The 288,358-nt window shown below is 31.9% G+C and overlaps 11 protein-coding genes and 2 long non-coding RNA genes across 15 annotated transcripts in view; 5 read left to right on the top strand and 8 right to left on the bottom strand.

Moving 5' to 3' along the window:
• LOC143062052 (cyclin-H-like) overlaps positions 1–11,132 on the bottom strand; it is an 11,183-nt gene extending 51 nt beyond the window's left edge. The window contains 6 exon segments of the mRNA XM_076233900.1: positions 1–164; positions 1,639–1,709; positions 2,596–2,765; positions 3,598–3,799; positions 4,496–4,569; positions 11,127–11,132. The exon segment at positions 1–164 is cut by the window's left edge and continues 51 nt beyond it. Of these exon segments, the coding sequence (XP_076090015.1) occupies positions 49–164; positions 1,639–1,709; positions 2,596–2,765; positions 3,598–3,799; positions 4,496–4,569; positions 11,127–11,132 (639 nt within the window). The 3' untranslated portion in view covers positions 1–48.
• Positions 11,133–27,928: 16,796 nt separating this feature from the next.
• On the top strand, positions 27,929–30,846 carry LOC143062272 (uncharacterized). The gene is made up of 5 exons (XM_076234014.1): positions 27,929–28,082; positions 28,287–28,372; positions 29,263–29,340; positions 30,133–30,147; positions 30,519–30,846. The coding sequence occupies exons 1-5, from the start codon at positions 27,931–27,933 to the stop codon at positions 30,764–30,766; spliced, it is 579 nt and encodes a 192-aa protein (XP_076090129.1). The 5' UTR covers positions 27,929–27,930; the 3' UTR covers positions 30,767–30,846.
• A 12,928-nt stretch (positions 30,847–43,774) lies between these two features.
• On the bottom strand, positions 43,775–55,419 carry LOC143063748 (cyclin-H-like). The gene is made up of 10 exons (XM_076236113.1): positions 55,278–55,419; positions 52,616–52,759; positions 51,445–51,567; positions 50,678–50,751; positions 49,517–49,718; positions 48,257–48,426; positions 46,594–46,664; positions 46,069–46,180; positions 44,471–44,546; positions 43,775–44,043 (listed from the first exon to the last, which is right to left on the bottom strand). Exons 2-10 carry the CDS (start codon positions 52,733–52,735, stop codon positions 43,999–44,001), a joined length of 993 nt encoding a protein of 330 aa, XP_076092228.1. The 5' UTR covers positions 52,736–52,759; positions 55,278–55,419; the 3' UTR covers positions 43,775–43,998.
• Positions 55,420–63,025: 7,606 nt separating this feature from the next.
• On the bottom strand, positions 63,026–66,822 carry LOC143063749 (uncharacterized). The gene is made up of 2 exons (XR_012975087.1): positions 66,688–66,822; positions 63,026–64,303 (listed from the first exon to the last, which is right to left on the bottom strand). It is a non-coding gene; the product is annotated as an uncharacterized LOC143063749 (long non-coding RNA).
• Positions 66,823–89,271: 22,449 nt separating this feature from the next.
• On the bottom strand, positions 89,272–132,650 carry LOC143063750 (multiple epidermal growth factor-like domains protein 8). The gene is made up of 33 exons (XM_076236114.1): positions 132,255–132,650; positions 128,497–128,660; positions 125,140–126,301; positions 124,448–124,587; positions 123,619–123,771; positions 122,752–122,944; positions 121,643–121,815; positions 120,041–120,718; positions 119,333–119,436; positions 118,654–118,931; positions 118,051–118,282; positions 117,239–117,453; positions 116,581–116,722; positions 114,080–114,308; positions 113,125–113,278; positions 112,375–112,449; positions 111,803–111,981; positions 109,615–109,883; positions 108,783–108,921; positions 107,865–108,045; positions 106,594–106,799; positions 105,023–105,167; positions 104,348–104,618; positions 103,810–103,942; positions 100,504–100,702; positions 99,643–99,800; positions 98,520–98,763; positions 97,254–97,434; positions 96,194–96,383; positions 93,817–93,990; positions 92,130–92,402; positions 90,758–90,977; positions 89,272–90,397 (listed from the first exon to the last, which is right to left on the bottom strand). The coding sequence occupies exons 1-33, from the start codon at positions 132,457–132,459 to the stop codon at positions 89,391–89,393; spliced, it is 8,466 nt and encodes a 2,821-aa protein (XP_076092229.1). The 5' UTR covers positions 132,460–132,650; the 3' UTR covers positions 89,272–89,390.
• Positions 132,651–141,891: 9,241 nt separating this feature from the next.
• On the top strand, positions 141,892–165,678 carry LOC143063752 (paired mesoderm homeobox protein 1-like). The gene is made up of 3 exons (XM_076236115.1): positions 141,892–142,460; positions 162,651–162,838; positions 163,545–165,678. The coding sequence occupies exons 1-3, from the start codon at positions 142,157–142,159 to the stop codon at positions 163,872–163,874; spliced, it is 822 nt and encodes a 273-aa protein (XP_076092230.1). The 5' UTR covers positions 141,892–142,156; the 3' UTR covers positions 163,875–165,678.
• Positions 144,975–146,029, top strand: LOC143063753 (uncharacterized). The gene is made up of 3 exons (XR_012975088.1): positions 144,975–145,061; positions 145,570–145,648; positions 145,908–146,029. It is a non-coding gene; the product is annotated as an uncharacterized LOC143063753 (long non-coding RNA).
• Positions 165,679–202,555: 36,877 nt separating the features above from the next.
• On the bottom strand, positions 202,556–213,028 carry LOC143063757 (uncharacterized). The gene is made up of 9 exons (XM_076236120.1): positions 212,802–213,028; positions 212,333–212,417; positions 209,224–209,288; positions 207,861–208,024; positions 206,985–207,050; positions 205,949–205,993; positions 205,217–205,470; positions 204,048–204,142; positions 202,556–203,220 (listed from the first exon to the last, which is right to left on the bottom strand). The coding sequence occupies exons 1-9, from the start codon at positions 212,969–212,971 to the stop codon at positions 202,833–202,835; spliced, it is 1,332 nt and encodes a 443-aa protein (XP_076092235.1). The 5' UTR covers positions 212,972–213,028; the 3' UTR covers positions 202,556–202,832.
• Positions 213,029–213,082: 54 nt separating this feature from the next.
• Positions 213,083–233,139, top strand: LOC143063758 (ZZ-type zinc finger-containing protein 3-like). 3 transcript variants are annotated; one of them, XM_076236123.1, is made up of 9 exons: positions 213,083–213,164; positions 216,745–217,160; positions 219,250–219,391; positions 219,934–220,030; positions 221,161–221,259; positions 223,970–224,146; positions 224,797–224,916; positions 230,769–230,869; positions 232,988–233,139. In XM_076236123.1, exons 2-9 carry the CDS (start codon positions 216,749–216,751, stop codon positions 233,136–233,138), a joined length of 1,299 nt encoding a protein of 432 aa, XP_076092238.1. In that variant the 5' UTR covers positions 213,083–213,164; positions 216,745–216,748; the 3' UTR covers position 233,139. The 3 variants fall into 3 exon arrangements, with proteins under 3 accessions (XP_076092238.1, XP_076092236.1, XP_076092237.1); XM_076236121.1 differs by having other exon boundaries at positions 213,087–213,125; XM_076236122.1 differs by having other exon boundaries at positions 213,087–213,125; positions 219,259–219,391.
• Positions 233,140–238,394: 5,255 nt separating this feature from the next.
• On the bottom strand, positions 238,395–246,427 carry LOC143063754 (oligosaccharyltransferase complex subunit ostc-B-like). Its single transcript, XM_076236116.1, has 4 exons — positions 246,246–246,427; positions 240,458–240,531; positions 239,393–239,610; positions 238,395–238,570 (listed from the first exon to the last, which is right to left on the bottom strand). Exons 1-4 carry the CDS (start codon positions 246,382–246,384, stop codon positions 238,552–238,554), a joined length of 450 nt encoding a protein of 149 aa, XP_076092231.1. The 5' UTR covers positions 246,385–246,427; the 3' UTR covers positions 238,395–238,551.
• Positions 246,428–252,280: 5,853 nt separating this feature from the next.
• On the bottom strand, positions 252,281–256,906 carry LOC143062273 (carboxypeptidase B-like). The gene is made up of 2 exons (XM_076234015.1): positions 256,834–256,906; positions 252,281–253,319 (listed from the first exon to the last, which is right to left on the bottom strand). The coding sequence occupies exon 2, from the start codon at positions 253,307–253,309 to the stop codon at positions 252,335–252,337; it is 975 nt and encodes a 324-aa protein (XP_076090130.1). The 5' UTR covers positions 253,310–253,319; positions 256,834–256,906; the 3' UTR covers positions 252,281–252,334.
• A 5,973-nt stretch (positions 256,907–262,879) lies between these two features.
• LOC143063755 (uncharacterized) lies at positions 262,880–270,165 on the top strand. The gene is made up of 2 exons (XM_076236118.1): positions 262,880–262,935; positions 267,728–270,165. Exon 2 carries the CDS (start codon positions 267,730–267,732, stop codon positions 269,434–269,436), a length of 1,707 nt encoding a protein of 568 aa, XP_076092233.1. The 5' UTR covers positions 262,880–262,935; positions 267,728–267,729; the 3' UTR covers positions 269,437–270,165.
• Positions 270,166–283,444: 13,279 nt separating this feature from the next.
• Positions 283,445–288,358, bottom strand: part of LOC143063756 (uncharacterized) — a 6,232-nt gene continuing 1,318 nt past the window's right edge. Inside the window, exons 2-7 of the mRNA XM_076236119.1 lie at positions 288,145–288,187; positions 287,387–287,555; positions 286,596–286,749; positions 285,637–285,845; positions 284,174–284,319; positions 283,445–283,614 (exon numbers count right to left, since the gene is read on the bottom strand). Coding sequence (XP_076092234.1) covers positions 283,467–283,614; positions 284,174–284,319; positions 285,637–285,845; positions 286,596–286,749; positions 287,387–287,555; positions 288,145–288,187 — 869 coding nt within the window. The 3' untranslated portion in view covers positions 283,445–283,466. The remainder of the gene's footprint in view (positions 283,615–284,173; positions 284,320–285,636; positions 285,846–286,595; positions 286,750–287,386; positions 287,556–288,144; positions 288,188–288,358) is intronic.

A 288,358-nucleotide genomic window follows, 5' to 3' on the forward strand; every position in this document is an offset into this window, starting at 1 on the left:
TAGGGCTATATGAATCTTCACTTTTACAAATCTGAATATGTTCCCTGCTTACATTTCACTGTCTGGATTATTTTTCTGGTTTCTACACTGTTCTAACTTCCTTTGTATTGGTCCAACCATATCTTTCTGAACAGGTTCCAGTGTACTGACCATGTATCTTATAGCTGTATAAATAAAACAAACAAAAGAGTCTTTCTGAACGGGTTCTTGAGTACTGATCATGCATCTTATACCTGTATTAATAAAATAAACAACTTAGTAAGTCAGGTTCTTGTGAACTGAGCATATATCTTGTACATATATAAATAAAACAAACAGCTTAGTCTTTCTGAACAGGTTCTTGTGTACTGACCATGCATATATCTTATACCTGTATAAAAAAAAACAACCAAATTAGTCCAATTGAACAGGTTCTTGTGTACTGACCATGCATATATCTTATACCTGTATCAATAAAACAAACAAATTAGTCCTTTTGAACAGGTTCTTGTGTACTGACCATGCATATAACTTGTACCTGTATCAATAAAACAAACAAATTAGTCCTTTTGAACAGTTTCTTGTGTACTGACCATGCATATATCTTGTACCTGTATCAATAAAACAAACAAATTAGTCCTTTTGAACAGGTTCTTGTGTACTGACCATGCATATATCTTATACCTGTATTAATAAAACAAACAACTATGTCCTTTTGAACAGTTTCTTGTGTACTGACCATGCCATATATCTTATACCTGTATCAATAAAACAACACATTAGTCCCTTTTAACAGGTTCTTGTGTACTGACCATGCATATATCTTATACCTGTATCAATAAAACAACACATTAGTCCCTTTTAACAGGTTCTTGTGTACTGACCATGCATATATCTTATACCTGTATCAATAAAACAAACGAATTAGTCCTTTTGAACAGGTTCTTGTGTACTGACCATGCATATATCTTATACCTGTATTAATAAAACAAACAACTAAGTCCTTTCGAACAGGTTCTTATGTACTGACCTTTCAAAAGTAAAAACAAAAAGTGGCACAGGCAACAAAGAGAATGTGTCCAAAGTACATGGATGCCCCATCCGCACTATCATTTTCTATGTTCAGTGAACCGTTAAAATGGGATAAAATCTCTAATTTGGCAATAAAATCAGAATGATCATATCATTGGGAACATGTTTACTAAGTTTCATGTTGATTGGACTTCAACTTCATCAAAAAATACCCCGACCAAAAACTTTAACCTGAAGTGGGACGGACGAACGAATAAACAGACGGACGAACGGAAGCACAGATCAGAAAACATAATGCCCATAAATGGGGCATAAAAATCAATTAAAAATACAACTATCATTAACTAATCCAAGATATTTAGATAGGGGGTTTAATCTCCATTAGATATAAACTTCGTGTAATATAATATTGAGAGTTGTCTCATCGGCAATTATACCACATCTTTTTTTTTAATATTATAATTGTGTTCCCGTAGATATTTTTCTGCACAAGAACGTATGTATTGATAGGTAAAACCAGTGAGTACTAAATTATTAATTCTTTACTGAGTTAACACCCATATTTCTAACATGTTAAAGGGCCTTTCATTCTGATCAAACATGATAAATGTTACGGATTATACTCACGTTTTATCTGGTAAACTGTTTTCTTGACATCTTCAGGTGCAGCTCCGGCCAACAACACATCAGACATGCAACTGTAAATAATAGAACGGACATGAAGACAAAATACAAAACCAAAAGTACAGTACGGTACCAGTTATACAGTCTTCTCTAACCACATACTACAGATTCATTTATTTCCTCAAACTAATTTTCATGGAATGAAGAAAATATGCATATTCATATCGTGGATATTTAATTTTGTAGTTTCAGCATAGTCTGCATACATTCCTTTAATTTAGAAAATTTGTTAATTGCTAAACATCTAAGTTTGTTTCCACTGTTCCACGAAAATTGGTATCCAATGGATATTAATGAATCCTTAGTATCAGGGTATTTCTCCTCTTAATTTTTTTGTTGTACTATCAGCACAAAACAAGAAGGTTAATTATTCAAATTACTGAAAAAAAATATTCAAAGAAAAACACATTGTGATAATTTAAATGTTTTGATAGCTACAGTATGATAGCTTTAAATGTTACTTACCATGAAATACTGGTATATTGCAATGCAAATTTGTGCTTTATCATATAAAAGCTTACGGTAATCTTGCGGATAGGTACAGTTCTAAAAGAACTTAAGATCTTACATTGATTATTAAAATGTTTACATATCAGTACTACAGGTACCAAGATAATATTAATAACCAAATAAAACTGAGGTCCCAATTCAAAGTTGAAAATTTTCCTTCTAGGCTGTGGATAATTCTAGTAAATGGAGACAATGGTTTTGACTTCTATACACCTATTAATTCATTTCAGTTTCTATTTTGTCTCATGGGAATTTACCACCTTATATTTCAATTAAAATTTAAATAATGTGATTTTCAACAAAAAGTGATATTTAACAATATTGTAACAATAATTCTTTGCAGAAACTTTCTCAGCACTACTTTAGTTGACGGCAAATAAAAATTCTTACCTATCTAAACTGACTTTGTCATTTTCTGCACTGCTTAAGATGGCTGCCAATGCAATCTGTGATGGCGCAAATACCAAGCTGACATTACTGACTAAGGACTTGTCTAAGAAATCCTCAGCAAGTTTACGTATCTTATCTATACGACTTTTTTCTATAGATTTATATCTTGTCTGAAAACATATAATAGAATTTTGACACAGAGATATGTCTCGCCTTCATGTAATTTTTTTTAGTGTAATGCAATTAATGAAATTATAGAACATGAAATATAGCAATACTTGGATATGTTATCTATGCAAACCATTCAAAGCAATTGAACCATGACAAATGGTGTAGGACCACATAATCTAATTGGCAATGAGAAATTCCAATGTTAATATAACTGCATACTAAATACAATTGATTTATCATAAGTGGTTCCCTTAAGCTGACCTAAACACACAATTATATATTCATGGTTGATATAAACTTAAAAGACACAATGACATTATTTGCTTGCAGGTACAATTTTAAATTTACACTCATTGGTTCAAAAACAGTTTTTGAGCTAGACATTTCTCTTTTTTTTCAATTAATTTCTATTAAAAATCTCTCTTTTGTTGTTAACTTTTTCAATGAATGAAAGAAAGTTAATACTGCAAATTTTGGAAATAGTTGCAATGTTTTTATTATTGTGAAAAATGTGACAGTATTGTACCAAGTCAGGAATATGACAGTTGTCCATTCGTTTGATGTGTTTTATCTTTTGATTTTGCCATTTGATTAGGGACTTTCCGTTTAGAGTTTTCCTCAGTGTTAAGTATCTTTATGATTTTTACTTTGTAATCGTTATAATCTAGACTTGTAATTTGCAATTTTTATAAGAATGAACTGGGATTTTTTTCTCAATATGGCAATCATTAAAGTCGCATTTTTGTCTAAACATGACAAAATTGTAAAAAATAAATGCATGCAATAATTTCTGAATTTACATCAATAAAAATGAATACACAGTACACTAACCTTAAGGTCTATAATAAGACCTTCCAGAGGTCTATATGGATTATGTACAGTTAAATGGTAATGTAATTTCTTCATTAACATTATTTCAAAACTTAGAATTATATTGGTAAACTTGTCTATATCTCCCTTTAAATTTCCTACAAAATGTGTAATAGAAACATTAAATTCCTCTACTTAACTGGCTAAATAAACACATGTCAACCTGAAAAAAAATGAACTTTGTGATAAAAGCATTAACTTCCTAAAAAACTTTACTGGTTTGAAAAACAAAGGGCCACCTTCAAAACAATGAATTAGAAGAGTTGTGATCATTTTTGGTCATTTCTATAACTTTTAAAGACCATAAATTCAATGGTAGTACTCAATTAAAGTTTCTTCAATCTATTTAAAAAATATAATTGAAATTTTATCAATGTTAAATTTCTTCTCATAAAAAGTGCTAAAAGTAATGGAAGATTAAGAACTAATATTTTCTATAGATCTAGAGCAAGCAATGGAATTAAAGAATTTCAAAACCATTGTCAGATCAAAGACTGATAAACTGATAAGAGGGTTGTTTTACAAATATATAAAAAAAATAGTTTAACCCGGCCAGAATTTCAAGAACCTTGACAGTAATTATTTCTTATTGATTTCAGCTATTTCTTGAATGGTGTGTTTATGGTGGATCATTTGATCGTTTCTGTTAATTTTATTCAAAACTTTGTTTTATTCAAAACTTTTATAGAATAATGACCTAGAGCTTGAAACATCTCCATTGTTGATGACTGTATGATAACCATTTATAGATATCTTCTTTTTGTTTAAATTTTGTCGTTAAGTTGCTGTTTCAAGAACACAACCCCATACCTCCTTTGGATATATATTTTTATATATAACATAATCTCTAAATACCTACATGATATCTTTAGGATGATAGTCCATCACAGAATGCTTCACATAAAACCTCTTAAAATAACACATAGCTGTACCCTAAAATTATTGTAAATGTAAATATATAAAATAACACATAACTGTACCCTTAAATGGGGGTAAATGAAAAATCATATAATAAGACATAACTGTACCCTTAAATGGGGGTAATTGAAAAATCATATAATATTGATTGATTGATTGTTGGTATTATAACGCCACTGTTGTGTTATTTCATGACAGATAGTTTTTATTGGAGGAAGCCGGAGTGCCCAGAGAAAACAATGACCTTTGATAGGGAAACTGAAAACACTATAAAAAAGAAGATGTGGTATGATTGCCAATGAGACAACTCTTCACAAGAGATCAAATGACACAGAAATTAACAACTATTTACTAAAAAAGGACAAATAACATAGTAAGAATACTATGATATTAACTAATACGCTTACTTTGATGCAGTGTACTGTTGATTTATTTATTTTCGTGGGTATCATTTTTTTTTTGGATTGAGGAAATAATGCATGAGTTGTTATTTGATTTCATGGTTTTACCAATTTCTGCTAGCAAATCCTATGAAATACTTCAATATGTGGTTCACTTGTACCCACAAAACCCAGGAAAATTGATATCTTAAAAATTATAATGAATCCACAGTATTAATTTCTCTTGGAAGTACATAATTTGGCTCCAAACAGACATTTGATAAGCACTTGAAAAATGTACACAGTCTGCTTTTCTTTGCAGGCAAAAAGGTTAAATGACAGAAAAAAATTAAGCAAAGAATCATCATAACAAATTTGCTGGTTCTACTATCTGCTGCAATATTTATCATGACGGAGAGTAAACCTACATTTTTTCCAACCCTTGACCCCTGTCCACGCCTGGTAAACCATCTAATCTCAACCAAATGGTTGAGACGGAAAAAAGTAATCTGGCACTTCCTGTTGAGCTTTTCTGGTTCAAATTATCTAAAATAAACATAGGGTAGGTAGACTTTTCATCAATTTACTAAAAATCAATGCGTTTTTTGTAAAATAGGAAAATGTCATGCCATAGATAATGGAATTAGGGTTTCTCTCGTGTATAACATGGACCAATATGATTTAAAATGACATCGGAATGACTTTTCTCCAGCAGGTAATTGTGGCCAGTGCAGTCAGCTATTGACAAAATGACAGCGATATCATTGATAAACTAACGTATATATCAGTGAATTAGCATTTTTCTAAAACCTTATAAACATAAAATTACAGTTTGTTCTTTTTCTTTACTTATATAATTGCATTAAGCGAAATATGCTATAAAGTTTATCATGTTGAGATTTTCTGGTATCGGTTGCGATATTCTGGAACAATGTTGAGATCTTCTGGTGAATGAAACTTTCAACTATAGCTTAGTATCAATTACATATACAACCGTCAAAACATTCCGACTGTCATTTAGATATTGTCTGTAGTTATGACAGCAGCTTCTAAAGAGACCTTTGGTTGTAATAGAGTCTAAATAGTAAACAACTGTGTGTTTTTTAAAGTATTAAAGTTCTAGCGCTGGAGATTAATAGTCTAGCGTGTGAGATGCAGTTTTGCACAGAAGCTATAAAGTCAATAATTGACATCTCCAAAAGCTAGAATTTATTCCTACATCGTTTATCTTGACATCTCAATAGCTAGCTTTTCGATATCTACATCGCTATACTTTACATTTGCAGTGCTGGTGTTAACATCAACACTACACTTTATCTACAGAACTTGGTTTTAAAAATCGTTAGCACGGGACAATTTGCATCCCCTGCGCTTTATTTACATAATCAGTGTTTAACTGTGAATCTTCAACACTAGACCTTTATTCTGACAGCCTCATATCGTGGTATGGGGTTCTTTCTTTATAAAGAATACATAGACGTGCCACAGGAATGAGTCTCTTTTTCATTGTCAAATTATATATCAACGGGTAGCAATTTCACCAAAGTAAATGTCAGTGGGTCAGTTATTTAACTACATGCATATTCAAGACGAGTACATGAAAATGTTGCACGAATGTAAACCCTCCTTTGTACTAGATTGACACGTCGTGTGTGCTTTTGAAATGAAATTGCTATACACGTCCACTTGTATGTGTGTACTTCTGATGAGTTAAGCCTTTTTCAACTGATTTTTATGATTCGTTCTTATGTTGTACTGTTATTCCACTGTCCCAGGTTAGGGGAGGGTTGGGATCCCGCTATAACATGTTTAACCCCGCCACATTATGTATGTATGTGCCTGTCCTAAGTTAGGACCATGTATTTCAGTGGTTGTCGTTTGTTTATGTGTTAAGGTACGTTTTAAATAATGTCTACAAAGTGAAGGTCAAATGCAATCTAAATAAATATGTTACTTAGAGAGATAACAGGGGTTATGTAAAATATTTACGAAATTCATTATATGCTTCACTATGTATAAGGACAAAATATATGGTATAAATGGGCATACTATAAAAGATGCAATGAGTATATAAATATAAATATATAAAAAAAAAATTCCTACCTCTTGTAAAAAGAGATCCTTGGAGAACCTCGTTTTACGATTGGATTTTTAAACTGCTTTTGTGAAGTATTTCATATAATTGATATCAAATTACAACATTTGTAACGATTTTCACGTCAACAAGGACAATTGTGAATTTTAACACTTACTGGTATATCATGAGTTCAATTTCTAATTATTATGATTTCGTATTAATACCAGAAAAAGATGATGTAGTATGTTTGCGAATAAGACAACTTAGCATAAGCGTTTATGTATTTTCTAATCGATAATGAAAAAATTAAGGACATTAAAGTTCTTAAACTGCAATATTCTGAATTGATAACTCCGTTTCCAAGGAAAAAATGCATTGCCATGGTGAGAAAATTAAAGACAATCCCATGCATTTTTCTATTTAATTTATTAAAGTAGTATTCAAACTTAATAACTACAATGTTTACTATGATATACACATTTGCACTTTTCTCAATAACATACGAGACAATTTGCTAATTTCACAAAAATCCACAATTCAGAAAAGTTGAAAATATGCATTTTATTTTGTATTTTTTGTAAAAAGTTTACAAACTTGGTGGACATGCAATCTTTACTTAAATGAAGCCTATAGCAAGTTTTATCAATGTTATATATGAAAATTTATGAAAAAAACTTTGATTCTGTTCATATTTAGGCTCTGAATTGTAGTGATTTAGCTGATTTTTGAAGAATTTACCACGCTTAACTATTTAACAATAGAGTATCCATTACCATGTCAACCACTCATATTTTCCCACTCCAATTTAGTTTTTGAGCAGTATTCAATTACTGCTTCTACCAGGCCATTTATAGAAACCCTCATATTTCACATGCATATGGCACTCTACCAGATTCTTATAAAGAGCTGTATTTAAATAGAGTAAGAAACGCATTTCTATTATAAGTTGGTTTACGCTAGAAGTAAACTAATTGTCATCCGGAATGCCTTGTTGGAGATTGACAGTAGTATTGCCAACAATTCATACCAGATACAAGACCTAACGTCTAATCCAACAGAGTTTAATAAAGTTCATATACTTTCTCTTATATAAACTTATAAGAGAGGGGGATGTGCTGAATAACATACGTTCAAATTCTGATATATAATTCCTGAAGCTGTAGAAATGCTGTCAAATGTTGGAGCAAAGAAAATCGAGAGGGTAATTGATTACTTCATTTGAGTTTGTCATCTCAAATGTTAAATTTTTGTTTTGGAATAAACCGTACCAATTACTCTAGTTTGCATTCACTTTTGTAAAACTTCCAGAGAAGATTTAATCAGTATTTACATGTGGTTTTAATATTTTATCGGTATAGGGACCGACATTGCAACAGAAAGGACCATTATAATAATTCAAAGGGTTCAGGTGGCACATTATTTATATCAATACAAAAAGTCTGCACTCGTTAAATTGACATTTACCAGATGTGATTGTTCTATATTTACACTGCTATACAAACATATGACAAGCACACAAGAGTTGTGGGTGCAGATGCGTAACATAAACAGTGTATCATTTGCAAATGTCAGGCGAACAGTTGGTTAACCTATATAACAACTATATGGCTGCCCTTTTCCAACTATTTGTAAAAACTGCTTGTTGTACAAGCTCTTACAGGATAAGACTCAACTTTGTCTCTATTTAAAGTAGGTGAGAAATAAGTCAACAGGACCTTGACGAATACGCAAAAAAATTTCAGTGGTTTGCAGAGCTTCGGGAGTCCCGATTAAATGAAGCCTTGTATGTATGAGAAATTGAGTTACAAAGCTTTATGAGCAGAAACAAATGAATTATTTCTTCATGATATGAATAATATGCGCATCCAGCTTGCCACATTAAATGTCTAGTCTAGTCATGTTGCTTCCCTGTGAATGGCACGCAAACATAATGTTTTTTTAACACTGTTACGGATGTCAAGAGAACAATAATACATTTCAACCCGTGGATTAAAAAAAAAAAACAGATATCAACAGAATTCTTGCAGGATCTTGTGTTCATGTAGGGGAAAATCTCCATGTACAAAGTCATGTTCTTGTTCACAACAAAACCAAACATGTATGAAGCTGAGCACTTGTCAGGATTCAGAATTATGCAGAAATATTCCCAATCATTTTTTTTGACGGATAAAACAGAATAAATTCCTAACTGAATTCTGTTGTTTGGACATCTTTGTTGGATTTCAGCTCAATTGTAATTGTTTGCGAGTTTTTTAGTGGTTTAGGTATTTATGAATTTTATGTATGAGCTTTTGACGAATACGCGTAAGACAATATTCATTATTTATTTAAGGGAGTGAGTGTCACCAGACAAGGTGACTACTGTTACATCAATTGAATATGAGTTGATCTTAGAACAAGTGTTTGTAAAACATCAATATTCATATAAATTAACATATTTTTTTTTCATTTCATAGTTAATCGAATTATGTCTATATCTAAAATTTAGCATAAATTACTACATATATCTTTAAAGTAAGAAAATATAGAAGAAAAAAAATACAATTGTATTTGAACTTTGACCTTATTTAATGCAAAACTGTTACCATATTTCGATGTTCTTATTTTGGCAATTTGAAAATATTGAGACTGGTCACCGTTCTAAAGAATCGAACTTACTATCACCTGCTATCATTATTTTACAACTATACCGATACACTTTGATATCATAATTTGAACACCACATGCAATGTAACGATGGTTTTAAGCGATATTTATCAAGAAAAATCAAAAGTAACCATGTGTGTCCTAATATAGCTTACATTCAGACTCTGGTCAAATTGGAAATAATATCACAGCTCCTTATCCTGTAGATAACTTACAAAATCTCTTATACATGCCCAATATAATGAAAGTCGTGTTTTCTCGCCATATTAAATAATCACTTATTTCAATTTGAACAGAGAATCGACATTCCTATTTTAATTCTTGTTTCAGCAAAAGAGAACACGTGTGAGTTTAAAAAACAAGCTTGGAAATATCGTCTCAACTGGAGAATATATACTATGTATGCAGGCTCTGGAATATTGTTCCGAAGAAAAGGAAAGGTCACAATTGGAAAGCTGAAATCATCTCTTTTGTCGTAAAATTTTGTTTTGAACTGACCCTCATCGTCAATTTCTTGAAATAAGTCAAGATATGATGAAGATTTAACTGTTGTATCCTTTATCTCGAGTTCGATGTGATAGATGTGTTTAACATGAGATATTTCTGTATGAAATTAGTCTCATAATAATAAAGAAACAAGAGGGCACAGTTGGTTCCCATATAAATTCTGATTGTTTATTGAAAGATATTCCTAGATGTAAACATATACTAGATGATTCAAACGATTAAACGTCTATGTACTGCAATAATTGGATTGTTTAAAGCAAATATTTGATTTTTCAAAAACACACTTATGCTTTCTTTATGCATAATTCCAAATTATAAAGCCTATGTATAGTAAAAGTGAAATCAAATTAAAATAAACGATCCCTAAGCATTGTAACATTGGAAAGTTAAATGAAAAATGCACGAAATCGAAAGTCGTCTATATGATAAGGATAACTAAAGAATAATTGCTGATATTTATTTTCAATAATTTGCTGTTTCTATTGAATCATGACAGTCGTTCAGCATATTTTTCATTGTACGTTTAGCCTCTGTAAAAACTTCTAGAAAATGAAACATAGGTTGATTTCTTCTTCTCTCTGGAATTTTTCCTTTGACCCCCACACTTTTTTCTATCCTCTTTTTTACAAGTGCTACATGCTATGTCATCATTTGGTTGGTTCTCTTCACATCCATTACATTGAATGTCTGTACTACGTTGTACAGGACAGTTCTTTGGTACACCACATCCTAGTACTAAAAACATAATAGCAAAAGTTAAATTTAAATTTTTGCTACACATCGTTGTTAGTTTTTAAATAGGAGGAAAAACTATTTTGTAAAATTTAAAATAATAGAAGGACACGACACGACACGTACACTAGTTGATTGATGTATTTTTTAAAGACTGTCCGATCACTTTTATCGACGCAATGCCTGTGGGTTTTTTAATTTCATAAAAACGATGTTTTTAATTGACTTACCTTCATATTTATATATGAAAAAAGATTATTTTCAAGAAGTGTACATTGTTAATAAAAAAATGTTTATCAACACTAAGATAACTTCTGGAATTTTAAAGTAAACATTCATAAAAAAAAAAGTTAATTGTACGGAGCCATACTCACAAGTATTCTCTTTTGCTGAAACAAGAATTAAAATAGGAATGTCGATTCTCTGTTCATAATAAAATCAGTGATTATTTGCTTTGGCGAGAAAAAGACAACTATCATTATTATGCATGTATAAGTGATAATTGTTCTACAATAAAAACAGTGTGTAACCAATAAGACTGTAATACAAATTTATAAAGTTTTTGTTTAGTAAGCTTTCTACACAGAATTAGCTGTGATGTTATTTGCAATAAGACAACGTTCGACCAGAGTCTAAATGGCGTGGATGTAAACAATATAAGGTGATCATATGGTTACTTTTGGTTTTTATTGATGAATATCGATTGAAATATCTCTTTCTATTAAATTTATACTTGCATGTGGAACTGATATTATGATATCAAAATGTGTCGAGTATAGTTGTATAAAAAAGCACAGGTGGTAGGAAGTTCGGGTTTAAATGAAAAGTTGTAATCTGCCTGTCATTGATTGCAGTTATGTCGGGGTAGTTGCCAAATATAGACTGATTAAAGAAAAAAAAAACATGTTATGGTAATTACTGTTTTACATTTGATTTGTGCATAACGTATTCATAAAAAATGTGGATTCCTACGTTGCACATAAAGATGCTGTGCATTAACAAATCTGTAGCAATGTCTTTTTGATATGTTCCCCTCTGTTTTATTTTGTAACCCGGATTTGTTTTTTTTTTCTAAATCGATTTATGAATTTCGAATAGCGGTATACTACTGTTGCCTTTATCTATTACTATCACTGCTTCCAGTATCAGAATTTTAACTAAAGAGACATTGATCAAAATGTAAAGTGATCAATTCAAATGTATTTAGTTTTTTAGAAAGAATAGAAATGCAAGTAACATAGCTTATTTTTTTTTAGCAAAATTCTCAACGTATCGGCTTAAACATTCTGCGATATTTTGTAACCATCCAGTGTCATTTTTGTCCACAGTCTTAGCTGGAAAAGTGTTCGATTTCAGACTAGAGACCTACCACCTACCACGTGATCAGATATTTTTGTATTGCAACTTGTAACGTGTACTTACCGACCCATACTTCTGGCTTGCCAGTAAGATTCCCAGGAGTACAGATGTCACACAAATTTGGAGGAGAATCCATTTGCACTGTGATAAAAATAAATAACCATAAAATTTCATTCAGAAATTATTTGTAATACAAATTGCTTAATATTTGTGGACTGGACATTATAGATCTTTGAAAAATGTTTTTTGTCTTTGGAAGGTTTTGTATGAGTTCTGCTTCAAATGACTACAACATTAAGTTGACAATAGGAGTGCACAGTTAAAATACTGACCCTCTGTTGAAATAATAATCCACCAAACTCAACTAATATGTTGTCAATCAGACGGTTTATATGTTTTTTTCTATAATCAGTGCGATTCTTTACAAAGTATGATTTATTATGACCTCAAACAAAAATGTGTATCTACGATTCCGATTTTTGTAGATATAATGGAAAAGAAAGGCTGTTACCCGTTTAATGAGACGTTGTTTTTCGATTTTTCAACTGAATACGAGGAATAATAGTGTGAAGTGTAGAAAATCATTAGTATAACCTAAAAGGTAGTGGTTGAAGTTTTTGCATTATATCTTTAGAATCTGAAGACTCCAAATCTGATTGACAAGACTGGTTGAATTCAACTTATCAGAATATGTCTGATGATCATTTGTTACTGTAGAAAGGACTGTTGGTAATAAATTTAAAAGATAGATAGTCAAACATCTTGAAAACCGGTTTATATATCGTTCTTTATAAGAATTCTGTGAACATTATGTATCCATTAAAAATAGTTATCAAAGGTACCAGGATTATAATTTTGTACGCCAGACGCGCGTTTCGTCTACATAAGACTCATCAGTGACGCTCATATCAAAATATTTATAAAGCCAAACAAGTACAAAGTTGAAGAGCATTGAGGATCCAAAATTCCAAAAAGTTGTGACAAATACGGCTAAGGTAATCTATGCCTGGAATAAGAAAATCCTTAGTTTTTTAAAAAATTTAAAGTTTGGGAAACAGGAAATTTATAAAAATAACCACATTATTGATATTCATGTCAACACCGAAGTGTTGACTACTGGGCTGGTGATACCCTCGGGGACGAATCGTCCACCAGCAGTGGCATCGACCCAGTGGTGTAAATAGTTATCAAAGGTACCAGGATTATAATTTTGTACGCCAGACGCGCGTTTCGTCTACATAAGACTCATCAGTGACGCTCATATCAAAATATTTATAAAGCCAAACAAGTACAAAGTTGAAGAGCATTGAGGATCCAAAATTCCAAAAAGTTGTACCAAATACACAAACAGGAGATTTGAATTGTTCTGTTTATACCAAAGGAGAAAAATACTGATTGACACATTTCGGATGTTTAATTTTTTCGAAATAATTTTGATGCAAAATTTTTATTATGTTTGAACACAGACCAAACAATCTAATTGATTTACTAATCTCCACACCGGGAAAGAATCATTTAATGTAGTATTTATTCCTTTAGAAACAAACGCACAAAACAAGATATAACCAAGGTTTACCGGAAACAGTGCATTGTAAGAAAATTCAAAGTATAATGTACAATAACAATCAGACAATTGAAACTGATATTTTCATAAATCAGATACCAGCAATTGATCACCAAACAATAAATCTTTCTACCATGGTAATATTTTCCTGTCTAGATCCTTTCTGTATTTCTCTTTTCTTTGCTATTTCTTAGATTATTAAACTTACTTAGAGGTGTTTCTAACAACACAAAGCTGTTCTCACAGACGTCGTTAAGTTTTATACATCTGTATATATCTTTATTTTCCCCTCGTCTGAACAAAGAAAAAATCATAACGTATCATCAAAAACAATAACCGTTTAATTGCTGATCAACTTTTTTCTAAATGAATTTTATTGTTATTTATTTTGGTTTGAAAAATATCATACTAGTACTTGTCAATTAAAGTCATTTTTTATTTCGACAAAAAAGAAGATTTTCACAAAAATGAACGGGACTGGAAAATGCATTTCACTTACCTGTTAACAATGAACGGTCCTTCTCTAATCAAACATTCTATAACAATGTCAGGTGCAATTGTTAACTGGTATGCGTTTGGAACATGAAGGTCTATGTCCAGTACTTCATTGTAGAATGTTCGCTCTTGCCAATTACATGGGAAAGAACACATACAGTTCACTTATGAAAAAAAAAAAAACAATTATGTAAAACTTGTTAACTATAATAGTTTCTTTGTGATGATTTCTATCAGTACCAATTGCAAAACTGTCAGTTTGTTACATTACCTTTTATAAAATCTACGCTTGAAACTACTTTCTGTGAATTCTTACAAAATGTTAAATCTTGTAAAAATTTAAATATAAATTTATATCCTGGATATGTTGTATTTAAAGTTGGACAAATTCAGTATTGCTTCAAATGAACTTTTTGTAAAATTCTTGAAGTAAGCTTAAAGATCTATCTGGAAGATTATTTTTTTCAGGGTATTGTTGATTGTTTGATAAAAGTATAACAAAACGACCGAACTCAAAGGAAATCTCAAAAAGGGGAAGCTCATAAAAACTGACAAAATCCAACTTTATCAATCAACGGAAATGAGTGAAAAACAACTGTCATATTTCTGACTTGATAAGGCATTCAAAAAATTTTAAAACCTGAATAAAGTTCGTTGTTTTCTTTTCCGCCAACTCTGACCGCTCCAAATGTGTTCCTTTTTATACTTAACTAGCTTTCATTACTACAAAGAGCTTGTATTTGTGATAATGTTACCCAAAAAACCACCACATAGGTGGTATACATAGCCACAATCTGGATTCCAAGTAGTATTGCTTTTATCAGAGATTGTAATAAACAAAGCTACAAAGTATATCTTAGGCATACAATTTTTAAACACTTCCATATGTAAGTAAATGATTTGAAAAGTGTTTTAGATTTGAATTAAATTACTGCTAAAAAGCTAATCAATTTCAAATGAATCTCTAGAGTAAAGTCAATAATTCTCAGCTCATGAAATTTTACAAACGAACGCGTCCCTACATAATTCAAAGAAATGGAGGCTTATAATTCTGACCTTAAATAATAGAGATTAATTATAAAGAAATAGTCCCAGAAAATTGTCCTTGAACTACCATACGTTTAAAAGAAACCCTGACGATATTAATAAATATTCACTCCAACTTATTTGAAATAATTCCGAAATTAATGTAAAAATTTTGTTTTGGCTATGATAAGCATCAAATGAAATTTAATTGTACACACAGCAGTCATTATGATAAGAATACAAAAGAGAAGACTCTCATACGATTACCACCACCTTTATATATTATGTTTGTGATTGTATGTTATCATATTAAAACGATGAGAAATCCTCTTAATTGATTGCACAAAGTTTCTGGTGGCATTCATCTGATAAAGCTTTTCATCTATTCATTACCTACAGACCGTCTACAGGCAAAGAAAATGTTTTGTCGTCCACAATTAAAATAATTTTTACAAAAAAAAATTACCTTGTTTATAACAGACAAGAACAGCAAATAACAAAGCAATCGTTGCCCTCAGAAGCATGCTGTAATTGTAAAGTTTGAAGAGCTTCAAAATCTTCACTATTCGATATCACAACGTTTTTGTTTAGCGAGTTTCTTGTACAGTTGTACTATACAATTTGCAAAATTTCTTCTTTTTATACTTGAGAGAAAACAATGAATTTAATATATTCTTTCCATACTCTGAGGGACGAGTGTCTTATTCTGATTGGATGAAAATCTCTTTCAATAAGAAAAAAGTTTTAAAATCAATGAGATTATTTTTAACGCATGCATAAAAATACTTAAGAAAAAATAAATTGTATAATGCATATATATATATATATATATATATATATATATATATATATATATATATATAAATCAGCATAAATATGTGAAAAACAATTACAACATACACATGATACATGTAAAATACAAGTTAAAAATCGTATAGATTAGCAGATGTTTCTCCATATTTTGAATATTAGTATATTTTGTATTATAAACATTCACCGTTTATATGCTCAATTGTTTGATAAATGGTTTTATATTAAACATGAACAGATTTTAAAAATGGACAGAAATAATCACTAATTTAAACCATACACCAGAACCGAATAGATATTAAGAGTTGGAAAATAAAAAAAAAAACAAAACAAAACAAAAATGTATCAATCATAATTTGATGCTTTTCAAATTGAATTGGTCAAGAATCATAAAAAAAATGACATTATGAAAATAATTACTAAACAGTATATGAACGAATCAGTTACAACAGGGGGAAACGTCAATTTCTCTAATCTTTACGTTATTATCACATTTCTTGATCGGTGTGAGAAAAATATTTTTCCTAGTGAAAAATCTGTTCTCGGCAAATGATTGGTCGAAATTGTATTGTGACGTTAAGTTTCTTGGTTTTTTCTCTCTGAATTTTCCTATTGGGACGATATGAAAAAAGGCGACCATGCTTGATGACGTCACATAAAAAGTAAACATAGTTCTATGACAAGGAGGGCTACAAATCATTAGAGAAACAGATTCCACCACTATAACTCGTGTATTACGATATTTCTCCACTCTTAACTGTTAAATTTTAATTATTTATTAAGCTTATTAAGTCTCGCGCTTTAATTAAAATTTATCTGGCCCGAGTGGAGAACTATCGTAGTACACTTGTTGCAGTTATGAAATCTATATATCAAAGACTACATCGATTGATCAGCGCTAATCTCACCATTTATAACGTAAAAGAAGAGTTGTTCGGATTTGTTCCCCAGAATTCTATATTCTTTAGGCGGTTTAATTTTCATAGAATTAGATCAAATATATTATAGGAAAATATTTACTCTTTTCTATAATATTCATATGCATTTCTTAAAAGAGAACTCACAATGCTTAATGTTACATTATACATCATAAATTACATTTTACTGAAAAATGTATGAGACAATCTTTCAGATGAAGAAAGACAACTGTTATATTTCTGATGAATACGTTATACATATAGTTTTTACGACTTTATAGAATATATAGGCTTATATCGATGTTGATATGATGAATAGTTATGTTTACCTTTTATACTGTTTTTTTCCGCTTTCTCTTATACGACTTAGTACAAAATACAGTCTCATGTTGATGTCAACATATGATGTATATTCGGTTATTTGGTTATCTCTATTACACTTTTAATTCGAAAATCTGAAATTTGAATTAAGGCAAAAAAGATCAGTGTTTGTTCTGTCGTTACGAAATGATGACTCCAAAATGCTCGTCTTTTTTTCGCCTAAAATAATAATATGGGTGGTCGTCAATAGAACTTACTGGCCAGCAGGATTTCCGTAGCTATGAAAAAATCATAAACAGGCAGAATAGTTTTTTTTTACTTTAGACCCACTGGGACCTTGTACCCTATCCACAATGTGAATGTATAAGCATTAACAATCATCTCTATACCTAATTCAAAACAATTAAGAAGCAAACCTCAGTTATGGAAAATATTTATTAATTTTTAAATGCTGAAAAAGAGTTATATTTTAACAACAATTGATAAGAAAGTATGATATTATCATACATGATCAAACAAATATGTCATGCACATGTTACGCAAGACAAATAGGTACAAATGTATTAAAAATGTTGTCAGACATGTTATGCGCTTTCCAGACTGTTTGTGACGTCTCAACACTAAATCCACGGGATGTGTATTGATTGCAATTATTGTGAGAGACAAAGATTCATTTATTGTAATAACTACTTTTGAACTAGCTTCCAATAACTAAAAGAACACTTAAATTTGTGTTTTTTTGTTTTTTTTTGTCTATTAGTTTTATGATACTGTTTGTTTGTGCTATTACCAATCTTTTGATGTATGACCTAAGCCAATTACAACTGATTATTACAGTAAGCTTGAACATATATTATTATTCAAAATGACAAATGAACCAATAACGAAGAATACTTCATATGAGTGGCAGAAGACAAAATCAACAATCTGAGATTATAAAAATGTTATGTCATGTCTTGTTAACTTAAAATATTAAGCAATTCTATGTCATAAGTAACCCTAATGCGTTTTCGAAGGTCAATATTTAGGTTACATTTGCTATCTTAGTACTGGCTTATACAAAGACAAATGTTAACTTTATATTTTATCAAACAAAAATCCATGTGGTTGCAAAACAAAGATACAAATAGGACAAGCAGAAACCACAGGTGGTTGAATGACAGACTACACATCAATCACAAGAATAAAGACGAAAAGACAAAAACAAAATCCATCAAATACATCAATAAAAGCAAGATTATGTAAAACGAACCGGGGATGTTTTGACAATGATGTCAGACAAAATTAAGATACAAACATGTTGGCATTAAGATGTAATTTTTAATTTTTGTTAGGAGAGGGAGAAGGGGTGTATGGAGCTACATTGTAAATGCATATACTTTTAACATGTCAAACTCCTAACGTTGTGCTGTATGTTGCCCCCTTTTCAAAATCCTGGAAGAGCATCTAAATGTCATAAAAGATTTAAAATTTCTTTATTTTAGAATAAAGAACTCTCTTTCTTTGTCCATCATAGGGAATTGTTTGCATGTCGGGCCTTCTGACTCCGCTTAATAAAGTAGGATAGTTTTCACGCTATGTTACATACAAGAAAAAAGCAATATATATCATATTGGTAGTTTAACAACTATTACCCATGTCACATTTTGATATTCCATGTCTTTGATATCTAAGCTTTAAATTTCGAAATTTCACATTTGTAATTATAAGAAGTATATATTTATAATTTTCAATACTGATACAGAGTTATATCTATAAAGCAATTGTTCAGAAAATTTAATAATATTAGCCTGGTTTATCAAATATGTCAAACACTTGTTACACATAACAAAATATACCGTTTCTTATAATGTACATACACGTATATAAATATAAATACACCAGAATGACAAGTATATTCATGGCGATCTAATAACAACCAGACGACTTAGCACAGTTTTCCACGAACTGTAACGATAAATTAGTTTATACTAGAAAAACATGTATTGAATTTTTTTTAATGATTTTTGAAAATACAGAGTTTCTTATAAAAGATCGTTATAGTTCGTCAGAAATGCACAGCATTCTCCATATTTGAGTGTTTAGCGAATATTTATTATATTAGTGTTTAAAAAGGCAAACAATTTTTTTAATGAATTATTCTGGTTTGTTAAGGGGCATTGCTTTTAAAATTTTTTCCTTAAATTATATATCCAGATACAAATCCATGAAAATTTATTTATTTGATTTCATTTGGTTTGTTTTTTCTATGAATCATATTAATTGTCATTTATTCACAGTTGAGATAGGATTTAGTGATTCAGTTTATATACAGCAAATCTAGAGTGATAGTTTACACACCAACAATATAAATGAGAACCCGAACTGTGTATTGACTTTGGTAACAAAATTTTGAATAGTAAATGAAACTGTAAGGTGATGTATTTTTCGTTTAAATGATCGTTAAGTGCCTGGTAGTTGTTTTATCAATTAAAATTTGCATTAGAGCTAAGAGCACTCAAATAAAACGTCAATCTTTTTATTTTATTGATTCTTAATTATGAAAGTTGTCTTTGATACTAGCATCAAGAAAGAGATCAAATTTGTAATTTGAAGTAAATAAAGGCAACAGTAGTATACTGCTGTTCGAAACTCATAAATCGATTAAAAAAAACAACAAATCCGGGCTACAAACTAAAACTGAGGGAAACCCATCAAATATAAGAGGAGAACAACGACACAACAAAAGCACAACATTAAAATGTAACACACACAGAAACGAACTATAATTTAACACTTGCCATTTTTCTTACTTGGAACAGGACATTTTAAGAAAAAAATGGTGAGTTGAACCTGGTTTTGTGGCATTCCAAACCTCCCACTTTTATGCATTGTTAAATATAACATTAAAATGACAACATTACAGAAATGGTTGTTGCGGTTTAAATAGTACGTTGAAATCCCACTGAAGTGTTGCGTTGATTTTTCACATCATATCTCTTAAAATATATAATTAAAGCGAGATTTTTTAAAGATGTATTAGTTGAATTTTGTCATGTTTAGGTAGTTCTTTTATGTTAAATCTCTCCAGCAACAAAAGCCACAATTTTCGAACAAAACAGATCCTTCTAGACAGTTTTATTATACAGCATTTCTTGGTTTATAGGTTTATAAGCTTGTCATAAAGTTGAAGAATTACTGTAATAAAATCATCTTGAAATTTGAATTAATTGGTGACAATTAGACATTTCAGAGACTTTTTTTTGTTATTTGTCAACACGCAAAATCTTTTATGAAAATTATTTAGTTTAGGAAAAACTGAAAAAAACACTTTGCAGCTTTCGTGTAAAGAAAACGGATTTCCTCTTGCCTTGTAGATGTTTTTTAAAATGTTATTCTATATGCTATACAATAATTTTCAAGTAGAAGAAAAAGCGTGTAATTATTTTAATTAGGAAAACTTTCATACGATGTATACACAGTGCACAGAAACTTGATATATGTGTCCTTTAATATTGTAGGACGATCTGAATAAATACTTGAAGTTTTTAAAAGTCTCAATTAAAACATCATAGAAATAAGTATAAGTGACAATACAATATAATTTATATGTCGATAATGACAAATGATAAGACCAAGACAAAACATACAACTTGTCGTATAACTAAATCACAGTTGTCTTTCTTCTTCTAACATGTCTAATAAATAATCTGGTAACATTGATAATAAAATAAATCAAGTATATATCTTCCATATCAAATTGCAAAAGAGATGTAAAAGGAAATAAAGGCAACAGTAGTATACCGCTATTCAAACTCATAAATCCATGGACAAAAAACAAAATCGGGGTAACAAACTAAAACTGAGGGAAACGCATTAAATATAAGAGAACAACGACACAACACTACAATGTAACACACACAGAAACGAACCAAGTATCAGACAAAACCCAACGAGAATAACAACGAGGAAAAAGTGAAATGACAAATATACCAAACTCCAAGCATAATTCGATATTGAAAATCCCCAATCAAACGGCAAGATCAAAAGCTAAAACACATCAAAAGAGTTGGAAACAACTGTCATTTTCCTGACTTGGTACAGGCATTTCCACATTTAGAAAATGGTTGATTAAATCTGGTTATATAGCTAGATGAACCTCTCTCTTATATGACGATTGCGAAATTTAATACATTCAATAATAAGAAAATAAGACAAATAGATATTCCTAAATTGATTTTCAATCTATTGTAAATTAAAGTATCGGAAAGACTAGAAGAATTTGCAGGACATTTACAAGTGCTTAAATATGGTGATACAGTGTACAGTAATAGAATCATATAAAACTTTACCCTAATACTTTAGAACCATTATATTTTCTTGGCCAAACTAAGTTTGTATCATACTTATGCATATGTATTTTTATCAGTATATTTCATGATTTGATTAAAACAAAAATATACATATTAGATGAATGTAGTATTTCAATCCCTTTGTTAAGAGATATTTCTTGAAAATATTTATCTATCTGGACAAATAAGAAATTGTGTTTCTTAACTTATTCTTGGAAAATAGCTTTATTAATTATAAATTTCAAAATATGTAGTTTATCGGTGTTAAAATCTCGTAAATCGATTTGTAGAAAAAAACTAAACCAAATAAATAAATACAAATAAAAAAAAAATAGGGGATAGCAAATATTCCAAAAAGAGCGCAAAGGGTGCATTAAAGTGCAAGCATCTTCTGATATTGATGCATCGCTCGCCTTGCCAATTCACTCTCATGACCCAGTGCTTGTGTCCACATTTTTGTCGGTTGCTAAGGCAATAAACAATAAAAAGATTCCCTCTCTGTAATCGGTTAAGAATCTGATCATTAATTAATTGTCAATACTTCGAATTATGGAGGAATGTCCATAGAAACATTTTGAATTTATTTGCCATGAAGAGGCATGTAAATGGTCTCCAATTTTGTTGTCTAAAATATTATTTCAAATCTTTTGAGTGATACTTTTTCTGACATCATTGATTTTTTTCTATCAAGACATCCAAAAAAATCAGGTGCTATTCATGTCATTTTCTTTGTAAAATCGTGTCAAAACGGTCTTATTTAAAAAGTATAAATCGACGTAACAACAATATCTAGTATTGTTGATATTGAAATGTATACTGTCAAACTAAATGTAGCTCTTAAAACATATAATCAATCACTTTGAAGACTACATTATTCTTTGACTATCTACTCATGATTGGAACAATAAAAAATCACCTTGGTACAAATGACAGACCGCACTACTAACTGGGTATTGCTACCTGACCAAACGACGTGGATGTGTTCGTAGAACATGGTTTTAGTTAAATTGGTGTCTAGGAGGTAACTACACATTAACCTTAATCAAAATGTCAATTTATGATACAACAATGCAACTGTTTTTTTTTTCTCTAACTGCAAGTTGAAACAAATTTGATGCATGACATTTCTAACATGCTTTTAATATGTAATAAGATTCAATTATATTTTTTATCGTTCTATGTTTAAAATGAAAGTCATACAACACGAGGAGACATGACTTCACATTTTCTACTGAGTGTTACAGTTGTTTTCAGAGTAAGTTCGTCATAGTTTTTCATAGGTTTACTTTTTGTTTTCCCACTCCAAATCCAAAATGTTTGATCATTTTCAATTTACTTTTAAAACAAATCTTTTATGTTTAATATGAAAAGTCATTAAAGATAGTTCAAAGAGTCTTTTTTCTATTGACTAATGTTAACCTGTTACAATCATTAAAACACATGTTTTATACCTTTTTATAATGTGCAGGCGTAAGAATAGATGATTAATTTCATAAACTGCCTTTTTCAAATATTTTGTGAACTTGATCATAAAACTCGCTAAACACCCTCGTAATTTTGACTGTGTTATAACTACTTCAAATTTTACACCTTGAGAAGGTTCTGTATACATTCTGCTACATATATATACACAAAAGTGACAAAGCGGACTTTGACACGAGCACTCAACATATGCAAAGAAAATTATTCCCGTTGACTTAATACGATTTGATTATTATCGGATATTGGCATATTTGGATAAAAAAAACCGAGATATCTACAATTCATAATTTGTGTTTGCATGTGTGTTTGTGTTTGTGTGTGTGTGTGTGTGTGTGTAATAATGTAAAATGAATCTAGTGTGTATTACTATATAAAACTGCCTGTTTCTTCTGCTGTATATATTACTCAATTTATTTCACTTGACTGGGCGGAGTTTAACCGTTTCGCTCATAATAAACCATTCCATCTATAGATAGGTGTTTTAGGATAAACTCATCAATGAAGTGTCCAGTTATTCTTTTGTAAATTCCTTTGATGGCAGTGATAGGTGATTAGAAATCAGTAATAATTATAACGGCAATCATCCTAATCACACACATCTTTAAATAGACTGTCCTTATGCAAATTAAAACGTAAGCTCCGCCCGATCAGTTGAAATGACATTGGTAATACTTTAGGGTTTCTATCTCATTGCCATCAACTCTGAATCTCTTTATTTGTTTTATTATATCTTAATTCGTACGAGCATTTAGAAATACATGACAACAGATCACTCAGTGAATCACATACAGGTGACTGCTGACAATTTAGATGAATCATTGCACTAGATAAAAAAATATCACTGAATTTCAAAAATTGTCTGTGAATGTAATCTCCAGGTTTTCGTTTTCTTTAATTTCTGGCAAGTGTAATAGAGATAACCGAATATACATCATACGTTGACATCGAAATAAGACTGTACTTTGTCGTATAAAAATATAAAGTACTAAATGGTGGCCCCATTGCCGGCAATGCTATTTTTACCAATTATCTCCTTAAAAGGCGTTTTTAATACACTAGTTATGGAAAAACTGCTGTTGTCTAATTTGAGCTCGATATCTATTAGTGATTTTACCGCACTCAAAAATATATGGTCCCATGGCTTTTCTTGGTGAATTTTGGGGGTTTTCACGATACCTAACGATTTCGCAGAAAATTTTCCCTAATTTTGATCAACATAAAATAAATATTTCCGGCCCTTCATCATTTACATTTAAGGACAAATTTGTGCTTGCATGAAACTTCATTCATAATGCTTTCCAGAAGAAAAATATATAAATGATATAACAACCAATCACAGAGAGCCATCTATTCTTATCTCTATGTCATGTTCCCTTCATAAAATGACTGCGCCCATGTAATCTTATTTGGTACATTGTAACCTATACGGTGATAAACAATTTCTGAAATTTGATATTTTTTGCCGCATTAGTTACTTGAACATTGCTTGACTTCATTCTACTATGCAAAATATCTCATTGAAAACTGTATAATACACAGGAATTAATTTCTGGACCCTACCCTTGTTTAAAAATTGGTAAAAAATTACACTGATTTTTATAGACATTACGGTACTGTTTGTTGCATGTGTAATATTTTGTCTCTTTGCTTGTATTGTCTTTTCGAAGTAATCATGTGCTGCTGATATTGATCAACAGAGAATTTAATTTGAGTGACGCTGTGCCGAAAACCAAATTAAAATTGAATTGTTTTACACTAGTAATTTTGGGGTCCTTTATAGCTTGTTGTTCGGTGTGAGCCAAGGCTCCGTGTTGAAGGCCGTACATTGACCTATAATGGTTTACTTTTTTAAATTGTTATTTGGATGGAGAGTTGTCTCATTGGCACTCATACCACATCTTCCTATATATATGGCTTTATAAATCGGATACATGTGCACACTTAAGCTTCTTTTCGTAAAATAACAGCTTCTGGTGGCCTATATAAGCTATAGTAGTCTGGGAAATGTTTTCAATGATGTGAAATCGTTTAGCGTATGCAAATATCCCTGGAGCCGTTTTTACCAAAAAAAGGGGGAGGGTTAAATTCGAAGCTTTCTGTGTGATGTGATGTGACAAGATCTAACAAGTATCGCCAAATGTTAGGCCTATATATGGCTATCAAGCCTGTAAGACAAATTTTAGATAAGATTTTGACATTTGATTAGGGATTTTCCGTTTTGAATTTTCCTCGGAGTTCAGTATTCTAGTTATTTCACTTTTTTATTCACTTTAAATGAATCTGCCTAAAGAATATAGAATTCTGGGGAACAAAACCGAACAATTCTACTTTTACGTTATTAAAGGGGAGATTACCGCTGATCAATCGATGTGGTTTTGGATATATAGATTGAGAGTGATAAATATCGTTCTACACGTATAATAGTGGTGGAATCTGTTTCTCTAATGATTTGTTGACCTTCTTTTCAAAGATTTGAAGAAATATGTGTACTTTTTGTGTGACGGTATAAAGCATGGTCGCCTTTTTTTTATGACTTCACAATATTTTCAGTAAAAAAAAAACAAGAAAATTCAACGTCACAATAAAATTTCGACCAATCATTTGCCGAGAACAGATTTTTCACTAGTGAGGAGAAATGATTTTCTTACACCGATCTTGTAAGAGATTCGTTCATATAATGTTTAGTAATTGTTTTCCTAATATCTTTTCATCTTTGATTCTTGACTTATTCAATTTGAAAATCGTCAAGTAATGATTAATAAATGTTTTGTTTTATTTTTATTTTTCAACCCTCAATATCTATTCGCTTCTGATGTGTGGTTTAACACTCATGATTTAAATTCGTGATTATTTCGGTCCATTTTAAAAATCTATTTCTGTTTCTGATAAAATCATTTATATAAAAATTGAAAATAGAAACGGCGAATGTTTATAATACAAAATATACAAATTTACAAATTATGGAGAAACATCTGCTAATCTATACAGTTTTTAACTTGTATGTTACATGTTTGTTGTAATTGTTTTTCACATATGCTGATGCATTAAACATTTTATTTTTTCTTAAGTATTTTTATACATGCGTAAAAATAATCTCATTGATTTTAAAACTTTTTTCTTATTGAAAGAGATTTTCATCCAACCAGAATAAGACACTCATCAGAGTATGGAAAGCACATATTAAATGCATTGTTTTCTCTAAAGTATAAAAAGAAATTTGCAAACTGTATAGTATAACTGTACAAGAAACTTGCTAAACAAAAACGTTGTGATATCGAATAGTGAAGATTTTGAAGCTGTTCAAACTTTACAATTACAACATGCTTCTGAGGGCAACGATTGCTTTGTTATTTGCTGTTCTTGTCTGTTATAAACAAGGTAAATTCTTTTTTTTTGTAAAAATTTTATTAATTGTAGACGACAAAACATTTTCTTTGCCTGTAGAGGGTCTGTAGGTAATGAATAGATGAAAAGCTTTATCAGATGATGCCACCAGAAACTTTGTTCAATTAATTAAGAGTATATCTCATCGTTTTAATATTATAACATACATCACAAACATTATATGTAAAGTTGGTGGTAATCGTATGAGAGTCTTCTCTTTTGTATTCCTATCATAATGACTGTTGTGTTTATAATTAAATTTCATTGGGTTTTGATGCTATACTTTAGCAAAAAAAATCTTTACATTAATTACGGAATTATTTCAGATAAATTAGAGTAAATATTTATTAATATCGTCAAATTTTCTATTACACGTACGAGTATGATAGTTCAAGGACAATTTTCCGGGACTTGTATTTCTTTATAATAAATCTCTATTATTTAAGGTAAGAATTATATGCCTCCATTTCTTTGAATTATGTAGAGACGCGTTCGTTTGTAAAATTTCATGAGCTGAGAGTTATTGACCTTACTCTAGATATTCATTTGAAATTGATTAGCTTTTTAGGAGTAAGTTAATTCAAATCTAAAACACTTTTCAAATCGTTAACTTACATATGGAAGTGTTTAAAAATTGTATACCTTAGATATTCTTTATAGCTTTGTTTATTACAATCTTTTGGATAAAAGCAATACTAATTGGAATCCAGATTGTGGCTATGTATACCACCTATGTGGTGGGTTTTTTCGGATAACATTATCAAAAATATAAGTTCTTTGAAGTAAATGAAAGCGAGAGTTAAGTTAAAAAAAAGGAACACATTTGGAGCGGGCAGAGTTGGCGGAAAAGAAAACAATGAACTTTATTCATGTTTTGAAGTCTTTTGAATGCCTGTACCAAGTTAGATATGACAGTTGTTTTTTACTCGTTTCCGTCGATTTCCCCTTTTTGAGTTTACCATTGAGGTCGGTATTTTTGTTATACTTTTTTTTTTTATCAAACTATCAAAAGTGCCTTGATAATTAATCTTCCAGATAGATCTTTAAGCGTACTTAAAGAATTTTACAAAAAGTTCATTTGAAACAATATTGAATTTGTCGAACTTTAAATACCACAAATCTAGGACAAAATCTATATTTAAACCTGGTAATTGTCTTAAAAACTTTAACATTTTGTAAGATTTCACAGAAAGTGTTTGGTTTAATTTATAGCGTAGATGTTATAAAATGTATTGTATCAAACTGAAAGTTTTGCGTTTGGTACTGATAGAAGACACCAAGACACCAAGACACTATTTAAGTTGACATGTTTTACATAATTGTTTATTTTTTTTAAGTGAACTGTATGTGTTCTTTCCCATGTAATTGGCAAGAGAGAACATTCTACAATGAAGCAGCCGACGTAGACCTTTTTATTCCAAATGCATACCAATTAAACATTGCACCTGACACTGTTATAGAATGTTTGATTAGAGAAGGACCGTTCATTGTTAACAGGTAAGTGAAATGCTTTTTCCAGTCTCGTTCATCTTTGTAAAAATCATATGTCTATTTTATCGAAATAAAAACTGACTTTAATTGACTTGTATGATAATTTCAAACCAAAATAAATAACAATAAAATTCATTTACAAAAAAAACTTTCAGAGTAAATACACGGTTAATTGTTTTTTATGATACATCATGGTTTTCTTTTATTCAGACGAGGTGTCAATAAAGACATATACAGATGTATAAAAATCAACGACGTGTGTAAGAACAGCTTTGTGGTGATAGAGACACCTCTAAGTAAGTTCTATTATCTAAAATGTAGTAAAGAAAAGAGAATTATCTTAATTTCTACATAACGCTCGTGCATGTTCACACTACGAATTGCATGACCCTTACACAAAAACTGCTTTAACTGAGTGGTTAAAACAAACACAAAATCATATTTCAGAGTTGTTTTATGTCCCTTTTGTATATAGTGTTGATTTTCTGTTAACCAACTACTACATTTCAGTGGGTTCTTGCATCTCATTTATCTCAATTTTATATTACTCTCGTGCATTTTCACTTTTCGAACTTCATCAACGGGCATGTGATCCCTACAAAATAACTGCTCCAACTGAGTCATAAGGTTATACGATTGAAATTGACGCTACATCAGTTTTTCGGTGAAGGTCACAAATCGGTTTACCGATACAATGTTTATATGTCTCCAGTCAAAAGCGATATGTTTTCATGGTTTGGTTTTATCTTTAGATACCAGAATAGTCGTATGATCTGTTAAATTACTGACTATGTCCTATTACCTGTTGTGAAAGTTTGACTGAGTGATGACCTTCACGGCGGGTCATACATGCCTTGCAGGAGACGTTTATCCTGTCGATGCTTCCGATTTTGATCCTATTTGAACTCATGTGAATCCCTCGGTTTTTGTTTGTTAGCTTTATTTGTCTTCCTTATCGATTTATGAATTTTGAAAATCGGTTAACTTATATTCCTTTAAGTAATCAAGCATACCAATATATTCCAAATGTATACGGGATGAAACGAACAGCAATATTTTTAAGAATACTCTAGCCAGTCCGTTTAACTTCAAATGATTTTTAAACATATTGTTTTGTTATATTAAATATTTCGTATTCCAAATAATTACCAAATTAAATTTTATGGTGGTTTATTTTGTATCACAGTCCAACAGGGTTTTCCTCCAAATTTGTGCGACATCTGTACTCCTGGAAATCTTACCAGCAAGCCACAAGTATGGGTCGGTAAGTACACTTTACATGTTATAGTAAACCAAATATTGGATCGCATGGTAAGGTCTCTAGTCTGGAGTCGAACATTTTACAGGTAAGACTGCAGACAAACATTGCACGAATACAGCAATTGACATAACATGATTTTTTCTACTTTAATCAGTCTATGTTTACCAACTTCCTCGACACGATTATAATAGATAATTTACAAATTACAAGTTTTCATTTAAACCCGCCTAGGATCAAACTCACTACCACCTGCTCTCTACTTTTAAAACTATACCGATACATTTCTATATAATAAATTTCAACACCACATGTAAATGTAACTGTAATATTATTTCCATCAATATTTATCAAGAAAAAACAAAATTAACCTATAGAAAAAAGAAGATGTGATATGATTGCCATTGACACAACCGTCCACAAGAGACCAAAATTACACAGAAATTAACAACTATAGGTCATCGTACGGCCTTCAACATGGAGCAAAGCCCATACCGAATAGTCAGCTATAAAAGGCCCCGAAATGACAATGTAAAACAATTATGATGACCTAAAGTTGCTTAAATCTACGTCATTTAGACTGTGGTCTCATTGGCAATTATATCACAGTTCCTTGTTTGTTTATAGCTTACTCAAACACTTTATACACATATATGACAATATCATTTTCAACACATTGTTTTTATTGTAAAGCAATTGTGCATAATAATGAACATTGTGTTTTCTCTCCCTATTAAACTAATCATAGATTTTATTTTGAACAGAGAATCGACATTCCTATTTTAATTATTGTTTCAGCAAAAGAGAACACTTGTGAGTATGGTTCCGTACACTTAAGGTTTTTTCATGAATAATTACTCTAGAATTCCAGAAGTTATCTAAGTGTTGATAAAGATTTTCTTAACAATGTTCACGCCTTGAAAATAATCTGTATATTGTGCATTTTTTTTTTATATTAAGTACAAATCAATAATAAGTCAATAAATAACATCGTTGTATGATAAAAAAAAACAAAAAAAAAACACCCTTAGACATTGCGTCGATAAAAGTGACCGTGTCGTGTCGTTCTATTTTTATAAATTTTGTAAAGTATTTTTTTAAAATTTTTCTCCTATTGAAAAAAACCAACAAGGTGTAGCATAAATTTAAAAACAACTTTTGCTATTATTTTTTTTTTTTGTTAGATCTAGGATGCAATGTACCAAAGAACTGTCCTGTACAACGTCGTACAGACATTCAATGTAATGGATGTGAAAAAAACCAACCAAATGATGACATAGCCTGCAGCACTTGCAAAAAAGAGGAAAGAAAAATGTGGGAATATCAAAGGAAATATTCCGGAGAGAAGAAGAAATCAACATATGGTTCATATTCCGGAGAGAAGAAGAAATCAACCTATGGTTCATTTTCTAGAAGTTCTTACAGGGGCTAAACATAAAAGGAAAAATATGCTGAACCACTGTCATGTTTCAATAGAAAAAGCAAATTATTGAAAATAAATATCAGCAATTATTCTTTAGTTATCCTTATCATATAGACGACTTTCGATATCGTGCAATTTCCATATAAATTTCCCATGTTTATGTTATTACGTTACAGTTAAAGCCGATAGTTAAATGACCTCGTTTAGGTCAATTAACGCCGGGTCTACCGTTGTAATGAAACTATCTTTTTATCGTTTATTTAAATTTGATTTCACTTTCACTATACATAGGCTTTACTCTGTTTAAATTTGGAATTATTCCTAAAGAACAATCGAAATAATGCAGTAGATAGACGTTTTTTCGTTCGAATCATCTAGTATATGTTATATATACTTTCAATAAACAGTCAGCATTCACATGGGAACCAACTGTGCCCCTCTTGTTTCTTTATTATTATGATACTAGTTTCATACAGACACATCTCATGTTGAACGCATCTATCACGTCGAACTAGAGATAAAAGATACAACAGATACAGTTAAATCTTCTTCATATATAGAGAAATTGACAATGAGTGTCGGTTGAAAACAAAACCTTACGACAAAAGAGATGATCTAAGCTTCCCAATTGTGACTTTTCCTTTTCTATGTAACAATATTCCAGAGCCTGCATACATAGTATATATATTCTCTAGTTGATACGATATTTCTGGACTTGTTTTCCTATCATCATCTCCTTGATAGAGGATTAATGCTCACAAGGAAGCTTTCAAAATAATAGTTCCAAATGGTGATGTTGAAATCCTAAATTTTTAGGACACCATTACGAGTAGGTTGAGCTTAATGGAATATCAATTTCACAGATGATAGCGAACATGTTCATAGTGTCGATACTATAATCCCGTCCCCTTTCTTTACAAATGTGACCAGCAGAATTAAACTTACAATCAGGTTTTTACTAATTAAATATGAGCAACACGACGGATGCCATATGTGAAACAGCATCTCTTGACCCTATCGGGCCAATTGAGATCACCCCCAGCTTTTGGTGAGCTTCGTGTTGCTTACTCTTTAATTTTCCATGTTGTGTTTTGTACTATTGTTTGTCTCTTTGTCTTGTTCTCTTTTAGCTCTGACAATGACAGTTTATTTTCGACTATAAGAACGAATGTCCCTCTGGTATCTTTCATCTTTTTCTCATAGTTCCATTGATCAATGTTTTGACTCTTTTGTCGGCCTTTGACGTATTAAAAGGATCATGTTTATTATGTTATTGGAATTCTTTAGGAATTTTGCGTTGATTAAATGAGTAAATAAATAGTTTAGCTCCAAGTCATCATAAAACGTTTAGCACTAACAACTGTTGATGTCGCATATTTTTTGAAATACAAATTGAATTCAAGACGGAATGATATTAGCAGGATTGATTAGTGCGTTTCTGACACTGAAATTAAAACTTTATCTCAATTAAATCGATTTGCTGAGCTTTATTTTCTTCTTTTCCCTTAGACCCTATAAGGCCTTGCACTCTAACAATCAATGTATAAGCATACACCCTTTTTACTTATTTACACGAAAATTAAAACAGTTATAGAAAAAAAATACTCATATTTAGTTGCTGAAAAAGAGTGACATTTAAACATCATTTGTTAAGAAAGTGTAATATTATCAAACTTGAATAAACAAATATGTCATGCACATGTGGCGCAAGCCAACTAAATACAAATACTAGTATATTAATAAATTTATGTAGTTAGGTTCCATTGTCCTTTATCAGACAAGGTCATGCGTCTCCAAACTGGTTATAACGTCTATACACTGAACACAAATGTTGCGTATTGATTGATAGTTTTATCTGGGTGAACATAATTTATTGATTAGTTGTAATTGGCTTTGAACTAGCTTTGTGTCTATGAGGTTTTTTTATTCTAATAGTTGTCGTTGTGCTTCGCACCCAACGTTTGAGACTAAAGTGAAGCCAACTGTATTTAATTTTTACAGTTTGTTCTTTTGTTGTCCTAATCAACTATTATCCAAAGTTAGGAGAGGGTTGAGCGCTCAAAAACATGCTACCCCCATTCTGTATGTGATTGTCAGGAAACTGTCGTTCAGGATTTTTTATGGGTTCATGTCTGTCAGAATTATTTTTCGGAAATTATTTTGTGATAAACAATGCCGTTAGTTTCGAACTTTGTTCGATGAGGTTTTTCCCTTTTCTTGGAGGACGTGGTTGCCTATAATTATTAAAATCCATTTCATTTGAACTCAATTAGGTAGTTGTCTTATTGGCAATCATATCATATTTCTGATTTTCATCTAGAAGTTTTGAAATTAAATTAATAATGATTTATTCTCAAATATTTTTTTTTAAATATCGTTATTTGTTCATACAGTTTTTACAATTGTATTAGACGTTTTGACAGAATGAGTCCAACTTTGTATCATAAAAGTAAAATAACAAAAATACCGAACTCCAAGTTGAATTGAAATCGGAAAGTCCCTTATTAAATGACAAAATCAAAAGCTTTTTTAACACATCAAACGAATGGAAAACAACACACATATTCCTGACCTGGTACAGGTATATCATAATTCAAAAAATGGGAAATTACACCTGGTCTTTAAGCTGGCTTGTCTTTTTGTTGTTGGGATATATAAGTACCAAGCCATTTCCACTCTGTTCTTTAGTTCGATGTTTTTCTATTTGTATCCATCTGATGAGTTAAGTCTTTTTCAACTGATTTTTATAGTTAGTTCTTATGTTGTTAAACTGTTACACCACTGTCCAGGGTCATGGGAGGGTTAGGATCCCGCTAACATGTTTAACCCCACCACATTCTGTATGTATGTGCCTGTCCCAAGTCAGGAGGCTGTAAATCAGTGGTTTTCGTTTGTTGATGTGTGTTATATTTGTTTTTCGTTCATTTTTTGTACATAAATTGGGCCGTTAGTTTTCTCGATTGAATCATTTTACATTTATCATTTCGTGAACTTTTATAGCTGACTATGCGGTATTGGCTATGATCATTGTTTAAGGTCGTATGGTGACCTTTAGTTGTTAATATCTGGGTCATTTGGTCTCTTGTGGAGAGTTGTCTCATTCATACCATATCTTTTTTTTATATATATTAACTTCTTATTTGTATGACAGTCGCATTAAAAATGAATGACTTTTTCAATAAATTGTAGTTCATAACAATACAGGAATTACTCATCTATTACAGGGGAATGATGTGTGCCTATAGGAATATCTACAAACTGTCAATAAACTTTATTGCTCGAACGTACATAAATGGTTGCAAATAAAATTCAAGTTACTACATTTAGACTACTAACCTGTTTCATTAAAGAAAAACACTTTGAATGAATGGCAACAGATTTAATCAACAATCTGCGATTATATATCTGCAATGTCTTGTTTGATAACTTAAAATATTGAGCAATTTTTGAGAAAAAATATTCATAATGTTTTGTTATTTTATACCCAATAATTAGGTTACACTTGCTATCTTAGTACTAGCTTATACAAGGGCGAATGTATACTTTATATTAATATATCAAACGAAAGTCAACGTGGTAGGGAAAATGAAGAAACAAAGGAGACAAGTAGAAACCACTAGTCTGGGAATGACAAACTACATACACATCACAAGAATAAAGCAAAACACTGTTCACAAAACACTTCAATGAAAGCTAGATTATATACAACGAACCCCTCAACAAAACGTAAATGGCCTTAGATGCGCAATGAGAATACTGACAATTAATTAGTTGTAATTTAAGCTATTGTCATTGGCAAGGCTACTCGGTCCAAAAATCAAAGATCACACATGTTGAGATCAAGATGTAATTGTCAAAGTTGATATTTTTTTGGGAGGCAGGGTGCCGAGCCACCTAATGGAGCTATACGGTAATTGCATAGACTTTTAATCTGTCAAACTCTTAATAGTGTATGGCCCCCTTTTTCATAATTCTAGGTCTGCATCTTAATGTCAAAAAGGATTTGAAATTAATTTAATCTTAGTAGAAAAAACTTCCTTGCTTTGTCCATCATCAGGAATTGTTTTCATGTCGGGCATTCTGACGTCATCTGATGTAATCTATCAACTTCAGGCTGTTCGTTGTACATGATAGAAGTAACATATACTTGATTGTTCAACAACTATTGAGTCATATTTTGCGCCTTTAAATAGTGTAGCTGTAAATGTATAAATTCCAGTATAAAGTGTAAAGTATAAAGGAACTGCTTACTGATACAAATCTCTTACCTTCAGATATATTTTTGCCTTGCTTTAACAGCTTAATCATACATAGTAACTACTTACTTATTCATCCGAAGCACATGGGTTAACTTACAATTTGCGTCGAGTAGTCTATAGAAATATTTTTTTATTGCATTTTTTTTTGTGTGTGTGTTTTGTTTTCATTGAGTTCCTATTGTACTGCTTTAGTAATGTTTTACTACATATAAAACAAATTCTTAATAAAAAAAAAAATACAATGAAAAATGTTAATAACAAGTATACTGTAATAAAAATAAGACCACGTTGAGACTGGTAAGCAAAACATGTGCACTTTTGAAATATCAAAATTTAAAGTTTAACCCTTTTGCTGCCCATAATTGTTTAATGATTTCATATCGTGTGCCAGAAAATATGAAAGTTCGACGTCTGTGACGGCTTATACTTAACAATGACGCCATAAAGGGTAGGAATACGATCAAGGGTGTGATAAAGGATAGACATTTGATAAAGGGGTGTGATAAAGAGTCTGCAACAAAGGTGAGCGATACGGATTTAACAGCAGGCTATTTGTCAAATATTCAAAACTACTGTATTTACTACTAAATGAATATGAGGAATATAAATATAATTTGCAATACTGATAAAAAGATTAATATCTCAACAGGAATATGTTCAGAAATTTTAATAATATAAGCATGGTTAATCAAATGTGTCAAACATTTGTTGGACATCAAAGGAATCAAACGTTTCTTATAATGTACAGTTATAAATATAATGTTAAGTTTATTCGTTTAGGAGGATTATCGATAAAGCAATAAACCAGAATGATCAAGTATATTCATGGTGTTTCAATCACAATAAAACAACTTAGCACAGTTTCATTCTACTTCAACGATAAATATACAGACTTTCTTATGATAGAGGTCATTTGAATGTTCCTATGAAGCATGGTTGTGAACGAAAGTCAGTGGGTCACTTTTAATTAATTCATAAAATGATTTTTTTCAAAATCCCATTTCAACCCGTATTTAATGTATCAAGTAAACTATTTTAATCGAGAAGTTACAAATTTAAGATCCATCCTTGAAAAAAAAATAATCATTGTAGTTCCAAATTGAACCTCGAACTTGGGTTATTTTCATACAGAATAATCTTTCTAGATTTTGTTTCATTCTATTTTCCATAGAGTGCAAATTTTCTATAAGGCAACTTATTTTTTATGTCAGTTTTATAAGATGCACTAATATATAAACAAAACAAAAATGCCTGTATCAAGGTTTGATTTTGGAATTTGATAAGGGACCTTCTGTTTTGAAATAATCTCGGAGTTCGGTATTTTTGTTACTTTACTATTCTGTATTTTGTATTAAAAAGGTGATTAATCCTCATAAAATAAAATTCATTCCTTCTATCAAAATTAAGATACATTCTACTAGTAAGAAATATAATTGGAAATAAAACTAGATGCACGTTTACCCTTGAAAAAGAAACATCAGTCAAGCTAGAATAAAAACAAAATTAAAAGGCCAAATAAAGTACGAAGTTATAAGCATTGAGGAAGCAACATACCGAAAAGTCAAATGCAGCTAAAGCAATCTATTTCTATGACCATATCAATGATAATTCATGCCAACACTGAAGTGCTGACTTCTGGCCTGTATAAAGTTTATTGCAGTTTTGTCAGCGTCTAGTAATGCTATCTCTTTATTTTTTTCAAGCAATTCATTCTTAAAGTAACCATATTGTATCCTTAAATGTCCCTTTGGTGTCTTTTATCTTTCTTTAAGTTATGAATTGATTACAGATGATTAAAGCACTGATTTTACAAAAAATATGTCTGCCCTTTAGTTTTTTCAGAATTTTATTCGAAAAAAAATATATCATATTAATCCTTAATTAATCGTAGCTTACACATGAATTAAATCATAATGTTTTCCAAAGTAGCTCTAAAGTAAAAGGGAAATAATCAAACCTTGTATTTTTATAAATCAACATTTATAACTTTTAATTGTGTACTAAGCTGTGTAAAAATATCTGATAAATAATGAAACTAAAAGATTACTTAATTTGGTCATTTGAAATCGGCCTTAGTTGCCTCATAATTTATTTTTATCTTAAAAGTAAGAAATTTTAATTAATTCAGATTTGCAGTCAAGATGAAACACCCCAATTAAACGTACATCCTTTTATTTTAAATGTTTCTTAACCAAAACAGTTGACTATCATACTGGTATGGTATCAATATTTTAACTAAATAATGAAGACTACTCTGGAAGCAACTTTTCTGCAAATATAACTGATGCAGTAAGGAAATATTTAAACAATAATCTTTCAAAAAAGCGAAACCAAATCAAATTTTGTTGTTGTTTTTTTTTTTTATTTCAACCATGGCATTGTTAGTTTATTTCAGCTAAATGAGTTTGTATGTCCCTTTGGATTTTCTCGTGTCTCATTTAATTATCATATTCTAATGTTCTCTTTCTATAAGTTGTAGAATTCTACGGTTTTCATGTTCAAGATGTTCAAAATGAGAGTATCAAATCGAACGACTTCTTTCTCACAATCTTTTTTCTTGATCGATTATATGTTTTCTTGATCATTATTGCACTGGTAATTTTAACCTTCGCTTGTAAAGTGTAGAACAACATTTTTCCATCTATATATAGTTGTCTTACATTTATGTCTGCAAAGTAAAGTTGTACCTAACAATTTTAAAACGATTTTTAGTGACATTTAAAAACTTTTGTTCAGATTTTTTTTCAGCATGGTTAGTCAATTATGTCAAACACTTGTTACACATTAAATAAAAATGCAGTTTCTCAACATTAACTCGTTTTAAGATAATGTTATGTCTAATTTCATAGCAAGGGTATCAATTAAACAATTAACCGAATTCATATGTATGGTCATAAAGAACAAGCTGAATTTATTTGTACTTTCGTATTTAAAAAAAAAACCAGAAGATAAGCCCACAAAGCCTTTTTTCCTTCTTATTCCCAAAGTAAAATAAATGATGTGTACATTTCCCGTCAAATGATAAAAAAATCGTGAAGGCCAAACGATAACTTAGCTTCGTGTCTTTTTTCATTTTCTTTTCTTATTATTTTTCTTGTTATTTTTGTTACGTATATTTGATCCCAAATAAATTTCAAAAAATAAAATAGATTTGATTTTATTTAAAGACACGTACAAGAATATTTAATGGGGATTCCGTTTAATATCGTGTTTTTTTATGTATTTTCTAACCATGACAAGAAAATTATAATCGGATCGTGTTTGTTATGGTGCTATTATTTGTATTTTCTAACCATGTTGGTTTTCTTCTAAATTAAAACTATGTATAAACAAATAAAATCATGTGCTTTAAACTTAAAACCATTTAAATGAAGTAACTAATTTTTACAAGTTGTTCGAAGTCACAGTCCATTGCAGATAGTCTACATTTTAAAAAAGGACTTAAATTTGAATAACAAAGGCGTCCAATGTTTCAGTTTAACGACATCACGGGACATAAGTCTAATGAAAGATATATCATATTTTAGGTTGAACAAAGGGCCACATATGGGAGTGTCATGACGTCACAAGACAAAGTTTAGCATGACGTAGATTTGAGGAGGATACAGTTTTGATGTCATAGATTTTAATCTTACAAGTATATCACGTAAAAGAATGACACATTTATTGGGAAAACATAATAAAACAACCAAAGCGACCTAAAATATAATAATCAACTGAAGGTAGTTAAATGTGTATCAGTTCAAAGTAGACTCACATCTGATGCAAGATTCAACTGCTAGTATTTAATAGTGGAAAAAGTGACCATTAAATCATTAAATATTGATTTATTTTAGTTTTTTAATCACAGATTAAGGTTATGATCCTTTCCCGTATTGAACGTCGGATCATATAAGGTTTTTACTATCACGTGTATCACGTGTTACCACAGGAAGTTCTGTTGAGACCATCTCATGTCTACAATGAGTGGCTGGTTCTAAATTGGTACTAGTTATAAAATTAATGTTTAACGATCTAGACATTGTTAATCTTTTTTCCCCTGGCAACCGGGGGGGGGGGGTGGGGGGCTATCATGTCAGATCTCCTCATTCGACATGTTCGAAGTGAACACTGGTCGCTATTTCAAAATATATTGTTTGTTTGTTATACTTTGCCTTAAACTTGATTTTTCATTTAATACGTTTTTTTCTCATTTATATGATAAACCAATATAAATAATAAAGACTAGGTAGCAAATTTAAACAGCTTATGACTCGGGATAAATTGTTTAAAGATATAACCGATGTCTAAGGAAAATAATTAAAACAGTTTCTATTTTTTCCCAAAATCGAAACCAATACATCATTCTGACGCTCTTTTTAGATACAATAACTGGTTCCTCGAAATCATTATTCTTGAGCGGTTATATTTTTCCCGATGTTGTGAATCTGATTGTGATTTCATTTTTGGTCAAAAATATAAATTAACTGTTAACAAAACTTTGAAGTTTTGAAAATCTAAGACATTTTTACAGATTACCGTAGCTTATTTGGCTAAACCTTTGGGAGTTTTTGGTCCTTAACTTCGTTCTTTATTTTGCCGTTTTAACTTCTTTCGATTCGAGCGTCACTAATGAGCCATTTGCAGACGAAACGTGAGTCTGGCGAAATACAACTTACAATCCTGGTATTTATGATGAGTTTATTGGACCTTCAAAAATACACTAGAAAAAAGTGTTCATAGAAGAACATTTTATTACATTCATATCTGCAATGTTAAGTTGTACCTAATAATTGAGAAACAAATGCTGACGAAAATCAATATTTTTATACTTATGTTCAGGAACTTTAATATGCATCATTGTTAATTTAAAATCATGTCAAACACTTGTTACAGAAAATAAAATAAAAACAAGTTTCTGAACATTATCACGTATCAAAATAATGATGTTTATTTTTAATAGCAAGGTTATATAGATTAAACAATTAACTGAAATGCAGAATTAAATCGACTTACAATAATTTTCCTTTGTAACTATCAGAAGGTTTTATTTGTATTGTAGTCCTGTAATATTATGTTGTCATTTCAATGTTATATTTAACTTTGCCATTAAAGTGCGAGGTTTGGCATGCCACAAAACCAGGTTCAACCCACCACTTTTATTCCCCTTTAAAAGTGTCCTGTACCAAGTCAGGAAGATGGCCATTGTTATATTATTGTTCGTTTCTGTGTGTGTTGCATTTTAACGTTGAGTCGTTTGTGTTTTCTCTTATTTTTGAGATATTGAGATCAGACGTGGCACGGTACTTGTCTATCCCAAATTCATGTATTTGGTTTTCTTGTTATATTTGTTATTCTCGTGGTGTTTTGTCTGATGCTTGGTCCGTTTCTGTGTGTGTTACGTTTCGGTGTCATGTCGTTGTTCTCCTCTTATATTTAATGCGTTTCCCTCGGTTTTAGTTTGTTTTCCCGATTTTGTTTTTTGTCCCTGGATTTATGAGTTTTGAACAGCGGTATACTACTGTTGCCTTTATTTAACTTCAAACTAAACATTTAATTTTCGTTTTTGCTTTCAATGAAATTTCCTTAAATAAATGGTGGACAGTTTCTTTAACACATTCACGTTTATATATCAATCTCAGTTCGGTAACCATGTAAATATACACATTTGCCATTTAAATTCGCTCCCCAGCTGTATTGCTGAACGTGTTCAATTTTACAATTCATGTAAAAATAAACAAGAATAATTTTAATGTTTTGCATAACGCATTCTGTTTGCAGTTTGCAGGGTATTGAAGACAAATGAATATTTGAAACATTGCGAGTGCCAATGACAACGCAACACTATGTTTTTTTTTAAAATAACATTTTCTTTACAGTTATTGTTAATGACCGTTAATGGGTTTACCTAAAGATAAAAGTCAAACAAAAATGTTCAATAATCACGATTCGAATGTAATACGTTCGTATAACACAACGCTACAATTCACTACCTCACAGTCTCAATAACGAATGTTTCCATCGCGTGCTGCAACGCAATCTCTTAAACGACGTGGCATTGACCTGACGGGACGTCGTACACGGTGTTGTGGATTGTTTGTCCATTCTTCCCGCAATGCGTTTTGAAATTGGCGCAGCGTAACTGGTAGTGGTTGTCGTCGTCTTACGGATTGTCCTATTTGATCCCATAATTGTTCAATTTGACTCAAATCCGGTAAAAAGGCTGGCCATGTAATATCTGAACATGGTTATTACTACTGAACGCAGTTGTGAGTCGTGTAGAGTGTGCTCGAGTGTTATCTTGTTGAAAAACATTAACATATTGATGCCTAGCCATAGTATTATCGATGTAGCGTTGGAGTTTAAATTGCTATTGATAGTGGTGAGTGGAGTTTTATGGTTGAACAATATTCCTCCCCATACCATGACACTACCACCATCCCAACGACCTGTCTCTTGGATACATGAATCTAGAAAACGTTCTCCTCTTTGTCTCTACACACGAGTTCGTCCATCACTACGGCGAAGATGGAATTTGCCTGTGTAACCATCTCTGACGCTCGTACGCGTGTGTCCATCTAAGTCGATTCAGGCGTCGTACTGCTGTCAGCATGTTACCACGGAAAGGCCGCCGTGTCCTTTATACACTGCTGCGCAAACGGCTTCCTACCGTGTTTGCTCCAATTTGACGCCGCTAGTTTCTCGTGCTGATTGGACAGCCGTATGGAAACAATCTCGGAGTGACAACTTTATCGAGAAAACATCCTAAAACAACCAAAGCGATTCCAAAAATAATCACTAAGGCAATAAGTCCATTAAGAGACTATATGTGCCTAGCCCAAACTTATACGATTCAAGATTAAATAATCAACAGGGAAAAAACATTTGATCATATAATGTTAATCTAATTTTGTTTTCTATTCAAAGATTTGATGCGAGCACTTCAAATGCAAAAACCGTACAAAGAAAAACGACCTCCGTTCCGTCATATATTGAGGACCACGACTGTTTGCATATAATCGAAAAAGCCCATTTCATTCTTTCAATCAAAGAATGATAACTCTTAGGTTTTTTAGTTACTTTTCCAACACCAGTTATCAGTTAAAAAGCTAAAAGATGAATTTGAAATAAACACCTTGTTAGACAAATTGTTTGAGTACTGCTTGCCTAATGTTAAGACGGTAGTATCTCATGCACTTTGGTTCTGGCATTACGGCAATAAAATGAAGGGCATTGTCTTATTAAAATTTGCTGTAATTTAATTTTTGAAATCGTTTACAACTAAGGAATATATCTCCCTTATTGAAACCTCGGATTCTTTTTGCGGATTTGGCTCTACTTCATGTCCTTTAAAAAAAATATTTTGACCTCGTGTATCACTAAAAAAAACAATTTATTGTGGATATGCACACATGGAGTGCTGTAAAGTTGGTACCAATTGTGAAAATAAGGACTTTTACTTGTTGAAGCAGTATCAAGTGGGTCATTTAGGGGGTTTCCCAATTTGTGAAATATTCAACCACACTTTGTATCATGAAACTTAAACATGTGTGAAAATGAGTCTTAGCTTCGAAATGAGCCATCATAAATATCCAATTTTATGATATGAACAGAGAAGAAAAGGCAACCATTGTCGCCTTTGGGAATTGCATATCTTGACCCAGATATTGTCTGGCTGATAAATTTCCCCAATTAAATGACCTAGAAAGTTAAAAACAATCTTAGGGGTCTGTCATGTAATAGAAGTTCCATCATTATACAAGTTCAAAATGGAAACAAAATTCTGGAATATATTCTATTTTCACTGGAATAATTATTACAATATATGTTCCTAATGGAATAAATGGTAGAGAACAGTTGTACCAACAGGACACGAACAACTAGAACAACAAAGATCCTGATAAAATATCCTTTAAGCTTTAATCATTAGTCTTTGAATTATTTTTCAAAGATACAGTTTCCAACCATAAACAGACTGATCATGGCATCTTTACACTTAATTCTTTGGAAGTGTTTTGATTGGAAAAATCTATTAATGGTCCTGGTCTATTGGCATGTTTAATCCAAATTGAAATGTGAGGATCTTAACTTTCATAAAAGGATGAAGTTCTTCATAAAGATTTCACTAAATATAAAACAAAATGATTGTTTTACAAGATTAATATTATATCCGACTCTTACTTCAGTCTTTATGACATCTAGGGGTTCAACTGTTCAGCATAGTGAGGCTAAACAACTGTTTACAAAACTTTAAGTTGTTGGGGTAAACTAAGGATTTTCTACCCTGGGGATTATATTACCTTAGCTGTATTTGCCAAACTCTTGCTGAACTGAAATTTCAAACTCAATGCCCTTAAACTATGTATTCTATTTTGGCTCTCAAATGTTTGATTCCAGTGTCACTGAGGGGTCTTTTGAAAAGTGTCTCATGTGTATAAATTATATGCTTGGTATATTTAATTGGTTTTTTTATTACATGTAAGTTTACAATGCTATGTGAAAAACTTTGACTCACACCACACTGTCAGCAAGTCTGCAGAATAAATAGAATAAAAGTTTCAACTTTCAATGGAATCTGTATGCATCTTTATATGTAAAAATGTGCTATGGCTTAAGTTGGCCCACAGTTATTAAAGGCTGTAATGTGGTCTATAGTTGCTTACTTGGTCACACTGTTTGGTCAAGGTGAAGTGAAATCTTTAACCAAAACAGAATGAGTGAAAAGACTATGGTTAACACAAGAACAGAATGTTTAAATGACATTTTGAAAAGTAATGAAATGCATTTATTTTTCTTCATAATGGTCACATAAAATAAATGGTTGCTTCTGATGTTAATTTACATTTTCAGAATTATAAAGAAACATGTAGTTTTTAATTTTCTTTTTTTAATTTTTTTTTTTATAGACTGTCAATTATTATCATTTGATCACACTGGATATCTGCTTGCACCTGCTGAGCACTGGTCGCAGTTAATGTCTGTCTAAATCACAGCCTGTGGTCATCATATCACACCTAAAACTAATTCCTGTTCTGCTTTCTTTTCCTCCTGCAATAATATTTAAAAAATGTGTTTAGTAATTGACCAGATATGTCATACTGCATACTGCTGACAGTATTCTTAAAGTCTTAAAAACACTTTACCAACAAATTGAAACTAAAAGCAGATGCTGACCACAGAATGTAGGATTGCTATTTCTTACTTGCTTGACAGATATGAAGCATAAAAATGATAAAGAAAAAACCAATTTTCTAGACCGGTAATTATTGGAAATCGTAAACACTTGGTAAGTAAGAAAATTGGGATAAAGTTAACTGTATCAACTGTACAGCACTAGGAAAAATTAAATCTGCAATAAAAAAAATCTGAAAAAGTAATGTTCATAAGGACATACCATCTGACAATGAATGAAAGAACAGATAGACAGACGGACACCAGTTTAGGATATGTCCTATATTTGACCAAAAAAACTTACTTCTTCAATTTTCATTCTTTTCTGTGATTGTATCTCATCTTCATCATCTAACATTTCCTGTAGCTTTCTTTTATAACTGAAAAATATGAAAGCACCACTTCATTAATTTCAAAAGTATAAAGCAGTTTTCTGAATTTATATTCATCAAGGAACACTCATAGCTAAATTTTTGAAAACTAAGAATGAAGAAGAACTGGAAATGTTGAAGAGCTGTATGACTGAAAAGGACCTAAAAGTACCTAAAATAATAACCAAATCTATCTAAGGTTAACTTTGGCTGAGGGATTTGAAACCTTAGTTTCTTAATAATTTTTAAATTTATATAAATAGACAATTTAAGAAAGGTTTGTTATAATTCTTGTCAGTATCAAAGTACTGAGGACTGAGCTGATGATACTTTCATAAAATAATAACAGTATTAAATATGATTGCATGTATCTTATATAGTTATTTTTATTCCTATACGCCATATGTTTACAATTTGTATATTTCTGTGCTATTATTCATTTGTGCCCTAATGCAGAAAGAAAACAATGTCTGTTTGCAATCACTATCTAGAGAAAGGTGTCAATATCTAAACCATATATTGACTAAAAATAGTGAAAAGATATATGCTATAACAATCAGTAGCAGGAAATTATTGTTAGTGAGACAGATCAAAGGTCAAATACATTTTACCCCTGAGATAATAAATATAGAATAACCATACATTGTCTCGAAATATCAATGTTATTTGTACGAGGCTTAGAAACAGGTAGAAAGCGAGGCTGTGCCGAGCATTTCTACCTGTTTCGAGCCGAGTACAAATAACATTGATATTTCGAGACAATGTATGGTTATTCTTTATATACTGCAACTCTTATAAGTGTTCTAAATGAAGTATTTAGGGTAAAAACCATCATTTTCTAATTTGGAGCGGACGACCTAAAATTTCCGCGAACCTGTATGTTTTATTGACCTTATAAATAAAACTCTACGGGAACGCATTATCAACGTCATAAACAAGGTGATATACGGTCAGTGACTGTATATCACATATGAATATTAATTATTTGCTCACCTCAATTAGAGATGAGCAAATAATTCATACCAAATTTATTGAGTAATCAGTTAATCCAAAAATTATTGTGAGCATTTATAATTGTGATTTTGTCATTTTAGACCAAAATGTGATTATAATATATGTTTGCAGTACTGAGAAAAATTCCAATTCATTAACCGGTATATAAAAAAATCCAAAATGTGAGTTTAAATTATTGTGATTACAACCCTGTTGCATTTTTGGCAATAATAAAAACATCTGAATAATTTTTGAATTATCAGCACATTGTATTTAAGATAATAATGAAAGTTAACCAATCTGCAGCTAAACAAAATGTTGAATGCATACCAATTAAAGGACCTGTTTTGTTCCATAAGGACTTCTGAGTTACATATAATATAACTCTTGACCTCATATTGCTCATAACTTGAACAACAAATCCAGTAGTAATTCCAGGTTCCATTGACTTCTGACTTATCAAGCTTTGGCGATATTTCTATCATCTAGAGCTACTAGAATCAACACTGTTACAAATCTTTAAATTTTCCATGCTTACATTTCACTGTCCGGATTATTTTCCTGGTTTCTACACTGTTCTAGCTTCCTCTGTATTGGTCCAACCATATCTTTCTGAACAGGTTCTTGTGTACTGACCATATATCTTATACCTGTATTAATAAAACAAATAACTAAGTACTTTTGATCAGGTTCTTGTGTACTGACCTTAAAAAAGTAAAAACAAAAAGTGGCGCAGCCTACAAAAATCATCCATTTGAAATGCAACTATCATTAACTAATACAAGATAATTAGGTAGGGGGTTTAACCTCCATTAGATATAAACTTTGTGTTATATACTTATGGAGAGTTGTCTCATTGGCAATTATACCACATCTTTTTAATATTATAATTGTGTTCCCGTTTGGTAGATATTTGTCTGCACGAGAACTTATGTATTGCTAGGTAAAACCAGTGAGTACTAAATTAATAATTCTTTACTGAGTTAACACCCATATTTCTAACATGTAAAAGGGCCTTTCATTCTGATCAACAATGAAATAAAAATGAAAGGATTTTACTCACGTTTTATCTGGTAAACTGTTTTCTTCACATCTTCAGGTGCAGCCCCGGCCAACAACACATCAGACATGTAACTGTAAAAAACAGAAAGGACATGAAGACAAAAGTACAGTTCCAGTTATACAGACTTCTCTAACCACATACTGTAGATTTATTTATTTTCTCAAACTAATTTTCGTGGAATGAGGAAAATATGCATATTCGAATCATGGATATTTAATTTTGTAGTTTAAGCATAGTCTGCATACATTCCTTAATAAAATTTGTTATATGCTGAACATCTAAGTAAGGTCGTGGTTCCACTGTTCCACAAAAATTAGTATTCAATGGATATTAATGAATCCATAGTATCAGGGTATTTCTCCTCTTGATTTTTTTATTTTGTGATATCAGCACGTAACAAGCAGGTTTATTATTCAAATTACTGAAGAAAATTTTAAAGAAAAATTCATGGTGGAAAGTTTACTTGTTTTGATAGCTACAGAATGAGAACTGTAAATGTTGAAATCCATGAATAACTGATAGATTGCAATGCAACTTTGAGCTTTAACATATAAAAAGTAATCTTGTGAATAGGTACAGTTCTGAAGAAAAAAAAACTCAAGACCTTACATTGATTATCAAAATGTCAAAACAACAGTACTACTAGTACCCAGATAACAGCTGCAGGGATTTTCTAATAATGGCTCCAGAGAAGACATGGATGAGATTTTTTTAAGGAAAAGTGTGATTGAGTATCAAGTATAGATGCTTGACTAATCTGTTTTATGTTAGGACAATTTCCTCAGCTTTAATATATTTTGTTAGTCTTGAGATCACCCCTAAATATCATATAGTATATAGGAGTAACCAGTGTTTTAGCTATAAAGTTTGAACAGGGTGCATCCCCGGCCCTTTTTTATTGGACTGTTACTGTAAATAAGTCATTGGAGATTTCAGATATAATATTTTTTGCTAAGCATACAGTAGTTGAAAAAAATGTGATAGTTTTATTATTTATTTATTTGACACTTGCATAGGTTTAACTTTTATTTTTATCAAATAATTGACATTGGCTATCAGGAAGCAATATCTTATCTCCATCTTCACAATGGACATTCAGATTTATTTATTTATTGACCTTACTTTGATCATTAAAATGTTTGCATAACAGTTCTACAGGTACCCAGATAATAACTGACAGGATTTTCTGATAATGGTTCCAGAAAAGACAGAAGAAGATTTTTATAAGGAAAAGTATGCCCTTATTAGATGAGAGGGTCTAGAAAATAAAATTCAAAAACTGGTCATTTATCCCTATTTTCCCTTTATATAGACTGCTTCAAATATACTGTGGATTCATTATTATTCGTTGGATACCAATTTTTCGTGGATTTCATGTGTAAAAGTCTTATAAAATCTTATCTATTTTAAATAGTTTTGAGAATGAAAAAGCTATGAAAAATAAAGAGAGAACATTTTCCTGCCAAAATTTCAATGGATAATATCTCTTTATTTTCTTTGCTTTTTTGATTCCTTAATTGATCCCCTATCAATATATACTAGTTTTATGAAAAGCTATTTATTTCCAAACTGAGTAGTGAACTTCCTTAACTATACTGTATCAATAATTCTTTGCAGACATTTTCTCAGCACTACTTTAGATAATGACAAATACCATTCTTACCTATCTAAACTGACTTTGTCATTTTCTGCACTACTTAAGATGGCTGCCAATGCAATCTGTGATGGAGCAAATACCAAGCTGACATTACTTGCTAATGACTTGTCTAAGAAATCCTCAGCAAGTTTGCGTATCTTATCTATACGACTTTTTTCTATAGATTTATACCTAGTCTGAAAATAAATATAATAGAATTTGAACACTGAGATATGTCTTGCCTTCATGTAATTGCTTTAGCGTAATGAAAATAATGAATAGAACATGTAAAATGGCAATACTTGGATATGTTATCTATGCAAACCATTCAAAGCCAATGAACCATGACAAAAGGTGTAGGACCACATAATCTATGTGGCAATAAGAAATGACAATGCTAATATAACTGCAAACCAAATACTATTGGTTTATCATAAGTGGTTCCCTTAAACTGACCTAGACACACAGTTATATATACATGGTTGACCTAGACACACAATTATATATACATGGTTGACCATGCAAGCACAAACAACCTACCTATCTAAATCTTTTTCCACTTCAACAAAAGAGAATTAATTTCAGATCAAATACATTCATAGTAAAGATTCTTTTTTCAGTTTTATTTCATTTTTTTTTAATTTGATTTAAACATATTCCTGTTCTACTTTTAGCTTCATTTTAACAAACAACTACCGGTATATAACTGTTTTTTCTCTGATGTTATACTACCCCAGTGTTTAAAAACAATACTTGTATAGACTCAAGTCATATAAATTTATAAAGACACTATGACAAAATTTGTTTGCAGGTGCAATTTTAAATTCACACCCATTAGTTCAAAAATATTTTTTGAGCTATTAAAATCTATTAAACTTCTCTCTTTATTGTTAACTTGTTCAAAGAATGAAAGAAAGTTAATGCTGCAAATTTGGAAATAATTGCAATGTTTTTATTATCATGAAAAATGTGACCGTGTTGTACCAAGTCAGGAACATGACAGTTGTTGTCCATTTGTTTTATGTGTTTTATCTTTTGATTTTGCCACTTGATTAGGGGGTTTCCTTTTAGAGTTTTTCTTGGAGTTTAGTATTTTTGTGATTTTACTTTGTTATCTTTATAATCTAGACTGGCATTTTGCAATATCTATATGATTGAAGTGGGATTTTTCTCAATATGGCAAAAAATAAAATCGCATTTTGGTCTAAAATGACAAAATTGCAAAAATAAATGCATGCAATAATTTCTGAATTTACATCAATAATAATGATTACACAGTACACTAACCTTGAGGTCTATAATAAGACCTTCCAGAGGTCTATATGGGTTATGTACAGTTAAATGGTAATGTAGTTTCTTCATTAACATAAGTTCAAAACTTAGAATTATATTGGTAAACTTGTCTCTATCTCCTTTTAAATTTCCTACAAACTGTGTAATAGAAACATTAAATTCCTCTACTTTACTGGCTAAATAAACACATGTCAACCTGAAAAAAATAAATGAACCATGTGATGAAAGCATTAACTTTTTAAAAAGCTTTACAGGCTTGATAAACAAATGTCCATCTTCAAAACATTAAAGTAAATGAGTTGTGATCATTTTCAGTCATTTCCATAACTTTTAAAGGCAATACATCCAATGGCAGTACTCAATTAAACCTCGATAAGTTTCTTCAATCTATTTAAAAAATAACTAAAATTGATAAATTTTATCGATGGTAATTTTGCCAACTTCTTCTCTGTGATTAATAAAAACAATTCATAAAACTTAAAATTTTATAAAAGTTTTGCAAATAAAAAAACTAATATCTGCTATAAATCTAGAGCTAGCAGAGGAGTTAAAAAAATGATGTAACCCTGTATCTCCTTTAGTTCATATTTAGAGTACATATAGAGTAAAAAAATTGTTTACAAGTTGTATATATTATAGGGTTCTTGCATAAATATTGGGGAATATTGTTCCGAGTAGAATTTTATATTGTAGAGCTTGAGAGTGCAATATACGAGGGACAATATTCCACAATATTCATGCAATAACCCTTTTATTGTATAGCAATATAGTATTTGAAAGTAAAAATTGGTTTAAACTAAGATGTTGTCGTTGATTACATCATGAATTTTGAAGATTTATTGCACTAGTGCAATATTAGAATTTATTGCACACTTACTTTTAGTTACTTTCTATGGGAAATATTATATTGCTATGCAATAATAATAAATATATACTGTAAACCATATTATTTTCGCGCATACAGTTTTTTTTTTATCTTAAGTGCTTTCTAGCCAACTTTGTGGCAATTCATTCTTTTCAATCTTCTCATTTTCTCAATATATTTACATAAGGTTTGTGATGATTTAAATTTGCATTATTCTTCTATTCAAGAAAATAGATTGCTCCTGAAAATCAGTAGGTTTACAGTATATAAAATAATCTCTGAATACCTACATGATATCTTTAGGATGATAGTCCATCACAGAATGCTTTACATAAAATCTCTTGAAATAACACATAGCTGTACCCTAAAATGTTGTAAATAGAACAGCATCATCTTAAAATGAAGACATTAAATTAAAATAACATACATCAATAAGATATGATGCTGAAAAGAGCAACAAAATAGGTAGACATGTCCTAAAACTTACACATGTTTTCCTATTAAGTCTGAATTGAATGAAATAAAGGATAAATATAATACATACTTCATTTTTTTATTTCAATGAGGCCGTTTGTTTTCTCGTTTGAATTGTTTTACATTGTCATATCAGGGCCTTTTAGAGCTGACTATGCAGTATGGGCCTTGTTCATTGTTGAAGGCCGTACTGTGACCTATAGTTGTTAATGTCTGTGTCATTTTGGTCTCTTGTGGACAGTTGTCTCATTGGCAATCATACCACATCTTCTTTTTTATATTGTTTAGAATAATGTCTTATTTAACTTGCTTCAATTGTCATCATTATGGAAAGTACATCCTCTTTGCTCCAACTCTAGAACCTGTCACTACTTATAACATTTACTTTAATATGAAATGTTAATCAAAACAATAACTAATCACTCTATAGTTTTGTTTAAGTACAAATAATGTTATCTTGTTTGAAAATAATAGTGGCAATTATTCTTCTAATCCTGGCAGCCATGATTGGGAATTGAAGTATTTGTTTTTGTTGTTACTTGTACAATGTGTGTGTGTGTTTTTTCAAAAAGAATTCACCTACCATTACATATTTTGGCATTGGAGGTTGGAAAACATTACAAAATTCACGAAGTACATGCTCAAAATGTCGACCAAGGATCTTCTCTTCTGTAAATGTTAAGTATTTCTTCTCTTTTGTTTCATCCTGAAAGTAATAAATTAAAAATCAAACGAAGAGTTGTGTTAAATTTTTTATGAATCACATACTTTTTTTCAATTTAATTATGTTCATTGCTACAATCTTTGGCAAAAATTCTCAAACTTTTAATATATATAGTACAACATTTATAAAGTTTGATATCTGTTTCGCAGATAACGATGGATGAATTGGCATAACCATAATCCAATCCTCTTTTACTAGAATGTGACCTTCCAAATCAGACTTATCAATGAGTTTGTATTTACATAAGCAACACAATGGGTGCCACATGTGGAGCAGGATCTGTTTACCCTTTTTGAACATAGGTCATCCTCAATGTGATTGGGCTTTGAGTTACTCAGTCTTTAGTTTTCTATGTCAGAATTAGTATACTGTTGTTTGTCTATTGGTACTTTTCAATTTTTTAAAGTTTATTTTTAACTCATGACTTTGAGTGTCCCACTGGTATATTTCACCTCACTTTTTAAGCTTATATCTCTCCATATATATGACCAAGACAAGAGAAAAAACTTTTTCAGGCTATATCTACCTGTAGGATGCATTATCAATCTCCTACCACATGCATTAATATACCTACCTGTCAATTTTGGCTATCCACTTCATGTACATTTTCACATTAACAAAAACATGTGGTCCTTTTTTTCAAATGGCAAGATGAAATTTTAAACAGAAACAGAACATTATGTCTTGCTGTAAGCCACCAAGTTCAGGATATTAAATTACGTTTAAACGTTAAGAAGCAAAATTTCATATGAAAACAAATTCTTTTGTAGCCTGTCACCGGTCTTGTTTTAATGTCATGAGCGTAATTTTAGATTAAGAGTTGTATAAGAGTTGTTAAAAAAAATCCCAGGAGTGACTGGAAGGTTTTAAAAGTATAATTACTAAAACATATGTAAGGGTGGTTCAAAATTCAAATGATTTTTAGATAGCAAATACTTTAATTTTCCTGTACTTTAAAATTTTTAGTATCAGAACAAATATATATACTTCTAAGACACCCTCAATACCTTCTGGAAGAGGTTTTACTTACATTAAGGTTAGCACCACCATGTTTGTTTACATATTTATGATTAGTATCTCTTTTATTTTGCGTTATCTGTGTTTCGCCTGTAAATGTCCAATGTTTTTTCTGTGTACTAGTAGAAAACATTTTCTCTCAGTTGCTCAGTTGGATCTGAAAAAAAATATTTTCAATTAAAAAGTTAATACATTTATACTTGAATAACTTGATATGTCTTGCAAAATACATACTTATTGACATTTAAGTTTAATACATGTACATGTTAAGCTCAGTGGTTGTCATTTGTTGATGTTGTGTGGTTCATAAGTGATCCTCGTTTCTTGTTTTTTTAAAATAGATTACACCATTGGTTATCCTGTTTGAATGGTTTTACACTAGTCATTTTTTGGGGCCCTTTAATGCTTTATAGCTTGCTGTTCAGTGTGAGCCAAGTCTCTGTGTTGATGGCCGTACTTTAACCTTTAATGGTTTACTATTTCAAATTGTGACTTGAATGGAGAGTTGTCTCATTGGCACTCATATCAAATCTTCTTTTACCTACAATGCACCATTGTTGTTAAATTTTGAAATTTCTGAGATTAACAATATTTTTTTTTCTTCTTTTTCCCATCAGTTTGATTTGAAACTAAAATAGAAAATATATAGCTTATTCATTTTTCGTATACTGGTATATTCTAGAATTGTCAAGATTATTCAATTATTGGTATTATTTGCTTAAGAATAATTATCGGATGACAGATGAATTATCACGTTGTGATTGGTTAAACGCCGTCACGTGGTGACCCCCTAAGAGACCGTATGGGGTTAATAAGTTTCATATGGGGTTCATGGTCCAGCGTTCGATAAATTCGTTATACGGTTAACTACCGACCCCCTACGGATCCATAGAGGGTGAATAAAATTCATAGGGGAATCGGCCTCCGGCCTCACCCCCTATGGATTTTACTAACCCTCTATGGATCTGTATGGGGTCAGTAGCGAACCATGTAACTTATAAGATATGAAGTTTAATAGACTGCACAAAAACAGTAATTTTGTAAATATTCATTGATATTTCATCAATTATACACAACGAGTGCCACATGTGAAACAGCATCTGCCTACTCTCCCAGAGCACCTGAGATCCCCCCCTAATTTTTGGTTGGGTTTGTGTTGCTAAGTCTTTATTTTTCTATGTTGTTTTTGGTGTACTATTGTTTGTTTGTTTATCTTTTTCTTTTTTAGCCATGGCGTTTATTTTCGATTTATGAGTTTAGATGTCCCTAGGGTGACTTTCGCCCTTCTTTTAGCAGCAGTGATTTAAATCTCAGGTGATTAAATTGAGAGCTTAAGTTAGTTTTCATTAATTACAAGCATTCTTTCATAAAGTAGTTTTTTTAATATTTGGATACAAGACCATCATGACCATGTGGTCTAAAGTAGGATTTTTCGAGAAAGGGTTGTTTCAATAATTTCTATTCCAGGCGGACCTGAGAATCTGTCCTGCTTGAACTATTGACGTCATACAATAATCACTTTTCCATTGTGGCTTCAGATATTTTGTATTATGTCTTATATGACGTCAAAATTTTACGGGAACCTGTGTGATGTCCTCTCCAGTAGATAGCGATAAGGTGTACAAATGTATTTGGAGGATGAAAAGGTTGTAGCACTTTTAGTGTGGGTTTGTGGTCTTAGAGGTTGATATAGATGTCTACTGCGCTTAGGGTCCTGAGTTTGATTTTGACTCTGGGAGCTCAAAATATCAGTACATCAGAAGGGTGTTTTTTTACCCTCCCACACATATCTCTGTCCCAAGACCAAAATTTAAACTAGAATGGGTACATTCGTTGTGATTTCCAGTAATGGCAGACAAATAGCACTAAGGTCAATGGAAAGTATCATCTCAGGATCAGATATTAGTCATATTTGTTCGGTGTGTTTTTTTATGCATTTTGGGACATAATCTTCAATCTTTGTCGTGATGACAGGGTAATCTCTCTTCTAAATTATCCTCTCTTGGACAGAATCATGATAATTTCTTCTTTTTCTTCTTCCTTGCTAAGGACTGGATTCTTTAAAAGAATGTTAAAAGTCCACTATAAAAAATGAGAGAAGACGACGAAAAAAAAGAGTTGAAAAGCTAGATTTACGTTGCTTTCACATTGGGTGCATATCACGGGGGGGTAACTTCGATATTTTTTTGGTAGGGGTGTGCCATTTTTGCCTCAAAAAACGTACCCATTTTAATATAACATTCACTGAAATTCAGTGCCTATAGTTATATAAATATTTAAGAAAGAATGACCTATACTTATATACAATATTTAAAATATGACCCATGCTTATATAAGCACTAACTCACCGGGGTTCATTTGGGAACTTATTTGAAAGCACTTTGTTTGAAAGGTGAACTTTCAAATGGATTGATTTAATTTAATATAATAATTGACCATTAATAATGTAAGATTATCAATAGCATATTTATATATGATATGTAGATCATATCCCAAATCAATATACAGTTATCAAACGTAAATGCATTTTAATATAGGATGTCATTAAAAAGGAGGGTCATTTTTATATAAAATCTCGCAAAATTATGACCCATATTTTTGGCACATCCCCGTATACCCAATAATAGGAAGTAACCCCCCCGTGGTGCATATATTCTTTTCATCTGTCAACGTACCTGTAAAGACTGTCCAGTTTTCTGCATACCTGTCACATAAACCTCGAAAAATTATTTAATTTGAAAAAGGTATGCATTTATTGTGGACAGGGAAAAGAAATTAATAGAACGCTTTAACCTGTGCCCAAATAGAAACCTCTAACTTCCTCCGTTTAGAGGAGCACATTATTTTTCCGTGTGTCGTCACAAGGCTTTGTAAATATACAAATCCTTGATCGTCGTATGTCAAAGCTTAGAATATTCACTGATTGAAGTGGATTGTACTATATATGGCATGTATCTTTTCATGATAATATCCGTAACACAAAACTTTCGGATTCGTGCACCTTCCCTTAAATTTAATGGTACAATGCTACGTCTGCTATTGCGTCTCAGTTTTTAAACAGATTGATCGATGACGTAATTTTCACCCGTTCCTGGTTGAGATCGCGCGCGGCTTAGTGATATTATCCATGAAAACAACTCGGGATTCACTGGTATATCTTAACTTGAACAATTCTTTCAGTATGTGATTTGAATTTTAGGGAAAACGTATAATAAAACTTAATGTATCATCAAGATATTTTTACATTGGCTCACTGATAACCCTGAGAGGTCATAATGATGTTATATGTTGCCGCAGATATTTCCTTGCGCTTTTTATTGATAACCGAAAATATTTTTATAAGTTAAACCATGAACATATATATATATATATATATATTTATATATGTTACAGGCATTTTCTAAATTTAGGCATTTTGTAAAATGACTGAAACTTTTAGGCATTTTCTAAAATGCCTGCATGATTTAGGCATTTTACAAATTGACTATTTTTTTCAGGCATTTTATAAAATGCCTGAAAAAATTGTAAGGCATTTTACAAAATGCCTAAAAGACTAAAACTGAATATAATGTACTCAAAATTAAACGACTTGAAATATCAAATAGATACTTTTATTCTATCATTAAATAAAGCATGCAATTTAAACAGTTACAGATTTTTAATTGAGTTATTTACATAAACAGTGAAGTTGACAATTATTTGTTGCTACATGTAAGGTTTGGATGACAGCGACTGTTACATATTTGTCCCGACTTTTTGCAAAGACAACGTTTAGTGTTACATCTAGTCTTACCACTAGCACTACAGCCACATTTTATGTAACCCTGACCATTACATAAAGAAACATTACTGACAGCTTTTCTAAAGGATATTTCATTATCATAATTTACAGATTGAATAGCAATAAAGTTACTGTCAGACAGTTCAAACTGATTCCTGGTGTAAAGTCCACGTAGTATTCCTTTTTTAATTCCCAGTTGATAACGATGCTCTTCCTTTCCAGTCACAACAGCCATAAGGTAAGAGGTCATCCATAATTGTCAACCATTTTCCAAAGTGTACAAAACGTACACTTGGGTGGAGGGGGTTAAACAATCAAAATTTTACCGTACGCCTTTTAAATAAAAAAGTAAAACAGCCAGATATTTTTCAATCTATTTCCAATGCAAATTTTGATATGAATCTGAACAATAATAGACAGGATCTTCTTTTTATTAGGAATGATTGATTCTTGTCTTGAAATCTGAAAATGGTTGATGTACACTTTTTGAGGGGGGTGGGGGGTCGAACAAAGTGTATGTTTTGTACACTTTGGAAAATGGTTGACAATTATGGCTACATTTTTAAAGAATAATCTTTAATTTATTTTACTTAACCCTTTTGTGTAGCTTTACAATATATTTTTATCATCTATTTCATGTATTGCATATTTACACAATTTGCCTGAAACAGACCAGACAATTTGTGAAATTTTCATTAAAAATTTCAGGCATTTTACAAAATGACTAGGTTTTTTTAGGCATTTTGTAAAATGCCCGCCAACTTTAGTCATTTTAGAAATTGCCTAAAAATTCAGTCATTTTACAAAATGCCTAAATTTAGAAAATGCCTGTAACATATATATATAAGTACGTCTGAGTCAGTGACAACTCTACAACAGATGTATCCATCGGATCGCCATCAATGATGGTGATACATGGCTGTGTACATAATGTATATACAACTCGTCTAAACATCAACCCAACAATGTTAGATCTGTAAATTTGCTTTCGCAAATTTTTGGTTCTTCCCTCGCAGGGATTCGAACCCATGCTACTGTGATATCGTGACACCAAATCGCCTGCACTGCAGCCGTCCCGCTAGACCACACGACCACCTGGGCTCTCTTAAAAAGAGCTTTCGCTGGCCGTGTGTTACCTTTCTTCGTCTGTTTTAATCTAGCGGCGTACTACAGTACATGATATATAAGGCATGAAGATGTTATTGTTACAGATCAGCTAAATTATCTTTAGTAAAGGATCCTACAAATTAATGTAATATACAGTCACAGAAAATAATTATATTTATAAGTACGTCTGAGTCAGTGACAACTCTACAACAGATGTATCGATCGGATCGCCATCAATGATGGTGATACATGGCTGTGTACATAATGTATATACAACTCGTCTAAACATCAACCCAACAATGTTAGATCTGTAAATTTGCTTTCGCAAATTTTTGGTTCTTCCCTCGCCGGGATTCGAACCCATGCTACTGTATATATATATATTATTGTTAGATATACTGTTCCCAGGTTAAACTTATAGATAAATGATATGTTTTGTCGTTAGAAATGTATTTGTGGCTAATTTACGAAATGTTCCTTTGATCTCACTGACGGATGATTTCCTTTCTCAGCACAGTAGAGTGCTATAAAAATTATCGATAGAAACTTAGGAAGCACGTGCCGCGTCGTCAATGATATTAACCAGTCGTCATAGGTAAAATAGTGATGGACAGATAATAATTGGTCATCACAACTCGATTGCTTTTCTCACTTTCACTGTACCGGCTCAAGCAAGAGAATCTCATTGGCTAAAAGCTTAGGAAATCTTTTTAGGTAAAATTTTATATTCACCGCGCCAAAAATCACAAGAGGTCAATATAAGATTTGGAACACCGTCTGTGTTCCTAAAATTTACATATACCAAGGCAACGTCAAAGACGTAGGTATGTATGTTTTCATTTTGTACCGTCTTTATGCTTTTTACCCCAAAAATTATCCCATATCCGCCTATATTAGTTTCTGTTGAATTTTGGATGTTTGATTTGTAAGATATATCAAGAATCACTTGAAGGGGAGAAATGAGACCTTCCTAAACATGTTTAACCCCCGCCACATTTTTGCAGGTGTCCCCCATGTCAGGAGCCTCTGGCCTTTGTTAGTCTTGTATGTTTCTCAATTTTAGTTACTTTGTAGGTTTCGGAGTTTAGTGTGGCGTCCATTTCACCGAACTAGTACATGCACATTCGCGTTTAGCGGCCAGCTGAAGCCTACCTCCGGGTGTTGGATTTTCTCGCTGTGTTGAAGACCCATAAGTGGCCTCGTGGTCATTTTTATAAATTTTCCGTTTACAAAAGTTTGAATTTTTCGAAAAACTAAGGATTTTCTTATCCCGGGCATAGATTACCTTAGCCGTATTTGGCACAGTTTTTTTTTGGAATTTTGGATCCTCAATGCTCTTCAACTTTGTACTTGTTTGGCTTTATGAATATTTTGATATAAGCGTCACTGATGAGTCTTATGTAGACGAAACGCGCGTTTGGCGTACTAAGTTATAATCCTGACACCTTTGATAACTATTTACACCACTGGGTCGATGCCACTGCTGGTGGACGTTTCGTCCCCGAGGGTATCACCAGCCCAGTAGTCAACACTTCGGTGTTGACATGAATATCAATAATGTGGTCATTTTTATAAATTTCCCGTTTACAAAAGCTTGAATTTTTCGAAAAACTAAGGATTTTCTTATCCAAGGCATAGATTACCTTAGACGTATTTGGCACAACTTTTTGGAATTTTGGATCCCCAATGCTCTTCAACTTTGTATTTGTTTGGCTTTATAAATATTTTGATATGAGCGTCACTGATGAGTCTTATGTAGACAAAACGCGCGTTTTGGCGTACTAAATTATAATCCTGGTACCTTAGATAACTATTTCTGCTCTTTGGTCGGGATGATGTCGCTTAGACACATTCCAAATTTCTATTCTCAAATCTATAACCATGTCAACACTAACCAGATTCCTTCATCAGCTTGCTAAATTTTCTTTGATAATGAATTCAGAAGTTCAGCAGGAACAATTGAGATCTACTGACACCTATATGACCATCGTTTTACTTATCCAAAAGATCTTCTGGTTTGTCTCTTGCTGCTGATCATGATGTCAATTCATCTAAACAAAAGTTTAAACGATTATTCTTTGAATTTCTATCCGAAGTGTTCTTGGAGAAGATCTCAGAATGATCTCCAATGATTTTGATATGAGATTGGTGACTTCTAACAAAAATCTTATAGTTCAGTGGTTTGTTCTTTCTAGAGTTATGCACTTTGCTTTTAATATTCATTATTTGACAATAAATGATCGGAAATGGCTAATAATAAATAAAACACAATTGCTTGCTTATATTCTTAAGCATAACAATACTTTAAGTATGATCGTGCACGTCTTTGTTATGATCGTAGACATATGATCATGCACTTAAGTCTCCTTCCGACCGGCAATAAAACCCTTGTCTAAATAGGACGCCCGTTTAACTGTGCTGGATGTACAAGTACGTAGCCACGTCCGGTAAGGATGGTGACGTTGATTCCGATGTCACGTGTTAAAAGAATGTCATTCTATTTGCATGTTATGAATCCTTACAACAACTCTACGGGTCCGTAGGTGTTCTATTTTAATGCAAAATTGTTGTTCCTATCTAGTATATATACCGACATTTGTTCAGTGGCAGTCCAAATTTCTCCGACCTTCATCCCGGATGGCATCTATAACATGACCTACCTATTGTATTTATTTTTATTTTTTCTCGTCAAGAGAATGTATGAAATAATAATACCACTGGACGTTAAGCAATCAACCATCTATTATGATCTTCACTTTGTCAATTCTCGGGGAAATTGAGTCATCTCCATTACTGTGTTGATGTCTTCAACATCATTTTCATCTTCAATGCTTTATTTGTCAAAGGGGTTATATACATAACTTGGAATGTTACTAGTATAAAAAAAACGTAGAAGCTTGCTAAAATTGAATTTTGAGAAATACCTAAAGTGATGCAGGGGTAGTACAGAATTTTAGTACAAGTTTAAACTCTTAGCAGTAACTGTATTATACCGCTGTTCGAAATTCATAAATCAATAGATAAAAAAGAAATCCGGGTCACAAATTAAAAATGAGGGAAACACATCAAATATAAGAGGAGAACAACGACAAAACAGAAAATAAATGTTGAAAATATGACACACAACTCTATGTTCTTTATAAACAAAACAAAATATCTATGACTTTAAAAATATATCTCCACAAAAAAAGGTTTGCTTGTGAACCGACTGTATTTACAAAGTGCAACCTAAAGTATTCTTCGATTTGTCTTTGTAAATTATTACCTTTAGTGTTAAGTCCATTTTGGTACTATCAGTTGTCGTGGTTCGATACTTATATACACATCCCGTCATTGTGTTATTGTGCTATGATCAATTTTTGAATGAATTCTTTTTCTTTTGCTTATGTGTTTTGTCTATATGCCATTTTTTTTTATTGGAATGACAATTTAATTGCGACTGTCATACAAGCGACTTTGTGTTTGAGAGATTTAGCCAGCTAAATAACAAATATACCGAACTTCAAGAAAATTTCAAAACGGAAAGTCCTTTATCAAGTGGCATTCAAAAGCTCAAACACATCCCACGAATTGATAACAACTGTCATATTCCTAACTTTGTACAGCATTTTCTCATGTAGAAAGTGGTGAATTAAACCTGGTTTTATAGGTACTAGCTTAACCTCTCACTTAAATGACAGTAGTATACAATTATATTATTTTGACAACGGTGTATGAACAAACAAACAGATATAATTGGTAACAATGTCATAAATAGGGGCACAGCACTCAACATTGTGTAAAAATCTTAATCATTATAAAAAAAAAGCTTGTCATCCCTCTAATATAAGGCGCCGACATGACAAACTGTGAATCATTTAAAACGAAAACTAACGACCCAATTGAGATCCTTTCATGTTAATTTGATGTCTAACATTCCCTTTGTGGAAAACTGTAATTTATTTATTGGTGGTTACCTTAGTACTGACTGCTCCAGGATACTGATTACAATATAGATGTATATATACATAATGACAAACACGTACTAGTAGTTTGTATGTTAAATCAATATGTTTGGATAAAAGAATCAACATTTTCCCACATATAAAACTGTAAATATGGACAGGTTTGTTAAAGATATTCAATTTTCTCAAGTTAAAATAATTTTAGTGTCAATAACGATAAGTGCTCCATTTTAATTGTATTGCATATATGTAAATATGTGTATGACCAATAGTTTTGCCATCATAGGCTCAACGACTTGAATAACAAATTTTAATATATTACTCGGGGAAAACTACATTTATTATACCCCACGCAACGAAGTTCCAAAGGGTATAAAGTTTTTGACCCATCCGTCCGTCAGTCCGGTCAGTTTGTAGATAATAAGGACATACTATGTAGATGTGCATATAGACAAGACATGTTGATTCAATTTTTTTTCTTATACAATTTTCTTTTCTTACACTTATTTTATTTCTCCAATGACAATGAGGGGACGTGGGGTATGTGAGCGCGCTCACTAAGGCTCTTTAGTTTACGATTTTATCAACAGCTAATTTTTACTGTTCAAATAAATCATTCGCCTATTCACAACGAGTAAATTTACTATTAAGAAATTTGGAAATTTGTGAAAAAAAACTCAAATGATAGTTTCTTGTAAACTATTATATAATGGATATTTAAAAGGGATACTCAGTAACTACACACTTTTTCAAAAATCAGTACTATAGGTTTATTTGACTTTACACTTGAGCATATTTCAGCTTCTATAAGACCATTATTATGCTGTATCTCATTCTAATCTTATTGATTATAAACTGTAACTTCTTAAAACATATGCCATTTTAAACTCGAACTTTGACATAAATATATTTTTTTAAGTCGAACTTGCATATGTTTTTGTCTATTAACTTACAATGCAACTCAACCTCAAATTCTTACTCGAAGAAAAGCATAAATTTTTACTCGAACTCTTCATAAGTGATGATGAAGTGTTATCTAAATTATCTACAAATCTCACGGAAATAAAACATGAATGATTATAATAAAAGAGAAAGCAGGTCAAGGTTAATATACTTGTTTTCCTGAGTTTATAAATCTTCAGTTAAAAGAAAGTAACGTGAATAGTATGATTATAGACGATTGTGTAGTAGTAGAGAAGACAGGCCAGATATACCAAAGATTGAAACTCTAAAAATAAACTGACAACATCATGGCTAAAAATAAAAGACAAACAGACAAACAATATTACACAGAACACAGCATAGAAACATAAGACTGAGCAACACGGACATAACCCACAAAAACAAATGATCAGGAAGGGTAAGCAGATCCAGCTCCACATTTGGCATCCCGGCGTGTTGTTTAAGTCAGTACAAACCCGGTAATAAGTCTAATTCGGTTGGTCACATTCGGAAAAAAGGGGACGGGATTGAAAATACGACATTAAGAACAAATCCATCGTCATCTGTGAAACGGATACTCCATAACGGTCAACCAGCTCAGCCATGCAAGAACAAAATGAGGCAAAGTATATTGAGTACTACATATACATTCGATTTATATTATTTATCTGCTGAGATAAAACATTGATAGTACAAGTCATATAAAAAGTAACGAATTGAAGAATTGTAGTTTATTTAAGTCACCAAGACTTCATGTAATATGACTAAAAACATCGCGATGCTGCACAAAATGAGACATTATACTGTTACAGTAGTGGTTTATGTGAGCAACGTTTTCAACTGTAGTTCTTTTATATTCCATATTGTTAATGTCTGCAAAACATACCAAAAAATGTTTGTCTAAACTTTTTACTTAGAAAGCAAAGAATTGCGAAGTTGACAGGACTGGTAACCATATAAACTACATACGTAATACCAGAAATCAAGGCGTTGTTTGATGTTATTCGTCGTCGGGATTTGAGGTGGTCAATAAGCAACAAAGTACCAATAGTTATTTCTGTCAAAAAAACAATGGTTGCTATCAAAGATACAGCAAAATCCATTCGCTCTAACGACGCTGTTGCACCGGACGAAGAAGTGGTTGATTTCCGCCATTCCTGAATGTCAGATGATTTTCGAAGTAAAAGAATAGTGAAAATGACAAGAAGCATACATGGAATAAAACGTAAAATAAGCATCCTGGTTATGTATTCTTTATCAGATCTGTCCTTCACTGATCGTCTGCATCCAGTAAGTTTGATTCCTTTCAAAGATGTGATTTCAACCGGATTATATGTTACGTCTTCAAATGTATCAATCTGTGCACATAAGCTTATGACAAATACACAAATACTGAAAAGAATTCCATTCCTCATAGTGCAAAATCGGCTTGCTTTCAATGGAAACGAAACGACGAAAAATCTTTCTATTGATAGGCCAACTGTAAGACTTAATGATATAAGATGGAAAACTGTTGGAAGAATTACTTGGCAAATTTCAAAAATATAGCACCATTCTATTTTTAAAAAGTCTCTACTTCGTTTGACACTAAACACTTGAATGTTAAAAGGTACCGGAATTATGCCGGTCAGAATATCGGCAATTGCTATAGATACCATAACGGCATGCGTAGAAGTCCTGAATTTTCCTTTGATGATTGTTGCAATGAGCAGAATATTCATTATTGTAACAAAGAAAGTAATTATTGGCCCTACATATCCGTAATAAATATAGGCCCCACTTTCAAAATAAGTTATTAAATTGAATGCTTTGGTTCTATTATGTTGTTCTAATGTTGAAACGTTTAGAAATCCTCCTAAAAGGGACTCTGTTAATTGTGAAGCTGTTGTTGTTCTTGGTAGTCTTCTGGCCATTTTCTCAATTAGTTCTGCAAAATAACGTAAAACATTTTATACTATACTATACTTATTAGATGTCAACTCATTGGTCATTGATTAAATTATTTAGCCGTATTTGGCACAACTTTTTTTTTTTGGAATTTTGGGTCCTCAATGCTCTTCAACTTTGTACTGTTTGACTTTTTAACTGTTTTGATATGAGCGTCACTGATGAGTCTTATGTAGACGAAACGCGCGTCTGGCGTACTAAATTATAATCCTGGTACCTTTGATAACTATTTACTTTATTCGTATTTAATTACAAGATATTCATTCGACCACAAGGTGAGCAAATCTAAGATGTTCAGTTTAATTCATTCATGTCAAAGCTTTATTTATAAAGCTTTGATTTGAATTTCACTTATGTTCAGGTAAACGTGAAAAAGAAAACCCAAAATGAGTAGTGATTAGTTGATTTAATATTAGTTTTAGCATCTTAAAGTTGACCTTGTTTAAACACAAGATAACAAATTAGAAATGTAACAGTTATATTGATGCCAATGACACAACTATCTACTAGATATAAAAGTATGATACTATTCACCAGCAGGTTTATAGAAAAAATTAAAAATACGAAGGATTACAATTGGTGAAAAAGTTGGATAGAAAACAAAAGGAATGTTTTGAAACGGTAAATAAAAAACCAATAATTCAAGAAATCATACAACGATAACTGCTAGATACAAGATAACGAAAAAACAATTTCTGAGCAATCACACCAACTGGCGATTTACTTATCATTGTGAACAGTTTACACAAAGTAGTGACACAGTCTTTCATCGATTGTCGCTTGTAATGAACAGGAACTTGGACCCTTGATATATAATTACTAAAGTATTTTAATTGTTTTATATATTATACTGAAAATTAAGAATTTGTAGTCATCATATTATCTGATGTTTCAGTGAATAGTTTATTATCAATAAACAAAGTTCACAACTTTAATATTCTGTAAGTTTACATACATAGGCGTAGCTTTCCTGTGAAATTAAATTATTATGTATTTTATGCATTCTGCTGTTGTGGTTCTAGTAATTTTCTAAAGAATATATTGTATTATTATAAAAATGTTTACTCTTACGAGACAGTCTTCGCCGCAATCCACTATAAATATACCGGATTTTGGTGAGGATTCGTGTGGCTCAATCTTATAACAAATGATATATATATTGTTTTTGAACTGGTTCTTTGTTTGGTCAATACATTGATTTAAGCCTTTCTTTTAAAAGCCTGTCTGTGAAGTGGGGAAACAATGTCTCTTTTTGTTTATTATTTACTTTAATTTGTGGTAGTTGACAGCAATTAAGTACATTCCGTACAGTTACAAATCTTCTCGTAAATTTTTACATTGACGCACACACATACAATAATATATCAACTGGTGATGTATTCAGCTAAGACAGTAAACTTTATAGAAGCGTCCACAAAACGTCAACTTTTTAAAAATAAGAAACAAAAATAAACCACTGACATCAATTTCTTATAAAATGATTAATAGCAATTGAATACTGTCAAAATGTTCTTAAAATGTGAAAAACAAGACATATTCCGATAATTGGCTTTGATGTATATGTGTGTAATTCATGTACTGATCGGTATTCATTTTGAGGACGATACAACCTCATGTTTCTATAATTGAGAATGAATTCAAGATTAAATTGATAGAAGTATTTATTAAATAGGGGTTCAACTACGAAATTAAACGAGAATGGGAACCTGTGTCTGTTTCTTAAATAATGTTTTGTTTCACAGAATGTTGATATATAATTAAAGTTTCAAAAATTTATAGATAATTTCATCGGATTCCTAAGAAATCTTGAGGAAAAAACTTAGATTTACCTCTCACTAGTATCTCGGCATAGGACATACACATTAGGCGAGGTTATTCTAGTTTTTAAATACCAGCAAGTGTTCCCCTATCCTCAACCCCTATCAATCTTTTGATAGACAAAAGATACAAAGAAGAACGACGTACAACATTACTTAACTTGCTGATATTCTAATAAATTGAAAACACGTCAACAAATTAATAGAAACCTTCCATAGTATGAACTGGAGAAAAGATCATTTTCTTATTTGATCTGATAGCAAAGAGAAAGTCAATTATTTACCGATAAGTCTCATTTTACAAAAATCGTCAAAAGAACACAATGCATAACAGTGGTCTTTTTCAGAGTGCAAGCTTTAGGTGGTGTGTTTTCTTTTATTATATCTATATAATGTTCGTACAGTTAGGACATTTTTATTCTAATGTCAATGTTCACTTAAGATACATATGTGTATCGCCTTTTAATTTTCAATATGTGTACAACAATAACAGGAATTACGCAAACATATAGTTATTTTTGAGACATTTTATAAAATACACACTTACCTTTAGTGCATAAATAACTGTTATGTTTTTATAGTCTAACATCACTTTATTCTTCATGCATCACATATTTAAATGTTTTTTACGATTAGAAGGATAGGTACAGCATATGTCATTATGATTAATAACAAAAACAATTTTAATATATATCGTCATTACCTTATACATTAATAAATATATCCGAACGGAAATAGGAAAAGTGTTTTCCTGTATTAGAACAAACGTCGAGGCTCATACATTTACGTGTCCTTTATGAAAAAGACTTTCATATTCATTGCGCTTTTGAATCCGCGCAGTCACAGAGAACCGATGTCAGGCATGCAAATCTTGCTGCCCATTAACAGTGGCCTATTGAATAAATTTAGAAAAATATACAACTGCATATCCATGTTTACCATGTTTACATTACATGACACCTGAAACTGCTAAAAAAAACACCATACAGAAAAGCAATTATGTATCAAAAGACAGAATATAACAAAGTATACACGCAACCCAATGTTACACCTTAATTTCCCGTGTAACTTAGAAGTTTGCTAAATAATACTATTTCCTTTTTCGAACAGACGACTGTTTTGAAGATTAAACAATGTTTGTTTAATAAGTTTCATAATTTTAAATGAGTACTAATTAAAGGACCTAGTAAATAACATTTAAAAATATTATTAGTCCTTTTAAATTCTAAATTTTGCAATACAACTTTATAAAAGTTTTTGATTAATTTTTAAATCTTTTTTCAAACATTCGTACTGAATGCATATGGTACATTAAATTGTGCATGTACATTTATCAGAAACTTTCGGATAATATGTCCTTTTCATAACACTTAGAATTCACACATAATACATAGTTCGATATCGATTTGTTTTCTCTCAATAGATTTGTGACTTTTAAACACCGGTATACTACTGCTGACTTAATCTCTCTATATCGCTACTTTGGCTGACAAAATAAGCATTTTTTAACATATATTACAGTAATTCTTTGAATAATAGATGGTGGATATATTTAAATGACACGTAATTCCAATATTATAATAATACAGACACAATTAATTTGAACAAACGGTCTTTAACAATAGAAGAAAAAATACAAATTACATACGCACATAACGTGCAATCGAATATCTTTATATTTGGAAGGCTTAACATATAAAACGAGAATTAAGAAAATAAAGAAAGCTTTAACAAAATTGGTAAGACTCTCTAAAGCTAAGTTTGGTGGAGGAGTGTAGCCTTAAAAGAGTTATCTGAAATTTCTGCGCTGGTTTATTAAGATTTGTTGAATTCAAATTTTCGATGAAATCGTTCCTCAAAAACATTATTATGAAAATATCAATCCACTAACTCTTGGTTGAATAAAGCCTCTCATAAATACTATGGTCATCGACAACAACGTTGTGCATTGGCAGTTGACATTTTCAAGATAAAATTGAAAACGGAAATGATGATAATGTCAATGAGACAACAACCCGACCAAAGAGCAGACAACAGTCGAAGGACACCAATGGGCCTTCAAAACAGCGAGAAAATTAAATAACATAAAAATTATCGAAAGATTTTCTAATATTACATTAGAAAAAAAACACAGTACTGTATTCATAGAGACATCAACGCCAAATTCGGATTTCATAGTGTCAAATTTTCAAATGTTTAAATATCATTTAAATGATACACATCGAGGAAACATGATAACTGATGTGCAAATAAAGGGGCGAGACTGGGTGTGTCATTAGGGTAACTCCTGCTAATCATGCACCATCCGCCATGCGAAACCCCACTAAAAAATATCATAATCGCGAAAAGGATACGTTTGGTGAATTTGCAGATTTGATGGCCATTCTGTTATCCAAGGATCTATGGTCTCAGAAACATGTCGAAAATTAGTGGAGACACAGGCATATCGTATCGTTCAAACAAACAAAAAACCAGTACTTTTATTCCTAAATATAAAAATGAGTAGCTGCGATATGATTTTCAAGTAGAAAAAGTAAAGTCTCAAAACTATTGAACTCCGAGGAAAATTCAAAAAGGATAGTCCTTAATCAAACGACAAAATCAAAAGATCAAACACATCAAACGAATGGACACTATCCGACAGAGAGGAAATGACGAGTTTTGAACGAACTATATGTCGCTGTACAGCCTTCCATAATGATAAAACCCCATTGCGCACAATCAACTGTATAAGGCCAGGGCATGACAAAATGTGAAACAATTCAAAAGAGAAAACCAACCGCCTAATATACGTTAAAATAAATATACAAAAAAAAACAAATATTGCAAACAACATATAATAACCATAACTTCATGTATTTACCTCAGAACAAGCACAAACATTAGTATGTAAGTAAGTAAGTAGATTATTTATTATAGTGACTTGTGTAATTACAGTAGTGTGTCAATTAACATAGTTTAACATAATATATACATATACACCCGACCCAATGGGTCTAAAAGTTACATAAATATTAAATAGTAAAGTTCATATCTGATTTGTGTCACGATTTTGATAGTAAGTCCGTCGGGTGTTAAGAATATCATTTATATGAGCGCTTAACTCTTTTACCTGAAACCATGGTTCATCAGTAAATAGGTGCACGAAACAACTGACCACAAAATGTAATATTTGATAAATAAAAGATTAAACATTGCATGATTTAAATCGTATTATAAAGATAGTTCTAATGGCTGTAAAAATATAAGGTACTTTATGCCACATTTTATTCCAAATTTTGTATAGTATCTCCCAGTTGATATTGTATGTCTTTCTTTATCCATCATGATTTTCTTGATAGGGAATTGTTGCTTACAAGGAAGCTATGAAAAAAGCATTTTTAGTGGTTCTGTTGGAATCATCCCTCATGCTCACCACTACCAGTTGGAGGATCGTTATGACATATCTGTTCAACAGATGATGACAGATATGTTCCATTTGTCGTAACCACAACTTCATCGGCTTTTCCCCAGAATATGATCTACCCAATAAGACTTTTCACTGGGTTTGTCGTTTTCAGTTTTGACCAAGACTTATTTATAATTAGTAATTTCATGTGTGTAGCAGATTACTAGAATACACTGATTCCTTGTAATCTAAAAGGGTTGTAAAGCACAAAAATGTCGGCATTCATCTCACAAGCTAAACAAACTTTCAAAAAGACTTAATCGGAAAGGATATAGTTACGATATGGTCAGAAAATTAAGGATTGCATATTTCGGTATTAATATGATTCACTCATAGGGTAATAAACACAATTGTTCTAAAATCAGTTGTTGGCATGATACGGGTTATTTTCTTCTCATATATTTTATGGTAGTATGATACTAAACCTTTACCGGGAGGGATTGTAATGATTTTCATATGATTAAGACATAATCTTTCAATCAGTTTGATTTAAGTCTGGAGCTGGCATGTCAGTAACTACAAGTAGTCCTTTTTAATGTATGTATCAATGTCATTTTGCTTAATTTCTTTTGCTACCTATTATGACATCGGACTCAGACTTCTTTTAAACTGAGTTTTACTATTCGTATTGCTAAGTGTTCTTTTATTCTACATTGGCTAGAGGTATAGGGGGAGGGTTGAGATCTCACAAAACATGTTTCACTCCGCCGCATTTTTGCTCCTGTCCCAAATCAGGAGCCTCTGGCCTTTATTAGTCTTGTATGTTTTTAATTTTAGTTCATATATATATTTTGGAGTTTTGTGGGCCGTCCATTTTCACTGAACTAGTTCACAACTATTTTAGGGGCCAGCTGAGGACCACCTCCGGGTGCGAGATTATCTCACTGCGTTAAAGACCATTATGTGGTCTTCGGCTTATTGTAAAATCTTTGATCATAAATACAGTCTAAGTGTAGAATAATACACTTACAAAAATAAGCATTCAATTCTAACATTAGATGTTTCCCCTAATATTCTCTCTGGTATCACTTTGTTTTAACATTATTCTTCATAACAATGAAAAAAAAGAAAGAGAAAATAAGAAAGTAAAATGAAAACACTATTTAAAAGATATTTCACATGTATTTAAGTACAAACTTACCTTGATCAGAAATAATATGAATGTATTGTATCGCATAAAATTACTGTTTGTTATTGAGGTGTCACATATTTCAATATATATGATAAAAAAGGAAGGGGTAGGTCAAGCATTTGTCATAATTAATTAGTATATTAAACAACCTATATATTGTTAACATCTTATATTGATGAACATATCCAAACGGAAATTTAAACAAAAGATAAATTCCTGTTTACATACATACAATAAAAAACTAGTCAGAGAAGCTAAGACCGAAAACAAATATGATAATTAAAAATAGACACATTTATTTATAAGATGGCACAATCGTGTCTACGAACCATTCAAGAACGTAAACGATCCGGCTGGTCCTTCTTTTTAACCTTTAAGATATAAGTAATGTGTATACATTATAATATGTCAAATTTAAATCATCGAAATACTTGATACAGCTTTTAATAATTTATTTTCATTAATGATAGTGATTAAATGTTAATAGATGTCTGTTATCGATTAAAATCCTTCATTTAAGTCATTAAATCTAAAATTGAGTATGAGAAATAAGACTTGAACCAGAATTTGGAGGAACGTTAACAAGAAATAAAAAAATGTTATCTACGTTAGTTTAATGTTTTCGCACAGTTTTGAACCTCATCGAAACTCATGAAAAAAGATAACTCTAAGCTTGTTGTCTACAATTGATTTGATATGCGACAACACCATGTTCTAGAAAGTTTGATTTTTGCACTAAATAGCTCCATCCAACTCACGTTTGTAGGACAGAAATTTGATATTTGAAATGTAAACAATAAGACCTTTCATGTGAAGTACAAAAACCTTATCTTAAATGAAAATTATTTTTTTTGCACTCAATGACCCCACCCAACCCATTTTTTGGGGACGTCAATTTGATATTTGAAATGTACGCTTTATGGACTTTCATTTGATATGCGACAACCCAACCATCTGAGAAGTTTGATTTTTTTTTTCACTAAATGACCTCATTCTTCCCACTGGAAAGAAAAAGGGGTTTGAAATTTTATATTTTTGAGTAGAGCTCATTAAGACCTTCAGTTTGATATATCATATGACCCCATTCGGCAAAGTGCCAAAAAATGATGCAATATCAATTATATAAATAGAACTCATGAAACTTAAAAAAATCAATGCAAAACCTGAAAATTTCAAATTAATTTTATGGGCATATTTTTCATTGAATGTTTTTGGTATTTGGTAAAAAATATAACCATGTTTAACTCTTCAATTTCTGAAAATTTTAGGTGATAAGCTGTTGTGGATTCAGAAATACATGCCTCTGCTCGCCAAATTTCAATTTGCCTTATCTCTAAAACGCCAATAGATATCTCAAATCTGTTAAATGATAAATGATCTACAGTTGACGGACATAATTGTAAAAAAAAATTGGACAATTCCGACGTTCATTAAGGTCACAATGAATCATCAAATATATGGTGCAATACAAAACTTGAGAACTGGAAGTCGTAGAGACATGGGACTACCACCATTCAACTCGGCACCACTTGACCTTTTAAATATTAGAAGGTCAAGGTCATAGTTCACTTTAAAGGTCAAGGTCAAATTTTATCATGACCTGACATTGACCTCAAATTGAAGGTCTTAAACTACTGATCATTTTTGCAGTTTATAGTAGATTGATAATTGTTAACATTAAAAATATATACACACAATTCTATACTTTTAAGAATCATCCCGTCGTAGCTTTTGAACAGACGGTCGGACATTTTTGGACTTATTCTATAAAATGTAGAGCTCGTCGAGAGGAACATTTTATACGCTGTATGTATGCAGCAAACTCTTATCGTTTTCTAAATATGTAAGATTGAAATTGCAGCTTAATTTTTTTTTTGCACTCAGTGACCTTTGACATTGGGTGCAAATTAAAGGTCACATGAACTTAAGATTATTATCGAAGGTTCCAAATCTCTACGACTTCCGATTCGCGAATAAGATGTTTTGTGTATAATCTTTCAAGAGAAATTAAGTGCAAACATTCAAATTTCTCAGATGGTAAGGTTGTTGTATATCAAATGAAAAAACATAAAGCGTACATTTCAAATTTCAAATTGACGTCTCCCAAAAACGGGTTGGATGGGGTCATTGAGTGCAAAAAATAAATTTTCTTTTAAGATAGGGTTGTTGTATATCAAATGAAAGGTCATGATGTGTACATTTGAAATGTCAAATTCCCGACCTCCAAAAATTAGTTGGATAGGGTTATTAAGTGCAAAAATCAAACTTTCTAGAACATGGCGTTGTGGCATATCAAATGAAAGCTCATCCACTCTATGTTACATATATCATACTTCCGATCTCAAAAATGTAGGCGGATGAGGTCATTATGTGTTATAAGCGAAAAGTTTCATAAGGTATGCTTGTCGTATATCAAACGAAAGGTCGTACAAAGTACATTACGAAAACATCACTTTTACAGGAAAGACCTTTCAATTGTTTGTAGAGATACTACTTTAAAATTAACACAGAGACGATATCACATAAAAATTTGGGGTTTATCGTTCATTGTGCAGTCCTGATATTTTCTCAAATAGCACTTTAAAAATCCAATACGGCGTGTCGGTCTAATACAAAGCACGGTTAATATTTATATTAGATTTTAAAACATGTTTTCCTGGTCCTGAATTTAATTTTTAATCAGCCGTAGGACGTTGACAGTTAATAATTAGCCAGTCTAGTGTACTCTCCGATGGTATCACGAGGTCAGTAGTCATTACTTCTGTGTTGACTTTGATTATCATTGATATAGCCATAATCATAAATTAACTTTTTTACAATTGTAAGGGTTTTCTACCCCAGAAATAGATTAATTTAACCGCATTTGGCAAAGTTATTTCTAAATTTTTGGTCCTCAATACTTTTCAACTTCGTAGTTTATTTGGTGTTTTATTTTTTTTTTAATTCGATCCTCACTGATAAGTCCGTGCAGAATCTAAAACACGCGTCTGGCGTACACACTTTTAATCCGGTATCTGTAATGAGTTTATTTGTAATATCTATTGTTAGAACATCTTGCTTAGCATTGATGATAAATAATGCACACCTGGTATAGGTAGTAAATATCTGAATCAGCTACTTCGGAAATTTAGAACTTTTAAATTTTTGAAATACTATGGCTTTTCTACCTTAGTTGTATTTGGCAAAACATTTAGGAATTTTGGTCCTCAATGCTCTTCAACGTCATGCACTATTTGGCCTTTTTTTTTATTCGAGCGTCACTGATCAGTCTTCTTTAAGACAAACAGTACGTGTGGCGTTAATCAAAAATGTCAATCTTGGAATCTATGATGAGTTTATTTACAACCACTGGGTCGATGCCACACACTTACGAAAATACACAAATATTGAAAAGAATTTCATTCTTCATTGTGCAAAATCGTTTTGATTTTCATAGAAACGAAAATATAAAAAATCTCTCTATTGAAAGGCTTAATGATAAATGATGAAAAATTGTTGGGAGAATAATTTGACAAACTTTACATATATATAGCACCGTATGTCTTAGATTAAGTCAGTACTTCGTTCGAATGTTAAAATGAAGTAGAATTATAAATGTAAGAATATCAGTAATTGCTTTAACAACCATAACAGCAGGTGCAGAAGTGGAACTTTCCTTTTAAAATTGTAGCAATGAAAAGAATATTCATTATTGTAACAAAAAACTTATAACTGGTCCAATATAATGAATGTATATGCATCATCTTTGAAATAAGCTTTTGAACTGAATGCCATGATTCTGTTTGATGGACTTCTTGTTACTGTCGTAATATTCGATTAGAGATTTGATTGTCATAGGAAAATTAGAAATTATCCCAAAACAAAATCACTTAGTTCTTAATTGAAGGTTGTTTAGGAAGCTGGCCATATAATGGAATCAATCCTGCAAAATAGAAATAATTATATTAATATGTAGAAAATATCAATCAATTATTAATAATCATATGAACTTATTCTTAATAATTATATGTGGAAATAATAATAATAAATATTGTTTATTATAAGGCAAGGAAACGTATAATGTTATACTTGCCTTTTCCAGGTTAAACCTCTCAATATCGCTTATTAGGTGTACAAAATGTACAAAAGCAGAATCTTTCTTAAACACTACATCTAATGCAGATAACTAACTTAAGGGAGTTTTATTATAGGATTAAACACACTTTTATAGAGGTTATATGTTCACTGATGAGTCTTTGTAGACGAAACGCGCGTCTGACGTATATACGAAATTATAATCCTGGTTTCTACGATGAGTTAATATATGTGGTATTAGGTGGGCCGATATTAGGCTTACTAAGTTGTCAATTTGAAAAAAGCTCATTTGGCAGTTTAGAAAATATGGAATATGTCGCAAGAGGGCGAAATTTAATAAGGTGTTCCAAGTAGAGAAAGGGCAATCTATTGGAATAGTGATAGATAACAACTTTCTGTCAATTATCACAACAGCTTTGTGAAAATAATTAAAGTGTATTAAAACGGGGGCTTAAGCCTTCAATCAAACTCTGCTAAGATGATGTTATAGCTTCTGTTACACTGGATATTGATGAAGCTTTATAAATTTGTCAGAAATAAATATATGAGTTTCAATATTTGTTATAGAATACTGAGAAAGTTAAGTGATATTAGAAATTTCAGAAAGATTTGTTTCAATGCTTCGCTTTGAATGGTGTACATGCGTCTGATATACCTGTCGAGAATATCTAGAGACTATCCCAGTACCGCGTGAATTATACATGAATTTATACGCGTTAGCGCTGTCTACATGTAACGTCATGATATCTATGTGTAAACGTCATTGTATACCAGCATTAAACCATTCATTTGTATAGACTTCTTTTTCTAACTTCATAACACAACGCATTCTAAATTATACGATCACGAGATTGGTACCGCAACCAGGATAAAAGATGGATTCTATTTGAGCTGGAAATAGAGCCGCCATCGCGAAATCATCCAAGAAACTAGATGAGTTAAACACAAATTCGGAGATGGAATTTTGATATTGCAGGTCCAATTATTGACGCTATAGTAAAAAACAATGTGTAATTCTTAAATTTGATGAACAGATCTTAAAAATACATCGAAAGAAGAAATAGAAGTTGAAATCACAGATGCAGATGCGTATAATTTAGATCTTGAAACACATTTACGCCTATATGAGAAATTAGCACAAACAGTTACTCGTACATGTACAGAATTATCTCACGAAAGCATCTCAAACACACGCCCCGTCATGAACATGCATGAAGTCAATTCTGAAACCCGTCCTTTATGAAGACAGAATTCATCTTAAGATATTCGTCACAAACTAGTTCGCTGTCAAGTTAAAATCACCACTTGCCGAAGCTAACCCTACACACTTTTTCTTAGGATATTTTTGAGTGGCAATACTTTTGAGTGTCGTTTCAAACCACCATTCACAACAATTATACTTTAACTGAAATACAGAAATTCACTTACCGACAGTCAATTCTTGATGCAGGAGCTATGAATGTCACAAATAATTTGAACTTATTAAGCGCAAATTACCACAAAGCCGTAGAATTTTGTGAACGCATATATGAAAGCACTATTAGATTTGCAAGCACTCTCATACACACTAAAAAGTCTTCGTAATTTTTCTGATAAATTAGAGGTCTATATCCGTGGATTGGAATCTTTAGGACAGTGCCAAGATACGTATGGTTCCCTGTTGATTCCAGTTATTCAGTTATACCGTAAAAAGTAACATAACAGGAGAAAACGGAAACGATGACTGGACACTTGGAATTCTTATACAGGCCATACAACGGGAAATATCGACTCTAGTAGCCAGCACTAATGGGAGTGTAGCAAATGTTATCCCTACCGCAAGTTTCCATGCCAAAAATTTGTAAGAAAAATGGGATGTAAATTACGTGAAATAAATCAAAAACCTACTATTCTCAAAGTAAACTGTGAATTTATTGCAAAGATCAACAATTCCCTGCAGAATGTAAAACGTTCACCGATAGTTCTTTGCTCTAAACTAATAAGTAGAGTGGGATTATGAATATACAGACTCACAATATAAGAGACAGCAGGGGACACATCTATTTTTGCTCTTACTCCTAAAATATAGATACAACATGAATGTGTCCATAGTACTATCATTTTCTATGTTCATTGGACTGTGAAATTGGGGTTAACACTCTAATTTGGCATTAAAATAAGAAAGATCATATCATAGAGAACATGACGTCAAGTGTACTAAGTTTAAAGTTGATTGGACTTCAAATTCATCCAAAACCATCTTGAACAAAAGCTTGAACCTGAAGCGGGACAGACCGATGAACAAACGAATGGACAAACGAACGGACGGACAAACGAACGGAGGGAAGATGAACAAATGAACGAACAGACATATGAACGAAAAGTCGCACAGACCAGAAGACATAATGCCCATAATTGGGGCATAAAAAGACCAGTTTCAGCTTGCCAAGATTGACAGCTGATTGTTTGAAAGAAGGAATTAATCATATGAATTTCCAATAGAATGTCTGTAGGTAGAGTGCATGCATTGAGCACAAAAAGTAATGGGTGCAATCTTGAACCAGGGAAACCAAGACTATAAATTCAGGTTTTGCAAACTATTTTTGAGTTTTCGCACCCATTATTTTCTGCACCTAATACAAGCACACTTACAAGAGATTTACAGTGTTTATAAAGCCAGGTACAACAACACATTTGGTGAGCTGCAATAACATGAAAGTAACATAAGCAGTCATATACACTTACCTGAACCTAGATATTATCCCTAAATTCGAATGTGAATTAATTATTTACATCTACAGAAAGACTAATTCCATTCCTGTCTAATGATTATCAATCACAACCAACAACAATAATGCATTTTTCTAAAGCTATACTAAGAATTAGTAATATCAAAGAATCAAATGAAATTCAAATTGTGGTGGTACAATAGGAAATTGGTGAAATATTCCCATCATTCAAACAATCATCTCGCAAGTTTGACAAACTAAAAACTATAGCTCACCTTTCGTCCAAATAAATTCTGACATCAGGACATTTCTTTCTAATATTTATTGACCTCATCAGAAAAGAGTTATACATGCGAAACTCCTTATCTTCAATGGTTGATATAGTTTACATTCTTATTGCTAATAAATAATACGGGGACAAAGTCTCCTATTACAGTAGAAAAAAAAAAAATCGGGAAAATTTCCCGAAATTTTCATTGTACTAATGAACTCAAAATCGTTAAAACTTTTTTTGTCGCTTTTTTAATTCCCGCATTTGCGCACAACGCAGAAATCTACTTCCTTCTTCCGGTCTCGTTTTCGTGAGACTTTGAGTAGTCTAGTAAAGGAACTCAAGGAACACAATACCAATATTTCATTTTTAATAATTATTTGTCTTTGATGTGAATTGACGTAACCTGATGCATTGCTTTTCTTTGTTTACATTGAAAATGACGTCATAACTTAAATAACGTCACAAGTAAAATCCCTTACAACAGAGCCAAAATCGGAAACGGCATTTCCGTTTCTTTTTTTAACAAATGAAACTGTTAACACTAGCGTCATAAAATGTGATCAAGATACGATAATTGTCTTACTATAACGCACATTTAAACCTATATATTACATTTACCTAACGTTAATTTTAACCATACTTTAAAGTCCCTTGAAATATAAACTAGGAATAAAGATTCCTTCAATAATGGCGTTTTCTAAATCCGAAATTAGAAGCCAGATTCCCATAAACTGTAATTTATGTGAAACTGAGAAGAATATAAAATGGAAATGCTTGACTATTTTGATCTGAGCGTCACTGATGAGTCTTATGTAGACGAAACGCGCGTCTGGCGTATAAAATTATAATCCTGGTACTTTTGATAACTATTTACACCACTGGGTCGATGCCACTGCTGGTGGACGTTTCGTCCCCGAGGGTATCACCAGCCCAGTAGTCAGCACTTCGGTGTTGACATGAATATCAATTATATGGTCATTTTTATAAATTTTCTGTTTACAAAACTTTGAATTTTTCGAAAAACTAAGGATTTTCTTACCCCAGGAGTAGATTACCTTAGCCGTATTTGGCACAACTTTTTGGAATTTTGGGTCCTCAATGCTCTTCAACTTTGTATGTATTTGGCTTTTTGAACTATTTTGATCTGAGCGTCACTGATGAGTCTTATGTAGACGAAACGCGCGTCTGGCGTATAAAATTATAATCCTGGTACTTTTGATAACTATTGACTTGTGGAATTCTAATGTGCAGTAAATGTAAAGATAAAATACATCTAAGACTTGGTCGAGATCATAAGGTAGTAGACATCAAGAATATGGGGCTTCCTGTCGAAGGATTGGATTTTACCAACATAATGTGTAAAGAACATTCAGAACAATCTTCTTGTCTTTTCTGTACAAAATGTGACAAACTCGTTTGCCCTACTTGCATTGCTATGGTTCATAAGAAACATGATCTAACTGAAATAAGTCATGCATATAACTTGAAGAAAAACAACATAGTAAACTGCAGAAAGAAAAAAAATGAAATTACTGCAACAAAGGATCAAGCAAATTTGCTTCATGATGCTGAAAATTCAAGTTATGCCAAAGTTATACTTAAGCATGAACAAGTTTTAAAAGACGCAGTTGAAGAACATATCGCAAAACTAAGAAATGAGTTAGACCAGAACCACAAAGCCTGTACCAAAACAACTGAAGAAAGTATCAATGCCATTTCCAAAAGTGAAGGACAAAATGATAAAAAGTATAGTGATATTAAAGATTTCAATAATTCCCTTGACATTTCTAAATGTTTCCAAGAAGTTTGTCAAATGGAGAGATCAATAGAACTGTCTGTCCCCAAACATGAAATATCATGTAGAACAACACTGCAATTTATTCCAGGAGAAATAACCCAGTCTAACATTGGAGTTCTACAAATTGTAGACATACCATTACCTGAAGTAAATGTTTCTCTTAGTGTTGTAAACCAATATCTGACAAATCTTTCTGCGAATGAGTGTTTATCTCTATGTCATCATGATTCACTGTGGATTTCTTGTGAACCAGATGAAGTGCTACAGAAAGTAAAAAAAGAAGGAAACAATCTAAAGACAATATCAACCTTCAACCTCAAGGTCTATGGTATGGCAACAACTGCATCTGAGGATTTACTTGTGTCAACAGGGAAATCCAGACTACAAATGATCAGCAATACCACTGGTAAAATATCAGAGAGTGTGTATGACATTAATCCTTTCCTTCCTACAGCCATTCATATCACAAGTGGATGTCGGGTCATTGTAGGAGGTTATAATGTAAACGATAAAAGAGTAGCTGTGTTTGTGATAAATAAGAATGGAGACCATAAAGCTGTGTATGAACATGACCAACATAAACAACCTATATTTGATTATCCCGACAGTATTACTACCACCAGTAATGATTATATACATGTGTCAGACTATGATTCACAGGAAGTCAGTGGAAAAGTGGTAGTGTTAGATCCGGCAGGTGATGTAATAAACCTTTATAAAGGGGATACACAAATCAACAAGAAGGTACCATTTGGACCAGAAGGAATTGTGACAACACTTGATTGACTTTTAAAACACATTATATTTGTTCAAAATAGATTTTACTTCATTCAAAGAGGGACGAAAGACACCAGAGGGGCAGTCAAACTCATAAATCGAAAAATAAACTGATAAATAAATAATTAAATTGTAATCAAAAATAGTTCAAAGGTAACAGGATTATAACTTAGTACGCCAGACACGCGTTTCGTCTACATAACTCTCATCGCTCATATCAAAATATTTATAAAGCCAAAGTTATTGAGAATCCAAAAATATTTAAGAACCACTTTACTAATATATAAAATTTCAATGAGCTTGTACCACTTCCTTGGTCTTTGATATACAAAATGTAGCCTTTAAAGTAGACTCAGAAATTAAATGATAAACTAACTTGTATTTTTTTATATGGTGAAAGAACATTTATTTACTTTCGAAGATATCATACTTTATAACAAAATCACAAAGATAAATTCCCTTTTAGATATTCAATAACTTCCGGGCTATACTTTTTGCAAAGTATTAAATCAAAATTTCAAATACCAACAAATAAAATATTCTACAAACCATAAGGAATACAGACACAGAAATCTGACTTTGGAATATGTATATAGAAAAATTGCTTCGCTGAGCGCAGCTGGATACGACCGCAGATTTCAAACCCCGAAAAGTTGAGGCAAAAATGGACACAATATTCACGCTTGATACAGGTTTAAATTTGGATTGTAATTAAATATTTGACACATAATAGGTTTCTGCCACAGAATAAGTATAGTCAAAGAAATTAAAAATTGGTTATATGAATTGAATTTATATTCAAATTTTTGCTTTTGTGCAATACACTATGCTGAGGCGAATTGACTCCCTCTCCCAAAATTAAAATTGACCCCATTTTTTGTTTTTGTGCAAGACACGATCCTGTTGAATATTAACCCCCGAAAAAAAATTATTTGAAGAAATTTTCTTTTTAATTTCTGAAATTTGAAATAAGAAAAAAAAAAAGTCCCTCCAAATTTTTTTCACCTCCCCCTTTCCCTTATTTCATGATATAGTCAAAATCTCAATTCAAATTTTTAATAAAGTTTGCAACCACAATAACCCTTTGAAAGACAATATACAAGTCTTAAAATATAAAATGACATTCATAGTCATGGTTAAAATTAAAATCAATCAATAGTAACTTTTAAAATAAAATTTACAGCTAATCACATCAAGACAATCATCATGTCTTAATACATAATTTACAAGCAGCGTAAGGGAGGTAATCAAACGTTGTTTTAAATTGGGATTGGATTACCTCCCTTAGACTGCTTTTAAATTGTCTTAATTGTCCTTTAACCAGAAAAAAACCTTGTTTTCACCTCTTTTTTGCCTCTAATTCCTAAATGGTTTGAGCCATAACCCTCAGAGTCAATCCTAACCATCCCTTTGTTGTATGGAAACTTGTGGTATAATTTTAGAGTGATTCATACACTTAAACACGAGTTATTGTCTGGAAACTACAAAAATGCTTATTGGGTGCTTTATTCCTAAGGTTGGGACCCCTACCCCCAAAAACAATCCCAACCTTTCTTTATTGGTTATAAACCTTGTATTAAAATTTTATTGATTTCTATTTTCTTATATTAAAGTTATTATATGGAAACCATCTGTCTTTGACGACGACGCCAACAAGGACGATAACGTGATACCAATATACGACCAAATTTTTTTTTTTATTTTTGCGGTAGTATAAAAAATAAGCGAAATGACAATGATGCATAAATTAACAAAGAACTACTTGCAGTTACTGACATGCAAGCTGAGGACATCAATTAAACTTATTGAAAGATTATGTCTCCATTATATGTAAAATAAGAACGATAAAGGTTTATAAGGCTAAAAAAAAACAATAAAACGAAAGGATTGTCATATACAGTCATACATTTGTGTGTCTCTAACAAATAATTGCAAAACAAATATCAGACCAGTTATCACAAAAAATATGAAATATACAATTATTTTTTTTCATAATAGGTATGGGAAGATGTGGTATGAGTGCCAATGAGACAACTCTCCATCCAAATAACAATTTATAAAAGTAAACCATTATAGGTTAATTTCATAATGCACAGAAGTTTATATAAATACAATTCAAAATTAAGGAATGTATCTCCCTCATGCAAAGCTCTGATTCCTTGCCAAGCTTTGGGGATACCTTTTGGTCCTTTTTTGTTTATAGCTCTTCATATTTTTGATAAGCTTTGGATTTTCAAATATGTTGTCATCGAGCACCACTGAAGAGACATTGATTGTTGGAATGCACATCTGACGCAGAAAAATTGGTACTGTAAAAAGGCGTTTATGTAACACAACAATCTTTTGTACACAAAAGGGGAACGATAGATAAGATTTTTATCGGATATAACCAGATGCTCCGCAAGGCACAGCTTTATACGAACACAGAGGCTGAACCCTGAACAGTTGGGGCAAGTATGGACACAACATTCAAGCTGGATACAGCTCTGAATTTGGATTGTGATTAAATAGTTGACACAGAATGAATGTGGTCTAATGAACTTAAAAAATTCCTTAAATTGCAATCATTTTTACATGTTGGTCTGTCATGTTCAAATTGCAGTATTAAATGCATGTAATAATTTCTGAATTAACAGTATTTTAATTTTTAACGAATGTTTTCACTATTTGCAAACATATATTTCTGATTTGAACACAAAATAACAATATAAACATCAAGTTTTCCTAGTCAATGCATTGTTCTAACAATGCTCTATAGCAAAATCAAAAATTATACATACATTGTGTGTACTGTCAGTGCATAAAAAAAATCTGTTCAGCTAATCTTTACTTATCATATGGAATAGAAGTGCAGACTGACAGAAATTCAGACAGAAATTAAGGACACCACCAGGAAAAGTTGGCAGGGCAATGATAATAAAGAAGACTATTATATCAAATGATTTATTGCATTGTGATGTGCATGATAAATTGACCATCACACAAATAATTGCAAAATATTACATGCAATACATTTATATCAATATGAAATTGTGTGACCATCTTAATATCGCATAAAATATTACAACAAGACAATAATCTGATAGTATAATTCTACAAATAACATAGTTCCAAGTTTATTGCTGAATTTATTAGAGCAGTAAGATAAACCCTTAATAAGGTCAACATTATGTTGCATTGTTTTGTATATTATGAGTTTCTGAAACCAACAAAACTATGCATTAAAAATCCATGTAATGCAGTTATTAAAACTTATTTGATGGATGAACTTTATTGATAACAATTTTAATTCTTTCTAATAGGGTTAGCACTATTTTGGTTTTGTCTAAGGTTTGTTTTTGCACAATAATATATATATCATGGTACCAAAAATGAAAAGGAAAGTTGACCTGTTTATTAATGATATTACACTATATCATTGATTAAGGCCAAGGTTTTGTTAATGTATATTCATTAAGGCAGTTCAAAAATCAAACACACGGGGATAGGAAGGGGGCATGGGAGGCACTGTTTTAAAGACCCCAACCCCCCAATTTCCATTTGACTTGTAACTTGAATTTGCTGGAGAAAAAATATATTAAATAAAAAATTGAAAAACCTTTAAGTACAGGGCCCTTGAATAGGACACATGTTTTTTTCCTCCATCTAAAATTCAATTTCATTTTGCTTACTTTATTATTTGGCCACATTATTTCACTTCTTATTTTTTTTCAGTAAAAATTCCTGTGATTATAGTTAAATGCACCACAGTATTCAGATCTATGTTTTTAAATATCAAAATGTACAACAATAGTTACATGATCCAATTGTCTACTATATAGATATCTACTAGATTATTTAGAGCATTCAAAAAGACAATCAAAAAGCAATAATACTGGCATAAGACAAACATGTATATCATGATTAAATACTTGTAGAGTTGACAAAATATGTGTAATGTAATATCACACGAGAAGATGATTTATAATGACAAAAATGAAACTTACTGTTCTGTTATAATTTATTTTTCAAGAGTACAATGTGTCAAAGTTACTAAGAAAATCTTTGACAATTACTTTCAGGGCTATTCCATTAAAATGTACATAGGAGGGTAGGGATGTCCCTACAACCAAAAACCATTTTTCAGATAATTTTGCATGATGGTATTAGACGCATACTGAAAAAAGACCAATGACCCACATTCAATAATTAAAGTTCCCATCCTATCCTCCCACATACATTTTAATGGAATAGTCCTCACCAGCTCTATTTGTAATGACATAATATCAGCATAGATACAAATGCTATAGTCCATACAGGTCATCAATTTTAAAACATAGTTGCTATTCAAGTTTATACACTTTAATATCAAGAGTTTTTTTCTTTTAACTTAGAATTTTTAATAACTACATGTTCAAAAAAATATGATAACCAGGACTTGGTGTGACATAATGACAACCACCTATAGTTGACTCTTAGAAATGATGGATTTCTGTGGATAAATTATCTATCAGTATAATTTTTTTTTAAAACCCTGGAATTTTGTCCAAAATTTGTCCTAAATTCAATAAATACAAAAATGATTTCATTTCCAACACACCCACAATTGCGATTTTGTACTTGTATATGACAAATCAAGTCTTTTGAGCAAGGCATTACTATGGATATTTGGTGAAAAACATATGAATAGAAGTGGATCTTTGGTTTTTGTCAATGAAACATCAACTCGAAAAAAAAAACCAACATGTTAAGATGTCAATAAATGGTCTTCAAAAAAGAATATTTGAATATGAATATTATCGAAACTTAATTATTTATTCAAAAAGGAGATCAAAAGATTTATTTCTCGTCCGTTTTCCAACACAAGAGACTGTAAAACCATAACAAACAAATTTAAAACATTGTAAGCATTTCTATGATAATTTTCTTTCTTCATCAATTCATTCTTCTTCAATTATTTCTTTCTAAAAATGCATTATCTGGCGCAAATATATACATATATTTCAACATTACTTAGCATACAAAATAAATAATAGATCTTATTTATGGATAAGAAAATTTAGAAAACTAGCTTTTATAGTTCAATCTAAAATTTAGAACATGATTGTCTAGTTTTTGCAAAGAATCTGACTATTGACAATAATAAAGCTAAAAATTAAAATATTGATAAATTATCACAATTTATGAATCAAGTATAACATTATTGCATAAGACAAAAATTTCACCAAATTGATTATAAAAATTGTAATTTGAAATTATTTCTCCAAAATGAAAAAAAAACTTAATGTCCCCTCCACTACTGTGGGGACATAGAAAGATCTATTAGGTATGCTTGAAAATATTAACTGTGCCTTAAGTTGAAGTGTGAGTATATAATTATATTCCCGAGGTTTGATAATCACAACTATGTATTCTTTCTTGATCTCTTCTGCATAATGCTGATACTCCCTCATTCACTAATTCAATCTGGTTTCCTTTGTTATATATAGGTAGCCTAAATATCAACATAATACAAGATATAACAAATAGTTCTCCAAGTTAATATATAACATATTAAAACTTACTAAATCATAACATTATGGCAATGATAAACAATATGTACAATTCAAGATATAATTATAACAAGCAACAAATTTGTAATCGTATAACAAATGAAAATAATGCCATCATGAAAAAATGAATAAAATGATTGGTTTATGACAATCAGATGTCTAATGCTATAAATGATGTATATGTATTGATAAAGCTATAAGTTTTTATTTTCTACAAGTTTTAAAATAATAATACAATAGCCGATATATTTGTTTAGCCGATATCTGATTAGGTGGAGTCTACTATATATACATTGTATTAAAATTGTAAGCATATCAACACAAAATATTACAAAATAAATTCAAATGATAGATATAAATAACATGTATATGGGTTCTGACAATTTTAAAGACAAAAACAGATCCCTTGTTTAGAGACTTTTCAGATTTGTTTTGTAAATAAGTAGGGATAGACATGGGTACCATTTTCTCTTCATTTACTCTTTTCTCAATTCATTTATTTTTTACTTATTTCAACTTTGAATTATTTTTAATTATGGAATTTGTATAATTTCTTCTTGAATTTTTAAATATATTCCATGTATATTGTGCATTTTAATGTTTTGTGCGGCACACAACATTTTCTATTTTAGAGAAGATAGCACCTTTTCAATAGAATGTACTGTGCAGCGCTCAACACTATCTATTCAAAATACATTGTATGGAAAGTTTTATGCACCACTAAAAACATTATAAAACAGAATAAACATGGAATGTATTAAAATTTAAAGCACAAGAAATTATTAACCATAATTAAAAATAATTCCAAGATGAAATAATAGCCTGTTTTTCTTTCTTCCTGCTATCTTCTGACACTTTTCTTTATCTCCCATTACCCAGCCTATCCTTTCAATAAATGAATAAAAGTTGTCCTACATTCAAACAAAAGACAGAATTACATAAATTCAGATATTCAATAATGCCAATTTATACTGATTAAGTTGCTAGAACACACCATCACATTTTTCCACTCACAAAAAAAATGGCGGACAGCATGGGGATCTTTCATCAGAAATAAATCAACATGAGATCTTATTAATACTGGTTTAAATAAAATACATGTGACTAGAAATGTTCATCTAAAGTACTGACTGTAAAACAAATTATTTCCTCTCAAATGTTTTTTTTGTGTTTAGCCCTTTCTAGCAGACTCCACAGCCATCTCTTTTCACGATTTCTTATTTTCTAGATGTATTCATATAAGATGATAAAGAAAGATTTAAGTTTTAAATTTTTGCAACAATTTATGTTCACATTATTTTTTTAATGGCCAAAAAATAAATCTCTCAAGAAAATAAGTTGGTTTACAGTATACTGGAAAATAGCAATGTATTCACAGAAACTAAAATTATTAACTAGATTTCCATAAAAAAAAAACATTCTACAAGAAAAATCATTCTTTCAACAAGTTTATACCCATGCTGTTCATTAATTGAAATAAAAAAAAAACAACAACAAAAAAACTCGACATTATGAATGTACTAATCTAATCGAAACTTATAAAAGCTATCAGTTAATTTCTTATATTTACTGGCAATTCTGAATACAATGCATTCTATTATAACTAGCTAAGGAGGAATTTTAGGATATATACTTATCAGAGAGGTAGATACAAAATATAAGTAGGTTTGAAATATTTGAAGCCTGACCCTGAAAGGGTTTTAATTATAGCCAGTCAAGGTCATTAAAAATCCACATCATCATCAAGGTAAAATAAATTTTGATTTGCACTTATTGAAGTTATACACACAACATTTCCTGTATATTTAATATTTAGATTCTCTGAACTACATTTTCCATCAATTTGAAAAAGATTTTGAATGGCAAGTGTCAAAATTTATTAATATTTTTTCCTTACATCAAAACATGTATGTTCAAAATTGACATGCAAAAGTCATTCATTCCATAATCTAATGCAATAGCTGTAGATTAAGACCCCGCTGAGTGAGACCCTCATTGTAAGTCAAGGTTGTTTAACATTCCCATCATAGTACTGATTTCAATGTTTATTCAGAAAAAAGTTACTAGTGATTAATTCATTTCAAATCATTTCTTTGAAAACAATAATACCAAATTCATCCTAAATAAAGATTAAGAACCTTGCCTTTCTGCCAAATGGGTAATCAAATAGTCTAAGAAATTATTATCTATAATGAGCTGAATCTCTTACAGCTATTTGGTCTTAAAAAATCTGTTTTAGTAATTCCATAAAAAACATGGCCTGCATTTAATTTTAGATTCTAAATCAAAACCATTTCATGTGAGAATAAAATAACACATAAGAAAATTGTCTAGCACCAACTAAAAAGAGAACAGACTTGTTTAAATTTTATGTATGATACTTAAATTGTCTAATTTCCATGAAGACATACCCTTATGAAAATAAATGCCCAAATCACAATAACGCATACATCAGCATTCTTACAAAAACAAATACACTGATTGCATTGAAATAAAATTATCAATTTTGGTTCAACAAAAATGTATCAAATTCATTAAACATATTAATACATATAATTTCTATAACAACAATTTATTCACCTGGTGTATAATTCTTTTTTATATATCACTCTTTTTACAGGTATTAAAGCAGCTGTAATTTGATTATATTTCATCAACATAACATTGTATTACCTATACATACAAGGTGTGTTACACAGTTTATTGGCTGAAAAGATTATAGCATAACAGCATTAGATGAGCTTGACTCCATCTTTTGAACACTGGACAATAATAATCATTATCATCATTGAGTAGAACTAGGTCTTCTCCTTGTATTAGATTTAGGATTATTATTTGAAGGTCTATATTCTTTTTAACACTATATAAATCTGTTTTTTTTTCATAATCCACATTGAGTAGAACTAGGTCTTCTCCTTGTATTAGATTTAGGATTATTATTTGAAGGTCTATAATCTTTTTAACACTGTATGAATCTGAAGTTTTTTCATAATCAACATTGAGTAGAACTAGGTCTTCTCCTTGTATTAGATTTAGGATTATTATTTGCAGGTCTATATTCTTTTTAACACTATTTAAATCTGGTTTTTTTTTCATAATCAACATTGAGTAGAACTAGGTCTTCTCCTTGTATATTAGCGTTAGGATTATTATTTGCAGTTCTTTAATATTTTTAACACTGTATGAATCTGTAGTTTTTTCATAATCAACATTGAGTAGAACTAGGCCTTCTCCTTATATTAGATTTAGGATTATTATTTGCAGGTCTATAATATTTTTAACACTATATGAATCTGTAGTTTTTATTCAACATTGATTAGAACTAGGCCTTCTCCTTGTATTAGATTTAGGATTATTATTTGCAGGTCTATAATCTTTTGAACACTATATGAATCTGTAGTTTTTATTCAACATTGAGTAGAACTAGGCCTTCTCCTTATATTAGATTTAGGATTACTATTTGCAGGTCTATAATCTTTTGAACACTATATGAATCTGTAGTTTTTATTCAACATTGAGTAGAACTAGGCCTTCTCCTTATATTAGATTTAGGATTACTATTTGCAGGTCTATAATTAGATGTCAATGATGAGCCTATACAAAGTTTTGATGAAGCATGTGTTCCCCCTGGAAGCTGAATCACAACTGTTCTTATCGCTGCCGAACCACTTATAATAGGTTCAACTGCTATTGGAATCACATCAAATGGCACTTTTTCTTTTACAATAGTTGGATGAATAATAGGTGCTAATAAATCTACTGGAGTAAGTCCCATAATTGGCACATTTCTGTGTGGTATTTTGGGAAGTTTTGGTCTCCTTAAGACAGGAGTTGATGACATAATAATTGGTTCTGGTTCAATATACACAAGAACTTTTGAGAATGGTCTGGAAGCCATGTGCATCATTTCTTTCGCACGTTGCTGTCTACTACGTTGTGTATCAACAGCTTGTTTCATCTTCCATAACAAGACGCAAACGGCTAAAAAGAGGAAGAAACTTGAAAAAAAGACAGAAAAAAAGACAAATAAATCTATGTGTGGTTGATCCTGTCTGAAATATAAGTTTCCATATGTATTGTTTGAGTATTTACTACCTACTCCATACATTATGATATAAAATCGAGCAAATTTTAAATTATGACTATGAACTGGTAAAGTAATCACTAATCGCGACTCCACATTTTTCACGCGTAAAATAGTATTTGTTTGAGTAACGGTATGGTATGTATGAAAGTTCTTGGCATGTATCTCCAATAACTCATGAGAGACTCCAGACGTACTATTTTGAACGCTTCTCTTGTCAAGAGGTTTTGATTCTGCTAAGTCAGTCATTATGTTGTGAATGTGAATATTATAATTATCTAAACTCCTTTTGTTGATTGGATAAGACCATCTCTGAGAGCTTCCACCTCTTATGTGAAGGTCACTGTCGAGTTCTAAGATGTGTACTCCATTTTCTTTGTTGTCCTTAACAGTGAAAGTCTGGTCACTGGACGAAAAGAAGACGTCTGCTCCTAGATAAAACGAAAATTGTATCGTGAAATAATATTTTTTCAATGACAATTGAAAACAATTTTACAAAATCAAAATAGGTAATTATTGCTTTAATAAAACTAAATCATTAAATAATCATTAAACAAATTTCATACAAAATCTTTTGTCAATTTTCAAAAATTTCACAAAAGCTGAAGTTGAAATGGTTTGCATTGAGGAGTGTTTTACTCATGTATATTCCATGCACATAGCTTTAATACTATGCAGTATGGGTTTGGCTAATTGTTGAAGGTTGATAGATTGTTGCCTCATAAACATTTACTCTGTGCCTTCTTGTATTTATAATCGTCCTCATGTTGTCCATTTACTAAATTTCTTACCTCCCTTGAGAACATCTATAGTTATACGAATGTCAACATTGAGGTATCGTGGTTGTACAGCAAAGAATACAGTTCGTCCTTGCATCAAAGGATGAGGATTTTGGCTGCATTCATTCTGTGTTTCTGGGTCAAGGCAATATTCTCTATCCACATTCATCTGACGGTAACATTGGTGGTCATGGACTGGATGACCTTGAAAGTATTCTTCACACACTGCACACTATAATAAAATTACAAAAATATTAAATCTAAACAGCCTACTCATATGAATAGGTAAAAAAAGATTTATCCTTAATTAGGATGACTTGATATATTTTTCCATATGCATATTTTGATTTGTGGTGTGGTACAAATGTATCAATATGTTGATATCTAGCTTGATTTGATGGGCTGCTGCCCAACTGAAATCACATATCTCCTCTTCTTCATATTAAGTTTCATATGTAGTGTTAAAACAGGATACACTGCCTTCAAATGTGTTTCACATAAAGAAATAAAATTTTCTTTTGATATACTCTACAGGCATAGCTTATACACTAGGTGGGTGTTCAAGTATGAAAATCTGTTAAAAACTTAACATACTGTGAAAGTACTTTAATTCGTGGGTATCAATTTTTCGTTGTTTGAGCAACATTTACATGTGCGTGGGTTTTTAAATTCGTGGATATTACTTTTTGAAGAAAAAAAAACTAAAAAGTTGAAGCCATTAGAAACAAAGGTTACAAATTGTCTGGATTTAAGGAAATTGCAAAATAAACATTGACCCTTGTAAATCGTAGTGGTCACACTAATTAAACTGAGATGAAGTGGTCAACAGAATAAGACCAACAAAGGTGGTAATTAGGCCATAAACAAGTCACCAAAGGAAAAAAGTTACATAAACAAATGTTAAAAACGTATCTTGAATTGTAAAATATTTTTTTATCAAAAGCAAGCACAGTATGAAATTATTACTTCCCATACATACGACGAGAATTATTAGGATATAAACTTGGATAAAGTGGATAAAGTCATCCACGAAAACCACATAAATTGGTTCCCCACGAATAAAAGTACTTTCACAGTATAGAATATTATAAAGTTAGATAATGCAATAGCTGAGCCAACTTCAATCCCTTTTAATATATATTGCACATAGAAGGTAACCCAGTGTTCTCCCAGGGTCATATAGCACAATGGTACAATAGTGCAATATTTAATTTGTTTACAAGGGTGCTCTTTGAGAAGATTTCACAATAAAATGTTTTATAAATGTGGTGCTTTAATTTCAGTGAAACAGCAATATTCCAAATCCCATACTGCTATTAAAAAATACTTGTTTAGAACTCTGCAACCCCTTGAATAAATACATATCAGATTTTTATCAATGTACCTGTTTTTTCCAGCACGTATCTGGAGAGTCATTTTCATCGCTGGAGCAACGTGTTCGTGTATTGTTTCTACATGGACGACATTCCCCTGTCATATTGTCACAGAAATGACTATGGCCGTGGCACTGACATTTAATACAAGCATCAAACTTGGTCATTCCTTTATGTCTGAAGTAGCCCGACTGACAACCGTCACACTTTCTACCGTCTGTGTTGTTCTGACATCGTATACATACTGGATCACTTACAGGTCCATTAGGACTAAAATCTTTATTCTAAACAAAAACAGATTTTTTAAAAGATTAAACTTTTTGTGTGTATGGACCAGAATTTATATAAAAAAAAAAAAACAAGAATGTGTCCAAAGTACACGGATGCCCCACTTGCACTATTATTTTACATGTTCAATAGACCGTGAAATTGGGTAAAAAATCTAATTTGGCATTAAATTAGAAAGATCACACCATAGGGAACATGTGTACTAAGTTTCAAGTTGATTGGACTACAACTTCATCAAAAACTACCTTGACCAAAAACTTTAACCTGAAACTCACACTTTAATTTTCTATGTTCAGTGGTCCGTGAAATTGGGGTCAAAAATTTAACTTGGCTGTAAAATTAAAAAGATCATATCATTAGGAACATGTGTACTAAGTTTCTTCAAGTTGATTGGACTTCAGCTTCATCAAAAACTACCTTGACCAAAAACTTTAACCTGAAACTCACACTTTAATTTTCTATGTTCAGTGGACCGTGAAATTAGGGTAAAAAATTTAACTTGGCTGTAAAATTAGAAAGATCATATCATAAGGAACATGTGTACTAAGTTTCAAGTTGATTGGACTTCAGCTTCATCAAAAACTACCTTGACCAAAAACTTTAACCTGAAACTCACACTTTCATTTTCTATGTTCAGTGGACCGTGAAATTGGGGTCAAAAGTTTAATTTGGTTGTAAAATTAGAAAGATCATATCATAAGGAACATGTGTACTAAGTTTCAAGTTGATTGGACTTCAGCTTCATCAAAAACTACCTTGACCAAAAACTTTAACCTGAAGCGGGACAGACGGACGGACGAACAGACGAACAAACAGACGAACGAACGGACGGACAGACGGACGAACGGACGCACATACCAGAAAACATAATGCCCCCTTACTATCGTAGGTGGGGCATAAAAAAATACTCAACAAAGTTCTCCAACTTATTAGGTCAGATGAACTATGATGTACATAAATTTAAGCTTTATTAAAGTTTATCAAGTGTCTTGGTGATAGTCATTATGCAGGATAAACTAGAAATGATGTTTGTTCGGTAGGTTTTTAATCACAATTCCTTAATGACTGCAGTGCTGATTATCAATTAAAAAGAGTACAATTTGACAAATAATTCATGCAATATAGAATCATATTTTTTTAACCACTCTCTCAGCATGGGAAGTAAGTAGCGATGCCCCTAAACGCAGGAATGATGTTCACAAAAACCAAAGGTTTGATAGATATGCAAAAAATTCAAAAGTGGTCTATTTAATATTAATATGAATACTGCTACAGAGCATTTGAAATCATTACTTATTTGTAAGGGGTTTGTTTTTTCATTCTGTGCTGTATATTCTTTTATAGTTAACTAATGATTTTAATTGCCCTTTGGGATCTTATCTTGAAATTATTTTAGTGCAAATCACTCACCACTTTGTGATAGTCATAAGTAGAATAAATGGTACTGGCATTCAGTTTCTTAAAGTCTTTGACAGAAGAACATCTATTTGTATGATTATTGCAGACATTGAAACAGGAGTTACAAGGCTGGTTCATCTTTGGACTTCCAACAAACCACAATTTACAATGTTCACATTGATATCCCTGTAATTACAATAATTATTTTTTAAATGGTTGCATTTAACGAATCAAATTTGTCCGATTCTCATCTTAGCTGAAAAACAGTTATTCTAGTAATTTTCATTGACATTTTTAATACTCTAATCTTGATTGTTTTTTGTAACATTCTTTTTGACACCTCATTTTTGTTACTCAATTAAATCTCATTTTCTTTAATAAGTATATAACAACAAGGGTGCCAAAGTTAAAATAAAATAATGTAGCTTCTACATAAATCAATTCAAAATACTTAATCAGGATGACACAATAGTGTCCATTATTAAAGACAATTCTACCATAGTTGGATATAATGAACAATAAATAATTTTAATGTCAACTGAACTGCATCAGATGCTTTAACAACAGCAGTATTTACGTCTGCCCTACAAGTCAATCCATTTCCAGTTAACAGAAAGAACAATCTGATCAGAAAAAAAAAGCCAGTCTTTTTGGCCCTTTATAACTTACTGTTCATCGTGAGCCAAGGCTTCGTGTTGAAGAGCGTACTTTGACCTATAACGGTTTACTTGTACAAATTGTGACTTGGATGGAGAGTTGTCTCATTGGCACTCATACCTCATCTTCTTATATCTACTAACTGCAGTGGACAAGTTGTAGGATTCTAAAAGCTGCATTTATCACAAAACATATTGACCAATTGATTGTTGTTTGCTTGATTGATTGATCGATCGATTGGTGTTTAATGCCACTTTCAATATTATTGTGCTTTTTTGTGGTGGATGGAGTTGGAGTGCCCCAGTGAGAACCACAATAGGAAATCTGACAATCCCCGTCAATTAAGAGATAACTGTATTGAATTTGAAGCTCTGACGGCATCAATTGGGGATTTGATGGTCGCAAATTAAGTTTTCTGGTGACGCGTTAGTTCTGAAACTGACAGAAAACAACGTTAAAACATGTATTTAAAATCTGTCATATGCTGCCATGTAAATAAGTGACGTTATCCAATCAAAATGAACGTTACAAACCTTGTTGCATAAGAATTAAGATTAGAGACTTTGTACCTACATGTGAAGGATTGGAACTCACAACCTTAGTGTTGACTAACAAGTGATACAGTAGTTCGACTACTCAGACCACCTGGCCACCAAGGGCCTTTTTTTGCTTGATGTCCAGTGCCAAATATTTCATGTTTATTTATAGTGTGTGATAACATTGTGTGAGGGAATTCGACGTTTGATGTACCACTGTTAACTCCAGTGCAATTTATGACAATACCACTGCATCAATCAGAATTATTTTTTTGGCAGTGTTTTAAGAAATGATTTTGCTTTGTTGTCGCGTATTATTTGTGAAACATTCAATGTTTTAAAAAGGCGAATTTTCTTTATAAAGGCAATGATTATGTTGACTTTTGAAGGCCAAACTTTCTACAGCCTTAAATACGCTAATGAAAGATCCAAAAACTATACCAATACATAGCGACATGATTATGAAATTATAACAAATCTATTGGTTAACAAATTTTTACTCGTTATTGCAAAATAATGAACTTAATATATCTGACATTTTCTCCCTACCCAGTTTACCCCTATACATTTTTATGATGTGGACTGGTCATTGTTATTAAATCGTAGGCAATTTGATTGGATTAAGTTGTTATTAGTTTACCTTCAAACTTGTTTATGCTTTTCATACATGACTATTGATTAATTAGACGTGCATGAATGTGACCGGTAACTAAAATGACCTTCAAACTGGACACTGGACGAGTCAATATTATGTTTTATCAATGAAAGTTAAGGTATGAAAGGTAAGAATTGCCACTTATTCGATTTTCACAAAATTTTCGGAATATACAGTTGGAAAGGTTATTTTTTAAAAGCCTATTGTGAAGAGTAAAGAGAAAGTTTACAAATAATACGTTTTGTTCCATTAAACAAGTCATTTTCGTAAGAGAAATACCGAAATATATTTTACGCACGACTACGGCAGGTAAAATTATTATTTATCATAATAAAAAAAAGCATTTTTCAGTCTCATTGGAATATGTTGATTACAATTAATCCCAAACTTAAGAAGTAAGTAACTGAAGTCAAAATATGTCCGATCTGCCTATTTCTGCACATCAAAAGTCAATACGATCGTTTTAAAGTCAATTTCGTCTACCTCACAAAATCTTGTTAGGCACTATAGGAAGATTAATAAAACTAAATACATCACTTACTTGTGTGTTGTTATGACAATTTAAACAATGTTTGGTCTTTTCCACACTTTCACATTCACTGTTTTTATGGCACTCACATTCTACCGTACAATTTTTGCCAACATAACCAAAACTGCAGTCACATTTATCTGGTCTGACACAGATGCCATGCTGACACCCTTGATGACATACTGGTATACATTCTTTAGTACTGAAAAATATTTAACAAAATCAAATCTCTCCAATGAAACTTTAATGCAAAATATATTTATAAATAGGTTTGTATTTATGTAACTTAAAATCTATTGAAGCTCTAAACAGGGGGTCTCATTGGGGGGTTGTGATCCCGGATCCTGCTTACTGTTTTGACAGATTCCTGTATCCTGCTTACACTATGTACGTGAGAAATTTTCATTTTTTGTAATTTCCCGTGTCCCGCTAGACCTCATTTCCCATTCTCACGGCACAATGATTTGACTTTCACATGTCACGCTTACATATAGCAGCAATCCCACGTCACATTTAGACCCCAATGAGAACCACTAACCAAATTAATTGACAAATAATTTCAAAGTAAATAGCTTGCAAGCCAATGTATCTGTATCCATGCACACTATAAGAACCCTGAACCTGTGACATATTTAATCTTTTAAATTTTTTGTTGGCTTCTCAAGTGACCTTTGCATAGCTTTAACTTTTACTTCTTCTGTTGAGATATGATGTGACTATTTGTGAAAATTCAAAAATGTTGAAAGACATGCATAATGGTATATTATTAAAATACAAAGTCTCTCAAAAAAACGGAATAATTTCCATAGCTTTTTGGTAAAATAGGTGCAACTGTGACCACAACAGTTTCCAGTCATGTGCACACGTGATGACAGTTCCCATAAACTGCTTACTTTTGCACCCTTCCATCTTTTTCTCCTTCACAAGATTTTTCTATTGAACAGTTGGAATACACTGGTTCTAGTTAACAGTTAAAAATTGGTTTAATAAATGTCCAATTTAAGCCCCCTTTTCTCCCTATCCTTTGAAGTCATCCCCCCTCCCACCTTTCCCCACCCCGACCTTTACTTACTTAGAATCTTCCATGTATCCTTTTTTACATGAGCAGTTGAATCCCTTCAAAGTGTCAAAACAGTCCTGCGTTACATTGTTACACGTATGGTGGCCATTGATACATTCATTTTCAGGAGGACAGCTTATATAGGACCACATCGGCTCAACTATTGACCAGTGGTATTGGTTCATTGGTGAATCTATGTAAATAAACAAAACATATTGATTAATATATAACAGCTTTGAAAAACTAAACAAATTCAGACACTGAGAACTAATAATCAAGACAAATTTTGCTCCTAACCTACAATTATCTGTGTGTTTTGCATTTTGTTGTGCCGAATTAAGACATGAAAATATCAATTTATTGTAAATTCAGAAATTATTGCTGGCATTTATTATTGCGATTTTGTCATTTTATACTAAAATTCGAATTTTTGCAATTTTGCGAAAAATCCTGTTGTATTCATATACAAAATTTTAAATCGCAATAATTTCTGAATTTACAGTATCACGACAGGATTGATTTCATATCTCACACGTGAGACTATTTTCTTCTACTAAATAATCAGTCTTTGCTACAAAATCTCATACATTAGAATATTTTCTTCTTCTGAACAATCAAAGTCATTGCTACAAAATCTCAAAATGTGAATATTTTCTTCTTCTGAACAATCAAAGTCTTTGCTACAAAATCTCATACGTTAGAATATTTTCTTCTTCTGAACAATCAAAGTCATTGCTACAAAATCTCAAAATGTGAATATTTTCTTCTTTTGAACAATGTAAGTCATTGCTACTTATATAAAAACCAAAATTTTATAAATGTGTACAAAAAAATGAGGTGCAGGTCTTCAATAAACATGATAAATATACAAACATTCTACAAATTTTAAAGTTAGCATCTGTAGGAATTATTTAAAAGTATGGTTACTTTTCTACACAAATGTAACACGGGAAAATCTACAAACATTTCTAAATGGTTAGGTAAATTGAGGTGCACATGTTAAATATTTAATAAACAAGAATATGTCCATAGTACATGGATGCCCCACTCCCTATGTATTGTTTTTATGTTCTGTGGACCTTGGAATTGGGGTCATATCATTGGGAACATGTGTACTAAGTTTCAAGTTGATTGGACTTAAATTTCATTAAAAACTACATTAACCAAAAACTTTAACCTGAAGCTAGACAGACGGACGAACGGACAGACTGAAAAACATAATGCCACTAGTTGGGGCATAAAAATTTCTAAAATAAAATCCAAGATAATAATACTGACCAGTTTTAAAGTTTCTAATATCTCCTGGATTACAGACACCACCAGTCGGTCCTTTCATTCCTCCAGGCATACATAAGCCCATGCCATTATTTCCAGCACACCATCCACACCCTGGAGCTCTCAGACAATTAGAACACTGTCTGAACTCATGACAAGGTCTTAAACACTCAGTTGTTGAAGAGTCAATCAGTAAACCACAGTTGCCATGAGAACACCTAAGAGGTTTGTAAGCTTCTGACATACACTGAAAAATAAAGAAACAGTCACAACTTAAATTGTGTTGAAATTACTTAACTGATCATTTACATTGTATCTTTAGTGATTTACAAGTAGATTCATTCATACAAAGCAGACTGAGAAACACCATGTGTGAGGATGATGCAAGTCAAATACTTCTACTGCAGCCAAATGTTCTAAATCTAACGGTCACAATACTGTAAATTCAGAATTTAATTATAGTGAAATTTCAACAAGGTAATAATCGCAATATTTTGAACTCACATTTTGATTTTTTTTTATATGAATTAACCAGGATATATATCTCAATATTGCCAAAATTCAAATAGCATTTTATTCTAAAATCACAAAATCACAAAAATAAATGCACATAATAATTTCTGAATTTACAGTATTGTAGCTTACATTAACTCAATCTGTAAATCTCTATTAAAATGTCGAGGTAGTGGATAAACTGGCAGACTGGCATTAAAAGTATCAAAATTTTAATTCAAGGTGTTATCATTATCATCAGGAAACAAAAGAAACACAACACTGTATTAACTGAGGACATAACTCTTGATATGTTAATGTTCAATTATATTGTTATAAGTTTTAAAAGATTCAGTCAAGTAGCACTATCAATATCATTTGGATGACGAAAAAAAAAAAACCCTGCTAAGGGCCAAAACTCTTGAACAGTAAATGTCAAAACAATCATTATCAAATTTGACCAGTTTTTTTATAGTCCATGACATTGTGTTAAAGTTTCAACAGATTTGGGCAAGTGGTACTTCAATTATCATTCAAAATCAAAACATGTGACCTCTTCAATGTAAAGGTACAAAAACTTACTGCCTGTAGAGCATGACTATTGACCTCTTCAATGTGAAGGTAGAAAACTTACTTCTTGTAGAGCATGACTCCATACACATTTCCCGGACCCAGCTTCTGCTCCTACGCTTCTGATGCATGACTGGCAGTTAGCATTTAATTGACATGGTGCAGGGCATACAGTAATGTTAGGTGACTTATTCCGTCTGCAATACCAATTCTCTTCTTCATCTGATAATATTAAAAACACATATTTACTGTAATATTGATATACAATGAATACTTATCAATATAAATAAAGGTATGTGGTATGAATACCAATAAGATAACCCTTTATTAAAGGTCAAAGGACAAAGATTTGTGATAATCACATTTATGGAAAGTGGATTCATTATATTACCTGGGGTACTTATCTTCATGGATTTAGTTGGTAACGGTGAGCCATGAATTCTAGTGTTATGAAAAATGTACTTTTTTTATAGTTTGTATGCAAACTTTAATATTCAAAACCACACATTCAAATATCAATGAAAATTGGTATGAAAGAAAATAAATGAATCGAGAGTACATGTTTATGTAATATCCATCAGTCAAAAACACAATTTGATGTGGAAATAAATTAAGATTAAACCTTGCATTATTCTACTTTAGGACATACACATATGGACATACTCTAGCACTTGTTAGTCTTGTGTGTTTTTTAATTTTGGTTCATTTATATGTTTATTTAGGAGCCAGCTGAGGCCAATCTCCTGGTGCAGGATTTTCTCACTTCCTTGAAGACCCATTGGTGGCCTTCAGCTGTTATCTGCTCTTTGGTCCGGTTGTTGTCTTTTTAACATATTTCCCATTTCCATTCTCAATATAACTACATGATTCCTACATACTAATCGTTTCCCCAAGTTATCGGGATGAGATCGGTACATGAACTTACTATATCCTTTTGTACTGGTCCATTCACAGTTCAGAGCTTTACATCTTTCACAAGTACTTGTCCCACATTCAAATATCCCACACCAGTGGGATTCCCCGACTGGTGAAGAACTTGGGTGATTTTTACAGGTCTGACCAGTGCATTTGCGACCAACCTTCACACATTTGTTCTCTCCACAGTTCTGACACCATTTGCATATCTAAAGTAAACAGTGTAATAAAACATCTACTGGAAATTCAAAAATTATTGCGAGGTTTTTATTATTGCAAAAAATTCGTAAGGGTTCCACGGAACCCAGTGTCTCGCCTACTTTTGCTGTTAATCGCAGACTCAACAAAAATGAGGAAAAACATCAATAAAAATTTCCCTCTCGATACTGTCTTTTGATTGAAAGAAGCTTCTAAGTTTGGTAAAAAATCCAGGATAGTTTATGAATCTAATAAATGTTTTATAAACTTTAACTGCAGACTGTATGTAATGTTAACTGGAAGAAAAACTAAGTCCATTTATAAGTAAAATACAGAAAAAGTGATTTTTTTTTTGCAAAATTTACTTCTGAATAATATCTTATGATTAGAAACAAGCTTTTGTTTAAGTTTGGTAGAAATCCAGGATAGTTTAAGAACATTATAAAAATTTTAAAAACTTAAACCACAGAGTGAATGTTTTGTTTCTGGCAAAAAAACTAAGTCAATTTATAAGTAAAATACGGAAAAGTGGAAATTTATTTTTACAAAATTTTCTGCTTGATACTATCTTATGATCATAAACAAGCTTCTGTTCAAGTTTGGTACAAATCAAGGATAGTTTATGAAAGTTATTAAAATTTTAAAAACTTTAACCACAGAGTGAATGTAATGTTTCCTCGCAGAAAAACTAAGTCCATTTATAAGTAAAATACGGAAAAAAAGGAATTTTATTTTTACAAAATTTACTTCTGGATACTTTCTTATGATCATAAACAAGCTTCTGTCCAAGTTTAGTAGAAATTCAGTATAGTTTAAGAAAGTTATTAAAATTTCAAAAACTTTAACCACAGAGTGAATATTTGTGGACGCCGCCGACGACGACGACGCCGACGACGACGGAATGTAGGATCGCTAAGTCTCGCTTTTTCGACTAAAGTCGAAGGCTCGACAAAAATGCAACAGAGTTGTAAACGCAATAATTTAAACTCGCATTTTGAATTATTTTATATGAATTAAACAGGATTTTTCTCAAAATCATAAAAATTCAAATCGCATTTAAGTCTAATATGGCAAAATAGCAATAACAAGTGAAACTGCGAGCTACTGCTCACTGATGATACCCCCGCCGCAAGTGGATAATATTAATAGTGTAAAAATATGCAAGTGTTCGGTAAACAGGAAGTTGTCAAGTGATGAATCTGAAAACGCATCACACGGTATAGCTGACTTATAAAAATCCTGAAACCAAATTTCAAAAATCCTTGTATTGTAGTTCCTGAGAAAAATGTGACGAAAATTTTCAACTTGGCTATCATGTGTAAAATCATACAAGTGTTCGGTAAACAGGAAGTTGTCAAGTGATGAATCTGAAAACGCATCACACGGTATAGCTGACTTATATAAATCCTGAAACCAAATTTCAGAAATCCTTGTATTGTAGTTCCTGAGAAAAATGTGATGAAAATTTTCAACTTGGCTATCATGTGTAAAATCAGACAAGTGTTCGGTAAACAGGAAGTTGTCCAGTGATGAATCTGAAAACGCATCACACGGTATGGCTGACATATATAAATGTTGATACCAAATTACAGAAAGGGTGGATGTGTAGTTCCTGAGATAAATGTGACAAAAGTTTCATGGGACGGACTGACTGACGGACGGACGGACGGACGGACTGATGGACGGACGGACTGACAGACAGAGGTAAAACAGTATACCCTAAAAAACAGTATACCCCCCCTTTTTTAAAGCGGGGGTATAATAAATGCACTCAATAATTTACAGTAATCAATTTAATAGGAAATATTTTTGATCTGATGGTTGCACTTTCAATACTTTAGTTTTATATGAAGATAGCTAGTGTATAGACTATATGAACAAAGAAAAGATAATAACCCGTTTTCTAAAACTGATTATAAGAAAATCAGCATACAACTACATCATAAATTATCTGCATGTGTTTATTGTCATATTTTTGTTTATATATATATATATGTATGTATAAGATTTTTGTTGATGATTAAGCAAACTTATTGAAATTTATGATGCAGTTGTATGCTGGCTTTCTTATAATCAGTTTTATTAACAAAAATCTTATACATACATATATATATTAAAACAAAAATATGACCATAAACACATGCAGAAATGAGGTCAGTACTTTAACATGGACTTAAAAGAAGCATTAAAAGCTTATCGTTCATACTCAAGTATAAGTCAAATATTTAGGAGTAAACTTAGTGAATTAGAAAAGGGTACAGGTTAATTGCCAGATCTAGCAACTGAAGAATATCTCCAAATCCATAGAAATATGGTCTGAATTCAAATTTCCAGGCAAAAAAAACAACAGTAGTAGATGTTTATTAGCCAAACCTACATAATTCTTGGAAAATAATATTTTCTTATAAATAAATTTTGTGTTTTTACTGTCTTCTGATTGGTTAAAACTATTAGTTTTATTTTCAATGTTGTCAATTTTTATGGCGACACGCCCACTTTGACGTTGTGTATTCATACACCAACATGTGTGTACGTTGTTATTGTTAATATAAATAATATAAAAAGTTCTTTGAGCCTTAGTTTTGATGGAAATTTATTAATAATGAATGGCAATAATTTATTTTGATTTTATTGAACCATAAAACTAATTTTTGACTCTTCACATTTTACATAATCCGCTTTGCTGATTATTCAATGTGAAGAGTCAAAAATTAGTTTTATGGTTCAATAAATTCAAAATAGATAATAGCCATTCATTAAATAAAATAAAAGAATTCAGTGCTGACTTTGTGTTTTATTTGATCTCTGTTTGTCAGTTTCTGTCATTTTGTAATGAATCTCACAATGTTTTCATTTTAAGTATATCCTTTTTACATCCACATGGTTTGTGTATAAATCCTTAGAAGTGCTACACCCAGGAATTGGATGACACTGTATCGAATAGAGCAAAGTGTGCTTTAACATGAATTCAATTAGGAAATTATTTTCACAATAAATAAGCTGTGTAAATGTAGGACTGAATTTCTAATATTAACATAGAAATAAAATTGATGCTCATAATTTTTTCAATATAATGCACAATTTTTTACTGTCTGGTTAATGAAATAGCTATAGCTACCTGTCTTATATTCTTAAAGTATGGGAACACGGCTAAACATGAATCACAGGTTGTATAACCATCACAATCTCTCCTTAAATGCCAATTTTCATCACATTCTCCTCTCCCTTGTAACAGTGTCTGTCCAAAACATCTGTAACAAAAGATAATAACATTTTAGGTACATTATCAAAATTTCTAAATTTTTCAAGGCTTTGAAAATTTGTGTGTAAAATCATTTGATACAGAAAATGTTGATAAACAAGGGAGGTAATTATATAAATTACTGTGAATTCATTATTTTTGTGGATACTTATTTTAATGATTTTGAAAATATTGTTTATTTGTGGATCTTTGGTTTGTGGTTTTACCAAAGTCTAAATATAAGCCTAAAGAAAATTGGTACTTCTCTGAACATTTTTACCCACAAAATCCACAAATATTGGTACCCTATGAATAATAATGAAAGTATTTGTGAAAATAAGTTGTTTACAGTAAATCAAAGTTCCAAAGCAACAACCCAGATTTTTTCCTTTACTTTGTCATTTTTAATACTTACTCGTTTGGCAAAAATTTATGAATGTGAGCTGAATAACAGGATGTGACATTGCTCCCATCTGGACTAGAGATAATACACGCTTTACAACCAGTAGAGGATCTGACACACTTATGCTCGTCCTTAATCAGTCGACACCTGTCTATTGGCAGTGTCAATTTGATCATCCCACTATGAACTTCACCACTGTAACCGCCCATGATGTAAACACTGGTTTCTATGGCAACAGATGCTGCTGACACTCTTATGTTTATTGGTGCATCTTCTTGGACTTCTGCAAGAAAACAATGTAATAAATTTATACAAAATATATATATTTTAACATGAAACAGTTTCTTTAAAAATTATAAGATATAGAACATTTTTTTTTATAAAAGTATACATATTTTTGAGAGCATAATGTTCAGTTATAAATAAAATATTTTGTAATAATAATGGGACTTTTTCGTTATTCCGGAACATTATACATATGTTGCCTTCCCTTTCACAAAAATGTATTTAGGTCATCTGGAACATTGCAGACACCACCAACAATCTAGGTCCTTCAAATGTTTTTAAATATTAATTCATAACTTAAAACAAACAAAACATAATGAAAATTATTACTTTTCTATTAAAAACATGATTTGTTGTTTCATTTATTATACATGTATTTATAAATCCACATATAGATTTTACCTTTGAACTTGAAGGAATGCCAATTATTACACAGATAATGGTAAACCAGAACCTTGTTAGTCAGTTGTTGGTCATCAGACTGTCCACCAAATATGACCATATACTTCCCAACATCAACTGCTGTGTGGAATATCCTCTTGTCTTTCTGCAATCAACAATCATATGTCCAGTTAAAAGTAACTAATAAATTTTTCTACCTTGCTCTGTGCAAAGCATATTCAACTTTGAAAAATTACTGCGCAAAATTTAAGTACAATATAGACTGTCTTAAACGAATTCATTCAAGTTTGAACTTTTTTGTTTCTATTGTACAGATGTTTAGTTATTTAACAAAAATTAGAGTAATTGTTCTTTGGGCTACTTCTCAATAATTTAACACTCACATACATGCAGAAATTGTATGACAAAAACAGATAAAGCTTAGTGCCATACATAGAACTACACCTTTTAGTTGTAGAGAAAAATGCAACACTTATATTGTACAGACTTTGCTCATTGTTAAAGGCCGTACAGTGAGCATGGTTTTTATTTTCTGTGTCATTTTAGTCTCTTGTGGAGATCTGTTTCATTGGCAATCATACCACATCTTCTTTTTTTTATACATAGAAGTAAACCTGCATTCCCCTCTATTTGAGCAAGTAAGTATATTCATTAAACAATATTTGCAGTTTTGACAGCACATTAAGATTGATTTCTGGTTTACACAACTGTTTAATATTCATTGTTTGGGTTCATTTTCTCATTTGAATCAGCTTTTTTCTTTTATACATTTCTTATCACTTTTGAAAAGAACATTTCCAAGAATGATACATACTTCAATTTTTTTTATTTTCCGACATGTACCATTTAAATAGCTCATAGAATAACTTTATGACTCCCTCCTCTCCTAAGAAAAAGTTAACACAAAATACAACACCCCAAAACACAAGAATGTGTCCATAGTACAGGGATGCCCCACTCACACTATCCTTTTCTATGTTAAGTGGACCATAAAACTGGGGTCAAAACTCTAATTTGGCATTAAAATTAAAGATCATCTCATAGGGAACATTAATCAAAGTGCTTGAAAGCACTGAACGGTAAAGATTGCTTGAATTCATCAGTGGGAAGTAAAATTAAATAATGCATTGGTTGTTGATTTAACAGCTATTCTAGACAAAGGAAGATTTATATTTTTAGAACAGATATTAGATTCCTGCACGTTGCAAAAGTTATGTAATTTTCTTGACAAGTGAAATATCATTTTGTGCCTTGAATATCTGAGCATATATTACATCGGCAAAATTCTGGAAATGTTCATGGATAGTATGTATAGAATGTTATGATCAATGCACTATATTTTTTGTATCAAAAAAGGCGGTGATCAGCTTGGAAGATTAAGATATCAAGTCAGTCCCATAAGGTTTTGATTGCATTTCATGCAATCTTTACCTAAAAACTACCTTGACCAAAAACTTTAACCTGAAGCGGGACAGACGGACGTAAGGACTGACTAACAAACCGCCGCACAGAATGAAAAACATAATGCCCATAAATGAGGCATAATGAATGGGACATATAATTAAACTAACCTCAGCTCCTTCTTCTGAATATCTAGTTGACTGCAGGTTATTCCAACGTTTGCTCACTAAATCAAATGAATACAGCTCATCAGACAAAACCACTCTAGGAGATTCAGACAGATTAACTATTGGAGATCTGTATAGTATTCCTCCATAGATATAAATAGTCTTAATAGACTTGTCCTCGTGGTGAACAGCAGTATGACCATACAATCCTAAAGTTATATATACATGTAAAATATTGTTCCTTATTACATTCATGTTAAAAATAATATACTACAAGTCCTGGCAAAAAAAAACTTCTATAAAGGAGTATGTTCAATAAGGTCCTAAAATGGCCCCCTTTTTTAGCGTAAATTTCAAATTCGGATTTATTGACCAATATCACGATAAATTATAGCTAATACATAGACTAGATAGGATATAAGCCATTTTGTTGAAAGTTTTACGTTTCTGCGTTTCATTATGACGTCACAAGTTGTACTCGTATTGATTTTTCACGAAAAAATCAATGAAAATGGGTAAATTTCCAAAGATTATTTGACAGGAAACATAGAGCGCAGCGCATATGTCGACAACAATGATCTTTTAAAATAATGTTTGTGAAGACATTTAACATGTCTTATTGGAATATTAATCTTGTCGACGCCTGCGCTTTATGATTCCTGGTCATTTATTTAATTGAAATCCAGCTGATTTTGTCAAATTTCACCAAAATCCCTTATCTTGACCTTTTTGGGATGTAAAAATCAAAGTATTAGAATTAAACTTTGACAAAAACAGCTCTGTTTGACTTTTCCACATGTCTTTAAGGCAACTTAAATCAATTATTGTCTTGTAATCATGAACTTTATAATTGGGGCCAAATATGGCACTTTCCGAACTTTCTCCTTTATTTATTTTAATGAATGTGATTTGTACAATCTGTTAATGAAATCCATTTGCATATATATGATTTGCTAGCATAAACAATGCATTTACTTAATACCATAACTTTTTCTGGTATGACATATGTGAAATAAAAAGGATCAAAAGTTTCTGTTTGCAGCCCTTTATAGGTCTTGACTGATATTGATGATATGACGTCATACAGATTCGGTGTTTGACAACCTTTTCAACGATGACTGATATCCATATCATCACATTCGGCTGAAACAGCATGGTTGGCAATTGATTGCATTACACATACAATTTACTTGTATTTTCTACTAAGAATACCCTAAATCTAGTTAGTCATTCAATGCTTCATTTGTGTTTCTCAATATAAGACTAATACATACCTATTGGAGCTCCTATTAGGTCTCTATGTGTATACACTGTCCATGTAGATTTAGTAGCATCATATTCATACATTTTCTCAGAGAAGTAACCTGCTCTAGAAAATCCACCAATCACAAGCAGTTTTGCATTATCTATCTTTGTCATTGTATGTCCAGCAACAGGATGTACCTCTGATGATACCTAAAATACATATTTTCAATTTACACACCATCATTCATTTCAAAATAAGCAGAACAAGAATGTGTCCTCAGTACACGAATGCCCCACTCGCACTATCATTTTCCATGTTCAGTGGACCACTCGCACTATCATTTTCCATGTTCAGTGGACCGTGAAATTGGGGTAAAAACTCTAATTTGGCATTAAAATTGAAAGATCATATCATAGGGGACATGTGTACTAAGTTTGAAGTCGATTGGACTTAAACTTCATCAAAAACTACCTTGACCAAAAACTTTAACCTGAAGCGGGACAGACGGACGGACGAACGAACGGACGGACGAATGAACGGACAGACGGACGGACGCACAGACCAGAAAACATAATGCCCATCTACTATCGTAGGTGGGGCATAAAAATAAATCACTCATGAACATTTTTTACATGGTATATCTAATTTGAATTTGAATGCTACTGTCATGTGGATTCATATATTTTCGTTGATACCAATTTTTATGTATTGAGGAAATATGGCATTTTCTAGATATCTGATTTCTGTGTTTTGCTTCAGTCTGCATTCAAAACTACCAAAAAAATTAGTATTTCATTGAATATTAATTTTCAAATTCATGGTTCACCTTTAGCCACGAAATCTATGAAAAATATTATCCAACTTTAAAAAAATAATTTATAGTTGATAAAACATTTTAATGCAATAGTTGTAATGAACTAAGAAAAAAAAACAATTTTCTTCTGACCTCTAATGTCCATTTGTGAGCACCAATAGCAAATTTCCACATTTCATTTGTAGCTTCTACGTTGTTTCCTCTTTTAACAAAACCTCCAAACACATACATCGTCTTTAGATAATCTAAATAGACTGCTGTGTGGTAATATCTATAATAAATGAGAAGAAATATTTTTCCTTGGGCTATCACACCAATACAATCAATAGAAATTAAATTCTAGAAAATTATTGATGCCTTTTGTTGAATGAATCACACTTATGATTCTGATGTGCTTCTGGGAACAATAATGAATCGTAGAATATCTAAAAGCACCATAACTCCTTCTAAAATTTGTGTGCTGATGCTTCTATTAAAACTTTTAAAGCAGTTATAGATGGTGTATTCATAATTATTACCATTGGATTTTGTTGGTAGAAAGCCTAGAATTCAGGTCATTAATCAAATACACATTTCCAGTTGAATAAGATTTTTTTAATTTTTTGCACACTTGTTAAGATAATATACTAGTATATTGACAAATTACAAAACAAACAAATAAGATTGAAATTTGCTGGTTAAACTGACAGGTTCATGACTTTTACTCAGAATTTTTTTTGATGAAAAAGCTACATTATATGAGGAAATTTTCATGTATATTCATTTTCGTTACATTCACTGAAAACATTTTCCCTGCATATCTAACCCTAATGCAAATAGTTGATTCTTTATTTAAATACATTGCATATGGCCAATAAATGGACTTATGGACACAGCAAAGTTTTAACTGCCCAATCTAAAGCCAAAACCCTGGACAAAACCAGATGCAAACATAACCTAATATACAGTATCACAATGTTATCACCTTCCAGTAGGCTCAGTTGTAGTGAATGGCACAATCTGGGTCCATTTACTAGTTGTCAGATTAAACATCCACACATCGTTCAGCAGTCCATGTCTCAGGGAGTACCCACCAAACATGTACATACTGTCACTCCCACACGCAACAAGGGTGTGGCCATATCTGCTCCGTGATATGTCCTCAGGCAATCTGGTGTAAGGCTGGAACACAGTGTACCATGGGAAAATCTCCACTGGCCCCAAGGATGAGTTACAATGACATGATTGGGAATCCTTAAAGAAAATAAACATATCAAAAAGGCAAATAATACTACCATATAGCGGGTTATTTTCACAGGTGTAAATTTCATGATTTTCATTTAATAAGGTATAAGGAATATCTTGGCAGTTATTATTTTGGCAAATTCACAACTTTTATCAGTACCTTTGCATGTGCACTTTTAATTTGGTAGAATTTATATTGGCAATTTTGTTCTATCTGCGAAAATTTACACCCGCGAAAAAAAACAACGCTATACGGTGATGTGATACAATGACAGGGCCGTAACTAGGGTTCCAATTCAGGGGAGGCAGGGGTTTGGGGGCCGCCGATTAAGGCCCCTAAGAAAGGGGATTTGGGGGGGGGCGCAGTCCCCCGCCGATTTTTTTCTCTCAGTATAATGGCTAAAAATGACCCGTTTTCCTTCTATTTCCTTTCATTAATAAACATCAGTATTGCTTGAACCTGGAAGCAATTTTTATGCAAAAAGAGGCTGAGATTGCTGTTCGGGGTGAGCCAAGGCTCCGTCTTGAAGGCCGTACTTTGACCTATAATTATTAACATTAAATTTATACATTGTGACCGCAGATTTTTTTCTCCATAAAATCAGTGGCTAAAAATGACCCGTTTTCCTTCGATTTCCTTCTTACTTTAAGAAACATAAGTATTGCTGGATCCTGGAAGCAATTTTTATGCAAACAATTATCATCTGTATTTAAAGATATTTTTGTTAGAAATCAAACTGGTAAGTTAAAAAAAAACATATAAAGCGATATCATAGAACGCAAGATATCTTTTTTATCGAGGACCTTGAATTTCAATATTGTTGAAAGCTAAACAGACATGTATATAACTACAACCAGGGACTTTGAAAGTTTTTATACTAGTATATACTTAGTATAGAAAGTCCCTGCTACAACGAATGGGAGTGTTTAACTACTAAGGCATTGACCAAAATGTCCTCGTACGATCGGGAGAAATTATCCAACAGCTGATTCAGCCGATTCACAATACAAAGGCAACTTCCTCTGCTTAATTGAGCCCCTAAATAAATGTGAATAGTTAAGTTTTATTCAAAATTGTCGAAAGCAAAGTTTCATATATGTGTTCTCGTACGAATACTGAATAACTGACGGAAGGCCACACGAAAAAATAAAATAAAACAAATACTGAAACGGTTCACTATCGATCAAAAATCCGGAAAATGACATATATCACGTATCATGAGAACACTGTTAAAACTGTAAACTTAGGTTGTTTATAATATAAATTCAAGTTCTTCGTGTACATATTGTCAATATTTCATTTTATTACTTGAAAAAAAAATTTGGTGTAGAGAATTCAGGGGAGGCAGTTGCCTCCCCTGCCTCATAGGTAGTTACGGCCCTGAATGACATGACTTGAAACCCTGTAATGAAAATACACATGTAGAAAGGTGACAAAACCTAGTGAAATGTCCAATGACAGGCTAGTCAATCATAGAAAGGCAAATTCAGTGTACATTGGAAAATATCTCTAATGAGGTTACAAAGGCAATACTAGGATCCTACAAGTGACCTGTATATCAATGATTGGATGTTTGTTTTGCTTTACATCCAGTGGCAAATATTTCATGAATGGTCAGGATTATCTCTGAATATTGTAAAATTCAGAATTTACTGTCATTTTTGTAAATGTGAAAAAAAGCCACAGTACTAAGTTTGAAATGACAAAACCTTGCTTTTATAATTTCACTTGCAATATAAAAAATTTGCAATTGCATCAACTGAATTTTGGATTTTTGACAGAGATAAAGGATTCTCAATAATAAATGCCCTATTAATTTCCTAATTAACAGTATATAGCATTCCTAACAAATGTTAAGTGTATTAAATGAACAATTCTGGTGTTCAGTGAATGATCAGTGTATTCAGTGTCTTTAACTAATGCTTACCTGGTTAAACAAACATCCTGGTGAACAGACAAACTTGCGACATGCATCTCCCTCGAATCCTGCATCACAGATACATTTGTTTCCTTGGCAGACTGGATTCTGTAACCTCTGCTGGTACCTACAGCTGACACCACAATCATTTACTTGATAACTGGCATTAAATCCTGGCACAATCAATTCTGTAATTAAAAGGAAATCTCAGTTAATACAAATGGTCTCAATGCATTTATTTCAAAATCTTAACTTTACATTAATTCACCTAAATGTTGCACAAGTAAACCAAAAGAATCAGTCTCAGGCCTTGCAGTCATATATTATTGGAGTGCAATCATCGTACTCAGACTTCAAAATGCTGGATTTGGTGTGAAAAGCACAAATTTTGTTCTCCATGTACTGAGTTAAGTTTTGTGAACTGGTCTGCGGCAGTAAAATTTGTTCTTTTTTAAATTAATGTGTTGTTCTGTCATTTGTGATAATATTTTTACTGCATTACTTTGCTGTACAAAAATGACCTATCTTTATTTTAAAGACTTGCATATCATGGATGTTTCTGCTGCTTTCACAAATCTTACCTTTATGCCATGCTGTACTGCCTGCAAAGGTCACAATATCTGTTGTTAACATCCAGATAGGATGGTTAAATACACCTACAAAAAGAACACAATTCTCAATTAGAATAAATGTAACATAATAAAGTAAGCTGCCTGCATAAAAACCATAAAATAGTCCAATATTAATTTTCAAATTAGCTGTAGTGTAGTAAAGATCTTGAAATCCAATCCAAAGTCCAAACATCAATCAGACAAGGATTTACTATCACAGTAATCAAAGTTAAAGTAACAGTGACTTAGACTTTAGACTTTTGTAGGTGACACTTCGACTACCCATGATGCATTCACATAACAATTCTGGTCAAACTTAGTCCTACAATACAGCAGGTATGCCTGGGATAAGAAGCGGGATAGATGACAAACAGACAGATTGATAAGGTGATTCCATTATTTATATTGTTTGTTTGTTTGTTTCTTTCTTTATTTTGTTTCTTCCTTTATACTTATCTTTTTTCTTCCTTTATCTATCTCGTTTGTTTCTTTATTTATCTTGTTTCTTTCTTTATTTGTCTTTCAAAATTCTTCCTTCAGGTGCGGATCTAGGTGGGGGGGGGGTCTTGGGGGTGAACCTCCCCTTTTTTTTGGACAATTAATGGATTTGAATGGAGACGTGTAGTTGGATTCCCCTTTGTCCTGGGTCAGGCGCCTAACAAGTAATATAGTAATATCTAAGATATTGTGCTAGGAAAACTGTTTGACCCAAGTACTTACCAGTTTCAAAAAAGACCGTGATCACTTTGGACCTAACTGTGATAGATTTTGGAGTCTCAGATCCACAGAAAGATGCCAAAAGTCCTGTGTCAGTATCTGGTGAACTATGACCATATATAAAGCTGGGAATTCCCTCATAAACATAAACGTGTTCCTGTAATTATACACATCATACATTATTTCATATTCTTCTCCAACATGTTTAAAATTTATGAATTACAAAAAGTAAATAAAAATTATTGCAATTGCACATTAACTTTCCCTGCTCTTTAACTCTTCAACATAACAATAAACAAATTTATAAATACAACATCTTAAAATTATGTATATAAGTTACTTGCATTTTCTAAATTTAGACATTTCATAAATTGACTGCTTTTTTTCTTCTATCTAGCATTTAACAAAGTGCTTGGAAATATTGAAAGGCATTTAACAAAATGCCTGAAATTATTAAATCAAATTAAATGTTCACAAAAATTAAGCCACTGAAAGTATAGAAAAAAAGAGCAGCTATTATCTATGATAATGACTAAATTCAACAGCATTCAATTTCAGGGTTTTTGCACTGACAATTAGTAACCATTTCTTACTTCGGCTACAATGAATGCTATATCATCAAGACAGCTCAGAAAATAAAATATTCTTATTATCAAAGGTTACTAATTCAAACAAACGTAGGTAAGATTGAATCAGTCAGGTGACCACATGATTGATATACTGTAAATTCAGAAATTATTGCGATGTTTTCATTATTGCAAAAAATGTGAAAGGGTCACAATTATTTAAACTCTCATTTTGAAATTTCTTATATGAATTTAACACGATTTTTCTCAATATCGCAAAAATTAAAATTGAATTTTTGTCTAAAATGACAAAATTTCAATAATAAATGCCACAATAATATTATGATATTTGCCAAAAAAGTATATCATAAATAATCCAAAAGAACACTTACCCGACCACATTTGGTTACAATGTTGTCAATGGTAAATGTTATAGAGATCTCAGACGTATCATACATTGGCTCTTCAATTTCTACTTTGTCTATATCTATGTCTGAAATAATCCATACACAATGCTTTCTTGTACTGGTCACCCCTGAACCTTGGAATGAACCAAGTGACCCTGACTTCTGGTTCAAAATTACTCTGTTGTCACAGTTTCTGTAGCATTTGCCGCCATTTCTAAAAATAAAGTATAATAAAGGGCTGCACTTTAGCGCATGAAACGCCCGTTGCTCTTTTAACTTGTCTTTTATGCTTTAAATGAATTTATATGATCAACTAGAAATAGTGTGAGCCCTGTCAAATAACCCCCTCCCCAAATAATAAATAAAAATGCACAAAAAAATTGGCACTATTAAGGCTACCTCAAATTTAACTAAGTTTGTTGTCTTTAATTTTTCATCCATACATAAAATTTTGTGAAAGTGTTAGTTATTGTCCCAAAATTGGAAAAATCCCCCCTTTTTTAAGCATAAAAATTCATAACACGGAAATGTAAAATCTGAAATTTATAAAAATTGAAAGGGAGCTTACATCAATAGATATAAACAATTCACCAAAGTTTCATAGACATTGGTGAAAGCCTTTTTGAGTTATTGTCCGGAGTGTTAAAAATCACCCTTTTTTTATGAATAAAGCCCCATAAATCCAAAACTTAAAATCTGAAATTTATAAAAATTGAAAGGGAGCTTACATCAATAGATATAAACAATTCACCAAAGTTTCATGGACATTGGTGAAAGCCTTTTTGAGTTATTGTCCGAAGTGTTAAAAATCACCCTTTTTTTATGAATAAAGCCCCATAAATCCAAAACTTAAAATCTGAAATTTATAAAAATTGAAAGGGAGCTTACATCAATAGATATAAACAATTCACCAAAGTTTCATGGACATTGGTGAAAGCCTTTTTGAGTTATTGTCCGGAGTGTTAAAAATCACCCTTTTTTTATGAATAAAGCCCCATAAATCCAAAACTTAAAATCTGAAATTAAAAAAAACCAAAAGGGAGCTTACATCGATAGATATAAACAATTCACCAAAGTTTCATGGACATTGGTGAAAGCCTTTTTGAGTTATTGTCCGAAGTGTTGAAAATCCCCCCTTTTTTATGAATAAAGCCCCATAAATCCAAAACTTAAAATCTGAAATTAAAAAAAAAACGAAAGGGAGCTTACATCAATAGATATAAACAATTCACCAAAGTTTCATGGACATTGGTGAAAGCCTTTTTGAGTTATTGTCCGAAGTGTTGAAAATCCCCCCTTTTTTATGAATAAAGCCCCATAAATCCAAAACTTAAAATCTGAAATTAAAAAAAAACGAAAGGGAGCTTACGTCAATAGATATAAACAATTCACTTAAGTTTCATGGAAATTGGTGTAGGTGTTTTTGAGTTATTGTCCGAAGTGTGGACGACGGACGGACGGACGGACAACGGTATACCATAATACGTCCCGTCCCGGGCATATAAAAATCAATAGGGGTTTGAAATCTTCAACTGACTGCAAAAATGTTGCATAACCTGTAAGGGCTGTTCCAGATAATACTATGTCCCCTGTGGGATGGCAACCATCTTTAATTTTATGTAGGTGGTTGTATTTTAAATACCAAAATGCAAAGGGAGTGTTGTTCTAATTTATCTTTATTTCTGTTGAATGTAGGGGGTTAAAAAAAGTGCTGCTCCTGGAGGGACATAGTTTTCTGGAACAGGTCTAATGTATTATACAAGTATTTTAAAATTCAGAAGTACCTATTTCCTCTTTAATCCTTCATCAACATTTTTAAAATACGATGCATATAATGTGTAAAGTTTTCAATAATGAAAATGATTCAAAAGTCAAAATTGTGTAATCTGAATTCAATAAACAAGAAACAAAATAATATTTGACAAATATCAGTTGTTTATACATTTTTTCAAAGGAATTTTAAACTAGAGGTTCTCAAGAGGCTGTATCGCTCACCTGACTTTTCTTGGGTTTTTGAAATTATATAAAAAAAGATCAAATGTGGCTACAAAGTAACACTTGGCCAGCACATCAAAAGGAAAGGTACAAATATGTTTGGTTTCATTCAATTCAGTGGTTCTCTAAAAGAAGAAATTTGTATGTATTTTAAATATAGGTTCTATGTTAAACTAAGTCCCCCGTTGGCAGCCATCTTGGATGATGGATCGGCTACAAAGTAACAACACTTGGTCAGCACCTCATAAGGAACATTCATGCCATGTTTGGTTTCATTCTATTCAGTGGTTCTCTAGAAGAAGTTCAAAATGTAAAAAGTTAACGACGACGACGGACGCCAAGTGATGAGAAAAGCTTACTTGGCCCTTTGGGCCAGGTGAGCTAAAAAATGACAAATATGTCAAAATGATTTTTTTTATATATATAATTACAAACCACAATTTAAGCTTATTGATTTAGGCAATTATTGCCCAATACTAAAGTGTACCAACCTTGGGACTCCATAGTAACCTTCTTGGCACCGTTCACAATGTTCTCCCTCTGTATTATGAGTACAGAAGCACTCTCCAGTCACTTTACTACACTGACCACGAGATGTTTCTGCATGACCATTACAGTGGCAAGCCTTACAACCTACAAGAAGAAATCATATATTCCAAATTAATGAGAGGTTCCAGAATTCTCAAAATCTTTTTCCCTCATGGTCCTTGAGGAAAATCTGCTGGTCCTCACTCACTATTATTATTTTCTGTTTTCAAAATACAACAAATTGTGTTCGGACCAAAACTTTTTGAGAATTCTAAGGTACAGCATTTGAGTCCATTTTCAATCAGCAATGAGGTTAAAAAAAAAATTGTTTGAGCCACATGATAGGTGCCATTTGTTTTTAGGTAGAGTTCCTGTTGCTTAGTCATTGTTTCAAGTTTTAATAGTGTTTTTTAGACTGTTGTTCTGTCTAATTGTTTGTTTTTCTTTTTATTTCTGATATTGTCTTTGTTTTCAACTGATTTTTTTTTTATTGTCTGCTTGATGTACAGCACTGACAAGACAAGTAATTTTTGCCAATAATCAATCATGGGGACCTAAAGAGACCAAACAATTATGTTTACGATCACCAAGAGCGCCTATGCTTCTTTTCTTCAACATTACCTTTTGATGATATCCCATAGTAACCATGTAAACAAAACTGACAGTGGCTACCATTGGTGTTGTTTTGACATGAATCACATTTTCCAACACCTTTTGTACAGACACTTTGGTTGTTACACTGACAATCTGTGCTACAGTCTAGTCCCGTGTAACCAAGGTCACAATGACATTTATAATCAGCAGAACATTTACCATATACACAATCATAATAACACCTGAAACATGCAAAAAATCATTATAACATTTTTTAAAGTCATTAAATATATATCAAAGGTAATAATAAAAAAAAATGTAAAGGTTTCCATGGAATTCTGTGTCCAGCCTGCTATTGCTGATATTAGTGAAAAATGTTATATAGACTGACAAAAACTAATTAGATATAGGAAGATGTGGTATGAGTGCCAATGAGACAACTCTCCATCCAAGTAACAATTTATAAAAGTAAACCATTATAGGTCAAGGTACGGCCTTCAACAAGTCCATTTTGGCCACACCAAATTAATTTCTTGAGTTGTTATTCTGACTCCTACTGTTAAAATAATTTCAAGCATTCAAAATTGACCTTCAATACTTAAATGTATATTTGCAATGGTGGAAATTGCTATATTTCAATATGAATATTAAAGGGGCACTAGCTACGAGATATATACAAAATTTTAACTAATTTTTTTTGTTCAATCGTAATTAATGAAAGTGTAATAGTGAAATAATAATTCATTTTTAGTCAAAAAAAGCTTAAGAAACATCGATGATGAGTTATTGTCGTAAACAAAATGTGTCTGCAGATGACATTGACTTGATAAAGTACATACGTTTTTTGGCACTCTTTTCCATACTGTATGAATCCCTTGTTACAAACACATATGTATGATGTCTCTGTGTTTACACAAGAAGCATTCTCGTCACAGTCGTATACATCATGAGCACACTCATCCACATCTAAACATTTGTCGTACATCCACATTGAAGGATCATCCACTGTGATGTTCTTTTCTTTCCCTACATCAGCAACAATCACTGAACAGTTCTGATTATGTGTTGGACCTGAAATAATAAAGATCTAACATCAAAAACAAAATAGCTGTCTAAATATGCTCACAATATTTCCTAGAGTTGAGCCTAGAAATAAGGAATTATGTATTAAGGAATGTTATTACAGCCTTATTATGTTAAATTTTGTCAAAAATGTGTTACTTTGCTTAAGTTTGTAGGTAAATTTTCTACAGTAGAGAATATATATTGTTTGGTATACATTTGCTTTACAACATTGCCCTACAAATCTGATGCAAATTAGGTAAACTAGCACCCTTCTGCCCCAAGATTCAAGCTGTTCATAACATTACAATAGTAGTTTGATCTATCTAATTTTGAATACAGAATAAAAGTAAGTGGATCAAACTGATCAATGTACGTACCTGAAAAATCTCCATCCACACACTTTCCTATCATACGATTGTCCACATTACCGCACCATCCACATCCATACCGTGACAAACAGTTATCACATGACTTGTATACGGAACAATCCCGACATGTATGGTTATGTAGGAGGTCATCACTGTCCACCCATTCATGGCACTGACCACTCATATGGTGAGAGATGTAGTGAGCAAAAGGAAAGCACTCGCCTGTATTTTCACACCAGAAACATTCATCTTTATCTTTTTCTACACAGAGGTTGCAATTTTTTCTCCTACAATGAAAGTGAGACACTAATATATAATCAAATACTGTATAGAAGTTATGACTCTTTCATTAAACCATAGGCCGTAGAAACCTCAACTATAGTTGAGTGTAAAATAGATTTTGGAAATCAAGAATGTAAGTGATATTCTACAATTACCTCTTTATGACATGAGGTTACCCCATTTTCAAAGTGCCTTCTCTGGGTACCATACATTTTTCAATGAAACAACCCTTTTCTCATTATTCTGTCAAGAATTTCTGATACTAATCAATTTTATATTCAAATGTCTTATATTTTGCATTTTTAATATCTTTAAAGAACTTGGTAGTTATCATGGTTATAGGAAACTTCTATTTATTTACTACCACCACTGTGTATATTTTGTAAATCTATAAACTAAAACTCACAGATGACATGGTTGTGGACACTCAGATATTTGACGTAGATTTCTCATGTATCGTCCTCGTCTTATACACTTTTCATATTTTGTACTCCATTCACACAAATCATCCTAGAACAGAAATGTAAGAATTATGTATTTTGCAGTATCAAAAAGAAATAACACAGGTACAAAAATATGCCTTAACATTTAGGATTACTGTACATGTAAATTCAGAAATTATTGCGTGCATTTATTATTGTGATTTTGTCGTTTTAAACTATCCTGTTTAATTCATATAAAAAATTTCTAAATGTGAGTTGAAATTATTTCGATTATAACTCTGTAGCATTTTTTCGAATTTATAAAAACATTATGCATATACATTTAGTTTCTTACACCAACGACATTTGGAATCTTATTTTTTTCCCATGAGCATTTATACAACTATGTTAGTTTATACAAAATCTATATGTGTTAATGAAAAACATCCTCAAATCATTCAAATAAGAGGTACAGAATCATGAATACACTACAGAATACACATTCAAATGCAGAAAATTTGTTATTTTGTGGTGGCTATTTTTTATTGTTGGAGGAAGGTAGGAGTGATTAAAGTAAACTACTGATCTACATCTGATCTTTGGTAATAAACTGTTACAGAAAATGAATGGTGTCAAAACACAGAAATAAAATAACAAAAATTTCTGAAACCTAAGCTTAAATTTTGACTTACTGTAACACAGGAATAACAGTCTGGATAGTCATGGCATAGATCACACTGTTCAGGATGTGTTACAGCATAAGTTTCATTACAATTTGTAGAGTTATCTCCCTTGTACAAACATGTGGCGGATGAGGAACACCAGGCACATGATGCATCTGTCATACAAGCCAAACAGTTATTGTGTATAGAACAATGAACACTGTTATACGGTTCCAGGAATTCCATGGTTATCGGATGAAGATTCGGCATGTGATGGTGGTTACCTCTTATTTCACTTTCTTCGCTGACCTCAATATTCCACTGCAGGCTTAGAGTGGCCTTATTATCTTTTTTACGCTTCTCTGCTTCGACAGCCACATAATATTTATGTCCACGTGTTGTATTTGGGAACAACTTTTCACTTTTTCGATTGGCTTTTTCTGTTGTCGATATTGTATAGGTCTGCTTGCGAATAACTATTTCTTGATTTTTGACTGAACTGTCATTGCTCAGATTCAATGTGGCACTAATGTCTCCAGATCCTGCTAGATACAGCTGTAGCATGTTGCTGCCATACACTAATGGGGAGTCCAAGGGATGTATGTAACCAGTTATTCTAACGGTGATTAATTTTCCTGCCTCATCTATATCTCCATGGTATGGTAATACGTCTTCAATAAGCATAGTAAAGGAGTTCATAAACAATACCTAAAAAATAATTAAACAGCAGTTAAATGTCTGAGATATTCTATAAAACTATGTAAAGGGTTCTGTGGAACCCTGTGTCAGGTCTGATATTTGCTGATGTCAGAGTAAAAGTGCAATGTTGACGGTCCATTTATCAGTACCATACTCTGATCAAATTAACAAATGTATTTTGATATTTAAACAAGCAAGAGAGTCGATATCTATTCTTTTATAACAGCAAAATTTAATTCATAAAAAATAAATTAAACTGATAAAAAGACGTATTGAGATTAGCCAATGGTGGGCACTGAAATTCTTGAATAACAGTTGAAGTTTTGACAAAGTTATTGAAGTCTCAAAACTTTTAATTTTTAATGAAATGATTGCTGTGTTTAGCTTCATGACAAATTTAATCAGGCTATATAAAAAGCAGTCTGGTTGAATAATTTTAATGTAAATATCATATTTCTTCTATTTCCTACACTATTCATGCCATTATATTAGCTTGGGCCTTGGGCATGGTTCTATTAATAAATCATGTTCTAAAGTTTTCCTCTTTAAAATTTCTCTTATATAGTCATTCTATTTAACAGAAATGTTTTCTGGAGATCCTTAAAACAGATATGACCAGCTTACATGTTCAGAACAATAATACATTCACAAAATTTCCATACAAATATATATTTAACAGGAAATCAATGGGAGGGGAGGAGAGGGAGGACAAAACAAAACAGAAACAAGACCAAATTAAAATATGTTCTTACGATAAAGAAAAATTTCTTCATGTTTTGTAAAAATATCAAATATGAAGTCTAAACTGATTTTTTTGATGTATTATATGCTAATTATATGTAAATTTGTAAAATGAAAGGAAAGAAGTGGCATTTTGGACCATCTTGAAATATTGCACTTGGGTCCACTCCCACTGAGCTATACTGTACTTACTTGATCTGGTTGCAGTATGTTATCTGGCTGATAGTAGTACATGACCTGTATCCCTGCTGGAATGTCATTGTTTGTACACTGTTCTATAGAGTTCCAGCTTGGATTGGTTGCTCCCCACCAACCATACAATCCAGAACTGAATTCCTCTCCAGGCAGACAAAGCTCGTCAGGGTCTAAAAATACATTTATCAAATCAAGGCAATGTTTTTGTTCTTCAACAGCAGCAGTAATCATTTATATCTTATTTTTAGCTGATGTTAATGGCTATTACATAACAATGTGTGGTTGTACAGGAGAGGTTTTTGCAAAGTCTCTGCTCAACCAACACTCTTTTGATAAATTTTGTAATATCCTACTCAGTGATTTTTACTAAATAGATTTGAGGTTATTTCAGTTAGAGTTATTACCCTTGTCTGTCATTTTGATGGTGAACATGGTTGACTAATGAAATTGAAACGTGTGGCAAAATGTAAGTCTAATAAAAAAATCCCTTCCTTTCAAGATCGTAGTGATGAATCCTACTACATTGTGACAAAAGGGAAGTAAACTTTTCTGCCAATTGTGTCAATTGAATCCTATTACTTTTTATTTAATGAACTAAGGCTTGAATTGATACACATCATACAGGTTACTACAAAATTAGTCATCTAAACATAGGATTTTTTTTATTCAAAACAATTCCTAACACATAGCCAAATAATCTTTGGTCAATTCTATAGAAATTTTCAGGGAAGTTTTAGCTTTTTTTTTCTTGTCACAAAATGATAATTAATTTCTGAAAACCAAATATATCCTTCAAGTGCCAAACCTTTTTGTCAAGAGAAAACTAATACAACCAAATGGCAAAATAAGGAATTAAATCATTAATCAATACCTGACTGCAACTGCTTTTAGCTTTTAGTTCTAATATCTTTAATACTTAAAATTATAGAGCTTGCATTTAAAGGACAATTAAATTCCTCAATCACTAAGAAAGATATAATATGTTACTTGCAATCCTTTTCCAAGGACAAACCTTATTTACTGATCATGGTGCAATACAGTCCTTATCCTACCCGAAATCTCCACTCCATGTGTTGGTTCACCACAAACAGTATTACTACACTTACCAACTGTCTGTGTACAAGTTGAGCTTTTAACACACCAAGAACATTCTTCCTGATACACTCTGTTACTAGGTGATGATGACATCAAGTTAATTCCTTGTCCGTGACTTAAACATGATTGGCATGACAGTAAAGATGAACAAATTCCTTGGCAGTGTGTATCTACTAAGATTGGATTCTTACTTGAATCACATTCCTACAATGATTAATATACATATACAGTACATGTTCATTTAAGGTGGTACCAAACACTTCAACTAAAATTAATTTGGTTCCTTTAATTTTTCGCAAAATTTGTACGAAATATTTACTTTGACCCTTTGACAAAGACATAAACATTCGAACCACACACTTTATTGGAAAAATTGTTTAACAAACACTAATTTTGATCACTGAGAAGCTTAATATTTCCTTAACAATAGAACGGTATTAAGATGTTTAGCTGAGTTATCTCCCTGTAGTGTTAAGTACCGTCTTAAACTGTCAAATCAAATACACTCTTCCTCATGATGAGTGAATCGTAGTGAAAACATGGAGATTGCTTGTGATTAGAAGCGATAACACTATTAAGTAAGTAATCTTTATTCAAAGGCATTTCACCAATAAAAATCAAAATAGAACATGAGCTAATTAACCAACTGATATATAATAACATAACACGATGAACACGCTGATTTAATGATTTAGGATACATGTTCAGTGAACTACAAAGTGGTGATGACAAGAGAATAAAAAGACAAGAGGATTTCAAATACATTGTTTACCTTTTAGATTTATTGATCAGACAAAAAAAAATTGCCAGGACACATTCCCCCTTTTTAAAAATGTTTATTTTCCCAAATTTTACAATAAACAAAAAAATAATTATACCCTATTCCTTGTTCTGTGTACACAACCAGTGCGCCTTGTGTCAATCCTTGCAGTACACAAAACACACTCTATATCATCAATACATTTTTGTACATCTGTTTTTTGTGCATCTGTGTACTGTTTGCAATAATCTGTATCTTCTCCTGACTCAGCCTACAAATGAAACAATTAAAGACAATCGTAATAATAAGTTATCAAATTTTCCCTTTAACAAAAAAATAATTTTTGAATCATGAAGAGGATAAAATAAATACTCAATAATAACTCAAAAATTGAAAAAGATAATCAAAATAGATAAAACCAGTACTACTATAACCTGTATAATCTGACATACTGGGGGACAGAAAAAATGTCAGATAAAGTAGGGTGTCGGAATACTCAGGTTTTTTCTGCAAGGCTATGAATATTTTGGGATCATGAAAATGTGTTGGTTACAGCAGGATGTTGGAATACTCAGGTGTCAAATTAGGCAGGTTACACTGTACAGATCTTAAGAGTTTGTAAAAGTCAATTGCAACTGATTTTTTTACAGATTGTTTGAACTTTTATACTACTTTCCCAGATTAAGGGTGTTAAAGCAAATTAATTTGCTATAAATTAGACTGGTTTTTTTTTGTTTGAATTGTTTGAATTTTTTTTTTATTTATGTCAGTGCCTTTTATAGCAGTCTATATGTATGTGTTTTTCTCATTGATGAAGGCTGTAAGGTTGTCTTCAATTGCTTATATCCATTTCATTTTAACAGTGATGGACGGGTTGTCTCATTGGCAATCATGCCACATCTTCTTACATTTATATTGTCTGTGATAGACAAACATTCATCACAAACCTCTGCTGGGGCTATTGTAGGTGGAAACTTGAACGCCGTTACATCTCCAAGAACACTCCCTCTGTAGCCTCCTATTACAAACATTATATTACCAAAGGCTGATACGCTTGAATGACCAAATCTTCTCTTACCATGAGTATCTGAAATTGTTTTAGAAAAAGGCTGATTATTTAGAAATTAATACTTGTATTAATCATGTTTATCCTGATATGTATTCATCTAATCAACAATTGACAGATCGGAAAATATATCAATGTGATTTAGTTTTTAGTAAATTTGTGTTGCTCTATCATGTCTGCTTTTGTATCATTGCTGTACATGTTAAACCAATCTGCTAATTGTCTTGTTTTTGCTTTCACAACTTGTACAAATGTACATGTACACTGTACATGCCATGATGGTATAATTATTTCTTATCAGTTCAACATCTCTTGAAATTGCTATGACGTTTTTGAAGTAATATGTGTATTAAATATACATGGTCCAAAACTTTATTTTTACCATGTTTTATGGTCCGGTTGTTGTCGCTTTGACACATTCCCCATTTCCTTCTCAATTTTATTACATAAATTAATTGGTACAAACATTTGACAAATGGAATATGTGTATACATTTCTATGTTGACTTACCAGTTACCATAAACAACTTACCAGTTACCATAAACAACTTACCAGTTACCATAAACAACTTACCAGTTACCATAAACAATGGATGTTTAACCCACTGATGACAGCCAAGATGATACAAGAATATCTCATTATCATAACATGTCTCCAGTTCTTGATGGATGTGTATATTACCTCCATACACAACCATATAATTACCCATAATTACAGATGTATGGTGTGCTCGCTTGTTTGGAATATGATTCTCACGATGTTTATACGTCGGTTCTTCTACTATTTGTGGGTTTTTTATAATGGACCACACATTATATTGTAAATTAAATGCATACACATAACCAGAAAGTACAACGTATTTAGAGTATTTTGATCGATATCCACCATACACTAAAATTGTGTTGGAAACAGAATGATAGACTGCAGTGTGACCAGACACCATACGACTGAGTCGTCGATCACCTGACATTTTCAGTTTTTCCCAACTTTCGCAGTCTGTTTCATTGATGCGGAAAATGTCAGACGAGAATAAACCATCTTCCTTTTTACCCCCTATTACATACAACCATCCATTAGCATATGTCAATGTGTGATCCATTAATTTTTCTAACTGAAGTGAACTATTTGTGGCCTTTTGTGTCCAATTGTCAGAAGATGTATCATAAAACCACAAATCATTTGAATATGAACCATTGTCTAAAACACCCCCTAATATATAAAATCCCTTGTCGACTGTGACAGAGGCATGGTTTTTCCGCCCACTTGGCCATGGATTTGATTTAATTGCAATTTCCCACATGCTTGAATTCAAACAGTATCGAACTACATCATCTAAAATATGATAAAGACTAAAACCTCCATAAGTATATATACAATTTACACTTTTGATAAATGCACTAGTATGTCCAAATCTTGCAGTAAAGTTCTGACTAGATTTTGATAAACTGTACCACCCAACATCACCTTCCACTCGATCAATCTGCAAACTGCAATCATCTCCGATGTATCCGTCGTCGCAATGGCAGCCACTTTGATTACACTGTCCATGAGAATTACAAGAATCAGGACACAACTGTTTTTCACAGAATTCTCCGATAAATCCTTTATCACAGAGACAAACATGGTTGACACATGAACCATTTCGGTTACAATTGTACGGGCAGTCTTGTAATGTATAGTTAGCAACAAAACCTTTTAAATTATAATTCCTGTCACTAAATAAGTATATCAGCATCTGAAATTTACATATCTTTATCAATTCAAATATATATTTATATATATTTTTAGACCAAATTAATATTACAACAAAAATTTGAAATGAAGCATTTAATTTTGATATTTATCAGTTACTATTGGATTTTAAATTAAAATTGAATGTTAATATGGATAAAATCTATTAGCTTTGAAAATAGGGTACCCTGTACATTTTCAATATCATATATTACGGAATGCAAACAAACCTTGCTAAATCAAGTTTTTTTTTACTATTTCTTGCTTAATTATCATACATTTGTCATACAGTATGATCGGCACACATGCCTGTAAATGTTACAGGCCCAAAATGAGTTTATATTATAGTTTTGCAGATTTGGCAGAGAGAAAAAATGTTTTAGAAAATGAAAAAACAAGAGTGCACACACTGAAATGTCTCGCCTTCTTTACTAATCATTGAAATTATGTTGATAGTCCTAAGTATAAAGCTTTATTACAACTGTCACATAAACTTAACATTAACCAAGATAGCTAAACAAAGACCAATGAACCATGAAAATAAGGTCAAGGTCAGATGAACCATGCCAGGCAGACATGTACAGCTAACAAAGCTTCCATACAACAAATATAGTTGACCTATTACTTATAGTTTTAGTAAGAAAAATAGACCAAAACACAAAAACTTAACTCTGTGCAATGAACCGTGCAATTGAGGTCATGGTCAAATAAACCTGCGGGACTGACATATAGATCATAATATATTTCCATACACCAAATATAGTTGACCTTTGGCATATAATATTAGATAAAAAGACCAAAACTTAAAAACTTAACTTTTACCACTGAACCATGAAAATGATGTCAAGTTCAGATGACATCTGCCCGCTAGACATGTACACCTTACAATCATTCCATACAACAAATATAGTAGACCTATTGCATAAAGTATGAGAAAAACCGACCAAAACACAAAAACTTAACTATAACCACTGAACCATGAAAATGAGGTCAAGGTCAGATGACACCTGCCAGTTGGACATGTACACCTTCCAGTCCTTCCATACACCAAATATACTAGCCTTATTGCTTATAGTATCTGAGATATGGACTTGACCACCAAAACTTAACCTTGTTCACTGATCCATGAAATGAGGTCGAGGTCAAGTGAAAACTGTCTGACGGGCATGAGGACCTTGCAAGGTACGCACATACCAAATATAGTTACCCTATTACTTATAATAAGAGAGAATTCAACATTACAAAAATTCTGAACTTTTTTTTCAAGTGGTCACTGAACCATGAAAATGAGGTCAAGGGCATTGGACATGTGACTGACGGAAACTTCGTAACATGAGACATCTATATGCAAAGTATGAAGCATCCAGGTCTTTCACCTTCTAAAATATAAACCTTTTAAGAAGTTAGCTAACGCCGCCGCCGTAGCCGCCGCCGTTGCCGCCGCCGCCGCCGCCGGATCACTATCCCTATGTCGAGCTTTCTGCAACAAAAGTTGCAGGCTCGACAAAAATGGACATTTTTCTGCTGTTTAAAATCTGTAGACTTTGTTTTTGGACTTATAAATGAAATTTGAAGAGAGAACAATGAATATGAGTATATACTTACATGTATATTCATTAATGTTTTTGACAATAAAAATGATTCACTTATCATGCTTGTAACATGTGTAAAATAAATATCACACATCATTTTCATCCATTCTTATTAAAATTATTCCAAAGAAAATGCTCGTTTTTTATTTAGTTAGTTTAAAATTACTCCAACTAATTATATAACTCCCTATGACAGCTAAAAATTAAAGTAGAAATACCTAGCTATTTTTGAAAGAAAAAGTTTAATTAATCAACGAACAGATTATTTTTTTGTTTTGTTTGACATTTCCTCTTTCATGCACAATTTTATTTGTCATGTAGGGTAGGGCCTTTTAAAGCTACTGTATATATACTATGTGTACAACCGGGTTTTTCTCATTGTGGCACTGTGACTATAGAAGCTTAGATTCACATTATTTGGTCTCAATTAGTTTCATTGACAATCAAATCACATATGCATATTTTTATGGCAAAGACAGTTTACTTACTTTTTTTGTGTGTACTTCTACATGTTAACATGGGTTACATGCTTAAATGAACTTAATCAAGTGTAAAATGAAATTGATGACTTCAATTAAATTTCTAGTCATATAAACCGTCTACTTACATAACCAGATGTTGCTAACACTGGTTTGGGTAATGTGTTCCCAGAATATGTGGCCAAAGTGGTACTATTGAAGGAATTTCCATCGTATATCATCACAAAATCATAAGAACATTCTGTTTCCATGGAGGAAAACTCCAGCAAGATAGACTTGTCTGAAGACCCAGCTGAAAAATGAATACAGCAACAGTGTTTATCAATTTTGTTTTTTCTTCTGGCCTGTAGATTCAAAAGCTTATCATGAACACTGCTGTGAGATCATCTAGATATTATAGGAATACCCTTCATATTTCTAATCAATAGGGTGTGTATTGCAGCAATTTAGCCCTTTCCATGTATACCCTTTATGAATAAAACAAATTTAATCAAAGTCAGATGGAATCAGGTCTGTATACAAGTATATGCTCCAAATACATGCACCAACATGTTCTCCCCAGGGTTTGTTCCCACCCTTTTTTCGTTTCAATACTGATTGCTTTAATTTTAAAGATGTACATTTGTACAAAATGTATTCATAAATTTTGTGTTTATGAATCGAATGAATATTCGGAAACATTTACATGACTTAAAGGAAATATTTCATTTCTTGATTTAATGATTAATTATATAAATTTTAAATGTTAATTTATATGTAATACAGTTTTTTATGTATGATTTCTGTTTGTTGGTGTACATGTACATACAAAGCCACATTTGGTTTTATTGTTCTGTCTCTTAAAATCATGATAACTTGTAGTTTGTTTTTATAGATTCAATAAAATACCGGCTACAATTCCCAAACGATTTCAGATGTTCACTTGACCGATAGGGCAATCACCAGTGCTTCTGCACAAATCTGATGAGATTTTTACTAGACTGGGGCTTTGGACTACCGGTTAACGTTGCAGACTTTTTTAGAACATGTACAACAAATATAAATTAAATAAATCATGTGGTTATTTTACAGTTGATTTATACAAACTATTTTCTACACTCGAAAGCAACAAAAAACATACATTGGAGTCCCTGGTGTCCGAGAGGTCAGTGATACCGTGCATTTAGCCGATTTCGTCACATCAACAAAGTAACACAAATGAAATCGTTCTTGTTATTCTGTCAGAGCTCAGACATAAACAAGTCGATATTTGTTTTTGACTTATAGAAGTCAAAACCTTTATTTATTATAAAATGTGTTTTCAATTTTAGACTTATCTAAGTCAGAAAATGACAGACTTGTTTAGGTCTATTTATGTTGATGAAAAAACTTCATTTTACTTGGTGGCCAAAGTACACCACCTATGACAGCAAAAACCTGTCTGAGAGTTCACAAGGACTTGAGCTATCTACAATTTTTGTATATTTAATTATCTTATTGAACATCCTTACTAAACACAGATGTTTTACCTCATCAAAGTGTGGTTCCAGGTGGTTGCATTGTAAGGTTAATTAACATTATTTTCGATTTTTTAGACTCTCATTCATATTTTTCTTTAGAAGACAAAGCATTGTCTTTCAATGTTATCATTATTTGATTTAGATGCATGACCTTTTTATAGATATGCGTGGGTCTTGAAGTTAACCAATTTTGATAACTTATCGACTTGAAGGAGTCGATATTTGCAACTTTTTGACTCTGGTCAATTATTTCTTGCTTAACAATATTTGACTTATTTAAGTAGTATTTTGTCTTGCATTAAAGGGAGACAAGTCCTTAAACTTACAAATTTAAACCTCTATGAGTCAAAAGCAGATTCAGACTTACATAAATGTATTTATGGCTGAGCTCTGACTATTGTTTGAGCCTTCCGAAGGGATAAAAAAGAATAAAATGGATAAGTTTAAGAGTTAAATAATAACTGCAATCCTGTGATTTACAATGCATGTATTTGACAATTTCCATTAAAAAAATATTATACATCATGATCATCAGATAAATTTGTTTTATTTAAGTTAAATTTATATCAGATTGAAATAATTTTTGCTCTGCATCCTTCATTTGTGTCCTTGGCACCAGGCAGTGTGGTTGGTTCAAATTCAGCTATATTTCAGAGTAGAAAATCTTTCCTTTATTCATGTTATTCAAAGTAAGCTATTTTTGGAAAGCATATATATGCACGAAATCAGCGGACATTGGAGGAACTCTCAGAGCAGGGGTTTCCCTAATTTTGGACACACATTACACAAAATCTTGAGGGTGAAACCATACAATCAGAAGATTTTATGAAATAAAAAGCATGTTATGATTGTGTTCACACAATATTATCCAATTATTGGTTTTAATAGTTGAATAAAGTGAATTCATAAGTCTTACATGTAGGCGCACGGCTACACCGGATTGGACCGTAATACTTTTACATTTGTATACACCTTACCGCTATTTGTCTGCCATTACTGGATATCACACAGGTGCCTGTAAAATTTTGACGTCATAAAACAAAATATCTGATGCCACAATGGAAAAGTGATTGTTGTATGACGTCAAAAGTTCAAGTGGCAGTGTCAGCCAGGAATAGTGATAAGGTGTATTTCACAAGCCTGTTTTTGTTAAGACAGAAATAAATGTAGGCAACCTGAAATTATTTCCTGGCCACTGAAATTTTGAGTTGGCCACTAAATTTTCATGGCCAATTGGCAACCTAATTTCAGAGGCTACTTGATCACTGCTTATGGTTTTCACTGATGAGTTTTTATTCAGGTGTTTACTCAAATTTGAAAAGCATCTATCGAATGATTTTAGGGATCTAGTTTTTTTGTCAAGGATTACTTCGATTTTTTACCGTTTCCGATTACTTTGCGATTTTCGTATGTCAAAAACAGCCTCATATGTTTTCATATGAATTAAAACTTGGATCAGTACACGGACAGGAAATGACTATAAAATCCGGAAATTAGTATTTTCTAACGTCATGGTTCTGGTACACCGGTGATTGCTTGAATCATAATAAAGGTTATTCAATACTTTTCAATCATTGTGTCAATAGTCATAGTAAATATTTTTAGGTTGGTATTTCATGCGCTGAAATTGTTACATTTTTATTTGTTTCTGATTGACACTGGATTTTTACAAAGGACATTATTTTTTGGAAAACAATATGCAGTTTTTAAAATTTAGGGTTGAATGTAAAAAGTTAAGACTGTTTTCATCTTCATGTATCAAGGATGTATAAAAAGAATTGTCAATAAAATATTGAATAAATGGATTTTGAACAGCCATTTTATATAAGACCCATGATAATTTTAACGCACTAGTTTGTTACAGAAATGACCAAAAAACCACATGACAGTCACACGTATGTCTTGAAGCACTGATGTCGGACAGGCAAGACGATATACATGTAGCTAAACTTCATGCACCCCTCAGAATACTGCTAAACAATTATTCTAGTGAAGCATATTTTTGGCATTAAATAAAAATGGCTAATCTGGTCAGTTTTATTTAGTTTGTTCTAGCGTCTTATGACTTTGAATATGTTTTAAAGTTGTCAAGTTGTAGTGTTGTTGTTGTTCCAAATATAGAAACAGAAAAACCCGCCACAATACACGGGTGATACGAAAACATATGACACGACGATACCCAATAAAAAATTAGCAAACAGACCCAGGGTAAAAAGATGTTACTGTTACAAATGTAGGTTAAAAAGGTGAATGGGAGGAAACAGGTTTAGTTGAATGTACCCGATTTCTATCAAAATAGGCTTATTTGATACATCTTCTTAATTATGCCATACTGAGGAACAAAAATACATGTACACTGTGTTAGTGTGTATACTTGTTATATTTACCATCAATAAGCCATTCACATCTGGAATAATTGCTATATTTATTCTCTTCTCCAACTCTTATTGTTTCATTCCTTACTCCACCTCTTATTGTCCCACTTTTATTAGTGAATATTTCTCTGCCAGTACATGTTTGAGGGAGTGAACTGCACGAAAATAATAATGAACTCAAAACAAAGATGCAGAACGTAAAACCCAGCATCTTCATCTTTTTAGCCCTATTTTATCATTTTCGGAGTTCCCTGGCAAGAGGGACCGAAAATGTGTGTTTGCTACATCTTCATAATTTGTATTCTGTAATCGGTTGCTCTCTAAAAACTATAGGTTTCTCGAAATCTGAAAAATTTGACATAATAAACACTAATCAGATGTTTTTCGTCTTCTAAAAATAAACTAATAACAGGACCGCAGTAAATTAATAATTTAACAAAATATCAAGGAATTATCAATGCTACTCAGTTTTATTCATTTTTTTTATTCATTAGTCTTTAACTAAAAAAAAGAATGTTTTTTCTCCTAATGATACAAAAATCATAACATTAATTTCGTGCACTGAATAATGTATGTGGAAAGCTCTCTAGGCCATCGATAATGGTTGTGGCTATTATCTCCCTTCTACCAGTACTTGGAAATGGAAAATCTGATTGCAAAATAAATGTATCAAAAGTAAATCAAATTCAACTAAAATTTAGAATGGACTCGGGGAATGTATCAAAGAGACAGTAACCCGATAAAAAAATGCAGAAAACAAACTGAAAACAAATATAAATGTATGATCATGTATAATTATGCTCATGCATCTAGTTCATTTAAATGGACAAAAATTTCAAAATACATAACAAAAAAAAATCAACTTGCATTCAAGAGTTAAATGTAGACTAACAAAGGTCAGAGGGCAAAAGTATATTTATACGGGGTCTTGATGACCGGGTTTACAGAAGGGAAAATAACGAATGGACCTATACATTACAGAAAATGAGACAAAAGTAAAGAATAGAGAAAAATAGGCACAGAAAATAAGAATATTTGAGTGTTTAAACAAACATATTCGTTTTTCTCATTTTTTTCGTTTTTAAATAGTTATACCAGGCCGTCAGTTTTCTCGTTTGAATAGTTTTACAATCTTCAGTTCGTGACCTTTAAAGCTTACTCTATGCACGGTATTGGTTGGTTGTTTTTTTTTTTTTTTCTCTCAATGAAGACTGAGGCCCTACGGTGACCTATAACTCACGGTAAACTTCTACGTCAGTTGGTCTTGGTCGGGAGTAGTCTCGTTGGCATTCAGACCACATCATTTCATTTTTACAATAATCAGTCAATTTAACATGTGAAAAACAAGAAAAAGTTAGACAAACACATGCACAATTTCTTGCAAGACTAAAAAACTTTGGCCGTAGTCTAGTTCTAGCAAGGAATACACCATTCCAACTTATTTTAAAATATTTAATAATTTGTTATCGAAATGTTAAGATATTACATAGGCGTATACGTACATAGATAGAAATGGCTTTGATGGTACCCGTAATAACTTAATTACTAGAACTTCTATCTATGTAACAAAATACCATTCCAATTGCGTAATGACATCTATGGTTTATTGCCTAATTTTGATAATATTAATAGCCTAGGATATCAATATCATATGCCAATAAATGTTCATAACAAGTTTGAACACACATTTTTAAGAACTTTTGACAATGTTTTCTTTCTCTAGTTGTTTACAGCTTTTCTATGCTTTGAAATACAGTCCTGATGGGAAATCTTTGGTAATATTTTGTCTTATACTAGTGGCGATTTCGAGTCTGACATATTATTACATAGACACCCGTCTATAATGATTGTTGAATAAAATTGAGAATGGAAATGGGGAATGTGTAACCTACTTGTTTGAATAAGAGGAATTGTAGGGCAAGCGTCAGTGAGACACCAACCCCATGACACAAAATACCCATAAACACGAGCCCATTTGATGTGCAGCGTTTAATTATCTAAGGACAATGCTATTTCCAAAGACGATATAAACGTTTCCTTAATTTTCGAGTCCAGTATTTCTGTCTTTTTTTTTAAATTATTTTAGATAATTAAATATTTGTTTATAGTTGATGTCTTTGGATACGATTATGGAATATTCTATAGTTTTTCCTAGTACACGATTTCTATATTTATTGGTCATACAAGAAATTTAGACTCTATGGCGCTTACAACGCAAATTTTCATATAATTTATAAGACAAAGGAGAGAAGGACAGAAGTCCTTTGTTAATAGTCGTAACTGGACCTGATATTCTAACTTGTCCAATACATTGCTTCAGTTCTACAAACCTTTGAAATGAATTTCATTAAAAGCTGATATGACAGGACGACAAGTGCGGGTCCAGGATTTTAACCAGGGTAACGTTTGGGGTGATATTTGTAAAAGTCTATATGCAGTTATACAATGTGAAGCTTTATAAGAGGGCGGTGCACCAGCATTCCTCATACATCTGCATCTGGGACGTACATACAGTATATTGATGTCCTCGCGCACCGCGTTCAACGAATTAATTACTGTTGGTTTTAAGCAAAAATATCTGAGTTGTCTTTCGTTTTACTTACGATACTGCAAATAAAGATTATACTGCCAAGATTTTTCAAAATGCGATAATTACAATGACCCTAATTTACTTTAATCTATATATGGCTAATATATAGCTGTCTTATCATAGTATTTAATGAAAATTATATGTCGACTGTTCTAAAACAAAGTTCATATATTTTCAGTAAAATATAAAAACAGAAACAAAATCTTTATTTGAAAGAAAATTCTCTCAGAGTTGTCTTTTTGGCAATGTTCCTACATATTTTTTTTATAACAACATGTAACGTCTATGTTAAATAGACACCTTAACCTAATTATTGTACTTATATTGTTGCATAGATCAAACTTATTCGCTCCGTCGTTCCGTGTATGTTTAATTGATATCCCATAATAACATGGCTTTCAAAAAATGATAGAAAAAGAGAAAATGTATGATACGCTGGAAACCGAATATATAAAACATACGAGTATATTAAAACAAAAGGCACAGAATAGAAAATAATGGATTTACCTTTACCAGGAACGCTCAATTGAAAAGCCGAATATTGAAAGATGATGTATAAGAATCTTAACAGTTGACGAGCTATTTGACCAAAACGGACCTAAAAAAAGTGCAAAATCCATCTACGGAGTTGAAACCACAGTTTCTAAATAATTTCTTAATCCATGACCAGATAACGTTGTTGTAAATAATGTCAGCTGCTGACGATACCACAGGGATTGAGAGTCCACAACCTTCAGTATCGACCCAGTGCTGTAAACAGATGAAAACAGCATTATATTGATTGCAGGCATCCGAAGCTCTTTTCTGATTTATCGTCATCAAGAACGCACAAAGCCGAATATTGAATGAAGCCCAAGGATGTATAAAAACCTGAACAGTTGAAGAGCTAAAAGACATAAGCCTACTAGTATTCCGTTCCATCTTAGTTCAAACCTAAAATTACGTTACCAAATTTGTATGAACTATGTGCGAATGCAATTGCAAAATAATTCATTACACGTCTATCGTATATTAAAGTTGAATAAAAAAAATAAAAGTCTGAACAAATAAAAAACAAAGTGACAACTATGCAACAATGAAACTTTCTTAATGCGCATGACTCAATCTAAACTGTACTGCGGATGAACTATTGTCTCTGCTTTTCTGTTTTAGTTTTTTGTCATCTGATGTTTATGACTTAATTCGACAAACACAAGTTTTCCTTTTATTTGTCCTGTTTGTTAAACGGGAACTTTTTCCACTCAAAAAATATAGGCAAACAAGTAACGACAATTAAGAGTTCTATATATTTTACTGTTATTATACAGGTTTATTTTAATTCAACTTGATGTATGGAACCTTTCGACCGTAAGTTGGCATAGACGATACATGTCCTTTATGTCCTTTTGACATCACTTTACTGGTTTCTCATTATCCATGCAGACACAGCTGGTTTGGGTACATTGGATGTCGGAGTCACATCTAACCAGATTGGGGACGGTTAATTCAATACTTCATGCAGGTAAAATGTCAAGGCAGTTATTTCAAACTGCATGGAATATTTATGGCATATAAAAAATCAGATGGGTAGCGGTCTGCGTAACAATTCTATGAACATTAAGACCGAAAAAGAAAGAAAACTGAAGTACAAATGAAAATAAAACTTCAAGAAAAGATACTCTTCTATAATTCTAAAAATGCAAGAGCACTTTAGAAAGGGAATTCGGAAGATTTTAGACAATTGAAGATTTACTGTAAAATCCGAATACATTTTTAAAATGTTGTAGTCGCCAAATTTCTGACATTATCTTCTTTTTAATTCAATTTGCAGTTTTCTTTGGTTTGACCAGTCGCCAAAGTCAGCATTTTTCAGAAACGATTCAAGTTATGAGCTATTTCACACGGAATTTTAAAAACATGCTTCACGGCAAGGACAAATCAGTGTTATATGACCTATCCTACACCAAGAGATAAAGAGATAGTAATGAAGGCACATCGATGATATACGAAAATGCATCCGTGAAAATTAATGAGCTTTCTTGACCATCAGAACAAGTGTGATTAGCTGTTCGTTTGTCATTTTAATGTTTCCTGATGCTGATATGGGAGGGATGTAAGCGACCTATCATCCGGGCTATCAGTCGTCTGTCACGTTTATCATATTACACGTCACCGGTACTCATCGCGTGCAATTCGTACGTAAAGGTACTGAAAAGTAGATAAAGGCGAAATTGACAGTTTAATGTTGAGAATACCATATAAACATTTGCTTTGCTTATCAAAATATTATCTACAATGAATAATAAAAAAATTCTGATAAGACCTTTCCCTTGCATCGGTCATGCAGAACTCAGAATCATGTATAATCCAATTTGGAGTACGCGCTTCGAAAACTCAGTAAACAATTCCACCATAGTCCAGTCAAATTGCAATTTATAGAATAGGCTTGGGTGCGCTTTGAAGCCTTTGCTTTCGTTCAAGTCTTTACTTACTTTGTGTTTTATGACCATCACATTTTATTTTCCACATGATTCGCATCGCTTGCATTCTGCATGTTCTTTACACAATATAAAAAATGTTTTTTGAGTGTCATATAGTAGTTTCCTTCCAGCAACAAAACTTAAAAAAAAAACACCACACACACAACTGATTTATGCTAAAAATATATGATTATATAAATAACGATCATTAAAGTAAATTCATTCGATACATAGTCATTCGAATTTTAGTTCTTTTCATCTCATTGTTGATTTCATATAAATGTTTGAAAATACATTATTTCTTACAGTTTTGTCTTAATTCTGATTTAGGACTTATTTTTACTTTTTGAATGTTACAACTTAAAATGACACACAACTACTATTTATATATCCTTTTCTAATGTATCAAAATATCTGCCATTATTTTGGCATGATTTCTTATTCAAAGATGTTAAAGTTGGCAATCATTTGAGGAAAGCATGTTGCCGATCTATTATTTGATGAAAACTATATCTGTAAATTGTCATTTTAGGGTAAATGTGTCAATTGCGTACGACATAAAGTGACATAAAAAATTTGCACTTACATATAAGAGTTCATTTATTATTAAGATTAGTATTATTTAAAAAGGATTAAAGAATTCAACTACCTTTCAATTTGTATTAATCTTTGAATAAAGTATAAGTCCTCGACCAGACACATTTGCCCCCATCCCCTTTTATATTATAGTCATATTATAATTTTCTTAACAGTGATAGAAAACAGTCATAACATTATTTCAGTTAAATATGCTATGATGAAGCACAAAAGAGTTTTATTATGGTTGGAAGATTATATAGAAATAAAACAAACAGGCATTCAAGCGATGAAAAAATCGCTTACAACAAGTATCAAATGATTTTGCTTGGCATCAAAACATCGAAAAGATCGACCACTCTCCAAATCCAGAACGTTATCCGTCCGCCCCTCCAGTCTTGATGGCGTCTAGAACATGTGTTCGGGTCAGCCATCCTCTGAGAGTTTGCCTGCTAATTACATAGCTTCCTATCTTTATATACCCTCATCATGTTATGTTATGTCTTTTTATTCTTCCATTCGATGTCTTCTCTGCTTCTATGGTGCATTAAAAGAGAATGTTTTCTGAAAAACAGAAGATAGTTTACCTAAGAATGTTAGCTCGTGCTGTGAGCAGACGATCAGTAAAGAGAAAGATGGATAACGCTGTCGTACGATTTGATATATTTAAAGTCTTATGAAGTTTTTACTATGATAAATAACAGAATATAAATCTATATCTAGGAATTAAAGAGATGTTAGGTACACGTAAAATAGGTATATAGGCAATATGTAAATAAAACTATCAGAGGCTAAAGTTCATAGCACCATTTTCACTCTTGGAGATACAAATCTGGATAACATATAATCGTACAGCCGTATCATATAGAAGACTAAACTTGTCCTGTTTTTCATGTGACGTTATAATATTGTTTAAGCTATACGATGTTGTACGAAATTCTGTTCGTCCTGTTATCTTAAAAGTTATGTTAACACAATGGACACTATTAACGGACAAACGAATTGTGAATTCAATTTTTGGCCATGGTTGATTGCTTTGTCTTTCGTTTTCTTTGTACTGTTTTGTGGACAGTTATTTTTTCTTTTCGTTTGCATTATTTTGTCTTTGATCTTAGGTTTACGATGCTTTCTTCACTAGCAGTATTTATATATAAAAAAAGAAGATGTGGTATTATTGCCAACGAGACAACTCTCCACAAGAGACCAACATGACAGAAATGATTAACTATAGGTCACCGTACGGCATATATATAGTCAGCTATAAAAGGCCCCGAAATGACATGTAACAATTCAAACGAGAAAAATAACGGCCTTGCCTGAGGGTTTAGAGGGGGAGGGGGGTCTGTTATTCTGTTAACATTTAATTTTCACCCCTTTTTTCTCTATATATTCTACTAAAAATTAACCCCTTTTTTCGCTAATCTTCAAAAAATTAACCCCTTTTTTCTCTAATCTTCATTTTTTTGCCAGTTATTCTCTAATCTTCATTTTTTAAGGGAATTAATCATTTAACCCCATCCAAACCCTCTTGCCTTGTGTTAGTCTTAGTAAGAAGCAAATCTTTAAAGTATACCTATAGTAAGTAGATGTGGCATGGTATTGTTTGTTCTGTTATCATTCGTATGCTTACGATTGGTGTAGATAGCTTGAAAAATCAATGGGTGCATATGCAAACTGTTTACAATGTATATAAACAAACGTTTGAATACTGATGTAGACTGTATTTGTTTTGCACGGCAATGGACCAATTTTTAGTTGACATGGAATTTTTGAATACCTATTAAATTTACTAATTTTGATAGCCATTTAAAGATGTTTAATACTACCACTGGTGATCATAAAAACGTGAGAGTACTTTTGAAGATTGGTCTTTATTCATCAAACAGAAATTCCTAAGCATGTAAAAAAAACCGATTACGGGTCGATAATACATTACTCTTTTATTAGCGTGAACATGTCTACTGATATAGTAACTAAACACTATATTCAAATGTGTGTTTTTTTCTAGATTTTTAAAACTGTCTTCATTTTAGAAAATAACTACAATTCATTGGAATGTATATAAAAAAATATTAACTGTGAAACTCGAAACATTAAAAAAAAAGTTTTACTGCATAATTTGAAGTTTTGCGTTGTATGGAACGTTTCAACTTTTTAAACGGACTTTTGTGCTTATTTAACATAACAGTTTGCTTATTTAACACAACAGTTTGATCGTGTTGGTGCTATATGATTCCACTCGACTCATCATTTACCTGGGTTGGAAGTCAATTATATAACCTTTTCACTTCTCCAGTTTTATAATTCGTATTTCTAAGAGAGTCTTAATAACTATCTTTCACCACCATGCGTGCGTCGGATGAAAACGAGAACACTTAATCGAATTATTAAGAATAAATTCATGGTAACAACCATGACATTTTTTTCAGTAGACGAACAAAAAAAAAAAACACTTTATGAATTTCTCGATTTCATAAATTAACCTTCATCACGAATGCTTAATCCCATTTTAAAGCAGTCATTGCTTATAAACCATTTTTTTTATATCCACAAATTAAAATACACTTAGATAAATATTCATGTTAGATTTCTTAGGACTTTCTAGGTAATAGTTTTAACACAAAGTATCCTTCGTTTAATTTGGTACACATATATATCTAGTTTTTTACTTGCATTATAATGATAACAACCCATTTAGATTTTATATGGGTAAAATTTCACTCTGTATATATGATACACTGAGTTGTATCAAAGTTTAAATCGCAAATGTCCATAAAGTTTTGGGCGCAAATGTCCTCTTGTGTTACAGTAAAAAAAAAAATAGACGCAAACGTCTTGTGACAACGAAAGAATTTAAAATCAACAAGTAAGCAAAAAACAAATTTTAATGAAAATTATAGAATTCAAAATACTACAAATAAATAACATGAAATTCATTTTTTCTATAATTTGTAATCAATTTAACAAATGCATTCTCGATTGTTCTATGAAGAGGAAAACTATCCTTTTAACTGATCAATTGTTATGCCTTAGCTTTCTTTTATTCAATTAAATCATCGTTTGATGAAGGTTGGACAATCGTTTTTTTTCAATCTATTGCAAGAGATTTGATGGCTAGTTTCTACTTGGAAAAATACACTTTCCCTTCACTCCGTTTTTTATTAACGTATTAGAATAACGGAGATAGCGAGTGCTTTTTGTAATATTTATAGCGGGAATTTTTGTTCCATTGAAAGTAATGCAATCCTCATATAAATCTAAATTTTCAAATATTGCTCTTACAATTGGCTTCTGTAATATGTACACATTGGTAGCAGAAATTCTAAATTATCTTCAATCATATTTTAATTTTATTTTTTTAATTCGAATTTAAAGCAATGGTATATTTTCTAAATATATTTCACCGTGACAAACTTTTATTTTTTATATATCTGTTTAATTCAGTTATATACATATGTATGAAATTGCAGTTGAACCATAGACATTAAAAGCTTTTTTTTTTCTCTTGTTATTTTAGTTTTTAAATAATTTTTAAACCGACTCAAATTATATTTGAGAATCATAAAGAATATAAGGAATGCTATTTATAGATGTAATTAATACTGTTAAAAAAAAAGGAATTATACCATTTCTTATTATTAAGTTAATCTTTTTTTTTCAATACAAAACGAGACAATTTGTTAAAACAATCACGTCTTCAAAATTATAAATTCATGACAAAAGAATAGTTTTCTGTTTAATTTCAAACACAAAGATAATAGTTAAAGAGTTGATATTACTAACCGAATAAATTACATTTTCGTCAAGTTTATTATATAAGCAAAACATAAATATACAGATTCGGAAAAGATAAGATAAAACAACTGTTCACTAATCCCAACACCAGTTTCTATTTGTTCAGCATCACTTACAGGGGCGGAGATTCTGAGATAAGATCCCTCCTGTTGGAAGCTTATTATCCAATGGCGGCCGTATTTAAAATAGAGCTATTATTTACCGTATTCCCTGCTGATTAAGAGACACCGCTGGCAGTACCGAAGGTATCATTTTTCAAAGGCTTGACTTTCCTCGTGGTTCTGTTCTGACTACAGAGAAAATAAAAGTTCTCCGTACTGTCAATAAGTCTCCGGAGTTCATCAATTTCCTATGAGAAGATACTTAAATACCGATTAATGTGAGAGATAAGGAACCAGACCACGTTTTTGTGTTACTGGTCACCCTCATCGAGGAGATTCTTTATAAGGAACAAGGCAAGGGAAACCATTTTCACGGGATTTCTCACTTGAGAGATGAGTAGTTATACTCTGACACCGGAACAACAGTTTAATAGTAATTTTGACAAAGTTTCTGCTTATCATCAAGCTTTTCAAAACAACAAGGCTAACTTTTCTGTAAGCCATTTGTTAGACTTGGAGGATCTTCCAAACGAAAATTGTGCTATGTATGCTAACACTGATCCTCAACCGGGACTGCCTACTCAGGCTTGCACACCGAATATTAATGGAAATGGACTAACAGACCTCGACGAGAAGTCCTCGATACGTCATGACAGTCACGACAGTATATCACCTCACAGCCCAGGAAAAAATTCAAGTAAGTTTTTTTGGTTCGATAAAAATTTCATATTTTGGTGCGATATAAAAGTAACAAGTTAACACCATATGATTTTAAACTAATAGTAACAAATCTATGACATACTGCAAAGAAATAATCGTCGCTTTACTCTATCAAAAAGAAATGGTACTCTGTGTCTTAAATAAACAGAAAACCCAAATATGGTTCTCTGTGGTTTTTGTATGTGGAAAAACACAATGATCTTCCTTGACTTTAATATGTGGAGAATAAACAATGGTTGTTTGCGGCTTAAATTTGCGGAAAAAAAAAACAAATGGTACTCTGTGCTTTAAATATGATCAAATATGAGTTTAAAAGAGAAACAGGGAAAACATGTTGAAATTTAAAAAAAAAAAAAAAAACATTAATCATAGAAACAAAAAAATAAAAGAGTATTCAAAGAAGAAATTTAACTGCAATCAGATGAATCGGTAGTTTAAAGGTATATCTCAAAATAAACACAAGAAAATAGAAAAGTATACACTTTTAATTTAATTTGCAAATATTTTGCTGTTTCTTGCTAGGATATGAAAAGCATTAAAAATAGCATTCAATAAATACTGAGATTATTTTTTCTTTTGTCGTAAATAAGTAAATTATAAGATTTTATACAGATAAAATTATTCTGTTCGAGAGCAAGCAATTGTAGAGATATAAGATCGGAACCTGCTGATGTTCTCCACATGATATTAATGATATCAGACGATCGTCCATAACACAGGCAATTTGAAGCAGTGGGGATTATTTAACTCTCCTGAGAAATGTCTGATTTTTATCCATGAAAATATCTCAAGAAAGATTTACAGCGTAATGTTATTTTACAAATAAGAATACTGCATTTTTATTACACAATTTAAACAAATCTGTTTATTTGTTAATGTATTCAAATTTCACATCAAATACATACAACAAGTAGTTATAACAAAAACACAGGAAAAAGACTCCCATTATACGCTTCCGTTTTAAATAAAATCTCGGTTATAATTGAAATTAAAAAAAATAAAAGAGCTTTTTTTTCAAAGTTTCCATCAGTGTAATAGCGACAAGCAGCTTATGTTTGAAATGCAATAGAAACTTGTATAGTAATAGTATTATTTATCGAGAAAACACAATAAAAGTCAAACATTTCCTTAGTTTTCAAGATGAATTCTAATAAAAGATGAATGAAAACTTCACGATAGTAAAACGATCTGTTATTGCATTTGAAGTTCAACAGCTCATAAAATAAATAAAACAAACACTTCAATGATATAAACAAAATTTACAATAAACTCAAGAACACGTTTGTACCACACAGTAGAAAAAACACTCTGGTAGTGGATCATTAAAAACGGAAGTGGCATTGTTTATGATAATTTATCATGACAATGATAATGATTCGTTAAAAATTAAATTAAAGCGCTTATTAGGGACAATTTCCAAAATCAGAACTGACTAACCATACTTATTTTGAAATTTAGAAATATTGAGATATTTCACAATCAAAGAAATTGTAAACATCTTTAATTATTGGAGCGTACACTGCTCAATTGGTATATTTGTTAATCATATGATCTTAAACTCAAATTATCAATAAATATTGTGAATAATTTTCGATCTTATGTGTTGTATTTGCAATATGATTAAACTCACTGAAAGTCAGGTTTCTTCAATCATCTATGCTTCAATAGAGCAGTTCTTTTCTCATAGTTAAATTTCCCACTGTTTATCATGATCTTTTTTGGGACATAGGCATAGACGAGAAAAGCAAATACCAAAATCACACTGCATGCATTTGATTAATATTATAAAGCTTTTGAATACAATGTTCTTTCAAGGATTGTGCCACAACCGTGTTATCACATCACACGTTTCCATTTTCCCTAGAAAAGTCATTATTCATTTCATACAAATATCATTTTTATTTTTTAGTTGTACCAACATTAGATAGGTTATTTTGTTATGCGACCAGTTATTTCACTGATTCGAAAATATATATCAACATTAACAAGATCACCCAAAATGTACATCACTAAAGTTTTATAAATGTACCCCAAGTCAAATGAATTAATTACAGTCTTAAAGGACTCGTGTCAACAGCCATATGTTCTCCCTATGATACCAATATCATCTAGTGGATCCGTTCTTAGAATATTATTAAAATTAATTAATTTTATATTCTTGTAAAACACAATAAACTACAATGTAAAAATAGTCCTTAGAATTTAAACGTGTTGCAAGACTTATGTGCTTAGGAAAGTGTTTAATTTCTAAGCATTAAAAACTAAACATGTTTTGGCTCTCAGCACTTCGCACTAAACATGTTTTGGCTGTCAGCACTTTGCAATAAACATGTTGTTGTGCTAAACATGTTTAGCTAAATCGTCAAGTATATGAAGCTAAACGTGTTTAAATTCTAAGCACTTTCAATATTTAGATACTTTCCTAAACACGTTTAGGATTACAACACGTTTAGGCCGAAGACGGCATGCATACAACGTGCTAATTTTTGCGCGGTAAGAAGAAACAAAGAACCCGAAGTCAAAGGCCACGCTGTTTACTTCTGACCATAACTGACCGTAACTTAACTGTTTCAGAAAGGTAAGGAGTTATAATTATACTGATTTTTATTTTGTTCTGCCAATTTTAAATGATTATTGACAGTGATAAGTATCATTTACAAGTACACTACCGTATAGTCAATGCAGGAGAAGAAAAAGGGGGAACCATCCCACGAAACAAGTACTTGTAAGAGCTTTTAGTGTTCAAACTATCTTGTGTAAAGATCAGAGTTGTTTAATGTTCTATCATGCAAGCTAGCACTTATTATTTTATATATATATATATATGTTCTTGGAAAGGAGTTTGAGAGGACAATTTTCATTTGGTACTCCTCGGCAGATTATAATGGAACATGAAGGAGGGCGGAATCTGCCGAGTGCATCATTCGCAAAACCAGTGTCATATCGATTCATTGTTTTAGTAAGGACTTCCTAAATGCACAATCAACATTTGCTCAAAATAAATAAAAAGATGCTTGTTTTTCTTCAATAGTTATAAGCGGTTGTGCTTTCTTATATTTTTATTGATATGTATTGTTTTATTCTAGATGAGAGAAGTGCAGAGGAAATCATTTGTCTTGACATGCTAAAAGAGGAGATAATGCACAGTAGCAACTATATTGCTAGGTAAGAATCTGAAGTGTATTTGATTTTAAAAATGTCAATATATATTTGATCAAATGAATGATATTTAGCATGAAAAGAAGTTTTATATTAAAAATATCAATTGACTCATCAGTACATTTATGCTTTTATACCACGGTTGTAATGTTGTTATCTTGATCTTAAATCATGCATTTACTTTTTGGTGTTGTTGTAGTTCGTATACTTATATTTTTAGATTAATTCTACTTAGTTGCTTATCATTTTTTTTTCTATCTTTCAGGCCAGTGACCAGTAGTTGGGTACTAAGAAAGGAGAAGCTCTTATTGACTTGTAAAATGAAAACAGGACATTTTCAAATTGTTTTGATTGGTCAATATTATGTATATGTACGTTGCTATGAATTTATGATTGTATGAGTTTATATTTGATTGTGTTCAATGATTAACTGGAAATAAACATTACATAAATTCCTTTGTTTCATATGTTGTAATTTTGTTTTTAATCCTAGAATTAGTATAATAATAATTTCATTTCAAAAGTTCTAGACTGTTTAATGATTATTTGAAATGAAGAAAAAATGCAATAGTCGAATGTCGACAATTGAATTAAAGAAAATACTCATTCAGATTGAAAAGGTATTAGTCACAATCAATTTGATTTGGAAATTTCAGTTTCTTAGTTTGATGCGTTGGCTTCTTTTTCTGATGGTATGAGAACCTGTTTAATGGAGAGCTATCCTACGTTTTACAGTCTAGACTTCCGGAATATTAGTTTATTTGGAGTCTAAATGAAGTAACAGCTTTTCGCACTAAAACGATAAACATGTTTCTTCACGACCATTTATGGTCTAAACATGTTTTACATTAAAAACACTTCACAGCTAAACGTGTTTCCTGACAAAACACTTCAGAGCTAAACATGTTTCCAGATACAACACTTTACAACTAAACATGTTTACAGTCTAAGCACTTTTAACAAAACATGTTTCTAGTCTAAACACTTTACATCTAAACATGTTTACAGTCTAAGCACGTTATAGCTTGACACGTTTAGGCTGTTAGCACATTAAGTATTAAACATGTTTAGATTTAAAACATGTCAAAAATCGGTTTCACAAATGTGTTTAGGAAAGTGTTTAGGCTCTAAACACAATTTTTAGAGTGTATATAGATTATGTGCATCCGAAGAGCTTTTTTGAAGTTACCAAAATCAGAAACCTTTGAATGCCACGAGTGTTTAAGTAAACATAGAAAAGTTAAGAGCCCTATATATGACCAAAGGGAACCTAAAACCAAGTTCATCAATGGTTAGCCTTGCCTGAAGGAAAAATAAAAATACGAGTGTATATACACGATTTCATGATATCACCATCCTTTCAGACTACATCTTCGCTAGCCATGGGTTACGATCCACTCCCGCTCTCTCCATCCTTTCAGACTACATCTTCCGCTTGCCAAGGGTTACGATCCACTCACGGAGAGAGCGGGAGTGGATCGTAACCCTTGGCTAGCGAAGATGTTCAGACTAGTGAATCCGTACAGATAATATAGAATAGAATAGAGTAGCCTATTTTAACCCAAATTACATATAGATAAACCAACTAGGTTATAACCTCCTTGCATGTGGGTCTCATTTGGGTTTAAGTGTGACGCGGGATTGACGATTTTTTTGTGAGCGGGACACACGAAAGTCAAATTACTGTGCCGTGAAAACGGGAAATGAAGTCTAGCGGGACACGGGAACTTACAAAAAAAACGAGAATTGCCTATGTACATAGTGTAAGCGGGATACGGGAATCTGACAAAACAGTAAGCGGGATCCGGGATCAGAGCCCCCCATTAAGACCCCCTTGCATGGTTAAACTATCCTCTTCGCATGTTCATATCCTTATTTACATCCTTGCTTATCAATTTTTTGGTTTTAAAGTTCCCAATGAAGGGAACCAGAAAATTTGAAGGCGTTTGCGCACACCAAATCATTATGAAGCGTTATTTTTAGATCTTTTTATTGTGAAAAAAATCTAATCCTGAAGCAGAGACCTTGTGTCATAAATCGAAATTATGTGTCAAAGAAGGCAGTTTCCAAAAACAAAACAATATATATATATATAAACTTTCAAAATATCCATGTGAAGATATTGCAACTATTTGACATTTCCGGTGGATTGAATATTGCAAATACGAAAGAGATTGATTGCTGTAAACCCCACTTAAACTGGTCCCTCATCTGTCGTCAGATTTTAATTAAACTGTCAGGTAACGAACTTCCTCCATTTGTCATAGCAAAAGGCCAAAACATGCCTTCCATATGCTACTAAGTACTTTCTTCACTGACTGTTTTTTTTTAACTTGCACCATACAGACTCTTTGCTTTTCTAACAACAAATAATTAAGGTTGATTAAAATTTCAAGGACTTGCATGTAAATAATTATCAAGTTCCCCCTTGTATTTGATATTTCAAAGAATACCAAATGCCTAATTTATCAAGTACACCATGTCGAGCTAATCAGAACGAAGGGCATTTCGTTATTTTACTGCATAAATTAACTTTCATTTTATTATATCATTTCAGTTTAAAAACTGATACATACATTTTTATCTGAAACGAAACAAGAATGTGTGTACACACATGAAGATATAGCTTGTATTTTATCTCAAATTGTCTAAAAGACAAAATATTTGTGTCGCCATTTTTTTCAGTTTTGCCGGCACAATTATACTCCTCTTGTAATTTTTTTGATAATGTCCTATGGTGATGTAGATGGCAACTTGACTCTTGACCTGCAAAAGAAAAGAAATAATAAAACCAATTATCGTCTAACAGAAATTTTAGAGTTGCATGGTTGTGATTCGAGAGAGATAATTAAAATTCATGTACTCCTTCACGGAGCCAAAAAAAAAAAAGAAGAAATATAACGTGTAAGAGGTCTGTCTATCTATATTCGTGTATACTTTTTTCTTTTGGTTTTTAACCATTTCCATAAGGGAGCAAACATTCCCATTTTAAGTTTTCAGCGCTAACAATCAAACTATTTTGTTCAAAATTTAATGTGGGAAATCAGGATTCAAAATATTGTTTTCCCTCTGCTTGAACAGAATTTTTTTTTTTTCATCATTTTTAGAATCAGAATATTATTTTTAGGGGAAAAAAGGTCGTAATCCATAAAAGATATCTCTTGATTCACATGTATCAAATATTATACGATTTTCATTCGTAGCAAGGATGTGTATAGTAAAATGTAAATCCTTGTTCGTGGTAACTATTAAGTTTGCAGGGTCATCATTTGACATAACATGGGAGTTTTGTTAATCCCTTGTGGAATGGTGCGTTCGGTAATCCGAATGTAGGAGTAATTATCGATCTCATATTTCGGTTGGCGTGTGTTGTTGATATAACATCTGTACCTCTGTGATTATTAGGTTGATGAAATAATAATTACATGTGCCAATAATGAACCGAACCATTAAAATAACATTATCACTCTATGATTGTCGACTGAACATTTTATATATTTTGTATTTACTATATAGACTATATAATCAAATACGTGTAGATCTCAATACAATAAGGTACTTTTTAAGTCAACGTTAATTCTTTAAAAAAACAATGTTTGGAATAAAGAGAAAAGAAAACACCACTGTCTAGCAACAATAAGCTATGAAAAAGGAAACATTCAAAAATAAATATATTTCAAAAGAACACGATGGAACCCTTTTTGAAAATAAGTGGTCATAACAGGTACTCTGTTGGGGTATATACGAATGCAAAAAGATAAAACGTTAAAAAACACGATATCCATTAAGTCGTTTACTAAGTGAGACATGCACAGAAGTGATAGATACGTATAATAAATAAAGAAAATTGAATAAATTTTAATCAACAACAAAAAAATACAAAAAAATCTGTATCATATACCCAAACGCCTGTGGTCATAACATGTACTCTGTTGGGGTATATTAAAATGCAAGTGAAAACATTAAAAACACGATATCCAGTATGGCGTCGACAAATTTGCAGTATGCACTCCATCTATCATGCTCGCCTTAACCTTTACGATAACACCAAACAATAATACAAGGTTTGATACATGAAGTGTTAATTGAACAATTGTTTTAAAGTGTTGATAAATATTGTCATCATGATAATGATATATTTACACAAAGTTTTCTGTCTGTGTAATGTGAGACATCGTCAACATCTGGTCGTCTGCAAAGTTAAAATTCCTTGAGATAGTCTTATGCTCGCTCTAAGTTCTGTCTTCTATAAAAGACTGTAATCTTCAAAACATTAGCACAGCGCAGAATAAATTATTTTTGTGGAACCTATTAAAAACCTGTAATGATCGATTCATGACAGTACATCATAGAGGGAGAGAGAGAAAGAGATAGATATTTGTCGAAGATGGTTGCGATACACTTTGATAATCTTAGACAAACCTTCCTATACAAGTGAGTTAAATGCCGTTTTCATTTTTTTGCTGTTTTCTTCAAATTTCATCGTGTCTCGATGTCTTTTTACAGAAGTTACTATAACATTTATTAAGTTCATTTATTTATTTTGGTTTAACAAGACAATCTATATCTGCGTTACATCAAATAACAATATGTTTAAACATATATGTGAATATGCCTCATGGAATTTTTAACACTTCAAAGTACTTCGATAAGTTTCTCTGTATGATATGTCTGTATAATAATGACTGTCATTGTTCATTGTCCCCTAGTTTAATTAGTTTAAACAATATTTTATTCAAATAAATTGGATTGGATTGAGCATAGCCTTTTGTCTCCTACACGAGACTTGGATAGTATATTCCCGCGTGAGTGATTTATATAGGTTGGGATCTATGGCATTGCTAGTTTTTCAGCTTGATTCTGCAACAACTAAAAAAAACAACTGGAAGAGCAAGTAAATCGTGTGTGGCGCTCATAATTTTGGCAGCCTCGTTCTAAATTGGACCTGTATATAATTATTATCGCAAAATATTAAGCAGTGTTGAAACATATATTGCCGTCTTTGTTGAGAAATGATAGATTTTTAAACGTTGCAAACTCGTGCAGATAATAACAGCTAAAAGTAATAAATAACGAAACAAATCTATGTTAGTTTTCTAACAAGCTCCGTTATTTATGTTAATACCCAAAACAATCACGTTCACGTCAAATAAGTTGAAATATGGCATTTTTCATGAGCTATCTCGCAAGTTAATTTTGTCTTATGTTCTGATATTTGTGGCCGATGCTGATAAGACTTTCCTAATTATTACCTCGTTTGTGTATTGTTTATTTAAAATGTGCACCTTTAAGGGCCAATAAAAGATAAAACACAGATTTGTTTATAATCATTGGTGTAATTTATTGGAGCTCGAGTTTCATTTGTATCAGTTTTACTATACTGAGATTTATGTTATTAACTTTCTCTACACTTGTCCTTTCTTAAATTTTAAGGCTATGTAAAATGTACTTAAATGAATTTAAAAACGGTATATTAAAAATAGGAAAATCAAATGAGTGTATAAACGAAAATAGTCTTTGATGGAAAAGCGCTTTTTTGTATTGCCTTTTTTCCAGTAAAAAACTATATTTTTGGGTTTTTTAATTGACTTTCTCCCTTTCTCAACATTGTTAGCTATAATTACACGACAAGTTCTTTTAAAGCACAATTTCGTTCTCTATATTATTATATCGTGTAGGTATACATACATCTTTGAAAAGACACATTTTTATTTTCTTAAAAGATTAAAACACACGTGCATCTTAATCCGTCAGATATAAACAGACACACTAACCCGGAAATAGAAGCTTGAAGGTCGATGTAGCTTGAAAAGTCTTGTAACATGTGCCCGTCTTAACGGCACCAAGTCGATCTTCTTTTCATGTATCTTCGTCAGCTTCAGAAGGATATAAATTTTTCTGTAGAAACTTGAGATTTTCAAGATCGGAATGTTTTTAGTTTTTATTTGACGTAGCGAAAGAGCTTACGAGAGTTTGATCTCTTTATGATGTACATTTAAATATACTGTGGTTGTAGAGATTTATTCGAACTTAAGAGAGAGAAAAAAAGAAGTGCCGTGCGAAATATTTATTTCTGAAAACGAGGAAAGTAAATCCTATAAGCACTGGTTATAATCATTCAGTGTATATAAGTAATATCTTACATTAAGATCTAAAAGGGGTGCGGGATACATGTATCTTATATATTTGATATTTAAAAACAAATTGGAGATAACTTTGTTTATTCTTTGTAAATCTCACGTTTATGCATTTCATTAAAGACTAAATACGACTTTGAGATGAAGAACAAGAATAATTGCACCATTCAGTCACAGTGCCTGGGTTTTTGGCTAGTGTGCTTAATGATTTTGTGTCAAACATAACATGTCCCTTCTTTCATGTTGATAAAAAACGAATAAGTAAAGTATCATTAGAATTTATAGTAAATGTGTATTAATATACAATTATTATAAATATAAATCCAAACAACTTTTGCAGATTAAAACAGACGACAAAGAAATTGAAAGGCCAACTAATTCTTTGGAAATGCCCGTACCAAATCATGAATATGACAATATATTTTAACTTGTTCAGTTGGTTGATAACGTTCGATTTACTAGTATTCGGTTTTAATGGACATCATTTTTTGAAACAATTTTGAATTCAACTTGGAGTTAGGTATTTTGTTAATTTATACTTTTTTTATAACCATATGTGTTTATGCTTTGTTATATCTTTGTGATAGTGCAATGCAACTTATGTCATTTTTACAACAAAAACAACATAAATCATATAAAACTGTATTTCTTACTTTTTTGTGGTTTGTTGCATTGTCATCAACTTGTGCTTGCCACTCGAAAATACGTTAAGAGACAAGGGTAATGTCTTTTGTAATGTTTTACGATCAGAGTTATGTCCAGAAATTCCTTTGTCAAAAGAAATAGACAAAATTAATATACTGGAAGTATGTTATATACTGTTCCCCAAAACAAAAGTGCAAGGAATGTGGTATACATCAATATGTAATGAAATTTGTTTCTTGTACCATTTAATTTCATAATGATGTTCTGGGAATCGATTATAATCGATGTATGAATTAGAGCAATTAAACAGATAATCGATAGGGAAGATAAATAATGATAAATAATAATCGTTTTTTTGAAGTTTGAAGGTCAGTATTTGTTTCAGAATGAAAGCCAATAGATTACAACATAGAGCCCGCCACAAAAAAGTTCCATGCTTTAATAATGCAATTCATGCTCTTACGGCTTCAAATGATTAACTCGGTGAAATATTATTTGAAAATTAAAAACCCACAAGGCCAATCAACTCAATTTAGAGAACAATGCACATACATGTATATGCTATCATGCGTAACATTATTTTTTACCGTCGAACGGGACATTATTTCCGGGAAAATAAGAACCCAAAGAACACATTGATATGTTTTTCATGATGCAATTATCGTTTGCAAATTATAATAAAGTTTATAAACATTAAAGGAAAAGAAAACAAATTTTCTCAGAAATATAGGTAGTTTTAAAATAGCGAATACTTAGAAATTTGAACAAACTTTTATTTTGGAATATACACGACGTATCAGTATAGAAAAAGTAAAACTTTCTGGTACATTTTACAAAAAGGGCCTACTGGTATAGTGTTCGACGGATCTTGTATAACATCTATAATTGTACCAAATGATGTCCTGTCAGGCCAGTTTATGTTCTGGTTTTTACATGGAAATGGAAACGCTAAATTAGAAATGGAGTGAGAAAGAAGTTATGGTTATTTAGAGCAAGGGTCAAATAATAGCTCTTAAAATATAAGAAATTCTTCATTCAAAATAGCTCGGAACTATCGCATAGCCATTTTCTTTATAGTTGCAAAATGTCCGTTTACCCAAAGAGGTCTTTTTGATTATTTTGTTGTTTCATCGTTAGGTTGATGTCTCATTGATGTGAACCTCACACCACGTTTAATTCATATCTTTCTTTTTGAAATTAAAAAAAGTCTTTGTTTATAAATTCCTAGAGGAATCGAAATAAATCATGAAAACAAATGCAATAATAGTTTTAAAACAATTACATTTTAACTTCTTGTGTGTTGAGTAATATTAAAACAGGTTTAACAGTGTATCGCTCTTTGTAATCCATAACATGTACAAAAGTTTTTTTTTATTTTGGTAGTTTTTGCCTTAATTAAAGTTAACACCACATGTTAGAGAAACAAAATTACATAGATTTTACTACCCTCATTACAACTTCTATTTCCTATGTAAAAACAGCGGGAAATAGTTTGGCATATCCCCTGTTGTCCCGCAGAATAAAATATAGCTGTCGATTCGAATATCGTCTGCTGAATAATAAGAAAAAATGCCTAATGAGTACGAAAAGGTGACTCCGCCACTATTTTAAACTACACGGAAGACTCAAAGAAGGATATATTGGGGTTTTTTAGTTGTCATATTTTTGTTGAAAAAATTATGCACATTGTAGTTTATAAAGAAGTCGTTTTTGCTGTAAATAACAAAAATGCTACATTCTTTGTGGACTTTCATACAAGTGCACCTTTAGCAGTTAGCAGAATAACTAAACAGTCACTTTTAATTTATATATTGAATTTGTATTTCAACAAATAATCAATCGCCAGCTTAAGAATCTAAAGGGCTATAGATAATTTCATTTTTCGTATACACCAAAATGAAATAATCTTAAATCATTGGTGAAAAACAAGTTGCTTCTAGGACTTAAAACAATTTAATGTACGCGTTCTTAAATATTACTCTGAATGCATTAGTTTCTGAAACTGTAAATCACAAATCAACTCAATAACTAATACTTGTAGATATACATGTACATGACATAAGGATAGGTATTTGGCATACAAACTATACAATATACATTTGTGTTGATGAGTTGTTTGGTCAGTAGAATACATTATGTCAATGTTTATGTGAGAGGAACATATTCTGATTGCCAGATGTCTCATTCTAGATGCCAACATGGCCCTCTGGGTTATTGAACATGGTATACATCTTTTCTGTGGGCGAGGGCATTACTATAACCCTTTTGTTGTAAGTTGTAATAAATTCAACTTAAAATTTGAAATTTTGAGTCGAAATATTTTAGTAATTTACCGAAGGCCTTTTGAGTTGATAATTATCATGTTCTGATGTTTTGGGGTATCTCAATTTTTTATATCCAAGAAACTACAACTTTGTATAATAATCTGAAAGAATTAACTTACTGCAATCGATTTTTGTTTTAGAGATTCTGAGAATGGGATTGTGTTTTGATAACCTGAATGATTTTAAAGACATATTAAAATGAATTTAATGCTATGCCCACAATGATAGGAATTTTAAAGACTTTTAAAATTGTTAAGCTTCCAAAAAAGAATAGCTGCTTGTACAACAAATTTAAGTTTTTCATAAAAAACAAAATTAAAATAGTGTTTATATTATCGTAAATTTTAAAAATAATCAAATTTGAATCATCAAAAAAATATTAATATTACTAGTATCTATTTTACATGCATGCTCTAAGATTGTTATCATTAAAAGAACTTTAAACCAAAGTCTTCACTATCTACGGGAGAGACGTTAGGTCTCGTTTATGTGAAGCAAGCAGAAGACAATGTGATAGGCCTGAGAAAATTGTCAAGAAAAGCACGTAAAATTTTTGACGTTTTAGATTAGAAATCCATATTTTCCACGATTTCAATCAGAGTAAAGCTCATAAACGTTTAAAGACAACATCTTTATAGATCGCTATCTTGACAGTTAAACCAGTGTATTAGATGTTCTAAGTATTGTTACAGATACATAAGCTGGTTGGAAACCTACAAGATGGCCACATGTGGGATAGAAAATAATTATTTCTAAACATGTGTGTCGAAAAATGAATCGCCGCGATTTAGTCGTTTTGTGCGCTGAGGTTACGTAAAACAAACAACTAATTAATCGAAAAATTGATTTTATATTGATTTTCCAGGTTTGTCAACTTAACCATCAGACTTGTAAAAATAGTCTTTCTAAACGTTGATAATTAACACTAACTGACATTGTATGTTCATCTTTGTTAAAACTAAACTGGAGTATTGGATAGAGATATAAGGGGAGGGTTGAGATTTCACTTACCATGTTTAACCTAGCCGCATTGGCGTGCCTGTCCCAAATCAGGGGCCTCTGGTCATTGATTGTCTTGTATGTTTTTAATTTTTTTTTTTTTAGTTCATTTATATGTGTAGGAGTTTAGTATGACGTCCATGTTCATTGAACTGGTACACATTTTTGTTAAGGGTCCAGCTGAAGTCCGTCTCCGGTTGCAGGATTTTCTCGCTGTTTTGAAGACCCATTGTCGGCCTTCGGCTGATTTTTACTCTCTGGTCGGGTTTTTGTCTCCGTTTGACCATAGATGTAATACCCACACAAACCATAGATGGGTATTACATCTATGGTTTGACACAATCCCCATTTCCATTCTCTATTTTATGTTGTTATATGGTACTGCTCTTTGACCTTGAGCTCTCTGGCTGCTCCCATAGTGAGGCTGCTTCTGTTTTGGATCACACAAGAGCAAAGAGCAATCGCACTCTTGTTATTTTTGGGGTAAAACTTTATATGCTTATAAATGGTGTCCCTAAACTGATTTAATGCAATTTAACATTTTAGTAAAAAACAAAATGGCATGCTGCGATCAATGATCATCAATCATGATAATTGCTTACCCATAACAAATGCTCGATTATATATTTTTATCAAGATATACATAAGTGTATATTGTACAGGATTAGTTACCACTTCAGGGCAGTGGTTGCACCATGTAAAAATACATGATGTACAAGTGTTGCACACATGCCTTATTAAACAATCTACGATTTCATAGTTAATAAAAACCGATTATAATCTAAAAGAGAGTGGAATTGATGGAGTTTCACCATCACTTTAGTTTGATAAGAAAACCATTTTGTACATAAAACTGTTATTTGAGGCATCATTTGTAAGAGAGCCGCGCATACGTATCACCGGAAGATTACAAGAAAACAGAATCATTTTTAAAGTGATTAATGATTGAGAAGTATTCTGATCGGTAATTATTTCTCCCAAACACATGTCAGTGAGAATAAAAACACTTAGGCAGTCCAATCATAATGCCAAGATATCCCGAAGAGACGACTTTTCGGCATTCTTTAGATTTATGTAAATAAACTACTGCACCCGAATTATGACAGGACAGTCAATCTTTACCGTTACGTCAGAATTATCGAAATATTTCTCTGATAATTTCTCAATTATTTATTGAAAATTTCAGAGCTATCTCCAAGGAGATGGTCGGATGATAAAATTACAATTATGCTATCAGAGTATATCTTTACAGATAAACGATAAATAGCATGTTTCAGATATGTCTACTATAGAATTGTTTATAGGTACGGTATCTATTATTTGTCAAAACAAAAACAAAAATGAAACCGATCAAAAATACATAAAAAGGACATTTGAACAAAACAAAAATTCCCCAGATAAAGAATTGTAAGACGGTTCCTTGTTTAATCTGGATGCTAATAAGACATTCAAGATGCAAGATACTTTTTAATTGCCTCTAAAAATAGTTGAAAAAAGGTGACATGCAGTTGTTAACTTCTATGCCATTTGGTATCTGGTGGGCAATCATGCTTCATCTTCGTATTTTTATTTGCTGGATGTATAGGGTCGAAAAATTTTACCTGCAATTGTCTTCAGACACCCGTCTGACCCCTACAAAAATTGTTGTTATACCACCCAGGTGACCAATTTCTATTCCATTGTGGACCCTTAGAACGGCCTTTTCTAGAACAATTGCCCAACCTCATGTTTAAAACAATGAAATATAAGGTATATCGTATACAATGGGCCTTTGACTGTTTCCAACCCAGTGTCTGGAAAATCTACCATACTATGTAAAACTGGCTTTGGTAAACAAACTAACCATTTCTCTAAATATCAGTGTGTATATATTTACGATACAGATCATCATCTGCTTCAAGTGATGCACGTGACCAATGGCCTAATTGTAAAAGAATGTTGTCAATCCTACACATGTATAACCCGAATAATTCAGTCGTTATATTCCGCTGATCTAAGAAGGCTCGTGTGGGAGAAAATCGGACACGGAAAGGGCTTGAATTATTCGAGTTAACACATGTACAAATAATAGGTAGGAATGGATGACCCATTTTATCTTTGAGTGTTGTCTGTATGTTACCATTCGCCATCGACTCGGGTATAGTTATAACATATTTTTCAGTCGTAGAACGGATTTATGAAAATGGTATTTTAATACCTTTTTATGTGTTTCATACCATAAATTTACCAGAATGTATTTGATAATATTTGAGATTTATTTATTATTGTATGTTCAAAACAGTTTAAGGTTACACGAGAATTGAGATTTGATTAAATTTGATTGGTTATTATGATAGCTGTATATGTAATTATAGTAAATTAATAGTATCAATCGGATTTATAAATCAAAACAAAAATATGTTATGTCATTATTTTATCTCGTTAAACGTGTGTAGTCTTAACTCCAGCATCAAGTCAACAAAAATATCCACAATTTCAATTATACATACTTTTTTTTGTTCCAGTAGAAATATTTTGTATAGAAATCAATTACTACTGAAGTATGTAAAATTTGCAGAAGAAGGGTTTTGTGAGAGAAACGTGGCGCCTTTGAAGTTGAGAAACGTCTCAATCCCCGATGACTGACACTTTGCGAGTGCAGAGCAGTTACGGATGAAAAGAAATGAACATACTCTACATCAAGTACATACATTATTGTACCAACATATGGAGAGTAGAATTAGATACTGTAGTGAGGCCAAACATACATAAATATGTGCTGTTTGTGCCTGACAATAGATATAAGAAGGTGTGGTAAGAGTGTCAATGAGATAACTCTCTATCCAAGTCACAATTTATAAAAGTAAACCATTAAAGATCAAAGTACGGTCTTCAACATGGAGCCTTGGCTCACACCGAACAGCAAGCTATAAAGGACCCCAAAAATTGCCAGTTTTAAACCATTTAAACGGGAAAACCAACGGTCTCATCTATATAAAAAACGAGAAACACTTATTAACCACATTAACAAACGACAACTTCTGAACTTCAGATTCCTGATTTAGGACAGGTGCAAACAATTGCAGCGGGTTTAAACGTTTAGTCTACTTATTAAGCTGCAACATAGTATCAATTTGTTTTACCATAAAGGGTACTCTATCTAGAAAATAGGCTGCAGTTTCAAACTTATTCCTATTGTCATGCAAAAAAAAACGATGGTGCCAAAACTATTAAGACTAAATACAAGTAGATTTCGGATGTGCAATTGTTGTGCTGTATATAAATATATTTGTGTATCTTAAGAAGAAATAGACATGATATGCATCGCTCATAAAAGTCTATAATTATATGTAGGCTAAATAAAATTAGGTTTCTGATGGGTAATTGTTGTGCAGAACAAAATCAATTGACGTAGCCCAAGGACAAAAGACACAAAAACAATGCAGACAGACACAAGTACTGTGATCTGCATATCTGTTAAAATTATGTATTTATAACTTATATGAAAATAGCATTTATAAAATACGGTGAATTAGCCGTAATCAATAACGTCCATGGTCCGAACATAATAATGTGAGCAAACACATAATACTCCAAAGAATTTTCTGTTACACTAAAGTCAAGAAGATTTGTCTCGCTTGTCACAAATAGAATTGCAAGACAACGCGAAAGTAGACATTTTTGTAATCATTAACATCAGTCAGAAAAAAAGAAGAGAACAATGAGCTCCTAAAATTAAATAACAGAAGAAATAATTAAGAATAATGGAGAAAATGCATGCTTAAAAAAGTATACATGCGATTTAGTAAATTTTTTAGTCAAATTGAATGTTCAGTGGTTACAATGTAATCAATTTTAATATTTGACAAACCAAGTTTGAATTAACCTCAAGCCAGTTATCTGTAAATTATTAAAAAAATTTAATTTTCACGATCGAAAAATAAAAATATCTAACAAAATTAACTTTTGCAACGTAATTATTAAAAATAACAACAATAGTAGCATGATAGCAAACCTATGTTATAGGCCCAATGCGGTGAAACATCAGTGTTTCGGTTTTCCATTTTTCTTTTGTCTAATTTCATTGTGGTCTTACAATACTTAAATTCGAAATACTTTTAAAAATCGAACAATTATAGATTTCCAATTTTCAAGAAACGAACGACGATAATCCACCTAAAAAGAATGATATAAGCACTTGCTACTCACTGTACGGCTTTCAATGATAAGTAAAACCATTTATGTAAATTGTAAACTGTTAGAGGCCCCACAAGAAAAACGTAACGGCATGATATGATCAGCTATAGGTTATACTGGTATTATTTACCTTTAATTATAAAATCTCCAGCTGTGATGAAGGATAAAAAGACTTAATTGCATATTTACCATTTTTCTAAAGCAAACATTCCAGATATATAAGTCTATATGCAATAAAAACCGGATTTCATTTACCTTCTTAAACAGCAACAAATAAACAGCGTAGTGGAATGTGGTTATGGACTCTATACGTTCTTTTGACGAAATGCCTTACCACCTAGGCCCTCTCTGCACGGTCAAAGTCATGACAAAAAAATGTATTTATGTCTTACACTACATAGGTAAAAAGAATAAAGTTATGATACTGTCAAAAATATACTTTCATCAGTAAATAAGTTATATGATTAGTGTGATATTAAAGTTTTGATAATTATATTTATTCCTGACATTTAAAGTTTTGAAACCTTAAGAACAAATATATCAAAGAAACGAGACTTATGTTTAAGTATAACAGACGCTCATTTCATATACATAAAATTCGTTAGTGGCGCTCTATAATTAAAATTAAGGCAATATAACTGGAAGAAACCAATTAAAGATGGTGACCGTTAAACTTGTGATGGGATTTGTTGGGGTCTTTCTTCGTTCCTTTTTATGCTTTCGTAAACCTTTGTATTATTAATAAACTGTTTGTTATTACAAAATGATGGCATTTACTATTATATCAACAAAAAAAACTAGGAAATATAACATATATACTAAAAAAAATCGGCCAGTACTTTATATACATACCCAGAGAGGAATGCCCTTTACATGTGGTAGGATTTGACTTATATATATAGTTTTGACATTTGTATTTGATGTCCTAATTTTGCATCGCACCACGAAACACATACTTAGAAGTAATATCAAGAACTTAACATTATACAAATGTATTTTAAATATTACAAACTAGAAAATTAAACTTTGCTTTCAAGTAAGCATTATGTTTCGGTCTACTCGAATATGGGTTTTATATTTGAGAAATAAAACTTCGCTTTTTTTTATTGAGAAACAATTTATTGAATTGCTTATTTTCATTTCCAGATCTTACTTCAGAACCTGTTGTAAAAATAAGAGGCGGCACTTCAATATTAGCAATTAAAAAGATCTTAGTAACATCCATAAATCTTGGAAAACGTGTAATTAAGTCGTACATACTTCAGTAAGAGAAATATTTTATTTTTGATATAAGAAAATTAGCCAATATGAGGTCAATGGTTTGATGATTAAAAGTATAAACATACAAAGAATTAAGTTGAACATTTTACTTTTCAAAGAAGATAACTACTTGAGAAATTATATTTTTGTTATACAGTTCTGTCTTTTATTTTTCAAATAATTTCAATTGAATACACATAATACCAAGTACTTGCGTGCTTTGTGCTAATGAATATCTTCATGATTATATGAATGCATTTTATTGTTTTCTTATAAATTGTATTTTTGTTTTTGATCATTGTTTTGTCTGTTATTCTTCAATTCATTCGTATACGATGTTCTTATTTTGTTTCCTAATTTTCGTTTACTATTAATAAAAACATGTGAGTTAAGAAATAATATAATTGTAGTCTCTTAAATATTACTTTTAGTAATTTTAATTTTTAGTTCCCAGTCTTATAACTGAGTCTCACAGTAAATAAGGAATGATAAAGGTCCCAACACAACTAAATGTATCTGACATCTTGCACGGGAACTGTTTGCACATATCCAAAGTATCCGAGATTCTCGATTTCAAAGCAATTCGTGTTGGTCAATGTTTATTTTTAAACAACTTTATAGGTAGTCTTTTATTGTTTGTGGCTTTAGATTTATACATTTTTTTTTTCGGACTAACCATATTTTGTATATTAAAACAAGTCGCCTTATGATTATAACTGATTAAATTTGAAAGTTCTTGTTTTCTAATTAAATTTATTATATATATATACATATAAAGTTATCATATTTTCTTGATGTAGTTTACCCACAAAAAAGAATAAGTATATACAAAGTATTTTTCAATATACTCATATTAAAAAAATGATAACAGTCACACACTAAAATTGTCATTTTATAAACAGAATATGCTTCTGATGCATTATTGAGGTTTCTTGGTTTTTGTTTTCTTTATAACACTCACCAAATTTACAGGATGTTCAGCGTTCCTCTTTGATCTCTACGAGTTTTGATTCTTCTAGTTTTTCCTTCCGCCTATTTTTTTTTTAAAAGTATTTGTTTTTTTTTAAAGTATTTGTAAATTCGTACAACTAGTTCTTTTGTTTCAAAGGCAAAATATGACTTCTTTCTAAATTATTAGTCTTGTATCTTTGATTAGTTTTTACAACCACTGGGTTAATGACACTGCTGGTACCTTTAGTAATAAACCTTTATTTGAGCTCGAAATACCAAATCCGATAAATGATCGGTTAAATTCCGAATCTGAGTATGATAACTGCAACCTCGGTGGACGTTTTGTCCTCGGAGTAATCAAGTCCGCATTTTGTGTTGACTTGATCATTGGTATGACACTGATTTTTTTCATAATTTTTCAGTCTTAAAACATTAAAATATGCGAAACACTAAGATCGACACCAATTTTTATTTGTAAATAAATAAATTAAAAACCTCTATTGATCTGTTTTATAGATACAGACACAGACGACAAGGACGACAAAGACGGAAAACGGCGAAGAAAGCAGCGACGTAATAGAACCACATTTAACAGTACACAACTGGCAGCATTAGAGAGAGTATTTGAAAGAACACATTACCCAGATGCCTTTGTTAGAGAGGAACTAGCCAGGAGAGTCAATCTCAGCGAGGCAAGAGTACAGGTTTGTAATTTTCTGGTATTTAAGTATCTGTTTTTCTATAATCAGTTGAATCACTGATGAGTGCATTAAGTACCTACATGTATACAGTTGTTTGTTGTTTTTCATGTTTTTGCCATGTCATTGTCATCCACGTATGTCGATTCTTTGAAAGTTACGGGCATTCCTATTGGTATAATGAAAAGTTACGGACAGCCTAATCGTTTTATCAAATCGTGCTGTGATCGTTTATTTTGTAGAATTTAATCACCTGTTAAGTTTAGGGGTTTCCCTAAACGATTAATACAACTTTTTAATTCATTGGTTTAATTGATGCATCCATGGCTATTGTTATTCTATAGAAGAGAAATCCCTAATCGACGCAAGGCGGCTCCATCTTGGGCTGGGGGTAACTTAAGTAACGAAGACAGCAAGAAATGAAACGAAACAAGAATAATGAACATAAAGCAATTTCACACTCTTTTCAATTTACTATGTTTCACTATATTAAGAATTCAAACACATTTAATATAGGAAAAAACATCTTGTGTTCCGTTGCCAAGCGTTGATGGTTTTCTCATATCTGTTTTCTTTAAAATTTTGTATCAATTTCCTTTCTTAATTTACTCGTTTGCCCCAACCTTGCTGTTGTATGTTTATTGTCGAAAGTGTGAGTGGTAAAATATAATATTTTCTTTCCAATAAATGTATTTTTCTTTGTCTTCTTAAGGTTTGGTTTCAAAACAGAAGAGCAAAGTTTAGAAGGAACGAAAGAAATATGTTGGCACAACGTGGGAATTTATACGGACGTCCAGAATCTACTCCAATAGAACAACCAATTACTCCGAGACCTACTTCCATGAATAATGACTTATCCTGGTATGCTCCACCAGCATATAGCCCAGTAGTGTCAAACTCGTCTAGTTGTGCACTGGCAAATCATTCATATACTCCTCCGCCACAGAATTTAGGCTCTAGTTTAGCATGTCTTAGACTGAAAGCTCATGAATATAACAACGTATTACCACACAACCCATATGGTCACCATATGACACAATGACTATATGATAATATGGATCTTGAGAAGTATTTATAAAGATGGCAATGTCGAGGGAAATGCACAAAACATATCATTCCTACTGTTAAATTCTGTCATGGTGTGCAATAATAAATATATGTGTATCTATAAAACGTACATTTTGATATAGGAATGTTTATACGTATATACATTAAACGAAAGAAGATGGAATAACATGAACTATTTTCGACGAACTATCACGTGTTTTCTTCGACATCGGGTGACAATGCTTTATAAAAAGAACACAATGTTATCGTCTGCTCATTTGATATACACATCAGCAGAGTGATTAAGATCCAAATGACAAGCGAAGTCTTTGTAGCCTGGATTATGACGTACATCAAACGTACACTACTGAATGGACGTGACACTCAGAAAACAATTGTGTCGATGCCGAGTGTTAAATACATACTTCGGCGGAAGATCATCGTGGTGATATGGTCCCTAAAAACTGACGAATGAATGTGAGGTATTTTGGTGAGAACAATTAATTTCCGACTTGATCCATTTCATTGTCATTATTATCATGTGAATCGTTTGTGAAATGTGCAGTGTTTCTATTTCTAGTATATCTTCTTTAGCGATATATGTAGAGTCATGGTAGTCAAAAGAGACCATGAACTACTCAACAAGAAGTGTGATATGTGTAGATATATACCTACATATCTGTACAATCTCATATTTACATGTATGTATGTTCCAAAGCAACTTCCCACGAATTGTTCAGATTGCGAAATAATTTGTTGCCTTGAACAGAGTATTTGTCATGTTTACTTGTTGCATAAAAGTGTCACCTCATGTTTATTTTCATTGCACGTATGTTGACTGGAGCCGAAAGGGAAACAAGATATTCAATAGTTGTCTAAAAACAACGTAATGGTGCGACTAGTTACATATATATCAAGACCAAATAGCTCAACCATTAGTCCTTTAATTAAAGCGTTCTCTACGACAAAGATACATTTTTATATTTTTTAAGAATTAAGTTAGTTTTCCCCCTCTTTCATATATTTTTTTGGTAATGACGTTTACATTTGATCCGAAAGTCACTTTTAAGTCTTTTAATGAGACCTTAAGGGATTTTGTCTCATAAGTATCTATGATGAGTCTTCGAACCGATAATATATTGTTCACAATAAGTTTGCACTTTCTGTAAATATTTGAATTCGATCAAGTCTAGAATGATTTTCACAGTGACATTCCAAATGCAATTTGATTAAAAGGGAATTGGAAAATAACATAAACTCCATATTTGAGCAGGAATGAAACAAACGCAGTATTTATAATAATTCATTTATCAAAAGTTTCTTTTATTCAACATACTCAGTAAAACGTTCAGCCATTTCTAAATAGAGGCCGCAGGATGTCAGAGCAATCTTGGAGAATAAATGTCTTCCCTGCAAAACCACCAGTTATACATTTCAAAAACTAAGGGAGACTAATTATTTTCAGTATTGCTGTATTTACACTCATGGCGAAACTGGCTTCTTTATGCCATCTTTATTAAACCAATCTCCATAAAGATGTTGAATTGACCTAAAGGGATTTTTGTAGCGATCAAGTTATATGTGCTTGCCATAAAATCTTGTCCTTGATATACACTATGAAAACCTTTTTATGTGCCTTTAGTAACTGTAAGATATACCCATGTTCACTTATCAAATTAACCTTATTTTTGAAAACACTATATTGTATATATGTATATGTTCTTTTGAAAAAAAATATCAAAAGGTTATATTATTTTTGTGAATTTTTAATGTACAATAAAATATTTAAAAAAGATAAACTATTTATGATGCAACAAAAGGAGTAATGTGTCGGATACAATATACAATGAATGTGTGACACATTGCATGTAACAAGTTATCTTATAAAAAAGAAGATGTGGTATGATTGCCAATGAGACAACTATCCACAAAAAACCAAAATGACACAGACATTAATATCTTGTATGTTTTAAAATAAAACAAAACACACAAAAAAACACTTACTGAGTACGAATATCTAAACTACACATAAACAAGTATAGAAAACGTAACAGGAAGACTGACTATATATAATTTCTAGTGGCGGAGCAATATTAACTTGGTATACAATCAGAAAGTTTGAAATACATGGTATTAATATTAGAAAAGATGATACACAACACTGTTGTATTAGAGTTACTTTTGTTCCTGTTGTTCTTGCTATCCCAACTTTGACTTAATGTATTGCATTTTATACGATACAGATTCTGACAAGGCATTCATAAAAAAGACAATAAGACGAAGACAACACGGTGGGAAAAAAAAACAACCAACAAATAACAGTTGAAAATATATTTCATTGAACAAACAAAACAAGATTGAGCAACACGAATCAGATCCAAAACGTTTTTGAGTATGGTCTGTAGTAGTAATAATTCTATTTCATTTTATGGTCTGTAGTAGTAATAATTCTATTTCATTTTATGGTCTGTAGTAGTAATAATTCTATTTCATTTTATGGTCTGTAGTAGTAATAATTCTATTTTATTTTAATCTAAGCATAATAGGAGTATTACCTATTACCTATAACCTACATGCTGAGGCTGCCCAATTTATTCTCCTCCGACATAACTCGAATAATTCAAGCCCTTTCCGTGTCCGATTTTCTCCCACAAGAGGGCTTGAACTCCTTATGATCATTGGCCGCATCGCCTGCTCTATGTTAATGTAGCCTTCGTAGATCAGCGGAATATAACGACTGAATTATTCGGGTTACCTCCGACATAAAATTTTGGATGGCTTCAAATGCATGTTCTTGTGTATATTTCTCTAAGGGAGGAATATATTAATGGATTTGTTTTTTCTTAATGAAAGGATTCTCCATCAACAAACCTTCAAAAGTATCCTGTTGAATATACCGTTAAACATACAAACAAACACATTATTAAAATGACTGAAACGAAAAGGGAAGAGCACTAAAAATTCCTAATTCTTATGTGTGGCAGTCAAAAGTTACATATTCACGTCATACAGTAATCAGGAGAAAAGGACATAATTTCTTTTAATGAATTGGCGTTCCAAACCAAATACTGAAAATCTTTAGACCTTCAAAACAAATACTCTTGAAAAGAACGCGACAAACCACAACTATGCATCGGATTGATAACCTTGGAATTAGAAATATTTACAAAATAAAAACCAAAGAAATAATATATGATTGCATGTAAAGATACTCAGTATAAACACATTCTAACATAGAAAAAGTGAGAGAGATATTAAATATCGATGAAAAAATCACCATTGAAACATTAGTTCAATTAATACAAGGTAACAATCAAAATATCAGAATGAACAGCCTTCAAGTTGTTTTTCTCTGTTTGCTCATTTGCATCTTGTTAAAGAAGTGAGTTTAGATCTTTCAGAAAAAAGAAATAGGGTCTCAAGCGTCAATTTGAACATTCGTATACATATAAAATTGAGAAAGGAAATGGGAAATGTGTCAAAGCGACAACAACCCGACCATAGAGCAGACAACAGCCGAAGGCCACACATGGGTCTTCAATGTAGCGAGAAACTCCCGCACACGTAGGTTTCTTCAGCATGCATACATAAGTATATACTAATTCCTGTATTCAGAAAATATTCCTCAACGATGTCGTTTGCTAATCTGTCCTTACTGGTCCCGTTTCTGACATTAACGAGTCACGATGATACTGTTTTAGCATTATTTCATCTTTTTAATTCTTTTCTTTTCATTAACCGCCTGGGGTTTTATCACAAAACAGTTTTGTTTAGTGTTGTTTTTCTGCTTTCTTCATGCCATCCCTGCTGCGAGACTTAAGTATAGAACAGAATCAAGAATTATGTAAAACCAGTATCTCATAACGGACATATTTTTCTTTTCTAAATGATTAAAATTGAAAAGCTCATTATAATTACGTGAGTAATTAAACCCGTCAATGAGAAGTCGCGATGAGGCATACTGCAGTTAATGTGCGCCATTTTATCTTACAGTAGATAACACAGCCAATTAAAGAGATTAAACAAAGTGCACGTGGCAGGGAAATCTCGACTCGTACTACATTGTTTGTGGTAATTGTCAATTAGTGGACGTGTAAATACCAATATAAGAATCATATGTAGTTCTTTCAACACCGTATTATACAATACTGGCGTCTGGGACCAATTAAAATTTGATATATTTACTATTAATACACTAATTAACTTTGTAAAGCTTTAAGATGACCCTTTAGCATGTATATTGGTAAACGTTGTGAATCTTTATGTATATCTTGCAATTTTAAATCCGGAAATGTTTGTATATGATAATCACACTTTAAAAATATCTCTAAACTGAACCACTGATTGATTTTGCATACACCAAAATTCCATACACTATAAAGTACTACCTAGCTCTGCATTTAGTATGTGCGCCTGTCTTGGTCTGTTTCTCAGTCGCTTTGTCACCTATACAGTCCCTCCGACATAATCAAAATTGAAATTTTGCAAGATATATTCATTATTAAGGAAACACCTATATTGTGAGCCCGCTACTGCAATACATGGTGTCTTCAGTGTGCCTCGACATTGTAACCGTTGTTTATCGTCCTTCCCAACGCCTATATCACCCTGCACAGTTGCTAATTATTGTCAATTCTTGTATCACGGCTTTGAGACGAGAGCAGCCATTTACAGTGACTGAGGAGAAATTATCAGCGACGTTACAATGTGTGAGGAGACGTTTTCAAGCTTGCTTTCGTCAAACGTTAATATATCTTATGGCAATTATTAGTCTAATTATAGGCAATCTATTTTAAAAATCTTTAATTATACTTATAACCAAGATGATACTTACATAAACAACACAGTGGGAGCATATAGGATCTGATTATACTTCCAGAGCGATTGATACCACCACGGGGGTTTTTAGGGGTGGGGTTGGGAGGTGTCGTGTCGCTCAGTCTACAATTTGATATGTCGTGTTTTGTGTACTGTTGTTCTTCTTTTCGTTGTTTTTCCTTTTTGACATATGGCATTGTCAGTTTGTATACGACTTACGAGTTTGAATGTCCTTTTGGTATATTTCGTCTCTCTTTTGAAAACGATTTCAGTATACACATGAGACACAACCTTAATCATGGAGGTACGCTGGAAACCAAGTTCAGGAAGCCAAATACAACATAAGTAAGAACATTAAACCCGTTTCTAAAATAATACTTATGAAACCAGAAGAATGGAAGACCAAATACAACAAAATGCCACGTATAAGTTCATTTCTAATTAGAGCCTAAAAAGAACAACCAAAATAGTCTTAGTTAACTTAAAAAACACAGGAAAGCTATAGTGTGTGATAAAGAATCTATAACCAGCAAAGAATAGCAATAGAAGCATGACAAATCTTAGCAACCTTTTTTACATACATTTGAAGAAAATAAACATATTGTACAGTCACTCTTGTGCCGAAAAGCACAAGATATAACACTAAACGCTAGTCCCTTTTTAAGGAATAATGAAACAAATATTTTTCGTAAAATTTAATCTCGAAAAAAGCCGATAAAATACCTTACTACAGATCTTTTCTTATCTTCTCTCTAAACTGTCTTCTGGCATGAAAGGAATAAATCAATGGTAAGGGGACACACCCATGTCTGCATGGTAAAGAATGGCTTGTGCATGATAACGCCCGTATAAATATTTGAGCATGAATTTAAAAAAAAACAACGTGTACTCATATAGAAAGGAAACGGGGAATGTGCGGCAAAGAGACAAAAACCCGATCAAAGGACAGAAAACGGACGAAGGACACCAAACATGTTTTTTTTAAAAACAGTTGTTTCTTTTATTAAAGAGACACTAGCACTTTGGAAAGGAGACCAATAACTGTTTTAACATGTATTTTATAATAATCGAGTTTTCATTATGTTTTTTTTCTATGTATTTGCCATGACCAAAATTGTTTTTTGTTTGTTTTGCAAATAAAGAATTTAAAGGTAATCGTTGAAAAAATTACACCCGTACATACATATAAATATATAAATGGGTTTGAATAGACTGTATAAATACCTTTAATCCTGTACTTGGATCACTCATGTTTTTTGAAAAGAATCGCAAATTTATTTTCAAAATAATGAGCGAAAAGCAAATATGATAAACAATTAACAACAAACCAGATCACTAATTTTCTTATAGAAAACACTATTATCAGGATTAAATTACTGGTAAAAACTCCCTAATAAATTACAGGTAAATTCGTGTAAACGTAATATCATGTGCATGTCATTGTAAAATTCACGCAAATGTATAGCTCGTCCACCTGATAGAGGTACGCCTGAAAGTTTCAGTTGTGACAATTCAAAATATATCTCTAACATAAGAAGACATAAAAGGTATATATATATATATTTCAAGGAAATACTGGAAAAGAAATGATATGGTGGATTAATGTATAACACAAAACCACTACACGTACAGGTTTACAAACCAAAAGCAAAGAAACAACGCTAAATCATAGTTGTTCTTTATCTCAAAGTTTATCCAAATTGAAGTCTATATAGACTCAATAAATTAAGATATACAAAACAAAAATCTATATGAAGAGTCATTTCTGGAAAATATTGTTGCACGAATCGTAATACATTTGTGACAAAATAAACAGAATACTCAATAAACACAGAAAAAAACTAAAGTCATATATCCTAAATTTTGTAAAAATTCTTTCTTTTCTGTTTGAGATTGATGGACAGAAACGATAATTAATTTTCGCATTTTCTTACCGTGAAATAAATTTTGGTATATGTTAAAATACTTTCACAAAAAACTCGCCTCCAAGCTTTTAATTGTTACAATATAAGCTGAAACGAGTTTAATTTCCATCTGTATAAAAGGATGAACAAAGTCGTTTATTGCTATATTTGTTTTCCTTATCTCCAATTCTTATGCTTGAAATATTATTTCTTTTTTCAAAACTTAATACAAGTAATTTTTCCTTTCTAAATTTTGTTTGAAAATTTGTAAATATACAGATGTAGTATTATAATAATAATCTAGTTTTTGGATTGTATATGCTTCGGAGTGAACGCAATTATGTTTTACTGGGGAAAAAAAAACATTATTAAGTTTCCTAAATTGTTATATTACATCCAAAATCTACAATATGAAATACGTCTTACACTTGTAATGATTATATGCTAACTATTTCTCAACAAAATAAAGTAACCACCTTGAATTTTAACTATGTATGAAAATAGTACTCTTTTTGCTTTTCACGGGCAGAAACGCCTATCGAAAAGTAAAAGTTCACACCATAATATGAAAGCTTCATTAATATGTCGTCCGTGCATTTCAGTTACTTTATTATATTCATTTGTTTTTTCGTTTGTTTTTCTTCTCTCAAACTACATTATAATCAATTTATTTTGCATTCACTATACTTTAAGTTGACACAGCATGCTCCAAGTATTCATTATGTGGTACTGTCCTCTTTTTCTGAGAGACATATCAAAGTAAGAAATGATGCTTGATTATGGGTCCTATTGTTAAATATATGTATAGATAATACCAGATCAATCAGGACATGATTTTCAAGAACGTTGTTCCGTTATCAGAAATAATGTAATTAAGGTGGCACCTAACACTTTCACTAAAATTAATTTGGCTCGTTTAATTTTCATAAAATTTTGAAAAAGTATTTACTTTGACCATTTAACAAAATATCAAAATATCAAAATTTTTGAACCACCCATTTTATCAGAAAAAATACACTGGTTATATAGCAGTTTGACAAATACCAATTTTGATCATTGAGAAACTTTATGTTCCCTTTACAACACAACGTAATTAAAACGTTTAGCTGGCTTTACAGAGTTATCTTCCTGTAGTGTTACGTACCACATTAATAGTTAGAATTACACCAATTTGTTAGTCAAAATATGGTCCTCTATAGACTCTTTTTTCACAGAATCGCTCTTTAACACCAAACTCTGGATCTGCGCCGGGTTGTCATCATCGTGGGCTGTTGTCTTTGGAGGTAGGGTGGGGTGCAGATAACAACTCTTAGTTATACAATTAATTTCTTAACTTCAATATAACCTAAATTATTTGTTCACTACAGTTGAAATAACTTTTTGAATAAAACCGATTTTAATATTTCTAAAGTTCTAATATCATGTATATAACGTTCTGCAACATATCGAACATATTGTTTTCATTACAATACTTCATTCTTATGTCATCGAAGCTGATGTTATATTGCATGAAAGACACTATCAATCAATGAAAATAAAAATAATCAAGAAACCGTGAATGTAAGGTTATAACATTGACATTTTAATTACAATTGCATCACAGATTTGTCTGTGACATATACACTTAACCACTTTAATATCACTCAATATAAAACCAGAATCAGTTTATCAGAATTGACATTATTATTAACATTAAACAAGAAATCATCGGTGATAAACTAATAATTGCTTTCAATTTGTGTAATTACATCCACGTGGTGAAACTTGAAACAGTTGTAACGGTTGTTCAAAGTGATTATTGTACAAATGTTTACACTGTTTTTATTTCTTTTGATGCTATACTGTTTTTTTTAAAGAGTCTATGTGAGATATGCAAAAATTACAACTTTTTTAATTTGAAGGGAGGAGAGTTGAGAGTTTAAGAACGAGCACATATGAAACAATGAAACAGTTTATTCCACAAAAAGGAAGCACAACGATTAACTGCTTCAAAATACTGCAGTAAAACCAATGCATTCTTAAAAGGCGTGCCCGTTTGACTTGGCAGGATATATAAATACGCAGCCACGTTATTTCGGAAAAGAAAGTTTAAATCCAATACTAGCGAAAGGTGAATATCCCGCTTAGTACACATTACAGAACTGTAGATGGCATATAGTAAATTTCTGCCCTATGCAACATACCCTAAGTTTTTAATTGCAGTCGAAATTTCCTCCGCGACATCCATGCTAAACCATTTTGTAGGACCAACCAAATACATAAATATGCACGAATAAACAAATGTTCAATAGGACTTTAGCAAACAACAGTCAGAAAAAAATCTTGCAACTATGTCATCTATGTATATCTCTTGCCCATAAGACCACAGTTAATATATAGTATAGTGCATCACTTGCGTTTTCTCAATTGTTACGGTGTATTGTACTGTACTCTAGTGAAAATTATATCTTAATTATAACTAGGTCTAACTTAAAATATGGACAAATTTATGTCACTGAAGGAGTTTTAAATCCAGTTGTTTACCTTTTTCAACTGAACCAAAAAACCTGTTTTTCTTTTAAATCCATGATACAATTTTGTTTAAGCTTGGGCCACACATTCACAATTTTTACTGCCGTCCTTGACAGGACCATTCCAGAATAAAATTTATTAAAAGTCTGATCAAGATCCTATGAATCGTGGATGGAAATTCAAACTTTAATTAAAATTTGTAAAAAAAAAATTTAATCACGACAACAATCAGATATTGTTCAGGAAGCGTCGATATTCAACTGTTTCCAAGCGAATTTATCCTGATAATCCCGTTCTAAATCCGCTTCTAATCCGATTTGTATCTTTCGCCAGGTAAAATTCGTCCGAGTCTGTCACGACTGCGTCCCGATTCTACCTAATGTAATCCGACAGAGATCAGATAGTGACAAGACAGTGAACCGACGCTGACGGAAGTTATCCGTTCGAAAACTGTCGGCATACTCGGGATGATCAGGTACTGTCGGAACTAATCCTATCACGGTCCGCTCTATCGCATTGCAAATGGCTTTGTCTAGTCTCAGTCGTATTGTATTCTGTAATTGTCGGGACTCTGACGTGGGTTTCATTGACGAATTAAGAATTGATAACGGGACTGTTTCGGAACGGATTCGGCAAAAACGGTTCGCAATCGACAAGATCTGGATGCAATCTGGACTCAATCGGCAGAAAAACAGCAATGAAAAATTTCTCCAGATCATTCCTGTTCCACAGGACACCGTCCCGAATACACAGAACATTGTTAGGAATTCGATCCGATACAGCAGAATCTGTCACGACATAGGCACGATTGTAATCTGACTAGACAAAATCGGCTGAGTTCCCCCCAATGTTATGGGACGCACCTAACTGTCGGGGTGCTTTGCCGAACTATTCGGACCCTTCCCGACCTGTAGGAATCTGTTACGAACTAAAACGACTGCGTTCAGACAATAATAGGACATTCCAGATAATTGAGGCTACTAATCCGACTTTTTCACTTTTCGTGTCGTATCGCTGTCTGATCTCAAACGGGAGCAATAATCGGCAATGTGTGAACCCCGGGACAAGAACGTATATGAAGAGCGCATAACACAATAACTTATACAATTTGACCGGATTTATTTCTTTTAGAAAGTTGAAATATAACTATTGGTATATACAATGTTTGTTTTTCTTCAAGAAAAGATGTGAAAAATGGCAATTTTACAAACCTTCCTATTTTATTACTTATGTCCGTCCTCACATATGCATGAACAAATTGCCTCAAGATATTAAGCAAGCAAAAGTCAATCATATATCAAAACAACACATATATCTGCTCTCTAAGAATGACCATTTTACAAACAGTACGTTCAAAAATCGTTTTTTAATTATTGGCGGATATATATATATATATATATATATATATATATATATATATATATATATATATATATTTGATTAGTTAAACCATATTTTAACAAAATAGACAAAAGTTCTTGTTTAGACATATAAGGTCACTGGGTCAATTTTTAATCCTCAACTATAAATCATTGCATGACCACCTAATTTGTCCAAATTAAACAGATTGCAATATCACGCTATATCGTAAATGAAGATTGTTAAACTGTTATTGTACAACGTTTTTTTTTTAAAAACCACGGATGAAATAGAACTCAATAATAATGTGTTCTGTATCGTATCTAATCCCAACGATATAAAAAAAAATGTATGATTCAGTTCATGCATGGAACAAATGTAAAATGAGTGTCTTATGCCTGATTTATTTGCTATTGACAATTACCGCGGGAAAGTGCAGGGTGAATTAGAATTAAGTTCATGTTGTCAGATATTGCACTTATACAAGTCTTTCAAGTGAAATCAGTTGAAACTTTTGGTGAAAAAAACCTCCCACATGCATGGGCAAAGAAAGTCAAGTTAAAACAATCGAAAAATGGAAAAAAGTAAAATCACAAAAATACTGAAAATAAACTCATCATAGATACCAGGATTAAAATTTTATATTTATGTCAGGCGCGCGTTTAGTCTACAAAAGACACTCATCAGTGACGCTCGATTCAAAAAATGTTTAAAAGGCCAAGTAAAGTACAAAGTTGAAGAGCATTGAAGACCAAAAATTCCTAAAAGTTTTGCCAAATACAGCTTAGGTAATCTATTCCTGAGGTAGAAAAAGCCTTAGTATTTCAAAAATTCAACTTGTGAACAGTTAATTTATAGTAATGAACATTTCAATGATAACTCAAGTCAACACAGAAGTGCTGACTACTGGGCTGGTGATACCCTCGGAGAAATAAATCTCCACCAGCAGTGGCATCGACCCAGTGGCTGTAAATAAACTCTTCATAGAAACCAGGATTAAAATTTTATATTTACGCCAGACGCGCGTTTCGTCAACAAAATAACTCCCTAATCAAATGGCAAAATCAAATGATAACACATATCAAAGAATGGACAACAACTGTCATATTCCTGACTTGGTACAGGCATTTTCAAATGTAGGAAATGGTGGCTTGAACCTAGTTTTATAGCGCTTAACCTCTCATTTTTATGGCAGTCGCATCAAATTCTGTTACATTTACAACGATGCGAATGCTATCAGCGTGCAAACTGGATCAGTAGATGTCAAAATTTTACCTTTTACTAAATTTGAAAGGACAACAATATTGAGACATATACACAGACATTTGTACGTTATCTAGCAAAATGTAAACATGAACAAAAAATGATATGAAATTGCCGATGTTCATGACGACTCCAAAAAGATGTACGTTAGAACTTCAATTTTATCTCAAAACTTTTGAAAAATAATTGGTGGGTCTCTCGCGATTTCTTGATAATAATGACTTTGTACTACCATATTGAATATTATATTTGATAAAATGTTGTCATTTTCAATTCCAATTATGACAATGGAAATTGATGGTTCTAACATTTACAGTACCTTTTCACAGAATGGACGTGCATTTCGACATTTTCAATTATTGTCTCTTCGTTTAAGTTTAAAACATAATAAAGGCCGTACATTGATCTATAAAGGTTTATTTTTTTTTAAATTGTTATTTGGATGGAGAGTTGTTTCATTGGCACTCACACCACATCTTCCTATATAGTTGCCACCTTTAAATCAAGCACCTCAACTTCAAAAATAAATACTGTTTACACTTTTGCCAGAAGTTCGATGGTCTTCTACATTATTGGACATAACGATAAAGCACAAAGCTAATCATTAAAAGTTTACGTGTACGTTCGTCAATATATTATACATTATATTTTGTTGAATTTTAAAGAAAAATGATAAAAAAAAGCAAAGGATATAGGGTATGTATCCATTACTCAAATTCAGTACATGCACAAGAACAAAAACATACAATAAGCAAAGTAACAGCGCTTTTATTGCTGTTCTTTATCTTAAAGTCACAGTGAAAAAAAGTTTGACTGAGTTTTAAACGATACCACTTTATTAATTATATTGGAATATGAGAATTCAGATTTATTTATTTTTCTTTGGAATTCTTACTAATACAAATGCTTACTGTTTTGCACTATACTGCAGAATTTAACTACAATATCTACAGTAGATAAAAAATTAATTTGAGAATTTAATTTGATTTTTTTACTTCTGGTTAATTTCTTCTGGCTTCTTTCTGCTATCGGTTTTAATAGTTTGAAACGTAAAAATTATAATCAATATGATTTGTGTCGCTCAAACCATTTTTTGTTTCTTTTTGAGTTTACACTGTATAACTTTAATTTTTGAAATTTATACCAACTTCAATTATAAATACCTTATCCATAAGATACAGTTCTGATCGCGTAGGATAATATAATCTTGCTGATTTGCCTATAATGTGATAAGCATATAAATTTATTTAAAGACGCATCGTTTGTCTGTTGACCAACCAGATTAAAAAAAATGCAAACTTGCTTTCAGCTGCATGTGAATCACTTAAAAACAAACGAATAAAAGAATTAGATCATTAAATTAAATTATTTTGATTCTTTTATGTAAAATCTTCACGCGATATAGATGGCTCTTTTCAATTGTAAAGGTTCATTTTTTATGAACCCTATAATGCAGATCTGTCTAATGGTAGACTCAGACGAACATAAGCACGGGAAGGCAATTAAAATGGCGCCAAATCCACAACATCCAAGTCGTTTGAGCGTTTAATAATACGTGGCCATTTCTACGTCATGTTATGCATATCCCCTTGATAGTTTTTGTCCATTGATTCAACCCATTTATCAAATGTCAAAATGTAAGTATTTCCTGGCCTGAATGAGGATGGCTACTTTGTTCAATGAAAAATGTCAAAACCAGCTTCTAAAACATGCACATATTAATATCACTCACTTATAACAAATTACTTTCAATAGAAACATAATAGGTTGACCAACGTATTTGTTGTACTTTTCAAGTTTAATTTCCTATATTTCAAAGATTTATATTTTTGAGCGTTATTCAAAGTGTCTTTTTCACATAATATACAATGTACGTACATTGTCGAAAAGTATAAAATTCACTATAATAGTACAAGCTTTAGAAACAGGAAGAACTTGAAAAAGAGTTCGTTATGTACCTATATTTCTGTAGCACATTTTTTAAAACAGTAAATCGCATGTCATTTATACTTGAAATTGGAATAAAAAGAAAGGAAGCAGTTGCGTAATAATAAAAAATAAGATCAAGGAATAAAAAAAAATATTTCAAGATAAATTTAAAAATAATCATAATGCAATGTAAGTTACAATCATCAAACTAAAGTGAAACATACTCGGCATTTCTGAAACATCATATACAATTTTAGTAAGCTTTTAAACTGATATGAATCCTGTTCATTTTTTAAATATGCAATAGAAAACTTAAGCTTTTTTATTCAAAGCACGAATTTATATTTTTTATAATAAAAGTCATTATTACCAACTTTATAGAAATGAGTTGGTTTTTTTAGTCAAAGGTAAGATGTCAGTTTTGTAAAAAAGAATATAATTTTTAAATAATTTCTATGCAGTTGAATAAAATTTGACTGCAAATTTGATAGTTTTTTGTAAAGTTGAAAATTACTTGTATATGAGAAGAGATAAGTAATTTATTCATCTAAAACTTATCCTTTCAAATAATTAAGATTTTTTTTGTATTTATATAAACAATTGCCTTGACTGTTAAGAAGATTTAAGACAAAGTTTTGTATATATATATTCTAAAGTTCTATTCGTGGTTTGAGATTAGAATTGTATACAAATATAAATTAACGCATCATAGATACTATAAAATATCAATCCTGGTATCTATGATGAGTTTATTTACAACCACTGGGTCAATGCCACTGCTGGTTGAGTTTTATTCCCCGAGCGTATCACCAGCCCAGTAGTCAGTACTTTTGTGCTGACTTGAGTTATAATTGATATGTTCATAATTATGAATTAACTGTCACAAAACTTTGAATTTTTGAAATACTAAAGTTTTTCTACCTCAGGAATAAATTACCTCAGTTGTATTTGGCAAAACTTTTAGGAATTGTTTGTCCAAAATGTTCTTCAACTTTTTACTTGTTTGGCTTTATAACTATTTTGATTGATCGTCACTGATGAGTCTTATGTAGACGAAACGCGCGTCTGGCGTAAATATAAAGTTTCAATTCTGGTTTCTATGATGAGTTTATTTGTATACAAATATTTGTATATAGTGACGCTGGGAAAAGGTAAACGGCCCAACAAAAAAATATGTTTATATTAAGATTAATTCATTTCTAAATAGACGGACATACTGTTCTTTCATTCATTGCTTTAATTAAACCAAACTGTACACCTGCCTGATCGCTTATTGATACACTTGGAGTGTAGTATGAAGATGGAATTGCGGATCAGTTTGATTTTAAACTCTGCAACATTCATTCGTTTCATTTTGCTATCTCTAAGTCTCATAAAACATTAAAATCATATATTCGCCTTGTTGTTCGCAGTGTGTTTGTTGTCACGGAAACTGCACCAGGACCCCCTCCGCACAATGCCCAAAGTTCAGCTAACATTAATAGTAATGCATGCACAGGAGATACCATGTCAACGCATTCGGTTTGTGCTCCTATACGAGTTTATGCTATTCTCTCGTTCAGTTTGTTTGATAATTCAAAATTAAACCTACTAATCCATTCGTTATGATCACTGCTCTACGATGTCACAGGATTCATTTGTCAGTTAGAAAAAGTAATACAAAAAACAAAAGTACCTCTCTCCGAGGATAATTCAAAACGGAAAGTCCCAACACAGTTATTTTATGTGTAGAAAATGATGGATTTAACCTTGATGTTCACTTCTCACATGTATGATAGTCGTATAAAATTCTACCACATTGACAACAATGTGTGAACAAAACAAACAGACATAAAAGGTAAAAATGTCGAAAATAGGGACAGAGCAATCAACATTGTGTTATAATCTTAATCACTTTAAAATCAAACAAATATGTTAAAAGAGAAAAACAAAAAGGCATATAGACAAATAGCACAAGCAAAAAACGAAAGAAATGAATACATTTTTTACCATAGCACCACAAAACAAGGACGGGATGTATAAGTTCGAAGCCACGTCAAATGGATATAACAAAAAATGGACGAAACAGTTCAAGTAATCATAAAAAGACAAATAAAAGAACACTATATCATGTTATCAAGTTGATTAACAACGTTAGTATCTAAAAGTCACACTTCAAGACCATCGTGTAGTATGTTTGATGGTGATAGGGAATTATAGTTAAATAGTCAATGCATAAAATGATCCAACACAAGCAGTCTAAGAAAAACAAGAAACAGATAAAGTAAAAATAAATAAATAACTGAACCGTGTAAGAAAAAAACGAAAACATGACAATAATAGCAATTACTAAATGTTCTTTCCTGAAATGATCCACCAGACTTCCCAAGTCCCACAACATATATCTTTACTATACAGTCAAACCTGCCTAAGATGCAAACTTTATCAAGCAAATAGCTATTTTATTGGACCATCAATCTAGATTAACCAATATTAAAAGACAACCAGTCGTTTGAGACTACATTTTTGCTCATCCTTGAGTGGTCTCCAAAAACAGGTTTCACTGTATTTTAGTTAAGTGGATTACATGATGATACTCTCAATAGTTAGCAGAAACATTACACAGTAAATTGAATCTGAATCACAAAAGATACACGTAGTGTTTGACAGATACTTGGATCAGACAGACATGCCAAAATACTTTATAAAAACACATGTTCGACTGTGAATTGTCAACAACATTTAAACAGGCAATAATTTGGATTTTACATCAGTGCTACGTAAATTGTAAAAGACATTTATTAGGTCTTGCCAAATTAAACCTTCGCCATTCTACTATTACCTGTAGCAGTCTCAGTCAGAAGCAGTGTATGTTCTGACTCTGATTAAGACCATAATCTATACAGTTGTTAACTCTCAAAATCAATTTACATCAAATTATCACCACTTTTGCATTGCTCTAAAAATACAGCAGTTAAGTTACTTTTCGAAACCTTCTTAAACAGTCTTTCTTAATGTCTGTGTCATTTTGGTCTCTTGTGGACAGTTGTCTCATTAGCAATCATACCACATCTTCTTTTTTTTTTATAATTTCGGAAATCAATATCAAAGAAGCAAATAAGAACAAACAATCTCGATAATATCAAGAAGAAACACAGTGAATAAATTCGTATTAATATATACATATATATATTTACTCTTTAAAGGAACATATAGCTTGTCTGTAAATGAGTATAGCAACATACAAGATAGGAAATCATTTTTTCTTCAGTTGTTTACCAATTAATCATTAGTACACATAGTCCAAATAATCCCAACAAATTGGATATATTTAAATATATAAATGCCGTGGTGCCGTGTTTTTTGTGAACATCTTTATAATTTGACAAAAAAAAACCCACATTAAAAGTGCTAGAGTATACATATTTGATGCAAAAACCAATTTGGGAAATTACAATATTTTGACGGCTTTTAAAAGTTTGAAAAGTTAATAAGTTTATAAAAAAGAACTAAGGATAACCTAAAGTTAAGTACAAGTTTTGCGTATATTAGCAGAAATAATGTCAAAACAAAATGTTTTAAGACTCAACAATCCTTTTACCATGAGATAAAGCATCACAATGCTGGTTTTATCTGTAGAAACTGAGATTTATACCACTAAATGACACTATCTTGTCAGAACTACCTATAACAAGTTGATGTAGTAATCCAAGAACTATGTATGAAATATGATGTACCGTAAAACACAAAACCAATAATCGTATATCATATCAAATATGGCCGCCATGCGAAACGCAGTCCTTGTAACGGAATTCGATATTACAGAGTAGGACGTCTAACGTTATGATTTAATCAAGCAATACATTTATTATGTTTTGTAGATTTATATATATATATATAAATCGACCCATTTGTGCATACCTGTCTATGTTTTTTAAATATTGAACAAAAGAAGATGGACTTTTTTGTACAGAACTTATATACACTTTTCAGACACATTTTAAGAAAGTTTTTCAAACTTGACCATTCCATAGTATTATAGCTTAATTAATGTGTGCGCATTTAAGTTCAATTTATATTTTTGCAAGTCATGAAGTTGAACATTGTAATTTTAGTATATTTTAAAAATATTAAGTATTTATCAAATCCAAACGACCAAAGCCATTTTTTTGTTTGAAGGAAGATTAAGATGTGCATTTACTAGTAGTCTTTCAATTATTTTCAATTAGACTTGGTTGAGCATATGCCCTTCGATGCAAATATTGAAAAAGCATTTTCATTATAGCAATAAATCTTATAAATATATATATAGATGAAGATATGTAGAATGATTTTAATCACTTTGAATACTAAAGATGCAAAATTATAAAATAGATGCACATCAAACAACGCCTTAATATTTGTCTCTTACGTGCTCGAAATAGTTTATTTCTCTCTCCAGAAATAAGGACCAACCACTGCAAGTCAGTTTAGCTTTTAAGCAATTATCAATGATCTCCTACAAAACATAAACCCCTTTACATCAACCAAACACCAACAAATATATGAAGAAATAGACATAAACCATAGTGTTTATAAAAAAAGCTTCGATAAGGATGAAGATTTATTTTTTAAATTTCATTTTGTTTGAGATTTTTTAAAAACAAGTTTGAAACAGTAGTTTAAATCATAACCACGACGACGACGAATACAATGAATATATCATTGTTGTCGGAAATTGAAAGAAAATATATTAAAAAAAATACCGAACTCCAAGGTAAATTAGAAAAGGCAGAAAACGACACATCTGACAAATCAAACGTTTAGACTATGTCAACCAATGGAACCGTCATATTCCTGGCATGGTACCGGCATTTTCCGAAGAAAATGTCTTGTTCAACTCTGTTTGGAAGCGTACTGAAGATGGCGCCAGTAGAAGAAATAAGTCTGCCCACCTGTCGACGAAGGTTAATGTGGTTCACGAACAATTAAAACATGTAACTTACATCTTGTAATTAATTCTGACAGTAAATGTAACAATTGATCAATAAACGAAACTATAACTTTTGGATAAATGCAATTATCATTTACTACATCAAAATGTTAGATGCAATGTGTAACATGAATGTTGGAGGTTTCTTTATATCATCATGACTTTTCAAATTGCATGTGATTTTATAGCGATTATACTCATACAGTCAATATAATAGGAATACATAAATACATGCAATGGATACATTTAGAAAATTAATGTTAGAAAAGAGTCTTTTTTTAAACGAGGTCTATCAAGTCTTAAACTCCCCTTAGAAGCTGCAAATTTACTACCATATAACCATAGCGCTACATGTGCATATTATGATTCCACTGTATTGAAAGCATTAACACAACTATGGATATTTCGATGATGTAAAAAAAAATACGAGAAACGGCCGGATAGAAGTGCTAATATATTTTTCTATCGATCTGTATGCTACTTCACCAAAACATTTCAAATGCTATCATTGTAACCCAGGATAAACCCACTATACTCATGTAATAGTATAGATCTTTACTTTCTTATTTCTCTTTTCTGTCCCAACAATGATAAGTTTTATTTGTTATCATTATACTATATGTTTTACTCGAAGTATCTGTATAGTATTACACCCTTACTTGTTTATTCTTTCTCTTTGTTTCTTGATGTTTTGGTGTTTTTCTTTCTTGAAATATAAGTGGTAATTGTCGTGATAAATAGAATAGCTAGTAGTTCTATTATACCATATAAGGTATTTCGAGTTTGTGTATTGATCTATCCATTGCCTCCCAATGCCTAAATTGTTTCGTTGATTCGTATGAATATTAAGATGGGTATATATTTAATTCTTTACAGCAATACTACTAGTAATTGATTTGTACCACACAATTCTTTAAAATCGAAATGCAAATTTTGTAATTTGTTATATAGCTTCATGAATGCAATTATTGCATACACTGCATTTTTAATTTCAACATATTCTGGATCCATCGTCAGGTTCAGTAAACACCAATAATTCTGGAACCCAAATGCAAACAGCAGTGAAGAGTAGCACCACAAAGAGAATTAACAGAATCTAAAAGAATTGAATAGTCTAAGTCATCTTATAATTCAAAAGTTAAGACTAAGGAATGTCTCTCCCTCATGCAAAGCTCAGATTCCGTGCCCTGCTCTGACTATACTTTTTTTGTCCTTTTTGGTTTATAGCTCTTTGTCTTTTTAATAATATTGAGATTTTCAAATATTTTGGCCTGAAGCATCATTCAAGAGACATCGATTATCGAAATGAGCCTCTGAGGCAGAAAAGTTAATACCGTTTTGTTATTAATGACCCCCAACCCCCCGCATAAAGAACCTTAAATTGTAACAACATATCTTTGTTGTAAAGTTTTAAAAATACAAGGGATAAAAGGAATTACCAAACATTTAAGACAGTGTAACAAACATAAAATAAATCCAAAAGTCTCCTCAAAGAAAAGAAAATTACGAATAAAAAAACCATAAAATCAATAAGTAGTAGAAGTAGTACTTATTTCACGTTAACCGAATTAAGTTAACCAGTATTTACAACCACTGATTTCTTATCAATTCTCTTGTCAAACAGTACATACTGGAGATGTCTAATTACTTTTTACAAACAAAACCAGAGGTATTAGTATCTGCCAATAAACTCATTTTATACACTATGAATAGGATTTTAACGTTTTTCTAATCAATCCTGTGGAATAATTCGTTTCACTCTCTTGACCATAAAATATGGTTTGACCAGTAGGTTATCTTGGATCAGGGAGGTTATCCATGACCGTGACTAGGGACGTCAGATATAGCCTTGTACTTAGACTGCTGATTCTAGTTCTTTGTTGGGGATCTGTTTACACATTTGATTACAATATTTCGTTCATTTAAGTAAACATTCCTTTTGTCTTAGAAAATACAAAGTGCGGCAAAGTTTTCACACACATATGAAAAAATGTTTTACTTCGAGACTCATATTTCACGTGGATATTTTACATAAGAACATTTTTTTGGAAATCATTAAGAAAGCAAATTACCAAAATTAAATGTATTTCAGATCTTCTCTTATTCGCTGAAATCAATATTGTACCAATGTAGTTTATTTATGATTACCTTAGCTGTATTTGGTAAAATCTTTCGGAATTTTTTATACTTAAAGCTACGTACTTTATTAAGCTTTTTACTTTTTCATTCTAGAGTCACTGATGAGTCTATCGGAGACGAATTAGCGTATGGTAAAAAATTATAGGATGGTATATTTTGTGAGTTTTATGTTCTGTTGTTTTGTATCCAATAACACATTTGTACATAAATTTACTAGTAACTTTAGTACAAATACAGTTTCGGTTCTTACACATATTTGTTTTCTCAAATATTCGGCTTGCATGGGACGCATGGAATTTGTAAAGTTACAATCAGCTTTTAGAATAGTTAGTACCTCGTTACTGACATGAATAATAAAAATCCTTTATTTTATTGTAGTTTTTGTGTTTATAATTTAAGAAAATATTAAGAAACTTAGGTTTCAACTCCCTCAGGCCAAGTTGATCTAAGATGGATTTAGGTATTATTATAAGGTCATTTTTTGCCATTTCGGTTATCCACTGTTTCTGTTCTTATATAACCTTGGCTTTGAGATATTTGACTTTGAGCGTTCCTGATGAATTTAAATTCAGAATAGCATTTCGGATATATGAAATGTATGAATTGTTTTCATTTTTTTAAACATAGCAATTGGAAATGAATAAGCACCCTTTCACACATGTTGTCAATTACAACATATAAACACAAGTGAGAGGTTTAGCTAGCTAGCAAACCAGGTTTAAGCCAACACTTTCTACAAATGAAAATGTTTGTAACAAGCTAGGAATGTGACAGTTATTATCCATTTGATTGATGTGTTTGAGATTTTAAATTTGCCTTTCGATTAGGAACTTTCCGTTTTGGATTTTCCTTGGGGATCGGTATTTTTCGTATTTTACTTTATACAGCACCATAAAATCAAACATGCCGATTCTGTAGCGTTAATCATTTTCAAGAATATGTTAAGAGGAAATGAGGGGACTATGTCAATGGCACATCGACACTGCAATTAGATAGACCGAAAGGCGATTGTAAGTCATCGTTAAACAATAGACTGGTTACAAAACTTTGATTTTTCCAAAAAAAAAAACTAAGGATTTTCTTATTCCATGCATAGATTACCTTAGCCGTATTTGGCACAACTTTTTGGGATTTTGGATCCTCAATGCTCTTCAACTTTGTACTAGTTTGGCTTTATAAATATTTTGATATAAGCGTCACTGATGAGTCTTATGAAGACGAAACGGCGTCTGGCGTACTTAATTATAATCCTGGTACCTTTGATAACTATTCTCTACAATATGGCAAGCTCCACGAGTTTAGAATCCAGTTGTGAACACAAGAGATAAATATCACAGATTTGCCTTAAAGACGAATTTCCCGAAATAAGTAAATCGTCAATAAATAAAGACACATTAACACCAAATTCTTTTTTATATCCAGATCGCTAGGGACGATCTACACTTGTGATGTATGTAAATTTTAGTTGTAATTGTATCAGAGTCATATAATTGTAGGAATATAGTTTTAGCACTGTTGGTAGAATCTATACAGTTTAACCTCAATTATTATTTAGTTTTTAAATTTTATAAATATTGTTACATTTCAAACTTTTTTATTTCAAGACTAACGGCTCATATGAATATTTGACATACGATTATTTTTCAAATAATTAAACAAGCAACTATGAATTCTTGATTTGGTTGGGAAAGTAGAGTTCATTGATGGCATTGTATTTCAAAAATTCCAATGCTATGCTATAAAACACTGCTTGGTTAAAATACGAGATCGATTAATTAAGGTAGATTCATGGTATATTCATGGTATACCGCCATCTTGGATTGTACAATCACAGTACAAAATCGGTCTAGTTATTAGCCCAAATCAGCAAATTTGGAAACAGATTTGCAATTTAATGGTTAGACTGTTTTTTTTATATAAAGAAACTTGTTAATTTATTGTATTATTCAAAATATTTTAACAAATATCAAATTTTTTTGGTTTTTAAAATCATTTTTTTTCAAATGAGCCATTTAAGGAGAGATAACTAATAGGGATTTTTTTTTACTTTTACTTGTGGCAAGAAAACAAGTTCGCTGACACCATGTTTTCTTTTTATTTTCTTAAAACATTTTATGAAACCTATCTTCTCACAATTTATTTCAAAATTCTATCCCATAGAATTTTTTTTATGCACTCTTAATATGTGTTTTTTCATGAACAAACTAACCAAATTTAGGCAATTTCCAACGACTCATAGCTTGACAAATAGCACGGTGACCCATACTTTTTATTATATTTTTGAAAACAGCATAGTAAAATCTTCATTTGGGCAAATTATAAGAAAATTCTGTCTCACAAAACATTTACTTATGATCTACCTTAAAAAATACTTAAATTTTCATATAATTCTATTCGTAGAAAGATTCGTGTATGATCATGATTGTGCAATAATTTGAATTTAAATATAAATTTAACTCGTTTCTATTCTATATAAAGAGTCTTGTATACCTATTATCATTGTATCTTAATCACCCACAGTTCTTCCCACCTTACAAAAGCATTGGGATTCATTGCCAATTTCTTTTAATCTAATCTTAATCAGATTTATTATGCAACGCTATAAACATCAAAATAAATGTTTCGTTTCTTCTATACTGCAACTAACGATGGATTGATATACCTATTATACTACACGGCGAGTGAAATGATTAGGGCAAACTGATATCATCATAGAAGAAGCCTAACCTGTCAGTAGGAAAGCATATTAAATTAAGTTAGGAATCTTCATCGGTGACACTAGTTTGTTGTGATGCCAAATACTTAACAGAACCAAATGACAACATTATAAGATACCTTTATAGATCCATAAATAAGGGGTGTTGTATTCTTCCAGGGATCATATATTGAAGCAAGAAAACAAATTGAGTTCTGGCTGTTGGTAGATTAGGTTGAACATAGTATTCTTGTATCAAATTATATAAGATTGGTAGCATGACTCGTATAATGTTTGAATATCAATCATTTAGTGCAAATTTACTACAACTCCTTGATATACATTAAATTTAAATGTGAATATATATGTCAATTTCACTTACAGTGTATAATTATTTTGTAACTGTAACAAACTTATTGTTTAAAGGGTATATGGCATAAAAAAATTTGAAATGAAATCGTTAAATTAAAAATACCTGTACATTGATTTGAAGGATCCAATATGGAAACACAATTTAGTTTTAAAAGTACCATAAAAGACAAAAACAACACATTTCAACTCATTGACGATCAACTGCATATCATTTACAGATCATACCCAAAAGCAAATATGCATTATTAAGTGCCAGATTATGTTTCCCGCTTCTTTTTTTTTACCCGAAATTCGAAACACTTATTTACGGCAAAAATTTAAAAGAAATCAGTAGCATGGTAATAGAACTTTAATAAAGGATTTAAAATGTAAAATTTGGAATTCAATGTCACATCTTGTAAAAAGTAAAATAACAAAAATACCGAACTCCGATCATTTTTTTTAACGGAAGGTCCCTATGCAATGGACAAATTCGAAAGCTCAAACATTTTAAACCAATGGATAATAACTGTTATATTCCTAACTTGGTACATACTGTTCTTATGTAGAGAATGGTGGATTAAACCTGTTTTTATAGCTAGCAAAACTCTCCCTCGTATGACAATCGCATAAAATTCCATTATATTGACAACGATTTGTAAACAAACAAACAGACATATATGGTAAAACATTCAAACATAGGGGTACAGCAGTCAATATTTTGTTATAATCTTAATCACTAATAATCATCAGCCAGCCAATTTTAATCTGAAACTTGATCTGCACACATCTTTAAAAACTGTAAGATGAATTATTAAATTATTTTCAGTATATCAGGCAGTTTTAAGAATTATATATATCAAATGTTGAAAATTAATGTTCAGACAATTTGCTAAAAGTCAATTTAAATCTGTTGTCTATATTCAGTTTTAGTATTAAAGTTTTATTCACCTCTTCATATCAAAATCATACTGAATTGTCTTGAAATGTTTTAGACAGTACTGAATTGGCTGCAAGTGAATTGTATGAACAGTCATGAACTAAGTGCACTGGAAAATGTGAAAAATTACTGAATGACACACTGGACACGTTAAATGATTTCACTCATCCGACGCGTTTCTCTGGATTTTCCTTCTTCAGTAACAGTCTAAACCGAATATTTGAATGTTGAGGATGTATTAAGCGTGAAACAGTTTGAGAGCTATATGCCAGAAAATACCTTAAAAATTTCAAAATCCATCTAAAGTCAACTTTGTCCACGGGAGTTTAGAATTTTAGATCATAGGTTTGTTATAAATCATGTTAGTGCAGAAGTTCTGACTACTGAGCTGATGCTATCCGAGGTGACCGAGGTATCGAACTATTACTGTAAAAATGAAAATAACACGTGAAATAATTTCATGTGTCCAAAGCGCTGTTCTTAATTAACCTTCATCACGACAATCAAAGGGAAATATTTGGAAAGCGAGGATGTTTGAGAACCGAAAAAGTTGAAGTGGTTGACACAAAAGTACCTAAAAAGAATAGCCAAAACCAACTTAGGTTAACTTTGCCTGAAGGAGTTGAAACTCTAGTTTATTGATTGTTGATTTTTCAGAATTTTTAGATGACGTTAAGATCAAAATGACCGTTTAAGACTAAAAATCATATATCAGTGAGGCATCCGAATTAAATCGCTACCGTCATGTATTTGCCAAATCAAATTTAAAACAATCAAACCAACAACCAAAAACATTTGGAAAGAAAATTAAACGTTATCATGTGGTTTTTTTTTATTATATTGTGCTCTATATTTTACACCTGACATATTGTCTTTTGTCAAAATAAGTAAAATTTTGTCAAATCCGATAAAGGTTTGAAAAGACTTGTTAGAAATTTGAAACTTCTTAAAACTTGTCGTCCTTTTTCTCGATTAAAAGAATTATAAGCGACTTTGTACGAATTTCCATATATAGTTTCATTTAATTTAGCCAATCAAAATACTTCATGGCAATAGGGATCATATGACGTTTCATAAAAATGGTGGTTATATCCTATAGAGGAGATATGGGATATAACTATAGTACAGTTGAGTTGTTTCGGGACATAAACGGTCCATAAACCACCCAAAGTGACATTAATATCGCGTTATTGCAAACTAAAATTTAAGAATAGTTTAAAAAAAAACAGTTTGTCTTAAACTGTTGTTACGACAAATATTCAAAGCCATATTTATGTTTTCATTGGCAAAACAGTACTTCGAAAAATAAAAAGACAGTTGTTCTATCATCTGCATTCTATAGAGAGGAGAAAAGAATATTTTGTAATTTTTTAAGGCATTTTATTGAAACTTAATTCTTTTTTAAAACGTCCACTGTTGATCTTCATTTGGTCACAACGTAGTTTAATCATGGGGTGAAGTCATAAATAAATAGCGATATACGTAACAACTGCAATTATATATAATACCAAATATTAATAACAAATACAAATTTTCCATTTCTTGATAAAAATTGTTTTAAATAAAATCGCCTCTGTTTCATATATAATGTTGTTATTATTGAATTGATGTCATTTTTTCCAAAATCTAAAAGGGTTTTTCTATAAATAATAAAAAGTATAAGATTTACCTACATGATAAATCAAGTAATCTTAAAAGATTATACTTTTAAACAATTAGTTAGTGCCTGGATTATTCTAGCGTAGTAATACATCACAGACCTCCAGCTGATATGGGAGAACTCCACTGCGACAAACTGTCTGCGTCCGCGTGCGTTTTCTAATTAAACATCACAACTATGCGGCGCTAATTTTTGTTGTTTTGAACTTGAGGCAGTTTCCTCTTGAATTTTATTTAAAAAATGTAGTAAGTTGTCATATATCCAAACTATAGACATTTCTGTGTATAAAGATTTACAGCAAACTAGCCAATAAATGTTTGGAATGAAGAACATTGACTATAGTACTGAAAATATTGGTGTTTAGTATGTAAAACCCTACATGTATGCCGCCGAGAGGATATGTTTTGATTGGTATAAAATGTCCATTTACCTTGAAAATCAAAATAGAATACACTAAAAATTCTCCACTTTACCGTTCGTGGGCGAAATTCACGCAGCAGAAAAAATTCGAGTCAATTAAATAGCAAATGGAATAGTAAACAAATCTTATTTGTTTAATAACTGGACAAAATCATATAGGACATGTCTACATGAAATTTGGAACTAAAAAGGCATTCTGAGAGGGATGCAACATTTTGTTTTCTTTTTCAAGTGATATTCACTTGAATGAAAATCAATTGTTACTCTTTGGTCATGGTCTGAAATCTACCATGAACAGATCTTTCCACTTATAGATTATATACTAATGATTGATTTTTTAAAAAAAATATAAAGATAACCCTTTGAAAATGGATATTATTTTTTTGTATTGTTTTTTCGTTCACGTACACCTTACAACATCTGCTATTCAAATCATATACAATGCATCAGTGCTATGACAATAAGATGTCACAAAGTTACTCCACCTAACAAGTATATAGCACTATTACATATTTGACAAATTGTACTGACAAAACTAGATTTTTTGCTATTGAAATCTTCAAAATTTATCGATTTTTTTGTTTTAAAGTAACGACTTGTATATTTGGAAATTAATTTAAAGGAAAATTAATTGCCATTGAATAATACATTACCGTTGTTATATTATTTTTATATTATCTTTCTGTTTCCATTAATGTCGTACTATACCGAATGTAGCTGTCTTGTGGAATTGACCTTTGTTCCATCTTGGAAACCTTGGTTGGGACCATAAGTAACTACCTCGTGCTGTAGTGTTTAGTTGTCTTATAAATATTCTTATTATATCGTTAACTCATAAGTAAAATTCAAGATGATATACAGATAGCAAAGCATGATAGAAAGCATTAATCTTAAATAAAGATTTATTAAATATCGTATTATTTTCACAACCGTAACATAAACTTACATTTATGCTTTTTTAAAGTCAAGGGAAAGAGCAAAAAATCTGTGTGATCGTTAGGGATCATATAATACTAATGTACCATTAACTTAAACGTTTTCTTGAATATAATCCATCTTAATGGTGCTTGACAAAATAGCTTCAGAAGTCTGACGTCTGAAACAAAGTGCACATAAAACTTGAATGAAAGAGTTTGAAGTTCATAAATTTACACAATGTTTGACAAGGAAAAAGAGAAACACTTTACTATAAAGATCTGTCCAACAATAATAAGCTGAAATTGTTTCAGCTTGACAAAATGTCTTGTTTGATGCAGTAATTAGTATTCAGATATATCTTAGACAGTATGTATGTATAGTGGTTGGTTTCTTTTACGGCTTGCAATGTGACCATAAAAATAATGATGACCTTTTCGAAAAGATTTTCGGTGTTTTTCATGAATTTTACTTTTGAGGTGTAGGATTTTAGTGTTTATCGTGTATCTAAAACGTGGATGCATAAGTTCAACACTGAATTTATGACAAGAAACAAATTCTTCTACCATGAAATTTCCATGTCAAAATTTTCGATATCAAATTTACTGAATTGAATGAATCGTCAAATTCTAATTATGTGACTCCAAAGCCGAAAATGATTTGTAAAATGTTTTAATGGCAAAACAAAAGAAAGAAACAAACTTCTGATCAACAAACGGGTCTTGTTTTGTTGCTGTCTATGTACAGGTTTTGTGTCATGGTTGAATACGGTATCCCCGTATCTTTTGTTGTTCTATCATAAAGAAAAGAATACCATACATCTGCTTTATAAACATTTATATACAGACCTGTTAGCTTATGCTGCATCTTTATTGCTTAACTGTTTGTTTCATGGCCAAATAACGGTGAAGTTGTATTGGTATTAATTAAACAAGGATTTATTATGCTCTTCCTGAAAACATTAACTTATAATGAAAAACTTGATTTTTTTATTCACATTCCATAAAATTTATTTTAACACCATTGAAATTGTTAGGCTTAGTGACCATGCACATATTCACGAGTGAACAGGGTGTTGTTTATTTAAACAGAATAAGTATGTTGCATATGAAATAAGGAGATTTGGTATGATTGCTAATGAGACAACTATGGACTTTGAACTATGAAGCAATGTTTTGTACAAGAGTATAAACATCTAGTTATAACAATAAAAGTGCTTGACCTTTAAAACAAATTTATCAAATATGTTTTCGTGCTTTGAAGAATAAATATTGAAGCGGGGCAACCGAAAACCACTCAGTTAAATTCAAAATAACAACCAGGAAAAGACTACAAACAGTACATAAAAATCAAATCAACGAATACTCAAGATTGAGCAACGCGAACTATAACCCAAACAAATCAGGTGCCCTCAATCCCTTAATACGTGGACGGAGTAGTAGTTCATCGTATCTTATTTTTAGCTAGTAATATGGAACGATCAGTTTCATGGATGAAGTTAGAACAGACTTATTTTTTGGCCTCTTTTATCTCCAACCTTATACTTTTTTTTGTTGCCTTTTAACGTTTTTTGATTCGAGCGTCACTGGTGAGTTTTTAATAGTAGAAACGCTCGTCTGAAGTACATAAGCTTGGTATATTTGATGAGTTTGTTTTTAAATAGACATTGCAGTTTTATTAAGGATAAGGGCACACATTTAAAAGTTCTGAATGTATTTTGATTAAGTTTTTATCTTTATTGCAGATAACACCAGAATGTTTATATTCAAATATCATTTAATACTTTGTTTCAATATATACATGCTGTTATATATATGTTCCAGACCATATGAGTATTTGGACCGTACGCGTACGGTGCGGACCGTATACGTATACTCGTACGGTCCGACCATACGCGTACGGTCGGACCGTATGAGTATACGCGTACGGTCCAGCTGATGTTTTGGGATCATATTGGTTAAATTTAAACAAATATTTATCAAAATCATTATTTTTAGTTATACAAATTGATTTTATTACATGTATATGGATGAAATGATTAAGCGAACAATTGAAATTAAATATGTGTTTATTTTTATGTCCGTGATTCCTATTTTGGTACTCAAGGTGACACTGACTTCCACAAAGAACGTCATATTTTTTTTACAGTAACATAATTTGTTCATGCACGTTGCTTTGCATTTTTTTTTGTAAAGTTCCTTAATATTCTAAAACTATTGTCCTCCCACTCTAAGTTTACTTCCGATAACTTCAATTTTAAATAGCATACTTGGCTTCAATATATGAATTACTGACATGCTAAATACAGGAGATTAACAGATTAAATAAACGTGATTTTTTAAAATAGTTATAACATTATTTTGTTTTATTTCAATTACTATTGAACTTTTTACATTAATTTGAGATGTAAGATATGTTGATCTGTTATATACATTTGTATCTGATAAACATGACCAACTTCTTAATATTAGTCAGACCGTACGCGTACGGTCCGACCGTATGCGTATTTTGAAAATATACGCATACGGTCCAGACCGTACGCGTACGGTCCAGACCGTACGCGTACGGTCCAAATACTCATACGGTCTGGAACATATACATCTGTATATGATATGTAAAAAGTCATAATGATATCATTGTTCATTAAAAAACTGAAATTTAACATACTGATTGATGATTATGATAATTTTGTATAGCGTTATACTATTTTTCAATTATTTGTCCTTCACTTGCCTTTGTAAAGTAGACAAAAAAAAAACAATTGGAAACAAAGAAATACAAATAACGGTGTGCATATCAAACCTAAGTAAATGAAAACTATTTTTTTTCAACTTTCAAAAACAAAAATCCTTCCTTTACCATCTGGAAAAAATAATTTGAAATCATGTTAACGAACTGCGTTTTTTTAATTTTTAAGTATATCATTACCTTTCTTTACCACCACTCCCTTCCAATAAATTGTTTTAAATTAGAACAAATTACCAGTAATGTGTATCATATACTAGTATGTGCTTGAAAGAGGTTTTTTTTAATCTTAAACTTGCTGTCATCTCAAACCTTTTAATATATGAAAATTAAAAATATAATTAAAACACAGTATAGTTTCCAATACAGTATAATTTTATCAGCTCATGCGTTATTCGTATTCAATTTTTTTCTCTTGAGTACAATGTATAATGTTCTATGGAATAAAGAATAGATTAATGGTATACATAAGATTGGCCAATTGTATAAATATCTAATTTTGACAAAAAATGTTACCAACAAAAAGTACATGTTTAATATCTTTTAGAATTGGGTGTATACGTAAAAAAAATTAATAACTGAAAGTTTTGTATAGTTTTATAAAATCGAATGATATGGTCTACCATCTATCAGGTGGAATTATATGAATACATGTCTTTTGTTCGTTTTAAAAATATTTTTAGTCATGTATTTAAAAAGTTTCACAGATTTAAAATGATAAAGGACTTTCCTCTTTGAATTTTTAAAGGAGTGCGGTATTTTTTTGTCGTTTTACTATTACACACTGTATCAGATTCATTTACTTGGTATGTGTCCAGATTTTGTTGAATTGTTCCGCAAAACGCTGCATTTAGAAATAAAATATGATTTTTATGATATTTTTAATGCTGAAAAAAAACTATAAAAATTTAAACAAATATACACCAATACCTATACATTTTCAAGTATACATTTGTTGTTATCGAGCAAATGAATATTGTTTAATTTGAATGAATATTTAAAGTTTTATAATGCATGCACATTTGTTATAGTCCACTCTAATTTTAGATCAACTTCAAACTGTATTCTCATATAAATCAGCATTTATCATTTGTGACAAAATAAACAAAAAAATACATTAAAAACTGTGAATGAAAAAAGAAAGCATTAACAGCGATTTTATAATACCCTGGAGATAATAATATGTGTTACTCTAGAAGTGCTATATGACAACAAATGACATTAAAATATAATTTGTTAATTTTTAAACGGTAATATATAAAAAGTACCAAACGCTCAAGACAATTGGTTTCAACATTATGTTTTCAATATTATCAATCCTAAAGTTAAATTCATGATAGTTTAAGTTATATTTAAATAAACGAAATAGATTGAAACAACATTTTTTTTTTCAAATATGCCACGTTAAATAATAAGGTACGCTAGGGGCACGTTTTGTCTACATAACACTCATCAGTGTCTCTCGAATGTTTACGGTTTTTTATTTATATGTTTTTTTATCATTCAAAAATATCATATAAAAGTTATATCATTTCTTGTTGCAGTGTTTTGTGGAAAACTTCAACAAAATCGGGAGATATGAACGAATCTGTTACGTAATAGTGTTTAACAGTGCAACAATGAAAATACAGAACTCCAAGGAAAATTTTAAGCGGAAACTTCCTTATCATAACAACAGAATTACACAGACAAATGCAATTTATATAAAAAAAATAAAAAAAATGCTGGTATCTCAAACAACTACATATAAAAAATACCAAACGCTCAAGACACTTCAATTTAACATGATATTTTCAGTCTTTATAACCATAAAGTTAAGTTTATAACACTTAAAGTGATATTTGAAAAATTAAGATAGAGGAATACTACTAAAAAACCTGATCAAATGTACCAGGGTTGAATTAGGTACGCTAGACGCACGTTTCTACATACTTCTCATCAGTGTCGCTCGAATTTTAACATTTGGTAGCCAAATCATATATGAATTTGAAGATTATTGAAATAAAAATTCATCAAAGTTGTGGTACATATGGCTAATGCAGTGAATGCAAAGAGAAGAAAAAGTCTTTTTTTTTTGCGTATTTCAACTGTAAGCAGAAAATTTACAGGAAGCATATGATAAATGTTACAATTCAGCACAGCAAGACTGACAATACTGAGCTGGTGGTACCTTCGGGATAAAACGTGCACCAACAATAGAATAGAATTTGTAATTGTAAAAACTCATAAAAGATATCAAGCGGATTGGTGTAAATCATGTCGGGCCATTTGTCGGTATCAAAAGTTTCAACTCCCGCAGGCAAAGTTAAACTTATAATGGAGATGCACGAGAAAGGAGATTCGAACAAATGAAATTTATTCAGTATTGTTAATTTTTCAACATTTTATACACATGCATTTCATTTTACATAGATCCAAAACCTTTTAATTACAAAGATAAAGATAAAACACCATATTTTTGTTTAAATTCTTGAAAACTGAACGATAATTCATTTTCTTTTGTTTCTACCAGGCTGATGTGGTAAGGTGTCCAATTCAAGCCAAACCCATTGATAATAGTACTACAACGACTAAATTTTACAAAATGAAATTTCCTATTGTAACTGTTTTGTCATTAAAATTGATAGCATTATTAAAAGTAGCTGAAGAGGTCGTAAATAAAAATACCAGTATGAATAAAATAAATATACATGTATCAACCTCTATTTAAAACAAAATCGTAAATTTACCTTTGAAAATTGATTATGAATATATCCTTTTGAAACTACCTAAAATGTATCCTTTTCACTTTTAAAAAATTCCAAAAAAAAAGCACTGTCTACATTGTAATATACTACCTACTTAATAAGATTTTATATAAATTGGACGTCAATTTTCTTGTTATTTACAGTAATTACTTGTGTTTATTAGTTCGTTAGTGTAATACAATTATATTGTTATACTCATTATGTTGTTCTCCCGAATAACAATTCATTTAATTCAATACAGATAAAATCTAGCTATCTACATACACAACTAAAATACTGGTGTAGGTGTTCGTCAAGTGTTAAATACTTTTTAAATACAGAATGAAAAGAACAAACTTACGAAGAATACAGGAGTACTAAACAAAGTGAGATAACTCTTGTTTGATCGAGAGTTCTTTTTAGCAAAAATCGTAATAAACAATTCAGAAGGGATATTTGAATGTTTTGCTTGGACAAACAAATAAACAATAAATCATTATTGTTATGTCAAAGTCATTATTTTTATATTTGAAGTAGTTGGAATTCCATAAATTTGAAAAGATTAATATCGAAATACCTGTTTGTTTGAATTTCAACCGGTTGCCGACATTAATTTAAAAAATGCAATACTACCTTTTGACAGTAAAAAAACTGTTTGATGTATATATGATTGATATGCAAATCACACATAATTGGAGTACGTTCGATGCCGAAAGTTGTGAATTTGAACTTGTGAAAAAATAAACTCATCATAGATACAAGGATCATATTTTGTATGTACGCCAGACGTACGTTTCGTCTACAAAAGACTCATCAGTGACACTCGAATCCAAAAAAAGACAAACAAACAACAGCTCACATGACACAACATAGAAAACTAAAGAATAAACAACACAAGCCCCACCAAAAAACTAGGGGAAATCTCAGGTGCTCCGGAAGAGTAAGCAGATCCTGTTCCACATGTGGCACCCGTCGAGTTGCTTATGTGATAACGAATCCGGTAAATAGTCCAATTCGGTAGGTCACATTCATGAATTGGAAGGGTTGATTGATTGATTGATTGTTGGTTGCTCAACGTCCAGTGGCAAATATTGCATGCATATTCAGGACGAGAACAAGTTCACAATAAATACAATAGGTAGGTTGTTGTAATAAAGGCCATCTAGGATGATGGTCGGGGAAATTTGGACTGCCACTGGATAATGAGGGTATATTGGATAGGGACAGAAATTTTGCCTTGCAACAGGTCACCTACGGACCCCTCAAAGAGTTGTTGCAAGGGTTCTTAACGTGCAAAGAGCGTGGCACTCTCTCTACACGAGGCATCGGATTTAACGTCCCCCTTCTGACCGGACGTGACTGCGAACTTGATACATCCCGCACAGCCAAACGGACGCCCCACTTCAGCAAGCGTTTTACTGCCGGTCGGGAGAAGACCAAGCGACCATATTTCTATACCCCAGTCACCCTTGGGGTGCGAAATAGTCTAATTCGGTAGGTCACATCCATGAAATGGAAGGGGATTGTAGTTACGACGTAAGGAACATATCCGATATCATTTGTGAAACTATGAAACAAACTTTGATATGTGTGGTTGATGAATTTTCAAGATACTGTGGATTCATTTATTTTCGTGTGTATCAACTTTCGTGGATTACTGAAAACTTGCATATTCGTTTTGAATTTGTGGTTCACCTGTACCCATGAAACCCATGAAAATTGGTATTCAACGAATTATAATGAATCCATATTAGAGTTTTCATTAAAATGGGGATGGATAATCCCAATAAATGAGCCCAGACCACATGCTCATTAAATTGTAAGCACATCACAGTTAGTATCGACAATATGTTCTTCCTTTCGTAGATATAGTGTTCATTAGATTCCTTTTCAAAGTTACAAAGCTATATTTGTTTTGCTCGCTTTTTTTCAATAGTATTCTGAATTCAAACTATAATAAGAGTTGTTGATCTGAAATGATAATTTATTCTCATAATTGTGTTTTAATTAATTATCTAGTTTTGCTATTGAACAATCAAATAGACGGAAAGAAACAGCAACCAAAGACTATTTATTGCAAGGCACATACTGTAGCAGGTTGTTTTAGTTAGTCATTTCCTCAGATATTTTTCACTTGATTTGTATATTCCAAATTAAATTGATTCGTACCGCGTTAAACTACTGTTGATTCTTATATAAAAAAAAGCGTCAACTGACTACTTTTAGGGATAATGCTAATCCAACATTTTCTACATATGTAAATACATGTGCCAAGTCAGGGATATGACTGTTGATTTCCATTTGATTGATGGGTTTGAGCTTCTAATTTAGACATTAATTTGTTCAGAGAATTTCCGTTTTGAATTTTTCTGAAGTTCGGTATTTTTATTATTTAAATTTTTGTTATTGACTCTTATGATCTCTTATCTTTGGTATTAGTTGATCAATATCATACAGCTGTGTCGTAACTCACTAAAGATAGAAAGAAACAAATAGTTTTTTTAACCAGTATTTTCCATAAATGTCACAGATAGACTTGTTATTGGATACGCAAGATGCAAGTTTCGTCAACATAAAAAGTAATCCGTTGTTCTCGAATAAAAAAAAGTTTCGAGCAATGGTTTTAAAAAGGTCAATTTTCTTTATATAATAGAAACCATGTAATAAATTCTATCTCTAGAGGTACTTCATATGGTTGTTTGTATATATTAATATATATATATATATATTAAAAAAAGGAAAGAAACGCAGAATTTTAAATAAAATTTGCAAATATATCATTCTTAAATGTCACTCAAAATTGGTTGAATGTTTTTCGGATTCTCCATCTCACAATTCCCTGTAGTCTCTAGTTTATTCCTGCATTAAATAATAATCAACAAATTGTTCTTTAGAATGTCACCGCTCTTCCTAAAATTTATGAATTTAACATTTTTGTTTTTGTTTAAAAAAAAAATAGTTTCTCGCTTCTTAAAAAAAAGTTTGAAAGCTAACTTTTAAATTTGTTCGCACATATAAACCCGAGAATCGTTTGCTAAAATATTCATTTTAAAGAAAAAACTGAAAAGTTTACCTGCTTGCTCTAGCGTTTATTTATATAAAAGTTCAAAGAACAAGTATTCGATTTTGCAGTGTATATGGTTCCACTTGTCTAATAAGTAGATATATGGTTGAACAATATTTTTTCAGGCCTTTAACTGTGTGTTTAACACCAACAGTTTGAAAAGGAAACGAGGAAAAAATGTTGACAGGAATTTTTACCTAATGATTTTGCCAATAATAAATCTATTTCGTTCGAGAAAGAAACATAATTTGAAGTAAGAACAACTTCACTGTATACTTATAATAAAAGCTTTCACTATAACATTAAAAATTTCCAACTTTGATGTTGTCATGTATGTCAAGAAATATTATTTATTATTTTGTTATTATTTATTATTATTTTACCAGTATCACCAAAAATCCTATAAATATTTTACGAACAAACGAAAGTATCTGGTACAAGTTCCTTTATTGTCAAATAATTACACATAAAGGCACGCGAACACTTAAAACATGTTACACATAAATTTATCTTTGCACGTGGGGTGTCCCTAAAATTGAAACACATGTGCACTATAAAATACTGTCATAATGACAGAGGGAAGATAATAAAAAGAAAATATAAGTATGTCCCTTTCATAAAAAATATAGTATCATAATAAATATGACAGATGAAAAAACAAACGAATGAAGTGGTTTGGTCAGACCTAGTGCAAAATACTGTTGACCATCAACATTGGTCATTATAAACTATATATCATATACATCTTACACGTTTCCGCTCTTGATTATTAAAAGGAAATTGTTTTATTCTTCTCTTGTTTGATGAGTCAGTTTAATATTTTTAGTCTATAATAATCAAGTGCTAGCAAATATATAAAAAAAATATGGAACCATGTATAATAATTGATAACATGATTTAAAGATTAATCCATTTATATACACATTGTTATCATCAAATAGAAAACGGCATTGAAATGCAATCTTATCGAGAACAGGGATATTTCCTGGGGATATTTCTTAGGAAAATTAAAGGCAAACTGCTAAAAACTTTGTGTGGCTAGTAGACTTGAAGACTTGTTATGAAAAAGTAATTATATACGAAACAAATTCATTGCTGATTAATTATATTATTATAATCTGTACTCAAATAATTGGTACAACTCAGTGTCTATAGATGCGAAAAATAATATTGTTTTTCGGCACTTGTAATAGTAGTTGTATTTTGTTCTAAACAAGTGACAACTCTATGACAGATTCATTCAGATTTTGGGAATTTTTGTTCTCAATGCTCTTCAACTTCGTACTTTATTTGGCCTTTTTAACTGTTTTGGATTCGAGCGTCACTGATGAGTCTTTTGTAGACGAAACGCGCGTCTGGCGTATATACTAAATTTAGTCCTGGTATCTATGATGAGTTAATTCATTGGATCACCAGTGAAGGTGATACACGGCTTGTTCAGTTTAGGTGGCCGAGTGGTCTAGACCGAAGTTTTCAGTGCTTGAAGGTTATAAACCCTAGTTATCACACACAAAAAAGATATGCATTTTCATCATCCAACTTAAAAGACTGTCGTCAAGTACTCTTAGTAAAATCAAAGTGATGGAAATCCCTCATGGAAAGATTAGAAGAGTAGTTTACAGGCAAGTTGTGCCTCAATATCCCTATAGCACGAGTTCGAAATCCGACAAGGGAAGAACACACATTTGCATATTTACATTGTTCTGCTGGTATTTAGAGTAGTTATGCATATATAATATATATTTTATGCGAAAGCAAATTTACAGATCTAACATTGTTGGATTGATGTTTAGACGAATGTACGAGTCTAAATTGAAAACTACGTTCAAACATGTGATTGTGTGGATAAAAACCGCAATTTTTATACCTGTGCATACATGTAAAACAAATTTCGTTGTAGAAGGGTCTAAAAACAGCACAAACAACATTTTCCAAAAGACCAAAAAAGTGAAAAAGTATATTTAAACAAAACGCATTTGTATATATATATATATATATATATATATATATATATATATATATATATATATATTACGGATTAAGTTTAAATTAGACTGCCATTGTAGACCTCATTACATACGTGTTTGTAATAAAAGCATGAAGGAATGGGTTTTGGGAAGTCAAAACAGCATTTATTGTATGATATATTCTAAATCACGTGCCGATAGTGTGAATAATCTTATATTAAAAGTTCAAATCAAAGTAAAAAGTCAGTTAGGGCCATTATGATACCTTTACCTTCGCTTCCAACTTTTATTTACAGATTATAACAAAACAACCTAAGAATACTGTGCGCACTTGGCTCTGATAAATTAAGCCATTTTATTTTTAAAAAAGGTAACAATAATTGCATGTTTACATTATAGAATTGCACGACAATTACTTCATGTTAATTCTACACACTTACAGTAGGTGGCAGATTACACACCCGTTTACTTTCTATACGCATTGTGTATGCTGCGATATGAAAATCTAATAGATAGATGCATATGTGTTTTTTTTTATTCATTTTTTAAATCATTTTTCCAAAGCTTCTATGTGATGCATCATTTCTTTCATATATTTAATGGTGTACCGAAGAACCAGATTTAACGGAGTGTCTTCTACTGGGTGTAGGGGAGGGTGTAGGTGTCAGTCTTGAAGGACCGTCTTCTGTATGTAATCTTTTTCCTGCTTCAGCCTCTCTTTTAAGATCAGCAAATAGATCGTAGCCTGATAAATCACTATGGACATGTATTCCGGGATCCATGCCCGCCTTACGAACCATATCTTCTAACTCCTCCACGTTTGATTTTGAAAGACGAAGGTAGCTACAGTTTAACATTTCCATTGGTTTGAATGTAGGCGCCTCTGGTTTCTTCTTCAGTGAATCGAGAATTTCTTTCAGCCTATCAAGACGACGCATTTGAACACGTGCAGTATGACTATCAGGTGTGGCGCTTTTCTGTTTTCTGAATGAATTTAAGGGAAGAAATACTAGTATATAGAAAAATATAAATTTACAACACAGACGTTTCTGATCATACTGCCCAGTAATATGAATGAATTTCAACAATAGATCGAAAACCAAACAGAATCTATAGAGTGCATTTTTTTCTTACCCGAATTTTGTCATCGATGACTATGATATGCTTTGTCTATATGACTTTTTGTGTTCTTTGTTACATATGACGTGGCTCTGTACTTATACATCCCGTCATAGTGTTATTGTTTTATGATAATTTCTGTATTCTTGTCTTTCATTTTTGCTAATATGATTTGTCTATGTGCCTTATTGTGTTTCTTTCTTACATATGACAAGTCTCTGTACTTATACATCCTTTCAATGTGTTCATGTGCCATATTAAATGTTATATATTGCTTGATGTTATAGTGATTAAGATAATAACACAATGTTCACAACTGTCCCCTAATTTTTTACATTTTTACCTATTATATCTGTTTGTTTTCTTCAAACATTGTGTTGTCAATATAATGGAATTTTATGCGACTTTCTACAGAAAAATGCTTGTACCAAGTCAGGAATATAGGGACTTTAGTAGTTCTCGATGTTGGACAACGATAACTCGAATAATTCAGTCATTCTATTCCGCTTCTCGATGGTGGCTACATGAGACGATTATCGTCGCGAGTGGCAGGGTCCACCACTGAATTATTCGGGTTATTACAACAAGAGAACAACCCTGACATCTCGGTTTTTGTCTCAGTACAGTTAAAATCACGAATGTCGTCATCCGTAAAAATTCGGAACAACAAGCATATAATAGGATTTACTTACCTTCGAAATTGACTGGTCTCATAAAGTAATTCCTCCACCTCTTTTAATCTTGCCAAATCAATATAATGTTTGCCACCGGTAGGTATAGTTGATGGCTGTGATTAAAATAAATAGGTTAAAACTTGCATATCAGTTACACACTTTACTTTTAGATTCCAAATTCGGATTCTAATGAAGAAGAAAAAAACTATTTCGGTTATATGGTTCGAATATTTGCTTTCTCTTTCCAGTTTCCAAATTAGTTTTTTCTTCAGCTCTTTTTAAATTGCTTTCTTTGTAAATACTCTAATCAGTGTTGTCTTTCCGTAGTTTTGTCATGAAAAAGGTAAGACAAAAAATAGTATGCAATTTAAGTACATATGTAACGAAATATCTATAATACTAAAATAACGAGGTCCAATTTGTCAGCCGTCATCACGTAAAAACGATGAATCAAAGAATTCAACTTTATATATAACTTATATAGTACAATAGTGTTGATCAAAAATTACACCACTCCAGGCCCATTTGTTTTCCACGTAATTAATATTGCCAATAATTAAGAAGTTCCGGATCGAGTCCGACACCGATACCAATAGTATATTCACCTGTTACCTATTACCTTATCTGTACGTTCCGCATCTGACAGGCGCACCACCAAACGGTGTATTTAGAATTTTGCTGTATACTGTTGAGTAAAAAAATACTCCATTCCAGGACCTTTTGTTTTCCAAATTATTAATATTACCAATAATTGATAGGTTCCAGGTCGACGGGTTCAAACAGAAAGATTTTGAAAGCAGAGAAAACTGTGCATCTTATAATCGGCATGACTTTATCAGATGACAATACCAATACTAAAATGAGGCATACGCATAGTTATATACTTTAATTCAGTCACGGACTCGCGATATCACGGGTGTGTTCTAGTTTATATTTAAACTTGCAAGCATACTTATATATGTAGATTTGTCCTTTTTAATATCAACTCGACACAACAATTTAACAAAAAAGTATTACATCATATAAATGTTCTGTGGCAAAAACAAACGAACAAGATAAGGACGTTTCATATCAGTTGATCTATTCTATGAAACACAAACTGCTAATTTAATTTAGAGTGTCTATTCTTCTACTTTGAAACGATACCAAACAATTTACTCCTGTAAAAAAATCACTTGGATATTTACCTGAGAACCCCGTCTGCGTGATTTGGTGTCGGTGACTGCATGAAATTCATCCCGATTACTCGCAGACGACATAGCCATGGTATAAAAACTAGCCTCTTCCTCAGCAGCCGGAACTGCTTTTCCTTTGCCCAAAGCATTTTGTTTAGCCATCACACTTTTCTCGTGTGCACTTTTCTCTTGTGTTTCATGTGTGAGTGCCATATCTGAAACTCCAGACTCGTCTGTTACCAAAAGTAATGGAATACCGGAAACGTCTAAAACAAAGATGTGTTTAAAACTATTAATAGGGTCGGAGTGCAATACATATTCTGAAGCATTTATCAAACGAGGGCTCAATTTGTATTATTTATTGTTTCCAAATAATTGGATGTCATTTTTACGCTTTCTTTGCGTAAAGGTGACTGTGTTGTGGCCAGCTGTATAAAAATAAGGACATTTTGTTCGACCCCATGAAATAACTATCCATCAAATACCACAGGATGAGCGGATGTACACAGGTCGATCGCTGTACGCCTTTCAAAAATGAGCGCAACCCATTTACGTAAGGTAAACTATAAAATGTCCCGGCATGACAAATATAGTTCTTTGACTAACATTCTTTTCGCGGCTTTAACCTATAAGGCTTTTGGCGTTCCTGGTGAAGAAAAATCCAGAAAAGCGCTTCAGACACATGTCAGATTCATGAAATTAATAACGTGTGTTTTGAGTTTTTTTTTGTAATTTTTAACTTACTTGCAGGTAATGATTTCCTTCTTTGTCTGCCAGCTCTCAAATCGTCTGAAATTGACAAGACTTTGAATGAGAAAATATATTTTGAAGTACTTGGTCTCAATGTTTGTCAGTCAAAACAAATATTTAACGGTTGTGTTTTTCTCTTGTGACGTTCGTTCTTTCATAACTATGCACGACGTCATTCGTCAAAACTCAGTCGATTCCGTACCTGCATATCTACGAAAGAGAGAAGCGGGATCACATTGAGCGGAGTCGTCGGAGGTTAAACGACTGTGCAACACGCTTTATGTTAAGTTTGACTAGGGTAGATATTTCATGAATATTCAGGACAAAACAATACAACACTGTGTTGCTTATACTTTTGATTGGTGTGCCCTTGGGCAGATAATCCATGCAACTAAAGAAATGTATAACATGTATGACTCTTGGTGAAACAGCAGCCTGGTGTTTTTAAAAGCAATTTACTTCAACAAAAGCATCAATTTTACTCATGTTGTCTTTTGTGTTAAGTATGGTGTAAAACTGTATGTACCAAGCAGGGTTCATATATGCTTTGAATTAGCAAGTTTGCGACCTTAACGCAATGTCTAGATTACTAATTAGGCGTTGCATCTGTGCTTATTCAACCATATAACAATCTATCAATATTGTTTTTTTTATTATTATACAGCAATTGAATCTGTATAGAAAAATGTTAAATTACAAAACTACTGAACTCCGATGAAAATTGAAAACGGAAAGTCCCTAATCAAATGGCAAAATCAAAAGCACAAACACATCAAACGAATGGACAACAACTGTCATATTCCTGACTTGGTACATGCATTTTCTTATGTACAAAATGGTGGATTGAACCTGGTTTTATAGCGCTAAACCTCTCACTTGTATGAAATGTTAGTTGCTTTTAGATGGATGTTTAATACAAGTCTTCATTTCTTCATTCGCTTCAGATGGTCGAATTAATTGCATAATTGACCTGTTCATCGTTAATTTAGTCGGGTACAATTATATATCATAAACTATAATTGATACAAACCCGCCTTCAAGAAAGTGCTGCATTTATCGGATACTTTCTCTGATTTAAGCTTCTCTTGCATTTTTTCTGAAAACATGAAGAAAAACCTAATTCACGAAAAGTTTAACCATGATAAAAGCGACACAAAAACCAGAGTCACGTGAGTCGATTAGAATGATTAGTTCCAAATTTGACTAGAAAACGTGCACAACTATTTATTTTTTTCATTTCGCTTAACCATTATCTAAATCATACTAAAGCTGAAGTGTTTGCCATTATTGCATACACAGAAAATTACTTACTCCTGACCCTTTTTATTTCTACAATCAATTATTTTATACAATTATATGTACCAAGTTTTAATTAAATGCAATAGTTTGGGTCTTACAGAGAATACTTTTTTTATTCAAACGGGCTTATCTATATAAAAAAGACAAACAAACAAACAGAACGAAAAATAGAAAAAAAAACCAGCAAAAACGAATAAAAAATCCACATAAATAAAACAAGGAACGAATATGTATATGTATGTACATGGATTTAGGACGATCTTGTATGAGTGCCGATGAGACTACTCTTCATTCAAGTCATAATTTATAAAAGTAAACCATTATAGGTCAGGGTACGGTCTGCAACACGGAGCCTAGGCTCACACTGAACAGCAAGCTATAAAGGGCCCCAGCAATTACTAGTGTAAAACCATTCAAACAGGGAAAACAACGGTCTAATCTATATAAAAAACGAGAAACGAGAAACACTTATGAACCACACAAACAAACAAAGTACAGTATTATTCAAAACAATTAGGTTATTAAAATACATGAAAGTTTTAATACTTATTGTTGGGTCAGATTATTTGTATATTATTTTTTAATCAAGACGTTTTTATCATCTTACTTTTTTCTAGATTGGTCATGGAATGTTCCTTGTCAAGTGCTAACGCTGTAGAGGATGCTTTTTTAAGTTCAAATAAACTCCTTGGGCTGCTGAGCTCAATCGTGGCACGACGACCGGATCGTGGACCTGATATCCGCTCGCCTGATTTTGGGCGAGCGTGGAAACTGTAATTAAGGAAATGTTTTTTTTTAAAGTATTAATACAGAATTATTCAATTTATTGTATATTTGAATCCTGTTGATAAAACATTTTTCTTAGTTGATGACTTTTTGCAGTCACGTTTTTCAATACAGGTATAGGATATCCACCGAGGCAAAGTCGAGTTGTGTATTACTGGAACGTTTTACTGTTTAAAGGCTCGTATGATCGGGTGAAAACCAGCAGTGCGAGGATGGAAGAAATTCATTTGAGAACCCTGATCGGGACAATCAATCAAATTGATAACTTGTTTATGATACGGCGCATGCTTCAGTGAAATTGTCATTTGCATGCAAATATTTATACACGTTTATGACATATAATTTCTTCGTTTACAGTGGTATGTACGGCAAACATTCATCGAATACGCTCTTATGTGTGGCATTAAAACTAGAAATACATTGAACAGACAAAATTAATGATATCATTGTCAATTAAGGTTGCAACCTTAGTTTTAGTACAATTGAATAATTCATATTTACTGTCTGCGAAGCACTGGCTAGCTACTGATACAATGTGGCTTATTCACTTTTGGACTTACCGTCCATAATTTGAAGTAGCATTGGGGTTGTATAATATAACCTTGGTAGTAGCGAGCAAGTACGATAATTAGTAATTATTAACTTAATTTTTATGGAACTGGTTTCAATTTGCATGGCTCATGTTTCTAGAATAACCAATGCCGAAGTATAATCGAGTCACAATACTTATTTTTATGTGTATGGTTTGTTTCATTTTTCTTAGCGCATATAATTCTAATTTTAAAAAAAAATGCACTTTTTTTCTTCGAATTTATACCAATTTGTAAGCGATTGTATTGATTTTTTTTTTAGAAAAAAATTGCTGATTCATTATGTAGCTTGAATACACCATCTCTTAAATTCACTAATTTTCAAAGCGCATTTATGAGATTTAAAATCTACATGTTCTCGTCCTGAAAATTATATAAAAAAATACTGCTAAGCTTTGCACTTAGAAATCCTAGGAGTTAAATAGCAAACTCAACAATGCCATGAAAGATTGTTTATCACAAAACAAATGTAATCGAATTTTAATTGCAAACTTTAGTTACAATTTAAATGTTCAATTTTATCGAAGTCCAAATTTTCTGTCAAAATACAGAGTTGTCTATTGTTTGCTTCCCGAATAAAAAAAAAATAACTACCTTTTTTTATTTGTTAGTCCTCCACTCAACCCGCTGCAATGTCCTCTCGAATCTGTGTCATCCTCCTGATAAAATATAAAGGTTTCATTTCAGTTGTTTGATTTTATGCTTTAATTGACTTTTAAACTGTGTGTTCAAGATCTTTCTTCTATCGTGATCAAGGAAAAAGACAGCTCCTAAAAAAGTAGATTAACTCAAGAATGTAACATGATTCATCAATACATTGTTATTGGATTTTAGCTAGTTTTCAGTAAGGCCAGTAACGGTGAGTACTCTTAAATATCGATACTTGGTTAGTTGATTCGGTGAGTACTCTTATATCGATACTTTGTTAGTTGATTCGGTGAGTACTTTGTTAGTTGATTCGGTGAGTACTCTTATATCGATACTTTATTAGTTGATTCGGTGAGTACCCTTATATCGATACTTTGTAAGTTGATTCGATGACTACTCTTATATCGATACTTTGTAAGTTGATTCGATGAGTACTCTTATATCGATACTTTGTAAGTTGATTCGGGGAGTACTCTTAGATCGATACTTTGTGTCTGTTTAGGTGTTGGTTGTTTTTTTCGTGCTTTGTGCGAAAATTATGTCTTATCTTTTCCAACTTATCTTAGGCAGCAACCATTTGATTTTCTGGGGGGGGGGGCTATGGTTTTTTTTTTTCTGGACAAATTTTTTTTTTCGCCTGCGGCGAAAAACAATATATTTTTTTCGCGACAAGTCGAAAACAATTTTTTTCTTTCAATCTTAGCATTACATATAGTGGCAGCTGAGGGTGAAACAAACAATTTTTTTTCTCAGAATCAAACACAAATTATTTTTATTATTTTTATAGCCCCCCCCCCCCCCCCCCCCCCGAAAATCAAATGGTTGCTGCCTTAACACCCTGCTCTTATGTTGTTCTGTTACATCATTGTCAAAAGGTTAGTGGAGGTTGAGCCTTCATAAACATTAAGTGGATGACCTTGATAGGGCCATTTATAGCGGGCTGTACGATATTAGTTTTGCTCATTATCGAAGGCCATATGGTGACCTACAATTGCTATAATCCATTTCATGCATTTGGTTTCTGTTGGACGTTGGTGCAACAGGACAACACAAGAACAAACAATGCAATACAACACACTTTTTACAAATTTTGCAACAAACGAGTCTCCTGACTTGGGACAGGTACATTTAGAATATTGCCGGATTAAACGTCTTTGTCGGAGCCCTATACCCTCTTTAACCCAATACAGTGGTGTAACAACACCATATCAAAAACAAACGGATTAAGTGTGTAGTTTTTAGCTGTAAAGACACAAAGCATAGTCGGAGAAAACACGATCTACATCCTCTTTCTACCTTTATACCTTGATTCAACAGCCATGGGTGCTTCAATGAGGAAGTCTCTGTTTTGATAAATGAACTAAATTTAACGAAATATTATCACTTTCCGTGACCAAAGAATATACTGAGTTTACCTCTTTAACCAAAATTAATGACGACGAGCATTTTAACATCGTTTCATTTCAATCCTATACAAAGTGCTTCAAATCAGCATCATCTTAAACTATTAGACAATGAATATGAATAATGAAAAGCAAAACAAATCTAATGCAATTTTACACATGATATTTTTATTCGAATATTCTTTTTCTACTATTACTAGCTAAATTTATTTTCTTCGACTTTATTTGTCTTTATTTGTCTCCATTTTTATTTATTTATTATTATTTTTTTTTTTTTTTTTTTTTTTATAAAATCACTAAAGTTTTATTACATGCTACTACACAATGCACACTTTAGCAATAATCTTAGACTATTGAAGTTGTACCTGTGGTCTTAGTCTGCAAATCAGCGTGAACATCTGTAGCGGATCCAGAATGTTTCATAAGTTTGGCCCACTGACTGCCTAAGACGGGGGCCGATCCAGTCACGCTTCAGTAATTCCCTATGTAACTACCGAAAATTTGACCACAAAAGTGGGGCCCGGCCCTGGTCCCCTTAATCTTAATGCCTCTGAACATCAATCTACTGATATTGGACTACTAACACAAAGGTTCCTGGTTCGATTCCCGTCTGGGATAAAAATTTCATGGACTGAATTTTCGGTGCTCCCTTGACACCATTTGCGAGAATGGTCTTGAGGAAACGATGATAGTCCGTCGGAAGGGGACGATAAATGGCTGACCCGTGTTAAGAAAGAGCCATATCTTTTGCACGTTAAAGACACCCTTGTAGATTTCAAAAAAGAGCAGGCTGATGCCGCTACAAGGCAGCACTCGCATCCGCAAAGTGGAAAGGGATTAATATAAGTTGCAAAAACTTGTTTCCCAATCCACTATAATTAAATATGTTTAAACTATCAAAAACAGGTTTGTCCATAATATGCATGCAGTAAGTTAGTAAGTAAGAACATCATTTAGTATAGTGACATTTGTAATAACAATTTAAATTGTCCTTCACATATGGTACAAAACCTCTCAAATCCATCGGGTTCTTCTAAACTCATGCACCATGGATACCAGACTGGATTTTGTAAGCAAGACAATTGGTCTATAAGAGACACAAAAGTGACGCTCGAATTAAAAAGTTAACAAAAAAGACAAAAAAAAGGAAGTAGCGGTGAGCATTGAAGACCCAATATTCTGAAAGTTTCTGGCAAAAATAAGCTATAGTAACTTTTAAAAACACAAAAAAAGTTCCATTACTACGTATTTTTTTTTTTTTTTTTCTTTTTAGATACGATCATTTTCTGGCGGTCGGTCAAATGAGAACGTCCATTCAAGATTTAAAATGTATATTGCTATGTGTACGTTCTTTTATTCTACATTGGCTAGAGGTATAAAGGGGGGGGGGTGTCGTGAGATCTCACAATTTATTTTTAGCCCCGACGCATTTTCCCGCCTGTGCCAAATCAGGAGCATCTGACTTGTTGGTCTTGTATGTTTTTTTTATATTTCAGTTCATTTATACGTTTTGGAGTTTACTGTGTGATGAAGACCCATCAATTAGTGGCCTTCTGCTGTTGTCTGCTATTTGGTAGGGTTGTAGTATCTTTGCCATCTTCCCGATTTCGATTCTCAATTTTATAACTGCTACAGTACAGAAACGGACTTACCTCGCATTCAGATACATATATTTTATACTTGTCCTTTTCCTTTTCATAGTAATCTAGCTTTTTTCGTACGTTTTGCTCCTGTCGTCTACGGAAAAAAATGTTATTGAAAATTTTACAGTGATAAGATTAATAATAGATCTATAATAATTAATGATTATTAATAACAAATCCTCAGTCGGAGTTCAGAACTTATGTGCGGATTTTACTTCTTTCTAATAGAATTGTATCTGTTACTTTTTTTACAATTGCATATTAATTTGAATTTTTTTTTTTTAATTTCCACTTTAAGCGGAGATAATAACTGAAATAAATGAATGCCTACAGCATATGTGTCATTCATTGTCAGTCTATATGATTGTTTAATATCATAGTAGCAAACAAATTACCTTTCTACGAGGGGCTTCCTGTATAAAATATGAAAATGATCAAGAAAAATAATTGAGAAATAAAAGAAAAAAACGATATATACTCAATATCTCTCTCAGCAACATTCTGCCATTTGTCCAGGTGTTCGGTTACTTTCTTTAGATGTGTTTTCTCGCAAAGAAATTTACAAGTGGTACTTTTATACAGCAATTTGCTTTCCCTTTCAACTATTTCGCCTAGCTCTTTCCGTAGAGCTCTTTCGTGAAGGTCCATTTGATTGAATATTCAGTATATATAGACCTGCAGTTCATTCTCGGTACATATTAGAAACCGAAAATCGTCATAATCGTATCGGTTGAAATCTTTCCCTTAGTCATATTTATCAACATCCGGGAAATTTCAAAATGGACGCCTCCAGTGAAACAAGGTAGACAAGGACCCTCACAAAATAGATTTCGCGATTAAGGTATGGATATTGTAATTTAAAGTTTCAAAATTGTTATTTCAGTAATCTTATATACACGGCAGCATAATGTTACTGATGGACATACCTTAAACGAAAGGGTAAAGGGAAAATATCGGCAAAAGCCGGGAAAACGGACCCCCTATTGACAGACGTTTGACAACGAATTAAAGGTTGATAAATTCGTGCTGGTTAATGCCATTTTTTAGAAAAAAAAATCTGGTATATTGAAACTAAACTGGGGTACTGTCCTATGTGACATTAATCGAAACTCTATAATATGAGGCAGGCATAACCTGTGAATGGGGACGAAGTCTGTATGCATTATTTTTTTAATTCAATCACGTTGATAAAAGAAACCGAAATACTGTACGTAACGTTCCCGATTTTGTTTCTGTTGTTAGGGAATTAGCTGTGACGTTCTTTAAGTTATGACGTCATATTCGATGTAAACAAAAGAAACGCTTTCATCAGGTAACGTTTTTTTCATATCAAACAATTATTAAAATTGAATTTGTATTGAGATCCAATCTTATATTTTACTAGACTGATAAATATAAATTTTTTCAAAGTCTCATGTAAACAAGACAGATATCTGCGCAAAAGCGGAGAAAACCGGAACAGGAAGTAGATCTGAAAAAAAAAGTTAACGATTTTGAGTTCATTAGTAGAATGAAAAATTCGGGAAATTTTCCCGATTTTTTTTTTTTTTTTTTTTTTTATTGATTTTTCTACCGTAATTGGGGACTTCGTCCCCATATAAACTAGACAGCAACCCAACTTTTCATTTATAGACTGCAGAAATAGACCATTGACTCGCAAAACTGTAACTTATTAAATGTGCAGCTGATTCATATGCGTGTTGTTTAATAAAAGTTGTATCTTACTGAATTATTTTATTGCAGAGAAACGCCTTGTCCCTTGCCTGAATTGATCCTTCGATTAAAACTCATCCTGATTACTTCCCTTGGTATTGGTAACAACCTAGATTTTGAACCTCCCACGAGTCTGCGTTTCATGGTTTGCTGATTACAGATTATTTAAGTGAAAGCATATTCAGGACAGAACGAGTCTTATGTTGTCTTAGCTTCCCTCTGGATATTTATTTTCTGGTATTGCTTGTGTATTTGGTATATAAATCCAACTACGGGTTTGGAAATACTGAAATAGATTTGTTTTAAAAGTCTGTTATTTTTGTGGTGTCGTACTTGAAACGACCACACTTATTGGGTCGGACTATTTACATTTGGTCCGTCTGTCTGCCCCTTTATTTATTGTCTACCTTTAGGTTTATTGGAAATGTTTTAGTTTTACTCCAACCCATACAGATCTATAATATAGAATTAGCGTGGGACGGTACTTCATACTTGAGTAATAAAAATACCTAGACATATTTTTAGAGGTGCAGTATATTACTGGACTACTACCCTAACTGTAGTGTTAGGACTGTGATTTCTCTGGTAAACTGGTATTGCCAGATCCTATATTTGGTAACAGTCCAGATTGTCATTTCAGTTGTTCATTAAGTTCTACACTAGGATAGCATGACTGCGGTCAAGGTCAAAGATTAGGATCTGGTTGGCCCTCGGAGTAGTCTAGATCTTCTTTGTTTACCTTTGGTAATAGAATCCAGAAGTCACACTTAACTGAGACTTGGAGAGTACCAAACGTCAGAGACACCTTGTTCCAGAACACATATTTAAATGAATTATAAACTGGTGGCATAGACCGGTAAAAATTATACCTAACAAAACTCTTAATATATTCTAGTCGGGCATCACTATAATAGAAGTCCTAGAGCGAAAGCATAGGCCGAACTTACCCTCGAGATAGATTAAATGAAAAGTTGGGTTGCTGTCTAGTTTATAGAAAGTTTCGATTAAGGTCGCACAGACAGTACCCCAGTTTCGTTTCACTATCTCAAGGCTAGGTTCGGCCTATGCTTCGCTCTATGACATCTAATATGAGGCAGGCATTACCTGTGAATGGGGACGAAGTCTGTACTATTTTTTTTTTAATTCAAACGTGTTGATGAACAAATGATAAAAGAAACGGAAATTCCCATATTGGTTCTGTTGTTAGGGATTTAGTTATGACATTATTTAAGTTATGACGTCATATTTAGATAATAAATCTAAACTAAGAAAGGCTGTTATCAGGTGACGTTTTTTTCATATCAAACAGTTATTAAAAATGATTGGGTGTTGAATTCCTTCCTACAATTGTTGATATGTTGATAAATATACATTTTATTCAAAGTCTCATGCACCTGAACAGGAAGTGGATCTGATAAAAAAAAGTTCACAATTTTGAGTTCATTAGTAGAATGAAAAATTTGGGAAATTTTCCCGATTTTTTTTTTTTTTATTGATTTTTCTACCATAATTGGGGACTACCTCCCCATATTATAGTGATGCCAGACTAGAATATATTAAGAGTTTTATTAGGTATAATTTTTACCTGTTAATGCCAACAGTTCATCAAGTTTATTATTTATTTGAATATGTGTTCTGGAACCTGGGAACAAGATGTCTCTGATGTTCAGTACTCTCCAAGTCTCAGTTAAGTGTGACTTCTGGATTCTATCACCAATGGTAAATAAAGAAGGTCTAGACTACTCCGAGGGCCAACCAAATCCTAACGTTTGACCTTTACCGCAGTCATGCTATCCTAGTGTAGGACTAAATGAACAACTGATACTGAAATGACATTCTGGACTGTTACCAAATATATCAGGATCTGGCATTGAGATGACTGCCTCATCAATTATTTTGTCTTCGATCTTAGTTTTGTTTTTCTGGTTATCAATGATTATTTTGACATTTGAATATCTTTTATCTTGGCTTTCCATGTTGTAACAAGCATACAATGTAACTATAGTGAAAAAAATGTCTGTTGTCTGAAATGTAGGTAAATGGTTTCGTTAACCACTATTTAAATAATATCATACATGTATATATGAGAAAGGTAAGAATATAATTGTATAATTTACATACAGATGGTATTTTGGAGGTTTTTTATATCTTTTAAGTTCATTTCTGACATGGTTTATTATTCAGACTTTTTTGTGTCCACATTACATGCAACATACATGGCACTATTTTATGACAGAAAAGAGATAGTTGCAAAAATATTGATAGAATTTTTAAATGTGAGGCTAACAAAAGGAAAAAGAGCCCTTTTATGTTCATAAAGAAAATAATTATTATTGTATTTATCTCTTAAGTAGAGGAAACCTGTTTTCACAGAATTTCTGAAAGAAATGAAAATACAAATTTTAGAGTATAGATGATGGACAATGTTTTGTAATAAATAAATATGATATTGAATTTTGATTGATTTAAGGAACCATTAATCTCAATTTGGAAATAATGTCTATGTTGCATGCTTTAAATTCTTTTTTTGCCTTTAATCCAAACTGAAGCTAGTTTAAAAATGATTTTTTTTTGGTTACAGATAAAAAGACTCCATTTACAACAATACTTTTGGAAGTTTATGATGTTTTTCATTTTTTTCTTGCAATGTCACACTTGAAGTTACATTAGCTAATTCTAAGTTGCCCATATGTAAAGACATTTTGTAGGTTGATGGAGTCAACAGATGGCGAAAACCAACCAATGGAAATGGATATCAGCAAGGTCAAAGCTGAAATAGATGAAGAAATTGACACATACTACTTTGAATCTGATCATGTAGCATTGAAAGGGAATGCAGACTATCATGCTATGCTGAGAACTATAGCACTGTTAGAAGCTCAGAGAATTCAGGCAATATCTGATTTAGATAGACTTTATAAATGTCGAGATGATGCATTGGAAGATCCTATTGGCTTTGTTGACAAATTACAAAGAGGGGAAGACTTAAACTTACCAAAACAACAGAGAATTGCAGAATTACCAATGATAAATTGGGAAAAGTACACCAGTACTGTTGACTTTACATCGCTAGGAATCCCGAAACATCTGACAAGGTTAAAAAAACAGCTTGTTAATGGTGCAGGTAGGCAGACAGTTCCTCAGACTAAAAATTATTTTGGATTAATTTTTGTATGTACCGACTATTGTAGCATGAGAAAACATTGTATTTTGGTGGTTTATATAAGATTTTGTAATTTTACCAGGGTCTGCAAACAAGCCTATAGAAAATTGTACTACTTTTAACATTTCAATGATTTTGTGGTTCACCTTTACCTGCCGTATCCACTAAAATTGGTATCCCACAAATAAAAATATATGTATTGTTGCCAACAATTTTTTTGAAACAGATTATTTGCATGCTGTGAGTAAAATGTATATTTTGTTCTTTTATCTTTTAGTTTTTAAAGGTTATTTGTCAATTGCCAAGCTAAATTAATAGAAAAGGAATTTGAACTCAACTAAACCCCCACATGGAATTATGCATATATATGCATGTATTGGCAGTTACAATGTAACTTCAATATACCACTGTATGCATTTGGAAGATTCATAAATTAAATTATAAATGTTTAACATAAAACTGATAGTAAATTAAACAATACAGATATTTCAAATATATAAAAAAAAATCAACATTTTCCCAGATTCTAAATGAAATTTTTGTTATATACATTTAGCTTTATCATGTTTATAGCTATATAGGTTTTGACTGAATACAAATGGTAAAGAGTATCCATTTAAAAAGAGACAGCAAACCAACAACACAAAAATACCAGAAAATACATGATGGGTAACATTTAGATAAAACATGGAGATGTGATAGGATTGCCAATGACACAACTGTCTAGCGGAGACAAAAAGACAAGCATGTTAACAACTATACCTCCATCAACAGCCTTTAACAGTGAGCAAAATCCATACCCTATAATAAGCTATAACTAGCATTACCCCAGCTTGACAAATTGGGAAACATTTCAAAAGAGAAAACCCACACACAGCCTTATTTATGCTTTAAACAAATATATATATATTGTAACGATAACCGAGCGGTCAAGCTTTGGTGTTAACTATAAATATTGGAACCCTTAGTGTGTTGCTATAAGACTGGAATATATGAACTAAAGTTATAACTGGCGACTCTTCTTTGGTAACGTGGTTCTCTGGTATCGTGGTATTCGGGTAGATCTACAATTGGTTCTGTAAAGGTTTTGTGGTACGTTGTGGTATTCTGATAGATCTTAGTTTGGTTCCGTTTAGGTTTTTGTAAGAATAACAGACTCGTCGAATAAAAATCAACTTGTATTTTATACGTGCAATAAATATCAGCAATTCGTAGACATAATAAATAACTTAAGTAACAGTATTCTAGTTTAACAAATAAATACCTTACTTTATTAGAATATCGTAAAGAAAATGGATAGCGAACTATAATACATAAATACCTAGAAAGTTTACGAACAAGATAGTTTGGTAATCGGCAAATGGTAACGGAAATTCAATGTCAAAACTGATAACGTTTCTCTCGAGAAGTAATTCTCTAAATACAACTTGTTATGGAACTAACAAGCCAACATTATACGGAAATAGTCTGGTTATTTCTGGTTATTCAATCGCTTGGAATTAGCGTGTGTCACTTGCCCAGGGTAAAGTCGTACTGAAGCCTTTTTGGCTTACTCCACTGTATTTATACTTTGGTAAACCATTACCAAAATGGTTTAACATTTACCATTTCGGCTTACCATTTCCGCTTACCATTTACCTAAATTACCAAACCCAGAGCCGACGTCATAGAAAAATTAGGTTATGACGTCATTGGTGTACTTAAAATGAAGTAAACAATTCACAGCTGTTCCGATAGTAAAAACATGGACGTTAAGAATAATAAAAAGTTAACAATGTTTACACAAAGTTGTACAAGAAATATAGAATAAACACAGTCATTTAACGGTAAGGTTTTAACAACATCATCACACAATTTTAGGGAAAACAAGTTCCATTTCAAGGAACCCCCATTTTGTTACAATATATATACATAATGTATCAGACAGCAACCAACAAGCTTACAAGATCCAGATGTTAAAGCTTCTGACCATTACAGCACATAAAAAATATTTTTGAGAGTGCAACCTTCCTTCTAACATAATCAGGAATATACAATTTATTAATTTTCAGCTTCCACAGAAAATGAACAGAAACCCATTAATGCTAACTTTCAGTCATTTGATGGCCAGTCAAGTTTAGTGAGGGGTCGTATCAAAGAGGAGGGTAAATCTGCCACATTTAACCAGCTGTGGTCTATAGAAGAACAGAAAAGGTACATGTAATTTATGAATTGTTAATAAATTTCCCTAACTTATTAAAGTAACCCTGAAAAACTCAAGGTAAGGTGAACATATCAAATAGGTGCTGTTAGTAAATATGAACTGATGAAAATGTTTATCGGTCGTCCCACTGTCTATTTCACTCTGCTCAGCTCTTATTAAAAATACATATCACGGCTTTGTGACGTCATATACCTTGACGCGGCCTTAATAACTTTGACCCAGACATATCAGTGACGTCATAATGATTAAACAGACATTGATAAGTTTAACCCGAACTTATCAAGTCATTTTCTGGTTGCTGGTGAGGCTAAGAAAACTTCCAAAAGGTGCAAATACAGACTGATAAAATATCAGCTGCTTGACTTCATATGTCTAGCAGCTGATATTTTACGATATCAACATACACCGGAACATATTAAATGCATAGCTTTTCAATTTCATCTTATCATTGCATAACTGATAGTGTTCCTATTATTGGTGTATTCTTGTTTTTATTATCAGTGCATCATACACAATGTGGTAATTTCTCTAGGTTAGAAGATTTGCTAATAACCTACCCCCCAGAAGATGTAGAGGCGAAAAGATGGCAGAAGATTGCAACAGCTATAGGAAATAGAACACCTCAGCAAGTAAGAATTATCTCTAAAAATAAAAAGTCAGTTTAAACAGCTGATATATTCAAAGTTGACCACTGTTACATTCATTTGAATGGTGTATGTTATTTGTCAGGTAAACTCTGTATTTTCCGTGGTAAAAGGATTAACATGTTGAATAATCAAGTTAGTATTGGAATTATTCAAGACCATAGTATTTGAACTCATAAATTCTGTGTTTTAGATATGAAACAGTAGATAAAACTGCAACTCAATATATTGACAGATACATGTAATTGAGTTAATATATCAAATACAATTTTATAAAAAAGAGTTATACCCGAAAAATTTTGTCTGATAATAAAGATAGTTTAAAGAAACAGTCATCAATAGGGTAATGCATAATTAGCTGATGCATCTATCAGCACTTCCTCTCTACATGGAAAGCAGTCGTGAAAAGGGTTCATTGTTCACCATGTTTCATGAAATCAATAAAAAGATCAACGTGCAAAAATTTTTTAATTGTTCGTTCACCTTGAAGTGGCAATTTTATTTCGCTTTCTTCCGTGCAGATACCCCCTTTACTCCCCTCTTTAAACATAATTTTCTTAATTATAACAGGACAATTATTTTTGCCTTTTCTAACTATGATTATAATCCTATAATATATACACACTCTCTTGATAATATATAGCAGTGATGGCCGTGGAGAAGAAACTTGGAATTAATAGTTAATGGAAAATACACTTTATTTATATTATATGAATGTTCATAGTATACAAAAAAGAAAAATTATGGAATTTAACAGAAAGCAAAAACATAACAGATTTTGGAAAAAAGGGAGAGGACTTAAAATAATTGTCCTGTCTCAAAGTGCCTATGACTCAATTTGATACCTTTTCTACAAATCTCCAGACATAAAATCTTTTACAATAATTCATCCTACATTGATCAGTTTACATACTTTCAACGTTTAACCAAACTCTAAATACCCGCAATTTTGCGGGTGTGTTCTAGTTAATTTTTATAGAAAGTCAACTATAGGTTTGCTGTATGTAAAAACAATAAATTCTGATGTCCATTATGAGAAATATTGTGTATAAAGCTTATGTTGATTTTAAGATATGCTGTATACTGAAATGTGGCTTTTGTTTTATTTCTTTCAGGTGGCTAGTCGTGTACAGAAGTATTTTATAAAATTAGCAAAGGCTGGTCTGCCTATACCTGGCAGGATGCCAAATGTTGGCAACTTTGGTATTAAAAAGGTAAGTAATTATTAATTTTTGTACGAAATATATGTATATCATCAAGATATTGGTTCTTGGTTGTAGGGGTGTTTTGAAAGTCCTTTCATACCCTCCCACATACATTTTAATGGAATAGTCCTTTAGCAATTATAAGATTTTTAATGCACACAATAAATATATGTCATTTTTGTGGAATTAGAAATGTAGAAACAGACTGAGTGACCTGGAATTTTGAATTTCTTGGAAACTGACACTTAGCACAGTTCAGGCCTAAAATAAAATTTCATTTGTTTGGCATTGCCGCCCGACCCGCTGAAAAACTTGCCGCCCAAAAAATTTTATTTGCGTTTCAGAATTTTTTTTTTATTTAATTAAAAAAAAAAATCGAAATTGTGCCGGAATTTGATCGTATCCGCCGAGTTTGTTCCTGGCTTTACTTATTTCAAATCACAATCTTAAAAGCGCTTGTCTTACACTGTATTGGGAGCAAACATTTAAATGACATGGAATAGAAAAAGTCTGCCAAAAGTAATGTCAAAGAAACCGGCAGGGGAAAGCATCTCCCTATGCTGCAATGCATTGGTTAAGGGAGATGGATTTTATCAAAAATCAAATTTTCAGCTATTCTTTAAAAGAAACATTCTGAGAGACATTGTAGAGGACTCAAATTTTATCTTTTGTAAAGCAGAAACTGATGATTTCTGCTCGACTTCGTCGCTTCATGAGATAGAATTTATTCACCGGGACATCACAGAACAAATATGCGTGGCTCTTACATTTGTTGAACTTATTAAATATTTGAAATTTATCATTGACAAATTTTCCCTTGAACCAGAGAACAAAGTATCTACTATAGTCAGAACCACAATGATGCATTTAAGATAATTATGGCTGTAAGCACCAAAGCTTAAACATGTTAAAGACCAAAATGGTCCCAAATTAAAATTTACAGGTTAATAGTAGTTTTGTACCAGTAGATGCTAGCCTGGTACAAAACATACATATTTTAAAGACTAGCATCTTGTGTCAATTGGAATACTTCCCCCTTTTCTTGCCTTTCTTCTTAACATGAATAAGATAATTCTTAAAACATAAAAGATACTGACTGAAACATATATTTATAAATGTATCTAGTGTACTAGTGATGAATAAAATCTCCTCCTTTTCCACAATTCTAAGGGCTCATTAATTTTGCTGTATTCATGTAATGCATGTCCAGATTTCTGTTAATCAAACAAGCATTACAACCCATAATTTATTTATCTGCAAAAATTGTCTGTCCTGCTGCATATTTCCATTCCGTTTTAAACCTAGCCCTGAAAAACCTGGCACTTGGATAATATTAGTATAAACACCATGTCTATTTGTGCCAACCTTCCAAATTTTTAATATTTTGCTATCCTAATTTGGTACAGATCCTTTATCCTCAAAACTTATCAGGGGCAGTAGGCGTGTTTGTACATGTTGTATGGTAGTTCGTCACACCTTACATGTATGATTACTAGCCTCTAGGTATTTGTTTGAGCCCTAGTTGGGCAGTTGCAAAATTAAGGTTTGATTTTCATGTCATATGTGATAAGGTTAGTCAGTTTCCTCCCGCAGGTTGGCGTTTTCCTTCAAGTACTACGGTTTAGTAAGCCACTAAAACTGACTGCCATGAAATTACCCATATGGTGTAGAAAGTGATGTTTATAAAACCATGAAAACCAAAGCAAACAATCAAAGTTTAAAATCTTTGTCCATTTGTACAAGGAGCCGTAGTGGTTGAGCCATTTAACTTATGGTTATTTTACCAAACTGTGACCACAACTTCAAGATGTGACATCAGGCCTCTGTTCAATGCATGGGCAGTCCCACAATAAAAGTTCAATTTTCACGTCATACATTTTATATGGTTAATTTGTCAGTTTCCTAGCTGCCTCAGTTCTGTGTTTTTTTCTAGGTACTTTGGTTAACTCTGCCAACAAAACTGACTGTCTTACATGAAATTATCCATATGATGTAGAATGTGACATTGACGGTTAACCCCTTTCAAAGAAACCACCAGCATGTACACACAACAATGCTGCAATGATTTAGCCAAAATGATCTTAGAGACTTCATGATTAACATGGATAAAGCTTTTAAATGTAAAAAAAAAAAAAATCCCTACCTACCTACCCACCTGCTGATAGTGTGGGTCGGCAATGCCAAACAAACAATTTTTTAAGGGTGGCCTCATGGACATCTGTTTAGTGGTCAAATACTATTTTATGCCAGATTTTGCTGTTCACTGAATATGGAGATTTGAGTGAGAGCTGGGAAAGGTATCAAAAGTCTAAAGGAAATCAAATAAAAAATGTATGAAAACTTCTCTTCTCTTTACAGAGTTACATTTGATTTTTTTCCTCAAGATAAATATCTAAAAAAATAGTGATTTACCAAGCTTGTAGATTTGAAATGAGAAATTTTGTTTATGCTAACCTCAACTGCTAAGAAAAATAACTCGTAAGATATATCTTAATGAAACAGCAACCCAATGATGCAAAAACAAAATTTCTTGAGGTCAACATAAAGTCTTCAACAATAAACATTTATAATATTGCAAGCTCTATAAACTTGCCTCAAATCTGGAATAGTAACAGAGTATCTTCCATCAATACCAAATTGTAAATTCTTTAAAAGAAAATAGTAAGAATCATTGCAGACATTTCATTGTTATTAATAACTTTTATTGATTTATTTTCAGCAAGGTCACAGACATCATAAGTACCACAAGTTTTATTATCAGCCATCAACATTTCTCCAATCCCATCAGCCGCCAGTGTACATGTCTGATGATGACGAATCACAAAGCTTCCATAGTTTTGGCAGAGACAATGACGACTCTCAAGGGAGCATGCCAGAAGAATATGAATATATATCAGTATGCATATGTAAAGCGTGATGAATAATTATTATTTGTGTATATTTATATACAATGGGTCAAAAGTTAAGGATTATAAAATATGCTTTTGTTAGGGTTTCCCTTACCCCCTACTTACCATACTTTTTGGTTACGAATGGGAGAAATAGGGATCCTTCTTTCTGGTTCCAATGTTGACATCAACATTAACAATGATTAAGGCCATGAAGGTTAAGTTTGGTTTAAGTTTTTTTTTAGACATGAACAACTTTGTCGTACATGTAGTATATTCATGAAATTCTACAAAACTTGGACAAGATTTATTATGATGAAAAGACAAAGTATCCAGAGAAAGTTTTTCATTTTCTGGAATTTATTGTATATAGGGGAGTTAATATTTATCCCTTTTAAGCTGAGCAAGTCAACTTTTATCATAGAACATCAAATCAAAAAGTTATGCTGGAAATTTTAGATACAAAAATCTGTTCTCAATTCAAATTCAAGTGAAAGAAAATGCTGTTACTGGTGCATCATGCATTTTTAAAATCATCTGTCCTTCTATAAACTATTTCAGATCTTTCAATTATAAAATTGTCACAATGAAAGTTTAGCCTAAATCAAAATGAACATTTAAAACTGTGGTACATTAGAATTATATTTATATTTGATAGGATGATGAATCTATACCAGTAGAACTACGAGATAGTGAGGACTACGAAGAGTTGATGAAACTGAAAAGATTAAGGAAACAGAAGCTTCAGTCTTTACAATGTTTTCATGAAGGATTTAAAGTATGTGCATTTGTACCATTTATTATTATAATCAAAAATGAGGAAATATGGTATGATTGCCAATGAGATTAATATCCACCAGATTTTAGGCGGTACCTTATACCTTGACTTAAATTAATTTGGCTCGTTTAATTTCATAAAATTTTGACAAAATGTTTACTTTCACCCTTTGACAAAAATATCAAAATTTCAAAAAACTTGAACCAGACACATTATCAGAAAAAATTAGTTGGATATACAGCAGATTGACAAACACTTATTTTGATCATTGAGAAGCTTAATATTTCCTTAACAATACAAAGTGATTGAAAAGTATAGCTGATTTTACAGAGTTATCTACTTGTAGTTTTAGGTACCACCTTAAAATGAAGTCGAAATAGGAACTGAAGGCCACTGTATATCCTTCAAAAACTCCTACTGTGTAGTATTGTAAACATTTTAAAAGTGGAAAATAATTTTTGGGAAAGATTGCACCTAATGTTCTATTGTCATTAGGTCTGAAATTCAAGATATTTATTTCTCAACTTTGTTCAGAAGAAAATTTTAGTTTCCATGTCAGAAAACTTTAATCATAACTGAAGTCCAGAAAAGGATTGTGGTAGATGTTTGACATAATCTTAAAAAAACATTTTAACTGATTTGCACGACACTTTGGTGAATTATTTATACATATTGACATGATTGATGTATTAAAAGCTTTGTTCCGATTTTGCCGATTTCCAGAATAAAAATAAAATTGACTTTTCATGCATTTTTATTCCCGCCGACCCTAACAAATACATTATCCCTGAAAAATAATTAAAATATTCTTTCAGTTACAAATTAATTATAACTGACCTTGAAATGTTGTTTGCGCAAATAATTTTGCGAAAAGAAACATGTGTTTAAAACCAATTAAACAATAAATTTGTCATCAGTCCGTATGATGCTTCATTTGATAGAAATAGACTTGTCCAAATGTGGACCGGTGGAAGACATCAAGTTAAAGTATTGAATATCAAATAATCATTTGGAATTTTCTTGTTTCATAGATAATAAAAAAATATTGTTCATTTTGATTAAAAATGTGAATGCCTGACAACAGATTAACCCGATATTCTCGTTTTTTCAGTGGACGAGTCTATTACTTTTTATACGACCGCAAATTTTGAAAAAATTTTCGTCGTATATTGCTATCACGTTGGCGTCGGCGTCGTCGTCCGGCGTCCGAATACTTTTAGTTTTCGCACTCTAACTTTAGTAAAAGTGAATGGAAATCTATGAAATTTTAAAACAAGGTTTATGACCACAAAAGGAAGGTTGGTATTGATTTTGGGAGTTTTGGTCCCAATATTTTAGGAATTAGGGGCCAAAAAGGGCCCAAATAAGCATTTTCTTGGTTTTCGCACTATAACTTTAGTTTAAGTTAATAGAAATCTATGAAATTTTGACACAAGGTTTATGACCACAAAAGAACGGTTGGGATTGATTTTGGGAGTTTTGGTCTCAACAGTTTAGGAATTAGGGGCCAAAAAAGGGCCCAAATAAGCATTATTCTTGGTTTTCGCACAATAACATTAGTTTAAGTAAATAGAAATCAATGAAATTTAAACACAATGTTAATGACTACAAAATGAAGGTTGGTATTGATTTTGGGAGTTTAGGTCCCAACAGTTTAGGAATTAGGGGCCAAAAAGGGACCCAAATAAGCATTTTTCTTGGTTTTCGCACCATAACGTTAGTATAAGTAAATAGAAATCTATGAAATTTAAACACAAGGTTTATGACCATAAAAGAAAGGTTGGGTTTGATTTTGGGAGTTTTGGTCCCAACATAATAAGGGGCCCAAAGGGTCCAAAATTAAACTTTTGTTTGATTTCATCAAAATTGAATAATTGGGGTTCTTTGATATGCTGAATCTAACTGTCATGACTGTGTATGTAGATTCTTAACTTTTGGTCCCGTTTTCAAATTGGTCTACATTAAGGTCCAAAGGGTCCAAAATTAAACTTAGTTTGATTTTGACAAAAAATGAATCAGTTAGGTTCTTTGATATGCTGAATCTAAAAATGTACTTAGATTCTTGATTATTGGCCCAGTTTTCAAGTTGGTCCAAATCGGGGTCCAAAATTAAACTTTGTTTGATTTCATCAAAAATTGAATAAATGGGGTTCTTTGATATACCAAATCTAACTGTGTATGTAGATTCTTCATTTTTGGTCCTGTTTTCAAATTGGTCTACACTAAAGTCCAAAGGGTCCAAAATTAAACTTAGTCTGATTTTAACAAAAATTGAAATCTTGAAGTTCTTTGATATGCTGAATCCAAAAATGTACTTAGATTTTTTATTATGGGCCCAGTTTTCAAGTTGGTCCAAATCAGGATCTAAAATTATTATATTAAGTATTGTGCAATAGCAAGTCTTTTCAATTGCACAGTATTGCGCAATGGCAAGAAATATCTAATTGCACAATATTGTGAAATATCAATTTTTTTTTTAATTAGAGTTATCTTTCTTTGTCCAGAATAGTAAGCAAGAAATATCTAATTGCAAAATATTGTGCAATAGCAAGATTTTTTTTTAATTGGAGTTATCTTTCTTTGTCCAGAATCAACTTAAATCTTTGTTATATACAATATACAATGTATATTCACTTTTTACTACCAACTGATAAATTAAAATAATCTTTACCATTCAGTGATAACAAGCAGTTTTTTTACATCTTAATATTTTATGATGTATTTAAATGAGTAGTTATTGTTGCAAACTCCATTAGAAATTTTAATTGAGATTAGTTTTGGAATAAGGGAAAGGGGGATGTGATTAAAAAAATTGGGTTCAATTTTTCTCATTTGAAATTTCATAAATAAAAAAGAAAATTTCTTCAAACATTTTTTTGAGAGGATTAATATTCAACAGCATAGTGAATTGCTCTAAGAGAAACAAAAATTTTAAGTTCATTAGAACACATTCATTCTGTGTCAGAAACCTATGCTGTGTCAACTATTTAATCACAATCCAAATTTAGAGCTGAATCCAGCTTGAATGTTGTGTCCATACTTGCCCTAACCGTTCAGGGTTCAACCTCTGCGGTCGTATAAAGCTACGCCCTGCGGAGCATCTGGTTGACACGTGTGTTGAAACTTATTTTCGTACTACGTTTTTACATTTTTTTTCTTTATGAGTTTTCGTGCTTGAAGATCATAATTCACCAAGTTTTCTGGAATTGATTAAGAGCTACGCGAATCTGTTTTTCTTGTTTGTGAAATGACGATTTAATTTTGTCTTTGTCCGTGCATCCCCCTTTTTTTACGGGAAATTCTTAGAATGTCATGCGATGTTTATGACAGCTGAGCAATAAAATTTCATTGAACTAAAATCTGAGAAATGATGACGAAATAGCATAACAAACATATTGTTAGAAAGGCGAAATACATAATTATTTTGCATATTTTTCTGTCTTGAAAGATATTTTTTTTTTTTTTTCCGACCGACCAACCCCACTTTTTCATGGGGAAAATATGTAAACCAACAAATTAAAAAGCCCTGGCCTTAGGGCCACCCTTAAAAAATTGTTTGTTTGGCATTGCCGACCCACACTATCAGCAGGTGGGTAGGTAGGTAGGGATTTTTTTTTTTTTTACATTTAAAAGCTTTATCCATGTTAATCATGAAGTCTCTAAGATCATTTTGGCTAAATCATTGCAGCATTGTTGTGTGTACATGCTGGTGGTTTCTTTGAAAGGGGTTAACCGTCAATGTCACATTCTACATCATATGGATAATTTCATGTAAGACAGTCAGTTTTGTTGGCAGAGTTAACCAAAGTACCTAGAAAAAAACACAGAACTGAGGCAGCTAGGAAACTGACAAATTAACCATATAAAATGTATGACGTGAAAATTGAACTTTTATTGTGGGACTGCCCATGCATTGAACAGAGGCCTGATGTCACATCTTGAAGTTGTGGTCACAGTTTGGTAAAATAACCATAAGTTAAATGGCTCAACCACTACGGCTCCTTGTACAAATGGACAAAGATTTTAAACTTTTATTGTTTGCTTTGGTTTTCATGGTTTTATAAACATCACTTTCTACACCATATGGGTAATTTCATGGCAGTCAGTTTTAGTGGCTTACTAAACCGTAGTACTTGAAGGAAAACGCCAACCTGCGGGAGGAAACTGACTAACCTTATCACATATGACATGAAAATCAAACCTTAATTTTGCAACTGCCCAACTAGGGCTCAAACAAATACCTAGAGGCTAGTAATCATACATGTAAGGTGTGACGAACTACCATACAACATGTACAAACACGCCTACTGCCCCTGATAAGTTTTGAGGATAAAGGATCTGTACCAAATTAGGATAGCAAAATATTAAAAATTTGGAAGGTTGGCACAAATAGACATGGTGTTTATACTAATATTATCCAAGTGCCAGGTTTTTCAGGGCTAGGTTTAAAACGGAATGGAAATATGCAGCAGGACAGACAATTTTTGCAGATAAATAAATTATGGGTTGTAATGCTTGTTTGATTAACAGAAATCTGGACATGCATTACATGAATACAGCAAAATTAATGAGCCCTTAGAATTGTGGAAAAGGAGGAGATTTTATTCATCACTAGTACACTAGATACATTTATAAATATATGTTTCAGTCAGTATCTTTTATGTTTTAAGAATTATCTTATTCATGTTAAGAAGAAAGGCAAGAAAAGGGGGAAGTATTCCAATTGACACAAGATGCTAGTCTTTAAAATATGTATGTTTTGTACCAGGCTAGCATCTACTGGTACAAAACTACTATTAACCTGTAAATTTTAATTTGGGACCATTTTGGTCTTTAACATGTTTAAGCTTTGGTGCTTACAGCCATAATTATCTTAAATGCATCATTGTGGTTCTGACTATAGTAGATACTTTGTTCTCTGGTTCAAGGGAAAATTTGTCAATGATAAATTTCAAATATTTAATAAGTTCAACAAATGTAAGAGCCACGCATATTTGTTCTGTGATGTCCCGGTGAATAAATTCTATCTCATGAAGCGACGAAGTCGAGCAGAAATCATCAGTTTCTGCTTTACAAAAGATAAAATTTGAGTCCTCTACAATGTCTCTCAGAATGTTTCTTTTAAAGAATAGCTGAAAATTTGATTTTTGATAAAATCCATCTCCCTTAACCAATGCATTGCAGCATAGGGAGATGCTTTCCCCTGCCGGTTTCTTTGACATTACTTTTGGCAGACTTTTTCTATTCCATGTCATTTAAATGTTTGCTCCCAATACAGTGTAAGACAAGCGCTTTTAAGATTGTGATTTGAAATAAGTAAAGCCAGGAACAAACTCGGCGGATACGATCAAATTCCGGCACAATTTCGATTTTTTTTTTTAATTAAATAAAAAAAAAATTCTGAAACGCAAATAAAATTTTTTGGGCGGCAAGTTTTTCAGCGGGTCGGGCGGCAATGCCAAACAAATGAAATTTTATTTTAGGCCTAGATATTTTGTTTTTGAGTTATGAGGTGACGTGACATTCATTTAAAAAGGGTGGATTTTTTTTAGCATTTTTATGAAACTTTGGTGAACTATTTATATCTGTTGACCTAAGCTTTCTATCAATGTTTATGAATTTTGGATTATAAATACGTTTCAAAGTTATAGGATTTTTAAATTCATAAAAAAGGGGGTGTTTCAAGTTTTCAGATAGAGATGTTTATTGATGAATCATTCAAAATTTAATGTGAAAATTCATAGCAAAGAGTGATTTAAAATAAATCACCTTATAAGGTCATGATTTGCAATTAGGTAACAAGAAATATAATATTAGCCAGTAAAGTTTGATTCTTTCCTTTATTCCTTTAGTGTGACAAATGTGAAGTTGAACCCATACCAGATACCCGATGGCATTGCCTTGATTGTCCTATAGGAGAGGAGGTAGATTTCTGTGAGGATTGTGTCGACAGGTAACCGCTTATAAATATAGTGAAAATAGTTCAGATAAAACATCTATGTCAGAAGTTATGAACAGCAAGATAAACAAAAAATAAACTTTAAAAAAAGAAATTAAGTTTAGTGTAAGAAGCAAGTTTTGATAAATATAGAAACAAGGAAGTCACATATATAATTTAATATATTGGTGCTCTACGAAATTAGACTGTCACTTAGGGGCATACTATTTTTTTGGTCTGTGTGTCTTTTGTTCGTCCATCCTGCTTCAGGTTAAAGTTTTTGGTCAAGGAAGTTATTGATGAAGTTGTAGTCCAACCAATTTGAAACTTAGTACACATGGTCTGAATGAATGATCTTTCTAATTGTAATGCCAAACTAGAGTTTTGACTCCAATTTCAAGATCCACTGAGCTTAGAAAATGATAGTTTGAGTGGGGCACCTACTACTACTGACACATTCTTGTCAAGGCCGTAACTACCCTTGAGGCAAGTGAGGCAATTGCCTCACTAAAATTTCGACACTTATTATTTTTTTCATACATATATATAAATATAATAGTCATTTGTTGTTCTGTCTCAACCTTAAAATTTCTATAATTTGTCATCATTCCTTTTAAACTATTCTTCCTGAATATAACCTAGTAACGATAATCATCATGGAACTCTAGTTAAAAACAGGCTCTTTCAGAAAAGGGAAACGCGACACTGAAGGTAAAGAAAGAATAATTCTAGTAACCTATTTTTGTCTGAGTATTGCACATAACTTCATTAGAAAATCCAAAAACGATAAGTAGACTGACAAATCAAGTACTGGTCTTCGGAAGGGGTAGTCCTTTCTGCGTATTCATTTCTCCGTTTCACCAACTTTTGACAAATCAAGTACTGGGCATCGCAAGGGGCAGTTCTGTCTGCGTATTCATTTCACGAACTTTAATCTTTCTCTTTACAGATAAATAAAATATAAATAATATGAAACATGCATGGATTAGTTTTTATCCATGTTTCTTTAACCTTAAAAATTGAAAGAATCTCCCATATTCCAATTTTATATTATTGAGGAATGGTAGAAATTTTAACACAGGATTTTGTCTTTAAATTAATTATTCGGGACTACGGAATTTCGTTTCTTTATATTCGGGGTTTCAGAATCTGACACCCAACTCCTTACCCCTAAATTTATAGATTCTGGAACTTAAATACCTCCAACTATTTCCAGAAATAATTTGAAATTACGGACCTACATGTAAACGTCAAAAACTCCATTTCAATTCCCCTGTACCCATATCATGTATGCTTACTCTATAGATAGGATCATATTACATGTATCTTATCTCATATCCCTAGTGTGTCTACTCTTTGTCAGCATAAAAGGGAGTTTAATAGTTTGTAACTGCGACTGTATGATGGTGCTTACAGGAAAGCTTAATTCCCTTTTGCTAACAAAACTGTTACTACCGATGCTGCTACCGAATTGCTGATGGAGAAGGAATTGGAAGAAGACATTGATCATTGTGTTGATGATAAAGTGCTACCTTTAGAAATACAGGCGGCCCTGAAGCGACTGAAAACTTGGAAAATAGCATGCATGAGTAGCAAGAGATTGTGCGGTCTTGCCATGCTCCATGTTCATCTCGATAAGGATATCAGCAGACCAAATTATGATTCTAACAATTTGACTGAACCGGCCATAGAAAATTTGGCAAACTCTACTGAATCGATGTTTGTTCTATGTTTTGGCAGCAGACTCAAATCAGTGATATTTGGATGATTATCTTCCATATAAATTTAAATAAAGTTGTTAAAAATTTGGTGTTAGTAAAAGTTTTAAAATATGAAAAATTTATATATTTTTGCCTAGAATGCAGGATTTTGCACCATTCATTTTATACCCTCCAAAAAAAAAAAAAAAAAAATCGCATCACTTCGTTCGGCTCAATTATTTGCCTCACTAAAATAAGATGCCTAGTTACGGCCTTGCTTGTTAAATACATGTATCTCATTTGGCTTATAACTAATTTTTAACATTATTTAGTTCAGTCAAACTTGAACTACAGTTTGGTATAATACTAAGTCTAAACTTGTTTTATCATTTTTTGTAGCATTTACATTATATATTCATTTGTTTCATTGCAGCAATTTTGAAACAGGGAAACATAATTCTAGTCATAGACTGAAACCAATCAGACTTCCCAGCAAAGACACATGTGTAAAAGACAGAGACTATATGACTTTCATGCCAGGAGATTATAACTATCTAGATCCTAATTATATGCCTGCAACCTAAAGATCTTGTCTTTATTTATAATTGTCTGTAAACAAACAAGCTAAATCAAAATATGTTGTTAAGTAATTCATGCAAATTTATTTTTTCCACAACCAAATGTTATGAAACTTGTACACAAGGCTTATAACAATCAAAAGCAGATCAAATTCAAATTTGGGTGGCGTAACTTGTCTGTACCAAGTCAGGAATATTACAGTTGTTATCCATTTTTGATAGGTTTGAGCTTTTGATTTTGCCATTTGGTAAGGCACTTATGTTTTGAATTTTCCTCAGAGTTCATTATTTTGTTATTTTACTTTTTAACACCCATCTGGAAATAAGCCCTTACAGTTTGCTATTGGACAAGGAGAGCATTCAAACACCCAAGCAATCTCTAATGACGGCATATAGGAAAATTTTTATTAAGTTTCCAAGAAAACACACGACGACCAAACAACAAGAGTGCACACACTGAAATGTCTCGCCTTCTTTACTAACCATTTATTTTATGATAATAGTCCTAAATATAAAGCTTTACTACAACTATCATATAAACTTAACATGATCCAAGAAAATGATGCCAAGGTCAGATAAACCAAACTGGAAATGCATGTTACTAAACAGTAACACCATACACCATGTACACCAAATATGTTTTAAATGTAGTTGACCTATTGCACATATAAGAATGATTACATGCTTTAATATAGTTGACCTTTTTTATATAATATCTTAAGGCCAAATAAAATAGTATGTGTGGTTCAAGTTACATCTGAAAAAAAAGTTAGGGTAGGTAGGGATTTTTTAAAAATTTTATGTTTTTTATTTACCTTGAGGCTATGGGAGCAACATTTTGACTTTAACAGTGCTTAATGGGTAGGCTAATATTAAGACAAAAAAGTAGGGTAGGTAGGGTACTTGGAACCACACATATATTTTTATTTGGCCAAAGAAACAAACATTACCAGGAAATATTTACCATTGAAACATAAAAATGAGGTCATATAAAAAAGAAGATGTGGTATGATTGCCAATGAGACAACTATCCACAAAAGACCAAAATGACACAGACATTAACAACTATAGGTCACTGTACGGCCTTCAACAATGAGCAAAGCCCATACCGCATAGCTATAAAAGGCCCCGATAAGACAATGTAAAACAATTCAAACGAGAAAACTAACGGCCTTATTTATGTAAAAACAATGAACGAAAAACAAATATGTTACACATAAACAGACAACCACTGAATTACAGGCTCCTGACTTGGGACAGGCACATACATGAATAATGTGGTGGGGTTAAACATGATAGCGGGATCCCAACCCTCCCCCTAACCTGGGACAGTGGTATAACAGTAAACAGAAGAACGAACAGATGAAAATTGCCCAACAGCCATATACATCTTACAATCATTAAATACACCAAGTAAAGTTGACCTATTGCTTAAAGTATTATAGTAACAAACCAACACACAAAAAAACTCACCATTGAGCAATTAAATGTTAAAATGATGTCAAGGTCAAATTAAACATGCCAGACTGACATGTACAGCATAAAATATTTTCTTACACCAAATATAGTTGAACTTTTGCATACAATAATAGAAAAACAGACTGAAACACAAAAACTTTACTTAAACCACAGAACCATGGAAATGAGGTCACTATCAGATGACATCTACCAGTTTGACCTTACAATCATTCCACACACCAGTCCAAATATAGTAGAGGTAGTGATTATAGTTCTCAAATATGGACTTGACCATGAGAACTTAACCTTGTTCACTGATCCATGGAATGAGGTAGAGGTCAAGTGAAAACTGTCTGAAGGTCATGAGAACCATGCAAGGAACACACATATCAAATATAGATATCCTATTACTCAAAATCTTCACCTTTTTCCAAGTTGTCACTGATCCATGAAAATGAGGCCAAGGACAATGGACATATGGCAGACAGAAACTTCATAATATAAAGCATCAATATACTAAGTATGAGAATCCATGTCTTCTATCTTTTAAAATATTAAGATCACTATCCCTATGTTAAGCTTTCTGAGTCAAATGTTGCATGCATAACAAAAATTCCCCAAAATCAGAAATATTAATTTTGTTATCCTTGAATGTGACTTACCAAATTAGGCATATAACCAGATTTGAACTTACATGAACAAGTGCTACATGTGGAGCACATTTGACTTACTCTCCTGGAGCACCTTAGATTACCAATATCTGGAATGACAAACCAGAAAAAAAATTCTAAACATAACAAAAAGTCTATTTTCACCAATTCTAACTACAGCAAACGAGTCTGGTGTAATTCCAGAGTTATAGAATTATATGAAAGTCAAAGTACCATAACGCTAGAAAAACATATATTGCAGATTTTTTAAAAATGCAAGTGGGTAAATACATCCATTTCAACAGTTTTGTGAAATTTTTAGCAAACTCGAGAAATGGTAGAGCAGCTCAAAAAGACATTTCAAGGTCATCATAGTCTTTAACAGTTGAAAAAAGTGTATGATGTCAAGTCTTAACGGGTCTATCTCAATCACAAGTTCTCACCATTATATATATTGTTTCTATCATTTTACTCTCCAAACACAATTGCTTTTACTAAATAGACTATTTTCATATTACAAACTTTTGACCCCAGAGTATATAATTTTTCCAATTGTTACCTTATTTGATATGACATTTTGGTGCTAGGCCAAGATTGAGCCACTAAAAGAACTAAAAGCAAGCTTACAATCAGGACAATTCTTGAGGAAAATTAACTGTGTACGTTTTTATACGACCGCAAATTTTGAAAAAATTTTCGTCGTATATTGCTATCACGTTGGCGTCGGCGTCGTCGTCCGGCGTCCGAATACTTTTAGTTTTCGCACTCTAACTTTAGTAAAAGTGAATGGAAATCTATGAAATTTTAAAACAAGGTTTATGACCACAAAAGGAAGGTTGGTATTGATTTTGGGAGTTTTGGTCCCAATATTTTAGGAATTAGGGGCCAAAAAGGGCCCAAATAAGCATTTTCTTGGTTTTCGCACTATAACTTTAGTTTAAGTTAATAGAAATCTATGAAATTTTGACACAAGGTTTATGACCACAAAAGAACGGTTGGGATTGATTTTGGGAGTTTTGGTCTCAACAGTTTAGGAATTAGGGGCCAAAAAAGGGCCCAAAAAGCATTATTCTTGGTTTTCGCACAATAACATTAGTTTAAGTAAATAGAAATCAATGAAATTTAAACACAATGTTAATGACTACAAAAGGAAGGTTGGTATTGATTTTGGGAGTTTAGGTCCCAACAGTTTAGGAATTAGGGGCCAAAAAGGGACCCAAATAAGCATTTTTCTTGGTTTTCGCACCATAACGTTAGTATAAGTAAATAGAAATCTATGAAATTTAAACACAAGGTTTATGACCATAAAAGAAAGGTTGGGTTTGATTTTGGGAGTTTTGGTCCCAACATAATAAGGGGCCCAAAGGGTCAAAAATTAAACTTTTGTTTGATTTCATCAAAATTGAATAATTGGGGTTCTTTGATATGCTGAATCTAACTGTCATGACTGTGTATGTAGATTCTTAACTTTTGGTCCCGTTTTCAAATTGGTCTACATTAAGGTCCAAAGGGTCCAAAATTAAACTTAGTTTGATTTTGACAAAAAATGAATCAGTTAGGTTCTTTGATATGCTGAATCTAAAAATGTACTTAGATTCTTGATTATTGGCCCAGTTTTCAAGTTGGTCCAAATCGGGGTCCAAAATTAAAATTTGTTTGATTTCATCAAAAATTGAATAAATGGGGTTCTTTGATATACCAAATCTAACTGTGTATGTAGATTCTTCATTTTTGGTCCTGTTTTCAAATTGGTCTACACTAAAGTCCAAAGGGTCCAAAATTAAACTTAGTCTGATTTTAACAAAAATTGAAATCTTGAAGTTCTTTGATATGCTGAATCCAAAAATGTACTTAGATTTTTTATTATGGGCCCAGTTTTCAAGGTCCAAATCAGGATCTAAAATTATTATATTAAGTATTGTGCAATAGCAAGTCTTTTCAATTGCACAGTATTGCGCAATGGCAAGAAATATCTAATTGCACAATATTGTGAAATATCAAATTTTTTTTAATTAGAGTTATCTTTCTTTGTCCAGAATAGTAAGCAAGAAATATCTAATTGCAAAATATTGTGCAATAGCAAGATTTTTTTTTAATTGGAGTTATCTTTCTTTGTCCAGAATCAACTTAAATCTTTGTTATATACAATATACAATGTATATTCACTTTTTACTACCAACTGATAAATTAAAATAATTATTACCATTCAGTGATAACAAGCAGTTTTTTTACATCTTAATATTTTATGATGTATTTAAATGAGTAGTTATTGTTGCAAACTCCATTAGAAATTTTAATTGAGATTAGTTTTGGAATAAGGGAAAGGGGGATGTGATTAAAAAAATTGGGTTCAATTTTTCTCATTTGAAATTTCATAAATAAAAAAGAAAATTTCTTCAAACATTTTTTTGAGAGGATTAATATTCAACAGCATAGTGAATTGCTCTAAGAGAAACAAAAATTTTAAGTTCATTAGAACACATTCATTCTGTGTCAGAAACCTATGCTGTGTCAACTATTTAATCACAATCCAAATTTAGAGCTGAATCCAGCTTGAATGTTGTGTCCATACTTGCCCTAACCGTTCAGGGTTCAACCTCTGCGGTCGTATAAAGCTACGCCCTGCGGAGCATCTGGTTTATAAAGGGCAAATCTCCATAGAATAAATCAAGTAACATGTTGAATAATCAGAAACTCCCAGTCAACAGTCATTATTATACCTTACATATATTTTAAACAATTCTATTGGGTGAAACGTTATCACGTGACATGGAATAATTCAGTTGTTTTTCATTCAATTGCAAGGAAGGAGGAATAACCCTTAAAATTTCCACCAGCGGTAAATAACCCTATTATTCACCGGCGAATAACCTTTCGAGTTTGTTGATTTGTTCTTAAGTTACCTCCCATGAAAATGATGTCACAGACGTAAATAAACAAAATGGCAGCGTTCACGTTACATATTCACCTTTTCAACGGGCCATAATTGTATATTAATAAGAAAATGGTCTACTACATTCCCATGAGAATCACTTTAAGTGAAGAGATGTTTTGTATTTTATGTTCTTTCCAAAAAAGACAATAGACTATCTTTTGTTTGAAAGTCAAATCCTATTCTTGTTTTATCTCTTATATTATATCTAACAAATCTTAATTCTATTAAATTTTTATTATACTAAACTAATAAATATCACAAATACTTTTTAATTTGGATACAAAATAATCATTTTTTCTTTAAAATGTCACATGATCAAATGTTTCTGCATAGCCAACAAATGTATCAAGGCTGATGGAATGCACATGGAAATCTTTTATGCCTGTAAGTATCCACTGAAATTAGAAATCAAAGACAAAATTATCAAATGTGATGATGTAACATACACAATTATCAATTGTGGTAATAGGACACCATACCCCCCTCAGACAATCATATTTCCATGTTCATTTAAAAATGAAATGTGGTTAAAAACTATTTTGGCATTTATATTTCATAGTTTACAACATAATCATGATTATGATCACATCTACTAAGTTTCAAATTGATATGACCTAACTTCATGATAAACTACATTAAATTATTCATTAAACCAAAACCTACCAGTAATATAGACCCAACAGACACACAAAATGCACAGATATGTTAAAAGATAACAATTTTTTCAGATCTTCTAGCCCTTCTGAATCACCTGAAACTACTGTAGTTGAAAGTAAGTGCTTAGTCTTTGGTTATTTTTTTTGTGTTTTGTGGACTTTTATATAAACAAGAAGATGTAATATATGATCGCCAATGAAATAACTATCCACCAGAGTTCAAATGAACTGGTTTATTTGCTATTGATGAAAGTTTGGTAGTACAAGTATTCAAATCTATATATGTTGTACATGCTGGATCATGATTCTTTTATATTTGATCATTTTTCATAATTTTCATTTGATTTCTTTTCTGCTCAATATCTTGCCTAGGGAAATAAATGCAAAAGGGTACATATGAATCTGAAAAAAATTCTCATAAATTTTTATTTCAAAAAGAAATTCTACATACTATATTCTTTTATTCCAACAGCATTCCAGCAAACATTTGTGCATGATTGTTTGTTACATAATAGATGAATATAATAATCATGATAAGACATAAATATATATCATACTTACGGTAATTTCATTCTCATGAAAACTCTCGACATGAAAAATGATATTAATATTGCTGCAAATCCAATGGATAAAAGAAGAATTCTATTTAATCTTGGCATACTTGGCTTATTAGTTTGGTCTAATACAACATAACCTAGTCCTCCTAAAGTAAATAAAAAGGCAGAAGCTAATCCTTCCATAATATACTGTCCATTTACTCTGTGTGGCATGAATGCTACCTAAAAAGAATAAAAAATATGGTTAAACATTTTTAAACATTTAATAATTGGCCGCCATAAATAAATCCTCCATACCTTTGATTGACCCCAACTACATATATATATATATAATCTCTAAATTTATATTTATCAAATTAGGTTACTGTTAGTGACTGGTATAATCCACCATTTTCTACATAAGGAAATGTCTATACCAAGTCAAGAACATGATAGTTGTTTTCCTTTCATTTGATGTGTTTGACTTTTAAAGGACTATTTGTTTTGAATTTTCCTTGAAGATAGCTATTTTTACTTTTTTACCTTTATTACAATCTTGTTCTTGTTCACGGTGTGCTTTTAAATGTTTAAGAAAGGATTCTAAAGATGCTTTTATTGAATCTTATTGTCCATATCTCTTATCAAATGTCACATTAGTATTCATATTCTTAATTATTGTTTATTTTGCATAATCATGATACATGTATGTAATTAAGGACCTCTCGACATTTTTTATGTATGTTCTATGGAAGGAATGTGCATATTATTCATTTAAAAACCTGTGTGTACATGAAATGAAAATGTGCTATTTTAATATCACTGATGTCCTCAACAAACGGACATTGACAAATCTAAGTTTATGGTATCTTCTTGTATTATTTTATAAAAGGATTTTTTCCACTGAATGTTTTGGATTTGTTCAGACTATTCAACATTGAATTAACGTTATATTCCCCTCTGAGCATCGTGCTACCTCATGTGACATACATGACATACCAATTGATTTATGCTAAGCTTTCACTTACATATAGTGGAACTATTGGTACTACAAATATGTTTAAACATACAATGTAACAAAGACTAAACTTACAGGTTTAGAGTTGCCTCTCTCATCAGTTGTTGACCCGATGCTTGGTGGTTCAACAATCACATCATAGATTATACCTGCAAAAAATTTCAATTGTTAATATTCAGTCAGGATTTTACTTCGTCAGAATTATCTCCCCATTACGCCAGTTCATTTTTTACAATCGTAGAAATGGAAGCCATTGTAGGGATGACGCGCTACCAATTTTGCTCATGGAAACCGATAAATTTATCCACATTGCACCATTACGATCCTTATATATATCAGTTGTATTTTAAAAGACAAATGTATCAACTAGCTAATGAGCATCAGTTAATGATCTTGTCTGCATTGATTCAACTTAAAACTATTGTCTGATCGGTTGTCAGGTGGAATTTTCGAAAATTCATAAACATTTAAAAAAATTCTAATTAAAAATTTCGTGGAAGGGCAGACTAGATTTTTTTAGTGTATAAAGACTATAAACCCTAGTTTTCACACACAAAAAATTTTATTTTTTCAAAGATATGCATTTTCATCATCCAACTTGAAAGACTGTCGTCAAGTACTTTCATTAAAAAATAGCTATTCGAACACACCTTCTCTGTTTTTGTGACTCATTAGATAGGTATTTCACTTGACCCATATATTTCATCTTTTAGTACTGTTATTTTTTTGTGTTATAAAGTCAATCTGTAGCTTTGATATATAAAAATAATAGAATCTGAAGCGAGACGATGTATGAAATAATCTTACTTTGTACGATATCAAGACAAAATATTCAACTCAAACACGCCCTAACATAAAAAGGTGCACTCGATTTTCTCTTTTCGATACAATTGTTACCCATTTTTAGGAATTTTTTCTTGAGTAACATAATGGAAGGGCAGACACGAAAATTTTTGAACTAATAGATTGATATGTTATAGGTCCGTGGTAATTTTTTCAAAAAAATCGGAGGTTATGCATTTTCTTCATCCAACTTGAAAGATACCCATGTCGTCGACTTGAAATCTAATTGTTCTGCTTAACTATGTACTAGATAAATTGAAAACTTATGCAAATGGTGTTTTTAAAATAAAACACCTCGTAATTGTGAGAAGAAAATTGTAATTTTCTTTGTTTCTATTAACTTTTAAAAATTTTGTCACTATACATTGTAGTAAACAATACAGTACACATTTATCGCCTTCTCTAACAAAGAGGTTCGATTCTTTTGTTCTATTTCAACCGGGTTTCCGATTGTATTTGCCTATTGTCTTAACAAAGTGTTCAATATTTTAAATGTTTTATGTAAAAACAAATGCAGACATTTTTTTCATTGATACCCATATTTCTTACACATACATGTATGTACATTCACAGTACTGCAATTTGTTGATACCTATATGCATTACACAATGTCATGTTTTCTCTGCCTGCTTATATCCTTACACTACTAGATCCATTGGATGTGTACTGATTGATATTTAAGTCTTATACATGCATTAGTTTTTATTTGTTTTGATCTGATTAGTTCAGTCTAAATAAACTGTCCTTATGAGATACTATTACACCCCTGTCCCAGTTAGGAGAGGAGTGATGGGAATATCTTCATGACAAATAACGGTCAAAATTCTTGCCCAAAGACATTAACAGTTATTTTTGTGGGTTACACTAATGACTGGACCGAATGACAGGACCGAATGACAGGACCAAATGAAAAATGCTAATAACTTTTTCGTTTTGCAAAGGATTGATCTCAAATTTGAAATATAATAAGATTTCATCATTTGATAAATAGATTTTAGAAAAAAAATTAAGAAAATTTGTAAGAAACTTTAGAAAATGAGACATGACCAACTTTGATAATGACAGGACCAACATCGAGAATGACAGGACCAAATAAAAATGCTAATAACTTTTCTATTTTTCAAAGGAATTATCTCAGATTTGAAATATAAAATGATATGTCATATTTTGAAACCAAAATGTTATAAAAAATATAGATTTTTTTCAAAAACTTTCGAAAACGTGACATGACCATCGCTGACTGACATGACCAACCTAGACAATGACAGGACCAGATGAAATTGCTAATTTCTCTTTTATTTCTCAAAATATTTTTCTGAAATTTAAAATATGATAAGATTTCATCATTTGATAAATAGATTTAAGAAAAAAAATTTAAAAAAATCGTAAGAAACATTAGAAAACGTGACATGACCAACTCTGATAATGACATGACCAACATCGACAATGACAGGACCAAATAAAAATGCTAATAACTTTTTTTATTTTTCAAAGGAATTCTCTCAGATTTGAAATATAAAATGATATGTCATATTTTGAAACATAAATGTTATAAAAAATATAGCTTTTTTTCAAAAACTTTCGAAAACGTGACATGACCATCGCTGACTGTCATGACCAACCTAGACAATGACAGGACCAGATGAAATTGCTAATTTCTCTTTTATTTCTCAAAATATTTTCTGAAATTTGAAATATGATAAGATTTCATCATTTGATAAATAGATTTAAGAAAAAAATAATAGAAAATATTTAAGAAACTTTAGAAAACGTGACATGACCAACTCTGATAATGACATGACCAACATCGACAATGACAGGACAAAATAAAAATGCTAATAACTTTTTTTATTTTTCAAAGGAATTCTCTCAGATTTGAAATATAAAATGATATGTCATATTTTGAAACATAAATGTTATAAAAAATATAGAAAATTTAAACGTGACATGACCATCGCTGACTGGCATGACCAACCGACCAGATGAAATTGCTAATTACTTTTTATTTCTTATAAATATTTTTTTTAAATTTGAGATGGAAAATAAGGGAAAAAAGCTAACTTGGGGAAAAACGTTAGGTCTGCGAACGCCCACCGCGTTATTTGAACTTTTTATTTGTATATTGTATTAAACCGAGTTGTAGAAATATTCATTTGTTGAGCTTGAGAAACTTTGTAGATTTATTAAATCTATTTCTGTGAAAGTCTATCCTCCCTGTTAGTACTACAATATGTTTATTTATCTTTGGTGTAAATATTTATCATATTAATTGATATTTCACACTTGCTATATCTTATATATGTTATATATATCATTGTAATATCTTCTCAGCAACTATGTATTTGGTTTATGAGAATAAAGATCATTCATTCATTCATTCATTCAGAATATTTTGTATATTAAGTACCGGTCATAATCTGACACGTCTGAAAACAATTATAAGGTAACAAACAAAAGGTGTGACATAAGCCATAAATAAGTTGATAAATCCAATAAAGATTGTGATGACAGTAATTAAAATCACATAATAGTTCATGTCGTTGTTTTATTAATATTTTCAGAACAGGAAATAATTATTTCCATGTATGTTTGAGTATATGCAGGGAATATATCTTGATAGTTTTCCCCTCATAATAAAAAAATAAACATTCTTTTTTTAAAGCTAAATTTCAAGTATGCCCGACCCTTCCATGCATGATTTCTTGGAAGTTTTAAATATTATCATAAAATATACTGAAGCAAACATTTTCACGGACTACTTAAAAAGGTTTGATACCTTTCCAAAGTGGCTTAAATTGGGCTTCATGATGTCAAGAAATATTATGATGATAATTCAATAAATCTTAATTTATCTATAGTTTAATGAACTATCTCTTAAACTATAAAATGATTATATGTAATAACATATAAATATTTCAAGATCTCTTTCTTAAATATAGTGTTCATTCGTGTCTTTTTGTTCTGTGACTCTCCGTCCACATACGTTTAGTAGCTAGGTCAATATTTTAAATCCCAATATAATATATTTTCCTGAATTTATAAGATATGTCTTACTAATTATGGATCAGAGTTGAACAATTTCAGTAAAATAAAAAGAAATTATGATTTTTAATCGGCCAGATCATAATCGATGTTGGTCAGGTCACACAACCGCATGCAAGCTTTCAATACGTTTTTTTTCTATATTTTTCTTATATGATGTGCGAAATGGTCTGAATTGTCATTATTTCAAATTTGAGAGGATAATTCTGACAAATGTTATGCATAATTATCATTTTTATTTGGTCCTGTCATTAATTGTCGAGGATTGTCCTGTCATTGACAATGTTAACCAGGTCACATTTCAGCAAGCTTTTTATACCTTTTTCTTATATTTATATATAAAATGGTATAGTCTTCACATATTTTAAATTTCAGAGAAATAACTGAGAAATAAAAGAGTAATTAGCAATTTTTATTTGTTCCGGTCATCGTCGAGGTTGGTCATGTCAGTCAGCGATGGTCATGTCACGTTTTTGAAAGTTTTTGAAAATAAATCTATATTTTTCATAACATAAATGTTTCAAAATTTGACATATCCTTTTATATTTCAAATCAGAGATAATTCTTTTGAAAAATAAAAAAGTTATTAACATTTTTATTTGGTCCTGTCATTGTCAAAGTTGGTCCTGTCATTATCAGAGTTGGTTATGTCACGTTTTCTAAAGTTTCTTAAATATTTTCTATTATTTTTTTCTTAAATCTATTTATCAAATGATGAAATCTTATCATATTTCAAATTTCAGAAAAATATTTTGAGAAATAAAAGAGAAATTAGCAATTTCATCTGGTCCTGTCATTGTCTAGGTTGGTCATGACAGTCAGCGATGGTCATGTCACGTTTTCGAAAGTTTTTGAAAAAAAGCTATATTTTTTATAACATTTTGGTTTCAAAATATGACATATCATTTTATATTTCAAATCTGAGAGAATTCCTTTGAAAAATAAAAAAAGTTATTAGCATTTTTATTTGGTCCTGTCATTGTCGATGTTGGTCATGTCATTATCAGAGTTGGTCATGTCACGTTTTCTAATGTTTCTTACGATTTTTTTAAATTTTTTTCTTAAATCTATTTATCAAATGATGAAATCTTATCATATTTTAAATTTCAGAAAAATATTTTGAGAAATAAAAGAGAAATTAGCAATTTCATCTGGTCCTGTCATTGTCTAGGTTGGTCATGTCAGTCAGCGATGGTCATGTCACGTTTTCGAAAGTTTTTGAAAAAAATCTATATTTTTTATAACATTTTGGTTTCAAAATATGACATATCATTTTATATTTCAAATCTGAGATAATTCCTTTGAAAAATAGAAAAGTTATTAGCATTTTTATTTGGTCCTGTCATTCTCGATGTTGGTCCTGTCATTATCAAAGTTGGTCATGTCACGTTTTCTAAAGTTTCTTACAAATTTTCTTAATTTTTTTTCTAAAATCTATTTATCAAATGATGAAATCTTATTATATTTCAAATTTGAGATCAATCCTTTGCAAAACGAAAAAGTTATTAGCATTTTTCATTTGGTCCTGTCATTCGGTCCTGTCATTCGGTCCAGTCATTAGTGTAACCCTATTTTTGTTCCTTCACGATGAAATGTACACATTCTTTTAGAAGATACATTTTTTTTACTGATTTTGAAAAATCATGCTTATTTATCTTTTTAAACAACAGTAAAGATAATTACTTGAGATCTCTGACAAATCATGATAAGGATATTTTGAGGAATCACGGTATAATTTTAAGAGTTTGGTGATAGCAAGCCCTGCCGTATAATTTCTGTAGGTGCCTGTCTATCGTCACGATCTGCAAATTAGTAATGCAATATCGGTGTTGCTGATTGTTGAAGGCCATACATTGACATATAGTTGTTAATGTCTACATCATGGGGTTACTGGTGGAGAGTGGTCTCGTTGACATCATAACACATTCTATTTGATATATATTTTGAAGTGTCAGTCAAAAAATATTTTAATTTATACCTCCTGTTACAAGGAAATAAGACACAAGGACAAAAGCAAACATGGTCATTGCTGATGGTTGTCGAAGCCATGTTGGACGCTTCAATTTCAAATTTGGACAAACCAATAATTGGTAAGGTAGAGCGTAAACTGCTTCCATGCTTTTTCGTTTGTTGATGTGGCAAACAAACCGGAAGTACAAATGCCGGCTTTTCGGTTTTGAATAAAAGAAGGAAACAAATTAAAAATGGAAAGGACCGGTACAATGTAAAACAAACTTATTTTATTTAGTAAGCAGTCATAACTGTATCAAGGATGAGAGACTATCTTTTGGAAATATAAAGGGTGGTGCAGAAATATTAAAAGAGAAGTTCAAGAATGTGTATGTCAACTCTGGGGTAACATTACTAATTTGCAGATTGTCACTTGAAAACAGATGCAAATTTTAAATTTCAAAAGGTGACATCAGTAAAAGTGAAAAAAAAATATCAATAAAGTCAATGTCAAAAAAGCAACTGGAGCAGATGGGATACCAGCAAAATTAGTTAAAGCAAGTAAATCTGTCGTTGCACCTCAGCTGACCAGTCTTATGACTGTGGACACGGGCATATTTCCAGACAAACTTAAAGAAGCCCAAGTTACACCCTTACATAAAAGGAGCGACCCACTACTGAAATCAAATTACAGACCAGTCAGTGTGTTACCTATTTTTTTAAAATTTACGAAAAGATATTTGAAATACAGTTATACGATTTCTTTGCCGGATTCCATTTTTAATCCTTATCTATGTGCTTTCCGTAGAGGACATGGATGTCAGACTACGTTGCTCAGATTACTGGAAGACTGGCGTAAAAGCTTTAGACAAAAACTTATATATAGCTGCAGTTCTTATGGATTTATCAAAAGCTTTTGACTGCTTACCTCATGAAATTTTACTAGATAAATTACTAGCATATGGTGTTTCTCCACATTCAGTATCTTTATTAAAATCATATCTTTCTGATAGAAAACAGCAAATTAAAGTAAACGGTGTTCCTAGTAGCTGGGTTTACATCCAAAAAAGGGTACCCCAAGGTTCTATATTGGGTCCCCTTTTATTTAATATCTTCATAAATGATATTTTTTTTATTTTGTTAAATATAGTACATTATATAATTATGCGGACGACAATACTCTGTCTTTTAGTAGTCTGGATTATGACCATCTCATATCTATATTAGAATCTGAATCTCAAGTGCTTATTGATTTGTTCAAAGAAAATAAAATGCAGGCAAATCCTGATAAATTTCGAGTTATTGCTGTAGGGAAAAGAACCTTTGCAAAAAATCCATACAGTAATATTTTGGAAATACCACAGGTAAGAACTAACTCATACGGAAAAAAATCTTTTAGTTTTGCTGCTGCTTCTTTATGGAATAGCTTACCAGACCATTTCAGGACTGTTAAGAGCTTCTCACATTTAAGAGTCTTGTTCGGTCGTGGAGTGGAACAGAATGTTTTTGCTCTGTCTGTAGATAATTTGTGTTACAATATTTATGCTTTTTATGCTGCATTAACAGCTTGCATTGCAGCTGAAATTTTGTTTTTTACATTTTAAAATTTGAAAGATTTGAAATTTTTACTTTATAAATCATAAATTTTTAAAAAATAATTTTTAAACTGCAAATTAAAAAAAAAAAATTAGTGCTTCATATATAGGTTTTGGTATTTTGCAAGATACATGGATATGCTATTTGCTTAGAGTTAATTTTGGTGCTGCTTTTTATTATTTATTGCATGCTGCATGCTTTGTTTTATTTGTTTTTGCGTGTTTTTATATTCGATGAAAAGCTCATTAGAGCTTATGTTTTTATTGTTTGTCAATATGCCGAATCCGAATAAAGTTTTACGTACTTACTTACTTACTTTGGGGCTATATTGTCCCAGGTCAACTTGTTTTTTTTTCTCAAATAGAACGAATTATGAAGAACATTTATATATTTTCTTAATAAAGTTTAAAAACACAAAACACGAAAAATGAGATTCGAATTTTACAGAAAGTTTTAAAAAATCTATCCAATTATATATTTATAACAGGATGATAATTCATAATTCCACCCCTTTTCAATTTTCAATCTGCAGCCGTTAGCTTTTTCAAAAGTTATTTGATCTTATTATATTGAAGTAAATATATAACAGAAATGTTTGTATATTTTTTGAGAAACATTACGGAAGAAGCCTTAGGGATGATTTCAGTTTACATATCTAAAACCTCTTATTTTAAGTAACAAACTAACAGTAGCACCTGCAGATTGGCCGGCCGTTTATAACGATATTCCGGGGGTTTCATTTCGTATCAGGATTTTCTTTGTCATATACAAGGATGTTGCTTGTAAGGAAAGTATATTGAATCGGGATAATCCACTAAAAAGAGCTACACAACAAACACTAAGCAGGGGCGGATCCAGGATTTTGGAAGGGGGGTGAATTTTTTAAAGTTCGCCGGGCGGAGCGAGGCTAAAAAAATTTGGGGTCTTTTTTGGGTATAAAAACATAAAATATGTGTAATATGCACTTTTTTAACAGTTCCTGGCGTGGGGCATGTATATTTTATAGTTGCTGTAAAGTATAAGGGTTTGACATTTTCGATGCTGTATTCTCTCTATTAATTGTCTGTCATAAAATGATAGTATGGATCCAAAGCTATGTACTGATAAATGTGATGTGGGACTTGTCAGTAAAAAATAGACAGTGAAAATTCTCGCTGTTTTGTTGTAAGTTTAGTTATCATAACCTCACAGATTTCTTGTTGTAAACATGACATACGCCGGGCTATTCAATAAAACTTACAATACGACCAACACCAGTTTAAAAAGACAAACAAGCAAATTTTATCCAAATTTAAGATAAATGAGGGTTTCCAAATTAACCAAAAGCTACGAATGGGGGGCTGAAATGACAACGAATTTATGAATGACGGTCGACAAATTGAGACATAAAAGCCACACCCAGCAGGCAGGTTGCAGTCTGGTCTTGAAAAAAGTATTTAATATATCAGTTCGGTGAAACAGACTTGTTTGGCTTTATAACGATTTTGATATGAGCGTCACTGATGAGTCTTAAGTGGACGAAACGCGCGTCTGGCGTACTAAATTATAATCCTGGTACTTTTGATAACTAATTAGATAATTTGCCCACATTTTGTTTTTTAAATGTACTATCTTTCACACAAATAAACTTACAAATATGTATACAATCAGATTTATTGAAGTGAAATAAAGTAATTGACGCACAGTATTTTTTTTTATTTCAGTTTTGAAATACATTTAATGATTTATTATTTTTTGTAATTGTGTTTGGTAAATTGTGCAGGCTATTTAAAGTACTTCTAGTGATGAGAATGTAAATGACTTTTTTTTTGGGGGGGGGGGGGGGGGGTAACACATGACAATTTAATTTTACGTTAACATATTTCTGTTGGTGTATCATCAATTGTCAATATAATGGAATTTAATGCGACTGTCATACAAGTGAGACTGAGGTTTAGGTAGCTATAAAATCAGGCTTAATCCACCATTTTCTACCAAGTCAGGAATATGACAGTTGTTATCCATTGATGATTCGTTTGATGTGTTTGAGCTTTCGATTTTGCCATTTGATAAGGGACTTTTTGTTTTGAATTTTCCGCGGAGTTCAGTATTTTTGTGATTTTACTTTTCACATGACTAAATGTTGCAAATCTACATCCGACATAATGTGTGTGTGTGTGTGTGTATGTGTGTGTCATATAACATAATACATGAACACAGTTCTTTATATTTGGTTAACCTGATAGAGAGTTCTTTGTCAAATATGCACACAGACCAAGGAGAGCAGTGGCGTAGCTTGCATGTATGCTCAGATGCTCAAGCATCCACATCATTTTGACAAAAAAAAAATAGCAGCAGTTTAACTCGGAAGTGTCCAAATGTAACAAGGCTGAGGATATGGGGATAACGTCCAGTCATTTTCGAAGCAGCATGCCCGGTCTTTCATTTAGGATAGATCTAATTTAGTTTATGTAAACAAGATAGTTGAATCGCAATATAGTGTTTGAAGTTAACATTTGTTCGTAAAAAAAGGTCATCGGCTAAGGCAAGCGAAGAGGACTGATACGCAGACCTGTGGACATGTTTCATCTGAAATTGAACCTAGTGGAGTGATGGCTTCTCATTTGACTATATAGCAACTGACAACTAAAACATCTCATCCTGATATCGTTTCTTGTGATATGGTAAACGACGTGATAAAAAAATCAATTTGTAATAGATCGTGATAAGGTCTAGGCTTCTGAATTTCCGTTTATATCTGGGTTCAAATACTAATTTTATTTTCAATCAGTAAAGAACAACGATCCAATGTTCCCCGCCATGCACAATTACATGTCATATTTTATCTATATCAAAGGGCAAGGAAAAAGAGAATCACTTTTTTTCTTTATCTTTTTTTATTTTCAATATCTTAAGAGAAATAAATGCATCACAGGAAATGAAATTCATTACAATTTATATTTCAAAGGGTCATAACTGGTTAAAATATTTGATTACGACTTATTTTCAAAATTGTCAAAGACATTGCTGATGTATGAGTTTCACTTAATCTGACAAGAATTGTACACATGAGAGTGCTACAATGTAACAAGACCGGCGATCGGATGTCCGGTATTTTTATGTCTCCTGCAACGCGTTTAGCTCAGTAATCAAAAATCAAAAACCCAAGGTTGTAGACTCAAATTCCTTGGAAGAGAAAGCACTTCAGTCCTATATTACGAAGTTCCTAAATTATACAGAAGTGCCGCTGTAATGGGGTCCGTTTTTGATACATTGTATGTCAAAAATGAGATTGGGTTCGAAAACTTTACATCAAATGTTTATGAATTGAATGATGATAGTTTCGAGGAAACAATAAAATTTGGTTAACAATAAAAATATATGAACTAGTGCCCGAGGGTATTTTGAATTTAAACAAAAATCTAACTAGTGTCGGATTCTGGGGGAGTACATGCGCTTAAATAAAAAAAAAATCTGCATAAAAAGGTCCAAAATATTTTTCAACATCCACATCATTTCAACCCTGGCTACGCCACTGGAGAGCGTCACATACTCTTTAGAGTCTCTACTTTTCGTTCCCACATAAGGTGCTAAATAAACTATGGATGGAAAAATAATTGAGATTATCATGTTCCCCTATTCAAATAATTGTAGTGAATTGTTTCGATTAATAACTGGACAACAACACTTAGTGATATAAACCATGACTAGACCATATTAAATGAAACTTAGATGTACATTTATACTGCACTCGTTCTATTTGAGCAGTCAAAATACGTTGACTGTATATTTCTATGTCATATACAGTCACTGACCCGATATCACTTTTCCTCATGAATATTTAAATAGAAGTTGCCGGAATAATATTTAATTATTCATACGACCTCTTCAACCTGTTCTTGTTTCCAATGCATACAACGATGCGTGGATCCGGAACGACTCAACCTTGTTTATTTTGCAATTATTGGAAAAACATATTTCATTTGTTAATATTTTTAGTTTGCAACCTATAAATCATTATGTTTTATGTTTATGATTGATATTTTAGTCCATACTCAAACGATTTCGTTCACCATCGAGTGTGAGTTTCAACAGGTGAATGTACATTTCATTTTGTTGTATATTTCTCCGCGAGCATGATATGAGGACTTTTTATAGGGGATTTCCCCCAATATTTAGATCAAATAAATAACCTTAACGCATTAAACAACAATTGAAAAAGCCTCGCATTTCCCCGTTTCTAAGCCTCATCATTATATCGTTGATATGTCAAGTCAAAGCACTATTATTGTCTATATACGTAGTTCCTGCAATGTCTTGAAAAAATTCCATGTGCACATGTTTGTCTGTACTCAGAGTAAATTTCGTGATGTAAACCCGCCCATAATTTTCAAATTTTTTTGATCAACCGTAAGGGATCCGGACATAACATCTATTTGTTAATGTTTTTTTTCAGCTCCACATTAAATGAATAAAGAGAACACAAGATTTACGTACTAAATTTATTTAACAGATACAATTTAATATTTTCGTCTTCACTATCTACACCATTTCGACACAGACACAGTCTGCCCAAGCAATTACAGCATCTGTTGTTTCTTCGCAAGTTGGAATAATTTGATTTTCGGGTAAAAGATGTCCAAATGTCCCGTTGTCTCGCAACAAAACTTCGAACGGAAACTTTATTCCTGCTGCTTTTGCATAATCTGACGAAATACCACCTAATGTAGCTCTCTGTGAAGTTTGTCTCCAATTGTACACAACTTCATGCCGAGCTGTCGCGGCTAATGCTGCGGTTTTAGCACATTTATCTAGTGTTGATTTATCAGGTACTGGATCTGTCGTAAATCCCCAAGGGTATATCCACAGTTGGCCAAAACTTTGTATACTTAGATAACCAATAAAAGCCCTTTTTAACATTAGTCTGCTCTCTGCCTGACTTTCTAGTTCACTGAAAGGGGCCGGACCTGAATACAGCTCATTGCATGGATTGCTAGAACCGCCGTTTTCCGGATTCCAACCAATTCCATAATTTCTATTCAAGTCAGTGCCTATGCATGTTTCATTAAACGGATTTCTGTTTTTTCTCCAAAGACGCTCTAAATTATTGGCATATACATAACCATCTGGATTTAAGACCGGTATTAAGTACCAGTCGAATTTTTTGACAAGGTAAAATCCTGCTTGGGTAGTTTTTAGGAAATTGAGAAAGTACAAAACAAATGCATGTGAAATAAAATCCCGAGGATGAATTCCACCATCAACTAGAATAGCTTTTTTCGATTTTCCCTTACAACTCCCACATTGCGTCTTCTGCCTTGTAACTATCTTCACCATGTAAATGTTTCTCTTCTCGAATGTTTTACCGATGATCTCAACGTTAGACGTAACCTTGCCTTGGTAATTCGAATTAAACGTTGCCAGGTATTTTTCTATTTTATCTAATGTATTGTACTTGTTAAAATCAAAGGCAAAGCATATTTGCAGCAAGAATGCGACAAAAAATATTTGGTTCATCTTTCGAATTCTGGAATTATAAAATCACAAAAACAAGCCTCAATTTCTGATAAAACATATTTTTAAAATGTATTAAAATCATAAAATAGTTAACTTATATCGCATAACGCATTTAGATAACTTTTAACACCCAATAAAATCGTTAGTTCCCTACATGATACTGATAGCTTTTTCAATAGTTATCAAAGGTACTAGGCTTACCAGGTTTATAATTTAGTACGCCAGACTCATCAGTGACACTCAGATCAACATAGTTAGAAAGCCAAATAAGCATAAAGTTGAAGAGCATTGAGGACCCAAATTCCTAAACGTTGTGCTAAATACGACTTAAGTAATATGTGCTTGGGAAAAGAACATCCGTAGTATTTCGAATTATTCATACTTTTGCAAACAGGTAATTTGTAAAAATGACCATATAATTGACATTTATGTCAACACATCAAGCCTGATACCTCTTATCCCAGACGATCTTTCAGGACTTGCATTATCATGACTATATACCGGGAAGTTATTGCAAGAAACGTTCCAAATGGTAAAGTTTAAGTCATGCTTTCGAAAAGTTTATAGACGACCCCATGAATCGGTTGACCGTTATGAAGAATCATTGTCCCAAATGATCACGTACATTGTTTATGTTTTACTGATCGTATCTTTAATTCCATTTTCGCTATTTATTGTGACATTCTTTCAGTATCATCTGAGTTCATTCCTGTTGCTATATCTCTAGCTTTCTATGATGTGTTTTGTAGACGTTTGTTTTTGTCATTCCGTATAGTTTTTTACTATGGTGTGCACAGTTTTCTTTGGTTTATATTACATCCTCTGTACGACAATTTTAGACATTAGTTCTATGTATCGTAAAAAAAAATTAACCTAAGAATATCCATCTTTTGTATCAAATTGCTGCACAATTTATAAATGTTAAATCAGCTTGTCAAGCAATGCTGTTTTCATACGTAAATAACAATATGTTTCTTCCAGAAGGACATCAATTAAAGATGCCTTCCTACTGTTAACAGGTGTCAAACCATCATTTACAAGGTAAAGTACGATTATTCCTTTGTATTGTAACATGTTCAGCTTAGTACAAGTATAAAAACAAGAAGCTGTATTTGCATTGTCAACGAGACAACTATCCATCAAGTCCAAATTGACAAGTACAAGTTTAACGTTTTGGCTATGCTGTTGGTTAACATATTTAAATTTTATTTGTTTTTGTGGTAAATTGTGAATAATTTGTTTGGCTAGCCACAAAACCAGGTTCAACCCACCATTTGTTTCTTAAAATGTCCTGTACCAAGTCAGGAAAATGGCAGTTGTTATCTTATAGTTCGTTTCTGTGTGTGTTGCATTGTCGTTTGTTTTTTGTCCACATCAGTGGTTCTGCTGTTTTGTTGTTTTCATCTTATGATGTGTTACCCTCGGATTTAGTTTGTAACCAGGATTTGTTTTTGTCTCAATCGATTTATGACTTTCGAACACCGGTGTACTACTGTTGCCTTTATTTATCTGTTAAAAAATCTGAAGGCACCCATACGATACTTTTTTCCATTTATTGCTTGTTTTCAATTTGATAAGCAATTATAATGACATTGTGTGATGTACACATTTAAAAGGATAATTCTTGGTCGACAATCAAATTTTCTTAATCAAATTTCAAAAAAGCTCTGCCCCGAAATCACAGTTCATATGTATTTTGAATGTTTGAATTATATACACTTGTTATATGTCTAAAATTTTATCAACAATTTGAATAAAGAAGGAGAAAGTAAATTCTTCTTTTGGCTAGTTATAACATATGGTGCATTAATGACCAGATTTAATGACCATACCAACGAAGTGTATCGGTTTGTTTGCATGATATTTCTCAATGCCTTTTAAATACGAACAACTCAAATTGTGGGGTAAAACTTAAAATAACTATTATAAGAATGATAAATAAAGATATTAAGGTGGTATGGGAGTCTAAAATAAAAATGATAGAATTTGTTCATACTTCGCCAAAATGTTGTATCTATTGATACATGTTGAAAAATATAATAAAAATGATAGGTCACCGCGCATTTTCTCAAGCTACAGGATGGGACAAAATGACACATTTTGTATGGATTATACAGGAAAAAACACCATTTTGTGATTAGAAACTAAACAAAATGATAGAATTGTTAAATACTTCAGGAAAAGATAGCTTTCAGACACTGCTTTGAGAATATCAAAAGAAAAGATAGGGTCACCGTAGGTTTTTTCCGGCTAAAATACAAAATAGGAAAATTCCATACAGAATCCTTCAGAAAATGCACTTTTTTAGAGTTACCTCCCCTTAAAATGCCAATTTAAAAAAAAAAAAAAAACAACCAAAAATAATTAACATTTGCTAAAATATCAATATTTAGAAGTTATATTCTTATAAATTGGTACTTTTAAATGAAAATGTACATTAAACATCTGCATTCCTGCATCAAATTTTGCTAACTTGATAGAAAATCTGGACCTTTGATTCTCTGTTTTTTACAATCCAAGATGGAGGAAGACACCCATACCACCTTAAATGAAAATAGCACTTTAAACACTTGTTGTTTCCTTCGAAATATATGCGGTTTTCAACGATTGACCAGTATCAAACTGTAAGCTCTTAATTCATTGGGGCGTAAAAAGTAGACTGTCTCATTCTCGAAGGATACAATATCACAGTTTTAATTCTTTTCACAGTTTTAAATCTTTTTTTATCTGGAACATTGTTCTGGCCAAAAAGAATAAGCTGACTCGTAACCTTTCTTGAACCCCCAATAAATCCCGGTATAAACAAATTTTGCTTGATAGTTACCAGCGTTCTGACACGTAAATTCATTTTACCGAAACAACTAAACACTGCCATTAACAGCAAATTTATAATAATTGAATAAAATGAAAGGCATCGTACTTTTTCTGTAACGAATTGCAGAAAAAAAACACACATAAAATTGATACAGAAAACTCAAAATAACTCCTTTATCACTGTATTACTAAGTTATGCTTGATAAACTATATCATATCATATCAATAGCATTTTGTTAAAATAGATGACTAGATTTTGTTTTAGACTAATGTGACTAAAGTGGACATTTTTTCATGCGACACTCAATTCCTTTAAATTCATCGTCTTGAATAAAATTCATAAAAAGGGTTTTATATATTACATCGCTAGAAGTTAAGCTTTATTCTGATGTATGTTATGATAATAGAAATAATTATAATTATAAAAAATACGGCTGTCAAATTAATAACGAAACATATAAACACTCGGCCAAGATACTTTAATTTAAAACTAAGTACAAATGTGTAAAGCGAAATTTCATTTCGAAGGGTTACACTGCAATTACATTTGAAAACATACAGGAATTTCTTTATGTAGAATGAGTGGATTAATCCTTGTTTTATAGCTAGCCAAACCTTTCACTAGTATGACAGTCGCATATGAAATGTTCTTTTGTAGTTGCATGAATTCAATTTTCATTGTAACATTTCTTATCTGATATTTAACTTACCTGTTGAGATATTGTTGTATTTTCCTTAGTTAGATATTATTAATGTGTTTTACAAATCGACATGACTTCGTAATCACATGATTATAAATTGCATTACATAACAACTTCATATGTGACATCTGTCATAAAAACACTTATGTGCAGCATAAGTGACCTTTTGGTAAAATGAAAGATTGTAATTTTTTATTGTATTCAGTCTTGTGATGTTTTTTTTAAATTTTAGAAATATGTAGAAAATAGTTTTATGTATGGTACATATGTGCTTATCTGACTTGAAACTCATTGGAATTTTGTAATTGACAAGGGGACGCTACTTCAAGCACATGTTTAAATATACAGCATCTTTTCCAAATAGCTGCCGAAGGAAGAACACGTACAGAAATTTGGTGAAACTCAATTTCATAAAATATTTTAATCCCCTCCCCTTCCCCTTCTTCCACCTTGAAAAGAGGTTCTTTAAATGTTGAATTAAAGGTGACAAAAAGAGCGGTATCTGCGGCGGTATTTGCTCCTAAAAGTTGAAATGTTACACTATTATTAACAAATGTATAGTAAAGGGGGGATAACTCGAAATTGATTGACTTTTCAAAAAATTCAATTTTAACAATTGATGACATTTGTCTTTTCATTTATTACATAATATGCTCATTGGTTCAGACTGTAATGAAAGTATTGTATATTTAAATTCACAATTGGTTCTTATTATTGTAGTGTATGCAAATTTTATACATGTATCTTTTGATATAATTGATTTTGAAACATAAACTAACACATCTGCGGCCTACATCATCATAACATGTGTTAGTTTTTATTTTGACTTTAGTGGACCATAAAATCCATATTTTCTTTTAACTTGATATAAAATATATTCTAAATCTTAAGCTAGTAGTATACCAAAACAAATATCTGTATCTGCATTTTGGAATAGCAATTTCTAATATACTGATACTATAAAAACAGGGAATTTTATTGATTTGAATTTTTTATCTGAGCGTCACTGAACTGAGCGTCACTGTGTCTTATGTAGATGAAACGCGTGACTGCCGTATCAAATAATAAACCTGGTATCTTTGATAACTATAAGCATGTCATAATGTATTATTGGACTGTTTATTTGTGTATTTCTCTGTCCTGAATGTTCTTGCATTTGTACTGTAGTCTTGTCATATAATGTTGTCCTTTTAGTGAAATATTTAACATTGCCATAATAGCGCGAGGTTTGGCTAGTCACGAAACCAGGTTCAACCCACCATTTTTTCTTAAAATGTCCTGTTCCAAGTCAGACATATGGCAGTTGTTATCTTATAGTTCGTTTCTGTGTGTGTGTTTTTTGTTGCACTTTGATGTTTCTGTTGTTTCGTTGTTTTCCTCTTATAGTTGGTGTATTTCCCATGGTTTTAGTTTGAATCCCAGATTTGTTTGCTCTCGACCAATTTATGACTTTCGAACAGCGGTATACTACTGTTACCTTTATTTATCGTATAAAAATCAATTTATTTTAACATTTACATTTACATTTTCAATGAAAATTGTTTTTCAACAACATTATTAGCACAGTGACGTCGTATCTAATAACGTGAGTGTGTATCGGCCACTTCGTGAATCTGTTTTAATATTATTGATATAGACAATATCTGAAAAAGAATAATTTCCCTGTTCCATCTTTCACCAGCATTTTTTTTATATTCGGGCATCTTTTCGTTAAATTTTAAGTTTTAGTATTAACTAGAGTATATAATGAACCAACTTTTGCCAATTAAACACTCTATCTTATATTTTTCTTAATAAAATATTATAATTTAAGTGTCCCCCCCCCCAAAAAAAAAAAAAATAATTAAAAAAAATAATAAAAAATGGTCTTTTGTGACACATTGACTTTTGTGTTAAATTTTCACTTCTGTTTAACAAAACTCAATTTTGTCTACACAAAAAAAAAAACCCACAAAATTGAATTTTGTGACAAAATATCAGTTTTGTATGCAAATTAGTTCACAGAATCCAAACTAAACTAATTTGCATACAAACTTGACTTTTGTCGCCCTATTTTTAAAATTATGTAACAAAAGTAAAGTCTGTGTTACAAAAATGAATTTTTTTAAGAGCTCAAGTCCATAAAGCTTCAAAGTGGATAAGACTGTCCACAATATATGATCAATTTATTCAATATGGTTGGTCTGGATCACTTTTATAACTCGAACGTCAACTCTAATATATTTAAACAGTTTCTTGGAAGTTTTGCCCGGAGAAGGCAATATCAAGTAATAAATGATAAAAGCAGTCTAGATTTTTTCCTAAACATTTAATTTTGCACAAGGAAGGCAACCATACCTGACGAGTCTGCAAGACTAAAATTGTTAATACGAACAAATTGTTTACCTGTAAACAAAGTCTTGTATAGGATGAATCTTAGCGAGAGTCCCACTTGCCAAATGTGTTTATGTAAAATCTGACGAGCCTATTGAACATTTCCTATTAGAGTGTTCTGGCTTCTCCTCGTCCGTAATAAATACATAACTGATATAAATGAATACATAAGTTTTACTTTCCCGGGCATCTGCTTCACAGAGTTATAGTCCTACGATAAAATACAAATACTGGTTGGTGATTGCTTTCATCAGGTTGATCCCTACATTAGTAAAACATATTTTGGACAGTTTAAGTAAAAAGATGTTCCGTGAAATGTACTCTAAGAGACAATTGGTTTTGGAACCTAAACTTTAAATGTTATTTTTTTACGTAATTTAGTTCATTTTTTTAATGCTGTACATGATTTTATTTTTCTCATGCAATTGTTATGTAAAGATGATGTCTTATTTTACAATGTACCATTTATTTTCATATGCGTAAATATCATCGTTAAACTGGACATTTTCATTTTTAGCACACAAAATACCATTGAAATGCTGAAAGACACATTTATTATGTTTCAGTTACTATTATCCGATAAGGAAATTACGATTATCACAGAAGAAAAATGCCATAGAGTTACGATTATCATTCCGAATTTTTCAACGGCACAACGCAATTTTCAAAGCGCTTAGATGATTCCAGTGCACCGTTACGATTCAAATATGATGTAATGGTAGAGAAAACCTTGCAGCTGAGTAACTATTGTTAAAAACATGCTACATTTGAGAACAAGAGGCTCTCAAGAGCCTGAATCGCTCACCTGGTAAACAATGCCTTATTGAACATATTGAACCATGCCAGGCAAACATGTACAGCTAACAATTCTTCAATATTACAAATATATATGACTTACTGTTTATAAATAAAGAAAATGAGACCAAAACACAAACACTTAAAACTTAGCAATGGACTGTGAAAATGAGGTCAAGTTCAAATAAAACCTGCGTAACCGACATATAGATCATAAAATATTTTCATACACCAAATATAGTTGACCTAATGCATAAAGTATTAAAAAAATAGACCAAAATAGAAAATAAAACACAAACTTTATTTTATACATCCTACTGATCATTCAGTTGAAGTTTGGTTGAATTTGGTTGAGTAGTTTTAGAGGAGAAGATTTTTTAAAGTTAGCAAAGATGATGAACAAATTGTGAAAAAATTGTCATTAAAGGACAATAACCCCTTAAGGGGTCAATTGACAATTTTGGTCATATTTAACTTATTTGTAGATCTTACTTTGCTGATCATTTTTGCTGTTTACAGTTTATCTTTATCTATAATGATATTCAAGATAATGACCAAAAACTGCAAAATTTCCTTAAAATTACCAATTAAGTGGCAGCAACCCAACAATGGTTTGTTTGATTCGTCTGAAAATTTCAGGGCTGATAGATCTTGACCTAATGAACATTTTTACCCCATGTCAGATTTGCTCTAAATGCTTTCGTTTTTGAGATATAAGCCAAAAACTGCATTTGACCCCTATTTTCTATTTAAAGTAAGGGCGGCCATGTTTTTTGACGGATCAAAAATCGAAGCACACACTTTGTGCAGGATAATCTAAGGAACTATCATGCTAAGTTTCATCCAAATCCATTCAGTAGTTTCAGAGGAGAAGATTTTTTAAAGTTAGCAAATATGATGAACAAATTGTGAAAAATTGTCATTAAAGGACATTTACCCCTTAAGGGGTCAATTGACAATTTTGGTCATATTAACCTATTTGTAGATCTTACTTTGCTGATCATTTTTGCTGTTTACAGTTTATCTTCATCTATAATAATATTCAAGATAATGACCAAAAACTGCAAAATTTCCTTAAAATTACCAATTAAGTGGCAGCAACCCAACAATAGTTTGTTTGATTCATCTGAAAATTTCTGGGCTGATAGATCTTGACCTAATGAACATTTTTACACCTGTCAGATTTGCTCTAAATGCTTCCGTTTTTGAGATATAAGCCAAAAACTGCATTTGACCCCTATGTTCTATTTTAAGTAACGGCGGCCATGTTTTTGACGGATCAAAAATCGAAGCACACACTTTGTGCAGGATAATCTAAGGAACAATCATTTTAAGTTTCATTCAAATCCATTCAGTAGTTTCAGAGGAGAAGATGTTTGAAAAATTGTTAACGACGATGACGACGACGACGACGACGGACGCCAAGTGATGAGAAAATGACTATAAAGATTTTCCGTCGCCATATTGGAATAGTCGTAATTCCAGTTACGATTATCTCTTTAATACCAGTGAATGTATGATCTTCGATTTGTTCTATTTAAATACCGGTTCTAAAGACATTTTTGTTGTTGATTTTCCTATTGACAAAAATTAGACTTTTTACATATAATTTATTCACATTTATTTTCTTTGAGGGAAATGATATGAATACAGAAAAAATCCAATTGGCACATACTTCTAGTGAAAGCAAATTTCTTTCGGCTTTCAGTAATCAATTTCCCCATGTAAGAAAATTGTGTGTATTTTTTAGCTGACCATACCATGACTATTCATAACCTCAATTTTTCGAAATAAAAGAATTGTACTGATTTTGTAAGGAACACAACTATAATAAGTTTTATTAACTGTTCGAATTTAGATTCGTCTCAGTTGATAACGAGTTTAAAGAATTATAAATATTTATATGTAAAACGCATTTGTAAGGAATATTATTAATTATTAAAACGGTTAGTTAGTTAAAGCATTTTTTGTTGGAAGGGGGGACCTCGTCATACTGTCTATGTTCTAGAATTTGAAGAAAATCTTCATTATCCCTAATGATTTAACGAAGGGATCTCAAATTTGATACCAACCCAAGGGTTAACGATATTTAAATGGTTTATATATTTAAGAACGTTAGGCACTACGTGTAATTTGTTTCTATTCTTTATAACAATCTTTAACACATAAGACAGCAATCAATCAAACATGCATGCATGTGATTTTTGAATATTTAAATTTATGTCATTTATGTAATTATACATGTGTGCTTCAATAATATACTGTATACCTAATGCTAACAGTTGTATATAAATTAATGGAAACCATGCACAAATGATTCAAACGTTTCGATACTGTTCATATTTGTACTTTTGTACCAGTTTCTTTTTCCAAATCTAAGGTTTCATAAATAATGTATAATAATGAAATGCTATCAATGATGAGAGCATTGATAATGTCGATAAGAAATACTGCTTAAAAAAAAACAATTTAAGAATATTATTTTGCCTACTTGTATGGCATTGTTACATTCTTGTTTCTTTTGTAGACCGAATTGTTATTTTTGAGTCAGCTTGCTATGCAGTATAAATTTTGCTCACTGTGCAATGCCGTATGATGATCTATAGGTGCTAACTTCTACGTCATTTTGTATCTGACGGTCACTTGTATCATTGGCAATCATACTGAATTCCTTATTCTATATTAAATTCAGTACTAATGTAAATTAATATATCTAATATTGCAAAAAGATTTAATCACTGATTTTGTATTTCAATAATAGTTAAAGGTATATAATATTTTGCACACTTGTCAATTGCGTGTATGCTTTGCAAACGACTGACCCTGACAAAATTGATAAATACATATACGGTGTATTTGGTTACAGTGTATATCATTATATTAACCGCCCATTTTAAAGCTAAATTAAATTGTTCTATTATTTATGAACGGTTAACTCGTAAGGTAAGCTTATTTAACATTTTCGATTCGATTTGATTAATTACATTATTTTGATTAAACTCAGTCAGGGAGATTTAGGAGTAGTAACAAACAGGCCTGGGGTAATGGTAATTTGTAATTGTAATGCATTGTAATATTACATTTTTTGGATGTAATGCAAAGTAATTTGTAATGCACATTTTCTGCATTACAATTACATGTAATGTAATGATTACTTAAGTTAAAAATTGATGTAATGCCTCCATTACAGTACATTACTTTTCATTACAAATTGGTAAAATACATAAAATTGAAGAATATTGTATAATAAAAATAAAATATTAACAAAAACAAAAGGAAGTATGGAATAAAATTTTTGTCACAGTTAATTACTGTATTAAATACATTACATCAATCTTTAAAACACACATTAAGGTAATAAACATAAAATGGTAAAAATTATCAAGTCTTGATCTTGGTTTCTGATATTTGTTTAAAATGATATTAGGAATTTTTTGGTGTTTGGTGGTTTGGTGTTCAATGAAAAATCTTATAAAAATTTATCAAACAAAACTATATAGATGAATGGAAAAAATATGAAGATGAAATTTTCATAATTCTATACACACCTTACATGTATTTCAGTGAAAGATTGAATATTTCAAACAACATTTTTAAACCAAACTGTGGTTTGGGTCCTGTCTGTGTTGTTATTTCACCTAATTAATATCAAAATGTTTTTAATGCAATCAAATCTTCTCAACTTATGTTTGTCCTCACAGAGCCCTTGGGCATTTCAAAAGATAATCCTTTAATGACACATTTATTATATTCCTTTGAAATCCCTTAATGATGTCTTAATGATTAAGTGATCAATGTTAGAAACAAAATTATATGACAAAACGGATAGAATCAGTTTATGAGATTGAAAAGTAGCACTTTACTTGAAGTTACTATTTGTTTTCTAAGTTGATCTAATTTGTTGAATCATTTCCTAAAGTCAGAATGTCTAGTCTCATAGGATAGAGAATAGCACCGGACCAATTTTTACTCTGAGCATTTCTGAAATATAATGTCAGAAAATAGCCCCAACAAATTAAATTGAACTTTCAATTTTTCTAAAGATTTAATTCAAGATAAAACAAACGCTGATTAGACTTTATAATTTTGCTACTATATATTGAATAAACCACTTAACTGTACTACCCACGCACTGATATCTCTTCTTAATCTTTTGGATATTATTTATTAGTGTATGTTCGTTAATGAACAGTCAAGAACATACATTAAATATAGTTATCGGACTCTTGGTGTATGTTCGTTGGTGAACAGTCAAGAATATACATTAAATATAGTTATCGGACTCTTGGTGTATGTTCGTTGGTGAACAGTCAAGAACATACATTAAATATAGTTATCGGACTCTTGGTGTATGTTCGTTGGTGAACAGTCAAGAACATACATTAAATATAGTTATCGGACTCTTGGTGTATGTTCGTTGGTGAACAGTCAAGAACATACATTAAATATAGTTATCGGACTCTTGGTGTATGCTCGTTGATGAACAGACAAGAACATACATTAAATATAGTTATCGGACTCTTGGTGTATGCTCGTTGGTGAACAGTCAAGAACATACATTAAATATAGTTATCGGACTCTTGGTGTATGTTCGTTGGTGAACAGTCAAGAACATACATTAAATATAGTTATCGGACTCTTGGTGTATGTTCGTTGGTGAACAGACAAGAACATACATTAAATATAGTTATCGGACTCTTGGTGTATGCTCGTTGATGAACAGACAAGAACATACATTAAATATAGTTATCGAACTCTTGGTGTATGCTCGTTGATGAACAGTCAAGAATATAAATTAGATATAGTTATCGGACTCGGACTTCTTATTAACTAAGTTTTACTGTGCGTATTGTTGTGTGTTTCTTTTTTCTTCTTTGTCTAGAGGTATTAGGGGAGGGTTGATATCTCACAAACATGTTTAACCCCGCTGCATTTTTTTGCGCCTGTCCCAAGTCAGGAGCCTCTGGCCTTTGTTAGTCTTGTATAAATTTCAATTTTAGTTTCTTTTGTATATTGGAGTTTAGTATGACGTCCATTATCACTAAACAAGTACACATTTTTGTTTAGGGGGAAACTGAAGCACTCCTCCGGGTGCTGGATTTTCTCAGTGTATTGAAGACTCATTGATGGTCTTCGGCTGTTTTCCGCTCTTTGATCAGGTTGTTGTCTCTTTGACACATTCTCCATTTCCATTTTTAATTTTATGTTGTATTTCTCGTAGATATAAAATAGAAAAGTAAGTAGGCGTATGTCATTCCTATTATAATAACCTGAAACATATTTCTTCTATTATGAAAATTAGATAAAATCTAACGATAATTAAGTCATAAGGTATTTAAACCTTTGCACAATTATAAATTGCGTGTATTTTTTTTTTCAAATAACCGCCGTTACAAAAACATGAATCGTGTTTTTCAATAACGGCTTATATCATTACATGGTCTTAAATTAACAAAATTCTTTCAAAACATATTTTGTTTTATTAAACATGAATGGTTTATCAGGTACGTAAGCACTGTGATTCTTTATAACTTTATTTGATTTTAATCATAAGCATGATGTTGTTTTTACCTAGATATAATGTCATACTTAGATAAATGAAAAAAATCGATTAGGGTGTCTAAATTATAGAGTACTTTCAACTACCGCGAAGCGATCTTTAGAACTATGTGCACTTTAAAGAAGATCAAGGATTAATGAATAAGCACTTAAATTCGAAAAAAATACAAAACTTACAATGCAAGCCAATGCACGCCAAGAACTCACTTACAATAACTTTTTCGGTTTCCAAGTTTAACTTAATACAATAACGATATCGATCGTTACCGAAATTAAAAAAAATATGAAGCTATTAATTGATAAGATTTATTCATTCTCATTCCGGGAAGGATCATTGTATCATGCAGTGAACAGCGCTCAATTGAAGTATTTTAAGAAATACCAGTATGAATTTGAATTTAAACAAGAATTCTTGACCTAACATATCATATCCCGCAGTATTCTATAACGCTAGATTATCACAGATAAAAATAAACGCTGAAAATCCCAAAAGGACATTCAAAACACATAAGTTTAAGGCAAATTGACCAGACCACGCCTAAAAAAAACCGAAAAGACGCACCAGTTCACAACACACTTTATACAAAATAATAGTTTGAGCAACACGAACCGAATTGGGTGCAACATGGCATATTTGTACATATGCTTAACAAATAATTTCTCCAAAAACGATGGCTATGGCCATTGGTGGCTTCCGGCATTATCTGCTTTTTGGTCGCGATTTTGTTTCTTTGACTTATTCCCCATTTCCATTCTCAATTTTATCAATAATTGGATTCCTTCAATCTTTTATTACTTTATTTAGTTTTTATTAAATTGTTGTGTTTATTTACCTTTTAAAAATTGTCCTGTGTGGTGCCTATTTGCAGGGCCTCTCTTTTTATTTTTATTTTTTCCCATTTCATATTGTCATTGCATTCTCCCATTTTCCCTGTCATAAACATAGTTTATAACAATGTTGCTTTGTCTTGTTGTCTTTGTTTTTTTTAGCCATTGCTTTGTCAGTTTATTTTCGACTTATTAGTTTGATTGTTCCTTTGGTATCTTTCGCCTCACTTTCGATATCAAATCAATATTAAATCTTTTTAAAAACCTCATTAAAGATACCGGACTCTTCGGAAGATTCGGTGAAATATTTCTTGTATGGGAATCACTTTGACAAACTTCAAATTGAGTAATACATTTATTGATAAGTGTAAAAGATACACTCTATTGGTACGAAGGCAGACAATGGCCATGCATATACATTTTAACGTAATGAAATAGAATTGAAATAAAGACATTTATTCGAAAAACGAGTTGTTGGCATGATACGGGTTTTGTTCTTCTCATATATTTTATGATGGTATGATGGTATAATACTAAACCTCTAAAGGGAGGGATTTTGCTTGATATTTATATGATAAAGACGTAATCTTTCAATCAGTTTAATTGAGGTCTGGAGATGGCATGTCAGTACTTACTAGTAGTTAAAATATTTGATAAACTTCACTAAAACAAATACATAAAACCAAACAAGCAGAAGAGCAAAACTATAAAAAGAACATAAGAAGAAAAAGAAAAAGAAAAACAGGGAACTTAATTGACTTCATAAATCTTTGTCATTGACATTGCATTGGAATATCTATATTGAGGTACACAGAAGGTGTTCACAATATTAAGAATATTATTAGCCTCTAATGGTTTTTGCAGCGATAATTATTATACAATTACTGTCTTTTGATGCGGTAAATATGTGGTTTTATTGACTTTTGAAAAACTGATATTCACCGAGACCAACGGCCGAAGTGCAAATCATTTTTCCAAGAGTCAATAAAACCACATATTTACCAAAACAAAAGACAGTAATTGTTTTATTCAATATTCCCAGAGAAATGTATGTAGTAGAAATTATTTACCAAAACCAATTGGAAATCATATTTTTTTTTTACCAAAATCATACACGTAAAAGCACACGACGTTTTGCGCGGTGAATACACTTTTTCCGCAGGTGAATATGTTTATTTATTCAAAATCCAATTCATATAGAAAACATTCCAGAGATGAGCAATGTGGAATAAAACGTTTTATCATAAAGGATTTCCTTTGCTTTTAGGCAATGAAAAAACAGAAAATTTAATAGTCATATAATAACATGAGATTTTGAAAACTCAATGATAGTATTTATACATTTCAGTAATGGCACAATCACCCGAACAAAGCAATCAGTTTATCATGTGTCCAGACCATCCATCGGAGAATGCAAGGTTCTATTGTGAAGATGATCATGTGATGATATGCGATGACTGTATCGTAGGAAGTCACTGTGGGCATAAGCAAATCAAACTCAAGGATTATCTCAGCAACAAAAGGCAACATTTGAAACAGAATGCAAAGAATAGTAGAGACAACAACCTCCCTAACATACAGGATGCATTAGAAAAGGCGCTCAAAGGCAAAACAGATTTTAATAATTCAGTCGATAAACAACTTGAGAAGGTAAAACTTAGACGAGAAATGGCAAAGAAAGCGTTTGACGAATTACAAGATGAGTTGGTCCAAGATTTTGAATCTGCTAGAAATGCTGCGAACGATGAATTTGACAGATTTTCTGCGAGGCAGCGATCTAGAATAAACCTAATCCAAGAAACTATACAAATTGTTGAATCTAGATGTTTAGACATGTTGGATACAGAGGTAGTGTCCTACGATGAAACACTTTCATCAAGTATGACTGATGATCCGTACTTGGACGTACCACCGACAATTCAACCACCAAGATATCAGTGCCAAGATGATTCGGTACAAAAAGGTAAATTGCAAACTATCCTTGGATACATGGAATCAGGAACGTATGCCGAGGTTGCTGCAGTTGATTTTCAGCGTAGACACAATGTGGACCAATACAGAAATGGGGAAACAGAAGAGGAAAACGGAAGTGATTCTTACCCGGTATCAATTGTAGTTGAAGACAAGAGAGATTTTCTGGCTGTTAAAACGTTTAAACGTACTGACAAAGTCTCCCATATTATACCAAAGCAGAGTCTTCAAGCATGGCTTATTCACAGTGATATCGAAGAAGTTGACTGTAGCACGGGAATGGTTAAAACAAAAATAATAAAGACTATAGAAGAGAGACCACAGTGTGCCACCCGTAATAACGCAAACGAGCTTATCATTGGAATGGGAAACAAGAAGTCACTCAAGCAGCTGAAATATAGTGGATCATTCGGATTCAATTTCTTCGCTAGAAATAGAAACTATACCCTTGGAACTTATAAGAACACTGCACCTCTTCAGGCTGTGTGTTTATGTACCTGTAAATCTGCGTCTGTTAACGGCGACATTACCGTATGTCTTATCGAAAAACCAGCCTCTGACCAGAATCCAGTTAAGAACCCAATTATTCGAAGATATGCAAATGACAAAACACAGCTTGAGAGTGATCTTGTTTTATCGGAAGATAAAGTTGACATTGAAGCACCAGCTTATTTGTCCGAAAACACGAAAGGCGATTTATGTATAGTAAGTTGTCCGGAAGGAAAGGCTTCATGGATTACCATAACGGATGAAAGTGGAATCATGAAATTCAAATATCCGGAGACCGATCTGAAGGTTGCAAACCGAATCGATTATGATTTTATAGGTGCAGGATTTCTATCTGATGGAACAATAACCGTGTTAGACAGAATAGGCTTTAGACAGCATCTAATCGACAAAGAAGGCATGTTGCTTCAAATTGACACACACGAGAATCTACCTGCTTGCTTGGCTATTGCTCCTAACGATCATGTCTGGATTGGCTTTGATGATGGACATGTTAAAGTATTTACATACAGAAATGAATATACTGAGGTTTCTATGAAAAGTTTAAAACACGAAAAATCAAAAGAGGAAAGCTGTTAGCAGTGTTTGATTAAAACAGTATTCTAAAATTATAAGAGTCGGATAAAAAATTTTTTTAACCTTTCATCATTTAAATTCTTGAGCGGACGCATAAAAAATAAACACACATTGAAATTGATTTTAGGAATGTCACTCTAAACAAATAATCAGAAAAGAATAAGAGGCAATTGTAACTGACGGCGGTATTATCTTGAACTACTAGTATTTGGAATGGGATTGTGAATTCTATAGAAACATTTTTAACTCCACAGATGCTGTTATATCTATTGTTTTATAAAACATTGGATTCAACCAAACATACCAAAGGTGTCATATGACCATGTGTTTATTATGACTGAACAAAAGTATCATGGTCACATTCGTTTAACATTACTCTTGCACTTCGTACAGCATCATTAATCTGAATTTTTCATTTCACAGGTTGAATCTTACTACAAATATGTTTGATTTTGTTTTTGATTTAAAAGCCCATTGAAATACCATCTGATAGTTATTATTATTAATGCTCTTCAACTTTTTATTTGTTTGGCTTAATAGCTATTTTGACCTGAGCGTCACTGATGAGTCTTATACAGACGAAACACGCGTCTGGCGTATTAAATTATAATCCTGGTACCTTTGACCACTATTATATTGAGTAGTATTAGTTGGAGACATAGAACTTCATGGGAGTATTTAGATTTGAAATGAAATTGATTGTATTGTAAGGCGACGTTATGAATGGCTGCATAATGTAATTATAATAACGCTGTTATGCAAGTATGTAGCCGCCACTTTGCTAGTTAGTTTATAGGATTCAATATGCCGAATCCAAATACAGTTTTACTTGCTTACTTACTTGCTTAATATATTATTTTTTTATTTTTTTTTAATTAAAAAAAAAAATAAAAAATAAAAATGTAGTGTATTCCAATTAAATTTCGTAAATATCATTTTAACATTTTTCGGAAAAAAATTATTAATACTTCTATTTTTGGCATAATACATGTTACCAGCGAAAGCAAATTACTATGGGCTTTCGGAAGTAAATTTACCATGTTATAAAACCCCCATCTGTACAAATTTTTTTTGATTTTTGATTTTTATAACAATTCCAGGTTAAAGATTTGTCTTAGCTTTTTTGGAAATGAAAAAATCGTCTACACCTAGCTACAAATAATTCAATTTTATATATAACCTATATATAACAATGGTGTCGATTAGAAATACATCATTCCAGGCCTGTTTATTTTCAACATAATTTCCATTACCAATAATTAACAAATTCCAGGTCTGATACAGATACCAATAAATTAAGTCACCTGTTACTTATAAAAAAAGGAACTTATCTATAAGTTCCTCATCTGGCAGGCGCACCATCAAACATTGTATTAGGGATTTGCTAAAAACACGGGTCATATTCATACCACCTAAACTTCATCATTATATATATTATATATGATTGACACTTCTTTATTTAATCATTGTCACATAGTTTCTGGTTGAAATAATTGAATCAGAATAACTTTATAAGATGACAATACTAATACGTACTTAAAATCCAAACTTACCTTATCTTACCTTTGATCAGAAGTGGGAAATCTAGTCTCAAAATATAAGCTCATTTGTATAAACACTGACAGCTTTATCATTTTAATGCTTGTTCCGTGTTAGCAAGGACACTATTAATGAAAAAAATCAATAAAAGCGTTCTGGTTAACTAGTTACAACAAAAATGACTTGAAATAAAAACTAAAATTAAATGGAATGATTTTATTTTCTCTTAAAATAGCAACCGACGAGTACAACAGGCTATCATAGCTTTATATAAAATTGCTTTAAATGATGCTATACGAAAGAAAAAAAAAAATCCCGCTGTGCCAATTTCATTTTTTCTATGGCTGCCTGCAAATTATTGGAATATGTTTGCAACGAACAAAGAAATTCAGAGAAACAATTAAAACAGAATAGATTGATATACAACACAGTTCAACAGTTCTGGAATTAAGTTACTAAGCAAGTTCAAACATACATTTTCTCGAGGTAGACATTGAATGTGAAACAATCGGGAAAACTGCAAAGTTAACTTGTGAAGAAATGCAGACGACCTTTTCTAAAAATTGCACAAAAAAGTAAAAATCGTTTAATGGATAACCTACTTTGTAAACAATAATATTTTTGATTTTAAATCTGCATTGACACAACTTTTTAATCGTAATATTTCATAAAAAGACAATATTTTTATCTTGATAGTTCACGTGACAAGAGCAAACTGGCACACTCGGAAAATTAAGTGAAATATAGGTATTTCTGGGGATATTGTAAGATGATAAAACCCGAAGATTTGTGACCAGAGATATCTTTAAATTCAGACTTTCAACATGCAGCAAACATTTAAAATCCCAGTTTCACATGCATCTGATGCAATCATCTCGACAACAACTGAGGCCCCCCCCCCCCCCCAAAAAAAAAAATTGTGTAATTTCGTAAGAACGATTGTTCATGTATACAGATGGCAAACAGCACCAGCCGTGTGCAACTTGGAAGTGGGGTTTGGGGACCATGTCGTCAGAGGAAATGTTTTCATATTTGATGTTAGTACTTTCATGAACGATGAACATTCTTTACCAATTTGAAAATTCAGACAAGAAATTTTGAAAGCCAATCTATTGTGATTTTTTTTGTTTAAACCATCTTTGACATAAAAGACAAAAATCAATCATGCATGCAAGTAATTTTAAATATTTGATTAAACATATGAAATTGGGTTTCCTATGGATTAAGATAAGATAATAAAGTATGGTGATTATGTATTTATATATTTATATAATATTGTTGAAATAATATGTCTGCTCTTAATTATTATATCACGGTAATGAATTACTTAGCTCATCATGCGCCCTTTTTTATTGAAATAAAAATAACTTATCTTGACTGCCCCTCTGGTATCTGTTGTCCCTCTTTTATCACACCTCGGATGAACTATGACGTTACAAGTCGTTTAACACTGTAACGTGGTGATCCCCTATTGATCCGTATGGGATCAGTTTATTTCATATGAGGTCCGTGATATAACATTTACTATTTACGGTGACTTCATCGATTAGTTTTATTGTATTTCATTGCTTATTTTCATACATAACTAAGCAGAAAAAGCTAAGCAGAAAAAGTTCTGCATGCGATTAATAACGGCAACAGTAGTATACTGATGTTCAAAAGTCATAAATCGATCTACAAAAAAAAACGGGTTACAAACTATAATAAAATTAACGGTATCAATTTTCTTGCACCAGATGCGCATTTCGACAATACATGTCTCCTCAGTGATGCTCGTGGCCAAAATATTTGAAATCCAAAGCTTATATAAAAGATGAAGAGCTATAATCCAAAAGATCCAAAAAAGTATAGCCAAATCCGTGAAAGGCTTTGCATGAGGGAGATACAACATCAATTTAAGGAGGAAACCAATATAACAACAGAAACACTAAAGTGCAACAAATCCTATATACATAGAAACAAACTGCCATATTCCAGACTTGGTACAAAACATTTTAAGAAAAATAATAAACTCCAACGCCTTCGGTCTCACCCATATGGATTTAACTAAACCTTTATGGATACGAAGGGGCAGTAGAAAACAATATATTATTTCTCTCCACAGTTATAGTTGTCTGTGGTGGTAATAATTCATTTATATATATATATATATATATAAGTACGTCTGAGTCAGTGACAACTCTACAACAGATGTATCCATTGGATCGCCATCAATGATGGTGATACATGGCTGTGTACATAATGTATATACAACTCGTCTAAACATCAACCCAACAATGTTAGATCTGTAAATTTGCTTTCGCAAATTTTTGGTTCTTCCCTCTGCGGGATTCGAACCCATGCTACTGTGATATCGTGACACCAAATCGCCTGCACTGCAGCCGTCCCGCTAGACCACACGACCACCTGGGCTCTCAAAAAAAGAGCTTTCGCTGGCCGTGTGTTACCTTTCCTCGTCAGTTTTAATCTAGCGGCGTACTACAGTACATGATATATAAGGCATGAAGATGTTATTGTTACAGATCAGCTAAATTATCTATAGTAAAGGATCCTACAAATTAATGTAATATACAGTCACAGAAAATAATTATATTTATAAGTACGTCTGAGTCAGTGACAACTCTACAACAGATGTATCCATTGGATCGCCATCAATGATGGTGATACATGGCTGTGTACATAATGTATATACAACTCGTCTAAACATCAACCCAACAATGTTAGATCTGTAAATTTGCTTTCGCAAATTTTTGGTTCTTCCCTCGGCGGGATTCGAACCCATGCTACTGTGATATCGTGACACCAAATCGACTGCACTGCAGCCGTCCCGCTAGACCACACGACCACCTGGGCTCTCAAAAAAAAGAGCTTTCGCTGGCCGTGTGTTACCTTTCCTCGTCAGTTTTAATCTAGCGGCGTACTACAGTACATGATATATAAGGCATGAAGATGTTATTGTTACAGATCAGCTAAATTATCTATAGTAAAGGATCCTACAAATTAATGTAATATACAGTCACAGAAAATAATTATATTTATAAGTACGTCTGAGTCAGTGACAACTCTACAACAGATGTATCCATTGGATCGCCATCAATGATGGTGATACATGGCTGTGTACATAATGTATATACAACTCGTCTAAACATCAACCCAACAATGTTAGATCTGTTAATTTGCTTTCGCAAATTTTTGGTTCTTCCCTCGGCGGGATTCGAACCCATGCTACTGTGATATCGTGACACCAAATCGCCTGCACTGCAGCCGTCCTGCTAGACCACACGACCACCTGGGCTCTCAAAAAAAGAGCTTTCGCTGGCCGTGTGTTACCTTTCCTCGTCAGTTTTAATCTAGCGGTGGGTTGATGTTTAGACGAGTTGTATATATATATATATATATATATATATATATATAATATATATATATATATATATATATACAACTCGTCTAAACATCGTCCATCGTCAAAAAAAGAGCTTTCGGTGGGCATGTGTTACCTTTCCACGTCAGTTTTAAATATATATATATACAACTCGTCTAAACATCAACCCAACAATGTCAGATCTGTAAATTTGCTTTCGCAAATTTTTTGTTCTTCCCTCGCCGGGATTCGAACCCATGCTACTGTGATATCGTGACACCAAATCGCCTGCACTGCAGCCGTCCCGCTTGACCACACGACCACCTGGGCTCTACAAAAATAAAGCTTTCAGTGGCCGTGTGTTATCTTTCATCGTCAGTTTTAATCTAGCGGCGTACTACAGTACATGATATATAAGGCATGAAGATGTTGTTGTTACAGATCAGCTAAATTATCTATAGTAAAGGATCCTACAAATTAATGTAAGAAACAGTCACAGAAAATAATTATATTCATAAGTACGTCTGAGTCAGTGACAACCCTACAACAGATGTATCCATCGGATCGCCATCAATGATAGTGATACATGGCTGTGTACATAATGTATATACAACTCGTCTAAACATCAACCCAACAATGTTAGATCTGTAAATTTGCTTTCGCAAATTTTTGGTTCTTCCCTCGCCGGGATTCGAACCCATGCTACTGTGATATCGTGACACCAAATCGCCTGCACTGCAGCACTCCCGCTAGACCACACGACCACCTGGGCTCTAAAAAAAAGAGCTTTCGGTGGGCATGTGTTACCTTTCCACGTCAGTTTTAAATATATATATATATACAACTCGTCTAAACATCAACCCAACAATGTTAGATCTGTAAATTTGCTTTCGCAAATTTTTTGTTCTTCCCTCGCCGGGATTCGAACCCATGCTACTGTGATATCGTGACACCAAATCGCCTGCACTGCAGCCGTCCCGCTTGACCACACGACCACCTGGGCTCTACAAAAATAAAGCTTTCAGTGGCCGTGTGTTACCTTTCATCGTCAGTTTTAATCTAGCGGCGTACTACAGTACATGATATATAAGGCATGGAGATGTTATTGTTACAGATCAGCTCAATTATCTATAGTAAAGGATCCTACAAATTAATGTAATATACAGTCACAGAAAATAATTATATTTATAAGTACGTCTGAGTCAGTGACAACTCTACAACAGATGTATCCATCGGATCGCCATCAATGATGGTGATACATGGCTGTGTACATTATGTATATACAACTCGTCTAAACATCAACCCAACAATGTTAGATCTGTAAATTTGCTTTCGCAAATTTTTTGTTCTTCCCTCGCCGGGATTCGAATCCATGCTACTGTGATATCGTGACACCAAATCGCCTGCACTGCAGCCGTCCCGCTAGACCACACGACCACCTGGGCTCTACAAAAATAAAGCTAAAAATAAATAATATATATATATAAATAAAACGATTGATACATAGACAATAACGGTTTAGCGTCTTTAAATATCAGCTGTATTTGTACGAGGCTAGGAAACAAGGTGTATGCGAGCTTTTAGCGAGCTACTACACCTGTTTCGAGCCGAGTACAAATACAGCTGATATTTAAAGACACTAAACAGTTATTGTCTTTATCCTGCAATTGATTCTGCATATTGTTTGTGTTTTGAAAGACACAAAAACTAACATATTTAGCATTTATTTTCTATTTGTAATCCCTTGAGGCTCGTGTATTAATATCAAAATCACACATTACACTGAAGACGTTTTCGCAAAAGAAGAATCTGGAATGGTCAACAACAATACATCGCTCAAGGTGAATAAGTATCTATTTTAACATAACAACTAATTTCAACAATAAAAACAAATAACAAAACATTGTCAAATTTGAAACAGAAGTGTACGAGTTGTCCTACGCTTCAGACTTGACAATCACTAAACATGCATGCTGAAATTGACATGGTTGATTTTGTAACACAATCATACACATTCAAGTTTTGAAATCGACAATTGTCATCGTCATTGGAATGCAACAGGGATACACATTCTGAGGTCACACAGGTTCAAACAATACTCAGTCCGGCAGTGGGCGGAGCTTTAAAGCGATATCTGTATAGTATACAGATACAGCATAGCGATATCTGTAGGGCTGTATCCATAGGCGGATCCAGGGGGTGGGCCCGGGTCCCCCCTTTCTCGGGAAAAATATGGTTGATTATATAGGGAATCATTAAAGCATGACTGGAGCGGGTCCCCACTTAGGTCAGTCAGCCCCCCCCCCCCCCCCCCTTTAGGAAAAGTTCTGGACACCCAATTGCAGGATAAAATCAAATATCTGCGATAACCTCATATTTTCAGATATCGTTATTTATGATGTAATGTTTAATAACATATCAGTGAAAGTTCGATTGCAAACAATATATGGTATCTATGTGTGTCCAATACACGCATGAGGGTGTTTTCACTTTTAAATCCATACAAAGAGCAAATCTTTGTTTGAACACACATTATATTAAAATCGTTACATTTTGTTCTCAGAAATATGTTTTACAACACTGAATCGTTGACAACTTTTGATGAGAAAGTTACTTAGAGACTTTTCATTCAGAATCCGTTTGGTAAAAAACAACATGGCCAATTTCGTCCGGTTCTTTTTTTATCTAAAAGATTACAGTCCCGTCCCCTTTTCCCAAATTCGACCTTCCAAATTAGACTATGTTCATTTGTACATGAGCAACACGACGGGTGTCACATATGTAGCAGGATCTGATGATTCTTCCGAAACACATGAGATAACCCCCAGTTCTGGTGGCGTTAGTGTTGATCAGTCTGTAGTTTACATCACAGCTGTTTTAGATCAGACGGAAAACCATTTACAATTCATAAAATCTAGTTTAGAATGTCACACAACCATTATAATATACTTTATATATTACTAAATGATGTATACCCTTAATGACCCTCAAACACGATTAGTAGATATCAAATAATGTCATTTCTCCCCACTTGCCAATCGGCCATCACTATATCGCCACTTTATAAAAAAATCGCTCCACTCTTGTTTACCGACTAGCCCATATTTTGAAAAAGTGTAAATTCAAATTGAACAATCAGTCTGAAAACTCACTTATTCATGTTATTAACGAAAAAGGTTTAAACCCCACTGAATAAAGGTTTGACAACTCGCCCCACTTAAAAAAAAGATCTTGCTTCCGCTTGTAAAATTACTTTTAATTCGTATCCAGTCGTCCTGGTGTAGTGGTATGTGTCGTGGCTTGATATGCTAAAGGTCTTGAGTTCGAATCCCAGCATATACACTGGATATTTTCTACGTGAATTTTGATAGATAGTCTTTTCCGTATAATTAATAATTATAAGTTTTATAGTGGATTTGACATTCCCGCCAAAATGTTACAGAACAAATGAAAGCATGCATAACAAAGAAACTCAAACTGGTGTGATCTGGTAGGGGTGATCCGGCTCACATCACCCCTGTTAGAACAAAGGAGCTGGAATGTAACTTTGGTACCTTTTGTCTTTCTTACATTATCGCCAATAAACACATATAAGGATTCGTGTCACCTTACGTTCATGGTCAATTTGGTAATAATTATTTATAGTATGTGCGTAAAATCTGGCCACACACTACTTCTAGTTATGTGCTTTTCTAGTGTTGTATCTGTTGTTAAAAGAAAGAAAGTCGTGTTTCTCGTGACTAAAACGTTTTAAGATTTCGGACACAATCAATATCATCTTGACTGTAGTTGACGGGTGCCCGATTGGACCAGGATCTGCGAACCCTTCCGGAGCACCTCAGATCTTCCCCAGTTTCTGGTGGGCTTCGTGTTGCTCAGTCTTTCGTTTCCAATGTTGTGTTTTGTCTACTTTTGTTTGTCTGTTGTCTTGTTTTCTTTTTTGCCAAGGTTTTGTCAGCTTATTGTCAACGATTGAGTTTTAATGTCACTTTAGTAACTTTCGTTCCTCTTTTAAAGCCATGAAGGATTTCTTCGATAGAACAATTATGATGTGTTTATCTTTATCGTTGCGTTGCAATTTCAAGCTATATCTTCCATAACCTTTAGCGGCATACTTTCATATAAAAAAAATATTATTCACCTTTTTATAAAAATAAAACCTGACTTCATGAATTGTTTTTGCTAAATGAAACAGAAGTTATCTGAAAAATTTAGGCCATTAGTATTTTACCCCTAATCTAAATCATAACATATACACGTAAATAAAGATATAAAAATTAAACACAGACGCGTGTATAACTAAACACGGGTATATAAAAAAAGGTATTCGACGATAAAGTTTACATTAATATTTGAAATTGTGAACATGGCGTTGGTTTATAATAAAAGCTCCGTTGATTTAAAGGCAACAGGGAATTCTGTTACAATTCCGAACCACCCTAAACCCAGACTTATGTATTATCTAAACTGTATGTGTAGTGTATTAAGCCTCGATCAAACAGAACAATATATTGGAAGGCTAACGGATTATCAGAATTATGATTCACTCAATATGGAGGAGACAGCAAAATTGATATTACTATGTATTCATCTGGACCCTTTTACACTTACCAACGTTTGCATTTTCTATGATGAGAGTGCATGTGGGACAAGTGGAAATGAATTCTATGAAATCATCGCACGCCGAACCACATTAGCTTCAACGCAGTCAGTTATGGTTGGAAACGTTCGAGTAACTGTTAGGAAGGTCATGTGCTACAAACTGTCATGGCTTAAAACGTATTACCTTAATCCGATAAAAGGTTTTGTTGATCAATTAGAGAACAGAAACAGACGATCTCGACAGCAACACATAACCGACAGGAGTTACTTGCTTGCAGGTCACAATGATTCAGCTGAGTGCTCATGCTGTTGCAATATTCTATAGACTTTTTTTTAAACGAATTATAGTAATTTAGACAATATCATGTTGATATATTTGAGAAGGTGATTTGATGTTAAAAATGAGATATAAGTGTTATAACATTTTAGTATTAGTATCATAATTAAAATTAATTGTGTGACGATGAATTAATATGCGACAAAACATAGACCACAAATCCATGTGATTTTTAGAGGAGAAAAAGATTTCCGATATAAAACGAATGATAAAAAACTCTTTCGCTTTTTAATATTACTTTAGATTAAAGATTGTTATTATCTTAAAGACAATGTAATCTTTCTGAGTGTTTCCAGTCTTTAACCAGAGTGACTCTAAAGTAATGTTTCATAATATATGCATGGTGGTTTTATATTATAGTAATCGGGGATAGTTTTAACAACACGTTTAGCTTGACACAATACATAAGTCATAATTATTTCTGAAAGATTTACATACGCAAAACAATTGTAAACGTAAAACTGCAAAAAATACAATTTTCGCAACGAATCATCATAAAAAATAGATAAGATATAATGACTTAACCTTTGACCTTAACATTATTGCATTATGGTAGGTCATAATTAAGATAAGTCAAAGTTTTACCATATGTCAACATTACAATATAAATGGTTTGTTCAATTAAGTATTGAAATTCACTTGGAAACTCAACATATACCCATACGACACTTACGTCCTGGATAATCATAGGTCTGTTCTGTGTTCCTTTGGACTTTCAAACAAAGACGAAGAACTGGATCTTCCGTCACTGTATTGGATACCTAAACTACATAAGTGTCCTTACAAACAATGGGTCTTCCAAGTGCTCAACAAAACCTCTTTCTAAACTATTAACATCTATTTTAACAGCAATCAAAGACGGCTTCAAAGTTATTGTGAAACTGCCTACTAGTATTCTAGAGGTGGCGTGAATCAGATGTGGATACTTAACAATTTTAAAAAAAGATCTTTTAGAGTACATACAATCTAACTCTCTTTCATCTTGTAACAGTATTAAAACATTTGACTTTCCTACTCTTTACACTAGTATTCAACATTCCAAACTAAGAGAAAAATTGAAAGAGTTGGTATTGCTTCGGTTTATAAAAAAGAATGGTCAACGTAGATACAAGTGTCTTGTCTTAGGAGGGATAAATCCTACTTTATAAAGGACCACTCTGATTCAAACAAACAATTCTCTGAAACTGATATTACCAAGATGCTTGATTTCTTGATTGACAACATATTTGTTACGTTCGAAGGACGTGTTTTTCAACAGACTGTCGGCATGCCAATGGGAACAAACTGTGCCCCTCTACTTGCCGACTTGTTTCTTTATTATTACGAGGCTGACTTCATGCAGGAACGCCTTATGAAGAAAGATAAGAAGTTAACAATATCCTTTAACTCTACTTTCCGCTATATAGATGATGTTCTTTCACTAAATAATTCAAAATTTGGTGACTATGTGGAACGCATCTATCCCATCGAGCTAGAGATAAAAGATACTACAGATACAGTTAAGTCGGCCTCATATCTTTACTTACACATCTAGAAATTGACAATGAGGATCGGTTGAAAACAAAACTTTACGACAAAAGAGTTGACTTCAGCTTTCCAATTGTGAACTTTCCATTTCTAAGTAGCAACATTCCAGTAGCACCTGCATACGGGGTATATATCTCCCAATTGATACGATATTCCCGTGCTTGCATTTCCTATCACGATTTTCTTGATAGAGGGTTGCTGCTCACTAGGAAGCTATTAAACCAAGAGTTCCAAATGGTGAAGTTGAAATCATCCCTTCGTAAATTTTACGGACGCCATCACGAGTTGGTTGACCGTTATGGAATAACCGTTTCACAAATGATATCGGATGTGTTCCTTACGTCGTAACTGCAATCCCCTTCCCTTTCATGAATGTGACCTACCGAATTAGACTATTTACCAGATTTGTTATCACATAAGCAACACAACAGGTGCCACATGTGGAGCAGGATTTGCTTACCCTTCCGGAGCACCTGTGATCACCCTTAGTTTTTTGGTGGGGTTCGTGTTGTTTATTCTTTAGTTTTCTATGTTGTGTCTTGTGTGCTGTTGTTTGTTTGTCTTTTTCATTTTGAGCAATGGCGTTGTCAGTTTGTTTTAGATTTATGAGTTTGACTGTCCCTTTGGTATCTTTCGTCCCTCTTTTGATTATCTAGAACAAAAAAGTAAAAAACAAATATATTGAACTCCAGGGAAATCGGAAAGAACCTTAATGGCTGACTATACGGTATGGGCTTTACTCATTGTTAAAGGCCGTATGGTGACCAATAGCTGTTAATTTCTGTGTCATTTAGTCTATTGTGGAGAGTTGTCTCATTGGTAATCATTCCCCATTTTCTTTTTTTATAATTATCCAATGACAAAATCAAAACCTTAAACGCATCTTACGAATGGAAACCATCTGTCCTCGCTGTTTTTGTATTTATATAGAAAAGGGTTGGGCACAAATGCAAAATTTCACTCCTGGTATCTATGATGAGTTTATTTAAACCTCGTTTTAAAGCTAGCTAACCCATTAGTTATACATAAATCCATTATATTGACAAAAATATTTTTTTAACAACAAATACCTTTTAATTTTCTTTCTAAATTAAAATGATGGTCATCATCAACAATATTGCTGCTCCACATATAAAAGTACATATTTTTTATCTATATTGTAATATTTATCCGACTGTATATTGCAACTGTGTGCAGATATACAATATTAACATCTACAAGGTAAATATATCTAAATTTTGACTATTAGATCTATAAAGGCAATTACATAAACGGTACCAATTTGTCTGCATGAGATGCGCATTTCGAGAACAATGTTTCGTCCATAATGCTCCAGGCCAAAGTCACATGATGAGATGTTTTCTATTTGTAACCATATGATGAGTTAATATAAAAAAAAAATAAGATGTGGTATGATTGCCAATGGGACAACTCTCCTCAAGACACCAAAATGACACAGATATTAACGACTGTAGAAGCATTTTTAACTACTTTGTATTGTTCGTTCTTATGGTGTACTGTTACACGTCCAGGTTATGGGGAGGGTTGGGATAATGCTGACATGTTTAACCCTGCCAAATTCTGTATATATATGCCTGTCCCAAATCCGGAGCCTGTAATTCAGTGGTTGTCGTTTGTCGATATATAACATATTTGTTTTTCGTTCATTTGTGTTGCATAAATTAGAACGTTGGTTTTCTCGTTTGAATTGTTTTACATTTGTATTTTCGGGGTCTTTTATAGCTGGCTATGCGGTATGGGCTTTGCTCATTGTTGTAGGCTTTACGGTAACCTATCGTTATTAATTTCTGTGTCATTAGGTCTCTTGTGGAGAGTTGTCTCATTGACAATAATACCTCATCTTTTTTTTTATATAGTAGAATTAAAAGGTTCAATGAAAAGGAATAAGACTGAGGAGGACTGTTGGTGGAAGAGAGAAGATGACATTTAAATTTATTCATATTTACAATTTATTTAATGGTTCTCATGGTTTAACAATTTAAATAATAAGATATGGTTTGAGTGCCAATGAGACTACTTTCAATCTAAGTCACAATGTATAAAAAGTATACGAACGGAATTCATGGTTCCTATCGAACAGCAAGCTATAAAGGACCACAAAATGACGAAGGGATAAAATGTAATTCCAAAACTATTATCTAGACAATCTATAACTGTTCATATTACATTTTGTACATTCCTCAATTTCAAGGATTCACATAAATCTTTTAATTAATTTGAAAGTTCAAATAAAAAGACGGTCGATTAAACCAACTCTTATCGTTGCTAAGGTTGAAACATATTAAAGGTAAAGACAGACTATTATTGTGTAATTTCACCATGTCATAAAATGACGTTTTTATCAACATGAAAAATTAATTTTTATTTTTGCGATATAAATCCTGTGTAATTCATATTATAAATTCAAATGCGAGTTTTAATTATTGCGATTAGAACTCTTTCGCATTTTTCGCAATGTTAAAAACATCGCAATAATTTCTGAATTTACAATATCAAGTACTGTTTTATTGTTGTAATTTATCGAAGTTTTTAAATGAGAACTATCAAAGAACATAACTTGCTGATATAAAAGTAACCACTCTGTGCATATATTTGGCTTATTTCTAATAATGAAGAATACCACGATGGTTTAATTGTTTTTATTTCTTACATGCACGTTTTGAGACCACTTGGTGTTGATGGGTGGCCGTTGGTATATACTTTTTGTAAAATATCATACAATTCTGGATCCTGATGTTTCAAATGATCACGAGCGACCATTTCATTAACACATACAGATGTCATGTGGTTACATCTGAAATGTCCAAGACAAACATGACACAAGAATAAATGATATGTAATAACTTTTTGAAATATCATTTTTGAAATAATAATTTTGAATGAGATGAATAACGTATTCATATTTGTATAATTCCAAGGATACACAATGCAAAAGGGTTTATTCTACTAAAGACACTAACTACACAGAAAGAAAAGAATTGCAACAAAAACATCATACATTACCAACAAACATATTTACCAAATAATAAAAGATTTCAATTGATCAAGTTGTAATCAACACAGGAAGCCATTTAACAAAATGATCACAAGAAAGAAATATTTTTGATTCGTTTAATAGATAACTCACACCCACAGAAATTTAAGAAGAAAGTTTAATGTTACTTTTTCAAAAATTGTGTTAATTTTTTTTTAATTTGTTGTTGATTTAATTTCTTTTTTACCTGAATTTCAACGCATTGATAATTACTTAAAACATGCTGCTGTCTCATTGACATTTATCCAACATGTCCTTGCCCTTGTATTCGCATTTACATATTTATACAACAAATTATAGGAAACACAAATTATCTTACAGATCCATTCCCCCAGCATTTTTGGTACTTGCAGTCGTCATGAAGAAGGAAGTAGTGCCCTCGGCAAAGTACTCATTTACTGTGGCTGTAGCATATGATGTTGTCCAAGTATGATGCTGTTTGGCATTATTGTAGGCGTATAATATCTGCAGAAACAAGTGAGAGAAATGGTTTTCATTATCAGTTGCTTTATGTGTTTGTTATTAATCGTTTGCCTCTATTTTTGAAAAATCTGCCTATTATGTCTGTGAGCTATGTCTACACATCGTTGTCAATATAATAGAATTTTATGCAACTGTCATACAAGTTCGCGATTCAACTAACTATAAAACCAGGTTTAATCCACCATTTTCCACATAAGGAAATGTCTATAACAAGTCACGAATATGACAGTTTTTATCCATTCATTTGATGTGTTTAAGCTTTTGTTTTAACCACTTACGAATGGACTTTCACTGAAGAATTTCCCTCGGAGTTTGGTATTTTTGTTATTTTACCTTTTACACGAAAATAATTATAAAATAATTAAGCTTCTTCTTATTTTGATGTTTAAGGGTTTAAACAACCCTTTGGTCTTATTTCCATGCAATAATTAAATATACAATGAATATTATAACTCCAATATACAAAGGTGATTCTAAGTCGCTCTCCTTCCAAAAGGTTTAACTGGGAAGAACATTAGCAATCTGCATCGCTATCAATATACTTCAAGTTTTCGTTGTTATTTGAATCTTAATTTAGTACTGATAAATTCAAACCTTACGTAGTGATAAAACTTAAACATGTCATTAATATATATATTTTTCATGATAGGCTTTAGCTTCGAATTGTGTGTGAGATATCATATTGCCTTTCGCTTCGATGAGAAACTTTCATGATTATACAACAATAATTGTAATATATCAAATTATTAAATAACATTTAACGGTAAATCCCAATTAACGAACAGTGGAACTGATAAATTTTTGTTCTATATACTCTTTGCCAGCTGCACTTAATAGGGTGTCATGGTGTTATACGAGTATTCAATATACGAGTCAACTGACAGTATTATCTTTTGATGACGACATAATATTCAATCTTCCGTGCAGATTTATCGGTCCTTGCTCTTTCACAGCAAGGATCGATAACTCTGAATGGAAGCTGGTATAATATCGTATATGATATGAACAATCAAATTTATTAGATGATGACATAAGAATATGCTTTTGTTTATTGAGCTCACATCAAGCTTTAGTAATCCATATGCGTGCATGTAGGGAAGACTACTAGTAATTCAAAATAAAAAACAAGTCAAAAGATATTTTACGTTATTGGAAAACTAAGTGGGATAGTACACTAATTATATAAATATATTCCTGTAGTAGATACTTGGTTTCATTTTGTTTTGGTAAAGGACATGTTTACTTGATACGTTTATTTACAAATCCAGTCACTTGCTAGTGAAAATAGTATAAGCTTACCCTATTTCTGTAGGAGCTGGGCATATATCTGTGTAGCAGGTGAGCGAACTCGTGAGAAACAACATTAAGCTTGTGTCTGTAGGGATCATGAGAATTGCATAGAACAGTATCATCCAGTGCTACAGACCTACTGTTGGTTACTCCAGCGATTTCCTGGTATTTTCGACCATCAAACGTGCATGTGTGTTTACAAGAACCATCACATTTATCTGACCAAAAAAGTAGAAAACTAGTTTAGTTCATAATTGATTTGGGTGATGGGGAATAATAGCCGAAATCAGTCCAGTCAGAATAAATCGAGAAAATACGTTGGTTCAAAGTAATAAAAAAAAAACCCCGAATTGAATATAAAAAAATATACCTTCGAGTACTAAAAGTCACCAAGCAGATGTATCTACCCTAAAATATCATAATCAAGAACATTAACAGTACCAATTGTCGTTCTGCACAAGATACAGATTTTGACTATGAAGTTCTCTTTAGTGATTCATGAGGCCAAAATCTTTGAACATCCAAAACATTGAAAAATATGAGAGGCTTATAAACAAAAGGTAAGTCTAAACCGGACAAGAATCAGAGCCTACTTGAGGGAGATATATTCCTTAATTTAAAATATGTTCTCAAAGTTTGTAATAGGAAATTTAAATAGCGTACTATTCTTATTTTTATGCCAGTTAGGATGTATTGACTTCATAATAAATAGTTCATGAGCAGAAGTATCGATCCAGTGTTCTTAACATTATTATCCGCAAAATTATGTTTTGCACCTGAAGTGCAGGTCGACCATAGATGTCTCTTTAGGATGCTTGAAACGATAATATCTTTAAATTAAAATCTTATTAAAAAAGAAGCGCTTATAAACATATAAGTACAAAAAGTCTAATCAAAGCCTGACCAGAAATCAGAACGGGCTCTCTTTCTGATAAAATGGTAATACATTAATAGTATATTTGACATACTGTGACACGCTGCTGTATCAGCTAGACGATGGTTTTCTGGAAAAACAGTAAGAGATTCTTGCTTAGTAAATATACCAACTCCATGACTGCGTGTTACTCCCATGAACACATCTAACGGTGTATGTCGAACCATATGGGCAACGGTTTGAGCTGCCTGTAGTAACGAAACAAGATGAAAAACGCTGTTGAGATATACGTGTTTTGTCAAATTCCGAATTTAGATAAAGCTATTATTTTATCATTTTATCATTTATAACCAAAGTTATAATACTTTGATGATAATTCGTCGACAATCCAATAATTAATTAAACATAACTGGAAAACCACACCATTCGTTGCTGTAGGATTTTGATTTCTTTTGATTTTTCCTGTGATTAAACCCCACTTTTAAGCACCGCTTTTGGGCTATTTCGATGCGGCGAGTTTTTTGAAAGAGGATGCCGGAGTGCCTGTAGAAAACCACCGTATTTCGATAGGAAAACTTAAAATCCTAGTCAATCAAGATTCGAGTCGAGTGAACCCGGACAATCGGGGTTCAAACTCACAACCTCAGTTTTGACTGGCTAGTGATTATAGTAGAAACAACTCGGCCCCCTCCCCCCCCCCCCCCCCCCCCCCGCCGTTCTTGTATGCACAGAGCGAATGCTTATAATGTCATTTATTTGTATGGTATTTCTTGACTAACTCATCTTTTATTTTATTTTAGAACATCACTTGGCTCATGTTGTTTAATTTTATATTCATCAGTTGATTGGAAAAAAATGTATATAAACCAAAGTACACAAAATTACCTTCATCAAAGCTAAATCAGATACATGTGTAGTAGCCTGAACAGTGACTGTCGGACTCGATGGCTTTCTTGTATAAATGTGACCCCTATGATCGACATAACGGCTTTTGAAACTAACTCTATGATGGATGGTCAACGGGAGTTGTATTTTATCATCCTCGTGCAAATAGCTGAAATAATCGAACATCAATGCATTAAACCTTTTGATAAAACATTTATAATTTTGATACTGTATCGAACAACCTAGTAGCTGAAAAAAATCCTTGCCATTACACCGAAAACGCACTAAGTGTTGCAAACATTATGTAGTTATTATGTAGACTGCTGTGGTAAATCAAACGCAATTTAAACTTAACACAATACTTATATGCCCTTGTCGCCGTTGTCACATCCAGGATTCCCTTTGAAGAAAGCAAAATCACACAAAAAAGGACAAATTGTGTAGTTAGTTCTTTACGTCTGATATAAACAGAAAACAATCCTTACTTTTTTTTCAGAAAAATATTTTTTAAAATTATTGTATGATCTCCTTCGTGCATATTTCTGATTCATTGTCAATAATGGTTGTCTTTGCGTAAGAATAAACTATGACAAAGGCCATTATAATAGCATGCACAGTTAGCAATGCGTGGTTTCCAATGATCTTTTAATTGCATTTAAATTAATTTATAAACCTGATGGTAATGTCTTCTAACACTGTGGAAAGAATTATATAAAAATACCTAATCAAATTTGCGTAAAATATTATAAAAAACAAACCTCTTTTCTTCATCTGTTAAGGGAGGTGCCAAACAGGTGATATCTGAATTGTAATTTTAATGTTCGTGTTAAGGTTTGAAAAAATTGCTCAAACCTTTATTCGGTAATAATAATACTTTATTACATAGGACACCCTGACAGGTACAACTGTACATGAGGTCAAAATTACACGACGTCAAGTTAATAACTGTATAATATATATAGAGATACTAGT

This window comes from Mytilus galloprovincialis, chromosome 2, assembly GCF_965363235.1.
Source record: "Mytilus galloprovincialis chromosome 2, xbMytGall1.hap1.1, whole genome shotgun sequence".
Taxonomy (NCBI): domain Eukaryota; kingdom Metazoa; phylum Mollusca; class Bivalvia; order Mytilida; family Mytilidae; genus Mytilus; species Mytilus galloprovincialis.

Bases quoted from the DNA above. Each gene is read 5' to 3' on its own strand.
- LOC143062272 (XM_076234014.1), top strand. From the start codon at position 27,931: ATGTGTTCTTTCCCATGTAATTGGCAAGAGAGAACATTCTACAATGAA. The intron at 28,083-28,286 runs GTAAGTGAAATG...TCTTTTATTCAG, and splicing joins GGACCGTTCATTGTTAACAG to ACGAGGTGTCAATAAAGACA. The intron at 28,373-29,262 runs GTAAGTTCTATT...TTTGTATCACAG, and splicing joins GGTGATAGAGACACCTCTAA to TCCAACAGGGTTTTCCTCCA.
- LOC143063748 (XM_076236113.1), bottom strand. From the start codon at position 52,735: ATGTTTTCTACTAGTACACAGAAAAAACATTGGACATTTACAGGCGAA. The intron at 50,752-51,444 runs GTAGGTGAATTC...ACAACATTTTAG, and splicing joins CAATGCCAAAATATGTAATG to GGTACAGCTATGTGTTATTT. The intron at 48,427-49,516 runs GTTAGTGTACTG...ATTTATTTTCAG, and splicing joins GTCTTATTATAGACCTCAAG to ACTAGGTATAAATCTATAGA.
- LOC143063750 (XM_076236114.1), bottom strand. From the start codon at position 132,459: ATGAAGATGCTGGGTTTTACGTTCTGCATCTTTGTTTTGAGTTCATTA. The intron at 123,772-124,447 runs GTTTGTGATGAA...TTTCATTTGTAG, and splicing joins CTACAATAGCCCCAGCAGAG to GCTGAGTCAGGAGAAGATAC. The intron at 108,922-109,614 runs GTGATAACATTG...CATTTATTATAG, and splicing joins ACAACTGAGCCTACTGGAAG to ATATTACCACACAGCAGTCT.
- LOC143063752 (XM_076236115.1), top strand. From the start codon at position 142,157: ATGAGTAGTTATACTCTGACACCGGAACAACAGTTTAATAGTAATTTT. The intron at 142,461-162,650 runs GTAAGTTTTTTT...TCTGTTTTATAG, and splicing joins CAGCCCAGGAAAAAATTCAA to ATACAGACACAGACGACAAG. The intron at 162,839-163,544 runs GTTTGTAATTTT...TGTCTTCTTAAG, and splicing joins TCAGCGAGGCAAGAGTACAG to GTTTGGTTTCAAAACAGAAG.
- LOC143063757 (XM_076236120.1), bottom strand. From the start codon at position 212,971: ATGGACCTTCACGAAAGAGCTCTACGGAAAGAGCTAGGCGAAATAGTT. The intron at 207,051-207,860 runs GTAAGATGATAA...TCATGTTTTCAG, and splicing joins CATGACCAATCTAGAAAAAA to AAAAAATGCAAGAGAAGCTT. The intron at 205,471-205,948 runs GTAAGTTAAAAA...TCTTTGTTTTAG, and splicing joins AAGGAAATCATTACCTGCAA to ACGTTTCCGGTATTCCATTA.
- LOC143063758 (XM_076236121.1), top strand. From the start codon at position 213,103: ATGGACGCCTCCAGTGAAACAAG. The intron at 220,031-221,160 runs GTAAGAATTATC...TATTTCTTTCAG, and splicing joins GAAATAGAACACCTCAGCAA to GTGGCTAGTCGTGTACAGAA. The intron at 224,917-230,768 runs GTATGTGCATTT...TTATTCCTTTAG, and splicing joins GTTTTCATGAAGGATTTAAA to TGTGACAAATGTGAAGTTGA.
- LOC143063754 (XM_076236116.1), bottom strand. From the start codon at position 246,384: ATGGAAGCAGTTTACGCTCTACCTTACCAATTATTGGTTTGTCCAAAT. The intron at 240,532-246,245 runs GTATAAATTAAA...AATTTTTTGCAG, and splicing joins TTATTTCCTTGTAACAGGAG to GTATAATCTATGATGTGATT. The intron at 239,611-240,457 runs GTAAGTTTAGTC...TATTCTTTTTAG, and splicing joins AGAGAGGCAACTCTAAACCT to GTAGCATTCATGCCACACAG.
- LOC143062273 (XM_076234015.1), bottom strand. From the start codon at position 253,309: ATGAACCAAATATTTTTTGTCGCATTCTTGCTGCAAATATGCTTTGCC.
- LOC143063755 (XM_076236118.1), top strand. From the start codon at position 267,730: ATGGCACAATCACCCGAACAAAGCAATCAGTTTATCATGTGTCCAGAC.